Source organism: Anolis carolinensis, chromosome 4 (genome assembly GCF_035594765.1).
Source record: "Anolis carolinensis isolate JA03-04 chromosome 4, rAnoCar3.1.pri, whole genome shotgun sequence".
Classification (NCBI taxonomy): domain Eukaryota; kingdom Metazoa; phylum Chordata; class Lepidosauria; order Squamata; family Dactyloidae; genus Anolis; species Anolis carolinensis.
The window spans coordinates 35,719,355-36,007,712 of NC_085844.1; the positions used below are offsets into that span (position 1 = coordinate 35,719,355).

A 288,358-nucleotide genomic window follows, 5' to 3' on the forward strand; every position below is an offset into this window, starting at 1 on the left:
CGGACAAGACACTTGTTTTACTTACAAACCTTTCCTTAGGAAATTACTAATTTTAACCCTTTTACTCTGTATTTGTCTAGGAGCAGGTTATTAGGCCGCAGGTTGGGATGTTTTGTATCTTTACATGGTTTTATTGTATGTATGCGTAAGTGTGTACGTATTGTATGTTTTACATGTTTTGATATGGTCAAAAGTGACTAATCAATAAAGAATTGTTGTTGTTGTGTGAATGGACACCCATGCAACATACACACATACAGATTTTCACTTTTAATTTGTGTATAGATTTACAATCTACTTTCATAGCATCACACATCCATGTGCATTATATGTAACAAGCCACAAGAAATTAATTATTGTTGAAGAAGCAATTCTGTATGGCCTGGTCTACTCCCATAGCTCAGTCAAATCAGATTCTGTAGTTACCAAAATGAAATAAAGCTACTTGTATAACAAGAAACTATGTAATTTATTGAGGATATATGATGGTTGTATAAATGTCATATTCAAATGAAAAGGCAATGAAAGCTTACACTAAGCTGATGAAAGCTCAATTCCCTTCAAACAATAGAGAACTTGAGCCCCAAAATACACAGCCTAGGTTGTCCCAGAAGACTAAGTTGATAATATACCCCTCCACATCCTAGGGTGAGCCACAAGGGACAACTTCCTGGAATCTTATGAAGTCTCTACTAATATTTGAGAAATTGTAAGAAATACAGGATGGGAGGTACCATCCTTGGAGTTGTATTGCTCCTGCCTCACAGCGAGGAGGACTCCACAGTCCATTATGCTTCGTGCTACAGGCAATGCATGAGGTGAGGGAGGGAGGAGAAGAAGAAGATAGTGGATAAAGAAGAGGAGACAAAAGTCTAGGGAATTAACTCAAGCACATGCACGGTGAAGTGAATTGTACATTGTACTGCTCCCGCCACATTCTGCTTGGGGCACCTCACAGCTGGGAGGACTCCATATACCAAGATACACTACAACTGAAAGGGAGGGAGGAGGAGAGGAATAAGAAAGGATGGGACAAAAAGGGAAGAGGAGGAGAAGAAGTGGATTTGGGCAGCACTCCAATGGTGGCAACTGTGGGGCACAAATGGCAAGTCTAAAGTTTGGGGTGAGGGCTGGGAAAAATACCTTAAGAGCTGGATCTGGCCTGCAGGCCATAGTTTGAGGATCTAAACAAAGCACAGAGCTTTGGCCAATTTTTTTTTTTTTGTTTAGTATGACATCCAAACCCAGCAGGAATTAGCAGTCCAGCTCCTACACAACCCATAAGGCAGAAAAAAAGAAAATACGGTTGGTTATTCAGTTGTTACTCTAGCTTTTGGGGAAGAAGACCAAGTTAGAGCACCAGCTGCCAACTTGGAATATCATGTTAAAGGTCTGTAGTCTGCGATTCCAGCTACAAGCAAGAACAACTGACTATTGTGCACCAATGTGTCCCTGCTATAGAACCGGGGGATGTTTTGTCATACAAAACTGGGTCAATGAATCTCACATAATGCATTAATAATTACAAGAATGCACTGAATTAGCAAGTAATATTCAATCAAGTAGGGAGGGAAATTATAATCAATTGTGCTCTCTTTGAAGTTATTTTAAATTATATATGATACAAAAATGACAATGATGCAGACTTATGATTTTATTTTAAAGTGTTTGCAAAAAGGCACCCTTGTTTGTGACATAGCAGCTGCCTGTTCACCCTCAGAAAGTAGCAGGAACTTTTACAGACGGAAAGGTAGGAGACTTCTGCCTTGGCTAGTGGATTCAGGGTGAAATAGAACCTGCAAATGGATTTTCTTATCATCCATGAAGAACTGTAAACGTAATCTAGCTACTGTTACTTTATCTCAATACTGTTTTAATTGACATTCTGCCTAAACTAATGAAAAACCAGCTTCTTTACTCCAACTGCCATTAGTGCCTTATTTTGCCCTTGTCAGGAATGACTGACTGAAAAGTGAAGCTTAACACTGATAGCTGGGAAATCTTTCCATTAATCCAAAGTCAGCAAAATCTTCAGGCTCCTCACTTGGAGATATATATATATATATAGCCATTATTCTTTGTATCTAACTTGAAGAGGATTTGAAATAGAAGATAACACAATTCAGTGAGGCCTTGATACCCTCTTTAAACTCTCTTTTTGAAGGGCCTTGTGAGTTATTAAATTTATTTTTGGTGAGGATAAGCTTTTTAAGGAAGAACACAACACATCGAAAGAGCCATCTCTTTTTTAAATTGCTATCTCTTTCCTTCTTGTAATTCAAGGTATCAGCATTGCATGAATTGAAGCCTTTGAAGTAGGGCTCAAACTACATGCCAAAAGATAATCTGTCGATTCAGAAGCTCAATTTTTATAGCTGAGTAAAATTTTAAAACTAGTCAGGTCTATGCATCACACCATTAAATCTAATAATTATCACATTCTTTCTTGGTACACACCTTCAAAATGCCCCTTAAGTAGAATTGTTACCCAGATATATATACAGTATTCCATAGTTGCTGCATATTATACCAAATACCAGTCAGTTTTCCTTTTTTTTCAATGCATTAAACTATTTTAATTTATCGAAATATAAAAATTAGAGCTGTGCACAAAAATTGTTTGTGCCTTGTATGTCATATAATTTTGTAATGGTTGTACATATGAAGCAATATCAAGAAACATGAGGGGGCCATGCAAAAAAACTTAAGAATCCAGTACTCACCTATGACTTTTTGTTACAGTTCAGCAAACCTCATAAGTCTCCCAAAATCAGTTGGTGTGAAGCCAAAGAGGCCATTCCTCTTTAAATTGAAGTTGCCTGTCACCACTGGGAGGGAAAGCAAGCTGGGAGGGAGACAGAGAATTCTGGGAAATGTTTGGGAAAGCAAATTCCCCTGTGGTAGAGAATTCAAAAAGCTCTGCCCTAAACTACATTTCCCAGAATTCTGCTCACATCAGAAAGCCCCAATGAGTTAGAGGAGAGTTATTGTCCCTCCGCAGCAGCAGCCAGAATTCCAATAAATTATTTAATCTGCAAAGAGAACTGATAGTAAATCTGTGCTGGATTGGGAGAAAAATCCCTAAATTGAAGTTCTATGGTATGTGTTGTGTGTCATATAGAGAGACGTTCAAGGGGATAGCTGTTGTGGCTTTAAAAAAAAAGTGAAAACTTTTTTTAAATCCCCAAAAATCAGTACAAATCTTTCTGAAACTTAGGGAGAACTATGCCCTGGTTATCTTGAGTTATTGAAGAGAAAACCAAGCAGATAAGTCTTGGTTTTCTTTTTTGAAATGTTATTTATAAAAACTTTAAAAAATTCCCCAAAAATCAGTGGATGAGTGAAACAGTCTGATATTTTGGGGGAGGCGGCAACAGTGGTAAATGTGTTCTATAATTGTAGCGAGTTTTATGCCAATAGTTCTAACAATGAGAGAGAAAGGAGCCGCTGAATTTTCCCCATTGGCATACTTACTTAACAAGAAATAACTAAAAATATGTTATATCATTAGTTATGATACGGACCCCTTACAATATTTTGGAAACACTTTCTAAACAATTTGCCGCCACCTCTAATTTAGTAATGAGTATTGAAACATTTTTTTTTCATTGATCACACAGGCCTAATAAAAATAAATACTGTTCAGTGATTTCAGCTTCGCAAGAACTGTGGGTTCAGGATGTGCCAAAGCTCTAAAGGCCAAATAAGATACAGATGGATTGAAGGCAAAGGAACAGAGGCATTTATTTAATTTGGCCAAAATGGATGCCAGCAGAGTCTGCATTCCAAAGTTGACATAAAGCCCATTGCAAACTCAGATTTATTTATAGCACTTTGACAGTAATTTGAAACAAAGGACTTTGTTGATTGGTCTAGACTGTAACCAACTAGGATCTGCTTGCTGGTTGGTTGTGAAGTGCCATCCGCTGTCATTGTTGATTGATTTGCAAGTCTGGCAGGACTTTCAATAAACTGTCATTGCTCAATTTGATGTCTTGTGGCTTTTTTTAGTCTGCCTATGGAGAGATGTGAGGGAAAAGAAATGTGGACACCGTTGGTTTTAATGGGGTTAATGGCTCAATTTCTGTCCAATTGGGGTGAGACAATGAGTTTTGGCTGGCCGAACAATAAATGGCAAGGGTGCTGGCACAGTCTGAATGAATTCCCAGGGAGGGAGTTTGATCAGGTGATTAGGAAATGTTGCCAGGGATAAGACTTGATAGTGTCTTGGGAAACCCTTGTGGCTCATCCACTGTGAAACTCCTGGGCAATTGTGAAGAAATTATGCTCCTTCCTGGACCAAATAATGGGCTATTCCTGGGGTGTGTGTATGTGCTTGTGCAAATTTGGTGAGTTCATTTGAAAATCACCTGGAATTGGAGGAAATGTCATCTGCGGTCTCTGTGTCTGAGCACCCTCAGAACTATGGGATTTGGGGTCTGTTTTGGAGTTCTAGTGTTTTGATAACAATACCAAGGAAACAAAATGACAAAATATTTTCATACCAACCTCTGAAAATCTTGTGCAAATATTTATGGAATGTTTTATATCCTGATCTGAGACCTGCTAATACATATTTTCTTATTCTTCCTATTATAGATGTGCTTCATGGAATATAATATCACACATCTTTCTGTATGAAACAGAGAAATAAATAGAGGTAGCAATAGCAATGAGAAACAAAGGGACTGAAATCCAACTGAATTGATAAATATCTGGGAAGCTGACTCAATAGGCTGCTAATGAAATTTGTCAATAATACTTGGAGAAAGCAAAAAAAAAATCAAAAGTCACTGCACATTATCAAAGCCAGAAGACAACTAATAAACATATGTTGTGACTGCTCTGTAAATATCATAGAGCAGGGCATTTTTACATAGCTGTAATGAGACACAAAGTGTGCATTTGGAAGGGTTAGTTGGAAATCTGAGGGACATCTGTGTGTGTGTGTGTGTGTGTGTGTGTGTGTGTGTCTGTGTGTCTGTGTGTGTGTGTAGGCATGCTTGCTCTAAAACCTTGTCATAGGCAAGGAATTCTTCAGACTGCCTAAAAGATAACTCTGATGAACATACTGCCTGGACAATTCTGCAAGTTTCAATCCTGTATGATAGCTTTTATACACTTTGAAACAACTTGGAATTACAGTAGAGTCTCACTTATCCAACATAAACGGGCCGGCAGAATGTTGGATAAGCGAATATGTTGGATAATAAGGAGGGGTTAAGGAAAAGCCTATTAAACATCAAATTAGGTTATGGTTTTACAAACTAAACACCAAAACATCATGTTATACAACAAATTTGACAGAAAAAGTAGTTCAATACACAGTAATGTTATGTTATAATTACTGTATTTATGAATTTAGCACCAAAATATCATGATATATTGAAAACATTGACTACAAAAATGTGTTGGATAATCCAGAATGTTGGATAAGCGAGTGTTGGATAAGTGAGACTCTACTGTAACTTGTAAATTAACTTATTTTATGATTAACCATTTCCTTTTCCCACAACTCACTAGACACCTCAATTAACACTGAACTTAACATCTTTTAGTGAACTGGATTCTTTGAATTAGGCTGGGTGCCTTTCCCTCTCTCACATACAGGAAAGGTCTAATACCTCCAGGGGGGAAATACATTAAAACTAGAAAAAGGGGTCATGTAGCTTTGTTGTTAGGTAATCCATATAACATCTTTGGAAAAACAGAAGGGAAAGGAGAGAGACAATTTTCTGCAGTTTATATCAAAACAGAAAGAAGTAAGAAATGTGAAAAATAGGATGGAAAAACTGATCCCTCAAATCAATTGGGAGTGAGGATTGCAGGACCCTTTTAAGATGTTAGACCTTATAGGAATGAAAGATAGATATCTCAGCCTCCGCCTATATGAGCTTATATGGTAGAAAAACATATGGAGGACTATATGATTCCCACTTCAGTTGTACAGTTAAGGAAAAATGCACTCATCACTATTACTGAAGATGACATGAGTTGGATTTAGGATCACTGGTTCTTGCAACATGTGCTGTACCACTAATTTTTGTAGAGCACACTTCTTGAATGGTAGTGGAGAGTCACAAAGATGCAGTGATTCAGGTGTCCAGAAAAATGTTCTGGATATGATCAGAGATTCTTAAAACATTTCTGATAATAATTAAAAATATATCTCTACCCTTGATTCCAGGAACACCTGGCCTCTCTAAACGAATTCAAGTCCCTAGGGCCAGATCAGCTACATCCAAGAGTATTGAAGGAACTAGCGGAAGTTATTTCAGAACCACTGGCAATTATCTTTGAGAGTTCTTGGAGAACGGGAGAAGTCCCAGCAGATTGGAGGAGTGCGAATGTGGTCCCTATCTTCAAGAAGGGAAAAAAGAACGACCCAAACAATTACCGTCCGGTCAGCCTCACCTCGATACCAGGCAAGATTCTGGAAAAGATCATTAAGGAAGTGGTCTGCAAACACTTAGAAACAAATGCGGTCATTGTTAATAGTCAACACGGATTTACCAAAAACAAGTCATGCCAGACTAATCTGATCTCTTTTTTCGATAGAGTTACGAGTTGGGTCGATACAGGGAATGCTGTGGATGTAGCGTACCTGGATTTCAGTAAGGCCTTCGACAAAGTCCCCCACGACCTTCTGGCAAACAAACTAGTAAAATGTGGGCTAGACAAAACTACGGTTAGGTGGATCTGTAATTGGCTAAGCGAATGAACCCAAAGGGTGCTCACCAATGCATCGTCTTCATCATGGAAAGAAGTGACAAGTGGAGTGCCGCAGGGCTCCGTCCTGGGCCCGGTTCTGTTCAACATCTTTATTAGACAAAGGGTTAGAAGGCACGATCATCAAGTTTGCAGACAACACCAAACTGGGAGGGATAGCTAACACTCCAGAAGACAGGAGCAGAATTCAAAACGATCTTGACAGACTAGAGAGATGGGCCGAAACTAACAAAATGAAGTTCAACAGGGACAAATGCAAGATACTTCACTTCGGCAGAAAAAATGGAAATCAGAGATACAGAATGGGGGACGCCTGGCTTGACAGCAGTGTGTGCGAAAAAGACCTTGGAGTCGTCGTGGACAACAAGTTAAACATGAGCCAACAATGTGATGCGGCAGCTAAGAAAGCCAACGGGATTCTGGCCTGTATCAATAGGGGTATAGCGTCTAGATCCAGGGAAGTCATGCTACCCCTCTATTCTGCCTTGGTCAGACCACATCTGGAATACTGTGACCAATTTTGGGCACCGCAGTTGAAGGGAGATGTTGACAAGCTGGAAAGCGTCCAGAGGAGGGCGACTAAAATGATTAAGGGTCTGGAGAACAAGCCCTATGAGGAGCGGCTTAAAGAGTTGGGCATGTTTAGCCTGCAGAAGAGAAGGCTGAGAGGAGACATGATAGCCATGTACAAATACGTGAAGGGAAGTCATAGGGAGGAGGGAGCAAGCTTGTTTTCTGCTGCCCTGCAGACTAGGACACGGAACAATGGCTTCAAACTACAGGAAAGGAGATTCCACTTGAACATCAGGAAGAACTTCCTCACTGTGAGAGCTGTTCGACAGTGGAACTCTCTCCCCCGGGCCGTGGTGGAGGCTCCTTCTTTGGAGGCTTTTAAGCAGAGGCTGGATGGCCATCTGTCGGGGGTGCTTTGAATGCGATTTCCTGCTTCTTAGCAGGGGGTTGGACTGGATGGCCCATGAGGTCTCTTCCAACTCTACTATTCTATGATTCTATGATTCATTGACCAATCTTGAAGCCATTCATTTGTTTGTGATTGATCAGGATCCTCTAACTGAAGTAAACCACTCGTTATTATCCTTTAAGAAATGAGGTATTTGAAGAGTGTGTGATATCTCGGTGAAGGCAGAAAGAAAAGAGATGCAAAGGTTGTAAGACGAACTCTCATGCTTTAGGACATCCTTTTCCAACTGGATCAGAACCAGAGGTAGGATATGGGATTCCCAGAATCCCACTATTTCTAAGCAAGAATCCTATTATAGACTTTGTAGTCAGTGTGGGAAAAATTCCTAGGAGAAGAAAGGCAATTTGGAAAGGACAAAAGTTATTTGGAAGGAAGAAACAACAAACAGATTCAGTTATGACAATCTCCATACCATTCTCTGTAAATCCCATAGTCTGGCAACATATTAACACATTAAACAATGTCAGTTCACAATAACTTTCAATTATTTGTGTTTAGAAACTAATGTTTCTGTTTCTCATATTCAGCAAATTAATTCCCAGTTCTAACATTACTTCATACTCAATATCATTATGTGGATTTTGAAAAAAATGAAAACATCAAAAATCAAGATAAGTATTTATTTATTTACCACATTTGTACTCTGCCCTTCTCAACCCCGAGGGGGACTCAGAACAGCCTCACATATCGACAATAATTCAATGCCTTAAAAACATACAATTGATGAAACATCTACATTTTAAAAAGGAGAATTAAAACATATAAAAACAGTTACATCAATTATTAAAATCACATAATCCCAAGTCGTAATCTAGGGCCATTCCAAATGGTCATTGCACAGATTCTACATTCATTTATTGCACTGCAGTTATTCTCCAAGTATATTTTTATTAACAATTGAAAAGCATATGGGCAAAGGGCAAAAACATTGCACAGAAGGACAAACATAATGAGCAGAAAGGTCCTGAAATCTCATTCTGTTATGCGAATTTCAGCTTCCACAAGAACCCCAGGTTTGGAGCCTGGCATGTCTAGCTTCCCAGAAGGTCAAATGAGACACAGACTGGTTGAAGACAAAATCAGAGGCTTTATTCTCAGTGGCCAAAGAGGATGTCAATGGCGACGGCACTCCAAATAACTGACATATTGCAATTGCAAATACAACACATATTTATTGTATCTTGTAGCTATTCAAAAATACCACACTGGCTCCTGATTGGTTTAGAAAGTGTCTGGCTAGGATTGCTCTCTGCTTGGTCCAGGGCTCTGTCTGACGTTCTCACTGGTTGGTCCCCACCATGGTGGGAATTTCACTGGATTATTTTGAAGATTGTGTCTGATCATTGATCCACCCATGAGAAAGTCAGGATCGGAAAGAAATGTGATAATGGGTCTTGATATCTCAGCTTCTGTTAATACAATGGGTGCTGTCCCAGAAGAACAAAAGGGTGGTTAAGGTGTTAGCCATTTCTATGATAGCCGCAGGGATGGGTCTGATTAGATGACATGGATGAGAAAGCATTCTCAAGAATCAATCAGATCATATCAGGGGATACAGAAAATAGACCCAGAAACTCTTGCACAAACCCATTTTGTGTCCCCTGAGCCTTCCAATGCATTGTGAGGGTATTATGATAATTAATGTGGTTATATCCTGAAATCCAAGGTGTGGTGGAGCAACCTTCTAGGAAAACTCATAAAAGGTCACTACATGACAAATAAAAAAGGTAATACAGGCTCACCGTATATCCTAATGGAGCCATGTCCCATTATTCATAATTTTGCGGTCTGATTTTCTCTAACAATTCCTCACATATCAAAACTGTTCCTTTCCCCCCAAAATTGTTTGGATCACAGTTCTAAAAGATGGGATGACCCCACAAAGCACAAAAGTTCCATATCTTCTTTCCATCCATGTAGTTTCAAACATAAAACTACTACTGTATTTCACACAGTCAACAACAGCTTATTACTAATGAAATTGCTAGTTATAGATTTCAACTGCAGCTATCTTCTTCCACAGCCGCTTTAAAGCTTTTAGTTTTTATTTAAAAAGCTTAATTGGAAGTTTTTATTACTCCCAATTAAGCTTTTTAATTAAAAGGGGAAGTTGAAGGAAGCTGGAGGCAACTACTACTGAAGCTCATATTTGCTCCCCACCCCACTCCGAAACACTGAAGGGGGGAAATGTTTTCATAAAATTGCAACTGTCAGCCAGCTGCAGCTTTCAGTAATGCTCACTGCTGGTCCTATTTACCTTGCCAGGGGCATTTTGTGAATGCAGAGACAGACACGACTAATTGGAAAAACAAGGCAGCAGCTTTATCCGTTATTATAAAGCAATTAAACCCATTCCACCAAGGCAAAGTACATATCACAGGAAAACATCCGTCCAATTCCATCCTTCCTGATCTGTCTGCTTAGTTCTCCAGGCTGCAAGCCTCAATGAAAGTACTCCTGACAAATTGCCATTTATTTCATTGCAATTTACTGCAACGGGTGTGCATTTTGTGGGGATCAAGCTCCTGCTGGGAAAGACATACAAAGCTATGGTGAGATTTCAATCCTCCAAACAACATTGAACTTTTTTGTTCCTTTTGCACATAAATAGATTGTTACGTTGAATAATATTTGTGTTTTCATTTTCTTTTGTGCTTTTTTTGTTTTTAGGAAATTGGATGTACAAAGGTTTGTCAGTTAAGTTGTGTTTCTGATGGAAGAACTTGAAATTTTAAAAATCTGGATGCAATTGAAAATGAAACTGACAGATGACCTCCTATTTTATTCACATTGTTCCCTCTACTGTCTAGTGGGAATAGAAAGAACATTTGTAAAGTAGTCAAAACATATTTCTAGAGTGTCAATAATCCTGATGAGAAGAATCCTGGACGGTTAAGAATCTGTGCAGTCAGGATTTCTTCAATGCAAAATCAGAACAGGTCTACATCTTGTTTACAACAAATTGAAAATGCTGTAGTCAGGGATCCAATCTGCTCAAAATTTACACATGGTACTCTGTGTATATATAAAAATAATGCTCTCTGCACAAAACAATAATATTTAAAATTTCCACTGAATTTATTGATGTAGTGTAAGTAAAGGTAAAGATTTCCCCTGATGTTAAGTCCAGTCGTGTCCAACTCTGGGGGTTGGTGCTAATCTCCATTTCTAAGCCGAAGAGCCGACATTGTTCGTAGACACCTCCAAGGTCATGTGGCTGGCATGACTGCATGGAATGCCGTTACCTTCCCACCGGAGCGGTACTTATTGATCTACTCACATTTGCATGTTTTCGAACTGCTAGGTTGGCAGAAGCTGGAGCTAACAGCGGCTGCTCACTCCACTCCCCGGGTTTGAACCTGGGACCTTTCGGTCTGCAAGTTCAGCAGCTCAGCACTTTAACACACTGAGCCACCGGAGGCTCCCTGATGTAGTGTACATGGCCATTTACTAGTAAAACACCAACCTCAAGAAATCCATCATTCCCTGCCCTCAGATTCACAATTTCATTAAACATGACACAAAAGGAAAGGGGGTGGCAGTTGAAACGGAGGTAGATCTTTCACATACTTCTGGGCCTAGACATGATGAAACTATCCTTGTCTCTTCTTCCTTACCTTGAAGGCCAGGGCAGTGGCAGCTAGGATGGACGGGAGGGCTTAGGCATCATGGAGCTATGCCTTCTTCTGTTCTCCCTTCAAGACCAGTGCAGTGCCAGGTGGAATAGAAGGGAAGCCATTTCATCTGCTTCTGAGGCTATACCTGCTAGAGCTGTGCATGCAGGCCAGTGGCAGTTGGAATGGGGAGGAGGGCCCTTTATCTGCATCTGTTTCTGATGGTACTGGACCTGTTTCTTCTTCTCTTCCTCCAAGGCCAGGGCACTGACAGTTTCACTGGAAGGGGTGGGGGAGCTTTTGTCTGCTTCTGGGCCTAGGCATAATTGAACATTTTCTAGAAAGCGGGGATATAGCTATAATAACTGAAGCTCAGAAAAGTTATATTTCTGAACAGAAGTAGGAATTGTATGCCTTTCCAGATGTTGTCCTACAGATATTGTTCGACTCTCCTTGTAGACACTGTTCAACTGCAATCCTCGGCAGCCAAGCCAACATAGAGAATAATAGGTGTGAATCAAGAAGCTGGACAAGCCTGGGTAGAATCAGCCAGTTATAAGTAGAGTGCTATGAGGGAAAGAGTATAATCAAGAGACAATTAGAAAATCTGAATAGCATTTTGGGGACCTGAGATTATAGAGTTCAGATAGTTACTTTGTCTGAAACTGAGATATTAACATGTACTGTGTGTGGAACCAGCATCACACTCAATGTTACGATATAGCTTCACTGTTTTTCTATCTACAATTCTATATGAATACTTTAATTCAGTAATTAATACAGAAAACTAGTTACACATTGTGATGACTCATGGGCCATGTAGTCCCGTTCCTAGTACTGTTGTGAATGATGAAGAGGAAAACTTGGGTTTTCCACCATTTCAGCCAGAAAAGGAACTATCCCAGCCAGAAATTGAGCCTTTGCACCTGCAAGAGATTTGTCTTCCAGAAGTCTGTCAAACAAGCCCCGAGCCAAAATCTCCCCCGTTTCCTCGCCATGATTTTTGTAAACAACAGAGGGGAGTTCAACAGGCGTCTCGCAGGAGTGCTAGGATAGCTGCTAAGCATTCAGCTGATTAAGCCTGCTTTCCATGGGAAACTTTAAGGAGTCATGCATCTGGACTCAGAGAATAGCTTTCGTTTCTGGTTCTCCAGAGAACTGCTCTTTGGCGGGAAAACTAGACCCTATTTAGGTGTTTTGCCCACGAAGGGATCTTGCGGAGTCAATTCGTCAGCTACCGGAGCAGCGTGTGTGGACAGCTACTCCTGCTTTCAAGCCTTTGTTCCTGTTCCAAGCCTTCGTTCTCAGCCTTGTTTTCTCCCCGGATCTTGCCTTGTTTCCCGGACCTCGCCAAGTAATTACCACGGATCTTGTTCTTGCTCCTCGTTTCCTTGTTGCCTTGAATCAAGCTTTGTGTGCCAAGAATCAAGTTATTTCCTAGCCTTGCTCAAGTTCATGGACTAAAGGACCTTGTCATCTCCCCTCACTTGCTTGGCAAGTGAGTGTTTCGGTTATTGGATTACAACTTTGGACCTTAATATTTCATATTGGACATTGCTTTTTTGGACTAATTTTGACCTTTCCTGAAAGGTCTATTTCTGGACTATTTCCTATACTTGTTTTTATTAACTTTATATATTTCCTTAATAAAGATATTAGATAGAATCTGGCCTCTGTGTATGGTTATTGGTGCTCTGCAGCCTGGGTCGTGACACACATTACCATATTGAACCCACTTATCAACACAATCATATATTCTGTGTACTTGTCACCTTGAGGCCCAAATCCCAGATCCAGAGAGGAACCTTGAGAGGTTGGAACTGTAGGGTCAATCTGAAGATGGTATCCAGCATGACCTTAAGAAATTGAGTAAGCTGTTAGTCTTTAAGAGTCATTTTTTCCAAATTTTGCTAGGAAGCAATGAAATATTGGGAGGTAAAAGTAGTGATTGTGGATGAAGTATTTTATTCACAAAATGTTTATTTATTTTAAAATTATATAAATAATTAGGCCCAGGCTGTGGCACAGGCTGGAGAGCAAGCCAGCTGCAACCAGCTGCAATGAATCACTCTGACCAGGAGGTCATGAGTTCGAGGCCCGCTCGGAGCCTATGTTTGTCTTGTCTTTGTTCTATGTTAAAAGGCATTGAATGTTTGCCTGTATGTGTAATGTGATCCGCCCTGAGTCCCCTTGGGGTAAGAAGGGCGGAATATAAATGCTGTAAATAATAATTATACCTTATTTTGTGCTTTCAAATCAACTCCAACTTATTGTGTCTTCTGCTAAGATTTTCTTGGAAAACAATATTTTTGGAAGGGAAGCGGGAGATTCCAGTGCCTTCCTCGAAGGCTACTGGTGTATGACCCACCCAAATCATCCAGTGGGTTTGCATAGCTGAGTAGGGATTTAAATCTCAGGGTATGGAAAGCAAGTTAACATCATGCGTACAGCGTCATGCACCAGGGACTATATGGTCCCGCTGTAATGCCAGTTTGGTTAACTTGTGTGATAAAGTCCCTAATCTGACATTCAAACAATGAGCCATCCTGGCTCTCCATAAATACTGGTAATTACAGTATATTATTTGTTTAGTTATTTATCCTGCGATTTCATTTTTAAAGCTCCCAGAACAATCTTCGTACAAAGATAACTAAGGCAGCCTCTCCTCATAGTCTGAAAATACACTAAAGGGGGGGGGGGGGAGAGAGAGAGAGAGAGAGAATGGAAAAGGATGAAAATTGCAAATAATCTTGCAACATAGCTGGTAGCATAACCCATCCCAATTCCCTCAGCTGTAGCCTGTTAGATTGGAAAACTGGAAGCTTGGAACTAATATAGCTGAATGTTTCAAGGGCTCTTAGGTGCAATCCTACCTAGCTTCCACATTTCTCGTCTGATACAATCATACTGTTAGCTATTTCTATACAGTGACATTCAGTTTTGTCTTCTGGGTATGCTTCAGTTTTCAACAAACAATTTGATACTTTGCTCTGTTTTCATTTCCTTTTAAATCCTCTGAGTTACTCAACTTATAGAATAGACATTTCTGGCTGTCTAGATATATTACTGTTCTTGTAGACATTGGCTTATATCCTAAGATACTCTAATTCAAACTAGTGGTCTGTGGACTGCTGCCTTTCTCCTAGACATCAGCTGGTGGTTCAACAGCAAGTTTACAGGAAAGAAAACAGTTGTATCCAATGGTTAGAAATGTGGTACTAACATCTGATTCCAGAAAACACCATGCCAAAATATGGCAACTTCATAAAATTCACTTAAGCAATTTAAGAAAATCCACAGAAAGAGAGGTTGCTTGCCATGCCTTCCTACTTCCAAAAATATCTGGAAGAACGAGGACTCTACTGAACAGAATGGAATGGGCCCTAAAGTTGTGCTGGGGAAGGAGCAACAGGAAACCTTCTTCCGTTGATATCCTTAACATAACTTATCTTGGAATCCAAGGAATTACTTTATTTTATTAAATTCAAAAACACAGTTTACAGCTATCCTGATGAGAAAGAAAAGGGATTATTCTTGTCATTATATTCATATTCTTATTTGGTTTCAAAGACTAAAAGGCCAGGTTATTTATAGTTTGACTTCTGGCAAGAACATGTAATCAGTGACTACAAACTAATTACACTTTTTAACATACTTTTTATATAAAAAATAAAAGCTCTAGAATGTCAGGTAATAATAATGCAATGCAACAAAATAGCTAGATGAGAAAAGGATAATGATATGCTGAAGCTAGAATCCCATTCCACTATATAATAGATTTTGCCATTGTTCTGGGCAATCATCCAGCTCTGCGTGGATGGAGAAGAGGTGAATGCTAGGTTTAACAGTTGGCTTCATTATTATTAGTGGTAACATTTGAGATGAAATAGAAGACTCAGCATCCTTTTAAGGATGAAAGGACGTCGTTTGAAGGGAGTGAAAAGAGAGTGATAAGCAGTCTTTCAGCAGTAGGTGATGTAGGTTTTTCTTATTATGATGCTTTAGGTAATGATCACCAACTGTCCAAATTCCCAATTAATTCCGCCTGATGGAGAACACCAACTATTTAACTCCGCTATCTTTGCCAGTAGGCTTCTATTTGATGCTGTTTGAAATCTGAATCATGGTGACAGTTGAACATTTGATGCTTGCTGAGGATGCTGGGTATGTTATCAGCTTTGCATTTACTAATCATTTTACTTCCCATCGTGGTTTCTTGACCACAATGGCAAACCAAATAAAAAACTATGGCTTCTCAACAGACCAATAATGCATGATTATCCTTCTGGCTGATCCACAGTAAAGTTAAATGAGTTCAGTATTTTTTTAAAAAAAACATATTTAAAGGAACTATTTTTAAATCTGAGTGGCTGGAAACCACGTAATTTAAATAGGTCATGCTGTGGCTGCCATGGGGAAGGCTTTTGCTTTTGTATGCAGTTTATTCTCAGTTAACTGTCTTTTTAAAACTACACGATTGCTACAAAATAATACAATATAAATCAATCTGTCCACTTTATATATTTATATGATACATTTCCAATAAAACAGAGATGCTTAAATGAAACCTTTGATCTTCCAGATGGCGTGGATTTCTTTTCCAAGAAGCCCCAGCCAGCTTTACGAATGCTAAGGGATTGTGGGAATTGTCATCAAACATTTGGAGAACCAAAGGCTCCTCATCTCTGCAATAAAATCTCTGAAGCAACTCACAGCATTAAAATACAAATCAGTAGTAAGCAACAATAGCAAACCTACTCACAATCTTCTAGTTTACTGAAGATCGCAGAGTAGGAGAAAGAATCGATTATAATCAAACTAATCACAATGTTTTGTTTACAAGTGGTTAGGCAATGACAACTTTCTTATTTGTCCCACAGTTTCACTGGATGTGCAACAACAGGTATGACAGGAAAGGGGGGGGGACAAATGTAAGAGTCCACAAATTCACATGTCAAAAATCATTCTGTTTAAAGAAGCAAGTTACAAGTGCCACATTTTTGTGGATTTTAAGGGCACTGTGTATACTAGAGAAACAAAACAATAGTGTAACCCTCCAGATTTTGGACCTTAGCTTGTATCACCTAAATCAGCATCCTCAGGACATCCCAAGACATTTTTCTATCTAAGGCAAATGGTACCAGCATAGCCCACCTTCTTTGTCAAGTTGCATAGACCAGATAAATTACTCTGACACCTGAGGCACAAAATTATACAAGCACTTCTCTTCCTGTATTGCAGTCAAAGTGCAATAACAATAAATTAAAACAACCTTCTCATGGGACCAAAAATATACCATCTGAGATGCCCTCTGTACAAAGAAGGTTTCCTTTGCATTCTCTGTTCTACCTGATAGTAGGGCATGAAAGCATCCAGTTCAGCCCCCAGACTTAAGGGACGAACAGTCAAAGTCCCCCCCCCCCAAATGGATGGCCATACAGCCTCTGTTTAAGAACCTCCAAAGAAGGAGATTCCACCACACTTCGAGGCAACATATTCCACTTTCAAACAGCTCTTACCATCAAGAAGTTCTTTCTAATGTTTAGGTAGAATCACCTTAATTAGCATTGAATAGCTTCATCTCCTGGCTTCTTCCTGCCTGGGGGCATCCTTTGTTCAGAGTCGTTAGCTGCCCCTGGTTGATTCTTGTCTGGAACTCCTCTGTTTTCAGAGTGTTGCTTCTTACTTACTGTTCTGATTTTTGGAACAGAGGAGTTCCAGACAAAAATTTCCCCTATGGGCAGCTAACGACTCTGAACAAACGATGCCCCCAGGCAGAAAGAAGCCAGGAGATGAAGCTATTCAATGCTAATTAAGGTGATTACTACAACATTCACACTGGCCTCCAACTGACAAGAGTTCCTTTCTCTCACCCTGGACTTTCCACAGATATATATAAACCTTCCTTGCTTAGTTTCTCCATACCTCACAACCTCTGAGGATGCCTGCCATAGATGTGGGCAAAACGTCAGGAGAGAATACTTCTGGAACATGGCCATACAGCCCGGAAAACATACAACAACCCAGTTTCTTGAATCTTCATATTCTGCGCTTACAAATGTTTAAACATGACTATCCTCTCCCTTCTTAGCCTCCTCTTCCCTTAAGCCGCTCCTCACAGAGCTTGCTTCCAGACTTTTTACCATTTTGGTTACCTGTCTCTAGACATGTTCCAGCTTGTTAATATCCTCCTTGAACTCTGGTGTCTAGAACTGGACCCATTGTTCCAGGTGATTCCTGACCAAAGCAGAACATAGTGCCACCTGTCAACCTGTTAGAAGCAGTTAGAAGATGCCCTCTCTCTTCTCCATGTTTTTCTGACTTTACCCTGCAAATGTATGCCTATTTTACACTTCTTAATTACTTATTAATCATGTATTTACCACAAGTAAAGCAAAATATTATATCAATGTCATTTTAAAAGTATCAGCTCTCTGTTATATCCAAATGTATAGATAATATATTCCATTATCTTTTTGTCAATATGGTATATGTAATGTTGTGTTTCTGAAAACTTGGTGAGGAAAAAAGTGTTCAGGACTAGATTGACTATGGGCTCATCTGTATTCAGCACAACTAGAGCAGAAAAGAGGGAAATACATATAATATTAGATAATACAAAGAGTTAATATGGGGAAAATGACCAGCAAAGTCAATACATATATTTTAATGAAAACGAGCATAAACCAATTCATTGTTGCTAATGTATTTTCTCCATGAAACGGAATAATAACAACGGAAAAAATCAGGAACTGAAAAACATTGGATTTGGACTTAGTATAAATCGGGTATAGAATGCAAAAAGGGGGTTTTGTCTGCTAACATATTTCAGCATAATAAGGCAATAAAATGCTTGCTAGTGTTTTCAGCTTAAGAGCATGACAACAGTAACATTAGAATGTGCCGGCATCAAGAACAATTTAGAATGATTGTTATCTGCATTGTCTAAAATTGTGGATTGGCAGGATTAGATTGCTTTGCAGACCACATCTGTCCAAAGTCCACCAATTAGGCACACTGTTGGCAACACAAGATTGTTACTGTGGCCGCAGCTGAGGAAAAGGAAAGCATCAAGGATGTGCAATTGAAACCAGCAGAGAGAAACAAGGGGAAGGAGCGTGATTTATGTCATCTTAATTGGCTTTGCATTTTTGCTATAATTTCTAGGCTGCTTCAATGTGAAGTATTTGTAACAATTTATTCAAACTACAGAGCCAGGATAATTCTATGGCAACTACGAAAATTGCACAAACCAAAAAGGGACAAAGTATCTCTTGACTGTAGTGTCTAAGAATGTTACATATGCTGAAACAGCAGTTTAGCATGGGAAGGGAGAAGCAAAGAAACAAAACTGGTTCATTTTGAGAGGGGAAACCATCATTACCACTACTGAAGTGCTGAATGCCCAAGAACTTCTTGGAGAACTCACATTAAGGCAGAGGCAGTAATAGTTCCTTCCAGACTGCAACTTCTAAAACCCATAGCAAGCAGAGGCCAGGTATGGGATGCTAGGAGTTGCGATTGAACATCTGAAGGGTTGCACAATTCCCAAACCTATATTAGGAGCTCGGACATGCTCCTAATATACATCAACACACTGCTGAATGCTTTTCAAAGCCTTTATGGCTCAGTGGTTTTACAGCAAGCAATATTCTCTTCCTCAGGGTAAGCTATTAAGCAGAAGCTAGAGGGAAAATGATAACAATGCTTTTCTGCTTGATATTGTTGGCTGCAGTGTAGTGGAATTTTACTGGAGAAATAAGGAATCACCAGATAACAACCCCCTCACAGATTCTGGTTTTACCTTCACAACATGTGGCTACATATGTCATAGCTCAGTGCCGGCAGAAAGAGCCAATTACCGTCAGTATGAACAATACCAGGATAAAATGGTCCAAAGGATTGTTGTCATGTGATCCTGTGTCAACTGTATATGCAAATATCTTATTTGTTAAGGCTCTTCTAAAATATAGAGGTGCCATGAATCACTTTTCCCTGTGCAATTCACAGCATCCATCCTAAGTATCAGAACCCTCTGGAGTGTTTAGCAAGTAAACTTTGTTTCCTCATTTCCTCAAACTATTCTTTGAGAAACTGTTGTTTATAGTTCATAGCACACTCTCAACAGCTATTGAGAGACTTCAAATGAAGATCTGTAGGGACTTTCATCCTCTCCATGCAGATTAAAAGCACCTCTCTGGAACACTAGACTGTCTTCTTATTTGCTAAATTGTTTCTGAGTCCTGCAGCACCATGGAGAGTCATTTTCAGACTTTGTTCAACTGAATGAACTCAATGAAGAGAAAGGAGACAGGGTTGCTACAAAAATGTGTTCATAATCATGCTTGCAAGAGCAGACTGCCATTTAAGCTTTCATACTTTGTGTGTTCTGCTTCCTTGTTGTTCCTATATAGCATGCTGCCTGCAGGAAACTATATCATAGTCATATCAAGAAAGAGCTAGTATAACAGGCTCCACAAAGGACTGACTTTGAAAAATGATTGGGAACTGCAAATGAAACAGAATGTGGCTACCAGCTAACTGACTGGAGTTAGCCATAGTTTAAATTACTCTTACAACCACTGCATTGGCTCGCTTATCTTTCACACAGATGGTTGTTACTAAAAAGCACAGATTCACTTTTCACTTTAAAATTGAGTTAATGCCACCACTCTTTTACATGTTTAAAACAAAATGTGAAAAATTAATAATTTTTTTTCACTTTTCCTCTTATTTTTCAGCTCCCTTTGTCCGGTCTTGCTGATATTCAGTAGATATGATATCTCGGGAGCATCACTAAATATTTCCCATTCTTGCCACTTGAAAAGAAAAACACCAAAGTTACAAGCAGAAGAAGGAGTCTCCCCTTTCTCTAGTCATTGACATCAAGAAAAATCATGTCAATATAAAGATAATGAATATAAAAGTAACACAAAAATTAAAGTAATTATAATTAAGGTAAAAAGAAATAAACGTGTTTTAAAAGTAAAAAAAAAACATATTTACAGGGCACATTCAAATTACTTATCCCGATAACTGAACTTGTGAAATATAACACAGTACCCAAGGCCTTCCCATCTCTAGAAGTAGCAACCAATGTAATGTAATAGAAAAAGAAGAACTACAATGAACTTGTGTCACTTAAAGAGTACAGAAGAATTCATTTCTGTTTGATTCATTCAGGTTACAGTAGAGACTAATACTTAATCCATACATCAGAGGTATTACTTCCTTACTTCGGCGATCCCTCGTTATCCAAGTATGATGGCCCTCCAAGTTTAGTGTCTTGGCAGTGGCTACATAAGTGACTGTGGAGTTCTATACTTGACCCGCATGTTCTTCCACGGTGAGGGCATCTGTTTCAGGTGGAAGGCGGTCCTGGTCAGGGTTGGCTTGATGTGCCTTCCTCATGGCACACTTCTCCCTTTCTTCCTCCATTCATGCCTCTTCGAATTCCACTGCTGATCACAGCTGACCTCCAGTTAGAGCATTCAAGGGCCAGGGCTTCCCAGTTCTCAGTGTCTATGCCACAGTTTTTGAGGTTAGCTTTATGCCCATTTTTAAATCTCTTTTTCTGGCCACCAACATTCCATTTTCCAGTTGGGAGTAGAGTAACTGCTTTGGGAGACAGTGATCAGGCATTCGGACAATGTGGCCAGTCCTGTGGAGGTGATGGCATAGGAATATCGCTTCAGTGCTGGTGGTCTTTGCTTCTTCCACCACACTGACATTTGTCTGCCTGTCTTCCCAAGAGATTTGCAGGATTTTTCGGAGGCAACGCTGGTGGAATCATTCCAAGAGTAGAGTGTGACATCTGTAGACCGTCCACATTTCACAGGCATATAACAGGCTTGGGAGGACAGTGGCTTTATAAACAAGCACCTTGGTGTCCCTACGAATGTCCCGATTCTCAAACATGTCAGAGGTATAGACATACAACAGCAAATTACCATCAATGTTAATAACATATCAGTTGCACAGCAGTCAACATTTCAAATTAAAAATTAGAACACACATGTCCAAGCAATATGAAAGTGTAGCTAAGATCATTGACATCCCTGTTCTGCACAGCAGATTAAAAAAGAATACACCCAGTTTTCAGATACATTTCTTTTTTGAAGAGACTGTGAAATACATAGCAATGCACATAATAATGTACATCTTCAGCAAATCTGAGATTATTTCACAACTGTTTGGGTGTAACTGTAGAGATGAATCCAATTGTTCATCCCAACTAAAATAGAGTAATAAAACAATGGGAACTTGGTGAATCAATACTAATAAGTTGTATTTATTAAACTCTAATAAAGGAATTTAGGTGTCCAAGTAACCAGTTGCTACAGATAAAGAAGCTGTAGACTAAACCCTTATGGGACATTGCAATGAAGCACCTGAACATAAGCATAACAATTAGATAAGGATGTAGTATATGTAAGGGAGTATAGAAGCTATTTGTTGCATTTGCTGGAGTGGGGTGATAGAAATACAAAAAAGCTGGTCAATTTGGAGATATTCTAAGACAAGGGCTAAGTAAACACTATGATTCTCAACTCTGACTCTTTGTCCTAAAGTGAAAGCTAAATGAACTACTTACTGCCAGAAAACCTCTATGACAGATTGGTCACACAATGGCAGTAATAGGTCCTCCTCTGAATTGGCAAGAGGGGTGGGGAGTAAGATGAATCACTCAAGCCAATTTCGGTATATTCTCAAAGGCAAAGTAGAGAGAAAAATAGAGCAGGAATCTCTGAAATAGAGCAAACCCTCCTGAATGCCCTTTCTGAACAACAGAGCAAACACTCATTTATTATATTTGTCAGGATAACAAATCATGGTAGCACAAGTGAGAGGATGCCAATTCTTGGAAGGACATAGCAAAAGCATTTTGAGAGATGTGCAGCAAACACATTGGCTAATGAAGAACAATGGAAAGGGATGCTCTATTAAGCTACTAATCACTAGTCTGTTCTTTTTATGGCACTTGGAAGAAAAGTATGATGAAGAATGGGAATATATGCACACAGATGTTCTAAAAAGCCAACAAAAATTTGGAAAAGGTGAAAGGACAGATAACAATTTTAAAAAAACATGCAAGTTATGCATGAGGAAATATGTATTAGAGTAAGAAGAAGGCTTTCTTGGAAAAGCACTACAAAATTATTAATAATTTTATTGTTAATGTTTTTATTTACAGTTTTTCCCCCTTCAAAATAGGGGCAGCATACAATTTTGAAAAGATCAGTAAAGCTAAAAGCAAATAGTGAGCATTAAAATGGAATTAAACTATTCACAATATTAAATCAATGCAAATATACATGTTCAAAGATAATGAAATTAAAAAGATAAACCATTATCAGTTTATTCAGATTAAAACAATACAGCATTCTTAGCCCATTGTTGACCAACAATGAAGTAACAAGACCACACACCAAAATTGGGTTGAATAAGCCCACATCATTGTTTGAGAGAGAAGAATCACAGAGTCAGACGAGAACACAAGGGCCATCTAGCCAACATCCCACTGTGTAGGAGTTCATAACTAAGGCAAATATGGCCATTCAACCTCTGTCTAAAGACTCTCAAAAATCCACCAGAGAACTCTGTTCCACTGCCAACAGTTCTTACAGGAAAAAGGGGTTTTTTTCATGTTTAGATATTAAAAAATCATATTTATCATTGCAATCCATTGGTTCATGTCCAACCTATCTTCGAGACTTCATCTATTTCTATGAACCAGCACAGGCTTTAAGATCTACTGGGGAGGCCCTTCTCTCAGTCCCATCTCCGTCTCAAGTGCAGTTAGTAGGAGAGGGCCTTCTCAGTGGGCCTTCTCGGTGGTGGCTCCCCGGCTCTGGAATGCCCTCCCGAGGGAGATCAGGCCAGCCCCTACCCTCCAAACCTTCCACACACAATTAAAGACCTGGCTTTTCTGACAAGCCTTCAATTATGTTTAGACTCTCTTATAGTACACTAGCTGTGCCCGGCCACGCGTTGCTGTGGCGAAGTATGGTCGTATGGGAAATAAGTGTAGTGATGTGTGACTGTGGGGGCTGGTGCTTATCTTTATTTGTAAGCTGAAGAGGTGGCGTTGTCCATAGAGTCCTCCAAGGTCATGTGGCATGACTGCATGGAGCGCCGTTACCTTCCCGTCGGAGGAGTAGCTATTATGTAGTCACATTTGTATTTTTTCAAACTTCAGGGTGGGGAGAAGGTGGGGCTAACAGTGGGGGCTTTCTCCTTTCCCCCAATTGAAACGTGCAACCTTTTGGTCCAGAAGTTGAGCAGGTCAGTGGTTTAACACGCTGCACGATGATTGTTTTGGTTTTTTTTTTTGTCTGTTGTAGGGAAGTATGAATACTGCAATTAGGTGAAATGATTAGGATGTAACTGGCTGGTTGCTCCCTGATTTTATTGTTGGGAGGTGTTAGCTGGCCCTGATTGTTTCCTGTGTGCAATTGCCTTGGTTTTAGAGTGGTGTTGTTTGCGATATTTTATGTGTTTTTATTGTCTTTGTAGATGAAGAAGCAGCAATATGCTGTGTTTGAACGGACAGAGTCCCAAATAAAAAGTCTGTGGGCCTGAGAAACAGAGGATTTGGTAGAGTTTGGTGATGGGGATAGCAGGGCCGGTCGGAGATAAATTTAAATATTAAGCGGGGGCGCTGAAAAGCGCCCCCCGCCGGCCCCGCCTCCTGCGCCCTGACCCCGCCTCCCAACCAGCGTGCCCTGGCCCCGCCTCCCGCGCTGCGTGGGAGGCGGGGCCAGGGCACGCTGGGTGGAAGGCGGGGCCAGGGTTGGCCCCGCCTCCCATGCTATTCGCCCTGGCCCCGCCTCCCACGCAGCGTGGGAGGCGCGGCCAGGGTTGGAAAGAGGGAGGCTTCACCGCCCGGGGAGGGAAGGAGGGGATCTCTCCTCCCCTCCCCGGGCGGCGAAAGAAGCCGGCTTCGCCGCCCGGGGAGGGAAGGAGGGGATCTCTCCTCCCCTCCCCGGGCGGCGAAAGAAGCCGGCTTCGCCGCCCGGGGAGGGAAGGAGGGGATCTCTCCTCCCCTCCCCGGGCGGCGAAAGAAGCCGGCTTCGCCGCCCGGGGAGGGAAGGAGGGGATCTCTCCAACCCTCCCCGGGCGGCGAAAGAAGCCGGCTTCGCCGCCCGGGGAGGGAAGGAGGGGATCTCTCCAACCCTCCCCGGGCGGCGAAAGAAGCCGGCTTCGCCGCCCGGGGAGGGAAGGAGGGGATCTCTCCAACCCTTCCCGGGCGGCGAAAGAAGCCGGCTTCACCGCCCGGGGAGGGAAGGAGGGGATCTCTCCTCCCCTCCCCGGGCGGCGAAAGAAGCCGGCTTCGCCGCCCGGGGAGGGAAGGAGGGGATCTCTCCAACCCTCCCCGGGTGGCGAAAGAAGCCGGCTTCGCCGCCCGGGGAGGGAAGGAGGGGATCTCTCCTCCCCTCCCCGGGTGGCGAAAGAAGCCGGCTTCACCGCCCGGGGAGGGAAGGAGGGGATCTCTCCAACCCTCCCCGGGCGGCGAAAGAAGCCGGCTTCGCCGCCCGGGGAGGGAAGGAGGGGATCTCTCCAACCCTTCCCAGGCGGCGAAAGAAGCCGGCTTCGCCGCCCGGGGAGGGAAGGAGGGGATCCCTCCTCCCCTCCCCGGGCGGCGAAAGAGGGAGCCACAAGGCCAGGGCGCACTGGTCGGGCGGCGGGGCACCGTCAGAGCGGTGCCCCGCCTCCCTCCCAGCCTGACGGCGCCCCCCGGGACCTGCGCCCGAGGCGGCGGCGTCACGTGGCCTCTATGGTGGGGCCGGCCCTGGGGGATAGTTAGTTGGGAGGTGTTAGCTGGCCCTGATTGTATTCTGTCTGGAATTCCCCTGTTTGTAGAGTGTTGTTGTTTATGTAGTGTTTTGATTTTAGAGATTATATTGTTGTGTTTTATTATATCAGAGTAATTTTTATATATTGTGATTTTAGTGTTTTTGAATACTTGGAGCGAGGTTGTATTTATTTTCACAGTTGATAGCAATACAATAATAATAATAATAATAATAATAATAATAATAGGAGTAATAATAATGACTGTGGTCTTGGGAGGTGTTAGCTGGCCGTGATTGTTTCTTTTCTGGAATTCCCAATTTTCCTGCTTTGAGAGTGTTGCTCTTTATGTACTGTCCTGGTTTTAGAGATTATATTGTTCTGTATTATTGTAGCACAGTAATTATTTCATATTACAGTAGAATCTTAGTTATCCAACATTTGCTTATTCAATGTTCTGGATTATCCAACCCAGTGTGCGTTTTAGTAGTCAATGCTTTTTTAGTCAGTGTTTTAAATTGTGATATTTTTGTGCTAAATTTGTAAATACAGTAAATAGTACATAGCATTATTGCACATTGAACTACTTTTTCTGTCAAATTTGTTTTATAACATGATGTTTTGGTGGTGAATTTTTATAATGATTACCTAATTTGATGTTTAATCGGTTTTTCCTTAATCCCTTCTTATTATCCAACATATTCAGTTATGTAATGTTCTGTTAGGATGTTTATGTTCAATAAGTGAGATTCTACTGTATATTTATAATCTTGGAAGGAAGACATTTGTGTAATTTCCCGGGCACCGGAAAGGGGTAAATAAATAACAGAAGAGGAGAAGGCGCTCTGCACATGCTTAGGGGCCAGGCGGGAGGTGTGGCGTGGTCTCCCTTTCCCCTTTGCCCCTCAATCCCGGCCCTTCCCTTCCTACTGGAGGTGGTGCCGGTGTGGTGGTGGGTTGGTGTCAGAACCCTGGCAGCAGAGCACCAATAACCATACACAGAGGCCAGTCTCTATCTAATATCTTTATTAAAGAAATATATAAAATCAATAAAAACAAGTGAAGAATATAGTTCAGAAGCAGACCTTTCAATTGAGGTCAAATATAGTCCAAAAATGTATTGTCCAATAAATGATATTAGAGTTCAAAGTTTTAATCCACTTGACAGAAACACACACTTTGCCAAGCAATAGTGTGGGGAAATAGCAGAGTCTTAGAGTCCAATGAAGCTTGACAACAAGGCTGGAAATAAACTTGATTCTTGACTAGATCCGTGACTGGATACAAGGCAAAACATGAAGCATGAAGCAGGGTTCGTGGTAAAACCGCGAGGCAGGGCAAGGCTTGAAGCTTGATCCGGGAAGCAAGGAACTGGGATTACGAAGTCCACACATGATCTCTCTCCTGAAGCTGATCAATTGACTCCGCAAAGAATCCCTCGCGCCAAACACCTATATTGGGTCTCGTTTTCCCGCCAACAGAACTCTTTCCCTAGAGAACGAGAAGCGAAACCCAACTCTGTCCAGATGTGTGACTCCTTAGAATTTCCCAAGGGAAGCAGGCCTAATCAGCTTGATTTTTAGCAGCGATGCGTAAACTCCTCCGTTGGGCTTCTCTGACTCCCCTTTCTCTAGAATAATATTCTTTTCTGGGAAACGGAGGGGAGTTCTGCCCAAGGCCTGTTTGGCTGAATTGGCTGATGAGGGCAAACATCAACATCCTGCAGGTGAAGGGACTCCGGCTCTTGCTGAACCGGCGAAAACCCCATGTTTTCCTCTTCATCTGCCACAATAGTACTAGGAACAGGACTACAAGGCCCATGAGTCCTCACAGTTGGCAGGCCTGGTGGAGGTGCAGGCCCAGGGTGTAGTGGCTTCCTCCCTGCCTCTGCGCTTCACGATGGCAGCCTCCATATTCTTCCCGTGCAGGAGGAGGAGAACCAGGCCGGGAAGGCGGGTGACACAGCACTTGTCCGCCACTGCAGGCCTGAGAGAAAGAAAAAAGGGTGGGAAAGGCTTCCCCTCCACACAGAGGGAGAGAGGGAAGACTCGCTTTCCCAGAAGTGCCTTGCGGGGTGGCAACATTGTTGGCGCGAAACACCAGGAAGGTACCGAGGGAGGGGGGAAGAGGCCTTTTTTGTTTCCCAGGTGAGATGTTAGGAGAGGGACGGGTCAGCTTAGGCCCTCCAGGTGTTTTGGAGTGGAACTCCCAATTCGAGGATGGGTGAGCCTCGTGAGGCAGAGCTATGCCTTCTCCTGCCAAGTCCCTGGCTTCAACAGTGGCTATAGAGGGTGAGGGAGGGGGTGACGGTTCTGTGTGCGTGTGCGCGCAGCAAGGGTTCGGAGGATTGTTTTGTGCGCATGCGCACACCACCTGTTGTGGTTTTTGGCCTTTTGTTGGTGTTGTGATTGTGTTTTTTGTGTAATTGTGTTGTATCTTACTGGACGCTGGGATGATGGATTGGGTTGAAAATTTTTGAGTTTGGGAGGTTTTGGGTTTTGTTGTTTTGTGCATCGCCACGATGCGAAAAGCCTTTTATATATATATATATAGATATGAAGACCGTAAGACTCTTTTTAGCACTGCTGTTTTATCTACAGCAATTGCTGTATTGTATTGTTTTTATCAAGGGGTACTGTGAATTTATGATGTTGTCTTGACTGTTTATTGCCTTGTTTTGCACTTGTATTTTGTATTTTGTGTCCCACCTTGAGTGTTTTGTGAACTGCCCTGAGTCTCTCCGGGAGATGGTGATGGGATATAAATAAATTATTATTATTATTATTATTATTATTATTATTATTATTATTATTATTATTATTATTATACATGTCATCTCTTCAAAGATAGCTATCATGTTCCCTCTCAGTCTTCTCTTTTCCAAGATGAGCACATCCAGTTCCTATGCTGTTCCTCATTAAACTTAGTTTCCACACCTTTGATCATCTTTGTCACTCTTCTCTGGACACATTCCACTCTGTTGATGTCCTTCTTAAATTTTGGTGCCCAGAAGTGGACATAGTAGTATTTCACTATTTCCTTCTGTGTGGACACTGTGTCCTTCTGATGCTGCTGATAATTGCATTGACCTTTTTGGAAACTGATTCACACTGTTAGTTCATGGTTAGCTTGTGGTCTACACAAAACCCTAGAGCATATTCACATTTACAGTTATCAAGCCAAGCATAATCTATCCTATATTTGTAAATGTCCTTATTTTTCCTGCCTAGATATTGTACATTACATTTATCCCTGTTGGAATTAATTTTATGAGTTTTTGGCCAATCTTGCCAATCTGTCAAAATCATTATGAGGTCTGCCTCTGTCTTCAGTAGTATTAGCAATGCCTACCCCCCATTTGGGGCCCATCTTCAGATTTAATAAGCCTGCCTTCTGTTCCATCATCTAAATGTTAAACAACACAATTCTCTGTATTGTAACTCACTCTGTTAACTGGCATTCCAGTTGGGGAATGTAAAGTCAAGCCATTTTTACACTTGTGGGGACTTCAAACAGGATAGGGAAAATAATCACCCCATGAGACATAAAATCAGTTGTCTGGTATTGCTGTGTCTGATATTTGCTTATCTGTTGATCAACCAGTCATGGACTGAGATCCCAAAAGTGTCCCAGATCCTTATGTAGTCCTTTCTTTGATCTCTCATCACTGAAGCCTGTGCTGAGGATACAATACTGAAGTTTTATTGCCTGGCCAAGTAAGCCACATCCCAGAATACTCCAGCATGGCTTCTTATTTCTCTTTACTTGAAGACGCAAGCTTGGCTGGATTCTTATTACCTCTGTTCCACAACACAAAGGCCCAGTTGGATGTCTTTGGATTCTAGTTATGCTTAATCAGAAAGCTTGCTGGCTTGATTCCCAGATAGTTCTTACCAAACATGATAGTTCTTGCTGAAATATTTCTACTACAGAGAACAATCCTTTAACCTTTACGTACAATGTGCAAAGTCTGAAGCAGAAAATGCATTGTTGACAGACTCTATAACAGATGGCCCATTACAACTGAACCAGGTTGTGGGACAAATATGAGAGTCAGTTCTGTTTTCACATGGCAATAGTGTATTGAAAAAACATATTAACCATAGAGGCAGTTCAAGAACTATAGTAATGATAAGGAACCAAACAGACGTAAGATTTTGCATAATTTTAACTTAGGTCAAACAATTTACCACTTCATCATTCTTATTTTGTTTTTTGCTGCCATAACTTTTCCAATGTGTTTTAAAGTATTTTGTATTAGAAAAACATATTTATAAAATTGCTTTAAATATAGCCATGAATTTTAAGTAAAATTGATTACAGAGAAATACCATTTCAAAATATTAGTCAATAACAAATACTTTAAATAACTTTTTCAATTAAAAGTTAAGAACAAGTTACATGAACAGAAACAAAAGTAAAACAAGCCAAAAAAACACACAGAACAGATAAGACCTAAAATAAAAGATAATGCATCTAATTGAAATCAATTATTGATGGAAAATGGTACATTTTATAATGAAAAAGCATATTATTTTATAAAACTCTACTTAAATAGTCAGTAAAGCAATTTCTGGGTAAAATTATATTTCTAACCTTCACAGCCCATGCACAGAAACAGACTTGCCCAGTGTTATAATCTGATTAAAATGTAAGGCAACTTTCTCCCACCCTGGATGCACCAAAAAAAAAACAGAAAAGAAAAGAGAAAGAAGATCAAAAGCTCCAGATGCTCCAATGTGTTTCACTGGAGAAACTGCCAACCATATCAGACAAGAACAGAATATAATTAGGTTATACGTAACAAAATCTATGATCATAATGAAGAACTGTGAGCAAGTAGATGGCTAAATGTTTTAGCATTTCATTAATGAATGTCGCCAGTGATTAGGAAGAGGGATTTTATTTCTTAAAATAGAAATGGTGAAGTTGAAAGCATTCCAGGTACAGAATGCATAATTTCCTTGTATTTGAATGCAAGCTTGACTTAAACACATCCAAGAAAAAATGCTGGCTTGTTAGAGCTGTTTGGATATATTTGACTAAATTTATGCTTTGTCTTATAGTCACCTGGCTCAGATTTTGTACATGCTTAATCAAAGCTATTGGAAGACTGCACTATAAAATATCCAAAAATCCTACACGTGGCATTTTAAAACTGTAAAAACATTGGTTTAACATTTGTACAGGCACACTTCACTTGCATGCTTTATGATTTGCATGCTTTGTCCTTCCAATTTGGTTACCCAGGGAGTTCATCTGGATTTGTAATATTGTGTTTGGGTCAGTTCCAAGAAAGGAATCAGGAAGTGCTTAAGATGATAGAAGACAGAAATAATTGCCAAAAGCAGGGATTTTTGTATAGGGACAATGGGACAGAGAAGGTGATCCAGAATCGTCACTCATACTTCCGCTATGACCTGTATCATTCTAAAAATAAAAAATATATACATAACATGAACAGCTTAGAACATATTTGTGAGGTGCGGTAAGAAAAGTTAACTCTGTTCTGGAGCTGCAATTAGAAGGGAGACTTACTTACTTACTTACTTAGGCGATCCCTCGTTGTCCAAGTATGATGGTCTTCCAATTGTAGTGTCTTTGTGGTGGGTATGCAGGTGACTATGGAGCCCTATTCTTGAACCACATGTTCTTCCACAGTGATGACATCAGTTTCCAGGTGGAAGGTGATCCTGGTTAAGGTTGGCTTGACGCACCTTCCTCTTGGCACGCTTCTCCCTTTCGCCCTCCATTCATGCCTCTTCAAATTCCACATCACTGCTGGTCACAGCTGACTTTCAGCTAGAGCACTCAAGGGCCAGGGCTTCCCAGTTCTCAGTGTCTATGCCTCAGTTTTTAAGGTTAGCTTTAATCCCACCTTTACATCTCTTTTTCTGTCCACCAGCATTCCGTTTTCCATTCTTGAGTTGGAAGTAGAGTACTGCTTTGGGAGACTGTGATCAGGCATTTGGACAACGTGGACAGAGTTGATGGCGTAGGAGCATTGCTTCAATGCTGGTGGTATTTGCTTCTTCCAGCATGCTGACATTTATCTGCCTGTCTTGCCAAGAAGGGAGAAGGGAGGAGAGGAGAGAGGAGAAACTTCCTAAAGGAAAGCTAAATTTCTTGACCTCTGTACATTGCTTCACTTGTGATTATACAAGTGGAGAAGACTAATATTTTCATGTTTGTGGGGTGGGACTTGGGGGAGGGAGAAAGGGATATGCAAATTGTGAAATGATAGACCATTAATCCGTTGGAGAGAAATATTTTCTTGCTGTTACAAGGGTTAGATATCACAAATTCTTAAAATAAAAACAGTCAGACCTCAGCAATTCCTGTTTTCTTCCAATTCAGGTTCTCATTGGAGATAGCCCAAGGCATTCTACCACCCAAGATAAAGGAGAAGATGACACTTAGTTTATTTCTTGTATAGAAGATGACTGTATTGACCGCCGATTCTTACTTATAAAAAGTCACAGCTACCTCTACCAATTAGTGATATGCAGGCTTAGAAGATTTGGGAGTACTGGTGGAGATCTGCCACACTGACTTTAGTATTTGCCTGCAGAGACAGTCTATTTAAATCAGTGGTTCCCAACCTTTGGGCCTCCAGGTGTTTTGGACTTCAACTCTCAGAAATCCCAGCCATCTTACCAGCTGTTAGAAACTGTGGGAGCTAAAGTCCAAAATACCTGGAGACCCAAAGGTTGGGAACCACTGATTTAAATGGTAGTCAGAATGAATCTCAGAGGGCACCAATTGAGCATTTGTTACTAGATATCCAGGTTAGCTGTATTTTCCCCTGCCCTAAGGTGGTCTTTCAAGCAGGTATAGTCACCTGCCAGTCACTGCCTGAATGGAAGTCTCTCTTATCCTGCAGTTCATCTCCCTCCTCTCTGCTTACCATCCTTTGCCTGGTTGCCCCCCCCCCCATCACCACCCTTTTGCTTCCTTTTTACCTCTTATAACTATAGGACAGAGCTTGTGGCAGCTGTCAAGTCCAAGACCAATGGGGTGCTGCTCTGGGGTTTAATATGAATTGTGAAGGCACTATTCAAGGTGGTGAACTTATTTTGGGCAATTGGGTTCATCATCTTGAACACATCCTGTTAAATTTCAGACTAAAAGTCAAAGCAGATTTTCTACTTGACTGACACAGGAACCACTAATCTCCAATGAATGCTGAAGTGCTACTGTGCCTTCGATATTCTTTTACTGGAAACTTATTATAGAATTCTTTTTAAAAGGGGATTCCTTGTATTAAGATGAAGCCGTGGAGTCCCCTTGTTAGAGCTTGGAACAGGATTTAAAAAATAATAATCCATTGGTTTCTGCCTCTTGATTGTGGAATAATACATTACTAGCATGCTAGCATACTTCTACTTCCTTTTTTGAAGTGTTTAAAAATACAAAAATGATCCAAATCTCTCCAAATGCCCCCCTTGAAAACAATGTTTGTGAATCAGTAAATAACTATTAGTTATTACACTAATAAGGTCATGACATTCCAATTGTTACATTATTTTTAATGATATCATTATGCCCTCATTACTCGAAAAGGGAACCAATCGCAAGTGCTATAATTACTTGTAAAGTGTTACTTCCAAGCTTTGCATGTTAAACAGCATGCTTTGTACTCTACTGCTATGCAGTACAGCCCTAGCCTTTCAAGTGTCCATATCCTCTGAATATTATCTGCATGGTGTGAGGTCTGATCTGCAATATCATCTTGAGATATCTGTTCCCATTTTGAATTGTTCTATGGAAATACCATGGAAACTACATCCTTTTTTATATCTGTAATCGAAAGAAAACTTTAATCTTCACCTGCTTATTGAAACATAGGCTGCTAATGGAATGTGACTCCCTTACGAACTATCACATTTGATTTGAAATTTATGTTTTCATTTCTATTGTCTTTCTATTGCTTAGATCAGCCTTCCCAACCTGGAGCCCCACATTACAGACTGCAATACCCATCATCCCCAGATGTGTCCATTACCTACCTTGGCTGAAGGAAGATGGGGTACATGGTTTAACATGACCAGAAGGCTTCAGCTTAGGTTACTCTGGCCTAACCTAACTTACCAATGATTGAAATAAACCACATTATGTTTTTGAAATCCTGTCCATAAAAATCTAATAAAATATACACTTCAAATACAATATCAAGCAAGGTAAAAAAACAACCCTAACCAAATTGAAATGTCTTCTCCAACTAAAAGAATATAAGTAGACAGCGGACATCTATACTGAGCAAAGATTTCCATAATGTTGCTGAATCCTCAGCATGCACACAACACTTTATCCTATTTTATCCGAAATTGATATTTTCTGCATATGCACACACACAAACAAGTCCCAAAAACTTAAGCCCTATAGCCAATGTCAGTGCATTGTGGGAGCTATAATCCCAAATTTCTGGTTCAACATTCTTGATATCAAGAACAAGAAATGCATAAAATGTGGCATACAAATAGGACTCAACGGCACGCCTCATGCCAACTTTGCAATATGCAGGAAAGCAGTGGAAGATGGATTTCTAACTGAGAGCAGAAGAATAGATGATAGATAGATAGATAGATAGATAGATAGATAGATAGATAGATAGATAGATAGCATAGGTAAGAATTAACACCCCTGTGGTGTTTGTTTTGCTGTCTGTGTTCCTGTTCAGAAGATTTCACCCCACTTTCTGTCCCTGTGACCATCGGATTTTGAAAAATGTTGTGGAAACAAGAATTGGTGAGAAAACTTCAGTGGAAACACCTTTTCCCATGATAACCCTTTCAGGAGTAAATATCCCTTCTGAGGGATAGATTTCTCTCACTTCTTATTGTCTCACCCCCATTCTTAACTATGAGTTGTTTTTATTGGATGTTTGTAACTCAGGAACTGCCTATACAGAAGTTCTCATAGTTTAAAAGGCTACCTTTTGATCTGCTTGCTACACAAGACAACTTTTTCAATTTTGCTGCAGTCCTTTCAGACATCATCTTCCTACAGAACAGTGCCACCCAGAGGCTAATTTATAACATAAATCAATTTCCCTACTACAAAGGCAAGAGCTTTATTGCATTCTAGTATGAATCTGGAGGCATCTGCGAACTGTTAGGGTGATTCAGGTTGGTCAACATGTTGTCAAGCTGTTCATTTTTGACAAAGCAAAGAGCACAGGTTTTGCCTGCAAAAAGTCCCAAGTTCATAATCCCACCATCTTTGGTTTTTGTTTTTTAATCAAGTATCAGAAATGAGAAAAGTATTATGCTAGTTAAGAAATCCAGATATTAAGTACCTACATCTGCAAAACTGAACTTCTTGTGTTTATCCACAAAATGTGTTCTGAGAGCATAGAAGAGTAAAATACAAAAGGAAGGAAGAAATAGAAAAGTTTAGGACTTCATTACCTATCCACTTTAAATCTGGTTGCTGCCTCCTGAAGAAATCTGGGGTTTGTAGTTTAGTGAGGTACAGGAACTCTCTGGCTGAGCAGTTTAAAAGCCCTTCCTTAAACTACAAACCCTAGAAGGCAACAACCGGATTTAAGGTGGATCCATGCTCTAGTATTATGACAGTCGCGGTTCTTCCTGGATCACTCCTGAGAGGAATCTGTTTTCCGTGGATTCTGAAGGTTCTGGATTCCTATCAGATAAGGACAATGTCCATACCTCACAACCTCTGAGGATGCCTGACATAGATGTGGGTGAAACGTCAGGAGAGAATACTTCTGGAACATGGCCACACAGCCCGAAAGACATACAACAACCCAGTGTCTGTGCTGTTGAATGAATACAGTTTGATACTACTTTAACTGCTATCGCTCCATCATATGGGAGTTGTTGTTTCACAAGGTCTTTACCCTGTTCTGCCAAACAGTACTGGTGCTTCACCAAACTACAACTCCCGTGCTTCCATAGCATTTAGCCATGGCAATAGAATTGGTGTCGAACTGCATTCATTTGACAGTGTAGAAGCACCCAAGCAGGGCATGTCTTCTCTGCTGAAATCCTTTTAGATGAACCAACCAGAGACTGGGCATAAGGATTTCCAGTATGCAAAACATGTGTGCTGCAACTGAACTATAATGCTTGACCTGACTTGGAGAAAAAAATGAAATGTATAATGAGCCTATATTGATATTCTAATAAAGGAGATCTATCAGGTCTATCATTTTTGCCAAAGCAGAACAGCCAGAATCAAACAGTGGCCCACAGAGGTTTTTAAACAAAATGGTTTCATAAAATAATGAAAATTAATATACAACTTATCTCCCAAGATAGCTTTAAAAATGTTTTACATTTTCTCTTACATATCATTTTTCTTTTGAGAAAATGACAGGGCAAAGAGAAAGCTGAGAAGAAACAAACTGAACACCACAGCTAAAAACTCTCCAAGGAATCATTCCTCATGTAAATTGAAAAGAATGGTCTCTAAATTGGAAATATCAAAGGTTGGTCGTGGGCTTAGAATCATTTTGAAGGTCAACAAGAAAGTCAAAAAGACTACAAAGGAATGAGAATGGTTTCCTAAGTGTAGGCAAGAACCAAGATCAATTTCACACAAGCCTTTTGAACGTATGCCATTGATCTGAATATGTGAAAGACAAGCAAAATATGAAATGCTCTAGAATGAGTATTAGGTTTTTATTTGAAGGATAGCTGGAGAGAATGGAAGGGAACAACAATTCCATTGAGAGATAAGTATCTTCTTTACCTCCATGTCTGTGATCATGCTGATATATTGGCAGAAAGCTTACATATGCAATGTGGGATACAAAATGTGCCTCTGGGTCTGAAATTCACAGTCGTACCACATACATAGTGTTGTTGCATGCGGAATTCTGCTTTGGCAGACTTCATTTTAAATGCTTTTCCATGTCAGAAGGTGAACTCACGCATCTGTAAATTACCAGAAGCCTGTATCTTTATCTATACAATTAATGCTTGAAGATATTTTACATTTCTATTTATTTGTCCACTGTTATATTTTAATTTTGGGAACAGAAATTGATAGCTTACTGTAAAGTTTAAATTAGCCACAATCTTTGTTTGCATTTCAGGTGGATACTTGGCGTTACATTTATTTTTATACACCAAAGTCTAATTGCAAAGCCCTTATAATACTGATCTTAAAAGGATTCCAGGATGAGACAATCATATCCAGACATTAAGTTAAATGGCAATAGTAGTGGCAGCAGTTGCGGTGGTGTGTGTTTATGAACACTTATGAAAGTATTTATTCAAATAACAGAAAGAAAATGGCCACAAGATCCTTTCAGCTTGCTTCCTTTTTTTGCATTAGTTTCTATTTTATATTCATCTTGGCTTTCAGACTACTGAAGTGACAAAAATTACCATGCTATCTTCCATGCTGACCTGATCATCTTTGTATGATCATTTTTGGGAAATATCAAGACTGTTTGAATTCCTTGTTCAGGTTTTAATTTTGAGACCCCATCAGACACAAATTTTGGACAACAACAACATATCTGTCTGGAGTTTTGGATCCTAAGCACTTCAGATTCCACACAAGAAACTAGGAAACACATCAGTAATATATGGCATACTGTAAAGATGAGAATATCATTTCCTACAGATTGATTCTAGAGTGTTCATTATGCAGGATGATTGAAAAATGTATTTTCAGTGAATGACATTAATTGCATTTCTTAATTATATTTTCAGTGTAAGAGAATAGTAAAAGTCACAGACTAGTTTAGCTATTGCTATTTTGGCTTTGGTGTGGGTATGTGGGCACATGTGCATATATGCTGGTGTGTCTATATTCACCTTATATCATTCTGTGTTATATAGATCAATAATTCCCTTAAATGGTTTCCAGAGGCAGATGTAGTAGAATGTTTTGGACAAAATATATCAGAACAGTCCAAAAAGCAAGACAGAAGATCAAAAGCCAAGACAAAGGAGAATTACAAAGTATCAGTGTAACTCAGAATCAGCCTGTAAGTCAAGCTAAAAGTCAAATGCCAATTGAAACCAAGATACAAACACATATTCCAATAAACAATAATTTTTAAAGTCTCAATTATTTCCAAAGTGCACAAACCCTTTTATTGGTCTACCTCAATGAAGACATTTTAAACTTTTCTGAAATGTGTTGGTTATTTTAAGTAATATGGACAAGCTCTTTGAAAAAATTATGTGAATATGAACGTTAAGTTGGTATTAACAATATGGGAAAGTCCCAGTTGTCATGTGTGAATGCTTGGAAGGTTTATAAATTATCTTTGATGCAGGCAGAGCTTAAAAGTTGTTTTTTAAAAGTAATTCATTTTGCTATTCACTGCAATCTATAAAGAGAGACGCATTGCAACTACGCACTAAAATGATAAAAGCAAGTAATTTGTTGTTACTTGTTATACTGTTTTCTTGTTCCTTAACTTTCCCCAAGGATGGATAAAAGACAAACATAAAACTTCTGTGAAGTTGCCCATAAAAATGCCATTTCAAAGTAAATATGGTATACATCCCACCCCTTTCAAAAGATTTCAGGTTGCAGTATGTATAAGATCTCTTAGTCATTATACCACGTATAATGAAGTATAATGAAAGTACTCATTCGACTGGTTTTGAAATGTGACTTAGTTGTACCCTTGCTCCCCACAAAGTAAGTAGTTGCTTTTAGTTTTGTTCCTAATCTTTGTCTATATTTCATGCTTAGGACCCTATTCTTGTCTATAAAATCTATAAATCCTTCCTTTACTTAAAGCTATAATTTCGGCAGAAGCTTTGAATACCATCCATACTTTCTGAGAGGAAAATGCCTTTGCAATAGTATATATACTACATATTAATGTGTGTCTCTTGGAAATCCATACTATTTATTATACTGTCAGATTCAGGTAATCTCCTACATGCTAGAAGAACTCTGAATATTTAATGGAGGAGCCATTGGGATGACTCACCACTTATCCTTAGTAGCCATTGAAGCTAGAAATTTTCATTATCTATTATGTTGTTATGATCTCATCATCTTTATTCCAGAATAAGCACTGCATTATCTATATCAGTGAACCATCTCTCTAAACAATGCAGTTGGTGACAAAAATAATCATAAAAATTCCACCTGCAAGAGGCTCCAGACATTTAAATATATGGAACCTGCTAGCATTAATAATAGAGATTTATATCATGCTCCAAGAGGCATGCACATAAATTTTAATATATCCCAGCTATATACCACATGTAAATCAGCCAGCTTCACCAATGCTTTTTTTTCAATGTATTATTTTCCTCGTCTACAAGAGAAGCGTCTAGCAATTTTCTGGAGCTTAGTTTTGAAAACAATAAGAGAAATTATGAACATAAATAGCTAATAGTGTATTATTCTAAATCCTCAAGGACTCAGTTCTTTGGGGCTGAGGTTTCTATTGATAGCAAATTGTGAAACAGTACTAAAATACATACCACTTATTTATTGCTTTTATGTAAACTAGCAAATAGACTCATCTTAAAATATGTATTTGCCATATAATGCCTGTTTTGAAAAATATAGTAACACAACTCATTCAGCTTCAATCTGTATGTAAACTGCTTTAAGGCCCTTCTTGACATTAAAGCAAGATTTTAATACATTTAAATAAATAAATGGAATTGTATCTCAGCAAACTATGTCTATATAGACCAGGAGCATCTACTAATGCTCAAATAAAAATAGATGTGCAGAAAGTTTTGAAGTTTATAAATGTATTTTTGATCCCAAATATGACTTGGTAAGCATGCTCATTATGTTGCATCAACACTATAACCGCCACCTTCTAAAATAGCTTGAAGTCTGAAAGAAGGATTTTTTTAAAAAAAAATTGATTACATCCCAAAGTTCCCCTACCTGCATATACAGGTGTCCAAAATGAGTGCACAGTATTTATAATCTATGAAAATAGCTCATAATCTACCCCAAGCAGCTGAGAAAAATACCATAGTCAATGTTGTCCATGATAATTTAATCAAGAGGTGTGGCAGAGTCAATAAAGATATGTTTCCATTGTCCAGTTCACAGAGTTAAATTAAAAGACATCACTGGCCCCATCTAATCTGACAATTTAGTTTCAAATTGCTGTTGCTAGACAACGAACGCCCACAGAAGTGCATGAAAGAAAGCCCTTGTTATGTAGCTCTGTGTTTTATTTAATTGCCATCCAGGCCTCAAACTGGTTCCAGGATTTCCTGCGTAGTCATCTGCATAATTAAACTAAGGTCAGTATGGATGTGCCAATAGTCTTACAAGATGACCTGAAATTAATTTAGATGATCAGCCTTATCCAGGAAACCCCTAGAGCTGCAAAGTTTACAGATTCTCAATGGTTGATGGTACTGTTATGTGATTTCAGCGCCACTAAAACCATGGGTTCAAGGCCCGGAGTTTCATGCTTCCAGAAGGCCAGATGAGACACAGATGGGTTGAAGACAAAATCAGAGGCCAAAGAGGATGTCAATGGAGTCTGAGAGCCAAGGAACTGACAGAGCACATATGCAAACATACAGAATTATATATAGCACTTTGACAGCTATTCGAGACTACCACACTGACTTCAAAATGTGGCTGGCTAGGATCCACTCCCTGGTTGGTCTGGGGCTGTTTGACATAATCACTGGTTTACTCCAATTGTAGCAGGAAATTTAATAAACTGTTACTAGACTACTTATTATCCATTTATTGATTTGCCCAGGAGAGGGGTGTGAGTGGAAATGAATGCAATGAGGCAGGAGATAATGGGCTGAAATGTGTTTTGATATATCCATTTAGGCTAATACAATAGGTGCCAGTTGGGCAATCAAAAAGGTGCTCAAGTTGTTGGCAATTTCAATTGGAGCCCCAAGAGGGGGGTCCAATTTAGTCACAGAGAGAAGGAAACATTCCCAGAAATAAACCAGATCATATCAAGAAAAAGAGGAAAAGATTCAGAGGTTCTTGCATAGGCCCATTGTAGGTTTCTTATGTCTTGCTGGGGTATTGTAAGAGGATTATGTTAACAAAGGTGGTGCCATCCCCTGAGGTCTGAGGTGTGTATCGTGTCTGTGTAGGATTCTAGGGAGATTTTAATGAAAATAAATCTGAAACTGGAAATGTAATCCACACGGGCTCCCTAATTCATCTTTATGGGGTCACAAACTATGGGGTTCATCATTTTGGGGGCTTTTTTTGACAACAGTACCTGAGACTCTTTTTAATGTGAGAAGCTCAAATTTGGAATCAGGTGACTATAAGTTCTGCCTCCTTGAAGGACCCAATAGAGAGAAGGCTAATTAATTTCCCCAACTCTTATTACTGAAATATTCTTAAACATGGACATTCTTTTCTCCAGGACCTGGTGAACAATGGTATCAAGGGAACTTGGAGATGCAATTTCATAGTCATAGCTCATTATCTTTGAGAATTCTTGGAGAACATAAGAGGTCCGAACAACCTGGAAGAAGGTGAATGAGGAATAAGAAGACATGCATTACCAACCAGTCAACCTGATGTTAATACAGAAAAATGCTTCAGAATGGATTCTTAAAAATCAGCCTGTGAGCACTTAGAAAGAAATGATGTGGTTACTAAGTGCCAAAATGGACTTTTCAAAAACAATTCATGCCAGACTGATCTTACCTTTTTTTGGTAGAATTAAAAGGTTGGAGATAAAGGGGATGATATATCTTGATTTCAAAAAAGTTTTTGAAAAGGTCCCCTATGATGTTCTTGAGGACAAGCTGGTAAAATGTAGGCCTAGAAAGTTCTATTGTGTGGTAGATTTGCAACTGGCTGATGGACCAAACCCAAAGAGTACTCACTGATGTTTTGTCCTGGGCTCAGTATTGTTCTACATCTTTGAAAAATGACTTGGATAATGGAATAGAGAGCACGCTTCTCAAATCTGCAGATGACAACCAATTAGGAGGGGAAGAAGTGCCTAGAAGATTGAGTTTGAATTAAAAATAGTCTTGACAGATTGGCTAGCTGGACCAAAACTTACAAATTGAATTACAACAAATGTAAGATACAACATTAAGGTCGGAAAATCAAAAAATGTTCAACTACTTCTTGAAATGCAGGACTTCAGAACAACTTTTTTTATTATCACACAGATTCAATTCTGATGGAAATCATTTGCCCGATACAGCTCTTCTCTTCCACTTAGCAAAGCCAATTGTATAGGAAACTACTTTTCTGGCACAGTTTAAGGGCGGAAAACTTTTCCATGCCATTATCTTCCAGGAATGCTAATAGTTATGTGTGATTTAAACAGATGAAAAGGCTTACAAAAAGTGGGGGTTTCATAGTTAATTGTCTCTTTATTTTCTTGACATTTCACCATTATAGCAATTTTTCACACTGTATATTATGTAAGTAATTTAAAAATGCAGCTACTTAATTTAAAAGGCTTTACTCTAAATGCTTTTTCCCTTCTGAATCAGAGAGCATACTAAATGCACTATAACAGGGAGTATCTATAAAGGAGTGAGTGAAAACTGGGTTTTTTTCTTCTTATGGCTCCCTAACAAACAGCTTAACATACCTAAAATGCCCCAAAATAGCCAGTTTGATTCCAAAGAGCAGTTTAAACTTTTTTAAAAAAATTCCAATATGGGAGAAGAAAGGACAGAGGCAGAGAAAATTGTGCACAGCTCTCATACTAAACTTCATAAGGAATGTCTGTGTATCCATAAATGACCATAACCTATGTGTCACCTAAATATTTGTGTCTTTTCTTTGTGCATTTCTAGATAGCATGTCTGCATCAATCAATCCTGTGAGCATTCTGAATCAAACATTCACAACAGAATACAGCACAACAAATTAAACAATCAAATACAGAAAAATTGGAAGCTAGAAATAACTCATCAGGAAGGGGAAAAACTTAGCAAAAAATGGTTTTTAGATGTTTGGAGCTCTTTGCAATAATATAATCACGATGTGATAGTGATAGAATGTGATTAAAAACTAGAGCCAAAAGGGGCTGAGGTGAAGCCATGTCAATCTACATCTAAATCCTCTCCAATCCAGGAACACACCCATTATGATACAACAAAATGAGGCAGAATCAATGTATTAATCAGTGATTTCCAACATTCCTTGGCCAGAAAAATCAAACATAATTTCTCTAAATTCTGTACATTGGACTATGACTATGGAGACCAGGTTTTGAATCCCCACTTAGCTATGGAAACCGACCAAGTGACCTTGGGCAAGTCACACACTCTGTTTCATAAAATCCTGTGATAGATTCGCTTTAGGATCCCCATAAGTTGGAAATGACTGGAAGGCACACAGCAACAATAACATGACAGCTACCTTCAGATATGGTCGGTATTTACAGAATTGTACATAACACCCCTTTTACACAGAGAAAATTTGATCTACAGCCTAACACAAACATGCTAAATAACTCCTGTCAGTAAACCGCACTCATCTTACAGAATTCATGGCCCTTAGTTTTTTGCTGCAACAGTGCTGCTATGTAACCAATCCAGCACAAAGATAGGGGAAAGGACTATTGAAGAGGTTCTGCCCACTGAAGAACCCACTCTGTTACTCTGTATGTAATAGTAATGTTTACATGCCAACTTGGAAAAAATAAAAAGCTATATATGGAATTAGTACGATTATTTTAATGAGAAAGAGTGCTCAGCTACATTATTGATTTCAAATAAAATTATGAGGAACACTCCAGGACAGCAGAATGGGGTTGAGGAAAGGCAGACATTATTTTAGGTTCCATGCCATGGTGTATTATATGCATATATTTTATTTATTTATTTATTTACAGTATTTATATTCCGCCCTTCTCACCCCGAAGGGGACTCAGGGCGGATCACATTATACACACATAGGGCAAACATTCAATGCCCATAAACACATCAAACAGAGACTGAGAGACACACGCAGAGGCAAGTTAACCTTCTTCTGAGGGGATGTTCGATTCTGGCCACAGGGGGGAGCAGCTGCTTCATCATCCACACTGACGGCACTTCCTCATTCCAGGTCGTAAATTAGTTAATCTTGCCTCCCCACTTTATAAGTGGTACCTTATCTCCTACTTGATAGATGCAACTATCTTTCGGGTTGCTAGGTCAGCAACGAGCAGGGGCTATTTTTTATTTTTTATTGACGGGTGCTCACCCCGCCACGGGCTGGCCTCGAACTCATGACCTCATGGTCAGAGTGATTTAAGGCAGCTGCTCAACAGCTGCGCCACAGCCCGGCCCCAATCAACTATATCAACTATAAACATGTATTATGCTTGTACTAATAGCTGCAATGCTTGCTATTTACATGGCTGGCCCTATCATTAGGGAGATTGAGGCAAATGCCCTCAGTGGTGGACCCTAAGGCACTAGTGGTAGCCTCCCAGACTTTATTTAGAGATGTAATTCTTTGTTAATTTTATTCCCAAAGGAAACAATGAGTATTTTCAGGGGGGGAAGTCTTGCTGCAAGAAAAGCTTTGAAAACTGCAGTTTTCAGATGCAACTCACAAATAGATACTTACTCTGCCCAAAAGCTACATCATAATCCCTTACACTCTTCCTACTCTACCTTACTACCCATTTGCCAGCCATTTCCATCTTCCTGTTTGCTAACATATATGTTAGGGCTGCAAGTCATGTTTGCGTGTCTTCTGTGATTTAAAGGAAGGCTGATATTCTATGGCCCTCAGTAAATGTTAAGTTGTAACTAGAACAACTCTGAGGAAATGAAATATGTTTCCAGTTGTCCGTCTGCTTCCAGCTTTATTCCTTCTGGACAAAAAAATGTGAAGCAATTATTCAGAAGGAAAAGCAGAGATGCTTCCATCCAGAGAAACTACCTTTCCACTTGGCTGAGAAGTTATACAAGAGCAAGACAAAATCTGGAAAATCAATATCAGGCTCTATGCACAGCATCGCTTTTTAATTTGGGTACACACACTTGGTAATTGCTCTGCCTCGCTTTAAATGCCTGATGGCAGCCCACTTCACAGTTGCTGATGCCACAGCTTAGTCCTGTGGGATACAAGGTGAGAGCAATATGATGTACAAATGAAAGTTCAATTTACGTACATACATCATGCTGCAGCTTTTAGTACCACAGAAGAATCAATAAAGCATGACTCAGGAAGAGACAAAAAGGAGGAAGCAAGAACAGAATGTGTGAGAGAGATTAAAGATGCTGCAGAGAAAAGCAAACGAAAATTACACATTCTCAACCATCTAGCGAAAGCATATTTTATTTGTCTGACTTCTTGAGACAGGTCATAATTGTTTGGCATTGTTTGACATGTGCCTACAAGCTTCAAGCTCCAGTTCAAATCGGATTTAATTTTAACACAGAAGCACTGAGGCAATGATCAGCTGCATCAAGTATAATTCACCTTTTATAAAATGCAAATACTAGAAAGTTGATTCAATATGACGGGTGATTGCTTATAGTCTCACTCCGCCAGGTACATCTGATACATGTGTAAATATTTTCTTTAACTTTTGGTATTATTCTACTGGGTGCTACATGGCTGAAAAATTCTAATCACAAAATATATCCAACACAACTTCTGATAGCGAGTTTATTTATTTGTTGACCTCTGCTTTGTGTGTATTTCCAGTTTGGATCCATATAAATTTAATATTTATCTTTAAATAGGACATTCAGGATATTGGAGGAGGAGGAGGAGGAGGAGGAGGACTGATTTTGTATTGAAAATAAATAACACTTTAGAACTTTAACATTCATGCAACAAAATCAATCTGATGCTTGGTTAACTGGAACCATAATTTTTGAAGCCCTGTCTCCTTCTCTTCCACTGTCAACCTCATCAGACAGGGAAGAATTGGCGGTATGCTCCACTTCACTGTCCCTTTAAGTGTGGAGCCCACTGGTTCCCGTTACATGATGTATTACTACTTCCAGCGGAGCTCCATGCTTAAAGTGGTGGTGAAGTGGAAAATGCCGCCATGACGGCAACACAGGAGGCTTTCCATGTTGCCTTGAAGCAATGGGAAGAAGCCAGATGGTCAACGCTTCACCCTGTGGGATCACCCTGGGTGATGTGGGGTGTAGGGGGACGGGTTCCCTATGCCCCCCAATGATGGTCGCTGGATTCGCCAAAATGTGTGGTGATTCTGATGGCTAGTGTAAAGAGGTCCCTTGTCACATTACACTAAACAAATGTTGTGTTAACTCCATAAAATACAATAATAAGAACCATATGCCCAAGCTATGGTTTTTTTTATTGTATCTGGAATGATTGAGGGTTGGGTTTAGCAAGACTAGACTGTGAGCATTGTATCGGTCTGGAGGTTAGACTTGTTTTCTTTCTTTTTTGGAAACAGCTTAAACTTAAACAGCAAGTGCGTGCAAGAAGTAATATCCATCATACAGCCCCTTCTAAGTTTCAGTGTTGAAGTTTTTGTGACAGGTTTCTTTGAGCATAGAAATCTTTTGCTTTCAACATTCCTTACTACTTTTTCCAGCATTTTTCTGCTCAGCAAAAGAAAGGACACGTCTGCCCATTTGAAACTAGATGCCTTAATTCTGTCCTTCTGGACCATGCTTTCTGTGTAATTTCCAGACTTCTGTCAATTCAGCATCCAGTTATATAAGCCAAAGGTGGAGAACCTATGGCTTCCAGAATGTTGGGGTTCTCACTTATATAGCTTCATAATCATCAGTTGCCCATTTGATAGTAAATTGCTTGTCGACAGTAAAGGATTAGGTACAGCTTGTGTGAATTGGATCAAGCAATATGATCATAGCTGCAACAATTCTCTTATCCTATAAGTTCAACAGTGTATTTGACACTAACATCAGATAATGTTTGTGCTGACCCAAGACGCAGAGGAGAACAATGCTAGAAAGGCTATGGAAAGGGTATGGGCCAGACATGTCTCTTGGTCTGTTTCCAAAACCAATTCATAGTGCTATTATTCCTCTTCAGAGGTCTTGAAGACTTCCACCCAAGCTACCTATTAAATCACCTGTGCACCTATTAAATTATAAGCCTCACCTCAAATGTGAGGCTTATAATACACTGAAGTCAACTTCAAATGCTTTCCTTTGGATAACCGTGACAAATATGACAAATAACTACCAAAGAAAGAATGTTTTTAATAGCAATACCTTAATGGTAAGATATTATCAGCAGGAAGTTTATATACTGTTATATAACTTGATGTCCTGGTGCAAATGGAAATCTTTTAATTTTCCCAGGCATATTATGAATAATGTTGATTGTCTGATTGATTGATTGATTGATTGATTAATTTAATTCCTGCCTTTCTTCCAAATCAAAGACTCTCAAAACAGAGAGAGGAACACAGTTCAACAAGGGAAAACACATGGTTAAAACAATAAAAAATATTATTGGTTTTGCTGCCAGGAAGATCTAAGGCTGGATCTACACTGCCTTATATCCCAGGATCTGATCTCAGATTATCTTCTTATCCCAGATTATCTAGCAGTATAGACTCATATAATCCAGTTTAAAGCAGATAATCTGGGATCGGATCCTGGGATATAGGATAGTGTAGAACGGGACTTATTCTCCCACTCACCCTACTACTATAAGAATTCCCTCTGAACTCAAGCCAGATGTCAGTATCACTCCTACTAATCAAACTGTCCCCTTGCTTTGGCCCTTTGAGATCTAGCATCATAAAATGCTGTGCAGCCTCTGTCATTATGCTTAAAGCAAAACCCTTCCTTTCAAGGAACAAGGGACTCAATAGAATAAGACTGAATCCATTAACCTCAAATCTTACCACTTTTACTTTCTCCAATCCATCTTTTTCTCCTAGAGTATGACTATCATTCTATAAAATTGTCTTGACAATTCCTTTATTTGTTCCACTTGATGATAAATAAAAAAAAGAAGTCATAGTGCAAAGCTGGTTTATGACATCTATAAATGATTTGCTTAAACTGTGCCTCTTACTATGGAATCAACTGCTGTTCAGATATATAGCCAATATTTTATGACACATCCACAAAAGATGTCTGCATACTAGACATAAAAAGGTAAATTTATAATTGATACTAGATCGTGGAAGTGATGAGGCATAGAAATATGTATTTGTATAATGGATGTGGGATATATATAATATGAGAATTTGAATAGTGATTCGGTGCTAAGTCTGTATGCAGCAGATAGTAACTGCCTTTCTGCATTAAGAAATGATAAAACCACTATTATAATGGAGAAATGCATGGTAACTCTGCCAACCTGATAGTCTTAAGGGGATACAAACCACTTTGTAAAACTATCTCTTCCTGCATACAAGAACAAATGTATATACAATAGACCAAAATACGTATTTCAAATGATCTTAATTAAAGCAAGCAATGTTCCCAAGAGAGAAGATAGATACCGCCTGCAACATCTGCCAGAGAAGTCCAAACACAGCAGTTTCATTGTTTGGCATGCACAGAATGACTTTACCCCATTAGCGTTAAATCATTCTTGATTTGATGTGATGCAAAACACGCTGACTGGTATTAAAACTTGCACTAAGGCTTATAAAGTGCTTGAAACTAACTCGCTATAGTTAACCATTTATTTGTAATCACTACATTACATTGTGAACAGGGCCGGCCGGAGATAATTTTAAATATTAAGCGGGGGTGGGGAAAAGCGCCCCCCCCTGCCGGCGCCGCGGGAGGCGTGGCCATGTGCCGCGGGAGGCACATGGCCACGCCTCCCACGGTGCCGGCGGGCCTCGCCTCCCGCGCCCTGGCCCCGCCTCCCGCGCTGCTCGCCCTGACCCCGCCTCTCACGCAGCGTGGGAGGCGGGGTCAGGGCGAGTAGCGCGAGAGGCGGGGTACCGCCCTGACGGTGCCCCGCCTCCCGCCCAGTGCGCCCTGGCCTGGCTGGCCTTGCCCAGGCAGCAGTGGCCATGTGGAGCTCGCTCGTCGCCGAACAGGCCTTCCTGTTCACCAGCGAGCGAGCCCATGGTCCCCGCTGGGGCGGGAGAAGCCTGACGGCACCCCTCGGGGACCTGCTCCCAAGGTGGCTGCCTCACGTGGCCTCCATGGTGGGGCCGGCCCTGATTGTGAATGAAACTTAGTAAAGGAAAAGGTCCCTCCTTTTGAAGTGCAACCTAAATTCTAATTACTTTTATAGTTATGGGAAGTGGGATCACTAAATTATCCAGGAATATCACAATACATGCAATATATAGTTAGTGCACTTTTTATTCACTTGGGCTCTATGGTTGCTTTTCTACTTACAGGCACTCCAAATATATCCCTTGCCTCCTTGTCTCCTTATCTCCAGGAGTTCTTATTTGTTTTTATGTGTCTTGAAGCTAATCCTGACTTTTGGTGATTGGGCAAGATTTATTCTGAGGAATTTTGCTGTTGCCTTCTTCTTAGGCTGACAGACTGGTCTCCCAGTGGGTTTCCATGGCTGATCATGGGTTTGAATTCTGGCTTCCCGAAGTCTTGGGTGCATCTGCACTGTAGAATTGAGGCAGTTTGATACCATTTTAACTGCCATGGCTCAATGCTATAGAATCCTAAAACTTGTAGTTTGGTTAGGCACTAACACTTTGGCAGAGATTCCACAGCATTCAACAATGACTGTTAAAGTGATGTCAAGCTGCATTAACTCTACAGGATAGTTGCACCCTTAATCCAACATTCAAGCTACTACTCTACTTTAGCTCTTACTAAATTTACTCATTAATGTAATTGATTGACGTTACTGAATTAATACATTGTGACTGGCGACACACAGACACAGATTTGTTTAGGAAAGCTGAATATAACATAGTGACACCACCAAGCATTTCTCCAATTTTATGTATTTAAAATTGTCCGTAATTCTACCATATTATAAATGAATATATATATATTCATTTAGAGTATTTATATCCTGCCCTCTGACCAAGATTCCCAGAGTGGCTTATCAGAATAACAGTGTAGGAGTGGTTTAATTTTGGCAGATATTCCCTAATCTTCTCTCTCTGTGAGTCCACAGGAGTGGCAGTTGGGATGAGGTATGGCCTTTTGTCAACTGCTAGAACTAGGATATAGATGGATGGATGGATGGATGGATGGATATGCACCAATACTTTCATCAAAAGGATCACTCCAATAGCATAACTGGTTCATCATCTTCTTGTACTCCTCCACCCCACACCTTTTCTTAGCCTTCTTCATTGGATATCACTTGTTGGACTGGAGCCCCCGCTGGTGCAGTGGGTTAAACCCTTGTGCCGGCCGGACTGGTGACTTGAAGGTTGGATTGCTCACCTGAAGGTTGTCGGTTCGAATCCAACCCAGGGAGAGCACGGATGAGCCCCGTCTATCAGCTCCAACTCCATGTGGGGACATGAGAGAAGCCTCCCAGAAGATTGGTAAAAACATCAAAACATCCAGGCACCCCCTGGATAATGTCCTTGCAAACAGCCAATTCTCTCACACCAGAAGCGACTTGCAGTTTCTCAAGTTGCTCCTGAAACACAAAAAAAGGCCTGTTGGACTGCTGGCAGAAAAATAATTAATCTTCAACAATTAATTATATTTTAATTTTGGTTTTAAAAACAACAACATATAAGCTAGCAATGTGTAGTCATTTGAGCACTAGACTAGGATTCTGGGATTCCAGATTTCAAATCCATGCTCAGCTATAGAAACCCACTAGGAGACCTTGGGCAAGTGACACTACCTCAGCTTCACAGGAAAGCAATAGCAAACCTGCACAGAACAAATCTTGCAAAATGTCACCAGGAATAGGGTCACTTCAGGGTTACCATAAGTCCAAAAGAACACATATATTGCAACCACTTTGTACAGAAAAAGGAGCTGTTCTGAATATTGATTACCTGTTCAGTTCTGCTGCCTCTTTCCCTGTCTTCTCTCCTATCCCTCCCGAGGCTGTCTCCTTTTCTTTCTGAAACCGTCTCATGAGCTGAAATCCAAATTATATTCATACATCAAATTAGACTTAACAAAAGAACTGACAGCCCCTTGTCTGTGAACAATTGTGGATTCATGCTTTTTTACTTGTTTTTTTTTTTTTAAAGAACGGTCAATCACTTGTTAGAATGTCCAATGGAAAATCCACCTTACTCGAGCAAGCCTCAAGCAAGCTGAAGAGCATAAGATAAATTGATCTTAGATCTAAAGTATTCCTGGATCTTTTCTCCATCCAGTTCCCATCTTATCATACCATCACCTTTTGTGAGATATATTTTGATCTCACAAAAGGCAGTGGCTTGGTAGAGATGGAAATTGGGTGAAGGAAAGATCAGGCTGGTGAGGCACTAGCCAAGGCAAATAGCATGTCAGGCCAATTTGCTTTGACTATTAAAATAGATTGCACCCTTTCCAGCAATGTGATGCATCAGGCTTTCCATATACAGTAGAGTCTCACTTATCCAAGCTAAACGGGCCGGCAGAAGCTTGGATAAGCGAATATCTTGGATAATAAGGAGGGATTAAGGAAAAGCCTATTAAACATCAAATTAGGTTATGATTTTACAAATTAAGCACCAAAACTTCATGTTATACAACAAATTTGACAGAAAAAGTAGTTCATTACGCAGTAATGTTATGCTGTAATTACTGTATTTACAAATTTAGCACCAAAATATCACGATATATTGAAAACATTGACTACAAAAATGGCTTGGATTATCCAGAGGCTTGGATAAGCGAGGCTTGGATTAGTGAGACTCTACTGTAATGTGATATTACATCTAGGCCAATGGTTTGCTTGTATTTAATTCATTTTTGCTAGTAAGTTGCAGACAACAAGGTTACATTATGGTTTTAACTTAGCAAGGATAACCACTTGTATTACAAGATTAATTTTATAGTTGCAAGGTGTGTTATGCCTTATTACTTTAAATTTACTCCAACGTAATGGCCATGAGTTCAATGGTGAATAGTGGCTTTTGTGGCAGTTAGTGTGAACCAGTTCTGGGTTTTTTGTTCAGAGCTATCCAAGGTGCTGAATCTATTTAGAAGACAAGGTTCCACATTTCAGGTACTGTAGTTGTTTTATAGCTCCTTCCTCATTCTCTTCCCCTCCCTCTCTGCACAACCTGAAAACAACTCTTCAGAATTTGGCCACTACCTTCACTATCTCATATAGTAACTATACACTGCTCGGTGAGGGAATGAGCCACTTTGAAAACAATATTTTGATCAGAAATAAAGTAAAAGTCAAGGTTTAGTAACTGGAGCAAAAATGAATTTTCAAAAAGTGATCAATTCCCTAAGCGCTAAACAGTGGTACTGAGCCACACTGAGCAAGCACATGTCTCACTCTCAAACACCAGCTTTGCTAAAGGGGGGAAGGAAAAACCTACTCACAGCTGTTCTTTTCTTGCACCAGTCAAATGCAGATAATACAGCTGAAGACCAGCCTCCACCCACCCCGTTATTGCCGGTCTCCAGCTGCCCCCGGCCACCTGCCCTATTTCCGGGGCTTTGGCTGCCAAATCAGAAAAATTCTACAAATCCAGAACACTGATCTGATATCATGTACTCCCCTAGTAACTCAATAACACAACTGTAAGCAAGTAAGTAAAGTTAGGTGGATCTGTATTTGGCTAAGTGAATGAACCCAAAGGGTGCTCGCCAATGCTTCCTCTTCATCCTGGAAAGAAGTGATGTGTAGAGTTAGACTGAGGTCTCTTCCAACTCTCGGATTTTATGATTCTAAGTAAAACTTTATTTCTATCCCGCCCTATCTCCCCAAGAGGATTCAGGGCAGCTCACAACATAAAAGGGAAATATTCAATGTCATAAAAAATACAACCATAAATTAAACAAATTCAGATAGACAATGCAACACATTCAACAATCACATTACAATCAAACTGTACTCTTCCAGTAATGCAATTTGTTACCTTTGAATAATTAAAATAGTTACTTTTTAAATGTCTATGACAGTTGCTAACTACTTTTTGATCCATGGAACTGTGATGGCAAACAATTGCTTCTTAAAATCAGCACTGCAAGCTTTGCACCTCCTGAGTTGTGATTGTTACCCTGTGTCTTGTTTTTTCTACATGCAATACCTTGCTAAACCAATTACTTCCTTCAGTTATTCTATCCTATAATCATTCCATTGGTGAAATCTGGATTATGAACTCATTTATACTTCTTGTATTTTTGGTGTAGGAAAAAGGCACAGCAAATAAAAAGAAAACAAGAGCAGAATAAAATGTGAAGTCCAATTAACCAGCAGTTGAATAAAATGAGGTTCATATCAGCTTGTATTTATGTAAGCAAATTGCAGAGCTTCAAAGTAACATGTTAAAATAATGAAGTTATTGGATATGTAGAAGTGCCTCATGTCAGATCAGACCATTGAGTCTTTTAACTCAATTCTCTCCACCTTCTCAGGACAGAGACAAAATAATTTTACAGTTATATCATTCATGATCCTTCTGACCGGAAACCTCAGAAACTGAACTTGGGGATTTTTGCATGCAATGTAAATGCAGCAACATAAAGAGTGTAAATATGCAAAAACCTATGAAATATGAATTGACACGTGGCAGATAAATCACATAGTCAGCTCTCCATATCCACAGATTCTGTATCCAAAATTCCACCAGTCACAACTTGAAAATATTCAGAATAAATACGCCAAAAGCAAACCTTAATTTTGCCAATTTAGATAAGGGAAACAATTTTCCTGTGCCATATACAGGCAGTCCCCGAGTTACAAACATCTGACTTACAAATCACTCACAGTTAAGAAAGGGGGTGAGATGACAGGAAGTGAGAAATCTACCTCTAAGAAGGGAAATCGACTTCTGAAAGGGTTATTGTGGGGAAAAGGTGTCTCCACTGAAGCTTTCTCACCAATCCTTGTTTCAACAACAAGCCAATATTTTTGCAAAATCCAATTATTACAAGAACAGGAAGTGGGGGTAAAATCTTCTGAACAGGGGCACAAACAGAAAAACAAACTCCACAGGGGTGCTAACCCTTCCCTATGCTAGCCAAAGTGTGTGTGTGTGTGTGTGTGTGTGCTACAATTTAAAAATGTAGCTGTTCCGACTTACATACAAATTAAACTTTAGAACAAACCCACAGAACCTCTTGTTTGTAATTTGGGGACTGTCTATGGGACATCAGCATCAATGGATGCAGGCCTTGGAACCAAACCTCAATGAAAGGTTCAAAATGTTTGGAAAATTTCACTACAGAAGAAAGTCAACATTCCTCTCCATTCTGTTTCCTTGATCAGAATAACACACAATGCCCACTTTATAACATCTTAGCAGTGAAAAAAATACAGATCCATGTGTTGTGCCTGGCCTCTCTTCATCCTTTCCATTTGCATTATAGATCTTGCACTGATGGCTGTTTTAAAAAGGGGAACCAGAACAGGCGGAAAGGATGCAGTGAGCCTCTCTAAAGTTCTCATAAAAATGTCAAGAGATCCAGTCATCTGTTACCTCCGCAGAGTGAAGGTTGGCTCTGAGTTGGAATGCAGTCTAAGATAAAACTGTCTTAAAAGCATATGAAAGGACACATCACTTGCCCGAAGACTCCCATATTCTCTGTGCTTATTCACAAAGAACCTGTGCTTTGAAGGTTCGAACAAGAGTCCTTGGCTCTTCATTGTATGGAGCAAGTAGTTTATAAAGCAACGGAAGCACAATGGTAGGAAGGTGGTATTTTTTTCCCTATTTTCAAACGTTCTCAAAGTACAATGAACTCCTGGAACGGATAAACTCAAAGCTTGGCAACTACAAAAAGCTCTTTGAAAGACAGAGTTGTTTTGTGGTCTAGAAATGATTTAGCTACCTTCCTACTGTAAAACAAACCACTGCAGAAATCCTGTATGAAAAGAGTACTTCTGTTCCTGGCAAATGCATTTTATCTACGATCCATCCAAACTAAGAGTGTGTTCTCTACTATTCACCTACTTAAAAGCTTTCTCAGTTGAGCACAAAAGAGTTTAAAAGTAGATCGCCTTATTTCCAATGACAAGTAAAAGCAGGTTCACATGTCAATTTATTTAGGATTTTGTGGTTAAGTTCAAGTAAGAAGCAGAGTTGTCCTAGAGAAAAACTAGGTTGCAGAGAGTTCCTAGATGATTAATTTTGTTCAATATTCTGAAAGTGGAATTCCAACTGACCAACATCATTTCAAAGGGCTTTTTAGGGAGTGATGGTCTGTCAGCCTTATTATGTTACATCCACACTATAGGCATGACATGGTCAACTGGGCAGTGTTGTCCCTACATTTTTCTCTCACCACTCCCCTCCTTTCCAGGCTGCCACAGTCTTTCGCCTGACATTTTAAATTGAATGCTTCTCAGCATCATTTTAAAACCCTCTTCTGAAGAGATACATGTACAGGGGTTTAAAATGACTGAAATGCAAGGCACATGGATTGACATCTGTGATCAAACCCCTAACAAGGCGTGCCCAACAATTCAAACTCTAAACTTTCTATCACTCACCTTTCCCTTTTTTTTTTACTCCATATCCTTTTTATCTGTAATGAACCATAGTCCAACACTATTACTCAAGCCACACATAAACTATGGGAACAAGGTTCATTTTCTATAGCAGTCTATAACCTGGAAGCCACAAGGCTATTTTTGAGGCTTCAGGCCATCCTCTTTTTTGACCAAAAAGAGAGAGATAAAATCACTTCTCTTGGCAGCCTCCAGAGCAGTAATACAGCTTTTATTAAGTTCAATTGGGTTAGCTTTTCAAAAGCACAAGTTGGTTGTCCCATTTATGGTGTTTAGTTTTGCTTTTTTTTTCCTGGTAATTCGTATAGCTCCAAGGAACAGAGAGTTATCCCCTGGATCCACCAAAGCTGACCTAAACACATTATCTGACACACCTTATTTCCCTAAAAGCGTCTAAAAGCTTTGGACCTCCATATCTTTTGGTCATCGGTAAATAACCATTGCCAATGGGAGAATTATGAAAGGTGAATTCCAAAACTGCTTGAGCACCCGATTCCCTGCCCTTGGTCAAGAAGAAAGACAGTTTGGGAAAATATCACTCAGATGTATCAGACTGCAACTCTCAGAATCCCTTAGCCGCCTACCAGTGTTGGAAGACCTGAATTAGATCATTAGTGGCAAGAACGTTTTCAAGAAGCATAGCATTCATATGTCATTTTCCATGTGTATCTGCCCAATTTTCCCCTTCATGTGAAAATGTGTCTGTCACAGATTCCTGTAAGGTCAGAAAACAACAGTGTGCTTTGCAAGAAAAGAAATCCTAGTTGTTGCACCTGCATCTTCATGCACATATGTGTTGTTTTAGCAGTGGTAGACCTCCACGCTGAAATCAATCACATTACGGTTAGTTACCTTTCTCCTTCCTAGCCGGCTTGCCTGTAGTGTGAACATCTGGCACACGCATATGGACACTTAATTGAACAAGGTAATAATTTGTTTTCTAATATTTTATAACAAGAAAATCTATGGCCAAAGCGCACAGTCAGAAGCAACCTGTGACCTTTTCATCTGCTTTGATGAGGACATGTGGTTATTCAAGACCTTTATCGGGGAAGAGTGACTGCAAATGATGAATCAGCATAAGTGTGTCTTTGTCTAGCAATATTTATTCACACAGCTAGATTAACTACTCTCTGATGGCTTTTAGAAAACCTGTTCCCCCTTCTGCAAAACACCTATGCTATTGCAGAAAGGGCTTGTTAGCTCTGCAACAGATGGAATGAATAAGGACATGTGATACTGCATCAGGCCATCACATATCATCAGGTCTTATCTACATCAACATCTGTGCTGAAGACAATGGTACAAGCCAAAGAATCATCAACTGACTTAAAGTACTACCTAGCAGGCTAAAAATCCCCTAACTAGTCATATGGCTGCCTTCAAAGTTCAGTAATTTAAAACTATTCAAACAGTACCTTTGATGAGTTAATATTTGGAGAAGGAGTTGTTTGCTTCCTTCAGCAGGGAGGAAGGAAGAAGTTCCTTTTGATTGTGATTCAAGATGGTGTTGGTTTTACTAGAGACAGATATTCTAGACCCCACAACCAAACTGACCTGTTAATTTTTTTCATGAGAAGCTGGTGTCTGACTATTGATGTAAGCTACAGAATATCATTTTTCTTTTGTTGCCTCGGTCTTTGAGAAAAGCTATACAATACCTCTGAAACAACAGTTACAAATCAGTAAATGTTCACCTCCATCTTGCTACTGACTTTCTTATAGATAGCAGAAAAATGGCTAGTTGCAGATAAGATTCCTATTCCAGAGAAGTTCATATAAACATTAGCATCTAGTGCAGTGGTTCTCAACCTGTGGGTCCCCAGATGTTTTGGCCTTCAACTTCCAGAAATCCTAACAGCTGGTAAACTGGCTGGGATTTCTGGGAGTTGTAGGCCAAAACACCCGGGGACCCACAGGTTGAGAACCACTGATCTAGTGGCTTTCAAACCAAGACCTAGTGAATCCACTTAGAATTTCAGTCCAATTTCTGAAAGACTTATTGAGGGCACTGAACTGACACACCAAAATGGCTTCAATACTTGGATGGCTCTTGCAAAATTTATCCTCAAACCTAGAGATGATTCACTGCTCAAATGACATAGGAGACACTAACTGCTACTCTTGTGATGTCTCAGGGACCCTTGAGTCATGACCCCGCAGCCATTATTGATCAGACTGAAGAAGATATGGGGTTTTTGCCAACTCAGCAAGATTCTGCTCCTTTCCAGATGTCCCCTGTTGACAGTTTTAGCCCACAGTTAATTACGAAAGCCCTTGAAATGGAGCCTAGTTCCCCGGAGAGTGCTCCGTTTGATAGGAAATTGTTTTGGGAAACATCCCGCTCTGAGAAGCAGAATAGGAGGAAAAGCGGTGTCAGGGTCCAGGCCGCAGAGCACCAATAACCATGCGCAGAGACCAGAATCTATCTAATATCTTTATTATAGAAATATATAAAGTCAATAAAAACAAGTGAAGAGTAAAGTTCAGAAGCAGACCTTTCAGATGAGGTCAAATATAGTCCAGGAAAATAATGTCCAATATAAGATATTAGAGTTCAAAGTTATAATCCACTTGACCGAAACACACACTTTGCCAAGCAAAGTGTGGGGAAATGACAGGGTCTCTAAAGTTCAAGGTAGCTTGACAACAAGGCTGGAAAATAGGCTTGAATCTTGGCTAGATCAAACTTGAAACAAGGCAAACATGAAACAAGAACTGAGTCCATAGAAGTCCGTGAAACAAGGCAAGGCTGGAATCTTGATCCGTGAAACAAAGCTAGGTTGAAAACTTGATCCGTGAAACAGGGAACTGGGGTACGAAGTCTACACACAATCTCTCTCCTCAAGCTGAACAAATTGACTCCGCAAGGTTCCCCTTGCGGCAAAACCCCTATATAGGATCTTGTTTTCCCGCCAATAGAACACTTTCCCTGGAGAACAAGAAGTGAAACCCAAACTGTGTCCAGATGCATGACTCCTTAGAATTTCCCAAGGGAAGCAGACTTAATCAGCTAATTGTCTGGCAGCGATTCTGAGGCTCCGGCGATTAGCCTCCCTCGCTCCTCTATCTCTATTATAATTGTCCTTTCGGGAAAACGGGGGAGAATTCTGCCCAAGGCTTGTTTGGTTAACTTCCTGAGGACAAACATCCTCCAGGTGGCGAGGCTCCGATTCAAGCTGAACCGGTGGAAATCCCAAATTTTCCTCCTCATCTGCCACAATAGCACTAGGAACGGGACTACAAGGCCCATGAGACATCACAAGCGGAGAGAGCAAACGCTAATTAAACCGATTCCCTTGAGAGTTTCCAGGGAGGTTTGCATCTGGCAAGTTGTTGTCTTCAATCCATTTCCCTTGGGAAAATGTGTTCAGGCACCTGGTTTGAGGGGAGATTCGAAGTCCCTTAAAAGTTCTGCGCGCTGTTTGGCCATCGCGGTGTCAACGTGTCAGTTGAGAACCCAACATCGTCTCTAGTTTCTGCGGCGTGCTACTCTTGAGTAGACCGGGCGTTGCGTCTCGTCTCCCTGTCAAGTCTGGACTGCGATTCAGTTCCACCACGACCAACTTTGCCTTGCCTTGTTATCCTAGCCTCGGACATTGAACCTGGGACTCCTTGAAAGACCTTGCTTAATTCCCCACTCAAACTGCTTGGAAGTTTGAGTGTGTTTCGGTTATTGGAATTTAAACTTTGAACTCTAATACTGGACATCTACCTTTATATTACTGGACTATATTTGACCTTTCCTAAAAGGACTATTGCTGGACTATATACTCTTTTATTTCTTTAATAAAGATATTAGATTGTTTATTGGCCTCCGTGTCTGGTTCCCAGTGCTCTCGCAGCTTAGAGTCGTCACAACTCTATCTAAACCTGTTTTTTTTAGGAAGGAAAACTATTGGGGTTTTTTTAAAAAAAAAAACAAAAAAAAACCTCACTTGTTAAAATGGCACTTGGAGATAATTTTGTTAATTTGTGACATTTCATAATGTTGACTTTCCTTTTTCTAACCTAATTAGATGTCATCCAAAGACTATAAACAGAAGCCAATCCTGACCCCAAGACAATGGAGAAATTGGAATTTGGCAGATAAGCAAACAACGAGGAAAAGGTTACCTGAGGCACATTTTCATGCACACCCAGGCACAGAGAAGATGAATCCCTCTGTTGTTCAGAGGACTGTGAAAGAACAGATTTTTATCATAGTATGGCCAGGTCCCATCAAACAACGGCCAGCCCTCTTCAGTCTGTTATCGTTCATTGGGCCTAAACAAAATGGATTTTTGCCAGTGAAATAAATCCAGAATTACAGTTTCAACAGTCAAAGTCTGACTTCTGTGCAAGATAAATGTTTGAGAGAGGATGCATAAATAATTCCTTGCCATTTCCTTCTGACACAGAGCTCATCAAATCTAATTTGTGCTCCATACTGAATGATGAACGTTTTCTTGTCTTTGGATGCTCTCATCATGCAACAAATTATTATACATCAAAGAAATGAGTTCTGCCTCAAAAACGATGCTAAAGGTTATGAGCTAGAAAAGAATGGGGGGAAATCGCACCTATGAAATTAATAAAAACACATTTGAAGAATCAAGTTAACGGTGACTGCTCACCAGTTCCTTTCAAATTACTCAAACAATGCACTGAGAAATAAGAAAGCTGATATATGAGTACAAGCGTACTATTGCTAGGACACAATGTTTTGTGGAAAAGTTCTGGTTGAAAATTAACATGCCTGCGTTTTCCATTTAAACTTCTCCCCTGTTGAAATGAATTATATTTGGAGCACAAGTGACAGGCCTGTGGGGGAGGGAGGCAACTGCCTCCACTTCTATCTCTTTTCTCCCCCATTTGCATTAGAAATATAAAAATATAACAGTTATAATTTAATTAACATAAACACTATTTTGCCCTATTTTGTTTGTTAAGGCATAGAAAAAGTGACCTACCACCTCCGCTTTAAATAATCCTTTCTATATTGGAGATTCATACAATTCGATTTTCCCACCCTCTGATGCAGGGTTCCCAAACTAAGGCCCATCGGCTAGATGCGGCCTTCGAAGGTCATTTACCAGGCCCCTGCCCTCAGTTTTAGACTTTAAAAAGGTAAAGGTTTTCCCCTGACGTTGAGTCCAATCATGTCTGACTCTGGGGGTTGATGTTCATCTCCATTTCTAAGCCGAAGAGCCGGCGTTGTCCATAGACACCTCCAAGGTCGTGTGGCCGGCATGACTGCATGGAGCACCCTTACCTTCCCGCCGGAGCAGTACCTATTGATCTACTCACATTGGAATGTTTTCGAACTGCTAGGTTGGCAGAAGCTGGAGCTAACAGAGGCCGCTCACGCCGCTCCCAGGGTTTGAACCTGGAACCTTTCGGTCCACAAGTTCAACAGCTCAGTGCTTTAACACACTTCGCCACCGGTGCTCCTTGTTTTAGACTTAGGCTCACCCAAAATCTGAAATGACTTGAAGGCACACAACAACAACAATCCTAATTAACTTGACTATTTCATTGGCCAGAAGCAGTCCCACACTTCCCATTGAAATCTTGATAGGTTTATGTTGGTTAAAATGGTTTTTATATTTAAAGTATTGTTATTTCATTGTTGTTTTTTGCATTTCAAATAAGACACGTGCAGTGTGCATAGGAATTTGTTCATATATTTTTTTCTAATGATAATTTGGCCCCTCAGTAGTCTGAAGGATTGTGGCCCAGCCCTCAGCTTAAAAGGCTTGAGGACCCCTGCTCTGATGCATCCTTTCCAGTATGATTTGCCTTACAGCCTGAATAGCATAGCAGTCATACACAGACCACTGTCCTACATCTCTGCAAAGCAGGGCCAGTGTGGTGTAGTTGTCCAAGTGCTTAACTAGGAGGACTATAATAGACGAAACTTAAATCCCCATTGGCTCATTGAAACCCATTGGTGACCCCTATCTTGGCCTAAGAAGAAGACAATGACAAAACCCTCTGAGCCCTTAGGACTTAATTATAGGTTTGTCTTAGGGTTGCGTAAATCAGAAACAACTTGAAGGCACCCAACAACAAAGCAGGGGTTAGCAACTGTGGATCTCCAACTGTTTTTGGTCATAACTCCAGAATCCTTCACTAAACTACCTATGGCTGATAGAAATGGTCAGCCAAACACAGCTAGAGCATCACGCTTCCCAACCCTGTCCTGCAGAACCATTTTTTCCAGATTTACAATATCACAAGATATGTTCTATTACACTTGGCAGGCAACAAGGTTTTTGAACAAGCAAGTATTCAGGTATATTTTAAACATAAAGGAGGGATTCAATGCATCTATCAAGTAACACAAAAGACACTAGTCCCAAGCAGCAGTTAATTTAAACAATATTGAACCAAACTGAATGCTGCAACTACCCAATTTGCATTTCAATGCATAGCATATTCATTCTGCCTATATCTGTTCCACAAAAAATACTTTTGCACAAAGTGAGAGGAAAATATACTGGACAACTTGGATGTAGCTCTTAACATAAGAACAAGGCTCTGAAGAATTAGATTTTATTTAGCTTTTTCCTCCTCCCCCTCCTCCTCCTCCTTCTCATTTCTGTATTACACTCTGGATTTCTTGGGTATTTTTGTTTGTCTTGAGCAAGTCTCACTAACCAAGGCCCCCCCCCCAGTTGTTTTTGACTACATACCCCATCATTCTCATATAAACAGGCCTTGAAGGATGTTATAATGGGGTTGCAGTCTAGAAGCTGTCACACTGGGAAGGCTCTTATTTGGCATGAACCATTGAAGATAAATTGGCTTTTTGGTTTTTCATGGCTCCACAATGATGAAATCTGGCCACATGCATAGGCTGCAAACACAAATGGCATGTTTGGGCGTTAACTTTAAAAACTGCAGAGTTAGGAAAAGATATGCAACCATTCAACATCCAGTTTACTAAATACAAGAATTGTCTTAGGCTGGATCTACACTACCAACTGTGCTGAACTGATTACATGGGTCTACACTGACCATATAATGCAGTTCCAAACTGTATTATATGGCACTGTAGCTCCAGCCTCAGAGCTCATTGTCACATCATCTATATCTTTCTTTAATTAAATCCCACCTTTCTCCAATATGGGATCCAAAGTAATTTACAGTATAAGTCAAACTAAAATATAGCTAGAAAAAAATGAACAAATGATCCAATTAAAACATTAATTTGATTGTTTGTTCTTTTTTTATAAAAAAAACCTTTGTACTATATATTTTTCTAGCTATATTTTGGTTCAATTGGATTAATTAAACCAAAATAAAATATTAATTGGATTAATTGGTTCCATACCTCACAACCTCTGAGGATACCTGCCATAGATGTGGTGAAACGTCAGGAGAGAATACTTCTGGAACATGGCCACACAGCCATGAAAGCCTTGGACAACATTAATTGGATCATTTATTAAAAACACATTTAAAGGATAACATCTTTGGTTTTTCGTTTCCAGTTACACAACAATATCAAAGTTAAGATGGGATGACTAGAAGAAATCACAATACTCAAATTATTGTTCTGTAATGCATCTATTGAAACACATGGATTTATGAACACATTTTACTTTCATTTTCTAATCATCTTCCTCCGAACCCGTATATGAATGAAGGAAATGAGGAATTTAGATATTAGGAAGTCAATGGAAGCCAGAGCATGCAAATATTACTTGTTTGGAAAATGGCATCTAGAATGTATTGTTCTGACAGGTGTTTGGGAATTCTAGGAGTTGTATTATTTTCCAATCGTCATCACCATCATTTATACCCTCAGAAAAATGTTGCAGTCCAGAAATGTGATTAAAATAGTCAGAAAGCTTGTCATAACACTATGTAACATGATTTTTGTTCCTGTCATTTCCTAATTGGTTCCCTCATAAAAACATGGAAAAGATTTATTAAACTGTAAAAACTTTGTTTTCGCAAGCCATCCTGCAGCACATTTTGCTATAGTCTTTCAATGAATATCTCCAAGAGTTTCAACCAATTCAACATAGTTTGTGGCGGCCACAAAAACGACGTTTCTCACATATACCAACTACAGTAGAGTCTCACTTATCCAACATAAACGGGCCGGCAGAATGTTGGATAAGCGAATATGTTGGATAATAAGGAGGCATTAAGGAAAAGCATATTAAACATCAAATTAGGTTATGATTTTACAAATGAAGCACCAAAACATCATGTTAGACAACAAATTTGGCAGAAAAAGTAGTTCAATACACAGTAATGCTATGTAGTAATTACTGTATTTATGAATTTAGCACCAAAACATCACAATATATTGAAAACATTGACTCCAAAAATGTGTTGGATAATCCAGAACGTTGGATAAGTGAGTGTTGGATAAGTGAGACTCTACTGTACTTTCAAAGTAAATACCACACAATTAAACAAGAAATAATATTTTCAAACCAGGAACAAAAATTTTTTTTCAAGCTTTGTTACATAGTGTAATAACTGAAATAAATCTCATTACCACAAGGTGGCCCTGTTGTGAAATACAGTATGTTCTGATTAATTTTCTAATATTCCTCCTGTGTTTAACAGCTCTAGTAAGACAATAATGATAAACAATAATGACACAATAATATTGATAAACTACTCAAAAGGGGGGGAAACATACAAACTGCTTTGTGTGGTCAGTGTAGACTTATATAATAAAGTCCAGCAAAGTTAAATCGCATTATCTGAGTCTACACCAGCCATGGGCAAACTTCAGTCCTCCGGGTGTTTTGGACTTCAGCTTCTACAATTTCTAACAGCCTACAAAAAGTTTGCCCATACCTAGCCTACACTGATCATATATAATGAAGCCTAAATCTTAGAAAAGTTTTTAATAGGATTGCCGCCTGGAATATTGAATAAAAGCAACATAATGCTTTTGTTGCTTTTGCTTTTTAATTTCAGAGAGAGAAGACAGCCAAGTGATTGTGCTTTTTAAATTTTTCCTTTTCGCATGAATCAATGGAAGGCATTTACTGAAATACAGCAGCCGCCTCGCAAGGCCACGCACACTCTCCCTGCTCAATTTGATATAATTTTAGATTTAATAATAATAATAATAATAAACTTGATATAACATTGCCGCATAGCGTTTATTTATTTATTTATTTATATCCCACTTTATCTCTCCACATGGAGACTCAAAGAAGCTCACAGTTGAACACATCACAATATAACTTAAAATATACAAATATACAATAATAAAACAATATTATCATTATATATTATTATATATTATCAGTAGTATTATAATTAATATATTAGTATGGTGATATTACAATATTATTGTTTATTATTATATTGTATTAGTAGTAGTATATTGTATTACACTACAATATCATTAGTAATATATCTATATACAATATATATTATTAGCATAGCACAATATTAGTATATATTACATTGTACTATACTGTACTATTATACTGCATTATTATTATATGTTATTATATTAACTATACTATACTACAATATTATTAGTAATATATATATAGTATATAATTATTATAATACTGAATATTATATTTTACTATACTACTATATTGCAATATTATTGGTAATATTATATATGATATATAATTATTGTATTACTGTATATATTATATTGTACTATATTATTCTGCAATATTATTAGTAATATCATATATATATATATAAATTCTATTTTACCATATTGTTATACCACAACACCTATAATATACCACCAGTATTTTGTACTATTGGAGCTCCGCTGAGCTGCTGAACTTGCTGAGCAAAAAATCAACTGTTCGAATTCTGGGAGTGGGGTGAGCTCCGGCTGTTAGCCGCAACTTCTGCCAACCTAGCAGTTCGAAAATATGCAAATGTGAGTACAGCAATAGATACCGCTCCGGTGGGAAGGTAATGGCTCTCCATGCAGTCATGTCGGCCACATGACCGTGGAGGTGTCTACGGACAACACCGGCTCTTCGCCTTAGCCATGGAGATGAGCACCAACCCCCAGAGTCGGTCACGACTGGACCTAACGTCAGGGGAAAACCTTTACCTTTACCTTACTAATAGTATTATATTATATCGTAAGTTGACTTGTTTATATCATGATATAATTTACATCATTTATGTAGTATATAATGCATAATTGATGTATTATAAGTTGCGTTGACTAGGACTGTACGACCAATCCCCACCACCACAATCAAGCGAGTCATGGGTTGGCCTGCTGCAACGGCGCCCAACTACAAATCCCAGCAGGCCCTGCGAAGACGAGAAGGGCTGGTTTCGGTTTTAGCCAAAAGCCAGGCGCGGGAGATGTAGCCGCAATGCCTTCTGGGGTTTGGAGTTTTAAAGGAAGGGGGACAGCAAGCAAGCAAGCATGCTAGCCGGGCTGTTTGTTGGCGGCGAGGCGCCGGGCGCGAGGCATGCCGGGAGTTGAAGTCGCCTGGGTCTGAGGCATTGGGCTTGAGAGGGAGGCTGAGAACAACAAACAACAGGTAGACGTCGCTTCCCGCCTTGGACGCCGGTCGCGTGACTTTTCGGTTAGCAGAAGAGGAGGAGAATCGAAGGAGGAGACGAAGACGGCAGGCGAGGAGTTTGGGCGGCCGTCAGGAAGTCTGCGAGGGAAGAAAGGTATGGTAAGCGGCCCAGGAGGCTTCTGAAGGCAGGCAGGCAGGCTATGAAGATGCACCTTCACTCAAGCCACCTCAGAGTTCACAGTTTAGTCGCATGTATTTAATTCTCCCAGGCTGCATCTACACTGCAGATTGAATGCACTTCTTGACACCACTTTTAATTACCATGGCCCAATGTAATAATGGCATCCTGGGAGTTGCAATTTGGTGAGGCGCTAGCAGGGAAGATTCAAGACCAGGCATGGGCAAACTTGGGCCCTCCCTCCAGGTGTTTTGGACTGCAACTCCCACAATTCCTAACAGCCGAAATGTGGGAGTTGAAGTCTGGAAGGAGGGCCCAGGTTTGCCCATGCCTACTCAAGACTCTCCCATGGCATTTCAAAGTGGTGTCAAAACTGCATTCGTTCTACAGTGTAGACCAGGCATGGGCAAACTTGGGCCCTCCCTCTAGGTGTTTTGGACTCCCAACTCCCACAATTCCTAACAGCCGGGAGGCTGTTAGGAATTGTGGGAGTTGGAGTCCAAAACACCTGGAGGGAGGGCCCAAGTTTGCCCATGCCTGATGTAGATGCTTCCTTAGAGTGGAACCCAGAGAAACATTAAAGGCAATCAATTAAAACAAGTAATATGCTTTTTATAATTTTAAAATAAAAGATAAAGAATTAGGGATGCCTATCTCCATAGCAGTGCTTGTGAAAAAGATTTATTTATTTATTTAAAACATTTATATTCCACCCTTATCACACCGAAGGGGTTCCAGGGTGGAGCACAACATATATACAGCAAGCAGTCCATGCCAGCACATAAAATAATTATAAATATACACAAATTCAGTTATATCTACTTTAAAATAAGCTATTTAAACTAACTCAGGATACCCTGCTGGCTCCGGTCAGCAGAGTAGGTTTCCAATTATTGCTTCATTGCACTGCCCCAAAGGCTTGGTCCCACAGCCAGGTCTTTCTGAAGGACAGGAGGGAGGGAGCTGATCTAATCTCGCCAGGAAGGGAATTCCATAGCCAGGGGTCAATCACTGAGAAGGTCCTGTCTCTCTTCCCCACCAAACACGCCTGTGATGGTGGCGGGACTGAAAGCAGGGCCTCCCCAGAAAATTTTAGTCTTTGCGGTGGTTCATAAAGGGAGATGCGTTTGGACAGGTAAACTGGGCAGGGGCCCTTTAGAGCTTTATAGGGCAAAGCCAGCACTTTTAATTGTGCCTGGTAGCAAACAGGCAGCCAGTGGAACTGACGTAACATGCGAGTTGTGTGCTCCCTATATGCCGCCCCATTTATTAACCTGGCTGCTTCTCATTGGACTATTTGTAGCTTCAAAGGCAGTCTTCAAAGGCAACTCCACATAGAGCATGTTGCAGTAGTCTATCCTGGATGTAACGAGAGCATGGACCACCGTGGTCAAGTCTGACTTCCCAAGGTACGGGTGCAACTGGCGCACAAGTTTTAATTGTGTGAAAGCCCCCCTAGCCTCCACCACAATCTGGGGTTCCAGGCTCAGTGATGAGTCCAAGATCTTGGAGTCCTCATGGACAACAAGTTAAACATGAGCCAACAATGTGACGTGGTGGCTCTAAAAGCCAATGGAATTTTGGCCTACATAAATAGGAGTATAGTGTTAAGATCCAGGGAAGTCATACTACCTCGCTATTCTGCTTTGGTCAGACCATACCTGGAATACTATGTCCAATTTGGGCCCCGTAATTGAAGGGAGATGTTGACAAGTTGGAATATGTCCGGAGGAGGGTGATTAAAATGATCTAGAGAACAAGCCGTGTGAGGAGCATCTTAAAGAGCTGGGCATGTTTAGGCTGCAGAAGAGGAAACATGATGACCATATATAAATATGTGAGGGGGAGCCATAGGGAGGAGGGAGCAAGCTTGTTTTCTGCTGCCCTAGAGACTAGGATGCGGAACAATGGCTTTAAACTACAGGAAAGGAGATTCCACCTGAACATTAGGAAGAACTTCCTAACTGTGAAAGTTATTCAGCAGTGGAACTCTCTGCCCCGAAGTGGAGGCTCCTTCTTTGGAGGCTTTTAAGCAGAGGCTGGATGGCCATCTATCGGGTGTGCTTTGAATGCAGTTTTCCTGCTTCTTGGCAGGGGGTTGGACTAGATGGCCCACGCGGTCTCTTCCAACTCGATAATTCTATGAAAACATTCCATGGGCCAGAAAGATGGAATTTGTCAGCTCTAATACCAGTATCCAAGGCTTCAATCTGGGTATTTAAAAGCCTCCTGTTTTTAAAAAGACGAGACATGAGCAATTTGCTGTGTCCATCAATGGATGCAACAACACAGTTCCTCCGTATTTTCAAAAGTTGAGAAAGGCTGTCTGAATGTATTTGATTGCCTGGTCTATGGAGTTGCAACCTGGCAGTGGCAATGTCTCTCATGTGTCTTCTCAGAAATATATATGCATGTAGGGTCAATGCAATGGCAGTCTTTGCAATATTTGCTTTGTTAGGGAAGATACTGAAAAAGATTTATCATAGTGTACGTCTACACTGCAGAATTAATGCTGTTTGACACCCCCATTGGCTACCATGGCCCAATGCTATGGAATTGTAAGTTTTAGTCTTACAAAGGATGCTGGTGCCTTACCAAACTACCCAGGGTTCCATAGCATTGAGCCATGGTGTCAAACTGTATTCCTTCTACGGTGTAGATGCACACCTAGAGTGGAACCCAGGTCACCTTTCAGAGATGGTCCATTAAAACGTTTAATATATAAGTGGAATCCAAAGCTTCATCGTGTATATAATAAACAAGGGTATCTAAAAGCCTACTGCTTTTTTAAAGAAAGAAATATTTTTGCTAAGAACTATAGCTTTTGTGATAAGCTTTAATCTGCCCCAAAACTTTCTTATCCGATAAATTCATCTTGATTGTAAGATGAGTTGACTGAATAGCATAGATCTTGTATATGTTTTTATTAGGAACCCACACAAAAAGTGCAACACAATCCTTTTTCTGAACATAGAAGATAGTATTTGAATAGGATGAGTTTTATGCCCTGTTTGGGAGATCTAGTTGATATTATATTGTGTAAGGAATTCATGTGATACTTGATAGTGAGATTAGTGTTCATAGGCATTTATCCCAGATCCCACTCATTGCTGGAAAATGAAGTGAGACAATTGTTTGGTTTGTCACACAGGCTTACTCTTCCTTCGGGATCCTTGCTGTCTTGCTAACTCATGTACACAGCATTAGAATGGAATTAAGCTATTAACAACTTTGAAATCAAAATTACATTTAAATCTAGAATTAAAATATTTTTAAAGTAATTTTTAAAATGCAGTAGAGTCTCGCTTATCCAATCTTTGCTTATCCAGTATATTGTATTATCCAACGCAGTTTGGCTTTTAGTAGTAAATGTTTTTGTAGTCAATGTTTTCAATACATTGCGATGCTTTGGTGCTAAATTCGTAAATACAGTAATTACTACACATCATTGCTGTGTATTGAACTTCTTTTTCTGTTGATTTGTTGTAAAACATGATGTTTTGGTGCTTAATTTGTAAAATCATAACGTAATTTGACATTTAATAGGCTTTTCCTTAATCCCTCCTTATTGTCCAACATTTTGTTGAATAAGCAAGACTCTACTGTACAGTCAAAAAGTACAGTATCCTTTAAAAAATACTTTCTTAAAAAATGTTCAGATCTCAAAAGCCTTTTTGAATGAAAATGTTGATAGAAGGGGCAGCAAGGGAGAGAGCATTGTGGCATCTCTTTGAAGGTGGTTCCAGAGCCTAGAGTTGGCCACCAAAAAGCTGCTACCTCACATCCCTACCTCTTTGTCTGCAAAGGGACTGAGAGAGGATATTATGCATGGGAAGGTTTATATGTGGAGATCTGGTATGTGAAATAGCTTGGAACTAAGCCATTTGGGCTTTGTATGTTATACCAGTAATTAGCATTTTGAATTGAAAAAAAAGAGAGAGTCTGGCAGCCAGAGGAGTTGTTGTAGAATTAAGTTAACAGCCTCAGTTAACTTGTATCAGCCTCAGTTACAGCTCTTTTTGCCAACTGAAGTTGCTGAACACTCTTCAAAAGCAATCTCATATATACTGCATTATAATAATTCAAATGGAAAGTAATGGAGACATGCATCCATGGCCATATCAAGCTTCTCCAAGAACAGGCATGGTTTACACATTAGCTTTTAGTGCAAAAAAGTGTTTCTGGCCATCCTAGAAACCTGGATCTCCAGCACTTTCTGGATGCCTGTTCCCTGATGTACCTTTTGCTTGACCAGGAGCACCTCTATCTTGTTGGGACATAACATCAAATTGCTTCAAATTAAACTTGAGTTTGTTCACTGCAAAGCTTTGTAGGGGAATAAAGTATAGATTGTTCTCTTCCTAGGAACTAGTACATGCCTTTCCCCATGTTCCCCTTGTTCTACAAGCTGGAATGCGTGCTGCATCTCACTAACGAAATTAGATCTTGATGTATGTTTCCTTTAACTGCTAAAGTGGTACATTACGAATTCTTCAATAACATAGCCAGCCGCATTTTCTATTTTTGTTGTACTGGCAAGAACCTAGACATAGCTTAACTTGAGCCAGGACCAGTCTGTTTTATTTTTTCTCAGTGCTAGTTCATCATTTCAAGCAAATAACACGCTTTCTTAGAGAAGTTTTAGAAGAATGTATTCCATCCAACTGGATAAACTGCGCATTAGTACTGGGAACAAACTTGGAGTTTGTCTGAGGGCCCCTCCAGACATGCCCTATATTGCAGGATCTGATCCCAGGTTTTCTGTTTATCCCAGATTATCTGGCAATGTGGACTCATATAATCCAGTTTAATACAGAAAACCAGGGATCAGATCCTAGGATATAGGGCCTGAGTGAAGGAACTACCAGTAAATCCAGTTGCCTCCTGCACTGGTGATAGTATCTTGGCATGTGTCTTGACTTTACTAAATTGAGATCCCCAGATTTAGTTCAAGATGAATTGCAATAATCACAAATTGTATTCAAATCATACTACTTTCTGTCTTATATACCAAACTGCTAATCCACATGTCTTGCATTTCTGCTGATTGTTGCCTTAAAATGACACAAGTTGATTTTACTTCCATAAATGATTTTCTGTCCCCCTTTTGTTTGTTTCTCTTTCACCTTTTCATGTAAGCAAGCCCAACAAATTGCACTTTCTCCAAATTTTGCTTTTGCATTTTTCTCCTCAGTCGCACTTTCAGCTCTACAATCTAGTCTAGCCACAATGTAGACTGCCCTTCACATTCTAACTCCCTTATTCAGCACTATTCAAATGCTGCATGTGACTCTAAGGGGCTTTTCTTAGAAATACACAATCTGACAAACTTCAGCTGCTCTTCCTGACAATGTTTTGAATGATGCAATTATGTAAGCTATCTCTTTAACATCATTTAGCAATTCAGAAATACGAATATCCAGTACCTTTGCAGTATGTTAATCACTTCAGAGAACAATCTCAGTGTGGTTGCTTTCATCACCTTTTTCTTTCTACTACTGCTGTTAACATGTTCGTATAGTCCAAATACCATTTTTGTATATTCCAAGTACCATGAAGCGCAAAAAGGAGTAATATTAAATTAGTTCTGGTGTGCTTTTACAGGCTCAAAGAGATTGCTTTCTTTCTGTGCTGGATGGCATAATGGTTGTTGCAGTGAAATGTATATTACAGTGCCATATTAAATGTTAATATATTTGATAGTTTAAAATTTAGAATGAACACATTTATTCTTTAATCAACATCTTATCAACTCTGTTACTACTTTCTGAATATGCTCTTTATTCATATGTAAAGATACTAGTATTATAAATTTTATAATTCCGGTATGCTCTTCTTTAAACTTCATGTTTATCTAATTTACAGGTACACTTTGATGCCTTAGTTTTTAACATACTGTGAATAGCTTATCTGTGAAAACTTCAGACTTAGCTTTGTAGATAACACAAGAAAGAATGAGGGATAAATCAATGAGTTGGACTCAGTTTCAACACATATAATGTAAATAAAAATATATACTCTCATATGGGTGTTGTTTTTGTATGTCAGAAGCGACTTGTGAAACGGCAAGTCGATTCTGGAGTGAGAGAATTGGCCACCTGCAAGGATATTGCCCAGGGGACGTCCAGATGTTTTACCATCCTGTGGGAGGCTGCATACTTTCACCCTACCTATTCAACTTGTACACAGAACACATCATGCGATATGCGGGGCTTGACGAATCCAAGGCTGGAATTAAAATTGCTGGAAGGAACATTAACAACCTTAGATATGTAGATGATACCACTCTGATGGCTGAAAGTGAGGAGAAGCTGAGGAGCCTTATCACCAAGGTGAAAGAAGAAAGCGCAAAAGCCGGGCTGCAGTTAAACATCAAGAAAACCAAGGTCATGGCAACCAGACCGATTGATAAGTGGCAAATAGAGGGAGAAAACATGGAGGCAGTGACAGAATTAATATTTCTAGTCGCGAAGATCATTGCAGATGCAGACTGTAGCCAGGAAATCAGAAGACGTCTACTTCTTGGGAGGAGAGCAATGGCCAACCTTGATAAAATAGTGAAGAGCAGAGACATCACACTGACAATCCCCACTATCACTCTGGCCAACTGTCATACACCAACATTTTCAAAATCCTCTCTGACTCTCCAGCTAATCACCAGTCACTCCCAATGTACCATTCACTCATTTATTCCAATAGAACCTTATTATTTATTTTATTTATTTATTTCAATTATTTATACCCCGCCCTTCTCACCCGAGGGGACTCAGGGCGGCTTACAAGTGGCAATTGATGCCGTTACACTGATATACAATAAACTACATCTTATGTATGCAAAATATAGTGTGACCTCAATTTACAAAAACATTTCCCTCCGAAAAAAAAATCTATAACATCACACCTTACTTAAACCCTTGTCCAAAGTCAATATATGACATTGTAATCATGAATAAATTATATTTATAGGCATCCCAACTGCCACTGCCCTGGCCTCAGAGGGAGAGAAGAAGAGGCAGTATCTCCTTGACTTAAATCTATCATAACATTGCTAATTATCACTTTTAAAAGAACATTTGTGTTGATGAGAACTGAGGGCAAAACCCTTACCTATTTCTATTTGTCTTTCTGCAATGTAGTGGGAATAGTTTAATGTACACTATAACAATTGATTACTGTGTGAAACCAAGCTGTTGTTTCTCTGTTTTGATGTGATTCTTATGAAGTTTAGCTGAGATTTCAGATATTGTGTGGAAAGATTTGTAATGATTTTTAAAGTTTTTCATCACCAACTAGACATTTTTCCAATACTATGAATTACAACCATCACAAACCAAAATAGCCCCACTGGCTAGAAAAATGATGGATTCTGTGGACTCACGGATTAGAGGGCTCAGATGGGCTGGTGTCTCTGTTTGTTATACACGAGGGAGTGGCGGGCAAGGGAGATTAACATGAGCAATAACAGGAATTTAAAGTAACAGGTGTAAAACACAAAAAAGAAAGAAGCTATATATTTTAAGTAATGTTATATGAATACCAAAATTCAATTAAACTTCATTTTGTTCTTTTTCCAGATAACTAAAGTAAAAGTAAACATGCAAGAAGCTTAAATTCTACAGTCAAGAAGTGGCAACGTTCAAAAGTTTTTGAATGAAGGATGGCTACTCCATATGTTCCTGTTCCGATTCCTATAGGAAGTTCAAGTAGTTTTACTACAAATAGAAACCAGAGAAGATCATCTCTCGGGAGTCTTTCAACATGTTCAGATTCTTCAAAGGGACAGCTAGAGGATTCTTCTAATGGTAGTTTTAAAAAGATGAGTGTCCCCGATGAGATTGGTGCCACTTCATCTCCTTGTAATAGCCCACTTGTAAGGACTAAATTTATAGGTATGAACACATCTATGGAATACTGCATACAGCCATCAGAAGATAGTGAGCAAAATATAGACACTAGGAGCTGGGAAGATCGGCCTGCCACCCCTACGATACTAGGTTATGAGGTGATGGAAGAAAGGGCAAAATTCACTGTAAGCTGTTTTGTTCCTTATTTTTTTAACACTAGAACCATGTTATGTAGTCACAAAATATACATACTAATCCCAGTTTCATAATAAGTGCTGTCAAGCAGTATGGAATTCTTCATTAACTGCTTGTCACTGCATAAGTGGCTCTTGAGTTATTCTATGGACTAACATAAGAAGCTTGGTCATTTCAGAAGGATTAAATTGCTTAAATGATAAACACTCCTGCTCCACACGTTTTAACATTGATCTACTTTATACACATGGGTAATTTTAACTCAACTGAACTTAAAGAAAGTAGAACTAATTACTTTTGACTGTCTTAATCCCACAGGTGAAGGCAATTGAGATTGTTTTTTCAAAGTTGTGGTTCTGAAATGTTACCATTAAGGAGGGAGAAGGGCAGGAAAGGAATCAAATGATAACTTACTCTGAAATCCCATATACACATATTGGGAATAAGCTCAGTTGTATTTGCATTTATTTGTGTATAGACTGCATTACCATTTACATCCTCTTGCTTTGGTTAGTTTGTACTAACAACATCTAACAAAAGCTTAATGGAATGAAGGAAGATATGTTTTTGTCTGTTTACCCCATCGGGAGAGCAGCCAATTTGAGGTTTAGGGAATAGGCTGGTCCTTATAAAGAAAGTAGTGTTCATGAAGTAGAATTGGCCAGTGACTGATAGTTGGAAATACATTTTCCAGTTTTCAGAAATATTTTTAAAAGCAAACCAGAAACAATGGAATTTATCTTTTCATTGGAGTAATCATTTGTCAATATAACAGTTTTTACTACAATATTAAATGGATATTACCTCTATTTGTTTATTGTGATTTGAATAGAGTGTGGTTAATAGTGAAGATATTGTTTTATATGCTTTAATTTATCTTATTCTATTTTAAAAATGTTTATTTTAATTGTACATTGTTTTTAATGCATCGAATATTTGCCTATGTGTAAAGCTGCCTTGAGTCCCCTTCAGGGTTGAGAAAGGCAGGGTATAAATGTCATAAATAAAAAAAATATAGAGCCTAAAAATTTAATTGTAAACATGTTTGCTAGAAGAAAGAAACATTCTCTTTGATGGGATGAGGGTTTACTGTAAATTGTTGAAATCTGCTGTATTTGTGATTTTTTTTTTAATGTTAAAATCTAAACTTTATGAAATCATTTTTTGGAGCAGCCAATGTTTTGAAATGCTGCTGCAAGAGCTTTGATATCAGTTTTCACAAAGAAAAAGATTTATGTCAAATAATTGCAGTGTGGCATGACTCAGTTATACCGATAACATTGTTTACAGAAGCTGCTTCAAACAACTTTTTGTTTAACAGGTTTATAAAATCCTTGTTAAGAGAAATCCAGAGGAAAATTGGGTAGTCTTCAGAAGGTATACAGACTTCTCCAGGCTAAATGACAAGGTACATACATTTGAAGAGCTTGTGATTTCTCCATTATGTTCTGTTTTTCTGTTTTATTTTCATGATTCAAAAGTTATTTTGAAAAGTTGGTGAATTTATTTATTTATTATTTATTTACTACATTTATATCTTGCCCTTCTTACCCCAAATGTTACCACAGAACCCATAAAAAACTGCACACTGTCCTGAATGTAATATCAGAAATATTCCATCTAATTGATCCTCAGTGAATTTAAGATCTAAAATATAGATGAGCCTAATGTTATTAGGCTTTCTGCTTTCATATATTTCTGAAAACAATGATGGTAATAAAATCACAAAAAGCTAGAAACTGCCATTATACTTTAAAGAAGCTATCTCATAGAAAGCAGTCAGTTGCCAAACAGGAGTAAAGTGATGTAGATTTCCAACTTCTTTCAGTCCATCCCAGAATGACACAACCATTTGACCTGCTTTCCTCATTTGGTCTGAAACAGAGGTTCTCAGAGTGCTCTGGGGAGTCCTTGGGGCTCCACAAGACATACTGAGGGGCTCCGTGGTTCCACCCCCCTCCTCTTCCTCCTCCTCCTCCCTACCCCTCCAAACTTTCCCTCCTTTTTCCTGCTCCTCCCCATCCCGCCACCTCCCTTGCCCCCCAAAAGCTTTTTTCCTCGCCTTCCTCACCACTCAGAACCTTTCCCCCGCACCTTCCTTGCTTTCAAAGCCCTATTCCCCTCCCACCATTCAGGGGGTGCTTTGATTGTGCTTTTCCTGTATGGCAGAAGGGAGTCGAACAGGATAGCTCCTGCGGTTGCTCCAATTACTATTATTACAGAGGCAGAATGGCCATCTGTTGGGGGTGCTTTGATTGTGCTTTTCCTGCATTGCAGAAGCGAGCTGAACTGGATGGTTCCTGGGGTCTTTCATTGGTCAAAAGGTTTTTCCCATGCCTCATATATATACATTATATATAATATAATATATACTGTAATATAATATGTAAACATTTCTTGGGGCTACACGAGAAACGTTTGCTTCAAAAACAGCTCGATAGAAAAAGTTTGAGAACCCCTGGTCTACAGTGTACCTGCCTCTTCCAAGAAAGAGGCTACATTAACTCAGTCGGCCCTCTAGGATTAACTGACGCACAGACAGGCAACATCTGTATTTCCCTTCTCCCAGCACACTGCTAGAAATTCAGTTCCGTTGAAAAACAAGACCTGTGCTGCTCATATGTTGTATTTCCTGGTATAACCACTGGGATTTTTGTAATGGCAGAAATGGTGGCAACAGAAGGTTGTTAATGGCAGGAAATTGTGACTCCTTGGTGGAACATAAGCTGTCAGTGTTTAGAAAAAATAAGATTCTAAATTATTTTCCTGCAATATTGATATCATGTTGATTGAATTAATGAAAAATAGATGGGTTTTTCTATCTCAGTGGTTCCCAAATTGTTATGGAAAGGCTATGGGAACAATGTACATGACTGTGGGGATAATAAGACTGGGTCATCGTACATTCTTCTTTTTACTAGTAAAAGAATGTAGGAATATTTCATCTAATGGGATATATGCAAGATACTCACAAAACAGAATGACACTTTTTGTCCCTATGATAACTGGATTTTGAAAACTTGGCTTGTTGTTCAAATAAAGATTGGTGATAAAGCTTCGATGGAGAGACCCTTTCACCATGATAACTTTTTCAGGAGTGAATTTCCCTTTCTGGGGGCAGATTTATCTCACAATTGTCTTACAAATGACTCATGATTAAGAACAGGGCTAAGTTGGATGTTGTAACTTGGGGACTGCCTGTAATCTTAGAGTAATAATGGGTTCATTATGGAACCCATAATGGAGGTACAGTCCTTCAAAGAGCCTGGACCCAAGCTGAATAGATTTATTGGTCATTTCCAGTGCTTTTACTTGTGCCCAGAAACAGACTTGCATTAATGGAACTGTTGCAACAAGGGAATTGTGTGTTCCCTCTAGTCAGCAGTCTGGCTACACCTAAACTTTCTGAGTGTGATGACCCATGGGCCTTGTAGTCCTGCTCAGGACATGGTAATTCCTGATGAAGATGAAAACTTGGGGTTTTTACCTTCCCAGTCTGAACTGGATTCCTCTCAGCCAGATCTTTCCCAGGCAGATCTGGGAACCTTGCACCTGCAAGAAAGTTGTCTCCCAGAAGTATGTCAAACAAGCCCAGAGCCTACTTCTCCCGTATTCTTGCGCCGGGAGTTTTGTAAACAACAGAGAGGTTTGGAAGCTGCTTCGCGCAGGAGTGCGAGGATAGCAGCCAAGAATTCTGCCAATTAAGTCTCCTTTTTCGTGAGAATCCTTAAGGAGTCAAACATCTGGTCTCAAAGATTAGCTTTCGTTTCTGGTTCCCAGAGAACTGCTTCGGCGGGAAAAGTTAGACTCTATATAGGTGATTTACCCGCGAAGTAACTTCGCGGAGTCAATTCGTCAGCCTACGGAGCGAGTTGTGTCTGGACAGCGCGCTCCGGTTCAAGCCTCGCTCCTGCTCAAGCCTTGCCTTGCTATCCAGCCTTCGCCTTGGTTCCCAGCCTTGTTTATCTACGGACTTTGCCTAGTTTCCCAGGATCAATCCTTGCCTTGTTCCACGGATTTATCAAGTTATTCCACGGACCTTGTTCTTGTTCTTAGTTACCTTTGTTCCACGTTCAAGCCTTGTTCCAAGTATCAAGTTATTTTCTAGACTCGCTCAAGTTTCCTGGACTAAAGGACCTTGTCATCTCCCCTCACTTTGCTTGTCAAAGTGAGTGTTTCGGTTATTGGATTACAACTTTGGACCTTAATATTTCATACTGGACATTATTTCCTTGGACTAATTTTGACCTTTCCTGAAAGGTCTGCTGCTGGACTATCTTTTACATTTGTTTTTACTAACTTTATATATTTCTTTAATAAAGATATTAGATAGAATCTGGCCTCTGCGTATGGTTATTGGTGCTCTGTAGCCTGGGTCGTGACAGTTTGACTCCGCCACCCTAAGCACCAATTAACCTCGGCCAGAATGTCTACCGGAACCGTGCCCGGTGGGCAGCCACTGAGCTACACCATCAGCAAGGACGAAGTGGATCGCATCCGCGACAGACTCAACGCCCAGGATGGAGAAATAAAGGGCTTGCGGGAGCGCGGAATCCGCCTCCCGGCCATGGCGTTGCCTACCAAGTTTACTGGAGAAGCTTCTAAGGTTCATGTTTTCCGTCGCCAATGTCAAGCATATCTAGAGGCCCGTGATGCCGAGTTTCCCCAAGAAGACATCAAAGTGGCGTGGGTTTACAGTCTTCTAGACGGGCCAGCGGCCAATTGGGCGACGGCACTGTTCGACCAAGCCTCTCCACACCTAAGATCAGCGCAACACTTCTTGGACCACCTCAAGGAGACTTGGGGAATCGAGGACAATTTGGAGGCAGCCGGTCACAAACTTCGTCGCCTTTTCCAAGGAGACAGACCTATGTCTCAGTATATAGCCGAGTTCCGAGTGCTGGCCCACAACACCGGCTGGAACGATGTAGCCCTCAGAGGACAATTCCGGGAGGGTCTCAACATTGAAATGCTGGAAGAAATCTCCAAGGTGGATCCTCCCCAGACCCTCGAGGCACTCATTGATCAATGTTTACGGGCTGAAGTCATGATTGCCAACAGGAAACAGTGGGTTCGAGGCCAGGGCAGTAGAGCCGGGGCAAAACCCCCCGCTCCCGCCAGCGTTCAGCCACGTCCAGTGTGGAGACCCCCACCGCCAACCCCATACCCCAGAGGAGGCGAGGAAGTGCCGATGCAGTTGGGCAATGTGCGTCCCAGACTAGATGCCGCCGAGAAGGCCCGTCGTCAACGCTTAAACCTCTGTTGGTACTGCGGGAACGGGGGCCACTTCGCCAGAGAGTGCCCAGCCAAAGGGAAGCCTGCCGCCCGTCTTGCGGCGGCGTCTTCCACGGAGACGAAGGCGTCTGAGCCGACTGGCACACAGCCGGCGGGGGAAGCCAACGACCGGGTGTAGAGAGGCTCGCCAACCCGGTCAAAAAATCCATTCAAGAGCCGCCAACCGGGGTCCTGTTCCTTCTCGTGGTCACATTATGGTCAGCAAAAAGGGGACCCGTCATGATCCACGCCATGATAGACTCTGGAGCTACCAACAATTTCATTGATAGAGAGTATGCCGACTCTCTGGGATTACAATATCATGATTTCAAGAATGCCCGTGTGGTGCAAGCCATAGACGGCCGCCCCCTCAAGACGGGCCCCGTAAGTCAGTGGTCGGAACCCACCAGGATGTGGATAAGGGAACATATGGAAGAGATTTCCTTCTTTGTTACCGAGGTTCCCCATTTCCCTGTGATTTTGGGAATCCCATGGCTGACTCTCCACGACCCTAACATCTCCTGGTCCAACAGAGAACTGCAGTTTGCTTCACCGTACTGCCAAAACCATTGCCTCGTAGCCAAGGTCTGCCATGCCACGGACACCGAGCCCATCATCACCTTGCCAAAGAAGTACTCCGAGTATTGGGATGTATTCAATGAGAAAGAAGCCGAAAAATTACCCCCACATAGACCTTATGACTGTGCCATTGACTTGGTGGAGGGGGCCCAGATCCCGCGAGGGCATCTCTACTCCCTGACTGAACCAGAGCAAGAAGCTCTCAGGGAATTCTTAGAGACAAACCTTCGCAAGGGATTCATCAGACCCTCTCAATCCCCAGCCGCCTCCCCAGTGATGTTTGTGAAGAAGAAGTCAGGAGAACTACGCTTGGTGGTGGACTACAGAGCATTGAACAATATCACCAAGCGGAACAGCTATCCCCTGCCCTTAATCTCGGATCTACTGGATCGGCTTCGAGGAGCCAAGGTTTACACCAAGCTGGACCTTCGGGGGGCTTACAACTTAGTTCGCATCAGGGAAGGGGACGAGTGGAAGACCGCCTTCCAGACCAAATTCGGATTATTCGAGTCCCGAGTTATGAATTTCGGTTTATGCGGAGCTCCCGCAACGTTCCAGCATTTTGTCAATGACATTTTTCAGGACTATCTAGACAGGTTCTTGATAATCTACCTGGACGATTTTTTGGTGTTTTCTAGATCACAATCAGAACATGAGAACCACGTCAAAATGGTGTTACAACGATTGCGGGACCATGGACTTTATGCCAAGCTGGAAAAATGCGCCTTTGATCTACAAGAGGTAGATTTCCTTGGTTACCGCATCTCGCCTCTAGGGCTTTCCATGGATCCAGCCAAGGTTTCAGCAGTATTGGAATGGCAGGCGCCAACTAACAAGAAAGAGGTGCAGCGGTTCTTGGGGTTCGCGAACTATTACCGCAAGTTCATTCCAGATTTTGCCCGCTGGTCCGACCCCATCACTAGCTGCATCCGTGGAAAGCAGCCTTTCCGCTGGACTGATCAAGCAGAGAAAGGGTTCCAGCAACTAAAGAAACTATTCACCTCCCAGCCAATTCTACAGCACCCAAATCCTGGAACCCCTTTTGTTGTGCAAGCGGACGCCTCAGATGTGGCAATTGGGGCTGTACTCTTACAACCGGTGGGAGATCACCTCCATCCCTGTGCCTTTTACTCTCGTCAACTAACCACACCAGAAAGGAATTACACCATTTGGGAAAAAGAACTACTGGCCATAAAGGCAGCCTTTGAAACTTGGAGACATTGGCTAGAAGGGGCCAAATTTCCCATTGAAGTCCACACTGATCATCGTAATCTAGAGCATCTAAGAACTGCCCGCAAACTAAATCAGAGGCAGCAACGTTGGGCTTTATTCTTCGAACGTTTTGACTTCCAGATTCATTATGTGACCCCAGCCCAGACCAAGCAAGCAGACGCCCTGTCACGTAAACCAGAATACGCTGCAGGACGCAAGGAGACCTTTGAATCCCAACTACTACAACCCGAGAACTTTGCCACGCTCACAGTGGGGAACACCAAATCCATTCCCCTTGGTTCTACTTCCCCTACTCCAGGACCCCTCTGTGCTCAAGAAATCAGGGTTAGTCAGCAAGCAGATGCCTGGGCGCAGGACCAACTTCGCCAAGGTCTGCATTTTCCCTTTTCGCTTAAGGATGGACTGCTTTGCTATAGAAATCATGTTTATATCCCACCCGGACCGGGCAGGGAAAAAGCGCTTCGTCTGTGTCATGATTGCAAACCAGCAGGACACTTCGGACTATTTAAAACCATGCATCTGATCCTAAGGGATTTTTGGTGGCCCAAGATCCGCAAGGATGTGGAAAAATATGTCAACACCTGCCCAGTATGCCAGCGCTCCAAGATACGAAGGGAGAAGCCCTCAGGGCTTTTACACCCCCTTCCTACCCCATCTCGCCCATGGGAAATAATTTCTGCGGATTTCATCACTGACCTACCACCTTCCTGTGGATTCACCACGATCTTAGTGGTGGTGGACCTTTTCACCAAGTTAGCCCATTTCATTCCCTGCGAAGGCCTCCCCACGGCCAAAGAGACTGCGGATCTATTCCTTCAACATGTTTTCAGACTACATGGATTGCCCAAGAGTTTAGTCACAGACCGTGGATCTCAATTCACCTCTCGTTTTTGGAAGGCGCTACAAAAACTATTGGGCATAGACTCTCGCTTGTCTTCAGCTCATCATCCCCAAACAGATGGGCAAACGGAGCGCACCAATGCCACTTTGGAGCAGTATCTTCGCTGTTATGTAAACTACCAACAGGACAATTGGGCTTCTCTGTTATCACTGTCTGAGTTTGCCTACAACAATGGAGTTCAAGCTTCTACTAAAGAAACGCCGTTCTTTGCAAACTACGGCTTCCATCCACGTTTCTTTCCCCCTGTCATTGAAACTTCAGAAGTTCCCGCAGCAGAGGATTGGCTGCAGGAACTCACAGCGGTACAACAACTTTTGCTCCAGCAACTGGACCAAGCCAAGGAGGACTATAAACGCCACGCTGACAAACATCGCCAGCCGGGCCCCGAAATCAAGGTAGGAGATCGGGTTTTTCTGTCCACTCGCTTTCTGCCCTCCCACCGCCCTTGCCGGAAGTTAGATGCCCGTTTCATTGGCCCCTATCCAGTGGTGGCGCAATTAAACCCTGTGACTTTCAAACTCCAACTTCCGCGTTCAATGCGCATTCACCCAGTGTTTCACCGTTCCCTGCTCCTTCCGGCGGATGGTGTGCGTCCTGATACAGACCAACCGGCCCCCCCTCCTGTTTTGATGAATGGGGAGGAGGAGTTCGAGGTTGAGGACATTTTGGATTCTCGCTTTCACCGCCGCCGCCTACAATATCTCATTGACTGGGTGGGTTTTGGCCCTGAGGAACGCTCTTGGGAAGACGCCTCCGCAGTCCATGCTCCTGAGCTAACCCGTCGCTTTCATCAGACCTATCCCACCAAACCGCGACCTCGCGCCTCGGGGAGAGGGCCCCAGTTTGGGAGGGGCCTTGAGGAGGGGGATAGTGTGATGACCCATGGGCCTTGTAGTCCTGCTCAGGACATGGTAATTCCTGATGAAGATGAAAACTTGGGGTTTTTACCTTCCCAGTCTGAACTGGATTCCTCTCAGCCAGATCTTTCCCAGGCAGATCTGGGAACCTTGCACCTGCAAGAAAGTTGTCTCCCAGAAGTATGTCAAACAAGCCCAGAGCCTACTTCTCCCGTATTCTTGCGCCGGGAGTTTTGTAAACAACAGAGAGGTTTGGAAGCTGCTTCGCGCAGGAGTGCGAGGATAGCAGCCAAGAATTCTGCCAATTAAGTCTCCTTTTTCGTGAGAATCCTTAAGGAGTCAAACATCTGGTCTCAAAGATTAGCTTTCGTTTCTGGTTCCCAGAGAACTGCTTCGGCGGGAAAAGTTAGACTCTATATAGGTGATTTACCCGCGAAGTAACTTCGCGGAGTCAATTCGTCAGCCTACGGAGCGAGTTGTGTCTGGACAGCGCGCTCCGGTTCAAGCCTCGCTCCTGCTCAAGCCTTGCCTTGCTATCCAGCCTTCGCCTTGGTTCCCAGCCTTGTTTATCTACGGACTTTGCCTAGTTTCCCAGGATCAATCCTTGCCTTGTTCCACGGATTTATCAAGTTATTCCACGGACCTTGTTCTTGTTCTTAGTTACCTTTGTTCCACGTTCAAGCCTTGTTCCAAGTATCAAGTTATTTTCTAGACTCGCTCAAGTTTCCTGGACTAAAGGACCTTGTCATCTCCCCTCACTTTGCTTGTCAAAGTGAGTGTTTCGGTTATTGGATTACAACTTTGGACCTTAATATTTCATACTGGACATTATTTCCTTGGACTAATTTTGACCTTTCCTGAAAGGTCTGCTTCTGGACTATCTTTTACATTTGTTTTTACTAACTTTATATATTTCTTTAATAAAGATATTAGATAGAATCTGGCCTCTGCGTATGGTTATTGGTGCTCTGTAGCCTGGGTCGTGACACTGAGCTCTTTCAAACGCAGCCCTACATACAGCATATTACAGTAATCCGAACAGTATGTATAACCATAGCTAGATCTAACTTCTCCAGAAATTGATCCATTAATAAAAACCCTCCAAGTTACATGCTAAGCCATAATGTCTAGATATAGCAACAGGTTGAGTAGGGAAGTGAGTACATGGGAGAGAGAAAAGAGATTACACCTGTAAAAATTAGCTTCATCTGCAGCGAAGCCTTCAGTAAAAAGGAACATGGATGAAGATAAGGAGAAGTAACCTTCAGTGAAAATCTTTCAGCAAATGTCCTTATTCACATGTGCATGAAAACTCATAGGCATCTATCTGTATCACATACACTCAACCGGTTTTGAAATATTGAGGGGAGGATGTTATAAATGTGCACATGGATGATTGTGTATTCCTTTCCAACAAAACAAATTGTCTCATCCTAGCAAGTTGTTAACAATATGACTGAAATGGTATGAAAGTTTGGGATATAGTTCAAAAACAAAATTTGAAATTGAGAACCAGTCAGCAATGTGTATGTGATTACTCCAAGTACTTTGAGAGAAATAGTAAACTTGGCAAGAAAATGTAGAATAGGGAATCTTGATTCAAAGTCATAAAACTTAGCATAACACCCTTTTGATTCTAAATGGTCAATTTACTGTCCGCTTAACAGACCTGTCATAATACTAGCAGAGATTTCCAAGGCAAGATCTTTACATTTTGTTTGCCATCTTAAGAGATTACCACCTTGATGTCTAGGTGGGATAAAATAGCTAAATTAGATTCCTTTTCCCTTGTTAATTATATGCCATAGGGTTAAGAAATTATGCCACAAAAATTAACTTCCTCCTTATGCACTCAAATAAATAAATATCTCCCTCAAGCCCCTCTTTTGTGTTGGGACAGTACTGGCAAATGTGTTGAAAGTGCAAATCATTTCATAGAGGATGAAGCTCTCTGTGTGCATCCAGAACAATGTTATTAAAGTATAGAAGCCAACAAAGAAAAAAAGCCTCTTAATTTAAAAAGTGATGGGAGAAAATGCAAGAGATGTGTGACAGGAAACAGAAACCAAGTGAAGCCTGGTTGAATCTGTTGATGACCTGACAGAGACTGCATCTCCCCCTATGAATCTGCACGATCTCTTCGCTCTTCGGGGGAGGCCCTCCTCTCGCTCCCACCACCTTCGCAGTTGCGGCTGGTGGGGACGAGAGAGAGGGCCTTCTCCGCTGTGGCCCCCCGCCTCTGGAACTCACTCCCGAGGGAGATTAGACAGGCCCCCACCCTCCTTGCCTTTCGAAAAAGCTTTAAAACCTGGCTTTTCCAGAGGGCCTTCGACGACTAATTTTTGGGGGTTGATTTGTCTGCCCATTTAATTTAATTAGAGAGTGTTCTGCCATTATTATTGATACCTTGCTGAGTACTTCTGCCACGAAGCTACAGAAGCCCTCTATTTCGGCCTAGAACTGTTTTATCTCCTTGTTTTTAACATGTGATGTATGTATTGATTGTATGACTGCTTTTCATGTTTGATTTTACAATGTGTAATTTGTCACTGTTTTTATTATTGTTGTGAGCCGCCCCGAGTCCCCTCGGGGAGATGGGGCGGGATATAAGAATAAAATTATTATTATTATTATTATTATTATTATTATTATTATTATCATTATTATTATTATTATGCACACAAACCTATATGCAAGGGCAATTATAGATTTTGTCAAGACTACACCCTGGTTGTGACGCCAGGATGGAGCTAAAAAAAGATTAATATATTGGCTACAGTGACTCAATAATGGCCCTCCAGGGATTATCGTTAAAAGCTGTTCTTCCATGAGATAGTTTAGACTAACACCATTTGGTATTACAGAACTCTGTCTTCAGCATTTGACCATGTTTCCCATCAAGGATTTTACATGGCTAGTTTAAAGGCAGGCACCATTATTGGTTTCATTGTTAAGGTTATGACTTGAAAGAGAAGAAGATAAATCTTTATAAAATTGCATAATTCAGAAGGGAAAATGCAATCAAGGTTATGCACTTCATTATAATGAAGGCGGTCAGCCTGGCATGGGTCCTTGTGCTCCTAGCTGTTATGTATCTCTTCTTCATCCATTCTTACTCAGTAGAAAAATATACATTAGGCAAAACACAAGGGTGATGTCAACATAAATACAAAATACAAACCATGTGTCACCACAGCTGAGCTTCTGAGGAAATAGTCTTAGTGTTATGTTTTTTTCTGTCTCAAAAACTATTTACGGTACTGTCATAGCCTGTTTTGTTTTTGTTTTTTAGCTGAAAGAGATGTTTCCTGGTTTTCGGTTGGCACTTCCACCAAAGCGCTGGTTCAAGGATAACTACAATCCAGACTTTTTGGAAGATAGGCAGTTGGGACTACAAGCATTCCTACAGAATTTAATAGCTCACAAAGACATTGCTAATTGGTATGTGATATTCTTCTTCCTCAGTATGTGATCAACTTTAACCAAGGAACATTTTTCTTTCTGATACTCCTGCATAATGTGACTATTAATGCTTGCATTTTCTTTCTGCATATGAAGGGTTTTAAAGTGCAGGAAGCTAAACTGCTGGTTTACAATAAGACAAGTCTGTGAAACAGCTGAAATTATTAAATTAGTTTTCAGATTAGGCTGAGAAATGTATTTCAAATTGTTACATTCCAGCAACAATTTTGAGCAACAGTGTGGCAGGCGAGCAGGAATGTATATGCATAGATTTGAAGACATAAACATAGCTGATATTCTTTGGAAGTGATAGTGTGTCCTTATCCTATATGTCCTAAGTATTGCCATTAGATTATCTTCATATTTGAATGTTTAAGTCCCTAATATACTTTTTAATATGGATTTTAATAACTTTAAACTATATGTTCTAAAGAATTTGAAATTTAAGTCGTAAAAGTAATCCCTGATATTGCATTGTTTTTATATAACCTGGATTATAATGATAAGTAAATGTAGTGATTTTCTGCATAAATGTGTGGGGCAAAAGATGGAAGTAATCAGCAGTTCTAAACCCGGCAGTATATTTCTTCAAAATAACAAACAAACAAAAAAAAACCAAAATAGAATTCCTCTTTTCTGTTAATACTCATTATGTAGAAACTTTTTCAACCTTTGTTCTTTTAGAGATTTATACCGATAGTCCAGTGGTTTTTAACCTGTTACAAATTCCCTTCAAGATCTTACGAAAATTCTAGATATCTTTCCATAATATAGCAATTATGACATGTATAATATATAAAATATAAAACTTTATTTATATACCGCCCTATCTCCCGGATGGGACTCAGGGCGGTTTCCAATCATAAAAACAACACAAACATTACATATCAAACATAATAACACATTATTAAGCAAAGTAAAAATACAATTATAGAAATAAATAACACTTACATGACCTTATCAAGGGGACGGGAACCATAAACCCAATATATTAAAATGTATCATTTTAAGTTAGAGAAATCTTGTGCAATATATTCAGGCTCAGAAATCGGCGGTATTCCAATGTAATTACTGAAAAACCTGCCGACACCACCAGGTCTTCAGTTCCTTACGGAAATTGGATAATGTAGGGGATTGCCTGATCTCTTTTGGCAATGCATTCCAGAGCCAGGGGGCCACTGCCGAAAAGGCTCGATCCCTCGTCCCCACCAGCCGCACTTGAGATGGTTGTGGGAGTGCGAGAAGAGCCTCCCCGGATGATTTCAAAGTCCGCACTGGCTTATAGGGGGAGATGCGATCACGGAGATAGGTAGGGCCTGAGCCATATATACTTTACTTTATCTGACCATGTATGCTTTATCTGACCATGTACAGTAGTATCCCCAAATACCCAACACTTGTTTGAAGTGAAACAATATCTTAATAACATAGTTATAACTGTTTCACAAACACAATGTTTAAAATGACATCAAGGAAACTAGAGAATTTTTTTCCAGAACATTTTTCCTGTCTGAGTTCCAGGGATTACAAGTTCACATTTGAAATTTATCAAAGAAACTGGAGCCATTGCTTCCAAACAATTGCCAAAAGAAGCAATTGCATTGGCTTCTTTCAGAGTGATCTATACAGTAAAGTTCAGCTAAACGTTTTAAGTAGATGTTGCTTGCATGTGTGGAGTAGGTGAATTTTTCAAATAGGGTCTGAAAAAATCAATATAACAAAAAACAGTTGCACCACTAATTATCTAGTCAATTATCTTTCAAACTCTCAAGACAACTCATATTTCCTATAACAAAATCACAATAAATGCTTGATTTGCAAGCTTTATGATGCCTTAGTGACTTTTAAATCTCTCCTCTGATGTTATGTATTCTTTTGATCTGTCTCTTGGAGCCCCCAGATGGCGTAGTGGACTAAGTGACTTGAAGGTTGGGTTGCTGACCTGAAAGCTGCCAGGTTCGAATCCCACCCCGGGAGAGTGCGGATGAGTTCCCTCTATCAGCTCCATCTGCATGCAGGGACATGAGAGAAGCCTCCCACAAGGATGGTAAAAACATCAAAACATCCGGGCGTTCCCTGGGCGTTCCCTGGGCAACGTCCTTGCAGACGGCCAATTCTCTCACTCCAGAAGCGACTCAAGTTGCTCCTGACACGAAAAAAAAAATCTGTCTCTTCATTTTCCACCTCATCAGTCCTTGCACAACTTTCTGCACATCCTCGTTTTCTTACTATATACACCACCAGGAAGCAGAATATGCTTTTCTCTCACTCAACCATGTGAAGAATAATAAAATCTGCACATGGAATCAATGTGTGGAATTGTTTACAGACTCTGCTATACGGAGAAGTGCCTAGGTTCATCTGAGGGCAGGTTAGTGAGGTATGCCACTTAGTGGCAAAAATGTTACTGCAGCCAAAGACAGAGTTCAGTTAGCTTAAACTGATAAATTTTAAAGTCAAATAATCCAAAAATACACATTTCCAGATTCACTTTACTGTGAAAGATTCGTTCAGACGAGATTTCCCTTCACCTTCCTTAAAGTGGGTTTTCATGGTTGGACAGGGATTCAAACCCTGCTCTCCAAATTCATAGTCCACCCTATCGTTGAGGAAAATCTCAAAATGGTATTCAGTGCTCTGCTGTTCATGACTTTCATAGAGGAGAAGGAGGGCAACACCTTGCAATAGCTGCAAGTTTCTGTACTATACCATTTTCTATTGAAGTCACTATTGTTCAACGTAGTACAACAATGATGAAATATATTTAGCAGAAGTCTCCAGAAACGTCTCATAGCTTTCAGTCATTGCAAAAACTTCTCTATAAGCACTTTACTTGGGCTTCAGTTTAGAACAAAAAGCCCAGCATTACTATGGTATTGCTCCACTGAAGTCCCCTTAAATATTTCCTGTATGCAGGACACCAAGGTATTTAGCATTGTGTTATTAGTTGAATATCAATCATCGTATTGTAGTTATAAGATATCTTACAGGATCAGACCAGAGATATAGTTCAGCATCTTTTTTCAAAAGTGGGCAAATAACTTCTTTTGAGAAACTCCCAAGCAGTCTGTGAAAGCAGCACTCCTCTCCTGTTTGCTATTTTCAGCTTCTAATATTCAAACAGTTTGGCAGTGGATTGGAGTACATGATCCCGAGGATCCATTTCCATTCTATAATTATATTATTCTATACTGCTTCTGGCAAAAAGAGATTCCATTTGCAAATATTTTTTTTTCATTTTTTATCCCACCTTTCTCAACCCCAGAGGGAACTCAAGGCGGCTTACAGATCCAGCAAAAATTTAATGTTTATAAAAATATAAACAATCTAAATATATAAGCAATTAAAACACATATAAATCATTTAATAGATTAAAACCATATAATATGCAGAGTCATGATCTCATCGTTTTCCAAACTCCATAGTCCATTATTCAAGCTGTTAAAGTCTCATTCTGTAGTTTCCTATTCACCAAACGCCTGCGTAAAAAGCCAGGTCTTAAGATTTTTCTAAAAACCTGGAGGAATAGGGTCTGCCTGATGTCGCTCGGGAGGGAGTTCCACAGCCGAGGGGCTACCACTGAGAAGGCCCTGTCTCTCGTCCCAACCAACTGCACTTGTGAAGAGGTTGGGACAGAGAGCAGGGCCTCTCCAGCTGGTCTTAAAGCTCTTGTAGGCTCATGGAGGGAGATGCGTTCAGACAGGTAAGTCGGATCAAAACTGTATAGGACCAGAACTTGTTACCTGTGGTTAATGTAGTTGTCCAGTATATAACAGTATACATTTGAATTGCTTCTACTTTAGTAAAAGAAGACCTTCGCCACCTACATAAATAGTATTATTGGTTGTGTTTATTGAAACTGCCAAAACTACATAGCAAGCAAAACTACCTGACTTCTTGCCAAGACCATTTGATCTAAATATTTTTAAAAGAGCTTGAATATAATAACTGTGTTTTCTTGTCACCAGATTTACGTGTGATAACTTTACATTAGTCACATAAGATGCAAATTATATTGTTAAGTACTATTGAAACTATCTTTATACAGGCGCTCACTAAGTTACAAACGAGATAGGTTATGTAGGTTTGTTCTTAAGTTGAATTTGTTTGTAAGTCAGAACAGGTACATTTTAAGTACATTTTTAACTCCAAACTCACACACACACAAATATATAGGTAAAGGGTTTTGATAGTATAGTATGAGCTTTTGATAGTATAGCGAAGGGTTAACACCCTGTGGTGTTTGTTTTGCTGTCTTTGCCCCTGTTCAGAAGATTTCACATCACTTCACTTTCTATCCCTGTGATAATTGGATTTTGAAAAAAATTGGCTTGTTATGAAACAAGGATTAGTGCTAAAGCTTCAATGGAGACACTTTTTCCCCATGATACTCTTCCAGGAGTGATTTTTTTTCTTCCTAGGGGTAGATTTCTCTCACTTCCTGTTGTCTCACCCATGTTTGTTACTATGAGTCATTTGTAAGTTGAATGTTTGTAACTTGGAGACTGCCTGTACTCTTATCATTCAGCCTGAAATCATTGCAGAGCGAGTGAAATCATGTATGAAAAGGACAATGGCAGGCTGCAATACTTTCGTGTAATAAGCTGTTCTGAGTTGGTCATTTGCAACCTCATTCCAATATCTTTTCAAAACAGTAGTTCAACCATGAACAGAAGGTCCACTGTAATATAACCATGTTTGGAAAGGGTCAGCACTTATAACTGTCAAATGAAGCAAGGCAGCATTGTTTCTGTTTTTCTAGATAGTTCATTCAGCTGAGTAAATGTTATGACTGGAAATAATAATATATTCCCATACCCTGAAGAGTGGCAGACCTTGAATCCTACAAACTCAATGATGACAGTGTTACATGATAACTTTCTTTCTTTGAAATCTTCTTGCATCTAAACTTTAGCTGCAAGTGCACAGTAGAAGTTCTATGTGCATATTCAAAATGTCTCCTTTAAAATTTTCACAGAACAATGTTCTTTTTCCAAATAATTCAAGAGTTCATTTACTATATTTTCTTTTTTTTAAGTTGTCTCCAAAAGAGGAAGAGTGTGTATTTATGCTTACATATAGAAATGTAAAAAAGACACATTTTATACTAATTACTTTCATTGTGAAATTTCCTTCATATTGATTGCATTTCAAATGGAAGCCATCTTAGTTTACATATTGATAATCGCAGTTGAACACCACACCCCAAAGAATATTATTTCTAGCCAATTGAGAAGAAGAGGTAGATTTAACATGTTAAGATCGGTGTTGCTCCCTAGATTCCCCTAAAATTAAAAAAAATCAGAGTAGGAAAGGCTTGTTCAGGCCAAAATATTATATCATTGAAGCCTTGCAAAGTTACTTAGAATTTAGTTTTACTAACACAATTATCAATGTATGCAAATATAACACATCCTCAGAATAGGACAGGACATTCTAGGTTAATATATAAACCCAGATGTCTGTTTTAATCTTCTTTAATTGACTTTAGACACAGATTAATTGATTTTACACAGATTGATTATATTTTGAAAAAGCTGTAATTTGGCATAATTAATGTTTATTATTTTAGACTTAAATTCAGATAAGTCAGAATTTAGTGCTTTACATAAATTCCCTTAACTGAATGAACCTTATAGGGGTGCAACTAACAACTGGATTAAACATGGGTGGAAGTCATGTCATTCACATATGTTTTGGACTGCAGCTCCCCAGCTTTCCTCACTTTTGCCTAAAAAAGGCTAGATTTCCTGGAAATTGCAGAGAGCTGCATGACTTCCAGCCTAGTTCAGGCTAGTTCATTGGTGGGTTTTCATTGTTCATGCTTAAAGCAATATGTCTTTTTGACCTAATTTATATTTTGAGCAAATTACCAGATATACCAGGCTGCTTTAATTTTTCTATGTTGAAAAAACAATTTTTCATCTGAAGTCTTCAGAATCTATTTGCTGTATGGTAAATATAAGCACGGGGTTTCCATCAGTCTATAGGAATAATTAGCCATTCTAATGAAACCCAACTATTATGAAGGTCATAATGGTTTTAATTGTTTTGTTTATATTTCTTTAATGTTGCAAATTTTTAAAAAGTACTTAAATAATTTAATATTTATTTACCTTGACTTTCTTTCCCCACCCTACCAATAAAGCATAAAATAGTACTGTATATTAACAGGGGATATTGTGGTAGTGTATTAACATTGGAAACAGTAAAATTTTATGGAAAACATTTATGCTTTCCATATGCTTATGGAAAGCATATGCCATATCCTTATGCTTAACCCAACTTCTTTTCCAAGAAGCATTTAATTTTGTGTGCATTCCCACACACAATGCCGCTTCAAGCTGTCCTGCTTGGGATACCAATGTCTTTTTCCCGTTCTTTCCTAGCCTTGCAGTCAGGGAGTTTCTCTGCTTGGATGATCCTCCTGGACCATTTGATAGCCTTGAAGAGAGCAGAGTAAGTGTAATAACACTATTAAGACAAAATACTTGAATTACACTGCTAAATATAGAAAGTATCATATTTTATCTTTAGAATAGGATATGCTGTTTAGACAGTTTTGGTTGTTTTTTATTTATCATAGCCATAAAATATACATAACTGCCACACAGGAAAAAAAACACCAGATGAATTATCTATAGACTGTACATCAACACAAGCAGCAAAATATAAGGAGACAGCAGTAATAGGGAAACAGAAGTAACTAAAAACTGGGAAGAGGATGTGACAGGAAAAGGAAAAAAACTGAAAATAATATGCAAGATTTTTCAATTTGTTGAACTGTTATTTGCATTATTTTTTCCTGTATCTCAGATTTAGTTTTGATAAATCTCAGTGTTTTTTTTGTTTTTTTTTATAAAAGATAGAGAATGTTCTCTTTGTCACAACTCTCAGTATCACTTACTTTATTTTTGGGCACTCAGTTTCAAGATTGCTGAAATCTTCCTCTGTGATATTCCCTCATTTTCTTTCATGTTCCATTTAGTGGCCTTCTAATATCAATTGGAAATTATTCAGTCACAATTACAGTATGCATTTTCATCATTGATTCATTGTATTGCTCAGTCCCGGAATAATCTAATTTTGCTGAAATAGGATATTTTATTTAGAGTATTTTTTTCAGGCAGGAGTGTTTTCTTTTTGCTGTATGGTTTTGTAAATATAAAAGAGACAGCATAATTGAATTTGAGAAGTGAAAAAATTACTTCATTTGTGTAATAGGAGTTGCTTTACCAGTCCAGAGATTAACTAAATACTAAATGCACAACACTGCCAAGTTATATAGGTTTTTGGAAAGCAATCTTAGAAATCAGTTGTGAAATATAAATTCTTCATTATTAATTGTAGGCTTCTTAAAATAAAAATGGTAGGTTTGTAGCCAATGCTTGTTATTTCCTGTACCAAATGGTTTTGTTTGCATTAATAGTTCACAGTAAGTATGATAGAGCTCACAGCAACAGAATTTATTGTATTTTAAAAATATAGAGAAGTTGAAAGGGAGAGAGGTGAAATACATTGACTACTGTTTGAGAAGATCTAAGAAGACTTTCATTTATAATGAAAGAGTATCAGTCTCCCTTTGCTTTGCTCATCATGGCTAGAAGTAAACTAGAACCCTACAGGAAAATGCTACAGTGCTTTAGGGCATGTTGCCTTAGCTCACAGATAAGAAAGATACTTCTCTGGTGCTTCAGGCCAGATGTATCATTCTTTATTGTTCCATGTACAGTTGTTCTTTTTAACACATTGTTGGCAGGTGCATTAAAGGTGAAAAGAACTGCTGCTTCATTGCTCTTCGCTGGGTTTTTTTTTTTTACGAAGTGCATCTTTAAAGAAGCAATTCATTAATTCTGGTACTTACACTAAATAGAGGGGGGGGAGAGCAACCCCTTCCCTTAGGCAGGGCAATAGAGAACTGCTTCTGTCTTCTTCTTTCTTTAAAATCCTGAGTTATTCCTCCTCCCATATAGAATTCTTATCAGTAGACTGGCAAGGGCTGTTGGAAGTGGAAAAGATAGGTGGTAGCATTTACACACACACACCTACTGTTGGACACACTGTTCTAGAATCAGAAACAGTCACTCAGATGTCCAGAATATTGTTGGACTGCTGCTGGCTAAAGTATATGAGCTTAGAAAAAGAAAAGGAAGATGAAAAGTGAGTTCAGTTTCTGGATATTAAAGTAAGAAATGATAAGAGAGATCTAGGCAGAGAGGATTAAGAAGTAATGCATCCTGTCCACTCCACATTCCATAGCTCTTTTCCTTGCTTGCTTCTTTCTCTTTTTCCCCATATTGTACTCTCCTACTACTACACTCTTACACTACCTCTAATTTTTGTTTCTCTTTTTCACATATAGAGAAGAATCAACACACTGTTTTGTCCCTTTACTTCCTTTCTTTGAACACAAGCATGAATACTTTAGGGGCTTTCTTCACCCCATCTTTTTATACTTAGTTTTGGTAATTGTATATATAAATCTCAGAAGTCCCTAGAGAATTCAAGAGAACATTTTGTACATGGGTGACCCTGCTTTGGGAATCTTTCTTAAATATTTGAAAACTGTAATTTCTAGAGGTACCTAGATGCCTTCCTTCCGCCCTCAAAAACTGATGAAATCAAATTTCCATTAAATGTCCTTGCCAAAGTTTATTGTCATTTGACAAAGCTGATGGAAGTAACCTCAGCTTTCTGTCTGGTTTTCTGGTTTTCTCAATAGTTTCAAGAACTTTTGTTAACTTCTACACAAACCTAGAGATTAAGGTTGAGACTAGGTGTTTTTGACAGTCAGTATACGAAAGCCCCCCTACCTATTCACTGAAATATGAAACAGGAAAGTCTCATCTATTAAGGAATAAAGTGCAATGTTGAGGAATAATTCTGCTGTATGAGCACTTCTCTGTGAGAGAACCCAGCTGAACACATATGCATGTGTTTGGAATAAACACATGGGGGGACAAGATTCTTATTTGTTTGACAAACAAGGCCATTAAAACTATATAGAACCATGTAAGTTCAAAGGATGTAATTATATAAAGGCTTCTGCCACTGTCACTGTCTTGAAAGCAAGGGTCACTTCCTTTAACAGTAGAATCTAAAATGCACCATTTGTTTGATGTCTTACTTCTGAAGGAAGGAAGGAAAAAAAACAGTGACAGCCTTGCTAAACTACTATTGAGGAGGACAAGTCATGTTAAAGCATTTTTGGCTCAGTACAAGATGTCTTTATTTAAAAGAAATCATTTAAAGCTGTTGATATACGCTTGCATCTCTTTTTTGATGTGGACATGAGATAAAACATATTTGTTTGTTTTGGATTTATGTTAGCTACTGTTTAATTGATTTTGTCTCCTACTGATAAATAAGCTTTATTTCATATTTAGATATTCACAGTTTCCTGTTTTGTTTTCATTTGTTTTCATTAGTTGGTTAATATCTTTGAAGTCAGGTTTTTTCCTGTTTTGTTGTCCTAATTAGTGAATTAAATATTTAATATTTTATTGTAAGCCGCCCTGAGTCCCCTGTTGGGTGAGAAGGGCGGGATATAAATATTGTAATAAATAAATAAATAAATTAATTAATCATATTGGCTGTTTGCCCTATAAACTTCAGACAAGCTGTTAATCATTTTAAAACTTAAAATCAAGAATGTAGAAACAGTTTAATTGAATTTTGTCCCTTAGCTAATTTAAAATATGTACAAAGTTTGGGAATTAATTTATTTGCCAAGGACACGTTTTTGCATTGCTTCCTGGAAATTGAGCAAAATTGATAGACAAAAAGTTGGAAAAACTAAAAGTCAATTCATAGAAACTTTGAAAAGGCAATGAAACAGGAAAGATTTGTGAAAAAAATCAAGATAATGTATATTAATGGTAGGCTTTTTCAAATATTTGCTAATTTTGTTAAATATAATGCCATGTGAAAAAAATCACGCAATTTTATTGTGATCCTAACTAGTCCTGTGCTGGTGGCAGTTTTGGATGGCCACTTAATACCTTCCCCAATCATTTCTCCATCCTTCACCTTTATTTGTCTGTTTTCTAGGAGGCTGATCTCACTTTTCCCCAACCCACATTTCCTGTTTTTAAATCAGTTTCTGTAATTGTTCAAGTAACACAAAAATCTTTGATCCAGTGGATTTCCTTACCATTATACCATTCTTTAGGCAGAGTGCCCCAAATTTTGTAAAGCAAAACATTAAAAAGAATTTAAAGTATTTCCAATAGGCTGCCACTATAGCAACAAAATATGACAGATTTTTTTTAAAAGGAGAATTAGAGAGATTGTGGAAAGCCCTATGGAAAGCTTCATACTTGGGATATCCAGTCCCTATTTCCACTTCCGAACTGGAGAATTTTACCTTGGGTATGCTTTGGATATAACCATAATCATGTGCAAGGCACACAGGATATTTGTAAAAATGATGTTGGGCACCACTAAATAGAACTTTAGAATGATACAATGGCCTGGACTGACAGTTTATTTTTGGTGGCATAACAAAAACAATTGCACCGGGGAAAACAGAATAGCTGCAATATTGTTCAAAACCAACCCCTACTTGCCAAAATTATGCATCTTCCATCCCAATATTATTTATTTATCATTTATTTATTTTATCTGTTTGCTTCCTTTGCCCTGGAGTGGGACCCAAGGCAGCTCACAAAGTTATCAATTAAAGCCAACAATAACATTTTAAAAACAATTTAAAATAATCACATGAAATTATTTAAAGTGCATACAAAAGTACCAACCCCAGTAAAAACCCTCCCTACAAAGTATTTTCCTGCCGGCAAAAGGAGATATATATCACTGGATCTCCATGTTGTACATGAGTTCATTCACAGAACAATTATTTTTTCCCCAGTCAGCTTGGAAAATAAGGAAACAAGTAATTTTGCCAACATTGTTTTCCTCATTCTTCTGCTATTGCTACAAGATTTTACTACAGGAGCAATCACTTAAATTTCTTTGTATTTTAGTTCCCAAGCACTTAAAATCATGTAGGACAAATTCACATGGTTATCTTGATGTTCAAGTCAGTTACAACATGTATCCTATTTTAGGGGAGATGTCATGTTGCAGTCACAGCATTTGTTGTTCTGAAAGTGTTTTGAAATGTGAGCTGAAACAGCATATGTGACAAACTCCTATTTTTCACATACCAGAAAGTCCACAAGGCATTTTGTCACATAAACAACCACCACCAGAAGCTTGGGAAAGCTTGACCATACTACTGTCTCATTTTTGTATCCATTAATTGTATCCATCCATTGTATCCTTCTAGGCTTTCTGTGAGACATTAGAGGAAACAAACTACCGTCTGCAAAAGGAACTCATTGAAAAGCAGAAAGAAGTGGAAGCTTTGAAAAAAATATTAAATGAAAAAGAGGTTTATATACATGCTATGGAGAAAAGGATTGGGTAGGTGGAAAAGGTGCTTGAAAATAGACCACAGTTTCAAAATCAACAAACAGAACAATACTTCATGTACTTCATAATTTCTGAAAGCTTCCCTTTCTATTGCAATTCCTCCCTCCCTGAAGATTTTATCCTTGAAAGACTGGAGATGTTCTGAAATAACCTGTTATACAATGGAGGGAACTGTAATTGAAAGAGGCTTCAAGTTCCGTTTGTTTGCAAATAGGCAGTGGAGAACATGCTTTTTGGCACAGCACTTGTGCAGCTTACGTCAGCAAACTAACTTTTGAAAAATGAGTACAGGAGAAGCAGCAGAACTTGTAATTTCCAAACAGAACTCCTCAACGTAAAGTCTTTTGTAATATATGCAGCAGGAGGAACCTCCTTCTGGTTTTAAAAAAAGCTTTTAATTAATTTTCTAAACTAAATTTGATTTCTTTTTGATAATCTAGTTTCTAAAATATTCACTTTTCAAGTTATCAGATTTGAAATGCAGACTGGGCAAAGTATTTTAAAATGGTCATAAGATTGTGATATAACTGTTTTGAATGTTTGTATTGCTTAATATCTCTAATTTGTTTAAAGTTTGTTTCTTCAAATTAATTGACAAAAATGTATTGATATGTAGAAGAATATTATTTGGCTCAAACCCAAATTTTGGCAACCTAGGCTCAGTTTGACCCAGATCACTGAAGACCCAATGCGCTCCCTTCCAGACCCTGAATTAAAAGTAAACTTTAACCATCTATACCACCAGCCCTTCTCTGTTTTCTGCTGAAGAAAACAAAAATTATTTTAACTATTTTACCTTCCACAATCACATAAAATTAGAGTACTGTCCTATTATCCGGTGGAGGCCACAAGAGAGTGCTAGACAGAGAAGAATAGTACATTTTACCGGGGGGGGGGGGGGGTGTAAAGGAGTTAAACCATAACAACCCTCTTTTATGATATGGGAAGGGGGGGAGATAACCAGCGAAAACATGGAAAATGGTTTTCCTCCTTCAACTCCCCCCCCCCCCCCCAGTAAAATGGACTATCCTTCTCTGACTAGATCCCCTTTTGGAGTCTGCCCAGATAATGGAACAGTACCAAAATTTATGGACAGAAATATATTAAAGGGGATTATCCCAGACTGATTTCAAGCCGGTAACTCTAGTTATTTTTTGGCATGAACCTTAAAAGTTCACTGGGTTTCTAATAACAAAAACAATTTTGAAAAACTGTAGACTGCCGCTCTTACCATGGCACTATTTCCCTGGAACAAAAAGCTAGAGAAAGAAATCATTAGCTGTAGATTTTTATACATGGGTTCTCTAAGACACAAATGTTATTTCGAGGATTCTTTAAAATTGAAAAGATGGAGAAAGGATGTCCTAGAACCAACGTGTCAAACTTGTTTTCTTGACGCATGTGCTTTAAAACATTCAGCTAAGTCTGTTAAATTGTAACTAAGATAATGTGCATGTAATAAGGGGATACCTAGAATCCTCGTAAGGCCTCTGGTGGTCTGGGCAGGTGTTGGAAACCATCTTTCCTGGCCCTGTAGTTCTCACATTCTGCTTCTTTCAGAATCACAAACCTAAGCTTCCAGAGAAGGAGAGATTAAGAGTGATTCATCTCCTTGTTTTTGATCTACAGGTCTTGCCCTTGCCACCTAGTTGCTGGGGTTTTTCTGCCTCTATCCATTGCAGTACTGCCTGGAGTACTTAAGTTGCTAGAGCAGGCTGCTGATTCTGTAATGCAATGGCAATATACTCATTTATACTCTGCTCATTTGCCATTTATAGTGAAATATTAATCTTGGGATCTGGTCCTACCTCAGATAGATTCCAGTTAATGTTCTGTCTTTTTTAATCTGCCTCCAGTGTAATGCCCAAGTTCTAACAACAGCAACTAGAAGTAATAGGAAGGGACTGTCACTTCATACTGACTCACAGGCTCATTGAACAAATTAATAAATTACAAGAATGCAAATAGAAGACTAGGACAGGCTATGCTACTCAACAAGACAAAGGATTTCCCCCTTGTGCCTGTTTTTAATTGATTTTAAAATGTATTCTATTATTTTAATTGTTTTTACATTGTGTGCTGGGTATTTTAAAATGTATTGTTTTTGGAAGCTGCCCACAGCCATTCTTTTAAGATTTGCTGCTGATAAAGATGCCAGAGATAATTGACTATGCAATTTCAATTACCTCATACACTCTGTCCCTATAAACATTATGATCAAGTTTTAGGATTGGTCAAAATTGCTTTGTTCTCTGCAGTCCCTTTTCTGAACTAAATTGGGATAATTGAGCCAATCCAAGGCTGATATATATATTGGTCAGAATCAACTGAATCTTGTTTTTTGTTTTTTTGTTTTTTACTCCTGATTAGATCCAGTCAACTAAAGGAAGTCTTACAAAGGTGTGTTTTTATTATTTTTTGCTTAATTGTTTTGACTTTTTCTAGGAATTTAAATTTAGGAGATACGAAATCTCATGCTTTGTCGGGACAGGAGAGTGAGAGCAGTGGAGAAGTAGAATCATCTGCAATAGAGGCAGATCAAGAAGCCTTGGAAGAAGACAACTGGTAATTTTAAAATCCAGTAGCATTATTTTTAAATTAGTCTTGTGAATGCATTATACTTGCAGACTGAAAGTATCATTCTCAAGAATAATTCCCCCATGGAAATTTCCATTCATTTCAAAGAATTTATTTGTTTGATATTTTCCTCTCTTTGGTAATTCTATGAGGTTGATACTGGATACTTACTTGTGTTTTCTTACATTTTTTGTCCTCTACAAAAGGCCTTTCTACCAAATGGAGGCTAAAACTAGAATAGATCCATCCTCAGAAAATCTGGAAATATCTTGTCAGACTGCAGGGAGAAGTGGTTTATACATTTGGAATAATGGGGATTAAATGAGGTTTCTCAGTGTTATAGCCATCCAGTTGAATGGACATTACATGACAAACATATTTATCTATTCTTGCAGTTCTGAAAAGGAGATTCCAGAGACTTCTTGGAGTGATTCATTGACTGTAAACCCTATACCAGGAATTGAAGTTGCTGAAGTAGCTTATGCAGCTGATTGATGAGATGTAAACACTACCAGCTGCCTTTACAACAGTATAAAAATTAATGAATCACGATACCTAGAACACGTTGAACAAAAGCATAGAATTCTATAAAGCAGAAGACATTGAGGCACAAACTTGAATGTTTACATAGACCGACCTTGAATAAGCCTTTGGCATAGGAAGGATAATCAGTGCTGCATTGACTCAGCTGTTATCTAGTCTTTATAGATATATATTAATAATATATTAAAAGCTCTGGTTAAGGCCAGGTCAAGTTATGCCTAAAACCTGAAGTTGTATGTATTAGTTATAATTTGTCAATATGTAAACCCTGTATATCATATGTGTAGATACCAATCATGTTTGTTTACCATTTGGCATGTTGTATATCACATATTTGCTCCTAATACAATGCACCCTTTTCTATGGGCAGCTTTTGGTATCTGGTTTTTCAGGTTCTTTATATAGGCATATAAATGTTACCCTATGGGAACTCTGTATTTCAGGCTTAAGAGGATACACCTGTTGTGTTTTTTAAAATGTTTAAGTGTAACTAATGGACATGTAAATTTTAATGCAATAAGCTAGGAAAGCTCATAGTACCAAAATATTTTAAGAATGGGAACATGACAGAAGGGAGATGATCTTGAAGGAATAAGTTATAGAATTCACACTATAGATGTTCACCTTCACTTGAAAATAATGTAAAAGTTGATGAAAATATTAAACTGTTTTTTAAATTCCATTTTATTTTTGCCACATGATCACAGAATCAACAATTCTGCCTTATATAAAGAACACTACCTCTTTGTTGCTAATGCATAAGTGCGTTCTTTCACATACATATATTATGTATAGAAAATATGTGTTGTTAAGCCATACCTCTGCACAATTAATTAACTTGGTTAAGTCTACTTGCAATGTATGTGTTTAGAATATTACACATGAATGTGCTGCAATTAATTCTGTAGCTCATTTCCTTTCAAATTGTGTGAAGTCCAGTGATGCACTTTATAATAATAATTTTAAAAAACCTTCTCATGCCAAAGTCATTGTCTTTATTGTGACTTGAGCTTTTGGACTCAGAGAAGATGAGCACGGTTTGCATATCAGTGCCTCTTTGTATTTTGTTTGATACAGATGTTTGCTATAATAGTGTAGCTTGGCTTTATGGAATCTTCAAAACCATTCTGCTCAGCAGTTGTTTGCTGAAAGTGCCTTTTTGTCTGTTCTTCTAGTGGAGAGAATGCTGCTTTTCTTCATCTCTGTGCCACCTACTTCTTTGTTTGTATGCTGTTAACACAGAGTTTCCATGTGTTCTGGGGTTTCAATGCTCACTTTGTTTTTTGAGGAGTAATGACAGAGATTTCTGTAGAACCATCTGGAGAAACAATCTGTGGAAAATAAATCATTGGTCATGATGGAAACCTGTCTTTCTTCTGTCAAATAATATAGTCAGTTTAAAGTTTATAGAGTGCACAGGCAATTTGCTCATTGGTTCAAGCAATTACTGTGGTCAGTGAAATCTTAATATATTCTTTAAATACATCTTGGGTGTGATTAAGACTCCCTGTGGGAAATATTCTCCTGACAGGATGTTTCACTGAATAAAGGAAAAAAGTGATCTATCAACATGTCACTTAAACATGCAATCGAACAATAGTTAAATTTGTTCATGTTACAGAATAGAAGCAAGTTCTTAAGATTCACTCAGTCTGCAGATTTATTTTATGCAAACTTGTTTATTACTTCTTTAAAAAGGCATATTTAGGACAGTCAAACATAAGAACTATGTCAGAGCTCACCAATGGCCTACCTAATCATATATTCTGTGGACTCAATATCCAACCATGAGCCTTTGGCAGGCATGGGCAAACTTCAGCCTTCCAGGTGTTTTGGACTTCAACTCCCCAAAATCCCAGCCAGCTTACTGGCTGTTAGGGATTGTGAGAGTTGAAGTTCAAAACACCTGGAAGGCCAAGGTTTTCCCATGCCTGGTCTATGGGAAACATATTTTGCAAGACATTGTGTATTGAGCCCGTTACTTCAGGCTTCCCAGCATCTGATAAACAAAGGTATGCTGTTTAATACTGGAGAAGATATATAGCCCATCAGAGTAGTATCATCAATGACCCCCATCCTTCATGCATTTATTGTTCCTTTAAAACCACCTAGGTTGGCAGCTTTAACTATATTGTGACAGTAAATTGTACAGTTCATGCATTATGCGAAGAAGTGCTTCCTTTTATCTATCCTGAATCTCCTATCATTTGGCTTCAATGGATTTTAGCATTCCTGAGTTCTGCTATTACCAAGAGAGGAAAAAACGCTCCTGCCTGTCTACTTTCTCCATGCGATGCATAATTCATAGACCTCTGTTATATCTCCATTTACTTGTCCTTTTCCAAGTGAAGGGTTCACAAAGGAAGTAACATTTCCTTACGGGGCAGTTTCTATTCCTTGAACATTTTGGTTGCCATTTGTTTTACTCTCCTAGCTAAAGTGAAATAATCCTCAGAACTGAACACAGTTTTCTAAAAGTTGAATACTGTTAACAGGGCAGTATGACATCAGTTCTCTTTCCGATTTTGCTTCTTTTTCCAGCAAGTGCTGTCTAGGTTGACTTTTTCATTGCATTTCTCACAACACTAGGATTCCTTTCTTGGTCAGGTTTTGCCAGCTCAGACCTCATCAAGATATTAACCTTGGGGGGGGGGGGGGGCTAACCCAGCATTAATCATTTTACATTTTTATTCTCATCACCACTTATCACAGACATAAACCAGATTAAATATATCAGTTATAACAGAGGCTACAAATTTTACAAAAAAGTAGAGGTTAAAAAACCCCCAGTAATCTGTGTATATAATATGGCAAATAGCTTTCCTTAACACACACGTATCAAGTCCAAGGCCCACGGGCCAAATTTAGCCCACTATCTCATTTCATATGGCTTGCAAGGTTTTCAATGCCAGGGCAACATAGTTACCTTTATAAGGTCTTACAATTATAAATTGGGCTCGGGCTGTGGCGCAGGCTGGAGAGCAGCTGCAATGAATCACTGCAATGAATCACTCTGACCAGGAAGTCATGAGTTCGAGGCCCGCTCGGAGCCTATGTTTGTCTTGTCTTTGTTCTATGTTAAAAGGCATTGAATGTTTGCCTATATGTGTAATGTGATCCACCCTGAGTCCCCTTCAGGGTGAGAAGGGCGGAATATAAATACTGTAAATAAATAAATAAATGGCCTTCGAAGGCTACCTCAAGACTGATGTGGCCCTTGGTGAAAATGAGTTTAATACCCCTGCCTTAACAGAACTATCCTATACCAGCAACTAAAAATTTCAAGTGAAGGAGAGTTGACCACATGTTTTAAAAGACAATTCTTATGACCAAGGTGCATCCTCATAAAATGCCTTCTTGGTTATCCTAGTCAGCTTACAAGTCTGTGTTGAGACACTAGGAAGAATCTCTCAGATCAATCTTAAAATGTGGGCAGGATGTTCTGTTACCACCTCATGCAACCTCTAACCTGCAGTCTCCATGCTGCTTGGGGGATTATTGAAGTTATAAACCAGTACATGTGGGAAACCTAGAAAAGAAACAGACCAGGTTATACTCGTTCTCCCCCAATTACTGCAACAGGTCTTACATATAAAAAATAAGGCAAAGTTATGTTCAGATAACCCGCAATAAAATTGGCAGTACTCCTGGCCATTTATGTAGTACAAAATGCAGGATTGCTGAAACTGGGTCAGGAATAAAAGTACTGTGCTAAGCCATAAAGCAGGACAGACAGCCTGTGCTTGGGTGTACCTTCAAGTGCTTTATTACTGGATTTGAAAATCTTAATCAACACATACATTACAGGATCAATGTGGCTCTTCAAACTTTATTATACTAACATACAGGAAACATTGCATGAACACCAAGCACAAAGTAGCTGCACACAGTAACATCCTGCGGAAACTTACTGGCAGTGCATGGGGTGCAGAACCACAATTAATAAGAACATCAGCCCTGGCCTTGTCTTTCTCAACTCCTGAATACGCCTGTCCTGTCTGGCACAAGTCTGTCCATGCGAAGCAGGTGGACATAGCACTGAACAAAACATGTTAAATAATCAAAGGATGCTTTAAACCTACATCTGTTGATAAACTCTATAAGCTAGCTGGCATCCCCCCCCCCCCGATGTGCGACGGGAAGTTGCTGCTAATGGTAAGAGAAATAAGGTCGAACTTTGTGAAAGCCACCCACTGCATGACTATCAGCCTCCTCCCAGTAGACTCAGGTCAAGGAGGAGCTTCATGAGAACCACCACTCCTCTTGATGTTCCCCCAGCAACAGCAAGGGTGTCCCTCTGGGCAGCTAAACCAGGCAATCCCAACTGGATGCCCCCCCCCCCATGAGGGTCTGCCTCCAGGGGCAAACCAAGAATAGGCAACTTGGAAGTCCCTAAATAAACTGAAAAGCGGAGTGGGCAGATCAAAAGACAACCTGGCAAGATGGCACTACCTGGAGGAATCCTCCACCTTCTGTGACTGTGGAGCAGAACAAACAACTCCTCATATATATGCTTGCCCAAAATGCCCTGCCTCGTGCACGGAGGAAACTTTGGTCATGTTTATAACATGGCAATTTAACAAAATTTGTAAAAATTCAACCATCACTTCTGGTTTACTTCATAGATTCTTAAAATTAACGAAGCATAAGCCAATGATTATTCTGAAATACAATTGTGGTACATGTGAAGTTTTTCCTTTTGAAGATTTAAAACTTGAAAGTGCCCTTTTATTTTTAAAAGACATAGCTCTAGAAGCCAATTAAAAATATTCCAGCACAACTACTGAGGGAATTAATCTCTCTAGAAGGATTCAAACATGTAGCATCATAAACACCTTGCTTTCACTGTGGAAGATTCATGCACTTCAACATTTCCCTGTTGAATAAGACCTCAAGTACCTTTCTTCCAAAGATAATTGGATGATAATTTCCAGAGAAGGCCAAACTAGAAATTGCTAGAAACTGTCACACTAATTTGTTGAGAAACACAAGTGAAGCTGCCTTGCCAGAGATCAGCAGTTTCTCTCCCACCGCCGCCGCCGCCACCACCACCACCTACACTCCACAAAAGTAACTACAGACTTTTAAAGTGTATAGTTGAAGATAGGAAAGATGAATGGGGTATGGATAAAGAAATCCAAAGGTTATTTTGTTATTGAGGTTGCAGATTTACTGAAAAAGGAACACCCTGAAGTCTGGGAAATTTTAAAGAAGCTGTAGAAAGGAGAACGGAAACCCAGAAGAAGCATTACTGTTTGAGAGAACAAGGAAATCAATTGTGCATTACCTCTGCAGACATGCATTAAATGGTGCCTTTATTTGCTTCCCAGAACAATTATCCAAAGATAGAAAACATTTATTATCAAAACACTGGTGCATTGTTGGAGTTATATGTATGACCTGGTTTTACAGTATTATTATTACTTTTTAAAGTGTGTGTGTATCAAAATGACTTAGTTTTGAACTTATGTCTAAAAATGTTTATACAGAAATGATGATACCTTTCTGATCCTGTGAATTATGTGTGACCTTAGGCAGGTTTTCTACATTTTTTTTCTTGGTCTGACTCATGAGTTGAAGAAAAGATATCAAGATTATTTTATGCACTATGTTTGTGGTACTTTCAACACATTTTATCTTTAATTTTTGTAATCCATAGTCCGCTTCCATTGGTTTATGTAGTTAACTAACTTAACAGTTCATGATGGTATATAGACATGCTTACATGGAATTCTAATCAATCTCAATGAGTGAGCATTTGGAAAAAGTAAGTGCTAATTCTGCACTCACTAAAGTGTATTGTAAAGCATGTCTTGCTTTTCTGGACACATACACCAGTGCAAAAACAGATGCAGACTAACATCCATTCATGTGGTTTGGGCTGCATTTGTCATTTGGCCACAATCGTGGAGATGACTACTCCCAATTTCATGGTCTATTTTGCAGAATTCCAGAAAAGCTGAAAATTATTTATGTTGATAGACATATCACAAATTGATGGCACTTTGAAGATGCAGGAAAGAGGAAATTAGCATCATTAGTCATGCAAAAGTTTCTCCATGGTATCACGATTAGTGCATTGTTCATAAAGGAATCTGAAGTCATTTGCCACTGGATGCTTATCACATAACATTGGAGCTATCACTCTGTGTTATTAGGATTTTTTCCACTACCTGTTTCCAGAGAGTGGCAATTGTATTGCAGTTAAATGCCTGCCAGTGGAACTAAGGTAATTACATGGAATTGATTAGTACACCACGTTGCTGTTGTATCGTGCATGCTATTTATTCTACCTGCCAGCAATCATACATTTGAGTATTTTCTGATGTTGATTTTCTCCCTTCCATATCTGTTAATGATTCAAAGTGTTTTCCTCCTAGCTACATATATAACTTTCTGAATAAAAATCAGCACACTAGAACATCTGGCTTGATTTGAACCTTACCCAGACCTATGGTCTGGCAGTTGCATTTTCTATATATTGCAAAATTAGATTTCCAAGCCACCTGAATCAAGATACTGCCATAAAATATGGAAATAGTATGATTGGTGTGGTGGTTGATCATTCCCAATAGCACTTAATTGTGCTTCCTCTTAAAATTAGACTTTTAGGGCTGTTTCAGAAGACAGCATTCCCAAGTCTTGATTGGGTTACTAAAGTTTAATGAACCCTTCTATTTGAAGTGGTGTCACTAAGTCCTCTGCTCCCATTTTCAGAATTTCCACATGGGAAAATTTCCTGGCTTTATACTTTGTACCATTAGGTGGGTTTCATATGTTAGGAAACATATGAAAGGCAGTAAAGTTACTGCCTTTCAGTCCAACTGAAATCCATGAAAAGTCATGAGTAGCTTTTGATGAGTAGCTTCAGTTCAGTTAATTTATAACATGCCTGTGCAACCTGTGGCCCTCCAGATGTTTGGGACTCAAAGTCCCAGAAGCTCTAGCTAACTTGTCCAATGGAAGGCAACAGGTTGTGCAAGCCTGATTTATAGCATAGTCCTATTTGTTTCAGATCAGAAATAAGCCTATTGAGTACAGTGAGGTTTAATTCCCAGTGTTTCATGCATGAAGTTGCAAATGCAGCCTGTATCCATCCTGATGTACAAATGCTGTACAATAGAGAAATAAGCATGGCACAATTAATTATTTGAGTGTTGAACTAGAACACTGGGAGATCAGGGTTTGAATCCCCAGTCACGAAACCCACTGCTCTCTCATCCTCAGGGGAAGGTAAAGGCAAATATCCTCTGAATAAATTCTGCCAACGAAACCTCATGATAGGTTCACCTTAGGGTCTCCCTAGGTCAGACATGACTTGAGGGCAGACAACAACAACAATGTTCTTCTATTAATGGAGCAGGGGGAATGAAAAACGAAAGAAAGTCAGATGGTCATTAGATGATTTAACTGCCTTTGAGTCAGCTTTGATTTATGGTGGCAAAGTGCGTTAAAGCACTGAGCTGGAGACCGAAAGGTCCCAGGTTCAATCCCCGGGAGTGGCATGAGCGGCTGCTGTTAGCTCCAGCTCCTGCCAACCTAGCAGTTCGAAAACATGCCAATGTGAGTAGATCAATAGGTACTGCTCCAGGGGGAAGGTAATGGCGTTCCATGCAGTCATGCCGGCCACATGACCTTGGAGGTGTCTACGGACAACGCCGGCTCTTCGGCTTAGAAATGGAGATTAGCACCAACCCCCAGAGTCAGACATGACTGGACTTAACGTCAGGGGAAAACCTTTACCTTTACTTATGAATAAGAGACCTCCAAATCACCCTATTTACAACAACCCCACTCAGGTCTTACAAATTCAGGACTGTGGCTTCTTTATTCTATCTGTCTGAACTATGTCCTTCCTCTTTTCCTTCTGCCATCCACCTTACTAAGCATTATTGTCTTTTCTAATGAGTCATCTCTTATCCAGAGTTTTTATAGCATGTATATGCTATAATGCTATAGCTGTATCTTTGCTGATGCTATATTTGAAGAATGATGAGAAAGCTAAAATCAAATAGGCATTGATAGCATTTCTGTCAATACAAGAACTGTTTCCATTTCAAATCTTTATTGTTCAGTAGCTGTACCTGGCCACGTGTTACTGTGGCCCAGTCTGGTTCAATGAAAAAAACTCAGGAAAGATTTCTTTCTCCCACCCTGTACATTCCACAGATATATAAAGAGAAGCCTCCCACAGGATGGTAAAACATGCGGGTGACCCCTGGGCACCCGCATGTTTTCCCCTGGGCACAGCAGAAGCGGCAAGGCTATTCAATGGTGCTCAAGTTGGCAAACTGCTATATTTCTTGCAGTAAATAAAGAATACCATTCAGAAAACAGTGGAATACCAGACATGAAATAATGAGGGCCAGCTAACAAAGGATTCCCCTAGGCAGGAAGTAGCCAGGGTTTGAAGCAGCAAGGCTATGTAATGCTAATCAAGTTGGCCAATTGGAACATTCACACTTGCCTGTAGCAGAAAAGAGTTCTTTCTCCCACTCTGGACCTTCTGCAGATATATAAAGAGAAGCCTCCCATAGGATGGTAAAACATCCGGGTGTCCCCTGGGTAACATCCTTGCTGATGGCCAATTGTCTCACACCAGAAGTGGCTTGCAGTTTTTGAAGTCACTCCTGACACCCTTTCCATGGCTAGGCCTCAGAGCCTCAGCCTCGCGTAATTCCTCGTGAGTGGTGAAGAGGCTGGCCTAGCCTTCCCTTTCAGCCCTGCCCACACTAATTGCTAAAGGTTGGAGACTGCTTGTGCTTGCCCATTACTTGCATTGTTGCTAAGGGGAGGAGCCATCTGTTACGACGGTTGCTAAGGGAGGAGGGGAGTGCTTGGCCATTGCCAAGGGGAGGAGCTGTGTTAGGACTGTAGCTATGGGAGAAAAAGACTGATTGGCTATTGCTGTATGTTGTTGTATGATTTTACCTTTCTCAGGTGTGTTAGGTTTGTGAGAGTAGGCTTAAAACATATGCCAGTTCAAATGCTATGTTGTGTCCAGATTTCATAGCATTCGGTGGAGTAGTTTGGGAGATATGAGGTTCCTCACTGACAGACTTTACATTTTTATTTATATAGATAAATATATAAATATTTATCTATAGTTTAAAATATTCATGTCTTCTAGGTTCAAGCAAAAAATGTTATTTGGCCTGACTTCCAGATGCTGTTGGGACTGCAGTACCCATCAGTCCTAGCTAACTTAGCCAGTGGTGAAAGTTAATGGGTATTACAGGTTAAATTACCCAGTCTGTTGTAACATATCAAGAAGAAATTGTAGCCATTCCAGTAGTCTGACTCCTTTCTGTCACTAATTTTTCTAGTATCACTTTTATATAATACACATTTTTGCAATGGTACTGATGGTCAAGATGGTTAGGACAAAGGATGAATTAATATTAAGATTTTTTTTCAGAGACACTGGAGACTAAGCATGGATAAACAATCCTAGAGCATATATCCTGACATGATATGAGCTAGCAGCCTTGAGAAAAGACAGGAAGCTGTGTTGAGACTCCTACTTCCATGCTTTAATGCACAAAATAGCTTTCAGAATAATATGTAGATTTGAAATTGGAAGGACCCCCATATGCTGTCAGATCCAACATATACACACTCAATGCAGAAAATCTAACTAGAACATCCCCAGCAGGGAGCTGTCTAGCATCTTTTAAAAAATGTCCAGAGAAAGAGATTCTACCATCTCTGTAGCAAAATATGAACAAAGGATTGCATACTTTCCTTACTTAGTTTATCCATACCTCACAACCTCTGAGGATGCCTGCCATAGATGTGGGTGAAACGTCAGGAGAGAATACTTCTGGAACATGGCCACACAGCCCGAAAGACATACAACAACCCTGTGATCCCGGCTATGAAAGCCTTCGACAACACAAAGGATTGCATAGTTTACACATCCACTGAAGCAGGAACCTAGTCAACAATTATAATTGCAGCCAGGTTTTAAGAGAATTGCTAACTCAAAGAACTGTCCCATGCCTCCCACCCATGTAGTAGTCATTGTAAAAGCCACAGGCGTTTGGTTTAAGGAGCCCCAGTGCATACTAAAATCATTGATGCTCAAGTTCCATTATATACAATAGTATAGTAACATAACATCCCTTATTTAAAATATGAGGAAAATCAACATTTATATTTGAGGGGGGGATGTTCAAACCGTGGTTAGTTTGAATCTATGTGCAGCATTCGTGGATGCAAAGGGTGGACTATATTAGGAAAAGCATGTTATGAAACAGTGGAGCTTCAAGCTGTTTGAATAGTTGAGTTCAGAGCTCCACCTAGAGGCTAGGACTGTACCTCTAGCCCTTTATGGCTACTAGCAGGTTGTCTTTTCTGTTATAACCAGATGTTCCTAAGCAAGTTTGTAGAGTTTTCTTCCCAAAGAATCTTCATTCCAAGTACATCAGCACACTGCAGTTGAAAGGAATTATATCAACTTTTCATAATAAATCAAGGAAATATTAAGTTCCAGCTACAATTTTATGAGAGCTGAGTTTAGTTGTTTGGGGAAGTGCGGCTAATACTGGTTTTTACATATTTATTTATCTGTGAACCCCACCAGGGTTCACAGGCAATGTACAATGGATCTTAACAATTTTAGAAATACATGAACAAAAACAGCTGAAATTCTTTATGGTATACATTGCACAACTTTATGGATATTTTGCTGTGTAGCAGGAACCCTGTTAGTATATTTCCAAGAGGCATAATACCAGCAAGCGTGTCATGATGTGCTCTATTGGTGTCCCAATGCATGTCAGTCCCATTGTGGATCAATTCAGTTGAGCATCTGTTCCAACGTGCAGCAGTCACTTGAGGCAATGTAATAATGGGCACTTGCGCCGAACCAGCATTCTGAAACTAATCAATTTTATTTCCCACATACGTAATCCTAGTTAATTCAGATAGAGTGTATGTAGTGATTATAAATTCTCATTTAAGTAGAAAAGACACCAATAGCTGGAGAAACAAAGTAAAGGCTATATTATAGGAATTCCAATCTAAGAGGCAAAACTGATTCAAGTTGCTAATCTAGTCTAATTTTATTCTAGGGAATATCTGAGAGAGGACTAACAGAAAGAGAAGAGCTGGGCAAAAACATTGCTAAGAGTACAGTAAAATCCCCATATATGCAGGAGATATAAAAATTAAGAGTAGAAATTTATTTTGGATATACCTGACCAATATATTAAGACGTCAAAGTATTAACTGTCATGCTACATGATTCTGGTAGCCAGAATGTTGTGTGCACAAAATTGGAAAAAAGCAGAAACATGACTGGATATTGAAAGTACTCAGAATGACTGAAATTGTCAATCATTATTTAAGGGAAATGAACAGATACATTTACAAAGAATTGGGAACAGTTTTTAAATTATATCAAAATAATGAGGGAGATATTATACTTGCAGTTTTTGAATACTAAGATATTATGTAAAGGAAAGAAGAACACTGTACATAAATAAAGAAAAATAAGAAAGAGATTGCTATTTGCATTTGTTTTTTGGATTGAAGAGTGGGGAGTTATATGTCAATATATATATTGTGGGCAAGGGAACTATGCTGTCTAATGCGTTTGTATTATTTTGAATTGGTATGTTATATAGTATTTTATATTTTAAAATGTGCAATGATTATTGTTGCAATGCATTAAACCATACGTACAAAAATAAAAATAACATTATCAAAATTATATTTTGTGTTTACAAATGGATATGCTAATAGTAGTTGTTGCAGCTGTTGTTGTTATCATTATCTATACCCCATTTTCCTCTTGTTTGAGATCCAAAGTGATTCACAAGCTTAAAAAAATACAATTTAAATCTATAAAATATAACTACTAAAATAGAATTAAGCATACAATTATTATTGAAATAGCATAAAGCATCCTCTAGCTTGTTCTAAGCACTTTCTGCTTTAAAAGCCTGCCTTTTATAGAATCAGGAAAGAAAGGAAAAAATTATCAAGAGCCATATTCTCAGTTTAAGAAATATTGCCAACACAGTAAGGTAGCATCATTTCACTAGAGAAAACCTCGACTCTCTTGCAAGAATCAATACTTCTCATTTACCCATGCCATTTGGCTTGTGTGGAAAGACCAATCTTTCCCTCCTGAAGAAATAATATGAATTTCTCAATCAAGAATGCACATTTACAATAAAAGGTTTGGCTGATTTTGTTGAAAAGTGAATTTAAAATATGGTGTATAGTGCTGGATCCAGATTTAATCAGATTCCCTGTAAATAATGAGATTTAAGATAGTCAAGATTAACTAAAATCCTGTTGAGTTTAATAAGTCTAAGGTAAATATGACTGAATCTGGATTCAAGCCATAGCCTCGAATTATAAACTCGGAATGAAGAGCCTCTGACCATTAGGAATTGCCACTCAGCCATAAACTATTCACTTCAGCTGTTTATCTCCAATCAGTGACTGTGGAAAAAATAAACTCACAAAAACTCTAGGAAACTCTTGCATGAAATTAAATGTTTTAAGTTGAGAAGCTTTTTCACTGTGCTTTACTCTGAAGTAGATGTGCCCAGAATTGAACAGACCTTTTTGGGCATTTTTTTGCTTTTGTTGTTGTTTTTTGTTTGTTTGTTGCATACTTAGTGAGAAACAATCCCATTTGATAAATGTTACACCTGGGCACATCTCTCTTAACTTTTATCGTAGCAAGTGTTTCATCTGCTTCTGGAATGTATCCCCTCCAAGCCTTCCCCAAACTGAAATTTGATTTCTAGAACAAAAGAAATATTGTCAAAAACATTATAAACTGTACAATGTCTATGCAAAGGGAAAGAGATCAAAGAAATATATTTTTAGGGTTGCATTGCAATAAGATGAAAGCGCATTTTTAAAAACCTTACTTGAAATGCTCACTTCGGATGAACTTTAGGGTGCCGAGCTTTGATCCTGATGCTCAATCGGTCTGTTTTGCTTTTATGTTTTCCAATGGAATTTCCAAGCATGTTTTGAAAGTTTTTATTAACATTTCACAGGTAATCCAAAAAAATTACATCCAATGTACAAAAATAATCCACACAAGTCTTGAAATTCTTTACAAATGATGGATTCTAGTCAAATTTTATTTTTTTTAAAAAAAAATCATTAGAAAGGTTCAGAAAGACAGTAAATTAAAATGTGCATTGATTCTATGTAAATTACAGCAGATGGTTTGGGCAAATAGGATTTTCACTTACCCTTTGTATCCACAGGGTTGGCCCTGCGATTAGTGTCAAGGGCAGCTATTTCATGAAGCAAATACAGGGATGTGCCATGTGTGTCCCTATCTTGTTTGGGTTGCTGTGAGTTTTCCGGGATGTATGCCCACGTTCCAAAAGCATTCTCTTCTGACGTTTCACCCACAGGGGAATTCCTGATATGAATCAAACAGGCCAGCTAACACCTCCCAACAAATGATTCCCTCAGGCAAGAAGCAGCCAGATTTTGAAGCTGCAAGGCCATTCAATGCTAATTAAGATGGCCAATTGCAACATTTACCCTCGCCTCAAACAGACAAGAGTTCTTTCTCCTTCCCTGGACATTCCAGATATATACACCCCACTTGCCTAGTTTTCAACAGACCTCACAAACTCTTGAGTATGCCTGCCATAGATGTGGGTGAAAGGTCAGGAGAGAATGCTTCTGGAACATGGCCATACAGTCCAGAAAACTCACAGCAACCCAGTGATTCCGGCCAAGAAAGCCTTCGACAACGCTTTTCTAGTTTGTTACCCTCCAGTGTAATAGAACATGTTATCCCATCAGCATTGCTATACTTATTGTGTCTCTGGAGAGTCTCTGTTCATGGAGGAAGTGGAGGGTGCTCTCTTGTATTTTTTCTTCTGTAGCAATATGTCTTGGCCTGATTTTGATAATAGGTTTACAAAACATTGTTTTACAGGAGATATCAATATCTTACTCTGTCTATATCCAAACTCACGGGTAAGCTTATAAGCAGTACATAAGCTGAAAGATGCACTGAACAATGATTCAAATACCTGCACACACGCAGAGCTCTCAATCCATCACTATCTCCCCATTTCTCCAAACAATTTGAAAAACAGTTAGAACGGCTGCCACCAGAAGCATAATTTGGTATATTGCAGCATATTACATGCATAATTATTACAGGTTGAGTATTCCTTATCCAAAAGGACAGGACTAGAAATTTTTTAGGTGTTGGATTTTTATTTTATTTTGTAATACCCATATTTGTATATATATGAGATAGCTTGGAGATGGGACCCAAGTTTAAACATGAAATTTATTGATGCTTCATATACATCTTATTACACATAGCCTAAAGGTAATTTCATACATTAAAAATAATTTTGTGCATGAAACAACATTTGTATACATTGAACCATGAATAAACAAACATGTCACTATCTCAACTACTCATGTGGGTAATTTTGGATTTTGTAGTTCTAGATAAGGGATCCCCAACCTGTATACTTGTACTGTATATTAGGCCTATGGAATCCTATATGGGGATAGATACAAGCTTCAAAACCCAAGGGGTAGGAAATAGATCCAACAGAATAGTTGCTTCCTACAGCATCATTTGAATCTATAAAAGTATAGAAAATGGCAGATAAATATGAAAACAATCATATGTAACCACATATAAGCTATAGTAGGGAATGTGTATTCCAAAAAGTATTTATTGGTTTGTGTATCACACTCTTCTGAAACACATGTTGGCATCCAGTCCAATCCAGTAAGATCATGCATCCTGATCTTAACCATTTGAACTATTCTACATGATTTTTAAAAATGTCTCAATGAAATGAAAACTTACAGGTAATCACTATCCTTATGTGAAATTTTGATATATTCCTGCAAGCATTTAGGGCTATCATTATTCTGTACCAAGAATACTAGCTTATAGCACTAAAATCAGAGCCACAACATACAAGGAGCATTTTGTTAGAAAATTGGTTATTTAAACAGAAGTTAGATGGCTTCCTATTGGGAGTGTTTTGGTTGTATATTTCTGCAAGGCACTGAATGGATCCTGTGATTCCTCTTCCAACTCTGTGACACTCTGGCACTCCAAATGAGACAGGGACAAACCAAGCTGTTTTGTCTCTTGTGGAGATGACTAAATGGCACTTCCCCCTCAGTTCCATGTACATTTGCACTGAGAGCTGAATTTTCCTTCAATACTAGCAATGGAATGGTATGTTCCTCCATAAGTGCAATGGACAAGAAGCTCCTGCTAAACTGGTTTTTGGCCCCTACTTTCCACCTGAAGGACGGGTCTCGCTCTGCCTAATAGTAGACCTGCTCCCACCATTACTTTTATTAAAACTGAATTAATCCAGTTGGTATATTCACTGGGGTTGGGGGCACAGAACTTACATGAAAGTGACAAAACATTTACCTGAGAGAATACCTCTAGGAATTTCTAGGTCTTTCAGAATGACTTTATAGTTATTTTCCACTGGAAGACCTACTGTTTCTTAGAACATTTTACTCAAATTCATGAATAATCAAATCCACAAAGGTCAAAACTGCAAATGTGGAGGGACAACTGGTCTACCTTTCAAAAAGATACATTGCACCCTGCATTTTAGACTGCACAGTGCTTTATATTTGGTCTACTGGCCTTAGCCTAAGCTTCAGCTATTTTTTATATATATACACTCAGCTCCTGATGAAATAAGCTATATTATTGAGCAGAACTAAAGAGAGATCGGTGAGGAAATTGGGGGATGAGAGGCTAATGATTTGTCATTACCAAAGCCCTTCAGGATCACACCAGTCAGGTCAGGAAATGTGTATGGGTGGAGAAGTTTCCAGAGAATAGATCCTTGTTATTTAGGATTTTTCCCTGCTAGGACTAGTAAAGAGGGAATGAACACCTTCATTTTCAGGTTGAGATCATTGATGGCCCCAACTACGAAGCTTCTCAGAGGGAAAAAAAAAGTGCACCAATTCTGACATGACGCTTAAACACCTTGCTTCAAGGCATAATGACATGTGGAAACATCACAGGTAGCATTGCTCAACAGAGCTTTTAGCAAGCTACGGATGAGTGATGTTTTTCTGATTGCAAATCTTATTTTTGCAAGGAGACCTTCAGCCCACAGCAGCTTTCCAGACAAAGACCCAGAAAGTTTATGGATTACTATTGCAGTTTTGATCTTCAAGGCACCACACATGTGTTCATTTTTTCCCCCATGCTCAGACCTAAGCAAGCAAGCAAGTAGTCATGTGAAGGGGAACCCCTCCCTAAAGTAAAGAAAATGGTTGCAGGGTTTGAACAGAAGTTAGTGAATGCTACCAGCTTCATATTCCCAGCAATCCAAATATATTTTGGAAATTTCTAGGAAAGAAGATTTCACTAACCATTGCTGTGCTATCTTTTGCAGAAAATGTTTAATCCTTCATGTCCTCTCTAAAAGTTAGTATAGGCTAAAGTGAATAGCAGCAGCCTGTGAGAGTTGCACAAATAAACTCACAGCACTAATTTGCCTTAATGCAATTTAGGTCATATCCACATACAGCTTCCATGTCACAGGATAATACTGCATAGAAACTCACTACCTAATCAATTGTTATCTGTGATGTAAAAATATTCCATTTCTTCTATGTATGCATTTTTAAAAAGAGGTGAGGCTATCTTTGAGTGATAAAGAGCATTTTCAAAACAACAGGTCTTGAATAATGTGAGTTCTTCAAAATATATAATATATGTATATGTATATATTACACAAACCCTACAAAAGCCCACCAAGGGCCAATCCTGGTCTGTACGAGACCCAACCAAACACAATTCACGAGGTCCTGCCATGGCATCCACTGAACCAATGTTAAGACGCCCATGCTGCCAAATGCTTCATATCATCATCGTCTTCCACTCTCTTCTTTGAAGATGCTGTAGGAAGAGACAAGTAATAACTATTTAGCACAATTGTGATGATTCCATGTGAAATCTAGTAAGGCAGCCAATCCAATTTCTAACCATATTAGACAAATGACATGTTCAGTGGCACCAGAAGGAGGCACATTATCCATATTGCTTCCATTCCATTAGAGTTAGACCTGAAATCAAGACTCATCCTATGTACTCATGTAGAAGTCTAGAAATTTTAGTTTAAAAAATTAACCCAAAAAAGGGTTAACATATTCAGGGATCAATGTAGGTACTGTATCTTAACCCATATATATAGGGAACAATTCTCTTCTCTCTGAGTAGGGAGAAGCAAGAGCTGAGTCGCTCTGAGGGAACTTAAAAGAAGCATTGACCCCTGCTCTCCACTCTTCTAGCCTTTATGAACATCTGGGCAGAGAAACAGTGGCTGCTTTCCCTTCTATACAGAATGACTCTCAATTTATCCATAGGTCATATCAAAATCTGGATTTTTAACCCCAAAACCTATTCTTAATGTATACATGAGTATATACAGTAGATTCAAGTGCCCAATACCAGTTCCAAAGATGCATACAGTCCTAAATTCTGCTGATGGTTACTTTTCACTTAGTGTATTCTGTCTCAATGCTTGCTTCTGACCTGTCTTTACATGTTGACATGATCATTTAGTGTAGGGTTAGCCAGCAAACGGAAAAGGTATCATACAATGACAGTGTCAAATGGAGACTGAGCAACAAAAAATTGCTAGATAAATTTATCAGAGATGTTTAAATGCTGTCCATGCATGTTCTAGAAATACCTTTCTATGTCTATGAAATTATTAAGCATCCATCTGGATAATTATAGGGTATCTTGTAGCAATATAGCAAAATACATATATAAACCTAAAATGCATTGATTTACTACAGTAAACACTATGAATCAGCTGTTGAATTGTGAGCTGATATCTAGGTAAATCATACTAATCCAACAAATCTGCTTCACTTGAAACTAGCAAAAAGATTTGGTCCATAATTACTTTATTACTAACCTTTCTATGGTGGCATTATTCAGCACATTTTAGCGCTCATCTATAAATCCATTGAATGATTCTAAGCATGCATTGTGACATCATGCTCTATAATCTTGTCTTCCTTTTCATTGGTAGCAAGTGTGAATACTCAGTACTCAACAACTTTGGCTAATGCTGATTGTATCATGACTCATGACTTCAGCATTGTAATATATCACCATGCACTAGTCTTCGGAGCACATGGACACTCATTCCTTGTAGCAGTGTCAGATAATCACATATTTGAAATAAATCTTTTTAACCACAACCCACATAACCAGATGTGATCCTTAAAAGGGTAATGGTCAAGAGCTCATAGAGTCAACTAAGGTACAAATGCTGCTGGTCCATTCCGCAAATGTACATTAATAACCATCAGTGACACTGAGTGATGAAAATCTGCTCTGCTGGTAACCAGACCCAGCAGATGTTCTATACAACACCAGAAGCAATCCACAATGTAATGAAGAACTGTGTCAGAGGTCCTGCTTCTGATTGTTATAGCATTGTTTACTGAGAGCTGGCTGGAAATATCATCCAATTTCCACAAAGGCAGACCTCCATCTCTTGATTCCTGGAGTTTATAGTGGCATTTAGGAAACATTTATAACTGTGGCAATCGTGCCATGAATATATGAAGCAATCAATTGTTCATAAATCTAGATGATGAATCTGTAACTGTAAACAAGATGCCACACAATATTTTTGTGCCTTGCAGCAAACACCTGCACAGAAGTAAAATTCTTTAGTAGGTGCAAATATAATCGAAGAGCAATTATGTTTAACTTCAAAAACCAACTGTTTATTTAAAGAGGATTTCAAAAGCTTATTTGGGTTATTTGGACTGTAGTGGAAACTTTGTTTAAATTATATATGCTGTTTTTGTTTCTAATTTGTTTTAAAATTTGGGGTTTTTTATTTGCAGAACTGTACTTGTTTCTGGTTTAGAATTGGATTGCCCTAGATCAAGGAGAGAGAATATGTAGCCCTACGGAGACTGTGGGCTTACAACAGCTAATACACTTAACCAGGATTGCCAAAATCTGAAGAATCTTGGAAGCTCCAATCCAACAACATCTAGAGGGAGCCCATTCTCTATTCCAAACTTATACTATAAGTCACTTTCAGGTGACTGCCTTCTTGAAAGGCAGCTGAAGAATGAATGAAAATAAATACCAGTAAGTGATGGTTCAAACAATTACACCTTCATACACCTTAATATTCGAATATCCTGGTAAACCATTCTTATAGACAGCTTATCATGCTAATCTAGAGATTTTCAAACACATGCTCCAAAATGAAAAATTTCAAATATCAAGCTTCATATCATTAAATTTTCATCCTGAAGACCTTCACAAAAGGCACCTTTTCACCTGTGATGTTATTTGGAGATGTTTGTTTGATTGATTTTGTTTAGTCGCTCTCAAATGATCTGTCCCTTCCCTTCCCAGCAATGACTTATTAAGAAGGACTGCTGTTTAAGCTATCGGGTCACTTACAAGGATGTACTGACAAGCAAAAGAGCTAGGTAGAGCATGCAAAGACAGTAAAACTACAGATACTGCTGCCACAGCTGGGTAGGCCAACAGCTCAAAAACAAAGTAAGCATTTCTTTAAGGCATTTCTGTATTCCCTCCCAACCCTAAAGAACTTCAAAAGCGATGAACGAATTAAAAACCAGTTAAAACAGCAGAGAGAAAAACACTAAAATTGCATTAAAATACTCTGTTAGAACTCCTAAAAGCAGTCTAAAAATAATCCTAGAATCAATGTTTGAACCACTTAAAACAACAATTCCAAACAATGCCATGTGGAATAGCACAAGTTTGGCTGTCTGCCAGTGCTTAAAAGAAATGGGGCCAGCCTTGCTTTCTTGGGACCTCCCAGCCCACAAGTGCTCCCGGGCTGATGAACAAATAAAATCCAATTAAAGCAAGACAAAGATAAAACATTTAAGAACACATTAAAGTATGCTTTTAAATCATGAAAAGCCGGCTAAAACAACACGAGTATCTAGTTTTAAAACAATTAAAATGGCAATTTCAAACAATGCCATGGAGAACAATACTAATTTGGCTGTCTGCTTGAAAGCCAAAAGAGATGAGACCAACTTAACTTCCATGCATTGGGGGTTCCACTGTAGAGGCATTGCTACTAAGAAAGCTCTATTAAATGTACCCACCAATCTAACTTCATAAAATGTTGGGCCATGCAACAGGGCCTCCTCCAAAATTTCTTACGTTCTTTCAGGCCCATATGGGAGGAGTCGGTCTTTAATTGTGCTCAAAATCAAATTAGAAGTCAGTGCAGTGCTTGTAGTACCAATGTTCTCTGGTCTGTAAAATGCACATATGACAGCAATCTGGCTGCTGCATTTGACGCTAGCTGCAGCTTCCAAATACATTCCAATGGCAGTCCCATGTAAAGTGCATTAGAGTAGTCTAATCAAGAGGTAACTAAGGGCCCTTCCACACAGCCATATAACCCAGAATATCAAGGCAGATAATCCACAATATCTACTTTAAACTGGATTATCTGTGTCCATGCTGCCATATAATCCAGTTCAATGTGGATTTTATCCAACTGTGTGGAAGGGGTCTAAGGTGCAAACTACTGTGTCCAGAGCACAGTATGAACCCGATTTTTCAGAGAGTGTGCAATCCTATTTGGAACAGGCTGTGATCCCAATCTTTCCTACTGATCAGCAGTACTTCTGTCATATCTATTCCGAGACAATTTAATCAAACCAAATAATGCAGATATTGTGATCTCTCATTTCTTTATACTGATAGTTTCTATACTATATATTAATAATAAGCATCTTTTAAAAAAGAGAAGAGTTTACCAGGATGGGTAGGCAATGGAGTAGCTGGTACACTTGGTAATCGGACATTGGTCATTTTACTATTGAGTTCTTCTTGTTCAAGTTCTTCCAGTTCTGCCAAGAGCTCATCCTGAAAAGAAATTGAATTTCAAGAAATAAAGAATTGTTCACTGCAATACACTTTCACAACAACACAACACAACAACAGCCTTGCAAACAGCTACTTGCTGTGTTTTCAGTAACCTATTCCATTCCAGACAAGTTGGCAGAGAAGTAGGGATGGAGAGACTATTCAAAATATTTTAATGGTTGGAAATGGGCTTCTTCTGTTGGGAAAGCCTGAAAAGGAGTATTCCAATTGAGCAAGATCTTTGTACTTTCTGACATATTGTGTGAGATAAATTCATGATAGCTTTTGTGCAGAAAGCAACAAAAACTATGGGAACTTTTGCATCTATACAATACAATATTTTAAAACAGCAATTTCCAAGAGATCTCACAGCAACAAAAAAATACTAGCATTATATGTGCTTGCTGAGAGAGAAATTTTTAAAGTTTTACATCCCTACAGGAATTGTCATATTAAAATTTCAAAACACTTAATAGGTAAGAGGGATTAGGAAAAAAAACAGCCACACTTTTTGAAAATTTTGAAAAGTGCATTTCTAAAAATCATTTTAAGGAGAGTGACATGATTTTTATCAAGCACAAAAAGTGTTGTAATATTCAGGCTGCAGTCACTTATTGCTCTTAACTTTCATCACCCACCTCATCAAAGTCATCACCCAATTTTCTTGTAAGAGCTTCTGTAATTTCCTGAGCAATATCTTGCTGTTCAGTGATATCTTGCATCATGTCATCAATTTTGTCCAAGTCCCTGAACAAGGAAACAAAGAAAACCCATGCTACTGAGTCTTTTTGAATCTACATTTCAATAATAGAGCAGCAAAAATCATTAAAGAAGCATAAACTAGGCACTGATCATGAAACAATATAACAACAGTAAGGTTTAGATGTTAAATTCTAAGATAATAAAAGCTTGACAAAGCAACAAGGACTTCACAAGTTGTCTAGAAGACGTTGGTTTAGGAATCAGGTGAGACTCCTAGATGAGAAAATACCATAAATGGGGTGCCACCAACAGTAACGGCCTCCTTTTGGTCATTACCATATTTCAGATGGCTAGGACACTCAAAGAAAGATCTGTAAAACCAATATCAGGGCAGATTCGAATAGATGTGGAACTCCTCCAAGTTCCCAGGTAGCAAGCTTTGTACAGGACAACTTTAAAATACAGATTGAGTATCTCTTATCCAAAATGCATAGGACAAAAGGTGTCAGGGTTTTCAGATTTATTTATTTGCCTTTTGGAATACCAGTAGAAGTACTTGCATTTACATAATGAGGTTACCTTAGACATGAAACCCATGTCTAAACATAAAATCCATATACAGGCAGTCCCCAAGTTACAAATATCAGACTTATAAACAACTCAACAAGAAGTGAGAAAAATCTATCCACAGGAAGGGAATTCACTCCTGAAAAAGTTATCAAGGGGGAAAGCATCATCCACTGAAGCTTTCTCACCAATCCTTGTTTCCACAGCAAGCCAATTTTTTCAAAATCCAATTACGTATCACAGAGATAGAGAGTGAGCTGAAATCTTCTGAACAGGGGCACTGACAGCAAAACAAACACCACAGGGGTGTTAACCCTTACCTATAGTATCCACAGCTCGCTCCCCCCTTTGGTCTGTCTATATATATATATATATATATATATATATATATATATATATATATATTTGGCGTTACACTTTAAAATGTAGTTGTTCCCACCTACCATAGATAGTCGACTTATTTATTTATTTATTTACTGTAGTTTTATTCCACTTTTCTCATCCTTAGGGGGACTCAAAGTAGTTTACAACATAATAGTGGCAAAATTCAATGCAGTACATACCAAATCATATATCTAAAACAGAAACATATAACTATGCATTAAAATCAATAAGACTATTAAACATGAGATAAAAACAATATTTAGACATCAAGAAAAGAATTAAAACACCTAATATAAACATTAAAATCATGTGATCCAAAATCATAGGCCAGGGCTGTCTCAAGAACAAACCTACATAACATATCTTGTTCGTAACTTGGGGACTGCCAGTATATCTTATAGACTTATACATAAAACCTGAAAGTACTTTTATACCACCTTTTAAATATTTTTGAAAAAGATTGACCTATCATAGAGAAAAGGCGCCACAATCAGCCACTCATGTGAACAATTTCAGAGTATTTTGGATTTCAGAATTCTGGCTAAGGGATGCTCGACCTGTATATGAACCAACTGTTTGAATTGGACTTGTAAACAAATCAATAGCTTATGGGGATTTTTTTTTGCTTACTACAGTTAAGCTATGGTTTTAGTGACCAGTCCAAGTAAGTATCCTAATAGCTATAAGATTCTGGTCAGTTTTCGAAGACAGACCCAAATATAATACGCAGCAATGCCCTAATAACGTAACAGTTCCTTCCTTACCACATAAGAAAGACTGATAGCTTAAAATGGAAAGGAAAGGGGCCCATAACCCTCAGTTGTAGGACAGACATTTTACCTGCAGGAGCCTCAGGGCAGCTGAAGTGCAGCTCTATTTGAAGTGGGGTCTCAGCTTGCACAACTCATGTTTGCTGTAGAGGTCTGAATCAAAACAACTGCCCAACATGCACACACAGGCTGAGAGAAACACAAAACTAAATGACAAGGCACATTTCTTAATGTACTCTTGTTGACATGCTTTGGAACTTACATATTTTCATGTACTTTTTTCATAGCTTGGGCTGCATAGCCCATATTCTTGAACACTTCTGTGTTGGTATAGGAATTCTCAAGTGCTTCACGTTGAAATTCAATAGTAGAAAGCGTCCCATCGATTTGCGTCAACTGTTTCTCATATCTTTTTTTCCTCTTAAGTGCCTGTAGTGCAGCTGTCAGAATAAACAGAGAAAGATTATTAGCGAACTGTCAAATAACCCAGGCTGTCTTGACCTAGTGTCTTCCAAATGTGTTAGATGGCATATCCCATATTGTCCAGCCAATACAGCAATATTGCCTAAACATGATGGGATTCACAGTCCAATATATATGGCAGAAACCAGGTTGGGAGGCTTTTTGTTTGAAGACCAAAAAAAGTGAAAATGTCTCGGGGAAATGTAAGTCTGAGTACCAACCAAGAAGAAAGAAAGATGAAAGACTAAATAACGAGGTCTTAGGGATCCATCAAATTACAAAGATAATCCTAAATTTTGAGAGACGGGTGGATTTGTATTTGAGAAAAAATGTGACAATTAAATAAATATTGTAGATGAAATGCATGTTACCAATGCAAAAATGAGGAACAGATAAAAAGTCAACAATTTAAAAACTGTCTTCCATGTTGTCTCAGCCCAAATAAGCATAAAGTAAATCCACATTATGAGTAAAGATTATATTTCTTTAATTTAACATTAAATTACGCCGAAGTATTGTATTCATGCTAAATTCTAGTATCCTACAATTTCCACTTTGTGACCTTACAATGTCACATTACAATGCAAGCTTTACCTATCTGTATGTATGTATGTATGTATGTATGTATAATTTGTATCCCATCTTTCTCCCAATATAGGAACTTGTACAGCCCAAATATATGGACTAGATCAGGGGTCCCCAAACTACGGCCCGCGGGCCACATGCGGCCCATCGGAGCCATTTTTCCGGCCCGCACGCACCTTTCCCCCCGCCGCCGCCGCCAAGGAAGGTGCACATGGGGCGAGTAAAAGGCCTGCGCCTTTCCTCCCTTGCCCCGTGGGCAGCTTTCCCACTGCCACCACCGAGGAAGGCAGCGGGAAAGGTGCGTGCTGGGCGAGAGAGGAGAGAAAGGCGCACGTCTTTTCCTAGCCCCGCGGGCAGCTGCTGCGGCTGAGGAAGATGCACAGGGGCCGAGTAAAAGGCCTGCGCCTTTCCTCCCTCGCCCCACGGGCAGCTTTCCCGCCTCCACCACCAAGGAAGGCAGCGGGAAAGGTGTGTGCTGGGCGAGAGAGGAGAGAAAGGCGCATGCCTTTTCCTTGCCCCATGGGCAGCTTTCTCGGTGCTGCTGCTAAGGAAGATGCACAGGGGGTGAGTTAAAGGCTTGCACCTTTCCTCCCTCACCCTGTGGGCAGCTTTCCCACCGCTGCCACTAAGGAAGGCAGCGGGAAAGGTGTGTGCTGGGAGAGGGAGGAGAGAAAGGCGCATGCCTTTTCCTAGCCCCACGGGCAGCTTTCCCTCTGCTGCCGCCGAGGAAGATGCTCAGGGGCCGAGTAAAAGGCCTTCGCCTTTCCTCCCTCGCCCCGTGGGCAGCTCTCCCTCCCCTCCCACTGAGGAATGCAGCAGGAAAGGTGTGTGCTGGGTGAGGGAGGAGAGAAAGGCGTACGCCTTTTCCTCACCTCGCATGCACACACACACACACACACACCCGCCCTTGCCTCCGAGGAGACAAGCAGGGAGACAAGGCAAGACAAGCGGGGAGTCTGCATGTGCCTCTCTCCCTCCTCAGTCATTCCAATGTGAATAACTGAAAGAATACTCTGCAGCCCTGTTGTGGATTCATTTTTCTTGAAGGCTAGCAATCTCTTCCAACGGTGATTGTTGTTGTTGTTGTTGTTGGTCAGGGGTTCTTTATGTTTTGGTGCACAAAAGCAGAAGGGGGGTTGGATTAGATAGCTGAAGGACCATGTTAATTCCAACCATGTTAATTGCAGTATTATTATTATTATTATTATTATTATTATTATTATTATTATTATTATTATTATTATTATTGGATGGCTGTCTGTCAGGGGTGCTTTGATTATGGTGTGGTGCACAAAAACAGAAGGGGGTTGGAGTAGATGGCCCAAGGGGTCTCTTCCAACCCTCATTATTTTTATGATGATGATGATGATGATGATGATGATTTATTAACATTGAGGCTTAATTTGTTCCTTTTTGTTTGTGTTTTCTTCAAAATAAGATATATGCAGTGTGCATAGGAATTTGTTCGTAATTTAAAGAAAAACTATAATCCGGCCCTCCAATGGTCTGAGGGACCGTGAACTGGCCCCCTGTTTAAAAAGTTTGGGGACCCCTGGACTAGATCCTGGGAGTGGTGAAAAAACACTATATATATCTATGTTAGATCCTGGCAGTTTCTGGGTTTTTGAAAGTACCAAAGGGAACTGGACTCTCGAGGGAAATATTAATGTTCTCCTCCAGCAAGATCCGGTTCTGAATTCTTCAGAAGAGGTAGCTGTGAGACCCCTGCTGAAAAAGGCTTATATGGATGAGATGAATGATCTAGATCCATTTCAATATACCCTCAAGTCAGGTTATGGAACATAAATGACTTTAGTGAATGCTTTCCATTGGAAAGCGAATAAGGGAATTAGTTGGTTGATTGATCCTGCTGCAGAAGATTTTGATATCATTAATATCCTTTTGGTTTATTTTGGAGATGCTGTTTTACAAGGCTCATTGACACCTGAGGGGCAAATCCAGAAAGTGATGCTGTTTGATTCTTTGGATATTGGCCTATGGCAATGGTTTTCAACCTGTGGGCCCCCAGTGTTTTGGCCTTCAACTCCCGGAAATCCTAACAGCTGGTAAACTGGCTGGAATTTTTGAGAGTTGTAGGACAAAACACCTGGGGACCCACAGGTTGAGAACCACTGGCCTATATGGTGTTAACCCTTCCCTATGTTATCCAAAGCTATATATATATATGTCTTCAACTTAAGAACAAACTACAGAACCTATCTTGTTCATAACTTGGGGAATGCCTGTAAACAGATTGAATCTTCTGAGTAAACTGGGGAAGGTGATGCTTCATTCAAAGCAATGGAAAAGCCAGATGGGGGCAGGAGGCGACAGGTTGTAAAGAGATCAATAGAAATAGTTTGGAACAAGCACAGAGCCTAGTTGTCCCACTATTTTTACCACAAGCCAGGGTAGCTGGGTGGGGGTTTTGCCAAACTCCAAGGAAGCTCTCTCATTTCTAAGCCAATGTCTTGTATCAGAAATGGAATGGCTGAGGGCAAATAAACAATCTGGACAATACAAAGGTGTTCCTTATTAGTCAGAAGCCAGATCTGGGACTGAGGATTCAACCCCTGCTGGGTTATGTTACATTCCCAAAAAGAAGCCAAGTTTGGGTGTACACCTGGACACAGTCTTAAGCCTGGAGGCCCAGGTTTCTGCAGTGGCCAATACTAATTTGGCACACTTAAAGCTAGTACATCAACTGTGATACCCACAGTGACACATCCACTGATGTTGTGTGCCTCCAAGTTATTTCCAGCCAATGATGATACCATGGCAAACATATCGCAGCATTTTCTTGGAAAGATCTGGTCAGAAGAGATTTCTTATTGCCTTAGTTAAATTTCTTTTAGATTACTATAAAGCATAGTGCATGATGCTGCATTTGGAGAGTGTTCAGAAACTGCAGTTGGTGGTTAGAACATATAATGGGGTTGATTACAGAGATCATAGAGGACTCTATTTGTTTCTCGGTATAGTTTAAAATGCTAGGTTGTGACCTATAAACCCTTATATGGCTTAAATCCTATTCAATAGACTGTATATTCCCATATGAGCATGCCTGATTCCATGAGCAGGTTCATATGGGAATATACAGGCTGACAGAGATACAACTGGTGGGTACATAAGATAGAGCCTTCTCAGTGGTTTTCCCTAAGCTCTGAGACTTCATTCACTGGGAAGGCTGTAACTGTTCCATTCTTGTTGCTCCTCCATTGGCAGGCATAGATTTAGGGTTGTTGTTGTTTTTTTATTCCAATAGGCTTTTATAACTGAAAATTTAAAATGAAAGGCTTTTTTTGTATGATTTTAAATTGTGTTTTAACTACTTTTTGTCTTTTTATGTGTACACTTTAAAATTAATTTAATTTTTAGTGTTGATTTTTGTTTTAACTATATTGTAATCAAGCTGCTTTGAGCACCAGTTCTGGGCAAAATGTGGAGTATAAATAAAATTGTTAATTATCACCATCAACATCCCTCCTCCAAGCCTGAACTTCTCATTGCTCAGGTAAACCTGAAGGGTTATATAATTCTACAATTCAGATGCTGTATATGGGAGAATATGGGGAATGGAGAAGAGAAAAGTATTTGACTCAAATCATCTGCTTTTTTTTCCATTGGTTTGGAGAGGAACAACAACCTTGCATTTATCCTGGAAGAAGTTGTTGTCCATAAGCAGAGGTCAGAAGGGGCTCTCAGAGACCAAAACCGAATGTGTCACACAGACCATCCTGTCCTGTTGAACTGGATGGGCAACAACTGAATGTCCCAAGTTTGTCTCATGAACATACCCAAGACTTCCTGCACATTCCAGCTTTCTCCTGAACCATCTAGAATCTAGATCATCTCAACATATAAACATTGTTGTGCAATAAACCCTTTCCCTATTTTGCTACGCTTCATATCCTATTTCTTAATGTAGAAATGATGTATGGCTATACAATCAGACATCCTGACCAATTCCAAATACAGATAGAGTCATGATATGCATGTTATGCATTATGATAATATGACACATATAAAATATGAACCTTCCAACCAAAATTTGCATAATTATTAGATCCAGATCCTCATTAATTCAATTACCATTGTCAGATGATGCAGGATTGCTGATTGTACTGATGGTGAAAGACTGACGAAGAGTCTGTGATTCAAAGTCATGGTCAGATTTATCAAAAGCAGATATAATAGACAGTAAGTCAACATTTTTCACTTCAATCCATTACTTGATTGGTAAAAACATAGCTAAGATGACCTACACTCAACTTTTCACAATACTGAAAATTGACTTACTTCACATATATTCTGACAGACTGGAAAAATTAGATCCCCATTCCAAAGATTCAGAAAAGAAGAGAGCCAGAGAGGTAGCAGAGAAAAAATCTGAGGAAATAAAAATCACAACATCATATCGATACCTTCATTTTCATGGGTTTTTGTTTGTTTGTTTGTTTTGCTTTAACAATGCCATGATTTTCATGATTTCCAGTGTGAACATGATACTGAGTAGGAAGAGAAATATCTGTGGTTTTTTATGAAGGTGTATGGAATACACACGTAAACGAAATTAAAAATAAATGTTCTTTGAAATATCTGGCCATTGAGTAAGCACAGAAACTATTCAGACAGACAATTCATCAACTGAGCCATTTCACAAATCAGAAACTAGACACAAAATGAAATTGCTTTCTTCAACCACAAATCTATTAATTACAATCACAATTATGTTCATAATCTACCATAACTACGATAAATAAGATTCAAGGGAGCTCCTTCAAATTGCTATATCTTTTTACAATCAATTCATTCATGTTGCTCCCCATTTCTGATAACTCAAAATACAGTATTATTAAAATATTGTATACAGTTTCTGAAATGATGCTAACACATACAGAATAAGGTACGTAGTGAAGTATTACTGAAGTCTATACTTCATGGTTGATTTATTTATTTAACATTTATTTCCATAAGGATTACAGTGGATCATTTTTATCTGCTGGGGTATGGTTTCAGCATCCCCGCGGATACCAAAATCTGTTCTCATTAAGCTTAATGAGAACCACCACTTCTCTTAATATTCCCCCAGCAACAGCAAGAGTATTCCTCTGGGCAGCTAAACCAGGAAATCCCAACTGGATGGCCCCCCACAAGGGTCTTTCTCCAGAGGCAAACCAAGAATGGGCAACTTGGACGTCCCTGAACAGATTCAGAAGCAGAGTGGGCAGATCAAAAGACAACCTGGCAAGATGGCACTACCTAAAAGAATCCTCCACCTTGTGTGACTGTGGAGCAGAACAAACAACTCCGCATATGTATGCTTGTCCACAATGCCCTGCCTCATGCACATAGGAAGAATTGTTTAAAGCTACAGACAATGTGGGCGCTGTTGCCCATTTTTAGTCAAAATTATTTAACCACTTGTGTTCCCTCTATTTTTATCAGTTCTGTACTCATCTATGCAATACTTCTGACACTAAATTAAAACAAAAACAAAATCTGTGAATACTCAAGTCCCACTACATACAATGACACTGTAAAATTGTGTCCCCATTGTAAAGGTTTGCTATTTGGTTTTTTTTGTGGGGGAAGGGGAATATTTTCAAGCCATGGACAGTTGAATCTGTGGATATGGTATCTGTGGATATGGAGGGACAATTCAGGGTCCAGGTTTTGGTATTTTCTGATTCCTCACATAATAGTCGCACTAATGATATAGACCGCCTCCCAGCTGACCACATTCTCTTCCATTCACTCGACCACCCACCCATCTATTCACTCACGCACTCACTTGCTCACTCACTCACATGCCTATTCATTCACTCAGCCACCCTTTCCAGGAATCAAGCAGCATCCCTGGGCAAGCAGATGGATGGGTGAGTGAGGGAGTGAGTGCATGAGTGGGTCTGGTAGATTACTGTTTATCAACCACAAAATGTCCTTTTTTCCTCCCATAATAGTCACACACACACCCTTTTTAGGTAGACAGAAGTGTGATTATTATGCGATGAAATACAATATATTGCACATTTACTGAATCTTTTGGATTTAAAATTCTCAAACTTTGTGACAGGCAATTTTAAAGGATTGATTTCATTTGAACTGAGGTAGAATGACTCCTGCATACATGTTTTTGATAAATAGTTGTCCTTAGGGCTCAAATCCTTGGGAGAAGCAGTGTGTGTGTCTCACATGGAAGCCTTCAGGATTAATTTTGAAAGATGATTAATGGCTCGAGGATACTTATAGCTACAGGGAATGAGTTCATTATTCCCCAAACTATAGCTCCAAAAAATTAAGGTAGTTTCCCTTCCTTTCAGCTAGCACAATTAATTTGGGGGGGGGGGGGGATGCTTTGCAACATTAGATATTTCACTATATACTTTATGCCCAGCCAAATCCACCATTAGGCAGATACAAGCAACTGCCTCATACAACTGAGATTTGGAGAAACAACAAATGCCCACCTGCCATTCCTCCCAAATCTCCTGACCATTTTGTTCTCTTGGAAGGAAAAGAGTTAACCATATACCCATGTATAAGTGTAGAAATTCTAGTAAAAAAAATCAATCCAAAAACCTGAGTCAACTTATCCATGGGTTAATTTGACTGCTGTATTTTATCCCCCCCCCCCCCAAAAAAAAAGAATCATCCCCTTCTCTGAGCAAAGTGCCAAAATGTGAGAGCTTAGTCCATCCTGTGAGAACCCAAAAGAGACACTGACCCCTTTGGCCTTTTTAAATGCCTGGGTGGGAAAATGGCAGTAACAGCCAGGGTTAGCTAACTCCAAGGTGGCATTGGTGCTTTTCCTTCTCTGCGGAATGATTCTTGACTTATCCACAGGTCATATCAAAATCCATAATTGTGCCCCCAAGACCTTATATATAAAGTTGACTTATAAATGAGTATATATGGTATGGAAATAGGAGAAAATTCAAGCCACCTGTTTGCTTAACAACAAACTATTTCTTATAAAGTCCTTAAGAAAATCTAGGGCGAGACCTTTCAAAATGCAATAAAAGCAACGGCTCACATAAACTCTTCACCTTTGAGATTCCAAAATTGCACATGCTGTTATCCGAGATCAGTTTGTGTATATTTACTGAAGCAAAGTGGATTGTTTATTTATTTAGCGTATTAATATATTCCCCAATAATAGCTCTTTGGGACCTTCATAGTAAAAATTAGAACCACACTGAGACATGAACATGAAACAGAGGATCAAACAAACTCAGTAAAAACATAAAAAGAAAATCTGCCACAGAGAATAGCATCAAGTAAATCTAACAAAAACACTAAAAGACTGAAATTATCAAGACTGTAAAGCCTGGGAAATGCAAAAAAGTTTAAACTGAAGCATGAGGGACCATAACAAAGCAATTAGAAGAAACTATACTTCAAGCAGCTATCTTTCATTTCTCCCAGTAGCTATCCAATTTGCGAGGAACATCTGGAAAAAGGACTCAGGAGAAGGTGCCGTTCAACCAGATACATGCCTTAGTTCGCACAGTTACAATAAATGAGAGATAATTCAAATGCAAAAAAACTGAAGATATTGATAATTACCTTAAATATGGAACAGCTCTTTCAGTCTCATACTATATAATGTCAACTGCAGGAACAGAGCTGAGCTCTTTGCTGCCACTGTCTCCTGTCCCACGTTCTACTTGCAAATAAATGGCTGTGCAGGAGAGCTGAATTAAGATTAGAGCAGTAGTTCTCAACCTGTGGGTCCCCAGGTGTTTTGGTCTACAACTCCCAGAAATCCCAGCCAGTTTACCAGCTGTTAGGATTTCTGGAAGTTGAAGGCCAAAAGATCTGGAGACCCGCAGGTTGAGAACCGCTGGATTAGAGTGTGAGGGAGATATAATTGTCATAATGCATGCTACAGTAGAGTCCCGCTTATCCAACCTTCACTTATCCAACGTTCTGTATTATCCAATGCAGTTTGCTTTTTAATAGTCAATGTTTTTGTAGTCAATGTTTTGGTGCTAAATTCATAAATACAGTAATTACTACACAACGTTACCATGTACTGAACTGCTTTTTCTGTTGATTTGTTGTAAAACATGATGTTTTGGTGCTTAATTTGTAAAATCATAACGTAATTTGATGTTTAATAGGCTTTTCCTTAATCCCTCCTTATTATCCAACATTTTCACATATCCAACATTCTGCTGGCCCGTTTATGTTGGATAAATGAGACTCTACTGTACTTTCATAATCTCTGAGTTGGAAAAGACACAAAGGTCATCCAAGATACTACATCATTAAAAAATAAAAAATAAACTCTTTAAAGAAGTTAAAATAATTCGCACATATACACTGGATAAAACTTAAAAGTTTTAATAAAAAGTGATATTTTGACTTGGCACTAAAATAACATTATTTTTAACCATAACTGGGCCTCACAGCATATAATCAAAAAATTAGAGGAAAAACCCCAAGGTCATCCAATCCAACCCCAATCTGCCATGCTGGAACACACAATCAAAGCACTCCTGACAGATGGACATCCAGCCTGTGCATTGACCATTTTATTTCATGCAACTTCATAATCCAAGTCACAAACCCCTTTCAAAAGGAAAAAAAAAGAATAGGAGATTTGATCTAAAAGGAGAAAGGGCAACTCACTTCTTTCCAGAAATTTAATCCCAAATCCAGGATACTTGCTACAAAATATTTTAAATACCACAAGAAATCATATTCATGATTTTTCTGCTTCAAACCTCCAAATGGTCTTGATACAACTGTTAGCACAGTCTAGGAAGAACAAAATATATGCAACCTGTATTCTATTAAGAAATTAACTCTTTCCTAATCCTTTAAATAGATATTTTGCAAATTCATTTTAAAAGGCAGTACATTGAAGAGTAAAACAAAGCAACTATTGGGTTCATTTCCCCACATAACAATGTGGTTTACCCCTTCACTGACATCACATTCGCATGAACAAGCTGCTGGGCTTGTTCTGCAGTAACGTGAAACTCTTTCCTCATCACCAAACTTCAAGTAGCAAAAGAGTCATAGACTTGGAATGTTAATTGCCATCATCATGAAAGGAACAAAACAACACGTAAGAGTGCATGCATCTTATATGTCTATTAACAATCATCTAGGCTTGTCTTGATCTCATGTATTCCTAGAATATCACCAATAGCTCTCTCTCTCTTTCTCTTTCTCTCTCTCTCTCTCACACACACACACCCACACCCACACATATATATCATAAAGGATAAAAGAAACAAGCAATTTAGGGGATATATACTAAACTATATTGCTATATTCTACCTGCTATTACAGAATTACAGCTAAATGATAGTGACGTGCTTTTGTATGGAATTGCTGTTCATTTTGTGTAGTTTTATTTGTCTCATTTTCATATTTGTTCCCGCTAACGAAAATGGGGCGCCTATACGAACAGAATTTTTGTCTGGCTTACGAAAAATGGAAAATTTTTGGACCATTGGCTGCAATGGGAGGGCTTCCAAGGCTCACTCCCCCCTCTCGGTTTTTTGGGCTAGGGGGATGAAAATTGCCACACACTGAGGGCATTTTGACCCCTTTTAGCCCACCAAATTTTAAAACATTTGAGTCTTCCCCAGAGTACTATTGTTATTAATATTATTATTATTAACACCCATTGGCACACATCAGTTGTCATGGGGAAGCACTCCTCTCTGAGACTCAGCTTGGCGTCCCAGAGTAACTATTGTTATTAATATGAATATTAATATTATTACTAAGACCCATTGGTACACATTAGCTGTAATAGGGAAGCACTCCTCTCCCAGACTCTGCTTAGGGTCCCAGAGTAACTATTGTTATTAATATGAATATTAATATTATTATTAACACCCATTGGCACACATCAGCTGTCATGGGGAAGCACTCCTCTCCCAGACTCAGCTTAGGGTCCCAGAGTAACTATTGTTATTAATATAAATATTAATATTATTATTAAGACCCATTGGTACACATCAGATGTAATGGGGAAGCACTCCTCTCCCAGACTCAGCTTAGGGTCCCAGAATAACTATCATTATTTATATTAATATTATTATTAACACCCATTGGTATACATCAGCTGTAATGGGAAACCAGCCCTCTGTCAGTACCTGCTTATTGTTATGGGCCAAAATGAAAGGAAAACAAAAGCAAGCATGATGACTGTGCGACTTTCATTTTCGTGTCGCCTCTCATTTCCTACGAAAATGTCGTCATTCGTTTTGTGTAGACGAATGGTCGAAACAAAGCGATAGCACGAAGGAAACAAAGGAAAGATTTTCGCGCACATCTCTACTAAATACCCATTAAAAATAACAGAATGCTAACATAAAAATAAAACACAGAGAGACAGAAACACAAAACTACAAACAAAAAGACCTACTAACTTCCCATTCACTATCTAATAGTTTTATTCTGTCCAATTTGGTAGAGGCAGTCCCAATTGTCATCCCGATCTTCACGTGCTTTTAAAATGTCCCACTTTCCCCTTTGCCTTTCACTTATTTCAACTGATGCGAACTGAGTTCAAAGTGCAAAGTAGTTTCTGCTCAATTAACTCAGCGGGGATGTAATCTTGCAAAAGCAAACTGCTACAGACCTTCCTAGCATGTATGTTCTTTCTCATTAATAACTTTTACCAACTTGTCAAACAAATCATGTTGCCATCTTGACAATAAATAAATACAAATAAATAAATAAATTTTGACCACACTCGGATATGTCCTGGTTTTTATCTATGAAATGCTGACAGGTATGTTCTTATTGTATTGCCACTTATGCTACTTTTGAAAAGCTGCTTGTGAAAATACCGTGCAGATTCTACTGGGAACAGCTTTGAGAGAAAGGCTTGTAGCAACAACTATCAATATATAATCTACCATAGTCCTCTTCATTATGCAAGACAGAAATCTTAAAAAGAGACCATGTCTGGATCGCTTAATAGGCTCCTTCTGAAATAAATTTTAGATGTCAATATTATTCCCTTCTGGATTTTTTTTCTAGTTAACACAATAGAAGTTTTCTTATCTACAGTTCACACACCAGTAGCGACTTCCTTTTACATTTCCCTTGTGAAATATTCTGAGATGTATTTTATAGGCTTACTTCAAATCGCAATGAGTATATTCAAACATTACTCCGCTATCAATGGTTGAGCAGACTGTGTCCTTGTGGACTGATGTGTTAATTTTTAATACAGTCTAGTCACAAAAATACATGTTAGGTATTTAGTACAGCTTGTACGTTTGGTGAGTTCAGCTCAGCCAGTCCTACCTTCTTTTGCTGTTAACATCATGATTTACACAAAAAGAACTCCCATTTATACACTACTGTAACAGTCACAAATGACTCTAATTTTCTTAAGGCTGTAGTTTTCATCCCTGAAAATTAGACTGTCTTGATAAGGTTGGATGAGAAGGATGGTTTGAGAATCAAAGCTTTCTGACACAATCCATAAACTACATGATCTGCAGGAAGGGTATGCAACAGATGACCTTCCACATGATGTCAAATTGGAATACCCATCACCCCAGCCAAGCATAGGAAACAGTAATTTATGATGGGAGGTGTAGTCCACATTTCTGAATCTACAGCCTAACATTTTCATCAAGTATACTTAGAACTTTATTACAGAGTATTTCCTACACTGTAGTCTGAAGCCAGACGAGGGAAACTTAACAGATGCTTTTCCTGCCAAAATAAATAAAATAACACCAGATTGCGGCCAGTTTCTAAGCATGGCTTTCAAACAATATGCAACATATAATTCAACTTTAAACACAAAGCTGGTAACTGCCACTTTAACCATTTTCCTCCCTTCCTGAATCCATTTCACATCAACCCCAGTTCACAGCTTTTCTTATTGCTGAAACCAAAATTTCTAGCACATGGTACTCAATAAGGCATTCTTATTCCTGTTGCAGTCATGCCGGCCACATGACCTTGGAGGTGTCTACAAACAACGTCGGCTCTTCGGCTTAGAAATGGAGATGAGCACCGACCCCCAGAATCAGACATGACTGGGCTTAACATCAGGGGAAACCTTTACCTTTTATTCCTGTTGCAAGCCTTTTTAAATAAAGACAATCATTTCAAAAGTCCTAAAGGGAGTTCCAGAGACAAAAGAAAATGAATTAAGGAGCACAGCTATCAAGAGGCTGGCTGCCAAGAAACTGTACACAAGAAGTTCAACACTTCTTTGACACTGAAAAGTAAACATTCAGCCCTGTCACAAAGGAGAAAGCCATTCTTGGAGTGTGCTATTATATAAATTTAGAACACACCTACATGAGTTCATGCGTCTATTTTTATTGGTCAGCCAGGGTGGGTCTGTGGACACAGGAAAGACTCTGAAATTGTTTCACGCCTCTATAATTCTAGATTCGTTGACAGCCGATTCTAAAATGTTTACAAGAACAAGAAAAATCCTTTAATATTATTCATTTGGATATGCTGCAGTTACTTATACCACACAATGATCTTTCACTCCATTTCAAAACAGAGTACTGGTAAGCTTTATAAATAAAAAAAGAAACATAGCTGTGCATAGTTCTACAAATACAATGATATCCACAAAACACAAGGTTCCTAAAAGATACCAGAGCAAATGCAGCAACATTTCTGGATCGTCAAATCAAGCACAGAACAAAACATACAAAACCTGATGTTACAAATTATCCAGTCTTGGAAACATTCATACTATCATGGATACAGTAATCCTAAACCTGTTTATTTAGAAGCAAGTCCTGCTCAATAGTGTTGAACTGAGCTTATTCCCTGTTTAATGAATTCATGATTTTCGAACTAAATGTAGTATTAGGTGTGAACAACTATGCAGCATGACAAAACCAAGGTGTCAGGCTTTTAAAAGCCAGCATGGTATAGTGTTTTGAGCATTGCACTATGACTCTGGTGACCTGAGTTGGAAACCCACTGGATGACCTTGGGAAAGTCACTCTCTCTGAACCTCAAACGCAAGAGTAAACCCACCTCTGAACAAATCTTGCCAAAAAAAACCCATGATAGATTCCATAAGTCAGAAATAACTTGAAGGCACACAAAAACAACACCATGCTTTCTGCCCAAATGATTCACAATACCTAATTGCAGCATGCAGTTCTGGAGCACTGCCTTTAAATTCATGTATTTTAAAAGATCCTTTAAGCTAACTGAAAGTATGCCAACCATGGCCATTTATTAAACCAAACCTGATCAAAGTAACCAGATTCAAAGTGGGCATAAAGTTCATTGTGTTATATAGACTGATGTGGGAGGAAGAGAATATTGAAACAGGAATACGAAGCAAGCAACAGTTTAGAAGAGCCAATTGTAATAGATTTCCTTTCTGGAGTATACATATGGGGACAGTGTAGATATTATTGAGGCATGAGTTTGAAGGTAAAGTCCAGTGCCCCACTTGGGAGGACAATTGAAAGGTATTCCTCTCCCAACTTAAACATAGCAGGGCTAGTTTAACAAATCCTAATGTGATGCATGTTGAAATCCCTGTACAAGAAATCCCTATACAATCATTACGTGGAGACTCCAAAATTATTTCACTTTACTTACTGATTTCTAGTGATCAAGGGTATTTTCATGGTAATGGAAATCATGTGTATACTATGCATGGAAAAGCATGGTTGGAAATTAAGGATGTTGTTTATAGTATATGCAAAAGAGGGATGATCAATTACACTTTCTAGGTTCAAATGTACTGAGTCAAAATAAAACCCATTTTAATTTATTTACCTTATTAATACTTCGCCTTTCAAGGCCAATACAAAAACTCACCCATCTCTTAAGTTTTACAGGGTTTTTTAGCGACCACTGCTTTAACTATTGTTAAAGCAATCCAATGAGACAGTGTGAGGCAGTGGCTTGAACATTAGACTATACAGTAACTCTGGAGATCAGAGGTGCATCTGCACTGTAGAATGAATGGCGTTTGACACAACTTTAAATGCCATTGTTCAATACTACAGAATCCTTGGAGTTATAGATTTACAAGGCCAAACAGTGCTAGGGTCTCACCAAATGAGAAATCCCACTACTGTATTCCATAACATTACTACTAATATTGCGATATAGTTGTATAATATAATATATTGTATGTATATATACTTGTAAACCGCCCTGAGTCCCCTTCAGGGTGAGAAGGGTGGTATATAAATGTAGCAAATAAATAAATAACATTGAGTCATGACAGTTGAAGTTGTGTTAAACTGGATTCATTCTACCGTGTTTCCCCTAAAATAAGACCTCCCCAAAAAATAAGACCTAGTAGGGGTTTGGGGGGATTGCCAAATATAAGGCCTCCCCTGAAAGTAAGACCTAGCAACTAAGGCTGCAGCAGAGTTCCATTGGGAAGCATGGCTGCAGGGCAGAAGCAGCACTCATACACACCGAAGGGAGGGAGAGAAAGTGCTTGCTGGCCTTGCCTTGCCTGTCCCCCAGCCTCCGTGGCTGCTGCTGCGCTGCCATTTCTTCCTTCGAAGACAAGGCTCCGTCCTGGCCATGCTCCCTTCGCCCCCAAGGCTTCTGATTGGCTCCAGGAGCCAGGGCAAAGGAGGGTGGGAGGGAAGGAAGAGGGCTTTCCACTCGTCCTGCTCCTTCTGCTTCTTAAAGGTACAGGATGCATAGGGATTCTCCTCTCATCCTTATTCCTATCCTATGCCATGAAACTTATTATTTTATACTATTATTCTATTACCATATTATTATCATATTCTGTTACTATTATTATATCCCATTATTATATTATCCTATTAATATATTTTATATCATTATATTATATTTTTCTATTATTATTATATCATTATATTATTATTCTATTATTATTCTATTATATTTTCATATTATTATATTATTCTGTTATTATTATATTCCATTTTATATTATCCTATTAATATATTTTATATCATTCTATTCCATTCTATTATTCTATTATATTATCCTATTATTATTATATTATTCTATTATATTATCCTATTATTATTATATTATTATGCTATTCTGTTATTATATCCCATTATTATATTATCCTAATACCATATTATTATCATATTCTGTTATTATTATATCCTATTATTATATTATCTCATTAATATATTGTATATCATTATATTATTATTATTATTATAGTATATTATATTATTCATCATTCATGACTACATTGAAACTAGAATAGAGAAAAATCAGCGTGGAAACCTTGTGAAACCTAAACTGCAAGAGGTACCATAGATTGTTGTACATGTAAATAATGGTAGTAACAAGAAATTCTTGATAGGATTCATAGTTTGTCTGGTTATGCTGGTTTGTGATGACAACTACTTTACAGTATATAATAAATGTTCATTTTGTTGTTCAACAATAAATGTGAATTCTTCTTCATGGAAAAATAAGACATCCCCTGAAAATAAGACCTAGTGCATCTTTGGGAGCAAAAATTAATATAAGACCCTGTCTTATTTTCGGGAAAACAGGGTAGTACACATGCACCCCAAGATTAAAATCTCCATTCAACCATGGAAACAAACTGGGGTGACACTGGGCAAGTCACACTCTCTCAGGCCCTTCCACACAGCTGAATAAAGTCCCACGTTATCTGCTTTGAAGTGGAATATATGGCAATAACTCAGTTCAACCCAATATTTTGGGATTTTCTACCTTGATATTCTGGGTTATATGTGTGTGTGGAAGGGCCCTCAACTTCAGAAGACGGCAATACACTTTCAATTAAACATATATACACATATTGTCAAAGAAAACCCCTTAAGGTCACCATAAGATGGAAACCGCCTGAAGGTGGGCCACAAGGACAAAACAATCCAAACCTCAAATAAAAATGGCAGGTGACAATTAGCATGGCGGAGATGTCAACAAGACAGAGAAGTTAAAAGGAAATGAAACAAAAAAAATGAAACATAAATAAATATCCGGTAATGTGTTGTTGAAAGCTTTCATAGCCAGAATCACTAGGTTGCTGTGAGTTTTCCAGCTGTATGGGCATGTTCCAGAAGCATTCTCTCCTGATGTTTCACCTACATCTATGGCAGGCATCCTCAGAGGTTGTGAGGTATGTTGGAAACTAGGCAAGTGGGGTTTATATATCTGTGGAATGTTCAAGGTGGGAGAAAGAACTCTTGTCTGATTGAGGCAGGAGTGAATGTTACAATTGGTCACCTTAATTAGCATTGAATAACCTTTCAGCTTCAAGGTCTGGCTGCTTACTGCTTGGGGGGGAATTCTTTGTTGGGAGGTGTTAGCTGGACCTGATTGATTCATGCCTGGAATCCCCCTTTTTTCTCTGAGGGTTGTACTTTATTTATTGTCCTGATTTTAGAGTTTTTTTAATACTGGTAGCCAGATTCTGTTCATTATCATGGTTTTCTCCTTTCTGTTGAAATTGTCCACATGCTTGTGGATTTCAGTGTTAAGAGTGGTCCATCATTTCTGTGTTCTCAAATAATATGTGTGCCCAGGTTGGTTTATCAGGTGCTCTGCTATGACCAACTTCTCTGGTTGGATTAGTCTTCAGTGCCTTTCATGTTCCTTGACTCGTGTTTGGGCAATGCTGCGTTTGGGGGTCCCTCTGTAGACTTGTCCACAGCTGCATGGTATACAGTAGACTCCTGCAGGGCTGAGACGATCCCTCTTGTCCGTTGCTGAAGGTAGCATTTTTTAGATTTTCTTTTCTGTAGATAGTTTGTAGGTTGTGTTTCTTCATCAGCTTCCCTGTGCGGTCAGTTGTTCCCTTGATGTATGATAAGAAAACTTTTCCTCTAGGTGGATCTTTGTCTTTACTCTCATGGCTTGTTCTTAGCATTGCAGCTCTTCTGATGTCTGTGGTGATGTCTCCATTGGCCTGTAGAGCCCAGTATAGAGCCCCTTGGAGGAGGTGGGGTTCGCAGATTCTTTTTTGCACGGTGTTTTTGTTTTTTGTTTTTGTTTTTCGTGTCAGGAGCAACTTGAGTTGCTTCTGGAGTGAGAGAATTGGCCGTCTGCAAGGACGTTGCCCAGGGGACGCCAGGATGTTTTGATGTTTTTACCATCCTTGTGGGAGGCTTCTCTCATGTCCCTGCATGGAGCTGGAGCTGATAGAGGGAGCTCATCCGCACTCTCCCCAGGTGGGATTCGAACCTGGCAGCTTTCAGGTCAGCAACCCAACCTTTTGCACGGTCTGCCAGGGCTTTAATTGTGCTTCTTTTTTCACTTGGGTGATGGCTGGAGGTTTTTTTGTAGATATCTATCAGTGTTTGTAGGTTTTCTGTAAACAGCGTGGCCCAATTGTTGATTGGGTTTGTGGATGAATAGGACATCTAGAAATGACCACATAGGGAAGCTGATGAAGAAACCCTTTAAGGTTATTATAAGATGTAAACAGCTTGAAGGTAGGCCACAAGGACGAAACAATCCAAACCCCAAATAAAAATGGCGGGTGACAATTAGCATGGCGGAGATGTCAACAAGACAGACAAGTTAAAAAGGAAACGAAACAGAAAAGTGAAAAGTAAATAAACATATCCAATCCTCTTCCCCAGGTGATTGAGAGGATGAAGTGACAGGGCATTGACTTATAGAATCATAGAATCATTAAGTTGGAAGAGACGTCACGGGCCATCCAGTCCAACCCCTGCAAGAAGCAGGAAAATCTCATTCAAAGCACCCCCGACAGATGGCCATCCAGCCTCTGCTTAAAAGCCTCCAAAGAAGGAGCCTCCACCACTGATAATAACTCTGAAGAGCAAAATGTTGCATCCTATTAAAACACACCCCACATAGGACACATCTACACTGTCAAATTAGTACCATGGCTCAATGCTATGGAATTTTGGAGTTTTATAGTTTGAGTTATCATCCCTCCTTGGCAGAGGAGGCTAACGACCTTATAAAACTACAACTTTCTGGGAATCCATAGCAGTGAAAGGAATGTCGGAGAGCATGAATTCTATAGCGTAGATCATCTCCAAGAGGAAAGGCTTGGCACTCTGGACGTGCTCAGAGGCACTGTCGCGGAAGGGCTGAGCTCAGCCCTTCCGCGACAGTGCCTCTGAGCACGTCCAGAGTGCCAAGCCCTTTGTCCTCTCCGAAGGAGGGGACCCTCACCTCTCTTGTCGCGGGTGCCGTGCTTCTTGGCCAGGGCCAGCTCCTTGGCGATCCTGGCCTCCAGGTACTCCTGCTTCTTGGTCAGCATCTCCTCCGTCTCCCGGAGCCGGGCCAGGGCTTCCTGGGGAGAGGGGCCGCCCTTGCCTTTCCCTTTGGAGAAGCCCCCGCCCCCGCCGCCTTTGAAAAACTTCTGGATTTTACTCATCTCGGCTGCCCGAGACCTTCTGCCGTCTAGAGCAAACCAGCGACCGAAGAATTCCCGCGATCTTCAAGACCTTGTTAAGCAAAAGCCAAAGGCTGCATCGCCAAACCAGCCAAGCTCCGTCCGGCCGAAGCAGGAAGGAGAGGAAGCGAGGAAGCGGCTGCCTCACCTCTGGAGGCGGATGGGCGGCCACGTGACCCACGCGTCCCCACGACAGGTGTGTTTCTACCTGGGGAATGCGCCCGCCCCGCCCCGCCCCGCCAATGCAGGGAAGGCAGGAAGTCCAGGGCGCATCCACTCTTCTGTGAACAATGAAATGAAGGCCCTTTAATTCCCACGGCTCAGTGCTATGGGATCCTCGGAGTTGCACTTTGGTGAGGCATTACAATTCCTTGAAGGCTAAGGATCTCAGAAGGCTGCAATTCTCAGGATCCCATCGCATTCAGTCATGGCAGCAAAAAGTGGCGTCAACAACCGCATTCACTCCACAGTGTATTGTGATGCAGACTAGGAGGAAGTTCTGGCAAAGACAAACGCAAAGTGGAGTTCTCTCTGAGTGCATTCTACACTTTGACACCCTTTGAACAGCCATGGCTCAATGCCATGGGATCATAGGAACTGGGGTTTTAACAAGGTCTTTAGCCTTCTCTTCCACACCAAATTACAGCTTTAGGATTCCATACTATTGAGCCATAGAAGTGTTGTCCACCTCCATTCATTCTACAGTGCAGATCAGGCATGGGCAAACCTCGGCCCTCCAGGTGTTTTGGACTCCAACTCCCACGATTCCTAACAGTCTCAGGCCCTTTCCTTTCCCCCCTCAGTCATAGCTGAGGCTGTTGGGAAGTGGGAGTTGTAGTCCAAAACATCTGGAGGGCTGAGGTTTGCCCATGCCTGGTACAGATGCACCCCAGGCCCCATCTACACTGCTATATAAAATCCAGATTATCAACTTTGAACTGGATATTAGTCTACACTCCAATGTAATCCAGTTCAAAGCAGATAATCTAGATTTTATATAGCAGTGTAGAAGGGCCCCCAGTTGAGCATAAGTGAGGTGAGCTTTGCATTGGAGAACTCAGGGCCTCCAAATGGTCTTTAAGCATGTGACCTCTGAGCATGTGCAGAGTACAATGTCTTGGAGAGATGAAGGCTTTCACAGCAAGTTTTGAGGGGCTTAGAAATGACAGGTGCATCTACACTGTAGAATGAATGCAATTTGGCACTACTTTAACAGCTATGGTCCAATGCTGTGGGATCTCGGGAACTGTAGTTTTACAAGGTCTGTGTTCTGGTGCCTCACCAAACTACAACTGCCATGATTCCATAGCATTGAACCATGGCAGGTAAAGCAGTGTCAAATTATATTCATTCCACAATGTAGAAGTGCTACTACATTCCACATTTGAGTGCTTCTGCTGCCATGAAGGTAAATGACAAAGGGTGCCTCTACATTGTAGGGTTAATGCAGTTTGGCAGCACTTTAAATGCTCAATACTACTCCAGAAACTTTGTTTTTGTGGCTGCCACAAACTATGTTGAATTGGTTGGGACTCAATGAGATATTGTGTTGTCGAAGGCTTTCATGGCCGGTATCACTGGGTTGCTGTGAGTTTTCCGGGCTGTACAGCTATGTTCCAGAATGCTTCTGACTCAGCTCATAGAAGATGGTTTTGAATGACAGTATATTACTTCATAGATCTGTCAGCAGCTTATGATACTGTGAATCATTGGCTACTCCTGAGAAAAATGTATAAAATCACAAAGGATTACCACCTCACCTTCATAGGAAATCTGCTACAAAACAGGAGCTTCTTTGTTGAGTTCCAGGGCCAGAGAAGCAGATGGTGAAGACAGAAGAATAGCCTGCCTCAGGGGAGCGTGTTTGCTCCATCAATGTTTAATATTTACACAAATGATCAGCCACTGCCAGTAGGGACAGAGAGTTTCATCTATGCTGATGATTGTGCCATCACCACTCAAGCAGGAAACTTTGTAATGATTGAACTGAAGCTCTCTGAAGCTCTAGGTGCTCTTACTGCATATTACAGGGGAAATCAGCTGATTCCTAATCCATCTAAAATGCAGATGTTTTAAGAACAGAAAAGCATCTCGAGCTCTGAGGATCACCAGTGAAGGAATCCCACTGGAGCACTGCAGCACACCAAAATAGCTGGAAGTCACTCTGGACCATGCTCTGACTTATAAGAAGCACTGCTTGACTATCAAACAAAAGGTGGGTGCTAGAAGTAATATCATACGAAAGCTGACCGGCACAACCTGGGGATCACAACCAGACACAGCAAAGACATCCTCCCTTGTGCTTTGCTACTCTGCTGCTGAGTACGCATGCCCAGTGTGGAACACATCTCACCACGTTAAAACAGTGGGTGTGGCTCTTAATGAGACATGCCACATTATCACAGGATGTCTACACCCCACACCACTGGAGAAATTATACTGTTTAGCCAGTATTGTACAGTACTGTTGTCCATCAGGAAGGACCAAGGCATTGACATCTCCAGCCCACCCTTGATTTAAGGCGTTGGCATTTAAGGCATGCCAATGCCTTAAATCAAGAAATAGCCTTCTAAGCTCTACAGAGATACTCACAAGAACACCTCAGCAAGTGAGAGTCCAAGAGTGGCAGGTTAAAACCTGGAACCTTAATCAGTGGCTTATATCAGATGAGAAACTCTCTCCTGAGCACTCAGAAGGCTGGGCAACTTTGAAGGTGCTGAACAAACTGCATTCTGGCACCACAAGATGCACAGCCAACCTTAATAAATGGGGCTACAAAGTGGAGTCCACAACATGCGAGTGTGGAGAAGAGCAAACCACAGACCACCTACTACAATGAAGTCTGAGCCCTGCCACATGCACAATGGAGGACCTTCCTGCAGCGACACCAGAGGCACTCCAAGTGGCCAGATTCTGGTCAAAAGACATTAAGTACAATGCCAAGTTTAAAACTTTGCTTGCGTTTTTTAAATACTGTACCCTCGGTTTGTTTCTGATACGATAAATAAATATGATAGAACCAATTAGGTAAAGGTTTTCCCCTGACATTAAGTCCAGTCGTGTCCGACTCTGGGGGTTGGTGCTCATCTCCATTTCTAAGCCAAAGAGCCGGCATTGTCCATAGACACCTCCAAGGTCATGTAGCCGGCATGACTGCATGGAGAGCCGTTACCTTCCCTCTGGAGCGATACCTATTGATCTACTCACAGTAGCATGTTTTTGAACTGCTAGGTTGGCAGAAGCTGGGGCGCTAACAGCGGGCGCTCATTCCGCTCCCCAGATTTGAACCTGTGATCTTTTGGTCCGCAAGTTCAGCAGCTCAGCACTTTAACGCACTGCACCACCGGAGGCCCAGAACCAATTAGGAAATGATATTTATAACCCAGGAACAAAAATCGTGCTACACAGTGTTATAAATGGCCATAAGCCATAAGATGAGACAGGTAATAAATAAAATGTGTATTACTACTACTACTACTATTTACTTTTATACTTACGGCAACTCTAAAGCAAACCTATCATGATGTTTACTTGGCAAACTTAGTTCAAAACAACTCCCAAGATCCTATAGCATTGAGCCATGACAGTTAAAGTGCTATCAAAGTGCATTAATTCTACAGTTAGGGATACACCCTTAGTCCCAACATTTCGGATAAGAGCAACTACAACATCATTTCCTCCTTTCTCAATCCACATTGAAAGCAGTTCTGCCCTTGTGGTGACGTCAACGATGACGACACGGCCTATGGGACCGACCCACTTGGGAAAGAGACGGGGGGGGAGGTGACAGAGTGCGCATGCGTTTTATACTACCATGGCGGAATTGGAACTCGGGCAACATTGCCAGGTGGAACATTGTGGGCAGCTTGGTAAGAGATTAAGGCAGGAGGCAGACAGTGTGACAATGGGTTTGTTGGAGTGTTGAATAGAATTGCTGATCCTCAGTTGAAGCGTTGCTTCTGGAGATATGGAGGCAGTTCTGGAATTCCTGCCGCCTCTGTCTATATAGCGTTCGACTGGGAACCTGAAGTATAGAAGGACGTTTGTTCTCTTTTGTGCCTCTACGGATTTCTCCCGTCGATGGATTCAACAGCGGCAGAAGGGTTACTAATCAACCAATCAGACGAGGGGTGGGCGTGGCTTGTACTCATTTAGCGCTCATAGGCAACCAGCGTTGTTTTTGAAGGTTTTTTGCATTGGAGAGAGTTGAATGGGTTCATTTCCTTGAGAATAAAGAGACCTGTTTAGGATTTTTGGCCAAATGCGTGTATGAGCCTGGAAGACCTCATTTATTTCCTCTTTCACTGGAGTGCATCTACACTATAGAATTAATGCAGTTTGACAGTACCTGAACTGCCATGGCCCAGTTCTATGAAATTATGAGAGTTGTAGTTTGGCACCAGCACTCCTTGACTGAGAAAACTACAATTCCCCATTACCCTCTAACATCAAACCAAATCAGTTACAATTATGTCAAACTGCATTAATTCTACAGTGTGGACACACCCTCAGCCGATGTAGTATTGTTAAGCTAGTACAAAGTGAAAACACCAGAGATTGGTTTGCTTCATTTTTCATAGAATTAGCTAAGGCCCCTTCTACATTGCCATATAATCCATTTTCAAAGCAGATAATCCACACTACCTGCTTTGAACTGGATTATATGAGTCTACACTGCCATATAATCCAATTCAAAGTAGATAATCTGGATTTTATATGGCAGTGTAGATGGGGCTAGGAGGTCCCTTAAAGTCCTAAATATTAAGTCTGTGATGTAATAGTATCAATGCGTGCTGGAAAATGCTTAATTTCATCAGCATGTCCTATGCTGTGTGCAAACTATCTAGTAATGTGCAGGTACTATCTCTCTTAATTTTCTCATCTGAATAAACAGCTAAAATTAGTATTGGGCTATTGGATTATGACCTTTTAGGATCATATTGTAGAGCAGTTTCAGGAGTGTTCCTTTAGTTTATTGGGTAATGGAAGATCACTGGGCATGTAAATATCTTGTTTATATTTATCTCAGAAGACAAAGATTCAAATAATAATAATCATCATCATCATCTTTATTTATAGTCCACTTTTATTTCCCAGAGGAACTCGGGGTGGCTCACAAAACACTCAAGGTGTAGACTTCTTTAAAATGACAAGTTTGAATTACTCACAACTTCATGTATTTATTTAAATGCACAGGAACATTTCTTGTCAAGTTAAGCTTTAAAGCATTTCAGTTTGTATCTTTTAACTTATAATCTTTAACAGTCTCTTTAAAACTATATTGCTCTGTACAGCTCTCTTCTATAACAGTCTACTGCCAAAGAACTCAAGCCTCAACTGACTTCTCACACTGGCATCTGTACTCAAACAGGCTCAAGCCTCAAACTGTCCTTCCTCAACTGTCATCCTTTTTAAACTACATTCTAAACAGTTACTGATCCAGTCACTTGGTCTGCAGCCCCTCCCACTGCCTCAAGTACATAGAGCTAAGGAAACTGCAAACCAAATAAAACAAGAAGAAGAAAAAATGACGCATTATAAACAGACAAATCATTTGATAGAAGAGGCTTGAGAAGGTTGCGATCTACAACAATTAAATTATATCTCTTTCATTTCAGACTTTCTACCTTTTGTCTGTGATGGCTGTTCAGGTGTTTTTTGGTAAGAAACTACATTTTATTATTTCTGCAGCACATCCAGTGCTCTTGGGGAGTTCATATAGAAACCCAACCAAAGAAAACACCAGGGAATTTACAACCTACATTTAGCGAATAAGGAAAGAGGAGAAAACAAAGGGAAAGTAAGACCAACTGGATGAATAGGAGTTAAACTGAGCATTTTAAATTAGCTTCGTTTAAGATAAAGCATGCCAAGTCAATATAACTCTCTGCCACACTAATCCTGTTCATGATGTTTCATATAATAATGTTATCTTTTTTTCCTGTTGCTGTAAGTCTTGAGCACAGAAGTCGAGCTGCTCATGGTTGTTCTGAGGTAAGCTGATAATTAACCCATATCCTATAAACAATTACTATTTCAAACAATAATGAAGTTCAGTTCCCTTAGGCTCATTCAGAATAACCTTTCAAGACATGCTTCCTATTGTTTACATGGAATTCAAATGATCGTGCATCTTTTTTCCAAATTACACACAAAAACACACCTCTTTTTTTAAACACAATCCACATAGAGAGAAATTCAAGCTAGAACTCAGAGGAGAAAATTCAGTGGACTGACTAGAGTAAAACCCTATGTATCTCGCTGCAGGTAAAAGTACTATCAATGCAGCCTAGAACAATTCCCCACAACCATATGACTGGCCCCATTTCCACAGACTGGGGGCCCTTCCACACAGCCATATAACTCAGAATATCAAGACAGAAAATCCCATAATATCTCCTTTAAACTGGGTTATCTGAGTCCACACTGCCATATATTTCAATTCAAAGCAGATAATGTGGATTTTATTCAGCGTTGTAGAAGGGGCCTGGGCTGTGATCTTTTAGATGCTGGTAGATCATAAAAGCCACAGCCAGAACTGCAATGTCAAACACCTGAAGGTCACAAGTTTCTAGTCACAGAGCTGTCTTTTTAAAGTCCTGCATGTAGTGAGGATTGTCCACTTTGCATGCATCTTCACTGACATTAGCGTAGATCCAGGGCTAGATCTACACTGCCATATAATGCAGTTTGGACTGGCATTACAGCCAGTCCCCTAGTAGGTTTGCCCTTAAGTTGAATTTGTTTGTAAATTGAAAGTTTGTAAGTGTAACTCCAGACAAAATATATTTTAGCTTTGGATAGCATAGGGAAGGGGCAATATTCCTGTGCTGTTTGTTTTGCTATCTGTTCCACTTTCTTTCACTGTGATAATTGGATTTTGAAAAAGTTGGATTGTTGTGGAAACAAGGATTGGTAATATAGCTTCAGTGAAGACACCTTTCCCCCTCTTTCAAGATTACATTTCCCTTCCTAGAGGAAGATTTCTCTTTCTTTGTGTTGTCTCACCTCCATTCTTAACTAGAAATTTATAAGTTGGATGTTTGTAACTCGGGGACTGCCTGTATATTGCCAGTGTAGACCCATATAATGCAGTTCAGTATAGTTAAACTGCATTACTGTATATGGGTTTACATTGACTAGCCAAGATCCACCCAATGTGGCAAGTTAGAATGGAGAGGCAACAAATTGATATTTGCATCATTGAATCTGAGACTCGTGCATTTCTGTGGTGTTTAATGCTCCATTTTTAAATATATACCTTGTACTTGTCCTACAAAGAGATACTCTGAACCAGGATAAGACCTGTCTTGCATTCCTGGTCTGTAACGCAAATCCATTGTGTTATTATTCAAATATAGTGAAAATAATTTAAAAGATTTCATGTTGGAAGAAAAATGCATGAAAGTACAGGGGTAATTACTGTAGCGTAAAATTATATATGCAATTAAGTGTCAACAAAACTGTTTGTTTCCTTTTTGCCACCTTTTACTTAGATGAGATAATGTTTTTTATTGCTTTTGAACTGTGAACTGTTATTTGCTTTCAGCTGTGCTTCTTTGTGGTAGTGTTTTTGTCTTTATAGAAATTATTGATAAACTAGAGGCTGTATATTTTATTGTAGCTTCAGTACTGATTAATAATAAAAATCTGTTTCGGACCATTAGCATGAAATCTTATTTTATTAAACCAATGTTTTCTCTTGTCATCTGGCAACAGTGGTTAACATTTTAAGAATGTTTTGTTCTCCTTTTTTTAGTTAGAGAAGACTACAAAATATGTGGGTTGTATACTTGAGAATATGTTAATATCACACAGCCCCCCCTTTTTTTTTCCCCTTGGCATCTTGGTTTTTAGGCTTGTTCCTGGGGTTATTTGGAGCACTGATTCAGAAAATTGCATTGGATAGACTGCATCAGTTCTAGTTTCTTAAATATGATTATCATGATTTCTTATGGGCAAGCTGATGAATACTGGTATATGGCATATGTTTTGTATCTCAAAAACTAGTGCCAATAGGCAGAAACTGGTGCCATTTTTTGAATCAATGGGTCAAACATACCCAGAAACAAGTCTAACATTTGAGGCACCAAAATGTGTGTTGGCCAGTGTCATATAAGACAGTATTTGAGGAGTATGTGACAGTGGTATTTGTGCAACATATTCATTTGTGTGTTGTTTTTTTTTAAATTGACCTAGGTGAATCTAAAAAGTGGGGATGTGAAACCAGATCATCACACATCATACTTGTGCAGCTATAAAGATTGTGAAAGAAAAGAGCTGGTTCCTGTATTATGCTCCTATTGTGAGAAACATTTTTGTTTAAGGTGAGCAAAGAAGTAAATTTTACCAACCTTACCCCTATACTTTTCTTGAACCTACAGTGGAAACAGGAATTATTTATTCATGACCTCTGCCAGAAATTGCCATAGAGTTATCTTAGAGGATGTAAACATTTGCTAGGACATTCAACACAACTTTCTGATAACTTCTGATAGAAACATACCACAGAATCACCTAAAGAACCTAAAAATTCTTAGATAGAAAATATATTTTCAGCTGCGGTTAGGTGAAACTCAGGAACCAGACTCATAGGTACAGTGATCCCATTGTATTCTTATAACAATTTGCTCATTTATTATTTTCAGGCATCGTCATCAATCAGACCACGAGTGTGAGAAACTGGAAACCCCTAAACCTCGTATGGCTGCTACCCAGCAGCTTATTAAAGATATTGTCGGTAAGTACGATATTTTCAATAGCGTTTTCTAAAATAGGATTTTTAGAATTAGACAGTAGAATATAACACAAGATCAAGAATGTCAATATTGATGCTTTGAAATCATTTCATATTTCATTATTTCACTGACCACATCCTGTGTCAAAGACAGAACGCCACAAGATAAAAGATAACAGAGTTTATTGGAGTTACACAACCAAAAATGCCCGTAAAAGACAAGGGCTAGGCAAACACTGGCCTTAAAAGTAAAAAGAGACAAGAAAAACGTTCAAAAGATAAACCGGATTAAACCGGAGTTTAATCCGGGTTAAATCAAAACAGCTTGCTTCAGCCTGGGAATAAACAAAACAGAAGCTGGTGAACAAAGAGATCAAAGGAATGCAACTAATTGGCAGCAGATGCTTCTCTGCTGCCAAGAGCTATGTTTGAGTAACTTAGAAGTTACTCCTCCACACAGCAGGCAAATTCCCGATACAAACACAGCAGACGAGGGCAGAAGCAGTCAGCGAAGTCCCAATCCGTTCCGAAGGTCGTAAGGTAGATGCAGACGTTTGTAGTTCACCAGTTCCAACGATAGACACAGGTAGGAGAATCCGAGGCCGTAGTCAGTCAGTCCGTAAGTCCAGAGCAAGCAGATGGCGTCCGTCAAGAAGACGACGGAAGGTCAAAGCTATTAAGATTAAGCAGAGGTTGCACAACAAAACCCCACACAATTCCTCCCGCCGTCTGAGCCCAATGTCCAGGATAACTTACGTAGTCAGCAAACGAAACACACCCGTCTTCAGGAAAACTTCCCACACAGATCCCAAGCGTTCGTCCAGATTACCTTGCCCAACGCAATTTGCTATTGCTCCCAAACCCCATTTTATGCCAGTTACAAGTCCTCATCGCTATCAGCTGTTCTCCTTAGCCCGGGCGTTTCCTCATCACTTTCCTCATCAGAACTGGAACACCTTTGACTACGCCTCACAGCATCCCCAGCTGTGGATCCCGTCCCATCCCTCCAGCTTGTCCACGGGTCTAATCCTGAAGGTCCCCAATCGCCTTCCATACTATCATTGCCAGTGGCACCCAAATCCTCCCTTACACGAGTCCATTCCATGTCATCCTCTTCCGAGCTAACCATCTCTTCCTCCATTCTCTCAGTAAACCCTTCAAAAGAATCCTCGTCAGATGGTTCTGCAAAGATATCTCGCAGCCGCTTCCTTTCTCGCTCCTCGAGAGTATCTGACTCTCGAGGAGTCTTACGCCCACGTCTCCCAGTAGCAGAGCCATGAGGCTTAACCATAACATCCTGTTTCTGAACTGCTGTTCTGCTCATACATACAAGCTGAGGGAGGCTTCACTTTTTCCCCAGTAAACTAGATATATAATTTAGAGATATAATTTAGTAAACTAGTTTCTAAGCATCTCAGAGATGCTCATTGCAGCGTATTCTTCATAGACAAGAACATCCTATTAAAATTAGTGTTATGTATCTCTCTTAAGATTCCAAGAAAGAAGCCAGAGTGAATAAAAGATGCAGAGGAGCCAAGAGCAGTGAAACAGCAGCCAAGGTAGCTCTAATGAAACTGAAAATGCATGCATGTGGAGATAAATCTGTGCCACAGGTAAGTCATTGCATATATTTCTGGACTTTTAAATTTTTATTTAGGCAAAAGAGATATCTGTAGTGAGTTTTAGAACTTTTAAAAAAATGAAATATCAGTTTTTCACAGAATGGGGAAAGTTGGCCTGATTAATTTTAATTGTGAAAATTGATAAAGCTCACGAATTGAAAGCCTCTGTAATATTGGATGAAAAATTGTAAATTCTCCCAACTGGTGGATGCTTTTTATAGTTTAGTAGGTTTATTTGATCCTTTGTAAAGAATCTTTTTCAGGCAACTTAAATTAAAAGAAAATACGTACCTAAAAATGGATATGTTAACATCATATAAATGGCCTGTTTTCCTATTGCAGACAGAAAGAATTTATTTCCAAGTGTTTTTACCTAAAGGAAGCAAGGAGAAAAGCAAGCCCATGTTCTTTTGTAATAACTGGAGCATTGGCAAAGTAATTGATTTTGCAGCTTCCATGGCAAACCTTAAAAATGATAACAACAAAACCACAGCCAAGGTACACCAACCAAAATAACCATGCTTGTATTCTATATTTGATGTAGAAATAGAATGGGTTTTTTTTAAACATTTTCTTTTTCTGATTTTCAGAAATTAAGACTTTGTCATCCATCATCTGGAGAAGCCTTACCTCTTGATCACATCCTAACATCTTATATAAACCATGAAGAATCTGCATTGTATAATGGTGGAAACGTGGTCTTGGAATACCTTGATAATGAAGTTCAACTGTTGGAAGATGCAAACTCATATTTAGAATAATTATAACTGTCCATATTATATATTACATGTAACACAAATCAAAACTTGTTTTATAGTTCGTATAAACATGTGTGTTTCTTGGAGTGTAGTGTGGTTTCTGGGCTGTGTGTTTCTTGTTATGGGTTTAGATATTGTCTTTTTAAGAGAGAGAAAGTAGGAATACATAATAATAATAACAATAATAGGCAAATATCCCCATGCCTTTAATTCAACACAAATGGGATTAAATGGCTATTCTTCTGCACATTTAACAGCAGGTGTCTCTCACACAATGTGTTAACTATCTCCATAAAGAGAATTCAATTTGAAATAACAGTTCTAAGCTCCATCTGCAATACCTCAGCTGTACTTACCTATTTCTAGAGACAGACATCTCACATTAATTTACCATAATAGAATCATAGAGTTGGAAGAGACCTCGTGAGTCATCCAGTCCAACCCCCTGCCAAGAAGCAGGAAATCGCATTCAAAGCACCCCCGACAGATGGCCATCCAGCCTCTATTTAAAAGCCTCCAAAGAAGGAGCCTCCACCACACTCTGGGGCAGAGAGTTCCACTGCCGAACAGCTCATACAGTTAGAAGTTCTGTAGAATTTCCTTTCCTGTAATTTAAAGCCATTGTACCAGGTCCTAGTTTCCAGGACAGAAGAAAACAAACTTGCTCCCTCCTCCCTATGACTTCCCCTCACATATTTATACATGGCTATAATGTTTCCTCTCAGTCTTCTCTTCTGCAGGCTAAGCATGCCCATCTCTTCAAGCCGCTCCTCATAGGGCTTGTTCACTGGACACTTGTCAACATCTCCCTTCAATTGTGGTGCCCAGAATTGGCCACAGTATTCCAGGTGTGGTCTGACCAAGGCAAAATAGAGGGGTAGTAAGACTTCCCTGGATCTAGATACTAGACTCCTATTGATGCAGCCCAAAATCCCATTGGCCTTTTTAGCTGCCGCGTCACATTGTTGGCTCATATTTAACTTGTTGCCCAGGAGGACTTCCAATGAGCAGGAAGGGGAAAATCCAAGGGAGAGGGTGTGCATGAAGTAGTTACCTAGATAATGTGTTATTTTGAAAAAAGACTTCCATAATTATAAAAATAAAGCATGCATTAAATGTGTACGTGCATTAGTTTAAAAGATCCCTCTGAATGCATCTTATCTCAACATTTATTCAAATAAATACTTTGAAGCAAGATGATGGATGGCAACTGAAGGTTCAGCAGTATTGTATGTGATCAGAACTGTGAGAACCAGTGTGGTGCAGTAGTTTGAAAACTCGAATAGAAGAGAGTCTACACCAGGCATGGGCAAACTTCGGCCCTCCAGGTGTTTTGGACTTCAACTCCCACAATTCTGGGAGTTGAAGTCCAAAACACCTGGAGGGCCAAAGTTTGCCCATGCCTTGTCTACACTGTAATTAACGCAGTTCGACACTTTACCTGCCTAGGCTCATTGCTATGGAATTATGAGGTTTTTAGCCTGGAGAGGGAACACCACTCTTCGGCAATTAAAGCCAAAGAGCTTGTAAAGCTAGGACTGCTTTCTGACTTAAGGTGAACCTATCTTGGCAAGATTTCCGCAGAAGTGTTTTGTCATCGCCCTCCTCTCATGCTGCGAGAGAGTGACAGCTCAAGTTCACCCAATGGGTTGTCAAAGGCTTTCATGACCAGAATCACTGGGTTGCTGTGAGTTTTCTGTATGGCCATGTTCCAGAAGCATTCTCACCTGGTGTTTCACCCGCATCTATGGCAAACATCCTGAGAGGCTGTGAGATTTATTGAAAACTAGGCAAGTGGGGTTTATGTGTCTGTGGAATATAGGGTGGGAAAAAAACTCATGTCTGTTTGAGGCAAGTGTGAATGTTGCAATTGATTAGCACTGAACAGCCTTGCAGCCTCAAGGCATGGCTGCTTCCTGCCTGGGAAAATCCTTTGTTGGTAGGTGTTAGCTGGCCCTGACTGATTCATGTCTGGAATTCTTGTTTTCTGAGTGTTGTTCTTTATTTTCCCTGATTTTAGGGGTTTTTTAATACTAGTAGCCAAATTTTGTTCATTTTCATGGTCTCCTCCTTTCTGTTGAAATTGTCCCCGTGCTTGTGGATTTCAAAGGTTTCTAAGTGTAGTCTGACTCGGTGGTTGTTAGAGTGGTCCAGCATTTCTGTGTTCTCAAATAATATCCTGTGTCCAGGTTGGTTCATCAAGCGCTCTGCTATGGGTGGCTTCTCTAGTTAGTTAGTCTGCGGCGCCTTTCACCCAATGGGTTTCATTGTTTACTTCCGACACAAACGCCCACGTGGTTTTCTTCCACTGCTCATGCTGACGTCACAAGCCCCCTCCAAAAACACACCCAGCGAACCCCGCTCGCCTTTTCCAGCGCCCCCTAGAGGCGTTCTCTACGTAAAATCTCGCCCCGCCCATGAGGCCAGCAGAACGCGCAGGAACCAATAGGATGCCTCGGCGCATGTAGCATGACAGCCTTGCCGTGCACAGCCTTTCATTACCTCTCCCCTGCGCATGTGCGTGCAATAGCGGAACGAGAATTTTGCAACACTGGAGGGCAGCTTTGAAAGGCGAGCTCGCGCCTGCGCAGTGGGTGACGTTGATGTCACGTCCCAGACTCTGGGTGCCGGTTTTGCCAGCAGAGGCGAGCCCTTCAGTGACTTGCCTTCCTAACGGTAAGCCGGGTTCTTCCTCCTTCCGCTTACAACATTTTGCTTGGGCTTCTTTGTATCATTTCACAATCTTTCTTTGGAGCACCTGAATCAGGAGGCACTCTGCACATGCCCTGGAGCTGCTCGCTCTCATTAGACCTGCATTTAGTGGCACCTCGCTTGGTCTAACCTTGGGAGTGGTAGATGAAAATGAACAGAATCAAGGTGTCTGATGCCACCTCTCTACCGAAGCATTGCAGCTGAGAGTGCACCTACACCGCAGAATTAATGCAGTCTGACTCCACTTTAGATCCCATAGCTCAGTGCTTTTGGAATCATGGGAATTATAGTTTACTGGGGGACTAGCACTCTTTGGCAGAGAAAGCTCAAGGCAACTACAACTCCCATGATTCCATAGCACTGAGCCATGGCAGCTAAACTGGTGTCAAACTGCATTAACTATAGTGTAGAGATGGGAATTATAGTTTACTGAGGGACCAGCACTCTTTGGCAGAGAAGGCTCAAGGCCTTGTAGAACTACAACTCCCATGATTCCATAACAATGAATCACGGCAGCTAAAGTGGTGTCAAACTGCATTAACTATAGTGTAGAAATGGGAATTATAGTTTATGAGGGACCAGCAGTCGTTGGCAGAGAAGGCTCAAGGTCTTGTAGAACTACAACTCCCATGATTCCATAACAATGAATCACGGCAGCTAAAGTGGTGTCAAACTGCATTAACTACAGTGTAGAGATGGGAATTATAGTTTATGAGGGACCAGCAGTCTTTGGCAGAGAAGGCTCAAGGCCTTGTAGAACTACAACTCCATAGTACTGTTCCATGGCAGCTAAAGTGGTGGCAAACTGCAGTAACTCTACAGTGTAGAAATGCACCCTCTGATTAAAAACAAAGCCTCTGCATGGGCAAAAGTAAATGAACTGGGATGGGATATTGACATTCTTTCTAATAAAGCAAAGTAGTATAGTATGCATCATACCTGAATGCCTTAAGGCACCAGATCCAGTCTTATCTTGGAAGCTGAGCCAGCCCTGGTTAGTACTTGGATGGGAAATTGCCAATTAACATCCCGTGCTGTGAGCATTTCAGAGGAAGGAACTGGCAGAACCCTCTCTGACTATTGCCTGCTGAGGAAAACTACAGAATGCATTGGGTTTCCATAAGTCAACTGATGACTTCAAGGCTTATACACAATGAGAGAGAGTACAGCTTGCCCTCCTTATTCGTGGATTCTGCATCCACTGATTCAACCATCCACGGCTTGTGCATATATATAAATGCATTCCGAAAAGCATTTGAAACAAGAGATTAAAAATACATAATAGATTAGCAGAAGAGTTAGAAGAGATTACAAGGGCCATTCAGTCCAACCCCCTGCTATACAGAAACACATAATCAAAGCACTCCTAACAGATGGTCATCCAGCTTTTGAGAAAAAATCTCCAGAGACGCCACAACACTTCGAGGAGGCACCATATTTGACTGCCAAACAACAGTCAAATAACTTCCTAAAGTTAACGGAATCTTTTTTCCTGCAATTTGAATCCATAGTGTCCTAGGACCTTGTCACATTGAGATATAATCTGTTTATATCAGTATGCATCCCACAGTTCGTTTTGGACTGGTTGCATACTGTATTGAGACGGAGTGTATACTCTCCTCATCACACTTGATTATTACTATTCTTATGATATGAAAATACTGCGCTTTGACTCATCACACCACAGAAGGCTGGCTCCTTCCAATCCATTCTAAACACCCCCTACACCATGACCTTTTAAAACGTTTTTAAGATTGCTGATGGGGTGCATACAGATTTTCCTATCACACACAAAAACAATGCTTCAGCAATGGAAGATTCCATAGTATTTTTTTAAAAAAACATCATTAGAATTTCATCTGCAAATAATCTGTTTCTCCAACGCTTTGCAAACTGATTCCAACAGAATATTGATGAGATGGGTCAAACGTCATGTAATGGGACCCATTTGTAATCATTCTCAAACAGAAACAGAGTATTTCCTAATGTGATAAGGTCCCAAGTCTCTAGAACAATAGAACACAAGCTTTCCCCCTCTGCAAGGTGACATTTTTTCCAATGTTTAAACATGTCTCATCTTAACCTTCTTTTCTCAAACTAAACAGTTCCTCATAGGACTTGGCTTCCAAACCTTTGAACACTTTGATTGCCCTTCTCTGGACAGGTTTGAGCTGGTCAATATCCCTCTTGAATTGTGTTATCCTTCACTGGACACACTGTTATTCCAGATGAGGTTTGAGCAAAGCTATACTCAACACTATACTATTAATTCAGCCAGGAATTGCATTTGCTTTTTTAGCTGCCACATCACACTAGACTCAGCTTGTAGTCTACCAAGACCGCTAAATCCCTTTCACACAGATTGTTTTCAAACCAGGTGTCACCCATCATAGATCATCAAAACAGGATATAATCACACATGTGTCCTCTTTTGTAAGGTCAGAGGAGTATCACCTTTTAAAGGCATTCTAATGGATATTTCTAGTTCTTTCCAAGAAAATAGAATATTTCATCAAATTTGTTTTGTGTCCACTTTATACTTTGAACCTTTAAAAACATATTTTACCTGTGACTTCTAGCAATTACAAATAGGATCTCATCTATATTATGAAGGCATATGGACTTCTCATTTAATTTGCTAGTCTTTGCAATCTGCCCCACACTGTAAATGGATCTCTTTGGGAAAAAAGCAATGAAATAGGAATGAGCTACCAATCAAATAGATCAGCAAAGTTGAGCAGCCAGCTGCAGCCAGCTGCAATGAATCACTGACCAGGAGGTCATGAGTTCGAGGCCAGCTTGGAGCCCCATGTTTGTCTTGTCTTTGTTCTATGTTAAGGCATTGAATGTTTGCCTTATATGTGTAATGTGATCCGCCTTGAGTCCCCTTCGGGGTGAGAAGGGCGGAATATAAATACTGTAAATAAATAAATAATTTAATATTATTATGATTTGAAAATAACAAGTTTTAACATTAAAAATCCTATCTGCATTTTAAACCCTGTTCAGCCCACTGCTAATATTTATTCATAGGTATAAAGAAAGTTTTGTTTTCAGGTTAGCTTACTTTTATTTCTAAATCAGTATTTTCAAATTTTATTGATATTGTTTCTCCCAGTGTGATTTTTTAAAAATAGCATTTGTTATCTGATACTCTGATTGAACATTGCACTTTCCACATGCAAGGTGTGTGTTGTGCCATTGACCTGTGGCCATTATCCAAAGTATAATTTGATTATTTCAATAGAGCTTGTATCCTAGGTGATATTTATTTGCTTCTGTAGATTTAAATGACTGTTATGAATGCTGTTTAGCAATTCCAAATAGCTGTTTTGTTGAACTGTAAAACTGACAAACTGAGAATTTTCATAAGAACTGGGGTGTATTTACACTGTAGATTTAATGTAGTTTGACACCACTGTAACTGCCATGGCTCAATGCTATGGAATCCTGGGCTTTGTGATTTGATTGACCACTGACTCTCTGGCAAAGAAGGTGAAAGACCTTATGAAACTACAGTTCCCGCATTGAGCCATGGCAGTTAAAGTGGTATCAAACTGAATTATTTTCATCAAAATTACAAAAAGCATTTTAGGAATTGATTTATGCATATCTTACCGTATAAAAAGTACATGTTTTCAAGACAGATAAAATCAAATTTACAAATGCCTTATTTGTATCTTCAATATTACCTATTGGAAAATTTTGTAAGAATGCATGTATTAAGACCTGTAGCCAGGATTTTGATTCGGTGGGGGCTGGGATTTTGATTTGGGGGGGAGGGCTGAGTCTGAGTGAGAGAGGATCTACCCTAGCAAACCTTTTGTATCATTATCCCAATACCCCCATGCACATGGGATATATTGAGCATGGTGATCAGATCATGATATGAATAAACATAACAGATTTAAATAATAAATGTAAGGCCTTCTCACGGACCACCCTGAGAATTTCGAGGGGGGGTGCTGAAGCCCTTCAAGCCCCCCCCCCCCCCCGCTACATGCCTGCATGTAATGCAGTTTAGCACCACTTTTATCTCCATTGCTTTATTCTCCACAGTTGTAACAGTTAGGAAGTCATCCCTTTCCATAAATCCCAAAATAAATAAAGAGGACCCCAATATTATCTCCTCAAAAAAATTAAATGTTGGAGTCTGATCTGTCATTCCTCAATTCTTCACCTTTGATTCACCTTATTACAGCTGAAAATTTCTTTAAAGTTGCAGTAGAAGACAAAGACGTTGAGACCTTCAGTAAAAATGAGTGGAGGGAAGAAAAGAAAAGTTGACCGCGAGTGTCGAGTGTTTAAAAAGGAGTGGACAACTAAATATTTTTTCAACAAAGTCAGATCAATGCCTGTATGTCTTATTTGTCAAGAAACTGTTGCGGTTTTCAAAGAATACGTCAGTCGCCACTTTTTCGCAAAGCATGCTAACTATGCTAGCAGTAAATCAACGCAAGAACAGGCAGTTATTGCTGAGAGGTTGTTAGCCAATTTGCAGACTCAGCAAAATGTTTTTCACCAACAAACTGCTATTCAAGAGGCAAGTAATATGCTGGCATGTGAATTAGCAAAGGCCAGCAAACCCTTCTCTGAAGGTTTTAAAAAAAAAAAGCATGGTAGAGATATTGGGTCTCCTGTGTCCAGAGAGCAAAAACAAATTTGAAAAGCTGAGTTTATCCTGCAGGGCAGTGACTCGCTGTGTAGAACTAATCGATGAGGTAATAACTGTACTTTAAAGGGCAACACTTTATGTTATGGCTTTTACATGCAGTTTATATTAGTTCACACAAACATGCTCCATCCATCTGCCACTGGCCCGACCCATCTGTCAAATTTTAAAATGCAATGTGGCGCCTGTGTCAAAAGGTTTGCCCATGCCTGATGTAGATGCACACCTATATCCCATTTAATGCATCTTATCTCAGCATGTGTACAAAAAACAAAATAAATGTTACTTTGAAAGCAAGAACATGAACCATGGCAAGCTGAAACATGAGTGTTTAGCAAATATATGTCATATATTAATGCAGTGGTTTGAGTTTTGGATTAGGAGCCTGGGATACTAGGATTCAAATTCCCTTTCGGTCACAGAAGCCCGCTGGATGATCTTGGGCAAGTCACACTTTCTCAGTCTTAGAGGAAGACAATGATAAACCCCACTCTGAACAAATCTTGCTAAAAAAAAACCTCTGGGATGGGTTCAATTTAAGATTGCCATAATTCAGAAATGATTTCAGCGCACACAACAACATATCAGTCTTTTTTAACATGTATAACTTGGTGAAATTTACTATTTACCTAGCTAAAGATGGCTGATCCTTGGCAAGAATGCATGGACTTTGCCGTTCCTTTAGCAAGAAAAGCCGGAGAGGTATGTCTACTTTACTCTGAAGCCTCATAAGCATTTCATTATTTTAATCAGAAATATCAGATGTGTTAAAGGACTGTGCTTGCAAGTCTGCTTAGTGCTTGAGCAGTGTGAAGACATGTGAGACTTAGAAAGCAAAGGAAGGAAATCTTTTTTAAAAAAATAAGTGGTAACATAAGGTTAAGAAAAGTCTGATAAGTTTGGAAGGAAGTCTTTAAAATGCAGTCATTCACACAATGTTGATTTTGCTTGTGTACCCACATATCTTAGTTGTTTGTGGCATAGGAACATTTGAATTTGGAAGGACAAAGAGTTCTTTTCCATTGCCTGAAAACAATTATTTCTCCAAAAAAAATGACAGTGTTCAAACCTGGTCTGGATGACTACATAATGTGATATGAATTTTGTAAAACTAGTCCATCCTGCTGTTTATACCTTTGTAACCCTGATATGGAAAAGTTTCAAAAGAATTATATTTGATTTTCAATTGTGCTATCTTTATCTACTCAACTGTATTAATTAAAGGTTTTCTGGGTTTTTTTTATAAAAAAAAAGATTGATACAATTATCTTTACAGGTAATTCGAGAGGCACTGACAAAGGAGATAGCTATCATGATTAAAAGTTCCCCAGCAGATCTGGTGACAGTCACTGATCAAAAAGTGGAAAATATGATAATTTCTTCTATCAAAGAAAAATACCCATCTCACAGGTACCAGTGTATTTAAGAAGAGAGATTTTAAAAGAGATGTGTCTGAAATACCTACATTAAACCTTTTTTATTTTGATGGCTTCAAATTAATTACAGGAAACCTATACATTGTTTCCATAATGCTTTAAACATTCATTTGCCATGTATAATTTATTGCATTTCATTTCCAAATAGGAAGAGATAGGATAGGATGGAAGGATAATGTTACTTGGCTTGTATTCTCTCCAGATGTGTTAGACTACAGCATCCATGATTCTCATTCAACACAGCTGTGCGGTGCTAGAATATTGGGAGTTGTACTCCAAGAGACAAGATAGTCTGAAGGAATTGCCATAGCAATTGTGGGAATCAGAGGACAGAAATGCAAGATGTGCAAATAACAAGATTGCTAAATTGCTAATCAGAATATGCAAAGACACAACCAATTCAATAGTCAGTGAGACATTGGGTGCATCTGCACTGTCATGCGTCAGTACTACGTAATCATGGAGTTCTGGTTTTACTACAAAGAGTGCTGATGTCTCACAAATCTACAAATCCTGGGATTCCACAGCATTGATCCATGACAGCTAAAGTGTTGTTAAACTTCATTAAATCTGCACTGCAGACATAGCCATTCAAGTATTTTTGCTGCTCAATGAGTGTAAACAGCCAAGCAGAACCCCATCTTGTCTACTTTATAAACAAACTAAAAGGAGTAGTGATCTGATGAAAAATTGGTAAATCATGTAGGACACTGAGATCAGATTCCACTTGCTGTTCTACATGCAGTATATTGCAAGAAAAGGGGCAGGCATCTGTTGCCCACAGAGATGCCTTCCTCCCACCCATCCTGCCACCCCTTCCCCAAAGGTAGGCAAATAAATCCATTTATTCATTCAGCTCTATCAGCATGATGATTTTAAGGCTCTCTAGGCAGGGGTTGTTTAAGTCCCAGGTCCCATTTCGCTAAAGGTGGCAAAAGCATTCTCATGTAGGAAAAGATTGGAATGGAGGCAGTTGAATCCTTGACAGAAAATAGAAGTCAGCTGAGGTCTTTAAACTGAGGCTAGACAGCCATCCTTTGGGAACGTACTGACTCAGGATTTCCTTCATAAAACCCCCGCTGAATCAGAACAAAAGGTAGTCTAGTTCAGTACTCTGCTTATACAGTTGCCAGCTAGATGCCAATTTGATGCCCCTAGTACATTTTATACAAAGACACACTGCCTCTAGTACTGGAGGTCATGTAGCCATCCTGACTAATAGTCACTGCAAAAAGGGATGTATTTTCTCCATTCCTTTTCAAAGTGTTCTACATTTGACATAACTTTTTGTTTTAGCAAATTGCACCATTTAGCAATAGTCTGTAGGCAGCATTTTGCCCCTCCGTTGCTGTATTGGATACACACTTTGGTTAGTATTTGCTGTTTGAGATTCTTGTTCCACACTGCCTCTTGGCAGGCCCTGTCTTTGTCCTAACCTTGATATTTTTATAGTGAAAGAGCATGTTGCACTCATGCCCTTCTCCAGAGAATTCTGCCGGGCCACTGTACACCAGTCCAGGATACTAAACTAGGTCTTTCAGGCAGATCTGGGGAACCTTTTTATGTTTCACTTTCTTAAAGCAGATCTGGTAAACCTGTGGCTGTCTCTCATTGATAATAGTCCAGCGATGGGACCAATGTACTCTGGATGAAATGAGAGAGCGCCTTCTTTGCTCATTTGTGGAATACTCTTCTAGAAGTCTGCTTGGTGCCAACCCCAGTGTTATTCTAGCACCAAGAAAAACAAGACTTTTAAAAAACCATTCAGATATTATCTAAAGCTGCACATGCACTATGATTTGAAATTGGTTTAAACTGTTTCTAATTGACGTTTGATATTCTTTTAGTCTGTTCTGTTTTATATTGTTGAAACTGATCCATTTTACATTACACTGAGAATCTGTAATATTGGGTGGGGTGAACATATTTAAATTTTCAAAACGTATACATTGCTACTTCCACAGCCCTCAACCATGCCCATCCTGCGTGGGATTGGTGGAAATTGGGAGCCAACAGCTTGTGGTGAACCACAAGATCACCAGCTTCAATGTTAAATGTAAAATGAATTGGCTCCAAAGAAATTCTGGAAATGGTTTGTTGGATGACTGATAGTTTCTGAAACGTGTTGTAAGATCTACATATACAGAAATGCATTCTTTCTGTGAGAAAAAAACCCTAGCCTGTTTGTTCATTCTAGCTTCATTGGAGAAGAGTCTGTTGCAGCTGGTGCAGGAAGTACTTTAACTGATAATCCTACTTGGATTATTGACCCTATTGATGGAACGACTAACTTTGTGCACAGGTATGTTTTTAAACCTTTTTGTTATAAAGCTTCCTAAACTTGGGCGGGAGGAGTCTCTGGATTCCCTGATCTCTAGAATCTTTGAGCTGTTTTATGGGATGAACACATTAGGTCTTGGAAACACATTCAGGGATAGCCATGGAGCAAAACACAATAAAATCTGAAATGTTTTGAAATGTTAAATCTTGTTCATCAACTTGGTTAAGAGGTTCATGTAAAATAATTTCCCCAAGTTCCCGTATACTTGTTGATTTTTCCTACTGTTCACATCATACTTCCACACTAACGTGTGTCTCTTTCATTCTCCAGGTTTCCTTTTGTGGCTGTTTCAATTGGATTTGTTGTAAAGAAACAGGTAATTCCTTGTTTCATCTGAATATTTGCTAGAAAACGTAACATGCTTCCATTCAAAAAATAAAATGGTTCATTTTTTCTGGCTGCAGATGGAATTTGGGATTGTGTATAGCTGCATAGAAGACAAAATGTATACTGCCAGGAAAGGAAAAGGGGCATTTTGCAATGGACAAAAACTTCAAGTATCAAAACAAAATGGTAAGGATTTATCATGTAAGGGCTGTTAGGAGAATAATTATATCAGACACTGCTATAATAAGGATATGAGGAAGCAAGGGCGGCATTATTTTACAAGCTTTCTTTTACTAGATGTTGGATCTCATTACAGTTGGTTGTTCATGTTTGTGGATTTTATTATTGATGGATTTCATTAAAATATTTTCTCTGAGAATCTCTCTGCCCTCCAGTGTGATTCTATGGTCAACTTCATGCTAGAGAAATATATCAGTAGGATCTGGCATAAATTGACCATAGAGTTATTCTGGAGAAGTTAAATATTTCTAGAGAGGTGTCTGCAGGTAAAACAATTGCAGTTTTATTTTTTGTGATTTTGTGTCCCTAACCTCAGCCAATTTGGAATGCTGACTATATTCTCTTGGCAAGCTCCTGGAATTTATACTTCAAAAATCACCTATTCACTGAGTTAGTTTCTATCAAATGACCTTCTTTTGTAGCTCACATTCTTGTCTGGAAGTGAGGCCTTCATTCTGGCTTTGTCCATCAGAACAGGCCTAAATAGTGTCTGCCTCTGTATCTCTCACAGCTGGCCCTATGTTGTTATATGGGTGCCTTTCTGTTCAGCCTCCTCTTAGTTTGTAACTGTTAGTGTCCTACTATATTTGATGCTTTCCTGTTGAGCATCCTTATCCTGAACGTTCCTGACTACAGACCTCAATCTGATATGACTTTGGGCCAATCACACACACAGCCCAGCCTTCCTTACAGAGTTTTTGTAAGAATAAAACAGAGATAGGGAAGACATTCATATGTGTGCCCCCTTGAGCGCATCTGTAATTATTCCATGGAGTATAGTTAATGTAGTAAGATTGGCCTTTAATCAGAAACTATTTGATCAGCCTTGTATCATCAGATCTTTTTAGTCATAGGTTTGTTAAAGATCAACAATTCAGATGCCAACTGAACAGTCGTTTTAGTTTATTGCTGCGTAAATAATAGAGTGTTTGGGGCCATTTTGTTAAGACACAAACATTTGCAAATTGGGCTGTAGCTCATGAAAGTATATGCTAGAATAAAAAACTGATTACTGTTTAACAACCACAAGAGTCATTGTTTTGTGTAAAATCTGGCAAGGGAAAACACATGTTATTATACACCAGGTTATTTTTTGTTTGTGTGTGCAATTTATTGTATTAATGCCTTTTTAAAACAATTGTTTTCATTGCTACTGACCAAATGCAAATTAATCTAATAGATAGACGTGATTGTCAGTCTTTTCTTTAATTACTTTTTCCCCCAGATATTACAAAAGCCCTCTTAGTGTCAGAGCTGGGATCCAACCGTGATCCAGAAGTTATAAAAACAGTTCTTGCTAACATGCAGAGGCTCCTCAGCATTCCTGTTCATGGGTATGGCATGTTCCTTCCTTCTCTTTTGTTTCCCTCACCCCTGGCAGTCTCCTTGAGTACATTCTCAATATGATTGCCACATAATTATAACACTTAAAAAAGATTATACTTTTATATCAATCACTTCTAATTAGCATAAGGCCCCTCATCCATTTTTAAAAACAAATGTTGATCCAAAGTTCTCCACATCTTGGAGGGGGCTATTTTGGGCTCAAAGGGAGAGTTTTTTCCGTAATAGTAAGTTTCATTCTTTCCAATTGGTTGTTGAAGGAAAGGGTTTATCTGGGCCTAAAATGGCCCAGAAATGCCTCACTCAGAACTTAGAACACCCTTGCCTTTTGGAAGAATTTGGAAGGGTAGTCAATAATATTTTTTAAAGAGGGTATGGTCCTCCAAAGTCCTCGAGCAAGGCAAAGCAGTCACCCCCAGCTTCCAGCAAATCTGTTCATCAGATTTGTTCAATCTAGATTCATTCAAGGCCACTGAACAATGGAGATGTTTTGCTTCAGGTTTTCATTGTATGCAATTCTGAATGGAAAATGCATTTTCCTATATTTCAGCTATTTGATATACTGTCACTAATTGTAAAAGGCACACATTCTACAACATGGTGTATAACCTTTTCAGGCCCAAGGACCATATACCATGTTAACTGGGGTAGCACATAGAATCCCTTTACATCAACACATATTCCTAAACGCTCAGAAGTGGGGAGACATAATCCCATTCATTACTTCCTGAGATTGAGAGATAGCAGATGAAAGAAATAAAAGTTTATCACATGCTTTATCAATTTCATTAGAAAAACGATAGTCTCTAGATTCAATGCTTAACTGGTATGCTGGGCTATGGGAAGGGGGGATGGAGTCTACCCCAGTATGATGCAGTATGAAACAGGGAATGTGCTAATATGAAAAAGAATATGGTTTTATTGGATTGGCTCGAAAGCTAACTGGATTGTATTGAATTCAACAGGACTTCAGTTCACCCAAGTCATTCTTTGCAGAGAATTAGTGTATATTCTGAATATCTAAATATTTCATGTTAGGGTTATTGTGTTATTGCAAAGAATATACCTTGTCTGTTTTAGGATAAGAGCAGTTGGGACAGCAGCTGTAAATATGTGCCTGGTGGCCACAGGAGGAGCTGATGCCTATTATGAGATGGGGATTCATTGCTGGGATATGGCTGGAGCTGGAATTATCATTACTGAAGCAGGTGGTGTGCTCCTCGATGTCTCAGGTAAAGTGTGTTGAAAGAATAACAATACTAGTTGTGTGTTGCTTGAAAGAAAGCCACTTGTTGTGTGCCATTAAAAAATTATCAGTTACTGATGGAGCCTAATCTCTGCTACAGCAGCTCAGCATTTAGCTCCGTTTCATTCAGTGGAACAGATATACATCTAACTTCTGCTAAATTATGCACATTAATGTTAGTTGTGTTGCAGCCTAGTCAGGAGGGCATGCCAAGATAGTATGTTAGTCTATCATTTGTTTTTCCTTAAATATGCATTTTAGCCATGGTTTGATATAGTGATAAGCCAGAACTCTGAGGAATCCTGGCTTACCATAAATGATGGCCACCTTAGTGCACACAAATGATTTGTTCCTCTCCACCAAGGGTCCCCAAACTAAGGCCCGGGGGCCGGATGCGGCCCTCCAAGGTCATTTATCTGGCTCTCGCCCTCAGTTTTGTAATATAATATTTTTATATCAGTTTTAATAATATAATATATTGTATATACATATAATATTGATAATAATCTTATGTTATACAATATAATACTAATAGTAATAAAGTAAAGGTTTCCCCTGACGTTAAGTGCAGTCATGTCTGGGGGTTGGTGCTCATCTCAATTTCTAAGCCGAAGAGCCAGCGTTGTCCGTAGACATCTCCAAGGTCATGTGGCCAGCATGACTGCATGGAGCGCCGTTACCTTCCCGCCGAAGCGGTACCTATTGATATACTCACGTTGGCATGTTTTCGAACTGCTAGGTTGGCAGGAGTTGGAGCTAACAGCGGGCGCTCCCGGAGTTTGAACCTGGGACCTTTCAGTCTGCAAGTTCAGCAGCTCAGCGCTTTAACGCACTTCGCCACCGGGGCTCCTTACTAATAGTAATACCATATAATAATATTAATTATATGTTATATATTACATATTATATAATAGTATATTGGCATAGTTCAATATAGTAATATATAATGCTTATATTGTATTATGCTAATAATATATTGTATGTACATACAGCTGCTCTGAGTCCCCTTCTGGGTGAGAAGGGTGGGATATAAATGTAGTAAATAAATGCAGTAAATAAATAATTAATTTTAGACTTAGGCTCGGCCAAAGTCTGACATGACTTGAAGGCACACAACAACAACAACAACAACAACAACAATCCTAATTAACTTGACTATCTCATTGGCCAGTAGCAGGCCCACACTTTCCTTTGAAATCCTAATAGGTTTATGTTGCTTAAAATTGTTTTCATTTTTAAATATTGTATTGTTTTTTCATTGTTGTTGTTGTTGCACTACAAATAAAGACATAGGAATTTATTTGTATTTTTTTTCAAATGATAATTCATCCCCTCAATAGTCTGAAGGATTGTGGACCGACCCTCTGCTTAAAAAGTTTGGGGACCCCTGCTCTCCACTAATACGTCCAAGGGCTCCTTGGTGGCACAGGGGGTTAAACTGCTGAGCTGCTGAACTTGTTGACGGTTCGAATCCGGGAAGTGGGGTGAGCCTCCTCTGTTAGGCCCAGCTTCTGCCAACCTATCAGTTTGAAAACGTGCAAATGTGAGCAGATCAATAGGTACCGCTCTGGCGGGAAGGTAACAGCACTCCATGCAGTCATGTTGGCCGCATGACCTTGGAGGTGTCTATGGACAACGATGGCTCTTTGGCTTAGAAATGGAGATGAGCACCAACTCCCAGCGTCGGACATGACTAGACTTATTGTCAGGGGAAACCTTTACCTTTACTTTACTAATGTGTCCACTAACTGGAAGAGCAGACTTTTTGTTTCCCTTGTGACAGGACAAAACAAAATAATGTACACTTTTGTACAGAAGGGCTAATACAGGCTTCTGTACAAGGATATAAATTGGTAGCCATCATGACCAAGAAGTAATCTGCATAGCAAGTGCTCTCCATAGAACAGTGGTTCTCAGTCTGGGATCTTTCAGGTGTTTGGAACTTCAGCTCCTGGAATTTCAGCTCCCAGAAGTCCTAGCTGGTATAGCCAATTCCTAGGAATTCTGGGAACTGACGTGCATATAATTATAGAGTTGCAATGTAAAACAGGACATAATAGCGTTGCATGACACCATCCAGTCTCACCCCCTGCCATGCAGGAACATAGAATCAAAGCAAAGTCCAAATCAGGTTGAGAATTACTTTCCTGGAAATACTCAAGGCTTGGCAAGATATTTATTTACTGCATTTTACCCCGCTCTATCTGAATCCCAGAGGGGACTCACAGCAGCTACTGATACTGAAGTTTATCTAGCTATCATGGTCCCCCTCCCACTAGGTTGTTACACCTTGTTGATACTTTTTTAAAAAAAAAAACTAAAAAAAAACACTTTGCAAGACAGAAATTACAAATCAGGAACAAAACCTGTCTTGTAAGTAAGAACAAGATGGCCACAGTTTGGACAACACTAAGACCATTCTTGGTTTGTTTGGAAATCACACTTAGGCTCCTTCCACACTTCCCCTATATCCCAGAATCTGATCCCAGATTATCTTATTATCTCAGATTTTCTGGCAGTGGAGACTCATACAATCCAAAGGCAAATGGGATTCAGGGGAAATCTCAACTCCTAATATGCTCAGAGGCAGACCCACTATTCTGTATGCAAATGGATCCTGTAACAGTTTTGAGACTGGGGGGGTCCTTCCATACAACCATATAACCCAGAATATCAAGGCATATAATCCACAGTACCTACTTTGAACTGGGTTATCTGAGTCCATACTGTCATATAATCCAGTTCAATGTGGATTTTATACAGCTGTGTGGAAGGAGCCTGAGAGGAAGGAATTATCCTACTTCATCAAATGCATGGAAGGAGCTAAGGAAGTAGACTAAGTCTATGAAAAAATTATGCTACAACCTCTTTCAGTTAGTTTTAAAAGTGGTACAGGATCCCTTGGCATACTGATATTCCAGATTAACACTATTATGTCTTTGAATGCTACTATCTGATTTCCTTCATGATAAGACTAGAGCAGCAAAACAATAGGACTTATTTGTTGTTGTTTTCTTGTCTAGGGAAGCCATTTGATTTGATGTCAAGAAGAATAATTGCTGCAAATAGTCAAGTACTGGCAGAACGAATTGCAAAAGAGATTCAAGCCATTCCATATCAAAGAGATGATGCAACAGATTAATGTCTAAATGGCATCTTCAACATGCCGAACAATTTGTCAGCTGGTCTGAATACTTCGAACAAGCTTTGTGCGTGAAGCATACCCTTTGCACTTGAGTAGTTTAGCAGGCAAGCCTAGGATTGGTATTTGAAATCCTGACAGTTTAAAGCCTGAATCTTAAATCCTAGCCACTTTCAAAGCTTTTTTTTTTTTCAAAGTTTCTTTCCTCTTGTGCAAATGGCACATGGTCATTTGGAAAATGATTGTTAAGTGTTGTTTCTCAGTCTCTGAAAGGTGACATATTTGGGAAGTCAGGACAAGATTATTTTAATCCAGTGTTTCATATTTTGTACATGTACCATATAATTTATTAATAGTTCAGCCCCAGTATCCTTCACAGCAAGATTGTTGAACCTATGTATACTGATTGTTGTATACATTCTGTTTTGTGCATTTTCTATTCCCCACCACAAAATTATTTCAAAAAATTTAGAATAGGGAATGTATGCCCCTCTAGATGTTGGACTGTAACTCTGATGATTCCTGGTCATTGGCTTTCCTGACTAGAATTGCTACGAAACTACATCGGAGGGATCACTTTGTTATGGTTAAATATTTTAATAAAAGAATGAAGGAAAAAATCCAGAAGTGATTAATAAATGTATGGCTACAAATTCACAAGTACAGAGACTTGTTTTTGTAATCTGAAGAAGAATCCAGATGTCATCCTGGCAAATTCACGGTCCCAACTACTCATTCGTCACTTTGGGGATTTGGGGGGCTGGAATATTTTCAAGCCATGGATGACGGAATCCAGGGATACTACAGCACTGCATAGTGGATCAAGTGTTGTATCCAGTGGGTGCAGTCAATTGGATTGGACTAGGTTGGACTAGGGCCCCTTCCACACAGCGGAATGAAATCCCACAGTATCGGCCTTGAACTGGGATATATGGCAGCATGGACTCAGATAACACAGTTCAAAGCAGATATTGTGGGATTTTCTGCCTTGATATTCTGTGTTATATGACTGTGTGGAAGGGTCCTAGGATTCTGGAAGATCAGGGTTCAAATCCCCACTCGGCCAAGGAAGCTCCCTGATACTCAGTTCTTTTTTGTCACAATTGTATTTTAAAAACCCTCCTATGACAAACACAAACATTCTGAATTTACTTCTTCACAGTAACAAGACCTACAAAAATAATTTTAAAGATACCTCTAGAATAGTGATTCCCAACCTATCATTCTCTAAGTGTTTTGTACTTCAGCTTGTTGAAGTCCAAAACAACGGAAGGACCAAAGGTTAGGACTTTCCCTCTCCCTCCTTTTTTATCGACTGCAGATTACTACTTCTAGGGCCCTTTCCAGACAGCTGAATCAAATGCCACATCTGCCTTGAACTGAAATATATGGCAGTGTGGATTCAGATAACTCATTTCAAAGTAAATACTGTGAGATTTTCTGCCTTGATATTCTGGGCCGTGTGGAATGGCCCTAGGTGTGCAGTTGTTAACCTTCAACCAGTAGAGGGACTCAGTTCACCAAATTACAAAGCTTCTTATTATATTCTCTTACTAATACTGCAATGCACTAATATGCTTAATACAGTAGAGTCTCACTAATCCAAGCCTCGCTTATCCAATCCTCTGGATAATCCAAGCCATTTTTGTAGTCAATGTTTTCAATATATCGTGATATTTTGGTGCTAAATTCGTAAATACAGTAATTACAACATAACATTACTGTGTATTGAACTACTTTTTCTGTCAAATTTGTTGTATAACATGATGTTTTGGTGCTTAATTTGTGAAATCATAACCTAATTTGATGTTTAATAGGCTTTTCCTTAATCCCTCCTTATTATCCAAGTTATTCGCTTATCCAAGCTTCTGCCGGCCCGTTTAGCTTGGATTAGTGAGACTCTACTGTAACTCTATATTAACTCTGTATATTCATTGTTGTTGACAGCCTGTGTAATGCCAGTACACTCTCTTGTGTATGGTATGCTGAATGCTTTATGATTTTTGGCACACAGAAATGCTTCTCCTTGGGGATATAGAGTGGGATATAAACAAAGTTATTATTGTTATTTTTACTGCTACTATTATTACTATTATTATCTCAGGCTATCTGCTATGGTACTGATAGTTCCCCCCTAATATACCAAGACCTGGTACCATCTTCACACCCACTGGATACAAATATTCCTTCCTTTCCTGAAAACTCAGTGGCAGCCCATGCTTCGTGGATCAGGACCACTCCATGGATCACCTTTTTTTTTATAAGCCAAGGACATACACTTACTGCCTCTTATCAAAAGATTGCATTACACCAAAGTGTTCAAAAGCTGGGCATTTTAGGAATGCCTATCAATGAAATTTTCCTTAAAACCCCAAATTTCTATCACTGCAATATCTACAAATAAAAGTTTATGCACTCCAAGAAAAGGAGAAGGCAGGCAACATTAACATTAATATGTACATTATTTTCAATGTCTCAGTTTCTTAAAGGCTAGAAATTTGAGAACTGAAGGAAATTTTCATTTAGGAGGCCAGAGTCCTCATCATCATCCCAACTACACTTCGGCACACTGAAACTGAAGTGTATGTCTACTCCAGAAATATACTCCAGTTTCAGTCTCATTTTCTCATCAAAGTTAGGAACAACTTTGTGCAACCCAGTTATTGCAGTATGAAGACAGAAAAGTAGCCTAAGGTTAATCAAATGTGGCTATTTCCTGTAGATTCAGGGAAATGTGTGTTAATCAAATGTTAGATTCCTCATTTTTACCCCACCCTTCCAAGACTGCTCAAGCTTGACTTCAGATGTTATATACATTGTTTAAAAGCAACCAGACTGATTTTAAAACCCAGAAGATCCCAGATTTTATTCCTGTCCTTTCCAATTTTATTTCAGAGTTCCAAAAAATGCAGAAACATACCGGTATCTGAGATTTTAAAATTTGGGTGCTCTCTTAGCTGTTTATACAAGAAATGTTATGGGTAGCTTGGCCATCAGATGGTGATCTAGAGTCATTCTGGGAAGTCGTATTTCCTGACCGTATGCTGACTTGTCCTATAGTAACCCCTGATTAGACAACTTGAGACAGCTCTCTATCGTTTTTGTATCCACATAGCATTTCAAACCTGTTTTTCATCCATAGGTTTCACACACTCATGTGGCCAAATAGTTTACAAATATAAATACATTTAGCGAATGAAAGCAATTGCTTTACTTTGTCACTAAATCAAGAGACCACCTAAGTTAGATGTTGATGGAGATATTATTCTCACTCTTCTAATGTTATTTCAGAAGCCGACTGCTTTTCCCAGCTGAAGTTGACTGATAATCATGATTTTAATCCTCCTATGCATGGTACTTGCTGGTACCACCTCCCTTCCCTGTCTTTGAAGAGTTGTTTTGGAAAAGAGCTTAGCAGCAAGATTAGAGGCAGCAAGGGTCTTACAGACCACACCATAAGCAAGCCTATATGTTAACTGTGGAATTAACCGTTTTCTATTTGGGAAGCATAAACTAAAATAGATCTATATACTGGATCAGATCCAAAAATGTGTGACTTTATAGTAATTTGACACAATGCTTGGCTCTTGCTATGTAAGGAAACTCATCAGAACCACCGTTGGATTCAAAACAAGCACAGTTGTGACCCTACAAGCCTGCAGGAGCATTGGTTTTCTTTTCAGACATGATAAAGAGCAGATTCCCTTAAATCCTGAAACCAACTTGGCCAATAGACTTATGGGTTCGTCTATATATGCTTGGCTGCCCATGCTTTGCTTCTTGGCACACATGTCAATAGATGGGTCCAAATTCAAACTCCCGACATTACAGCCATTCAATTGTATTTTTACTGTTTGAAGTGAAATATAAACTAGCAAACTTTTCATGCAAAGGGTGGTTGTTGGATCTTTTCTGGCAATGGTACAACATCCTTCACCACACCTGAGTTTAGCAACATAACTTAAGGACAGACCCTACAGCATCCATTGTAGTATCTTACATCTTTCTGCTGTTCCTACAACACTTGCACTTGAAACAAAGCCACCTCTGTAAGCCCAACAGAAGAAAAAGAAATGTCTGGCCCATCAGATGCTGCTGGACTATAGCTTTCCTCAGCCCTAGGCAACAAAGTGAATGGTGAAGGATGGTGGATGCTGGAGTTCAACACATGTTACTCAAATGTTATCATTCCTAGACTTTAAAAATTCTTACAAGCTGTGCTTTCTTTTTTTCCAAGGGGATTCTATGAATTTGTGATAAGAGAAAACATCCTGCAGAAACTCCACCAGCATCTTTCATATTGATATTATACAATCCAAAAGCAGTTCAAGAATGTCTGGCAGAAAATAGTCATGCTTTGAGGATGTGTTCAAGGATAATGCTTTAATTTAATACATCTCTTGCTGTAGCATTTCCCTGTGTGAGTTTTCTCTTCTCCTTAATCAGCAACATCTGATTTAAAATTGGAGGACATTCTTTTACTATGTGGACAGCTGACCCCTTTACAACAGGTGTCCCTGGTCAAGAATTAGTGTGTTCCAAATCAGAGAAATGAGTCATTATATTTAAATGTGAATTTGAATATGAATCCAATTGAGATGAAAATGTAGAGCTTAGTTAACAGACTGAATAACATCACTTTAAATGTTTAGTGCATGCATGTAATTTCCTATACAGGCAGTCCCCGGGTTACAAACATCCAGCTTACGAATGACTCATAGTTAAGAAGAAGGGTGAGACAACAGGCAATGAGAGAAATCTACCCCTCGGAAGGGAAAATCACTCCTGAAAGGGTTATCATGGGAAAAAGGTATCTCCACTGAAGCTTCATTACCAATTCTTGTTTCCACGACAATTTTTTCAAAATCCAATTCAGGGACAGAAATTGAGGTGAAATCTTCTGAATAGAGACACAGGCAGCAAAACAAACACCACAGGGGTGTTAACTCTTCCCTATGCTATCCAGTGTGTGTGCACTCTGAATAGCAAGGGAAGGGTTAACACCTCTGTGGTTGTTATATATGGCTGGAGTCAGATTTTAAAGATGTACATGTTACAGCTTACATACAAATTCAATTTAGAAACAAAGTTACAGACCCTATCTTGTTTGTAACTTGCCAATATTTTTCTTCTAAGTCTTATTTTTATTACCCTGCAATATTTATTATCAAATGCTGGAAAATATGCTTCTTCACAATTATTTCTTGGAACCAAGCACAGGACTATGGCAGAATAATATATTTAGAATTTCAGCCATAAGTAATTGCAGTACTAGGGCCAGGAACTGAATATGCTGGTTTCAAAAGGGAGAAAGTTATTCTAGTTATCTCATAGAGCTTAACCTAAGGTCCCTTCCACACAGCTTTATAAAATCCATATTGAACTGGATTATATGGCAATGTGGATTCAGATAACCCAGTTCAAAACAGATCTTGTGGATTATCTGCCTTGATATTCTGGGTGATGTGGCTGTGTGGAAGGACCCTCACATCTTTTCAAAGTGCAAATATTTATGCATGCTCTGCCAGTGGATGATTCAGGCAGTGTTTAAAGATCTACCATAAAGATGGAGTCAAGGCCCATTACCCAAAATGAACTAATCAGAGTACCCACAGCATTGGTCTTTGCTGCATTAGGTGAGGTCACATGGCCTGTGTTTCCTTTAAAATATAGAAGAGGCACTATCTTTCCCCCCCTAATGTCCACTCTTTGCTTTCTGTTACCTATCTCTGGAGTGCTTTTAAACTGTATGGTATGCAAGATGTGTGAACGATTTGAAGGAACCTGGGAGCTTATGTCTGATTGTAAAGATGACGGAGGATTAAATGTGACATTTTATGGTGAGAATTGCTTTGTAAGTAGCTTTGTTAATGGGACAGTGGGGCGGACTTCGATGCTTGTGACAAAAGGCAAAACCCTGCAATATTAAAAGGCACTAATTAGGGCAGCCTGCAATTATCGTAAACATTGTTGTATTTCATTTTGCCAGGTGGTCATTTATACATCCATATGAGCAACTGTCCAGGCCAGCCCTGCCATTAGACAGTGCGTCATCTACCTCAGGCAGCGGAATCATGGTGGCATAAAAGAACAGCAAATTCTTCATTTAATTTCATTTGGCTATATATGTTTCTGCATCAAGCACCAAAATAACTCAACTGGATTTATGCTATCATGCACCTGAACTTGGATTAGGCATGATAGATTTTTGTTAATCTACATCAAACAGCAAAATTCTTAACTAATATAGGACAAACAAGTTATTATATTACTAAATAACAAAATATGACTTCTTTTAAGAGAAAGGGTCACCACTCAATCCCCTCCTCCAACCCCAACCCTGTATTTTTACTGCTTCAGACTTCCTTTGCTGTCTCATTCCTAATAATGAATTTGAATACTGGACTGTTTCCAACTTTTTCTGTAAAACTCACAAATGCTACTTTCAGGAAGCTGGACTCTGAAACAAATGCTACACTCAGGCAGATGCCTTAATCCAGAGGTAAAACTCAGTATTTCTTCAGTTTATTTTTGAATGGTTTAATTGTGAGAATTTGCCATCTAACCAATGGAACATAATTATTCTATTTACCATATGACCAGGTGATGTACTAAGAGGTTGTCTGTGGCTGCCTGGACTATTTTTCAAGTTTGTGTTTTGAAAATTGTCTTTTTCCTACAACATGAGCTCTGATCTGGGTTCTAGTTTCATGTGTTAGCTCTTTACATGCAAGAAGGTTTAATGAGGCCCAGCTGGTGAGTACAAGGCAGTAGTAAAAGAAGAAAACTGCATTTCGGATGGATAGATCATATCAAGGATTCTAAGGCACTGAATGGGTGACTTAAAGCCAGTTTGTTGACAATTAACAACAATCTGGGATGCATACAAATTTCCAGCTCTGGTGGCTGTTCTGAGTGAATAGATTGTTTTTGTGTCTTACAGCTCAAATTCTAAATGCATCCTACTCCAGAAGTAATGTGGTTGTTTTACCAGGCTTCCTTCTTAGCTAACTTTTGTTAGATACTACAGTATATAGTTAATCACAGAGCTTGAAACTGGCTGAAGGTTGCAGCTGTTTGACTAAACAGTTTATCATTCTACATCAAAGGGATATTTTGTCAGATAGCAAATCCCATGGTAATATAGTAGGATGATTGCATTGCAGCCTGCATTGATTAGTGTTATGATGTGGTGCCTATTTTCTAATCTGAATACAAACTGGATGGGTATGTGCCTTCATACCCATCCGTCGATGTATGGCAACTTATCAATTTCATGGTATTTTAAGACAAATAATACTCAAATATTGTTTTTCCAGTTCCTTCCTCTGAAATATAATACACCTGGAATTCACTGGCAGTCTCCTGCCCAAATAAGAACCAGGCCTGGCCCTACAGCACCTGGTATTTGTTGGTGGACTCTCATCAGTGCTGACCCTCCTTAGCCTCCATGATCAGACAGGATCTGGTGCCGTTATGGTATTTTGGCTACTTCCCTGTAAATCAGGACAAAATTGTTTTATAAAACTACCTATTATTGTTGTAATAGTTTATTTATCATTCCTGTGGGAATCTCAGTTCTGGGGGCTTCAAGTGCCAGGATAATACTATATCTACCACTTACACCCAGAACAGGAGTAGAGTTGAGACTTTAACTATTTCACTGTTAGCATTTTCCTGAACACAGTACAGTACTTAGATTCCAAGCACAATAGAGATGGCTGTAACAATTTCACTTTTGATTTCCTGAAAAGCCAAGTTGGGGACCCCTAGGCAATTCACAATCAACTTCATAGTGCAACAAAATTACTATGTTTCCTAGAGACTCTACTGTGCTTTTGAGTGAAGTGAAGCAAGGAGAAGGGGAGGTTACAGGTAAGGGTATGTCTCCAAAGGAAGGAAGCATTGCATGAGGAAAAGTAAAGCACGCCAGAGTAAGGGAAGAAGTTAGAAGGTGCAATAGATGAGCTCATCAAATGAATAGAAGATATAAGGTGATGCAAGGTGCAAAATGGAGGACTGGTGTCACAAACCGAGACAAGAGGGGAAAGTGGGAAGTCCACCTTGCAGTAGAACTTTCTTCTTCATTTCATTTTTTTCAGTTGCTTCCTAGCTGTTTTTTTTGGGTTTTTTTGTTTGTTTGTTTTTTTTTTGGGGGGGGGGGGGGGGTTCCTGAGCTATTATTGACCAAGGAAGCAATGATACTGAAAGTAGACTAACCTGCCTAGCAACAGAGCCATGTAATTAATTTCCCATTTTAAACCTCCTTCTCCATAGGTTTTCCTATCTCATTGAACCTGTCTGAAGCAGAGCCAGCCTCTGCAGTGAATGTTAATGTAATCAACTCATTGTGGAATGGATTGAGTTGCATTTCACAAGTTTCTAGTGAGTTAAGCCAAAATGCTGTAAAGTATCAAAGAATTGGGAAAGACCACAAGGTCCATCCATGCAGGAACACCCAATCAAGGCATCCCTGAGAGATGGCCACCAAGGCTGTATTTCAAAACCTCCAGAGAAGGAAACTCCACCACATGCTGAGGGAGAATCTTCCACTATCGAACAACTCTGTTAGGAAATTCTTCTGAATATTTAGATGGAATATCTTTTCCTGCAATTTGAATCAATTGCTCCATATCCTAGTCTGTAGAACAGCAGATAACAAGTTGGTCCTCTCTTCCATATAATAGCCTGCTGTCTAATTTTTCAGTGGAAATCTTATCTGTAGCAAGCAACCTTCACATACTGAAGAAGGATCAGAGATATTGCTAATTGAAAATATGTTTTGTTTATTTTTTATGATATTCTTGTGTTTGGCAGCTTGTTTTAGAATTGCTTAACTTGCTTTATATGTTTCTGCACTGCTACCTAACCCCCTTTGGTCTTTTTTGTTGTTTGTGTGAGCACCTAGAGATGTGGATATTATACCTTCATATGATGTGGATATTACAAGAAGGGATCTTAAGCGTTTTATGAAGCCTAGAATAACTATCCGTGCAGAAGGTATTTGGCTGAATATCACAACAGAGAACGCTGTCAAAAAATCAGAGATCTCCTTCAAGCTGGGCCAAGAGTTTGAAGAGACTACGGCAGATAACAGGAAAACCAAGGTAAGTGTTATGAGTGCTCTTCAGGGTTCAATCTCAAGTTGAATGCAAAAGCTATCCCAGTGCAAGGCAAGTATGAATAACACATGGCTGACTAATCACAGGTCCCTCCACACTGCCTGATTTTACAACTCCTTTCCCACCCCTACTGTTACCAAACTGCTGAATTTGAACAACCGAGTAAGCCCTCCAACTATCCCAGTTTGGCAGGGACAACCAGAAAAATCTATTTAGCCCAATTGCTAGATTAAAATATCCCCTTTTCCTTCTCCAGTTCCCACTTTTCCCTTACTTCAATTGTTGCATGCTGAGTTCAAGTGCTAAAGAGGAGAGGCTGTGGAATCTTGCTCTTTCCAGAAAGTTCAGGCAAAAACAAAGCTTTCCTAGCTTGTGTGTTCTTGCTCATTAATAACTTCTGCCACCTCAATCACACTCTGCTCATATATGTCCCCGTTTTCTTTTTCAGGGGTATGCCACAGTAGGAGGAACATTGTGTGGATATGATAGCAGTTGTATGCTGTCAACTTAGTTGAATATCCTGGTTAGGGGAGGTTAGTGTAAAGCAGGAATGGGGAATATGAAACCTTTTGACCACATGTGTGCCCACAGCTTCCCTTTTTAAAATGTTGAAACAAATGCCCTAATTTACAAAATAGCCATTATATGTGCAGGAAGAAAAAATTACTATGTCTGTGGTCCCACAAGAGAAGTCTTTTTCTTCAAAATTAAAATAACCTAGAAGATGATCTATTGTTTGGAGTGTCAGGGACCAGAGGGCTGTCAAAAAGTGGAATTAGTTGAAAAGTGGAACCCAGGCTTTTGTAGTTTGCAAATGCATTTTGACCACTGAAAAAAACATAAAACTTTTGAATGTGTGATAAAAAGCTGTTTCACGCATTCAAAAGCAATTCAAGGAAAGTTTGCTCTTTCTGTAGGAAAGCCTAAGACACACACTTGCATGGAACATTTCCAAGTGAGCCACATAAGAAGGGACTGATTTGTTTTTTCATGTCAGGAGCAACCAGAGTTGCTTCTGGGGTGAGAGAATTGGCTGTCTGCAAGGACGTTGCCCAGGGGACGCCCGGATGTTTTGATGTATTTACCATCCTCGTGGGAGGCTTCTCTCATGTCCCCACATGGAGCTGGAGCTGAAAGAGGGAGCTCATCCTCACTCTCCCAGGGTGGGATTCGAACCTGGCAGCCTTCAGGTCAGCAACCCAACCTTCAAGTCATGAGGCTTTTATCCCCTAGACCACCGGAGGCTCCTAGCAGGAACTGATGAAAGGCATCAAATTAATAGAACTTGTCTGTGATTTGTAAGCATTGAAAGAGCAAGTTATCAGAAAGCGAGGTGACAAAATGTGGGGAAAGCCTGCATTGATGTGTTCTATATCAAGGGAGCAAGAAAAAGCAAGTAGAACTTTGGAGCGTTTTTTCAGACTACAGCTCCCACCAGCTCACAGCTGGCATGGCCACTTTTGCAAGTCTTGTAAAAAGCCTATTACTTTTTGAACAGCAGTTTCATTACATGGGATATGGGTTTTTATTTTTCTAGAGTATTGTGACCATAGAGAAGGATGGCTCTCTACTTCATGTGCAGAACTGGCATGGGAAACAAACTTTAATAAGGAGAAAGCTGGTATATGGCACTATGGTGGAGGTAAGTAAGATTCCAGGTGCTTGCAGAGTGGGAGGACCATATAGAATGCTTTGGGTGCTTCTAGACAAAAAAAGGGGGGTTCTTACAGCTACAGTAAGAGCTTGGCATCCTTTGGGGTTAGATTCATGTATGATCCTGTCTATTACATACAATAGTGTTGTAAAATTGCTTCACTTATATAAAATGGTAAAATCAAGGTTTACTTTTTGAATTTTTAAAAATATTTTCAAGCCATGGATCATGAAATTCATGGGTGCAGAATTTGTAGGTACAAAGGGCTAACTGAGGGATGGACAAGAAGTTTACAAATGGAGTAGCAATTTTTTTTCTAGAATCCTTCCTCAAATTCTGGAATAAGGCAGGATGACATGTGTCCATGGGTAATATTTAATGTGCATTTCTTTGAAGTACAGTAGAGTCTCACTTATCCAACACTCGCTTGTCCAATGTTCTGGATTATCCAACGCATTTTTGTAGTCACTGTTTTCAATATATCGTAATATTTTGGTGCTAAATTCATAAATACAGTAATCACTACATAGCGTTATTGCGTATTGAACTACTTTTTCTGCCAAATTTGTTGTGTAACATGATGTTTTGGTGCTTCATTTGTAAAATCATAACCTAATTTGATGTTCAATAGGCTTTTCCTTAATGCCTCCTTATTATCCAACATATTCGCTTATCCAACATTCTTCCGGCCTGTTTATGTTGGATAAGTGAGACTCTACTGTATATATGTAAAGCCAAAAAAAAAAGGTCTGACAGAACACAGAATAGTAAAACTCAGTTCTTCACTCGAAAGGTTTTCCAAGTTAGAAAGCATTTAAAATTAAATCATTAGTATATGGATGTCTGGATATATTTTTATGGTCTCTGATTTGTTAATGGAAATAGATATAACTGAAGTGTAGGATGTTTTGCTACTACCATTGAATAGATATTGGGTACTAGGACTAGGTACTGCTCGCAGTGGCACAGCGGGTTAAACCGCTGAGCTGCTGAACTTGCTGTCTGAAAGGGCAGCGGTTCAAATCCGGTGAGCGGGGTGAGTCCCCACTGTTAGCCCCAGCTTCTGCCAACCTAGCAGTACAAAAACACACAAATATAAGTAAATAGGTACTGCTCCGGAAGGCAGGAAGGTAACAGCGCTCCATGCAGTCATGCTGGCCACATGGCCTTGGAGATGTCTATGGACAAAACCAGCTCTTCAGCTTAGAAATGGAGATGAGCACCAACCCCCAGAGACGGACACGGCAGGACTTAATGTTAGGGGGAAACCTTTACCTTTACCTACTAGGACGGTGCTATTAAAAGTGGTGGTCCATAGACCAATGGTGATGTGCAAGCAGTCTGTAGCAAGTTTTCAGAAAATAAACTAACAATCAATAGGCACAAATATGGAATCAATCCCAGGCACATTATGAAAAATCCCTCCTGGTCCTCCACATCAGTTAACTTAAGAGGTTTGGGGCTAAAGGACTGAGAATGGCAAAATGATTCTGGTAAACACAGGATTTTTTCCCCTCTAAACTCTGGTTATAATGCAGCTCATACTTTTCCTTAAACAACACAAAACCCTACCCCACTATTAATTTCTGACAGAGTGCTGCAAATTTTAAGAGGCATAGCTTTCCTGCTGCTGATTACTTACCACACTGCCCTTTTTCATAGGAATTAATCGTAGGAAGTGCCATTCACAAAAGGCAGTATAAGCGGGTTTGACAAAGGCACCTGGAATCTGGAGTCATTGAGCTGGTTGATCTTACTAGGACTGAAGACAACTTGTGCTATGTTGCAAAAGGACTCTGATGTTTTAATCTTTTAACATAAGACTATTGAGACAGCAATTTGGATATTGAATGTTTAATAAAAATCTTAAACTCCTTCGTGCTTCTTTCTTGGTGGTAATGGATAGGTATGTGCCATATCGACATTTTTGGAAGACAGTAACAAAGTGGAAAGGTTTATCAGATCTTGAAATAGGGAATTCTATTCAGGTTAGCAAGACCAGCTGAGAATTTGTTAGGCTAGAACCTACATAGGTATGTACAAACTCTTTAAACTTCTAAAGCACCAAGGGAAAATGTGTGGTCTTCACATTGTCAAACTACAGTTCTGATCATCTTTGGCAACACATTGGAGAGGGGTCAGGGCTGTGCAGGAGTCACTTTTACCTTGGTTTGCACTGTGGAGGTCTTCAAATGCTCATCTCATCAGTGCAAAATGTCGCAATAGATTTATTACATCTTTTTCTTTCTTTTTTTTCGTGTCAGGAGCAACCAGAGTTGCTTCTGGAGTGAGAGAATTGGCCGTCTGCAAGGACGTTGCCCAGGGGACGCCCAGATGTTTTGATGTTTTTACCATCCTTGTGGGAGGCTTCTCTCATGTCCCCGCATGGAGCTGGAGCTGATAGAGGGAGCTCATCCACACTCTCCCCAGGTGAGATTCGAACCTGGCAGCTTTCAGGTCAGCAACCCAACCTTCAAGTCACTTAGTCCACTACGCCATCTGGGGGCTCCTATTACGACATCTTAGTATGATGATAAGATATACATTTTAAGTAGTGTAGTAGCATAGCATAGGTTGAGTATTCCTTGTAGGAAATGTGGAGGACCAGGAGTGTTCTATACTTTGGATTTTGGAATACCTGTATTTGCATATATGAAAATGAGAAATCTTGAAACTGGGGACATGAAATTAATTTCTATTTCATATATACCTTATACATAAGGCCAAATTTTATATACGATTTTAATGATTTCCCATATGAAACAAAGCTTATTTACATGGAACAATCAGATATGAAGGGTGTTATTATCTCAGCTAATCATATTGACCATTTTGGAGTATTTAAGATAAGGGATACTCAGTCTACATCTCCAATGGGTCTTGCAGCCCAGCGTAAATACATAAGTCATTTGTTTTATCAGAATTAAATGTTTTGTGAAGGATGAGCAAATATTTCAATACTTCTAGTAAGACAGGGAAAATGCATATATTGGGCTGTGACACGTGTTAGTGCCCAGGGGCAAGGTCTATAAAACAAGGGTACATTTTTGTCGTCTTGTCCTCCAAGGCAGGTAAGGGGGATCCCACTGGTCAGAGGCCCAATGGCAGTGTTCCTCCAGGTCCATTGCATCAATGGCCTTATTTATGACATTCATTATATCCCTTACTGTTGGATAAGGTGGATAGGACTTGTGATTGAATAATTTCTACAAAGCAGTGCTGCAGGATTGACTTGGAAGTCATTCACAATGACAAGCCCGACTTTTGTAAACCTTTATTTCTTTCCACATAAAAAACACAATCAAGCTTTGAATACTTAACTAGTGAACCACAGGTAAATTTAAACTGAAATGATGGGGAGTAACTTCACACTCTTGCGTAGATTCTGGTACAGGTAACATCATTCATGGTACATTCCTAGCAAATAAAGGGGGAAAAAAGGGATAGTACAAATGGTGTAGCCTTCAGTCCATTTCACAACAATGATTTGTGAGCTCATTTATTCTTGTGAAGTGTGAGATTTTGCTTGTCAAATGAGAAGCAGAGTCTACTTGGCTGTACAGTGAAATTCTTTACAATAAGATGTTCTAATTGACAACTGGGATGACTTTAAAGGAGGATTACACATATTAATAGGTCAAAATCATCAATAGTAACTTACCACAACTGCTATATATCTTCAGTGTTGGAGACAGTCACAACATGCCAGGAAACTGAGAAGGGTGCAATTGTATTCATGTACTACAAGTAGATTTCCCATAGGTAATGGACAGTCATTGAGTCAATAGATTATTGAATCAGATAGGGTTTTCATCTGATCAAGCATAGCTTTTTTCTAATGTAAAGCTAGCAGCTCAGTTTTGATTAAAAAGTGAACTACTTTTCCCAGAAGAACACCCTGTGGCTAGCATCCTGGTAGTGACTAATACACCTTATGCCTGGATATGTGTATTGCCATTGCAGAAGTTGGAAATTTCTTCTACCTGAACACTGGGGACCAAGCAATATAAAAGAGTGATCAGCACGGGGCGGTGGGAAGTTATCAAGGCCTTTTATCATGTTTGCAGCAGTTTTATTTGACTATGGGGAAGAGTTAACTGAATGCAATCTAACTTTTGCACTTGAAATGTATTTTGCAGTGAGTGAAGTGAGCTAAGAATCAAGAGAGAACATGTTAGGAGAAGAGAGAAACTGGAACACTAACTGGAAATGACCCTGCAAAATCAGGACACTTGAAGTGGAAAGGATTGGAAAAAAGTGAAATGAAATTGACATTTTTTTAAAATCTTTGTCTCCTCCAATCCAGCTAGAATACACAAAATCTACATTTCTCCCTTCTAACCTAGACTTGCAAGTGAAAGGGATATGCATGAGTGTGTGCACTTACACATGCACACCTCTTATCTTCATATCTACCATCTAGGTGCTTTTTGTTGGTAAGATGTGTTTTCAACTGCAAAAAAGAAACAGCATCTCACAAATGCTGCACACACAATGCTTTTCCTCAAACAAGGGGCACTAACACAGGCATTTAGACAGTTATACATTCAAATGCTGAAACTTTCCATGTTAAGAGGATCACATGATAGGGAAAAATATCTGCTTGAGAACTTGGAGATAACCTACCCATCAGCCCATAAGTGAGTGGCTTGTGTCATTTGGTGAATCTACTCCGACTTTTAACCTGAACTTTAGAGGACTGTCCAAGAAGCTGATCCTATTCTAGACACAGTGCAAGCCACCTTAGCCTAAATCTAGGCAATAACCTGGAACAGATTCACCACTTCACAGATACCCAAGCCACCATCTACCCCCTACATGGCACTTTTTAGAGAATGGAGACCAATCATCCAACACAATATAAGAAAGTTTCATAGATTCATTACCTTTCTGGGTATGTTTCATACACATATCAGCACAAAAGCCATTTAAAATTATGCCCTTAATGCAAGGATGGATAATTATAGGTGTCCTCCAGATGTGTTGGGCTTGGACTATATTTCCCATTAGCAACCAACATTCCTAGGTAAGCAAAGGCTAGGTAAGAAATAACTATCTGACCAAAATCAGTTAATTCTCCAATTCTCTGTGTCATTCATTGATACATGCACATGCACACACACACATTTTTTTCATGTCAGGAGCAACTTGAGAAAGTGCAAGTCGCTTCTGATGTGAGAGAATTGGCCATCTGCAGGGACATTGCCCAGGGGATGCCCAGATGTTTTGATCTTTTTATCATCCTTGTGGGAGCCTTCTCTCATGTCCCCGCATGAAGCTGGAGCTGATAGAGGGAGCTCATCCGCACTCTCCCCGGTTGGATTCGAACTGATAACCTTCAAGTCATGAGTCCTGCCGGCACAAAGGTTTAATCCACTGCGCCACTGGGGGCTCTATACACACACATATGAGAGACAGATAATTAAGTGTTTTAAAATATTGGTTATAGTTTTCCAGGATGAACTAGGAGAAAGAAACTTACCACCACCATATTCCCACCAACTAATTTTCTTTTGATAATCGTACATTTGTCACCCCACTTCTGGACTTTAGTCAGAGTACCGCCCTCCATCGTTACTATGCTCTAAAAAGAAATCAGAGAAGACCAGGGTTATGAAAAAAGAATGGAGTCAGGAAATGTTAGTTCTTAAGGCTGTGGCTCCCAGTGGCCTTATTGCTTGGTGGGAATGCTGAGAATTGTAGTCCAAAAAGTAATGCTCTGGGAAAACATTTTCTTTCCATCTTCTTGTGAGTAAATGAACTATCAGTGTCACTTCCTTCCTCTGTCCAAATATTTATTTAACTAGAATTCTGATTATCAGCAGACTGCTGTCAAGATATTCCACTTCCTAAGTCATGAGAACAATTCCTAAAGGAGACAGCAAGTTTTACCTTGGCATGCCTGCAGTCCATTGTTGTTTCCTCAAACTCCTGGCCCAATCTGAAGGAGACTTCATTTACTTTAAAGATAGTTTCTGTTCTGATGGTGATGACATCTTTATTCTTGGTAATGACCACTGTGGGCTTGGCTAGACTTCCCAGCTTCCTTTGGGAATAGCATACTCCTAAGGATGAGTCAGAAAATAAGCCAGTGTGTAATGGGGCTAGCCTTTTAGATTGAGGGTGCATCTACACTGTTGAATTAATGTAGTTTGACACCACTTTAACTGCCATGCTTTGAGCTATGGCTACCTGGGAGCTACGGTTTACAAGGTCTTTAGCCTTCTCTGCCAAAGAGTTCTGGTGCATCACTAAACCACAAATCCCAATATTCCATAGTAATAATTAACCCAACAGCGTAGATGCAGCCTTTGATTTGAAAAATCCAGGTTCTAATGCTCATTCACAGCAAAAGCATCAATTAAATATACATGGTGTCCCAAAAATGTATATAGTAGGCCTTACACTTTCACAGAGGTTAGGGGCACAAGACCTCTTCAAAAGCAGGAAAAAAACTCAAATAAAAAACCCTACTTTTTAAACCTGAGAGAATACCTCTTTAGGAATCTCTAGGTCCTCCAGTGAAATTACCGTATATGGTCAACTTCTGAAAAGTTGTGCATTATAAAATTGTACTGCAATTGAGCTATGTTGGAGTTGTATTGGATTGCATTGCATTGCAACTGGCAGCAATACTATCAGTTTTCTACTGTGCAACTGGAGCTTGATTTATGTGACTCTTTGCACTGCCATTGCATGGCAAAAGCATGGATTGGATGGCCCTTGTGGTCTCCTCCAATTCCGTGATTCATATCTCCTAGAACAGGCAACATAACAGCATTTACACCAGTATAGGACACCAACTAGTATTTGTGAATATGAATTATGTGGTTGCAGTACATGGGCTATTATTAATCCCTACTGGAATAGGCCCACTGAATCAACTGGATTTACATATGCATTCACTGGCCAGTCCATAATTAATTTAATGTATCTATCCAGCCTTAGCTGTGTGCATATTTATATGTAATCTCACAAGCAAACCTGCATAATGTGTGTTGGAGAATTAAGAAACTTAAATTAGGCCCCATCTAAATAGTTTAAAATAGCTCAAGATCCTCCTGAGCTGTATAGGCTCTCAGTCCAAATTAAACTTTATTTGTGACAAAGGAATCCCAAAACCAAGAAGGGATATTGACTAGATACCTTTATGGCCATCATGTCTACCCCTTAAAAACCAGCTGTTCCTTATTCTGCTATAAAACAGGCTTCCATACCTAGTTCTTTCATATATTCATCAAAGTTTTCACTAGAGATGAGCTTCCAGGTTCCCAAGAACTGCTCTGACATTATGGAAAGATGATTGAGAGAGACTTTCGGGAGTAAAGCTGCATGAAAACAACATGAAAATAGTGTTGGGTGATGAAAAAAAATCCTAAAACTCAAAGACATGGCTATGATAGTCTGGAATATCAACATGAAAAGAGATCTTGAAGCACTTTAGAGCAGGCATGGGCAAACTTGGGCGTTTAAGTCCAAAACACCTGGAGCACCAATGTCTGCCCAGGCCTGTTTTAGAGACTAGCTGAGAGAACAAAGTTGGTGGCACAGGCTTTCAGGGTGGATCTACATTATGGAATTAATGTAATTTGACATAACTACCATGGCTCAATGTCATGGAATCATGGAAGAGTAGTTTTCCAAGGTCTTTAGCCTTCTTTTCCAGAGAGAGCTGGGGCCTACTCAAACTACAACTTTCAGGATCCCATCGCATTGAGCCAGGACAATTAAAGCGGCGCTGACACTACAGTGTAAAGCCAGCCTAAGTCTATGAAAGCTCATGCTACCAATTTCGTTCTCTGTTATCACTGCTCTACTTCAGTTTGCTGTGCTGCATTTGAATTGTTTGGTTATTTGTTACTTTGGCTTAAAAAAACACTGTTCAATAACAGCAATATGTCTAACAACCCTGCTACTTGGTACTTACTTTACTTACTTGGTACACAATGTTTGAATCAGAGAATAGGAGTTAAAAGAGGATACATTAAGCATATTAGAGTAGTAGGAGACAGACAAACAGATCAAGATCCTTTGGCGTATTCACTATGGGATTGGGGGCTGTATAAGATCAGGAAAGGCTTCTAAACTATAATGGACTATGTGTGTGTGTGTACACGTGTATATACATACATACATCATCAACTTCTGGTTATCCTCCAAACATTATTTTCAACCAATCTACATTTGAGCCAGAGCCAGCTAAAATATATGTGCACGCACGCACACGCACACACACATATACATGCATGCATACATATACACACATACACATACTCTAGCTGGCTCTGGCTCAAATGTATGTGTACACACACATATATACATATACAGTAGAGTCTGACTTATCCAACATTCACTTACCCAACGTTCTGGATTATCCAATGCAATTTGCCTCCCGTCCCGATCCACAGCTGTTTCTCTAGACAGCAAGGATTGAACTTTTTATGGATTTAATTTCCGACAGTGTTGCTACTGTATTTTCATTTTATGCAATTCTATTTTTATTTGTAGTCAATTTGTTAGTAGCCAATTTTTTTAGTCAATGTTTTCAATATATTGTGATGTTTTGGTGCTAAATTCATAAATACAGTAATTACTACATAACTTTATCATGCTTTGGACTACTTTTTCTGGTGATTAGTTGTAAAACATAATGTTTTTGGTGCTTAATTTGTAAAATCATAATGTAATTTGACGTTTAATAGGCTTTTCCTTAATCCCTCCTTATTATCCAACATATTTGCTTATCCAACGTTCTGCCAGTCCCTTTGTGTTGGATAAGTGAGACTCTACATATATACACACACATACACTCACTCTCTCACTCTCTATCTCTTTCTCTCTAACTGGCTCTGGCTCAAATGTAGGTTGCATTGTTCAGAAGCCTTTCCTAATCTTATAAAGCCCCCAATCCCATAATGAAATGGGGTAATCAAAATTGATGATTTTCGTATGGAAGGACATATAGAATTATGTCTGGCATTACATTCCTCTAATCTGAGTTTTTGATACATGGAGAGAAGTGGGTAAAAATAAATGTATTATTATTGTTGTTATGTCCATCTGCCCAAGACATTATTTTCCAGTTTTCCATTTAAAAAAGAAAAAGAATGAATCCTACATAAGATTCTGCAATCCTCATGTTTGCCCACCATGCAATTAGGATTTATGTACAAAAACAGTCTTTAAAAAAAATCCAAGTTCCTATCAATTGAACGGCTGCAGAACAGACAGTAATTCAACAGGGCAGGTTTCTTCCAAAACTGTCTGCAATACACTTCTGAACAGAACAGTGGCCTATGGGGACATATTGTTGTATATAAATAACATTTACAGCCCTGGGCCAAAGACGCAGCTTTCTTTAAAAATGCAGATAAACAGATGGGAACTAAAAGGGAACACATTAATGACATTAAGTTTTCCATCAGTTCCTAGAAAATGCTGACATTCCCCCAAAGATTACACTAAAATGTCACAATTTAAGACTTACTTACAGGCCTTGATGCCTTGGCACTGAAGTCTTCCCTTTCAAAATGGTGGCAAGAGCATATGTTTCCTAGTCTGGTGGAATTGGAGGAAAAAAATACAAAATACATCTGCAGTAAACCCATTGGATCACTGACTCAACAAATGATTTCATTGGATACCAATGAGTTTGCACTCTAATGGTGGCTAACCATTGAGCTTCAACTATCATATAAATATACAAAGTATAAGCAGAATGATTAAGTAAAAGCAAAATATAAGCCTACCTTTCAATGTCATGAATGTCTATCAGATTAACATTTTTTAAAATGTTTGGTTGGTAGCAGAGCGAAATGCAAGCTGCAATAGTATGGCAGAGAAGCAAAAATTAGCAAAATGGTTCTGAAAATTTGGAGAGGTTTTTATAAAATGAAAAAAGTTTATGCAAAAAAAATATCAATTACTCCTCCTACACAGAATTAAAACATGTACAAAATAAAGCTGTAGTGATAGTATGTACTTTCCAATAAGGACAAATTTACTTGCAGCACAATACAAAATGAATTTACTCCTGTCGCACTTTTGATACCAGGCAAGCCTTGCAAAGGATTGTAGACAGTGTAGAGTTTTTTCAAAAAAGGAAAACATCTTCCGTGTTCAAAGCACAGGAATGACACTCATGATGAAACACAGGCCAATTGTTTCCTGTTAGAATCTGTCTTTAATTTTATTTATTTAGGATATTTATATACTGCCTTTCTTACCCCTAGGGGGACTCAAGGCAGTTTGCAACATATTAATGGCATGAATAAAATGCTAACATATAATAATAATAATAATAATAATAATAATAATAATAATAATATCACTGACATATAACTATAAATTAAAACCATTAAAACCATTAATGATTTAAAGTTCCTAAGAGTTCAGTTGTTATCCTTAATATATATATATATATATAGGTAAAAGTCACATTCATTCCTTCTTTTAAGGATGTCTGTGTTATTGTCCCATAACCGTTTTGGCAATGGCCATTGTTAAGGAAATTATCACTTTGTTGCTGTGAGTTTTCCGGGCTGTATAGCCATGTCCCAGAAGCATTCTCTCCTGACATTTCACCCAGATCTATGGCAGGCATCAGAAGTTGTGAGATCTGTTGGAAACTAGGCAAGTGAGTTTCATATATCTGTGGAAGGTACAGAGTGGGAGAAATAACTTTTGTTTGTTTGAGGCAAATGTGAATGTTGCAATTGGCTAGCTTGATTAGCATTGAATAGTCTGGCAGCTTCAAAGCCTGGCTGCTTCCTGACATGCTTGGGTGAACCAACCTGAACACAGCATATTATTTGAGAACACAGAAATGCTGGACCACTCTAACAACCACCATGTCAGACTACACAGAGAAGCCACTGAAATCCACAAGAATGTGGACAATTTCAAAACAAAGGAGAAAACCATGAAAATGAACAAAATCTACCAGTATTTAAAAAACCTCTAAAATCAGAACAGTAAATAAAGAACAACACTCAAAAACTGGGAAATTCCAGACAAGAAACAATCAGGGCCAGCTAATTGCCTCCCAACAAAGGATTCTCCCAGGCAGGGAGAAGCTGCAAGCTTTGAAGCTGCAAGGCTATTCAATGCGAATCAAGCTGGCCAATTGCAACATTCACATTTGCCTTAAACAGACAAGAGTTCTTTCTCCCACTGTGGACATTCCACAGATATATAAACCCCACTTGCTTAGTTTCCAACAAATCTCATAACCTCTGAGGATGCCTGCCTTAGATGTGGGAGAAACGTCAGGAGAGAATGCTTCTGTAACATGGCCATACAGTCTGGAAAACTCGCAGCAACCCAGTGATTCTGGCCATGAAAGCCTCTGACAACACAATTATCACTTTACTTCCTGTTTTTGTGTTTTCATTCATCTTATGAAAACCTACTCCTTGATTATTATAAGTCAAGAAACATTTCAAGCATGTTCCCAAGTAGATATTGTGCCATAATAAGCTTATTGGTTTTGTTGGATTTGTTGCAATAACATGGCTTGCTGTTCTGGAAATTATTTGTGATAAATGCTAGTACAGCTTATTATCTCTCAGCATATCTCTTAAACACTTTCTATATGTTTTTGTTTTGTTTTGTTTTGATTGGCAGCACCCTGTGCCTTTAAAAGCTGGACAGAATCTGTGATAGTAAAAAATAAATAAATCCCATGTTGAGAAAAAAGAGAGGGCCCATTAGTGAGGAAAGTGACATTTTTAAACTGATTTATCACAGTAATGTCTGCATTTCATGTATGATAACATCTCCTTTGCCATTAGTTGGATGTGTGGGATGAAAAATACAGTGGGGCAGAGTTGGTGCAAACCACACCAGTTTTTTTATTGTGTCAGAAGTGACTTGAAAACATACTGCAAGTCGCTTCTAGTGTGAGAGAATTGGCAATCTGCAGAGACAATGCCCAGGGGATGCTTGGACGTGTTACCATCCTGCTGGGAGGCTTCATAGAATCATAGAATCATAGAATCATAGAATAGTAGAGTTGGAAGAGACCACATGGGCCATCCAGTCCAACCCCCTGCTAAGAAGCAGGAAATCGCATTCAAAGCACCCCCGACAGATGGCCATCCAGCCTCTGCTTAAAAGCCTCCAAAGAAGGAGCCTCCACCACGGCCCCGGGGAGAGAGTTCCACTGTCGAACAGCTCTCACAGTGAGGAAGTTCTTCCTGATGTTCAGGTGGAATCTCCTTTCCTGTAGTTTGAAGCCATTGTTCCGTGTCCTAGTCTGCAGGGCAGCAGAAAACAAGCTTGCTCCCTCCTCCCTTTGACTTCCCTTCACGTATTTATACATGGCTATCATGTCGCCTCTCAGCCTTCTCTTCTGCAGGCTAAACATGCCCAGCTCTTTAAGCCGCTCCTCATAGGGCTTGTTCTCCAGACCCTTAATCATTTTAGTCGCCCTCCTCTGGACGCTTTCCAGCTTGTCAACATCTCCCTTCATCTGCGGTGCCTAAAATTGGACACAGTATTCCAGGTGTGGTCTGACCAAGGCAGAATAGAGGGGGAGCAGGACTTCCCTGGATCTAGACGCTATTCCCCTATTGATGCAGGCCAGAATCCCATTGGCTTTTTTAGCAGCCGCATCACATTGTTGGCTCATGTTTAACTTGTTGTCCACAAGGACTCCAAGGTCTTTTTCGCACACACTGCTGTCAAGCCAGGCATCCCCCATTCTGTATCTTTGATTTCCATTTTTTCTGCCGAAGTGAAGTATCTTGCATTTGTCCCTGTTGAACTTCATTTTGTTAGTTTTGGCCCATCTCTCTAGTCTGTCAAGATCGTTTTGAATTCTGCTCCTGTCTTCTGGAGTGTTAGCTATCCCTTCTCTCATGTCCTCACAAACTAGAGCTGACAGAAGCTCACCCCATTTCACAGTTTTGAACTGCCAACCTTCAGATCAGGTACCCAACCTGCAGGCCAGCAGTTCAGTCGGCACAAGGGTTTAATCCAGTGGTTCTCAACTTTCGTAATGCAGCGACCCCGTAATGTAAATATATGATAAGCAGGATGTATTTTCATTCACTGGACCAAATTTGGCACAAATACCAGATACAAGCAAATTTGAATACTGGTGCAGTTGGGGAGATTGATTTTGTCCTTTGGGAGTTATAGTTGGTGGGATTTATAGTTCACCTAAAATCAAAGGGCATTCTGAACTCCACCTACGATGGAATTGAACCAAACTTGGCACACAGAACTCCCACGATCAACAGAAAATACTGAAAGGATTTGGTGGGCATTGACCTTGAGTTTTGGAGTTGTAGTTCACCTACATCCAGAGAGCACTGATAATCCAAACAATGATGAATCCTCTGGACCAAAATTGGCACGAATACTCAATATGCCCAAATGTGAACACTGGTTGTGTATGAGGAAATTAGACCTTGACATTTGGGAGTTGTAGTTGCTGTGATTTATAGTTCAGCTACAATTAAAGAGCATTCTGAGCTCCACCAATGATGGAATTGAACCAAGCTTGGCACACAGAACGCCCATGACCAAAAGAAAATACTGGAAGGGTTTGGTGGGCATTCACCTTGACTTTTGGAGTTGTAGTTCACCTACATCCAGAGATCACTGTGGACTCAGACAATGATGGATCTAGACCAAACTAAGACCATCAGAAATATGTGTTATCTGATGGCCTTTGATGACCCCCCTGACACCCCCAGGAGTCACAACCCCTAGGTTGAGAAACATTGGTTTAACCCATTGCTCCAGTGCGACTCCTATCACGCCGGGTGACATGATAAAAAAATAACACTGAAACAACATAATTTTTTTTCAGTATTTCAACAGAAAATTGTGGTTTTTTAAAAAAAAAATATCCCAGATAAAACCACAAAAATATCTTTAAGTCCAGCTGACATGCACTGTATCAATATACCTACAAGGCTAACACTCTATGTTATTTTTTATTCTAATGCCCATGTGGATTAGTCAGAGCTATCAATTGCAATGATACTTTAATCACAGGGTTTTGTCTGCAAGCAGTGCAAACACGTGTTGTTTTTGTTGCTGCTGGCTTTTTAAAAAAATAGTTGCTGATTTTGTCAATTTTATGTTATTTTAATTGTCATACGGTCTGGTATAGGAGAAGTTTGATGGAGGTTATTCCCTGAATTACTACACTGGGCAACATAAATTCTAGTCACACCAGCAAAAGAAAAAAATAACCTAGAGTGTTTGGCCTTCTGTGTTGGTTGATTCTGTATATTTCTACTAAAAGGAAGGTCCTAAAGGTCATAATAATATTAAAGTGCACTCCACGTTGTTTTTCATTGAAGCCTCTTGTCAACACGATGGTGGCTTGACATTTAATTTAGAATACATGGCACCGCTGTGCATTTACTGAATTACTGAAAAGGAAGTTTACAACAATGTTGCTTCCCCCCCCCCCTAATTACTTGTGATTAGAAAGAAATATGTCCCAGTAAAAGCAATCTTAATCTGAAATCCTCATTGCCAGGAAAACAGTTTGTGATCTCAGCAGTTCTAATCTAAACAAAAAATATGGTGTTTACCTCTCCCGTACATTTCTACTGTTTTATCTGTTTGCTGACCAAACCAGGTATAAAGAGGCCAGACACAAGTATTGTAGAAAATAAGGATAATTTTATTAACTATTTAATTAATGTTATTTCTTGGTGCTGAGCAAAATGAAAACGGGGGAGAAGTTTGGTGATTGCAATTCCTGTCCACTTCTGCTGTTTTATCCATTTCTCCAGGCTCAAAGTTATACTTTAGCAATCAAATTAATTTTTTCCCCAAAAAACAGTAGGATGCAGTGCGGAATACTTTCTGTTTGTTTTTGTGGAATAATAGGTATTTTTTTTCAAGTTCATCATGCTTGAAAATCTCAACTCCCTGTTATTATAGGGCATTTGCAAGACTAGTCCATGGCAAGTAAGAACATATTTGACTACCTTTTGCCAAGAAAAAGACATGGTAGAGCGATTTGCTTGCACAAGTCTCAACCTACAATTTGATTATAATCCTACCAGTACACATGAGTTACCTAGTTGTAGCACTTTGATAACATTTTAGCTTTCATGGAAGCCACAGTGGTGCAATGGGTTAAACCCTTGTGTCAGCTGAACTGCTGATTTGAAAGTTGGGTTGCTGACCTGAAAGTTGTTGGTTCAAATCCGCAAGATGGGGTGAGCTCCCATCTGTCAGCTCTAGCTTGCAGGAATGTGAGAGAAGCCTCCCAGCTATCACATCCGGGCATCTCCTGGGCAATGTTTCTGTAGATGGCTAATTCTCTCACACCAGAAGAGACTTGCAGTATGTTCTCAGCGTTTTGGCTAAGATCGAGTGTAGTGCAGCATGTTCTCAATTGCTTCTGACACAATAAAAAAGCTCTCATAGTCCATCTATGGAATCCTGGGATTTGTAGTTTGTAATTCTCTACTACAGAGGTTTTAACTGCCCTCCCAGACTCCAAATCCCAAGATTCTGTAGCTATGAAAGTTGCATTAGCTTGCAATAACTCAGTGCCTGTTTTGAGGTGAATAATATTCACAACATTCAACAGAAATATTTTTTTTATTGCCATATACCACCACAAACCACATTCATGTATATTCAAAGTATCATACTGCAAGATGGATCCTAAGCTATTTTCGTTCACATGGGCTCTCAGCCCATGTGAGAAGATGAATCAGCATGAGCAAGACCTTTCTTACAGTTGTCTTGCAGTGGCATTGTTAATAAAAATAGATTCTGAGTTTCATCAGTATCTGGCCCAAAGGTATCTCCTCACAGCTCAGAGAAAGGAACAACAGAGGTTAAGGAAAAACCATTCAATATTCACATGAACTGACCAGGCATTGCAGCCAGTTTTCCTCATTTGCTTGGATTAAAGGCACAGGATCCTTGCTAAAGTAAAAAAAAAAAAATTGCAATAAAAAAACCCCACATTTTTAGCTGAGAGAAAACCTCTAATGAAATCTTTACACCAGCCAGCATAACTTTATGGTGGACTCCCATCAGAAATGGGTTAATTTCTGGAAGACCTAGAAATCCCTAAAGAGGTGATCCACCTCCAGCAGAGTTGCCATTGGAGAGCCTTGAGATTTCTAGAGAGGTCATCTGCAAATAATCATATCCACAAAAGCTTAAACCCACAAATGTGGAGGGCCAGCTGCAGTTTCATACAATGCAATGTCCCTATCCTCAATATTCCAAATGACCACACTGTGTTCTGACTAGCAAGTATGCAACAAATGTAATACAGTAGAGTCTCACTTATCCAAGCCTCGCTTATCCAAGCCTCTGGATTATCCAAGCCATTTTTGTAGTCAATGTTTTCAATATATCATGATATTTTGGTGCTAAATTCGTAAATACAGTAATTACAACATAACATTACTGCATATTGAACTACTTTTTCTGTCAAATTTGTTGTATAACATGATGTTTTAGTGCTTAATTTGTAAAATCATAACCTAATTTGATGTTTAATGGGCTTTTCCTTAATCCCTCCTTATTATCCAAGATATTTGCTTATCCAAGCTTCTGCCAGCCCGTTGAGCTTGGATAAGTGAGACTCTACTGTATATGTTTAAACAAACAAGCACAGTTTTGTTTGTTTTCATTTACCTATTATGTTTGTTGCACACTTGCTGGTTGGCACACTGTGCAACTGTATCCAAGAACTACTTTATATATTTGCAAATATCCCAATGTTTTATCAAAGCAGTCTTCTGAGTAGATGACACAGTCAAAGTCTGGTTAGATGACACCTTGGTTAGGTTAAATCACAATGTCATAGTATAGCAAGGACATTTTTCCAGAATATACAAAAAATGGGGATTATTTGTTTTAAAATATTTTTATTAAATGCAACCATTTTTTCATTCTATATAAAACAAACACATTCATTAATTCACTACAAACTACTTTAAGATATTAATATTAGAAAAGAATGGCAAAACAGGAGAGGGATGTGGGGATCTCTTTAAAACTACTTCTTATGCTTGCAGAAATATCAGGGGCGTGTATAAAAACATGGTAAAAATGATCATACAAATATGACAAAAATGTTAAAATCATATATGTGATGAAAGCAGCAAAGCAATAGAAAGAGCAAATAAACTAAATATCTAGGCAAATAAAAAGGTGTTGAGAAGTGCTGGAAATATAAGTGTTGGCACCAACTGCATTTCCATTCATTGCCACACTATCCTGCCAACTCTGTTTTCAATATGTGTGAGAAAGAGGCTGATATGCAAGTGTAAGGCTCCTGTCTAAAAGGGTGCATCCTATTTCGACCAAGATTCCCCCATCACAAGGAGGAGTTCTCTGAGCAAAAGTCAATGCTAATACAATGACTGTTTTCCAGCTGCAAGTCACTTCTGTTGTGAGAGAATTGGCTGTCTGCAGAGACACTGCCCAGGAAACACCCGGAAGTGTTAGCTGGGAGGCTTCTCTCATGTCCCTGCAAGCTAGAGCTGACAGATAGGAGCTCACCCCATTTCGCGGATTCGAACCAGCAACTTTCAGGTCAGCAACCCAACCTTCAGGTCAGCAGTTCAGCCAACACAAGGGTTTAACCCATTGTGCCACCGCAGCACCTAACAGAGCTGGCCCTAACATTAGGCAATGGGGTAGCATATTTGTTTGTTATGTCCCTTCAAGCAACTCCAACTTATGGTGACTCTACCATGAGGTTTTCTTGGCAAGATTTATTCAGAATAGGTTTGCCAAAATTGCCATTGTCTCACAGGCTACAACTCCCTTTTTTAATCATGTCAGAAGCAAGTTGAGAATATACTGCAAGTCGCTTCTGGTGTGCAAGAATTGATTGTCCTCAGAGACGTTGTCCAGGGGACGCCCGGAAGTGTTACTATGCTGTGGGAGGCTTTTCTCATGTCCCCACATGGAAGCTGGGGCTTACAGACGGTAGCTCACCCCATCTCACAGATTCAAACCGCCAACATTCAGATCTTCAGTTCAGCTGACACAAGGGTTTAACCCATTATAACTTCCATGACTAAACAACATTGAGCCATGGAAGTTAAAGTGCTGTCAAACAGCATTCATTTTGCAGTGTAGATGCACCCTAGGAATCTGAGAGACCTGGGTTTGTTCAGCTGTGACCTTAAGCAAGTTAGAATCTCTTAACAGCCAAAGACGAAAACAATGGCAAACGTCTTCTGAATAAATATTGCCAAGAAAAAAACAACCTCATGGTTGATTCTCCATAAGCTGGAGTTGTCTAGAAGGTACATAACAAAGTGGTGTCAAACTGCATTATATTCTACAGTGTATATGTACCCCTAGTCCATCAATCAATACACTGTACCATACGTGTTCTCCAGGTAGCACATTCTGATGGATATAAGTAGCACTCCATCTGTTCCTTCCAAGGTCCCTGACCGTTCTTTCCCTTTTCTTGCAGGGCAACAAGATTGAAGCTTTCTCTCTTCGATGCACAATTGTTTGAACTCTGTCTTCCATGAGGTGGAAAATTTTATCTATTGAATAAAGTCCTTACTCAGAGGAGTCCTGCCAGGAAAAACAACAATGCAGAACCTCATTCCTGTCCAAGCTTTTTTTTGTCCCAAGGGCCACGTTAACAGGAGCTGTTTGCCATGAAGAATAATAGGATAATTTCCCCCTATAACAGCACAGCTGTATAACAGAGATCTCATTTCCCTTCTAAAAAAAAAGATAAGATAAGCAAGAGTCAGAGGGAAGAGGCAGAAAAGCAGAGTAGGGTTGGTGGGAGGGAGGAGGAACGAGGGAACAAAGTTCAGATGGATCATTTCCTTTTGAAAATGAGAGAAAGGTTCATGGATATGATACTTCTCATGGGCTGTTATACTATTTCATGTTAAAGTTATGTTTCTCTTACTCAGTTTTAGCAAGAGAACATATGTTCCTCAACTCAACATGTAAATTGAGCAAAACACACAAACAGACAAACTCGGGCATCAAATTACACAGATGATGCATTTTTCATTTTAAAAATATCAGGCAAATGTGACCAAAGAGAAGTATGGCCATAGCAAAAAAAGAAAGAAAAAAAGAGTTCCTGCACCATTATTAAGAATTCAAAAGAGAGCATTTCAACACCTGTAACTTGTATATAAACTTGCATCTCTTGATATCCTGCTTCTTATTTAGTTGTTAAAGATACGGTAGTCCTATAATGGACACAAAAGATCTGACCACTGAGCGTATACATACTAACACAATCCATTGAAATCCTCACAGCTATGAATGAATGATTATACAGCTATTAACTGGATCTTGCCAAGCAAGCTAAAATGCAAGTTGAGGCTGTTCTGGGTTGCCTATTTGGGGACACTGCTATCATACCTGGATTTATTATTTATTCTGCCATAGGGCTATTTCATATAGCAAATTAATGTTGTTTAGTTTTCTGCTGGATAAGCATGACAGTGATGACAACAACAACAGTCACATTTCCTGCAATTATTGGAAGGCAATAGAGCCAGCGTACCATCTAAACTGCCAGTTTGAAACTGAATTATCTATATATATAAAAGAGTGGTGGCATCACGGCAATTCACAAAACAACAAAAGTACAGGCCCCCCAACCTCAAAATTTGACAACACAACCCATCATCCACGTCTCAAGGTTGATACAACAAAAAGAAAAGAAAAATAAAGTCCTAATTAGAGGGAGAGCAATAATTGTTTTTATCCAATTGCTGCCAGTTTAGAGGGCTAATCTCTGCCCACTTGGTTGCCTAGCAACCAAGGGACAGCCAGGTTTCAGTTAGGGGACAGGCAGATTTAGGCCTCACTTAGACTTCTTCCACAGATTATCTAATTTGCACTGGATTATATGGCAGTGTAGACTCAAGGCCCTTCCACACAGCTCTATAACCCATTTATAATCTTATATTATCTGCTTTGCACTAGATTATCTTGACTCCACACTGCCATATAATCCACTTCAGTGTGCATTTTATACAGCTGTGAAGAAGGAGCCTCATATAATCCAGTTCTGAGCAGATAATATAAGATTAGAAATATACAGTAGAGTCTCACTTATCCAATGTAAACAGGCCGGCAGGATAAGTGAATATGTTGGATAATAAGAAGGGATTCAGGAAAAGCCAATTAAACATCAAATTAGGTAATCGTTATACAAATTAAGCACCAAAACATCATATTATACAACAAATTTGACAGAAAAAGTAGTTCCATGCGCAGTAATGCTATGTAGTATTTACAGTAGAGTCTCGCTTATCCAACGTTCTGGATTATCCAACGCATTTTTGTAGTCAATGTTTTCAATATATCGTGATATTTTGGTGCTAAATTCATAAATACAGTAATTACTATATAGCATTACTGTGTACTGAACTACTTTTTCTGACAAATTTGTTGTCTAACATGATGTTTTGGTGCTTAATTTGTAAAATCATAACTTAATTTGATGTTTAATAGGTTTATCCTTAATTCCTCATTATCCAACATATTCGCTTATCCAACGTTCTGCCGGCCCGTTTATGTTGGATAAGTGAGACTCTACTGTACTGTATTTACAAATTTACCACTAAAATATCACAATGAATTTAAAACACTGACTACAAAAACATTGATTATGAAAAGGCAGACTGCGTTGGATAATCCAGAACATTGTATAAGCGAATGTTGGATAAGTGAGATTCTTCTTTAATATGAAATAATTACTGGGATAGAATAATGCAGAACAATATAATTTCTAAAACCAGGACAGTAAATAAACAGGAGAATTCCAGACAGGAAACAATCGGGGCCAGCTAACACCTCCCGACAAAGTATTCCCATCATCAAAGTCTGGCAAATCCTGTTTTCTCAGGGCCACAGACAGTAGAAACACATAAAATATCGCAAACAACACCACTCTGAAAACAAGGGAATTCCAGACAGGAAACAATCAGGGCCAGCTAACACCTCCCAACAAAAAATTCACTCAGGGAGGAAACAGCCAGGCTTTAAAGCTGCAAGGCCATTACATCCTAATCATTTTTCCTAATTGCAGCATTCATACTTGCCTCCAACAAACAAAAAAAACCAATCAGAAATATTGTATATTCACAACCTTTAGGAAATAATATCCCCTGATGGTGCAGCGTGTTAAAGCGCTGAGCTGCTGAACTTCTGGACCGAAAGGCCACAGGTTTGAATTGGGGGAGCGGAGAGAGCCTCCACTGTTAGCCCCAGCTTCTGCCAACCCAGAAGTTCGAAAACATGCAAATGTGAGTGCATCAATAGGTACTGCTCCAGCGGGAAGGTAACGCCGCTCCATGTAGTCATCCCACATGACCTTGGAGGAGTCTACGGACAACGCCGGCTCTTCGGCTTAGAAATGGAGATGAGCACCAACCTCCAGAGTCAGACACGACTGGACTTAATGTCTGGGGAAAACCTTTACCCTTGACCTTAACTACCACCAATTCCTCAATACTTTATTTCCCATACCACCAGACTTCGCCACAGCAACGCGTGGCCGGGCACAGCTAGTATATATTAAAGTTTGTTTAATAAAGTTCTCTTAACTGCATTATATGAGTGTAAATGAGCCCTTAATCATATTCTCTGTGCCTATGAGAAAATCAATGGCAAATCTCCATGGCATATATTAAAGCACACAGAGCTAAGCTTATTGAATTTTTTTGGGTCAGGAGCAACTTGCAAGTCGCTTCTGGTGTGAGAAAATTCACTGTATGCAGGGATGTTGCCCAGAGGATGCCTAGATGCATTGATGTTTTTACCATCCTTGTGGGAGGCTTTTCTCGTGTCCCCGCATAGAGCTGGAGCTAACAGAGGGAGCTCATCCGTGATCTCCCCAGGTTGGATTCGAAGTGGCAACCTTCAATTCAACAACCTAACCTTAAAAAAACAAAAAACAACACCCAAACAAAAAGAAAAAATCTGGCTTTTTCCTATGAATTTCCAAAGAGTATAGCAAGAATCCATTCTTTCAGGCTTTGCAATAAAGCATGGGATGGGCTGTGTAGAGTTCAGCTTCTACTCACATGTACATTAAAAAACATATTCAGTGTGCTGAAGCTTCCTTTTGAATAAGAAGTTTGAAGATATATCCCTGATACGCCTTACCTAAACTGACAAATAAGTGCCTTCAAGGAAAGTTTTGTCATAATAGTTCTGGTTTAAACAAATTAAGTTTTGAAATGATACTGTGAAATATGCCCAAAACAGTTTCTCCATCTTTGAATCATTCATGACAAATATTAGACTGATGGTTATTTTGATAACACTGTATTGTTTTACACCATCTTGAATGTTTTTTTTAATTATTGTACCCCACCCAAAGGTCTTTGGCAATAGGACAACATAGTAATATCTTAGTTAACAAATACTGGTCTTTGTTAATAGCTTTGGCATTTCAACCCATAGTCTTTGACACACATGTTTGGAAACATCTAAGGCAGCTACTTCACCAACAGTGTTGAATTTGTTCCAGTTTTGGCATTATTTAGGATAATTACAGTAGTGTAAATCTGTACATTAGACTAAACCACCAAAAGATAAAACTTCCTGCATGCTTCTAAATCTATGATTTTGAGAGCACCCTTCATTACAACGGGGCATCACATCTTCCTATTAACAAAATCTCTTTATAATACTTAGTGAAACATTGCCAGAATATTTTTTCATCTTGACTCCAAAGTTTTGATGACATATTTGCATGGTATGTGTGGGAAATGCAGTTCTCAGAGTGGTCAAGATGGGGGAAACACCCCTTAATATGAGGCTTGCTTCATTGTCAGCTGTTGAAGTATCTGAAGACTACCAAAGCTTTCCTTCAGCAATTTATTCCTGTTTCTTTAAGGCATTTGTCTATTGTCATTGAGCCCACCAGAACTCCTGCAGTGATTACAATGGGTGAAAACATTTAAAAGAATGAATACGTGACTAAAACACATTTAAAAACAGACTTAAACCACCCTCTTAGAAATAATCACAAGTCATAGACAATTAAATAAAACAGTTAAATTAATGATACAGGTTGAACATCCCTTGTCTAAAATTCCAAAATACTCCAAAATGGCTCAGATGGTGGTGATGATAATAATGTGCGCCAAATTCTTTAAAATATTGTGTATAAAATTACCTTTAGTATATACGTATAGGTAAAGGTTTCCCCCTGACATTAAGTCCAGTTGTGTCAGACTCTGGGGGTTGGTGCTCATCTCCATTTCTAAGACGAAGAGCCAGCATTGTCCATAGATGCCTCTAAGGTCATGTTGCCGGCATGACTGCATGGAGCGCCATTACCTTCCCGCCGGAGCAGTACCTATTGATCTACTCACATTTGCATGTTTTCAAACTGCTAGGTTGGCAGAAGTTGGGGCTAACAGCAGGAGTTCACCCTGCTCCCCGGACTTGAACTGCCAACCTTAAGGTCAGCAAGTTCGGCAACTCAGCAGTTTAATCCGCTGCACCATCAGGGGCTCCTCTATATGTATAAGGTGTACATAAACATAGTTTTGATGTTTAGATCCCACTTCCAAGATATCTCATTATGTAAAGGTAAAAGGTAAAGGTTTCCCCTGACGTTAAATCCAGTCGTGAACGACTCTGGGGGTTGGTGCTCATCTCCATTTCTAAGCCGAAGAGCCGGCGTTGTCCATAGACATCTCCAGGACATGTGGCCGGCATGACTGTATGGAGCACTGTTACCTTCCCGCCGGAGCGGTACCTATTGATCTACTCACATTTGCATGTTTTCAAACTGCTAGGTTGGCAGGAGCTGGGGCTAACAGCGGGCGCTCATTCCGCTCCCGGGATTTGAACCTGGGACCTTTTGGTCCGCAAGTTCAGCAGCTCAGCACTTTAACACACTGTGCCACCAGGGGCCCCATCTCATTATGTTCATACTGTATGTGCAAATACAAGTAGACCAAAATCTTATCATTGTTGTTACTATAGTTATATAATAACCCTGTACTTCAGGACTGGTCTGTTATGCCTTAGGTGTACATATACAGTAGAGTCTCACTTATCCAAGCCTTGCTTATCCAAGCTTCTGGATTATCCAAGCCATTTTTGTAGTCAATGTTTTCAATATATCATGATATTTTGGTGCTAAATTCGTAAATACAGTAATTACAACATAACATTACTGCGTATTGAACTACTTTTTTTCTGTCAAATTTGTTGTATAACATGATGTTTTGATGCTTAATTTGTAAAATCATAACCTAATTGGATGTTTAATAGGCTTTTCCTTGATCCCTCCTTATTATCCAAGATATTCGCTTATCCAAGCTTCTGCCGGCCCGTTTAGTTTGGATAAGTGAGACTCTACTGTATATAGACTAGTTCTTTAATGTCCTGTCAAAGCCTAACTTTTGCAAAGGAAACTAATGATAGGCATCACACATGCTGAAATTCCTTCTGTTTCGCTGTTATTAAAAGTACTTCCCTCTTTTATTTCTGACTACACTTCCAGGGAAGTAAAGGACTGTTTGACAGAAACCTAATTGCTTTCAACTATAATACTATGCATATTTACATAGGAATACATCTCATTGGTTACGGGGGGGGGGGGGGGGATTCAGTTCTGAGTAAGCACACACAGACTTGCACTATTTCATAGAGTTTGGGTGGATGCAAATGGGACGAAAGATCATTGTTACTAATACTAAATATATGCTGACCATACTGCTGTAGGTTTGCTTGCTTATGTGAGGTCTGTGGTTTAATTAAGTTTCCTGCCAGACGAAGAGCATCAGAAAAAAAAGAGCAACCACAGAAGTCATCCAGGCTCTTTAAGCAAAATAATGAAATGCTGACAATTCAATGCTGCAAGTAGTGTGTGATGACTAATTACACAATGACCTACACAGAAGGAGGAATAAATCAGGTAATTGGAGTCCCTGACAGCCCCAGTTACTATTGGCTAATCCCACAAAGTCACATGTCAAGAGCTTCTTTTAAAAGTCATTATAGGGCTTTGTAGAAGAGTGGATGTTCGCTTTGTCAGATTTTTAGGAACTCCCTTCAGAGAGCAAATCCAGCACAATGGAACAGTTTTTGGGAACTTGGAAGTTGGTTGCCAGTGAAAAATTTGATGACTACATGAAAGAAATTGGTAAGAAATATTTTCATGACTGAGTTTTTAGAATACATTTTATCTTTTTCAGTCTTTTTATTGAGGAAAAATTAAAGTAAAACTAAAAACTGTATTCTCTTCTTACCCTCCCAACATAAATTCAGTTTCAATTTAAATATATTTGCTAAATTACAAACAGAAGTTTTTTGGTAAGTGCAAATACTGTATTGTAAACTATTAAGTTGACTGTCAGGCTTGTAAGTAGTTGCAGGTGTTGGGTGGAGTACTACAGTTTGAATTATATCTGCTAGGATTCCAGTGTTGTGACATATTTTTATGTTAAGACTGTCCCAGTTATTTTCTATTTTTGACTGCTTTCCCAAAATATTGCTATTTGGTAGAAAACCCTATTGAACTCAGTGAAGCATGGGTTGTGTAAATACATTTAATTTGGTTTTGTAGTGAGTATTTCTTAGGAAGTTACTGCTTAACATATTGATATGTTAGGCAGTAGGTTGTACAGAAGTTGGAAGTGAAAAGTAAAGCTTGGATTTCTGTGTAACAATACTATTTTAAAATTGAGTATTGAAAGAAAGTGATGGAAATTCCATCTTAGTCATTTAGCTAATTGGTGAAATGAGTGACGTGGGCTGCAGGGTGCTATTATTTGTCTATTTGAAGTGGCTCCAAGGATATTGAGACAGCAGAAAAGATAGTGAGCTGTGTTGGTTTATTAGGAAAACTTTGAAATTCACAGACAATGGCTCCTAGCCAACCCAAGAATGAGCAAGCCATGAATTCTGATAGACGTAATTCCTTCTGTCATAGGTTGTCGGCTTTCATGGAGGCGAGAGATGTTCGATAATGAGAATGCCCACCCTTTAATGTATTTCCTGTAGTTTTGGAATGAAGTGTTTTCCCATTGTCCCTTCCAGCACTGACATACATCTCTGGTGTGTAATCAAGACATTTTGCAGTAAGCGAAAATCTGAACTGAAAAGAAGATCCACATTTCTCAGTGTGCAACTTGAACTTGTAGAGGGATTTTGTTGGTGGTCAAACAAGTCCTGCCTTGAATTCGTGGCAACTTCTGAGAGGATGCCTAGCACTAGACGTGGAGGAAGAGCTTGGTCTGAGATGGTGGAAAGCTGTTAGCTGCCAGGATAGACCATAGTGCTTTTAAATGAGCAAATAGCCTCATCTCATATAAGGCAGCTTCCAAAGCATTTACCACCAACACCACCTTCTATGGCAAGATTAGAAAAGGTAGTCGTTTTGGAGAACAACTCTCAGAATCGCCTACTCTGCAAAATGGTCACTGAGCATAATAGCATTTCCAAGTGTTGGTACCATGTTGTTAAGCCACTTACGCAACAATATAGTAACTTTCCAACTCAAAGATATGCAATTGCTGGCCATAGTTGTAAAGTGCTTCTCATGTGATCTCATGTCTGGTTAATTACAACTTGCATTAATACGCTTAATTGGGTCTACCATAGTGACTGTGGGCACAACCTGCTTATTATAGAGCAGTCCAATTCACTTGACTAGTACAGCAAATAGGATTCATTGACTTGTGAAATTAGTGGTTAGAGTTTATTCTCTTGATTACAGTTTAAAATACAGTAACCATTAAAGCTCAAGGAAACTAAGACCTGTAGAGACAAGTCATTACAAACTATTTTGAGCCAAACAATATTAGTGGTATATCCTGACTGTTTCAATTTTATATAAAGTAGGGAATTTGGTTCATCGAGTGCTTTTTACAAAAGGAATATTGTTTTCAAAGCTGATCACAAAACAGTAAAACAAAATACAATTAAATCAACAATATATACTCAGGACTAGATAAGAGCCACAGGAAAGGTAAGTTACAAAAGGTGCTGCTTGGTGAAGTAAAACCAAGCAACTGAGTCAAAAGGTTGTGTACAGGGATGTCTTCAATTACTAACTAAATACAAGGAAACCAGAAGGTGAACAACCTCTTGGGGCAAGGAATTCCACTGTAAGAAACTGCGACATCCCCCTTACTTTAAAATCATGCTGGAAAAAGAACCTTAATGTATGTTTGTTTAGTAGTTACACATTTATCCTCCTTTCTTAAGCAAACTCAAGGCAGTGTCCATTGCAATCCTTTCCATTTTATTCTGGTAACATTTGTGTTGGTTAGAGTAATCCAGTGGGTTTCAAGACTGATCAAGGAGGTCTTGTGCTAGATCAGCTGTGGGGTTTGTTACTATACAATGTGATGGTCACCACTTTAATAATGTAAAGCTGTACTGGGGGGCATATTGGCTTTCTGTGGGATTTTTGAGGGCTGTGCAGTCTCCACTCCTCCTATTTTTCTACTAAAACAAAAATTCATTTCCAAATGCCCCACACATCCTCTAGAAATGAGCGGGGTGATTTCACCATGTCTCCCACCTAACCTGTTTTGTTCACGGGAGAGTACTTCCTTTAAAAGTCAGAAGTTGGAGAGAGAGAGAAACCATTAGTTTTAGGTTTTTAAATTAACTTTGTTCAAATGATTGTCAGCTGTGGACTTTGGTCTTAACCTTAGCACTAATATGAACTATCCAAGGCCAGCCCTGTTATTAGTCAGAGTGAACCAGCCCCAGGTGGAAGATGCTGAGGATCCACAGGCTCCAACATTTATACTAAGCCCCTTGGCGATTTTCCCACATTGGGGGACAGAGCTGTATGGGCCATACTTCAATTCCAGGATCACCTCTAAAGCAGTGCTAATCAAAGTGGTTGTCGGTGGGTTAGTATCAGTCCATGAGCCATCAAATGTCATCCCTGGGAAGTTTTCTGAAAATAAGCTATGACAGCCTATTAGTTTGAAAAGTCTGTTGAAGAGCTGGAGGAGAAATAATGGGCATTAGGATTTAATATATCCTATCCAACGGTGGGTTTCAGTTCCTGCCCATTCTTGCTTTATTATGTATACCATGGTCCAGGTTGACTTGGCTTGTGACATCCCATCATACCTCAGTGGGTTCCTGGTGATCTTTTAAGGCCCAACAGCTTAAACAGCCTAATAATTTCTGTTTTGGCTTCAAGGTGTGGGCTTTGCCACAAGGAAGATAGCTGGTGTCGCCAAACCCAATGTCATCATCAGTTGCAATGGGGATGTCATAACCATCAGAACAGAAAGTAGTTTCAAGAACACAGAGCTTTCTTTCAAACTGGGGGAAGAATTTGATGAAACCACAGCAGATGACAGGAAAGTAAAGGTAAGGTCTTTTTTAATCTTACGTTTTATTTCCAACTGGATCATGTTAAATGCAGGATAATGCTTTTATTTAAAAGTATCGCATAGGAAGTTACCTCAAAGGACCTCTTTTCCAATATAGAGTTCTAACAATGTGATTCCACTATAACTGGCATGGTTCTGTCCTATGAAATGTTGGGATTTGAAGTGTAGGGAGAGGTAATTCAACTTCTCATCCGGAGAATTCTAGTACCTTTCTAAACTCTAGGATTCCATTGGATCCAGCCATGGCTGTTAAAGTGAGGTGGTGCAATTGTCCAGCTTAAAAGGGCCCCTGATCAATATGGGAAAGACTGACATTAGATATATTTAAATAGCAAGCTGGAAACTACCTATTTGATCTGGTATAGCTTCAGGATATAACACCAAAATATTTGCTTTATTGAAATGTGTAGATTTGTTGTCTGTGTATATATGCTTCAAGTAATCTGTTAACTTAGGTGACCCCATGAATTGCATATGATTTTCTTAGGCAAGTAATATTCAGAGATAATCTGCCCAATTTCTTCCTCTGAAATACAGCTTACACCACCTAGTATTCTTTGAAGGCTTCCCATCCAAGTACTAACTAGGGTTGACCCTGCTTAACTTCCAAAATCACACCTGCCTTCCACCCTTCGCAATTCTCCATAATATAGGCCTTGTCAGGACAATATTCCTATACAGGCAGTCCCCAAGTTAGGAACAAGGATTGTTTTTAAGTTGAATTTGTTTGCAAGGCCCATTCCACACAGCTGTATAAAATCCACTTTGAACTGTATTATATGGCAGTGTGAACTCAAGATAATCCAGTTCAAAGCAAATATTGTGGATTATCTGCCTTGAAATTCTGAGTTACACGGCTGTATGGAAGGGCCCTAAGTCAGAACAAGTAAAATTTTAACTAACTTCATACATACAGAGAGAGGGAGGGAGAGATCTGGAGAGCATAGAGAAGTGTTAACACTTCTGTGGGGTTCGTTTTGCTGTCTGTGTCCTTGTTCAGAAGATTTTACCTCACTTTCTGTCCCTGTGATAATTGGATTTTCAAAAATGTGCCTTGTTGTGGAAACATGAATTGGAGATAAAATTTTAGTGAAGACACCTTTTCTCCGTGATAACTCTTCCAGGAGTGAATTTCCTTTCCTAGGAGTAGATTTCTCAACCTGCATGATCTTGTAAGGAACCTAGAGTCTGATCACACTGTTGCCCTCTAGGTGCATTGAGCTAAACTCTGATCTCCTCTCTCCAGGAATAGGAGCTGCTGTTCAGAAAATCTAGCAGATGCCTTTATGGGGAAAGCTAGTTTACTACAAGTTTCTTTTCTTTCAGGCTTCATTCTATATTTTATAAACTGAGTGCCACAGAAGTCAAACATAATTTAATTTCCAAATGTGAAACAATCCTGATTTTTCTTTTTTGATTGCTTTCACTAACCTGACCCATGGGCTTCTGCAGGAGATATTTATTTGCAGGTTGGACTATATTAACCTGATTGCGCTTTTTTGGCAGAGTCTTGTGACATTAGACAACGGTGTGTTGGTCCACTTGCAGAAATGGGATGTCAAGGAGACCACACTGAAAAGGAAAATAGAAGATGGAAAGTTGGTTTTGGTGAGTTCACTTTTTAAATATGTGTAGATATTTGCAAATGTGGAAGGTGACAAAGCCCCAGTGGTGAAGAAGCCCTGGTGGCGAACTGTGTTAAAGCACTGAGCTGCTGAACTTGCAGACCGAAAGGTCCCAGGTTCAAATCCCAGGAGCGGAGTGAGCGCCCGCTGTTAGCTCCAGCTTCTGCCAATCTCGCAGTTCAAAAACATGCCAACATGAGTAGATCAATAGGTACCGTTCCAGCGGGAAGGTAACGGCGCTCTGTGCAGTCATTCCGGCCACATGACCTTGGAGGTGTCTATGGACAACACCGGCTCTTCGGTTTAGAAATGGAGATGAGCACCAACCCCCATAGTCAGACATGATTGGACTTCACGTCAGGGGAAACCTTTACCTTTACTTATTTGCAAATGTAGAAGGTGACAAAGTCCATGTAATGTAGTTACATGGTTTCCTTCAAATCAAACATCTATAACTTATCTCACCTCAAGGGTTGTCTTAAATTTGAAAAATGCTGGGGAACTGAATATCAGTGGTGATGAAGCCAAATCAAGCTAGCACTGTAACTAAACCTAAGGGTATGTCAGCATTGGAGAAGGTTACCAAATAATGCTTGCATAGGTAAGGAGGGGGGCAGCTGGCCATCTGATAGTACAACTCTGGAAACCAGTGTGCAAATCTCTGCTTGGTCATGAAAACACACTGGGCGATCATGGACAAGTAGCACACTCTCAGTCTTAGAAAACCCTATGAGCGGTTCAACGTAGGGTTGAAGGTACACAACAACCCTTTAATTTAAATCTGGAATGTAGAAGCTGTGCTAAAAATGTGTTTGGAACCAATTTTAAATTGAATAAGCCATTGTGTTAAGGCAGCACTTAATGAAGCATGGCCTTAAATTCCATTGGCACAGCAATATTATACATGAATGTCCATCTAAAAGCAGGGCACATTTAAATGTGCTTGACTGTGGCTATGCCCTTATTCTCCAGAATGTCTATTATCCTTTTGCAATGGAAGAGCAATGATTTCAGACAGAAATGTAATACACAAGGTGGTGAAAAATAATTGGGAGTTTTGAGAGAGTACTGCATTTACGAGTCACAGATCCTCCCTAACCCTAGGCACTGCAGCATCTCTTGTGGATGCTATCTGCATGGTTCCCAGACATTATTTCCATGGCTCTTACATGGATCTAAACAATCTGAAAATGACTTTCTGAATAAAGCAAGGTTGGGGACAGAGCCGGCCCTAGGTATTTTTCAAGTGTAGGTGAACAGAATTTTAGCGCCCCCCCCCCCAAACCAATAACGGAAAAATAAAAGCGTTGGATAAGCGAAAATGTTGGATAATAAGGAGAGATTAAGGAAAAGCCTATTAAACATCAAATTACATTACGATTTTACAAATTAAGCACCAAAACATCATGTTTTACAACAAATCGACAGAAAAAGCAGTCAATACATGGTAATGTTATGTAGGAATTACTATATTTGTGAATTTAGCACCAAACATTGAACAGAGATATAGGGCAGTGTGGACTTGGATAACCCAGATAGCCCCCAGTATTAAAAAAAAAACCCTCTAAAATCAAGACAATAAATAAAGAACAACACTCTGAAAACAGGAGAAATCCAGACAGTAAACAATCAGGGACAGCTAACACCTCCCAAAAAAAGATTCTCCCAGGCAAGAAGAAACCAGGCCTTGAAGCCACAGGGCCATTAAATGCTAATCAAGGTGATTGATTAGAGTTCTTTCTCCCACCCTGGACCTTCTACAGATATATAAACCCCACTTACCTCACAATCTCTGAAGACCCCAAAGGCGGGCCCAGCGCGGGCACCAGGAGGCCCAGCGTGGGCACCGGGAGCCCCGAACACCTCCCTGGTGAGGCCTCACCAGGAAGGTGTTCGGTGGTTTGGAGAGCAGAGAAGCACCGCTTCTCTGCTCCCCAAAGCCCCAAACTCCTTCCCGGCGAGAATGAAGGCGTTTGCAGCTTCTCTGCTCCCCAAACCGCCGAATGCCAGGAAGGCCTCGCCAGGAAGGCGTTCGGCAGCTTCTCTACTCTGCAAAGTCCCAAACGCCTTCCTGGCGCTGCTTCTCTGCTCCCCAAAGCGGCAACCTCGGCTCCTTCCTTGCAGAGGGAGGCACGGCGGCGGAGGCAGGCCACAGGAGACAGGAGTTGCCTTGATGGCGCCCCCAACAAGATGGTGCCACAGGCAACTGCCTAGTTGGCCTGGTGGTTGAACCGCCTCTGGTTGGGGAAGATGTAGCCCTCCAGATACTGCTGTATTGCAACTCCCACCAGCTATAACCAGTAGCCAGTGTAGACATGAGTGACAGTCCAACAACGTTTGAGGAGCCCCATCTTTCCCATTCATGGACTAAAGAGAGCCACTTTAGAATACAAGATTACATGGAAAATCATCTAGTTTGGCTACTAGAATATACTCTTCCAGTGTAGAAAAAGGCAATTGGTACTGAACTATGTACACTTTTCGTGGAGACGGAAGGGTCTGCCTCCATGTTTCTTAGGCCTTTTTGTTGGTTGAAAAAAAGTATTGTGGAAACAGTTGACATAATCCAGATTGCCTTTCAAGTAGACTCAGAGCTACTTGATCCAGGCTACTATATGGTAACTTGGCATGAATGTAACTTTTTCAGGCAAAATAAATCCTGCAAATGAAACAATTGTGCATAATTCTGCTTAGGTGTCAGTTTTTGAAGATATTTTTGGATGGTTTAGTTAGATGTGCTTCAGAGGTCAGAGAAGAATATCAATTCAGGAGGAAACTCTAATATTTGGAGAATATATAATACTATAGGTAAGGTAAAGGTTTCCCCTGATGCTAAGTCCAGTCATGTCTGACTTTGGGGGCTGGTGCTCATCCCCATTTCTAAGCCAAAGAGCTGGCATTGTCTGTAGACACCTCCAAGGTCATGTGGCCGGCATGACTGCATGGAGTGCCGTTACCTTCCCGCTGGAGCAGTACCTATTGATCTACTCACGTTGGCATGTTTTCGAACTGCTAGGTTGGCAGGAGCTGGGGCTGACAGCGGGCGCTCACTCCGCTCCTGGGATTTGAACCTGGGACCTTTTAGTCCACAAGTTCAGCAGCTCAGTGCTTTAACGCACTTCGCCACCAGGGGCCCCCATATATTACTATAGTCGTATACTATTTAATCATATATCTCTAAGTGACTTACACATATAAATATTATAAAAGCCACCACCCAATATTTGAAAAAGACACCAAAAGAAATATTGCAATTAATAGTGATATCTGTATTGTGACATTATTATGTTTTGAAATTATATTGTAGTTTTTCATATTAAAGGCATTTTTATGCAATAGCTTGTTTCATTGTTAACATTTTTAGTCAGAATTTTTTTTTGCTTCATTTGTTTTAGCTTTGTTTTAAGTTGCCTTTGATCCCATAGTGGGAGAAAGGTGGGATATAATTTTTTTAAAACAAAGTTTAGAATAAAGCAGAATCACAAAGATTGTTATAAGAAATGAAGAGTGTATGCAAGAAATTTTTCAAAAAATATTTACTCATTCCATGCCTTCTGAACTGCATGTAGAACAGTGCTCCTCAAACTTTGGTCCTCCAGGTGTTTCGGACTTCAGTTTCGTGACTTCCTAGCTTTTGACTTGGGCTTCTGGGAACTGAAATCCAAAACACCCAGCATACCAAAGTTTGGGGAAGAGGTTTCAAAAAATGGGTGCTACTCCTGAGAGTCCATTTTGGCAGCATTCTATTTGTTGCTAAATCAATAAGGCCTGGGGTCTTACTGTGTGTGATGCTGCCATAGCTAGTGTGGTAGCAGGGGAAGGGTCACTGGCTTGATGGCTATAAAAAATAAGACATTGAAAACACATACTGATCAGAGTTGGCTCTGGCTTCTCTCATCAGTCTGTATTTTTTCAGGTTTGCAAACTGTCAGCCAGGTTCTGTTGTGTCACCACTGTTACCATGTAGAGCAGAACTCTGGACTCCAAAGGCATTATTTTCAGAGAGACTAAAGTCCTTCATTGTACTTAGGACCAGTAAGAGCAAATCATCAGTACAATGCAGTGCAAATCATGTTATTGACCCTAACCAGTTGCCTTGTCCCCACCCATATATATACGATTGTATAGTGCAAAAGTATACCAAGAAATTGTGAGTGCATCTGAAAGGAGGGGAAGGTAGGACATCTAAATCTCTAAACCAGTGGTTCTCAACCTGGGGTCCCCAGTTGTTTTTGACCTACAACTCCCAGAAATCCCAGCCAGTTTACCAGCTGATATGATCTAGGGGTCCCAGGTTGAGAACCACTGGTTTAGAGATTTTAGAGTGGTTGAAAACCACTGCTTTAAACATTCCAGGGAATTTGCACAGGAGACCATTTGACAGGAAGCTGTAGAATTCTGATCATACACTGATATGAAAGTCCAGAGTATTGGTCATATACTGACTCTTTTGTGTTTTCCCTCCTAGGAATGCACTGCGAATGGCATTGTCTCCACTAGAGTCTATGAGAAAGTATGAAGTCCTCAGGATTCTGGAACAAAAGACAGCACTTGGTTCAGGGAGCAAAGTCTGACATGATTGCAGTGGCTTTCTTTAAAAAAAAAACCTGAGTTGTTGGCACATCAACTCCAAAGCACCTTTGTATACTAAGCAATTGTGGTTATTCAATAAAAGTTCACTTTCAGATGGGGAAAACCGCAACATCATTTCTTGGGCTGGGCTCGCAATCACACTTCATTGCTGAAGCTATATAAGGATTATTCCGCAAGGCAGATTTTCAGGTTCTGCTGGAGCTATCTGGTAATATTCACTAAGCCACTCTTTAAAAGAGGCACACTCTGGTAGAATCAGTATATTTACTCTAGAGAAGTCATTGGGGCTATACCTGCTTAACTAGAATATATACCTGTTCCCTAGACAACCGTGCAGAATCATAAAGTTCTTATGAATAAGGTCTCCATTATACAATTGTTCTGCTTTGTTTATAGAACTCTGCAGTGCAGAAATAGTTAACTACACAGTTATAGTGTAAAACCATTTTAATTGCCATGGTTCCAAGTATGTTGGTGTAATAGAAGAATGACAGATTCAGTTTGTCTGTGATAGTGGGCCTAGTCAACTCCATGTTGACAATAGCTGACATTTCACCCATCAGCTATGTGATTCACGGTTTAGGGGAAAGTATCTATTACCCTACCAATCTAAGGATTCTATAGGATGTTGCCATGGCAGTAAATATGGGATTGTAGTGCTATATTTGTTTAGCATAAATGGACTCACTGTCCTTCATTTAACACTCTCATATTTTCCTACCAACCTAAGGGCTCTTTCCCATTATCCCAGCATTTCTCAACCTGGATGTTGGGACTGTTTTTTTTTGGGGGGGGGGGTCTCCAAAGACAACCAGAAAGACGACCAACATTTCTGATGGTCTTAGGAAACCCTTTGACAGAGAAGGCTGAAGATCTCTTCACCTGTCCTTTTCTTCCTTTTTGGAAACGGATGGCGAATCCTCCCATCAAAAGCCCAATTTACCTAATTCTATTGCTGGTCAGGTTCAAGTAGCTCTTTGATTGTAGATGGACTATAAATCCCAGCAATTACAACTACCAAATGTCAAGGTCTATTTTCCCCAATTTCCACCAGTGTTCACATTTGAGCATACTGAGTATTTGTGCCAAGTTTGGTCCAGATCCATCATTGTTTGAGTCCACAGTGCTTGCTGGATGTAGGTGAACTACAACTCCAAAACTCAAGGCCAATGCCCACCAGTATTCTCTGTTGATCATGGGAGTTCTGTGTGCCAAGTCTGGTTCAGTTCCATCATTGGTGGAGCTCAGAATGTTCTTTGATTGTAGGTGAACTATAAATCCCAGTGACGACAACTCTGAAATAACAAAATCATTAACCCTGCCCCCCCCCCCCCCATCACTCCGCCAGTATTCAAATTTGAGCGTATCGGGTATGTGTGCCAAATTTGGTCCAGTGAATGAAAATATATCCAGCATGTCAGATATTTACACTACGATTCATAACAGTAGCAAAATTACAATTATGAAATAGCAACGAAAATAATTTTATGGTTGGGGGTCACCACAACATGAAGAACCATATTAAGGGGTCATGGCATTAGGAAGGTTGAAAACCATTGCACTATCCCATTATAGCACTGTGATTCGAATTTTTTGTTGGAGTGTGGATGACAAATGACACTAGCATTCTCTAGGAGAGAATGCTAAATACTCCTCCCCAAATGGAGAGCTTTCTCCTTAACATAGAAACATAGTGCTGTAATGGCATAATGTGGAAAAATCCTTGGGTGTTTTCTTGTCATGAGTGTTAGGAAGACACAATAACTGCACAAGGTCTCTTGATGGTGGACATCTGTTTGGCCAACTACCAAAGAGTTGTGCTTATTTGTTTTCAGTGTTAAAAGATGGGAAAGAGATGTTGTAATGCCTTTTACAACTAATATTTCAGCATAAGTGTTAGTGGGCTATAGCACTTTGGATGACTGGAAATCAGTCAGGAGGCAGGAGTCTTGTGTTTAAACAACTTATTTCAGCATGAATTCTCTGTAGCAAGAAACATTAATATCATGTGTGCATTCTTGCAGTTTGAAGCAGTTACCAGATAATTTACAGGCTCATTCTTTAAGAGTTACTACTAAGTGAAGGCTGGGGCATCAAAGTATGGGATTGGAATAAATGCTAAAGGAATCAAGGCCTGCCACATAGACAAAAAGCTGTCTCCCTCTTCTACTTGGAATAACCAAAAGTGATTTGCCATGTTTGTCAAACTTGTAAAGTTAGTGAAACATGCCTCCTTTGTACAGGAAAGATACAGCAGATTAACCTGAACAGAGCCACCAAGTTAAATATGTTTCACAAGACAGCTTCAGGGATGACATGAGCTCATCTGTATGGAAGAGGCCATAACTTGGAGACAACACATATAAGGCATACATTCAACTCCTGACATCTTGTGTTTAAAGTATCCTGAGTGTCGATGAGAAAAGTTTTGGACGTCTGGTGCCACTCTGATAGAGTCAATAACTGGGCCAATTATAGCCTGGTTTTATATGGATACAATGCTTCTGTATAGTATACCATCTCCCTGTGGAAAATAATGTTGCAATCAGCCTGGACAATGTATCTGAATGGAGAACTTTATACCCTCCAACAACTGTTCCAATTTGGACAGACTTGATTAATCTTGTTGTACCACTTACCTACTTTGAAAATGCCCACTTTCTCCCTCGTTCCTCAGTTTATCTCGGTTATTACTAACTGACTTCAGAATACAAAAGTGATTCATACTCAACTCATCAAGCAGTAATTACTAGTAGTCTTGCCCTTCCTAGTAGATTCAGGAAAAAGTTGATTATTGTAGTCTCTCCTGCCTTCTCTGTTCATTTCTTATTAATAACTACTGCCATCGTAACCCTGTTTTGATGTTGCTTGGCCACCCATGTCCAAATCTCCATGAGATTTGGGGGGAATGTGCATTCTCTAGGAGGAGAACCTTGTAATTTAAAAATAAGAAAAGCCAAAAGATATGTCCCACATTAAGCATAAAAATACTTAAGCATATGTAGCCAAACTCACTCTATAGAATGTTAAGGAAGGGCCTCCCCTGAAGATTGCTAAATTCAGCCAGACTTGTGTAAGATAATACAGTACTTCAGATACCTGGACCTGAGCCATATAGACCAGTGAACCTGTGGGTCCCCAGGTGTTCTGGTCTGCAACTCTCAGAAATCCCAGCCAGTTTACCAGCTGTTAAGATTTCTGAGAGTTGAAGGCCAAAACATCAACATAATAGGTCATAATTAGTACTTTGAATTGCAGGTGGAGCTGCTGCAAGAAGGGAGTTTATTAATAATAGCCCCAATTAACATTCTGGCTTAGGGTCAACCGAAGTTTCCAAAGGCACTTTGTTGTAAGCCATCCTGAGCCCCATGTTAGAATAAAATAAATAAATGGAAAAATGTGAATAAAAAGATTGCCTTTTAGAAATGGCCATAGTAATGTAAACAATATGCAACTAAAACATGTGTCACAATGGCCACTATGGTTTCTTACACCCTACACAGGAACAGATGGGATAAGTGGAGATTATGTTTCATCATACCTTGCAACCCTGCCTTCCCACACTACCACTATTCCATTTTTTACTTTGTATTTTTAGAGCAATTCTACAATTTCACCTTGAAAAACAACTGAAAAAACAAAATATAAAATAAAAGGAAAATAGACAGCTTGGGACTGTAGAGGGGAGGGGAAGAGGAGATGTATGGGAGCTGTTGATGGTTTTGTGTATGAATACCTAGGGATGGTAAAATCATGAAGAGAAGACAGATGGACAGCAGGATGCATGTGGCATTGGGCAATAGAGACCATCATCAGAAGTGACAATTCCAGGGCAATGGTGATTTGCCTGCGACATGCAATGAAGTACTTCAACGACGCACCTTTAGAGTCGAGACAAGTTAAGATATGGTCATTCGGAATTTAACCAGTGCTATCTGCTTCATTGCCACCAGCTTTATTGATCTGCTAGAGCAAGATTGGGCCTCCAAATGTTATTGCTGCTTTGAGTCCCCTTCGGGGAGATAAAACAGGGTATAACAACAACGACGACAACAACAACAACAACAACAACAACAACAACAACAACTGTATTGCAACTCCCAGCATTCTGAGATTTGCAGTCTAACAGCATCTAGAGAATCATATTTCAATCACCTCTGTGTTAAAGGTACATGGAAAATGTTGAAACAAGTAGTCCTCAATCTGGTGCCTCCCCCATGTTTTGGATTAAAATTTTTAGCATTCCTGACCTGTGCCCATGCTGACAGGGGTGAATGGAGATTAAACATCTGGGGTCACCCGACTAGAGGAGAGCATTTCAGACACACTAAGATGCCTTGAAGAGAGTACATTAACAATACACATTCAAAAACACTTATTCAAAGTAAGCAACAAAAGAGAAGAGCATCATTAAACAAGTTGTCACCTATTTGTACTAAATAATATAATTTGTGAAATAAGAGATGGGAGATCTCTAACTGTACATCATTAATTTTTAAACTTTGAAATTATGGTCATGTTTTATTCATGAAACAACCTGGAATATTTCATGACATTTTTCCTTAAAAGAGTGGAGTTTATTGGACCACTCTAGGAAATAGCAGCATTAATTTGCTTATGGCTTTCCAGAGTAATCCTAGCTATCAGAAGCAGATACTATGCAAGCAGGGAAAGCAACTTTACTACTGTTGAGTCTCTAAAAGCAGGATATGAAATCCACCTAATGAATGCTTGAGGCTGTCTAATCCAATAACTTATTTATGAGTTGGCTTATGTATAGGACTGTGCTGTTAGGAGACTCTGGTTTAGTGCTGTTGGGTCCAATGCCTATTAAACTGCCATAAAAGTTTGAATTTGCCACCACCATACTATACAGAATTTTAAAAGCTCAAAAAAGGGAAAAAAGGAGGACCTGAACAATTACCATCCAATCAGCCTGACATCAATACCAGGGAAGATTCTGGAACAGTTAATTAAAAAGGCAGTCTGCAATCACTTAGAAAGGAATGCTGTAATTACTAAAAATCAACATGGATTTCTCAAAAACAAGTCATGTCAGACTAATTTTATTTCTTTTTTCAATTGAGTTTCAAGCTTGGTAGATGTAGGGAATGCTGTGGATGCAGCATATCTTGATTTCAGTAAGGGCTTTGACAAGGTTCCTCATGATGTTCTTGCAAATAAACTAGTCAAATGAGGGCTAAGCAATGCTACTATAAGGTGGATCTGTAATTGGTTAAGCGACTGAACCCAAAGGGTGCTCACCAATGGTTCCTCTTCATCCTGAAAAGAAGTGACTAGTGGAATGTCTCAGGGTTCAATTCTGGGCCCAGTACTGTTCAAGTTAGATGAAGGTTTAGAGGGCATGCTTATCAAGTTTGCAGATGACACCAAATTAGGAGGGATAGTTAATACTCCAGAGGACAGGGTCACAGTTAAAAATGACCTTAACAGATTAGAGAGCTGGGCCAAAACTAACAAAATTAATTTCAACAAGGATAAATGTAAGCTACTCCACTAAGGCAGAAAAAAGGGTACAGGATGGGTGAAGCCAGGATCAGCAACAGTCCATGTGAAAAAGATCTTGGAGCTTTTGTAGATAGCAAATTACACATGAGCCAATAATGTGATGAGTTAGCTAAAAGAGCCCATGGGATTTTGGCCTGTATCTAAAAGAGTATAGTGTCTAGATCCAGTGATGTTATGGTGCTCTCTATTCTTCTTTGGTAAGAGCTCATCTGGATTATTGTATCCAGTTCTGGGCACGACAATTTAAAAGAGATATTGATAAACTGGACGGTGTCCAGAGGAGGGCAACTAAAACTATCAAAGGTCTGAAGACCATGCCCCTCTGAGGAGCATCTTAAAGAGCTGGGTATGTTTAGCCTGCAGAAGAAAAGCTTGAGAAAAGACATGATAACCATGCATGTGAATGGATGTCATACGGAGGAGGGAGCAAGCTTGATTTCTGCTACCATGAAGACTAGGACTCAGAGCAATGGGTTCAAATAACAGGAAAGGATATTCCACCTGAACATTAGGAAGAACTTCCTAACCATAAGTGCTTTTCAGCAGTGGAACTCTGGAGTGTAGTGGAGGCTCTTTCTTTGGAGGCTTTTAAACAGAGACTGGATGGCCATCCATTAGGGGTGCTTTGATTGTGCTTTTCCTGCATGGCAGGAGTTTGAACTAGATGCCGATGTGATCTCTTCCACCTTTATGATTCTACTACCAATGTTAAAACTACACCAGAGGCTGGAGGGTGGCAGCGATAAAGATCCAAAGATGGTATGAGTGCGACCAGTCAAGACTTATACAACCACTGAATCTGCTCATCCTTTTTCCATGCAGAGTGCCAAAGCACTTTGTACTTGATGTAATAATCTCAGGTGTTTCCACCATACAGACCATCAGATAGTCCCTCAACCATGGAATAAAGAGACCACACACAGGTAAATGGGTTAAACTAGGGCAGCTTTATTTTATCTAAAACCTGGAAAGGAGCAAGAGGAGAAAGCAAGTTGATGAGGGATCAGTTGACATCAGTTGTCACACTTGCCTACCTACTCAGCCTTCCCCTGGGCAAAAAACCTGAATGCTTTAGGGAGACGATAAGAGTTTTCAGGGACAATATGGGCCATCTAGCACAACTCTTGCTGTGCAGAAAGGCACATCTACAGGATTTCCTTCAAAGACAGAGGGTACACCACCCACCAAGGCAATTTCTTCTCCCTCCCTCTCTCTCTCTATCCCCCCCTCTTCTGTTTAACTTTTTTTTTCTGGATGAGGCATTGTTGTAACCCAGAAGGCATATTTTCCTGTGGGCTACACATTGTCCATTATTATTCTATATATTCCTCATGGTCAGTTCATTTCCCTTTCCATTCTGAATACAAGGCTTTTACTCTTCTCTTGAATTCATGCCATCTCATCCTCATGAAACCCTTCTAAAAACCCAATATTGTTCTCCATGGTGGCATTGTGTACTGGACCTTTCTTCCGGCATAATAGAAGCAAGCTCCCCTCATCAGTCTCCAAAGTGTTCTGACTTTGTGTCATGGTGGAGGAGTTGGTGGCTGGCAAATGCGGCCAGCCTTGGTACAGAGATGAATGGCTTGGGACAAGGTGCCCATTGTCTGGCCTCTGACGTTGCCCCTCTGCATTGGGTGGCCCTAAGAGCGACGTATTCTGGGCCTCTTTTTAAAGGACAGTGGGTTTTCACAACCCTGCTGCCTGAGAACTACTCTTGTCACGGCCATTCTCCCAAGGAAACACTGCCTAGCAAAACCCATACAATGTGCAAGAAATTTGTCGGATCCTGGAAACTTGTTTCTAGTGAAAACTTTGATGATTACATGAAAGAACTGGGTGAGCTTTGGTCTGATTTCACTGGGAAGGTTTTCTTTGTTGTCCTTCTGTTCCTTCATTTCAATGAGCCTTTTGCACTCATGGTCAAACTTTTAATCCAAGCATTTTGAAAGGAAGTTTAAAAAACAGAAGATGAATTTGTCATTTCTTGTCTCTTACTAATCACATTCAGAATTTTCTTCTTCCTTTTCTGTTTCCTTCCTGTTTCCTTTTTCTTTTCCTTTGTATGAGAAATAAACAAATTGCTTCTTTATTCAATATTTTTTCTTCTAAAGATGGTCCTAGTACTTTTTATTTCAAATAATTTATTTTTACAGAAATACCTTTATATCACATAACATATTCTCTGGTGGGTTCTTTGTTTGGATGATAGCTTACATAATGGTTGTTGTTACTATCATTACTGTTATTATTATTTCACCTACCTCTCTGTAGTGCTGCTATATAGAAATAATTGGTTGAGTTTAGACATAGCAAGGTATGCTTCCACTTGCTTTTTACAATATGTCTTCTGTACTTAACATCTTGAATAACATTCAAAATAGGACTATATTATTTTGTATCAACAGCTACTTGAACATGGTAAATGAACTGAATTATTAACACAGATGAGGATAGAAAACTAATTCTTGTTACTTGCTGATATATTTTCATGTACTGTTTTAAAAATATAGATATGTACCTTTATTTGTTTATCTTTTTAATGCCTTGTCTTTCTCCCAATATGAGACTGCTTCAAATGCATTATCTTTCAAATGCCTGGTGGTCATCCCCACCATAAGGAAGATGATTGCCTGATGCAGCAGGCGCTGTTTCTCCTGGACTCCACACCTTTTGTCTCTGCAGCACAGTTGTACTGGGCTGAAAATAGTCTGAAACATTAGCTGTATTGAAGTGGTGGACATGAATTAGCTTATTTTTTCTGTAAAGGCAATCCATGCATTCAGCTATGAGAATTCATGTACTACTAGATGCTCAAAATATTGCCATGTCCATTCATGGACACACAGGCTTTTGTTATATAAGAAAACTAAAACATCATATGAAAGTAGCCCCTTTCTGTACTGATCTTTTTTCTAACCTGTATCATCTGTCATTGTGACTTCTCTTTTAAAAGATGATCCGCAGTAATAGGCAGCTCATATGTCTCTTTCAGATTACACTGTGTAACAAAATTGAATTTTTTTTCTGTTCCTGGTTTAAAGGTATTATTTCCTGTTTCATGGTCTGGTACTTACTTTGAAAATAGTTGTTATACACTAGAAACTTTGTATTTGTGGCTGCCACAAACTATGTTGAATTGGTTGAGATTCTATAAGATATTTATTGAAAAACTATAGCACAATGTGCTGCAGGATGTCCCACAAAAACAAAGTTTTTTCAGTTTAATAAACTCTTTCCATGTTTTTATGATAGAACCAATTAAAAATGACATTTATAATCCCAGGACAAAAGTTGTGTTACATAGTGTTAATTATAGCCACCTGTATTCTACTTACTGAAAGATAATTTTAAAAGGTAGAGCTTGGCGTTTTGTAACCCCTTACTTGTATATCTTGCATTCACTCCTTTCTCCCCTTTGCGCTTTTCTAGGATATTTTAAGAGTCATATATTTAGCAGTGTGTGGAATACATGAGACATTTTCTTGCCAAATGAGGTATAATGTTGTTTTCTGTGTCTCCATTTAGGGGTGGGTTTGGCCACCAGAAAACTTGGCAGTTTGGCCAAACCCAGACTCATCATCAGTGTGAAGGGTGATCAGATGACAATCAGAACTGAAAGCACCTTCAAAAATATCCAGATCACTTTTAAGTTGGGACAGGAATTTCAGGAGACCACAGCAGACGACAGGAAAACCAAGGTGATGGGTCGTCACTCTCTTCCACTAGGCTTGTTATTGTTTTCTTAGACTTGAGCAACCAGTTATTTTGTCCTTTGAACAGCACTGGAAGGTTTCACATTAGCAGCTGCAGCCAAACAAACTTGCTGTATGGAACATAGCCAATTTAGGTCCTGCTAATATGAAGCTGGCTACTTCTCCAGAACTATCATTTCAAATCCCTGGGGTGTGGGTGGAGTAAAAGATTCTGAACAAGATATTGGATACATTCAGGATAAACTGTGCAAAGAAGAATGCAGCCTATTTTGAAAACAATTGTTTTCATATCCTTTTTATATGTCCATAATAGTTGTTTTTAGAGTTTCAGGATCTCAGGGCCAGGATCTCAGGGCCTGGACCCTTCCTTCCAGTTTTCAGGGTCAGGGGGTGAAGCTCAAAGTGAGAGCGCTGCATTGAAAAGCTCTCCTGTGTTTTGGGCCAGAATAAAGAGTTGTGCCACCTTCTATTTGGAAGCAGCCTGGCTGTTCACACACCCCATCCCATTTTCTATGGGCTCAGTCAGTCCAGGAATAGGAGATGGCTTCTTTCTTCATCGTGTGGGTCTTTGCGATGATCACCAGGCTCAGAAATGCTGGTGGCCATTGCTCAGCGCTTGTTGTTATTGCAACCAAAGTGCCGAAGTGATTGGAGAAGGGAAGAGGAAAAGTAGGGAGCAATGTCTCATTCCTCCCCCCCCCCCCTTCTTGTATTACTTTGTTGCTTTGGCTATCATCACTATAGGCAATGGGTGATGACCACTCCAATTTCCATGCTTAGTGATCACTGCAAAGGCCAGATAGACAGGAACAATGAACGGTTGGCAGTCTGGTGGTGCTGAACTAGGCTGGCTCAGGGACCTTCCATGTAGACATCTGCCAGCCCCTCAGCTGGCTGAGTAGCTGGCTGTATGGACCATAACAGCACAGATCCAGAGTACCCTCCTCTGAATCAGCATCATCATTTGTCACACATGTGGATGGCCCCTACATCTGGATTGCCATATTTTTACTCTATTTTTTCGGTTCTGCAGACTGTTGTAACCTTAGAAAGAGGTGCACTCGTGCAAGTGCAAAAGTGGAATGGCAAGGAATCAACAATACGAAGGAAAATTGTCGATGGGAAAATGGTGGTGGTAAGTTATTATTATTCTTTTTTTAAAAAAAATCACATTAGGTATAATTCATTTCACCTTTAGCATTTTTGAAGTCCCATGGCTACTTTGAGTCTCATATTGGTAGAAAAGTAGGATCTTTAAAACAAACAAACAAATAAATCAGATTATAGCAAATGCTTAATTCTTTTCCTGTGTAAATAATGAGAGCTTCAGAGTTTGTGACCATCATTTCTGATCACCATTACAGTTTTTGTAAGCATGAAACTTCCAAAACCTGCTAAAAACACATGATTTAAACAAAATTTGGAGCTGGGAGAAAGTGCATTAAAACTTGAAAAATGGTTTACAGAAGGCTATATTTGTGCTTTTGAATCCCACTATGTTCAGTTCAGTGCAGATATTGACCTTGAACACAGTGTTTGTATTCGAGGACTGTGTACCTAGCTCTGGCTAAAGTGAAAACATCATTATGATGTCATTTTTTTTCCAACTACCAACAGCACTTAGGTATCTTCCAATTTCATTAAAACCAACAGTCAACTGAAGAGGAATTCCAGGTTCAAACAATGAATCAAATTTTTTATCCACCTTCCTCTTGTGATATACAATCAAAGCTGTGTCACACTCTATAGATTCAAAGTGTACATGAACAGTATGAACATATGTCATAATACATTTCAAGTTATCGTGTTATTCATTTCATGACTTAGGATGCATCTGCACTATAAAAGTAATATAGTTCAGGATTCAAGTTATCAGACAGAAGTTAAAATAAATATGTTGGTGTTTTATATATTCATTAATTTCCTTAAATATGCCTTGTATTTTTGGGGCATGAGATAATGTCAGTATCTAGTTCACTATGATATAAGAAGAATTCTGCAAGAAAAACTGTCACAAGACATAATTTGGTTAGTGCATAACTGCACGTTTACTTGAATTGCAGTAGCCTCCACATACCCCATTGGTAATGCAGTATTAGTATTCAGCAAAAATGTGGCCACTACTTGACTACTTGAGTGTAGATTTACTACATAAGTGCAGTGTGTAGTAAAGTACAGCCAGATATGTTTTCCAGTTATAGATAGATGATATTCTTTTGCCATATGTAATTATATTATTATGATCAATTATGTAATATTACAGTAGAGTCTCACTTATCCAAGCTTCACTTATCCAAGGTTCTGTATTATCCAAGGCCTTTTAGAAGTCATTGTTTTTGTAGTAAATGTTACAATGTTTTGGTGCTAAATTTGTAAATACAGTAATTACTACATAACATTACTGTGTATTGAACAGCTTTTTCTGTCAATTTCTTGTAAAACATGATGTTTTGGTGCTTAATTTGTAAAATCATAATGTAATTTTATGTTTAATAGGCTTTTTTCTTAATCCCTCCTTATTATCCAAGATTTTCGCTTATCCAATGTTCGGCCAGCCCGTTTATCTTGGATAAGTGAGACTCTACTGTACTTGAGTAGACTTTATAGAAGTATAATAAATGATGTCCCAAATTATCTCCTCACCATTGTTATTTCTTAGGAATGCATCATGAAAAGTGTGAGATGCACAAGAGTTTATGAGAAAATATGAAGAAACTCTTCACCTCAAGTAGACTGAAATCAAGTTTTTCAGACCTGCATTGTTTGCATGGTGAGGAATAGGGAATTATCCACCTGCTCATTTGTATTGTTTCCTCTAAAAACAGTGCAACTAAACCATAAATACAAACTTTAATAAACACTGTGTAAGCAATATGAAAGTATTTGTGACTCAATAAATGATTACCAGTGTGCAATGCAACTCTGTGTTATTTTAGTATGACAGTATGTCTGGACATTGATGTGCTGTTTTCATTTATTAAATCTGCACTCAGATACAAAGAAGCAGCTTACATAGTTTGCATGACAAATTAGGCACTTAATATGCAAAATTAGTATGTTTGGCTGGCAACCAGAAAATAAGGACCCATCAAAGGGGGGTGGAGGGTTTAGAAGCATCCATATTCTTCCATTTTTTTCTTCTCGCAGTAAAATTTTCACAAATGACTCAAGTGCTTTGGAGGCTCTTTTCAATTGCAAGTCTTTTTCATCCTTTTATTCATCTTTCTTTTTGTTCATTGATTTCTGAAAACCTGAGAAAAAATATATCACGTCTGTGTCTGATCTGTCTGGCATGATCTCAATAGAAAAAGACTCATTAGAAAAGTGTTATGGCAACCTGGAGTTTTTGAAAAGAAACAGGAAAAGTGTGATTGAGCTGATAGCACTAAAGAGAAAAACAAATGCGGTAAGTGATATATCACATCATGTCAATGGATAGACCACACACATTCCAATTCTAAAGCCTTTTTCTGTACCAGAAAAAATTGAGTAGTGGTCAGCACAGAAGAGGGGGCAGATGATTTAGGAAAAGAGCAATGCTATATTGGAAAAAAATTACTTATTTCATGCATTCTATGATGATTTATGCATGTGTCATTATAAATATTGCACCATAACTCATGTCAAAAAAGGAATAATTTTTGAGTAGAGTAGCAAAAGTTGGGAGCTAATCCTTTTCTTATCTATGCTGCCAGTTTTCACTTTTTTTGAATGACTGGAAGGAAATATGTGGCAGTGGAGGTCAGTGGCAGCTGGCCTCTTGAAGCTGTGCTGGCACTTTCCCCTTTCGATGGAATGTCCCTCAACATATTTAGAGATCGTATAAAAAAAAGCAAACACACATCATCTTCTAGAACCTCTAGGGGACCCTGGGAAATCTGGGAATATGCCTTTGTCCTTCTGCATCTGATTATACTGACATGACCAAATGCTTCTCTGTTGTCCATTCTCCACAAGCTACTAAATTGTCATGTTGTGAGTACAGAATAAAGTTGTGTTTTTTAGATGAAGGAAATAGTGAATACCTCCCTCTGCAGCAATCAATAACATTCTGCACGTAAAATATGCCATTAACAGGATGCCAGCCACAGGCAACAAATCTGCAGTTGTTGATAAGGGCTGTAGTGCCTAGTCGGCTTCAATATAAGGCAACCATAGGGAGACCTCCAAGTCAGCACGTTATCAATTCAGGTTGCACAAATGCAGGGCAGTAGCTTGCTTGCTTGCTTGATTCAATTCATTTAGGCAACAGAATACTCTCTCAAAATCACAGTCAACAAAATTCTCCTGCAGCCATGATCAAACTCAGGCCACTGTCATGGATTGGACCTGAGGCTCATTAGGATGAAGTGGTTTCTTGATTTACAGAAGCACAATCAAAATCCCCTACTTTCTCCCAGCTGTCTTTGTAAGAGAATAAGTTTTCCAAGTGGCAACAAACTGCCACCACCAAGTAATTTCCAAAACTACACAGAATTCTGAAAATTCTTTGAACTACAGCACTGGATGAATTCACAAGCAAGGATTCTCAGTACCTTGACAAAATACACCACACTGCCTTCCATATCTAGAATTTTGAATACCCCAAAAGTGTCCACATGGGTGACTGTAATAGCAACACATTTGCTTTCTGATGTTTTAATGCTCACAAACTTTGTTTCATGAATAAAGTTATTATTTTATATATATAAAAGTACCTTATGCCTTTTATGGGGGTTGTTTGTGAAGACTGGTACTCCCACTATATGCAATTTCAAAGCCCTCCTCTCATACTCATTATGAGCCTCTGCAGATGTCAGTGGATGGTGCAATTATTTTGCATCTGTATACAGGGACATAGCCAGATGCTTCATTGATGCCCCCCTCTCTTCCACCAGCTGGGTGGTCTGCAAGGCTCAACAGTGAGTCTGTGGGATGTTGAGCAAACAGCTGTAGTGTGATTCAAAAATGCAGGACAATTATAATATGTTGTATTACACAAGATCTCAGCCTGAGTTTCCATTTGTAAGCATAGCAAGCTGCAAACAAATCACAGCACTTAAGAGGCTGATCATAATTAAACAATTATGTCCTTCAGAATTAATAGAATAATCCATGATTATCACTTAGCAATTGAGATACATAACTATATTAGTCTGTTTCAATATTTTAAAAAAGACTAACCAATATATTTCAGCAGAAACCTCTGAAAAAACTGAGCAGACGCCATTGTAGCATAGGCTAAAATGCATTTGTTTGTCTAAGAGTGTTTCCAGACTGCACCAAAATCTGTGCCAAACGGGTTTAAGAAATCCACTTTGGCATAGATTCCCATCCCCTCTCCCACAAAAACCCAGACTTTCCCAGGGAGGGTGACTACATGCCATCCCAATAACAATCAGGATGGCATACAGTTACCCTGAAACCCCCCCCCCCCCCCAAAAAAAAAAACAGCTCTTAAAACTTAAAAAATACTTACCTGGTTTCCATTAAGGTCCTCCTTGCATCCTCCTTGCACAAGGAAATGACATGTCAGGAAATCTGGGGGGGGGATCCCTCCTGGCCCCCCATCTCCTGGCGTGTCATTTCCACACACCAGGAGGACACAGGTAAGTTTTAAAAAGTTTTATGGGTTGTTTTGAGGGCTGGGGGGAGGGGTTGGACACCATCCTGGACCTACAGCAGCCCAAAAGATTTGGTATGGCAAATGGGGACTCAACCCTGGGTAGTCTGGGACTACCTGGTAGCGAGTCCCCACAGGCCCAATAACCCATTAGACCCAGGCCTTTCAGGAAGGCCCGGATCTAATGGAGTATTTGATTAATTCATAATAACCGAGGTTATTCCAAATTAATTTGTTTTTACCAGGAGTGTTGTTTGGATGTCCCTGGTAAAAACCCAGACAGATCCCACGTTTTGGGTATGTCCGGATGAGCCCTAAAATGTGCCGCAGAATGACTTCCTTCTACTTATGAAGAAGGAAGTCACTGGATATGTTGCTGTTTTAATATGAAGTCCTGCATTAAGCATGAGGCTATTGTTCAAAATAGTTGCCCAAAAAGAATCATAACATAATTTGGATTAAAGGGCAAGACATCATTGGAAGGAAATGTAGTCCTGATGACAATATAATAATAGTTTGTACTGCTGATCGCATTTGAATTTTGGCTCTACGACTCAGCTACTTAATATGCTTTCCCATATGTTTTTTTATTATTCTTTTAACAATGTAAAATATTTTATTTAAGGAAATGAACAGCTCAGGGGACATGGAACAGAACAGCCAAGCTTTATTTGCCAGATTAAGAATTTGTTGTGAAGCCAAGACCCCAAAAGTTGTTACCATATGTGGAAAAAAAATGTCATGTAGGCTATTTAGGATTTTTATTTAGTCTGTTTTTGTTTGCAGAAGGAAGAGGTTGCAGCCCATCTATCCAGAACTAAAAGATTGCCCTTTAAGGGTGTGTGTGTGTGTGTTTTTTTTTAACAAAAGATTTTATGGCACGATCAAAGGTGTAACACAGTGAGACTAAAACGCAGACTTGCTTTCTAAATCTTCTGCATTTTTCTACTTTAGGGATACAATAAACATTTGAACTTTTAGTTATCTTGTAGAATAATTATGTTGTGAAAACGTATTTGTTTATTTCATTTGACTTTGCTTTTCAGTTCAGAAGAAACTCCATCAAAAATATGACACTTTGACCCTAAGGCTGCTTAGAACTCTTCCAGCACAAGACATGCTTTTAGGGTCAGATATCTTTCCTTCCCATAAGTACAGCAGACCTTTCTTTCATGGTCCAAAGCAGTGAAGGAAGAAGCAAATAGAACAAGTGAGCCAATTTTAATTGGGTATTATTTTGCCTCTATGTCCATTGAGGGCTTTGTTCAAATTTTCAAAATTTTCTACATGCAAAGAGAAAATGCAATCTGCCACATATGACCTTGGAGGAGCTATGCTTGTCATTCATGTATCCTCCACCATCCATATCTACAATTTTTATAAGAATGCCAACATTGTTTAATGTTTTGCATACTGAACTGGCATACCCTCTATCTGTCCCAAATTGTTAGGGACAGTCCCAATGAGTCCGCTATCATCCCATTTTTTCAGCTGCTTTGAAAATGTCCAGTTTCTCCCTCCTCTTCCCACTGTTCTTTTTTGCCTTTGTCTTACTTTAGTTGCTGCAAACTGAGTTCAAAGTGGTAGTTTGCACTTGAGTAAACCAATGGAATGGGAAGAGAGATGGAGCAAAATTTTGCCTTTCCCAAATCATGTGCTGTCAGACAAAATGTATTAGTCTCACCCGTTCTTTTTTTTTTTTTTAGGTGAAAGTTTAATATGTGATAGAGGAAATTACTCAGTCTCATTTCAGAAGACTCCCATTTGGGACATTTTGCACAGATGGCTTTATTACTTTCTGGGGAAAGGGTCCAGGCATAAAAGGAATTTATAACTCAGGAACATTATGCTCTCTGAATATTCACATAAAGCCTAATAAATTGATGTGTTTTGCAGATGACATTGAAAACATTAGATAGATAGATGATAGATAGATAGATAGATAGATAGATAGATAGATAGATAGATAGATAGATAGATAGATAGATAGATAGATATTAAAACTGGGTTTAGGTTAGAATGTAATAAAATGTAACTCCATGACCAAAATCCTGTTTGGGCAATACAGTATTATAAAAATCTTTGTGAAAGTGGTTGTGTTTTCTTGTAGATTGTATATATGTGTGGTCACTAATGCACACACTCAGTGGAGAAATAGCTCATTGGATAAAGGGTGATCTCAAAAAGGTGGCAACTATGCTGGCATGTATTTTCATGATGTTTTATAACAATGAGATATTATCTGATCAGTTTCCTGTAGCTGTTTCTTATGAATTTTGGCCTAATCCAATGCCTATTTGTTTCAAATCAAGGCCTGTTGACTTTTATGGGACTTTCTGGGTACCAACAGCAGTAGAATAATAGTAAAACTATAATTAATTCGTAATGAACCTTAGAATCAACTGACCCTTTTGCATCATTTGCCTTTAGATCAGGATCTGTATACTTCTAGAAATGCCCTATATTTCTATAGTGTAAACATACTCCAAGATGGAGCTCCTCCAAAGAAAACTATGGTAATTTTACTGTATTTTTTAAAAAAATATATAGCAAAAATGTATCTATTGCCCCAGATTATTTTATAGCAATTCCTCTCACCAACTATAATTTTTTCTTAACTTTAAATAGGCAGAGTACCAGCGCACAGAGGAGAAAAGAGGTGCAGTGTTGTGACTGGAAAGCACTGCAACATGGTGGATAGAATGGGACACCTATGATGTGTTTGGTGTAGCTGAGCAGTAGGGACTCTCCTGTCTCTAAGCTGACTGAAGAGTCCTTGCATAGTCACCATGCAGGAAAGGGGATGATAGGGGACTTCCATCCTGCATCTCCAAGCTGTCTGAGCCAGGGACCCATAGAATGGCAGTTAAGTCAACTTTGAGTCTTCTTGTGGAGAGAAAAAGTAGGGTATAAATAAATTAAATAAAATAAACATAATAATAAAGTAAGCTTCTGCTGATTCCAGTTTCCTCCTGAAGTTGACAGAAAGCCCAGATCTTGATTTGCTCAACATTCAGTTGAGCTACATATTTCACATAAGGCATTTTTTCATAGAAAGCTCAGTAGAGACTGTGTGAAATGTCTCACCAGCAAAAGAGACCAAATATACAAGTCAGACCTCTTATCGTGGTGCTCTTTCTTAAAGGAGATGATATTGCTATTGATATTGATATTCTTTACTTGCCTTTAGATGTGAAGTAAAAATTACTTTGTTACATGGTTGGAAATCATGTTATGGATAAGAGGATGAGATGGATGAGAGTTGTGGTTTGGCCAAAACTTTAATGCAAATACATCAGTTACCAATCAGTTATATTTGTGACCAAGATTCTTCTTGTGTAGACAAAATCAAGTTGAGGAGACACATGGCCAAATGATTCCAGACCAGCAAATGGTCAAGCAGGGTATCAAACCATGGAAGGCTGGTAAACATCTCATAGGGCTTATTGTATAAGCCAATTTATGGGACACGTCCAAATGGTCTGCAGTAGGTGAGGTCACCAGCATCTGCCCAAACTGCATTCACCCCCCTTTCCCCCATGTAGCCATTCCTGGAGTTCCCTCTCTCTAATTTAACTCATGGCTGCTACCCCCTCTTCCTTTCCATAGCTTGGCATCTCCGCCCCCTGAATGTCCCTTGAATGTAATGCTCAAGCTCTTGAGTCAGTGAATCCAAGTAGAGATCATAGCCTTCCAGAGAAAGGTGCACACCATCACCTCACTATAGGTAAGCCAACTCTTCCTGTATGCCCAGGTGGGTGATAGAAGTTCTGCCTATCCAGACAAGGTTATGCATGATTTTCTGATTAACATGATGCCAGGCTGCGTTAATCACAGAGTTATCACAAGTGTCCCACCACACACACACACTCGTACACATCTGGGAAAGGTGTCAGATGTCACGGAGCTCAGAATTCTCTAGTTCTTATTGTCGTTCACACACTTGGTGGATCTTTGGGATCTAATTAAACAAATTATATTCTACAAGCATGAAACCTACCCATCATAATTATAACCGGGAGTAACCTTTACCTTTGTTTGAAGGACTAATGTTTCAAGACTTTCTTGCCTCTATGGATTATGCAATATTTAATAGATTGCCTTTGCAATTGATGACATGATAAATCTGTTTCATTCCTTTAACTTGTTCATTTCCTTTCTGTCAAATCACCTCAGCAGGCGTAAGCAGAAAGCTCTTTAATAGATCCACCTACAGTTTTTGAATTAATGCCAGAGAACATGTCTTAACATTGCACAATTAACAGTATTTATCCTCTAAGCATATTCTGGTTGTAACTTTTAAAACAATAATCACATGAAAAAACTTGTGTAATCTAACTTCCCAATTATATTGCTCTGCAGTTCTTTTGCATGTGATATCATGACTGTGAAATACCAGGTCTTCAACCAAAGTTCTGCCATTTGCCGTTTCAAAATTAGTTGGTGGTTTAATTGCAATAAAAATAGCATTTAATTATGTAATTTATCTATGTGTGTCAAAACCCCCATATACACAGTGCAGGGAGAAACTGAGGACCCATATACACAACTGATGCTACAAATGGCAAAAGAAAATCTAGGAACATTCCTAGACAATAGATTATTTATATGGGTGAATATTGCTATATACCCTTGTATGCTTGTGTCAATCTTGCTACCTGTATTTGAAACTCACCCAGCAATTCAGTGGATTACATTTACAATAGACAGTAGATTCAAACTGGCACCTTGTGAAGCCAACACATTTTATTTAAACTCTGAAAAAATAGACATATTTAATGGTCAAAAATATGCATTCTTCACAATAACAACCAGCTCTTGAGTGAAAATCAAGCCAAGCCATACATGCACTAAAATAGAAATGCTGGAAATGTCTCCACTGAAACAACTGAGAATATCTGAATGTAAGGGGACAGATATTTACAACAGGATCCAGAACACTGGTTTGAAAATAAGCAAAGCCACATTTCTGTATTTTAAAAAAACAGAAGGACATTGGCTTCGTGTACTTTTAGCAACTGTCTGAAATCCCACAAGCTGTCTGAAATCCTACATAATCAAGCCTAGTATAACAGCTCCACATATGGAACTCTGCCATGTCTCTCCTGTCATCACCACCAAACTCACACCTTTGCTATAACAGCTCCCCTTATGGCAATTCTGTCACCAATGGAGAGCTGGGGGGGGGGGGGGGGCAAGAGGAGGATCTACCTACATCCCCATAGCCAGATGCAGGTGGTGGACATCTTCTCCCAAGATCCATTGGTTATTAATCTACATTTTCCATGCTTCTCCAATCTCCTCTGTTCTCCATCAGCATTGGAATGGACATTGGGAGAGGCAATGACAGACCAATGAGTCCAGAGGAAGGAATAATGGTGAGAACACCAACCTCTGCATTGTATTTCTGCAAAAAAACATATGTAAGCATGTGGTCAATTTACCCTTGCAAATGTCTCTAAGAGGATGCAAATGCACATGAGATATGCAGGATTATCAAATCTCTTGCATTTTTAACCTTAAGAGGAGGTGGGGTTCTGAATATGGTTGCAGAATATCCATTGAGATATGGAGAAATTACCCTTTTCCCACTGCCATGTTTATTCAAAATGTGATCAGTCCTGCAGAAAGAAATCTACACACTGTGAGCTCTTTGGGAAGGGACGTGCCTCAAGATCCACATTGAAACAAAGGCCATTTTTCTTGGGCAAAAAAATGTTCACAGCTGCAGATGTCAAGCAAACTGGCTCCACATAACTCATGGAGAATTGCATGTGGTCTCTTTCATTAGTATTCCATGTCATGATGAAGATTTTTGCAGTAAGCCAAAAATCTGCCAAGCCTCTTGGATCATTCTCTGTTATTGTACTAATCGTGATCAGAGGTCATGTCACAGCAGGAGAGCTTCAACCTTGATCAAAGTGGGACATTTTTTTAAAAAAATTATTAACCAAATAATTGGTCCACTTCAATTCAAAGCAGATGCTATATATTGCTAATATATGATGTGTGTGTGTGTGTGTGTGTGTGTGTGCGAGAGAGAGAGAGAGAGAGAGAGAGAGAGAGAGAGAGAGAGAGAGAGAGAGAGAGAGAGAGAGGGAGAATATGTCACTATAAGACTTATGTTCTTTGACTTACGGTGACAATAATTCATGTACGATTCTTGCACCAGTGTATGAGGAAAAAGTTAGCTGGCAAATTCATATGTGTACCTACTTTTACATTCTTGTCAAAATGTGTTCTCTATCTTTTTCTCCCACTGTTTCTTCCAATGCAGTTTAGGACTCCAAAGGAAGGGGGCAAACTAAATTACCAAGGGCATAAGAGCAGAGCAAATACAACAGTTCTGTGTGAAAGCAATTGTTATTGTCCAGCTTTCTGCAATACTAGAACTCACTGACTAAAGGGGAAAATATCATTTTGGAGGGTAGAATCTTTATTAGAGGAAGCAGTGCCCTGATTTCGCCTCCTCTGTAGTTATACCTCTGATGTCTACCTTGTCTTCTCCATGTGCCATCATGTTTTGGCTGCTCTTCTGGCAAAGTGACGTCACTATTGTGGCGCCTATATTTTTGATAATTTCTTCCAACTTCTGTGAGCAACATGTCTCATGCAATAGTGAGGCTTTCACCATCGCCTATTGCTTTTCAGATAGCAATTCTTCAATATAGCATTACACTATATAGTTTGAACTGTCAAATAAAATTTTATGTTATCTGTAGATCATGTTTCCCCCCACAAAGGTAACTTATGTTGACAAGCATGTCTGATGCTTTATTTGCCAAGTGACTCTTAGAGCTGTTGTGTGTCTTTCGGGCTGTGTGGCCATGTTCCAGAAACTGGAACATGGCCACACAGCCCGAAAGACACACAACAACCCTGTGATCCTGGCCATGAAAGCCTTCGACAACACATTGACTCTTAGAGCTGTTACCCACAGGAAGAAACCAGCCCCGACTTCCTGAGACTAAATTTGATTAAAATAAACTTATATTTCCTTTTGTGTTATATCCATTGTGTACTCACAGCCAGCTGATATTTTGCCCTTAAGAATGAAACCGCTTCCACCCATACAAATTACAGACCACAATAACTGAAGTAGAAATGGATGCCAATTATTTAAAAATATTTTCACACACACACAAAGTACGATTCCCATATCCATTGAGCAGTATCCATATTTTCATTATTAAAGTTTTTAAAAAGCGATCTTTAAGCATTTTCTAAATACTCCAGCACAATTCTGTGGTATGCTTCCACCAGAAGTTGATCACAGACTCATACTGAAGGACCCAGCAGTGTTAAAGAGCTGTTTTCTCTAGGCATTTTCTTTGTTCAAATCATACAATCACTTATAAAGGCATATTTCTATTGTATGCTTCCAATAGAAATGACTCACTTCACAGGTATCACTATTATCTGAAGTATTGCTTTTCCATGGTTCATGCTGGAAACTATCCTTTGTGCATATAGAAGCCATATTATACACTTAATGTATACAGATAAAGTTTAGCATATCAAATGAATACATAGAATCTTCTCTATTGCATTTAAGATATATGTTGATAATCCGATCTAAATATAATATCTTATACATTGCTATAAGATACTAGTTGCCTTCATAAATAAAGACAGGTTTTTGTTTGGTTTTTTGCATTTTTTCACTTTATTTGAAAATAGTTGTCCTTCAAATGTGACACTTTATGATGATTTGGCTGAGGCTACATAACATAAGCTTCTATACAAGCACATTATGGTTTTGTGATTTGAAAAGCCTGGTACAGGATAAATTACTGATCTCATTATTTGGGTGCAAAATATTTGTATACCTACATCATATGGCCATAGCCCAATTAATGGAGGAAATTACTAGCAACAAGGTAGCTAACATTAACTTAATGGAAAGCAATTAAGTACTTACACAACAGCTGCTGCAATTTGCAAAGTTTTAACATGTCTTGTATTTTTTCTGTTGTTATTTTCATTGGTTTACACATTCACATAGGTAGTTAACTATTAAAAATAAAGTAAACAGCTTTATACATATGGCAAGCTATAAAACATAAAGCAGAAATGGGTCATTCATCAACTGAAGTGTACAATTTAGAAACTAAATGGTTTACCACTTTTGTGCCATAGGCACATGCCATTCTCAGGCATCTTAAAATTTGGAAGTAGGATCTACTTTATCTCATGTATATCATTTCCAGAAATGTGGGAGAAGCATGTAGTAGGCAATTAACAGTTGCAGGCTTTGTGGCTTAGATTTTTAAAAACTGCTTGGAACTGCAATGTTCTGTCTTGGTACTATTATGCAGTGTAGGCAATGCTGGTGTCTAGTTGGCAATCTTTGGTTTCTATCAGCTCATCTCTCAGCTTTTCAACTGGTCAGCAATCCAATATTCTAATACCACTAGGTAGCAAGCAACAACAACATTAATTGCTTTAACTGGGTTTGTAATCTTCCTTTCATAATCTTAAAGTGAGCCTGCACTGTCCAGTAATTGGCCCCAAAGGTGTAGGTGGCCACACATCCCCTGCCAAACCCACAGTGGTGCCGCATATTCTAACTAGGGCTAGATTGCATCAGACCTGCTGAAATGTCACCTCACTTTCCTTGTTGTTGTTCTCCCAGTTGGCTAGAGAACTCCATGCAAACTCCTGACCATCGCAGGCACCCCATTTTGACTCCAACAGAGTTGCCCATCTGACTACAAAGAAAGAAAAGTCCAATGGAGAGCAGAGTTTCATTCCCCTCTGGACCATGGAAATCCTTGGGTGACCTTGGATGAGTCATACACTTAAGTCCCCAAAACCCTGTGATGTGTTCACTTTAGGATTTCTGTAGGTCAGAAACAACTTGAAGGCATGGCTATGGCTAAGGAAGATGGAGCAGGCTTGTTTTCTGCTTCCCTGGAAACTAGGACTCAGAGCAATATGTTGAAATTGCAAAAAGTGAGATTTCACCTGAACCTTCTCACTGTAAGAGCTATTCAGCAGTAGAACTCTCTGCCTCGGAGTGTGGTAGAAACTCCTTCCTTGGAAGCTTTTAAACAGAGGCTGGGTGGCCATCTGTCAGGGGTTTTGATTGGGTTGGATTAGATGGCCCATGTAGTGTAGGGTGATGTGTTTCTCTAATTCTTAGGAATATCTAAAATGTTGAGATCTTGATGATTTTATAGAACATATGCAAAACTTAACGTCTATGAGAAATGATAAAGAAGATAGGCTTCACTTGGCACTTTGCTTTTTAAAGAGAACAATCAAAACATAAGTTCCCAGAACATCACTGCATGCATATGAATGCCAGCAACAAAGTGAGTTCTACGATCAAGTAGGCTGGAAGGTCTTCTCTTGGTTTATGTGCAAAAAGGTTTGAAGTACTTTGTTAAAATTAACAGTTACAACTTTTGCAATCAACTGGATTTAAACTTTGGAGGTTCTCACACAGCTTTTTCAGCTTTAAAGGAACTGAAATGTATTCAGTTCATAACCATATATACAAATTGGCCAGTAAAAAATGGCAAGAGTCAGCAGCTGGAAATGTTTGTTATTTTCATGAAATTTCTCATGTGAAGAGGAAGAGCTAACTAATAAGCTCTAAGAGAGTCGTGTCTTTGACTTTCATATACCTTTCCCCCTACTATCAATGCATCATTGCAGATGACTCAGGCCAAGGATAAGAATAATAGTTTTACTGCAACTTCTATCATCCCTAACTGACACAAACAATGGTGAGGAATGCTCTCTGTTAGAGTTCAGCAGCTTCTGGAAAACTATGTGCTTCCTACTCCCATTAGAACAAACCTTTTCCTCATTCATTTCTATACATAAATCCTAGAAGAACAAGTGGGGTACATTCCAAAATCTCATGTTTTTGAAATGATAAATAGCATCAACATCATAGCAGCTTTCTGATACTTTTATCAAATTTAAAACGGTGAACAGGTATTGCCTCATAATGAATAAACCACAATGATATTTTAGGGGACTGAAATATGGTATGTAATTCAAAATAAGTTTTGCTTAACGTATACAATTGTTTTTGTACGATGTGAAGTGAGAACTGTACAATGTAATTGCTTGTTCACTTATGTACAGAATTGTCATCTTCTGCTTCTTAACTATTCAGCCTATTGTATTCATAATGCTCTGTGGACCATCCTCCTGACAGTCAGATGCCCTGAGAAATTGGTGAACAATCCTGCAGTTCCTCCATGATGACATGAAGGCAACAATCTTGGACAGCAACGGTGCCCAAAGTGGCCTATTTAAGGTTGGATTTAACTTTGGATCCGGTGTAACACAGGGATGTGTTATTGTCCCAAACTTATTTTCCATCTTCATAATAGAATTCTTCACTTTGGTGACAGGAAGCTTCCCACCGGTGTAGAAATCACCTGTTGGACAGATGGCAAGCTCTTTAACCTCAGAAGCTGAAAGCCAAAAGTAGAGTCACAACAACATCTGTTATAGAACTCCAGTATGCTGATGATAATGTAGTCTGTGCTAATACAGAGGAAGATCTACAAGCCACTTTAACGAACTTTGCAGAAGCATATGAAAAGCTTAGGAGCCCTGATGGCAAAGTGTGTTAAAGCACTGAGCTGCTGAACTTGCAGACCGAAAGGTCCCAGGTTCAAATCCCGGGAGCAGAGTGAGCGCCCACTGTTGCTCCAGCTTCTGCCAACCTAGCAGTTCAAAAACATGCCAATGTGAGTAGATCAATAGGTACCGCTCTGGCGGGAAGGTAACAGCGCGCCATGAAGTCATGCCAGCCACATGACCTTGGAGGTGTCTGTGGACAACACCGGCTCTTTGGCTTAGAAATAGAGATGAACACCAACCCCTAGAGTCAGACATGACTGGACTTAACATCAGGGGAAACCTTTACCTTTACCTATGAAAAGCTTGGCCTCATTGAACACCAAGAAAATCAAAGTGCTCTACCAGAGGGCACCAACAAATACCTCTGTAATGCCAGAAATAAAGTGTAATGGTGTGATGCTAGAAAATGTTGACAATTTCTGCTACCTAGGCAGCCACCTCTCCACAAGAATCAACACTGATGTCAAAATTCAGCACTGTCTGAGCTCTTTTTTGAATGAAACAGAGAATGTTTGAAGATCAGGACATTCGTAGAGATACCAAGGTACTTGTTTATGAAGCTGTTGTCCTTTTGGACCTTTGGAACAATTTCATCAGTGTTACCTTTGAGAAAGCCGGCAAGTCTCTTGGGAATACAGGTGGACAAATGTCAGTGTTCTGGAAGAAGTGAAAACCACCATCTTCAACTTCACTAGACTCGCCACATTGTCTGAATACCCCATAACTGTCTCCCAAAGCAGCTACTTTACTCTGAGCTCAGGAATGGAAAATTGAATGTCAGTGGACAGGAAAAGACATTTAAAGACATTTAAAAACTGTGTAATAAACACAGAGAACTGGGAAGCCCTGGCCCACAAGCTTTCTAATTGGAGGTCAGTTGTTACCAAATACCAACAGTGCTATGGATTTTGAAGAGTCACAAATAGAGAGTAAAAGGGAGAACCGTGCCAAGAGGAAGGTGCTTCAAGCAAACTCTTGTCAGGGCTGCCTTCCATCTGGAAATGTATATTTTCACTGTGAAATCCAGAATAGTGAACTCATCAGACGGGAGTGCTTTTTGGTGGCTTGTGCTGGTTCATCTATAGTTTTATTTGAACCAGCATCATTGTGTGAAGCAATTGCTTTCTCTCACCTAAGGGTAATAATAATAATAATAATAATAATAATAATAATAATAATAATAATAATAACTTTATTTTTATACCCCGCCCCATCTCCCTGAAGGGACTCGGGGCGGCTTACATGGGGCCTAGCCCGATAAAACAATCAATATCAGTAACACGACTATAAAACAATTATACCAGTAAAACATCAATAGCAATAAAACAATCGTTAAAATCGGCAAGAAGCATACGAAAAACATACAATATTAAAACAGGAGACTAATTCATAAAATCCAGAACAGAATGCCTGCTCTACATAGCAGCACAATGCTTCTGGGTCCATCAGATCAGAACAGAGTTTAGATAAAGAAAGTGATTGATGCTGCCTAGACTGGGACCCAGGCAATTCTCACAATGGGCCTGTCTTGGATATTCAGAGAACTAACCTGATAGTGTTACGATTTGTCTGCTTAGATTCAGTCTATCACTTAATCTGGTGGGATGCACAGGAAGGGAAGGAAAAACCCATGACAATAATGGTTTGTTTTGTTTCATGCAGCCAAGAATAGACTTCCATTGTTAGTATAATAAATAGTTTATTTCATAATTTAATAGTGCAGCTTGCTTCTAGGAGGAAAGCCACGTGCATGTGTAGGTGTGTATATATACACACAATTCACAGATTGCTTAATATGTATTAACTGAAGTCACTAGAAAAAACCATTGGCAAATATTGATTCAGTTGAAAGCCTTCGACAATACAGTGTTTCAGTTATTTTCTTATGCATTATTCCACATCATTGTTTAAATCACGTTTTCCTAAGATAAATACAATAATGCACATAAAATCCTGCTCTGTGCTCTTTGTTCATTTCATTAGGGCAGCAATTCAAAATCAATTAATCGATTAATCTCTTTTTTATAACTGACTAAAAGTGACCCTTTTGCAGATGTCTAAAATGCATTTGATCAAATGTATGCCTTTCTTGTTAATAATCCATATATTAAAAGCACCATGTTAAATGCAGCACCTTCCCGTCTCTCATGCAAGATGGGCTACTTCTTCTAACCATAATGACTCATTATGGTGTTTAGAAGTAATTTACACCTCTCTTTTGAGAATTACAGTTTTCACACATACGGTATGCACATTTATGCTAATTTAATCCAGTGCAACTCGCTCTCTATATCTTCAAATAAAGAAGCCATATTCAATTGGGTTGTGTAGGTGTGCCTTCAAATCACCTGAAATCAAACCACCTTATGGCAACCCCATGAATTTATCAAGTTTTGTCACCTGGAATTCAAATTGTGGTTTCCCATCCAAGTACTAATCAGGACTTTTTGTGTTCAATATCAGATGGAATTGGGTGTTTTTACACTGAGGTAAACATACAGAAATACATTGGCTAAAATATATGATGGTTCCTTGAACAGATAGAAATTTTTCATTTTTTTAAATGCATGATTTCAAAGCCAATCAAAGGCATTTGTTTGCCTGAAATAAGACAAAGAACATGATAATGTCCATGTTTATAGTCGACATACAAACATGATTGGACTGAAGTTGAATCCTTCTTCAACACAAGTTATGGGCAACATCTGGAAATAACAGTTGGGCTTAAAAGGTGTAAAATGAACCATATTTCACTTGGCACTATCTTTCAACATATTCCCAAAATCTGTTGTTAAAGTGATTGCCTCAGTCAGCCTTGAGGTTGAGATACCCCATTCTAATTCCTTATTTCTAATATATAGTACTACTTTTCTGGATAATCTATATACCGTAGACAGCTGCAAATGTTGCAAGACTCAACTCCAGGCTAGATATCACCTGACATTGTCACCTTAGATATTTCCACACTGAAGAAAACCCCCCCACTAAATTCTAGAGGAGTTTTGCTCTGCAGAAAAAGGTTTGAATGCTTCTTACTATGATTATAATGTTGCTAGTGTCACGTTGTTCCCTTTGAGATAATGTGATACATAAACATCTGTATCAGTTTACTCTGGGATAGTTCCTCTCTCTAAACTTATCAAGCAAATGTTTCTAAAGAAAAAAAAGTAATGATTAGATAGCTATACCCTGGTGCAACAGAGCAATGAACGACTCGTAACATTTTTTCTTGACCATGAAATGAAGAGCTCATTGGGTTCATCCAGACCAGCTAAAAAGCCTTCCAATTTGCCAGGATTTTTTGCAGTACCAATCACCAGGATTTTTTGCAGTACCAATCCAAAGTTTTGTTTTCAAAACCTAAATAATGTACTTTTTGTCCAATCATGACTTTTAAAATCCAGGCCTAGATGAAGCTTTTTTTAAAAGTAAAAAAAAATCCTGGGAGATTCATATTGAGGGGCCATCTAAAAGACAAAACAGTGGAAGGATTGGGAGTTTCTGGCTCCCTTTGTTTTTATTTTACTTGCATATTCTCAGGTTTACGTCTAAAATCTTTCTTGAAATAGCCTGGAATTGGGGGGATTTGTAATTTAAAGTTCTCAGCCAGAGGGCTCTAGAACCTCACCAAACTTTACATCCCAGGATTCCATTGGATGTGGCCATGACAGATAAAGAGGAATCACGGTGCTATAACTAGCATCAAAGCCCCCTGTCTCTACCTGTCATCCTTCTCTTCACTTTGAGTCTTCTTTGTGGAAAGAAAAAGTGGAGTATAAATATAATGATTATAATAATGACAATTATAATGATAATAACATTGAGTGCCAAAAGATCTCAGCCGGCATTTGGAAACAATAGACATTGACAAAATTATGATCTGCCAACTGCAAAAGGCCACCCTGCTGGGATCTGCACGCATCAACCGAAAATACATAACACAGTCCTAGACACTTGGGAAGTGTTCGACTTGTGATTTTGTGATATGAAATCCAGCATATCTATCTTGTTTGCTGTGTCATAATAACAATAATAATAACAATAATAATAATATCCTCATAAAGTATGTGTAGCATGAATTTCAGAGGGAGTTTTTAAGGCAAGGCATATTGAAGTTTCTTCTTCTATATACCTATTTTAAAATAAAAATATATTACAAAATTACTGTAGGTTTTTGCTGCCTTTTTTCTAATAATATCCAAGAAGTGGTGCTCATGGAATTTCTCATTGCTTTGAAACAAGAGGAACAGGCAATGATTGAGTTTAGAAACATTTGAGGGGTGGGGTTGGACTACAGCTCCAAAAGGCCTCTTGGAAGTCATGCTCTCCAAGTTTTAGGCTTTGAGCAAGTGTTGGTTAAATAATCAGGAGATCTTTGCATGGTGCTGAGTTGTCAGCAGCCCACTGAAAGTATTGTGAAAGCTGCAAAAGAAATGGGAAATAGTGAGAAAAGAAAAAAGTAATAAGGTGGCTGAGTGGGCAGAAGTTTGGAAACCTTGCAAATAGCAAACCTACATTTTTCAAAGAAGACTTTCCTCTGAAGCAGAGGCACATGCAGCTCAAGAATTCACCCTTTATTCTAATTCAGAAAAAAATGCCAATGGTTTTCATTCATCTAAAACTGCACTCCTTAAGGAATTGTGCATAAGTAGGTTAATCGTGGGCAGATCAAGTCATCATTCAGATAGCTTCCATGAACTTTGTGGTAATAATCGAATTTGCATTCAAGCAGAATTGATACTGTACTCCCCAAGGAACAAGGCTAACTTAACATTATTGAGATGGTTTATCACAGAGGTGGCCAATATCTGTTGGGCTGGAGCTCTTATCATCCCTCAACATTAATTGTGCTTTCTAAGGTGGATAGGAGCTGCTGCCTAGGAAAATCAAGCATTCCTCACATTCCCCTCATATGGGTCATACATTGTAATTGTAGCACTACAATTCTGAAGTTTGAAAGGGCCCTCATCTCAGTTGCATCTTTCTGTTTATCACACAAGCCCCATATCCTCCAACTAACCCAATTTAATAGGAACAACCCCAATTTATCTGCCACCCAACTTTTTCTCTCCTTCTCCCATTTGTTCTCAACTTACTTCAGTTGCTGCAAACTTAGTTCAAAGGACAAAAGTAGTTTGTAGATACAGTATGCTTCCTGTTTTATTTGCCCACAACATGCCACATCCAGGTATTTTCTAGATCCACCAGGTGATTCTATGATATGCTTCTTCCAAACATTGACCACAGAGTCACACTAAAGAACCTAGCAATGCTTAGATCCTCTAGTCACTCAATGGTATGCTTCCACCTGAAGTCGGCCATTCAGTAAGGTTTGCTATTACCCACGGTTTTGTATATCCATGTAACATCCTAGAACGTATCCCTTGTGATTATGGAGGTTGTACTGTACTTAAATCAAGATAGGAGGAATATTGTAGACTGAGGCAAAAACAAAGTATGGAAGCTTGTCCAAGCTTGTGTGTTCCTCCTCATAAGAGGGAGCAGTTTTCTGTTGCCCTAGAGACTAGGGCCCCTTCCATAAATCTACCGGTATATAAAATCCACACTGAACTAGATTATATGATAGTGTGGACTCAGATAACCCAATTCAAAGCAGATATTGTGGATTATCTGCCTTGATATTCTGGGTTATATGGCTGTGTGGAAGGGCCCTAAGACACAGAACAATGGGTTCAAATTGCACGAGAAGGGATCCACCTAAACATTAGGAAGAACTTCTTGGCCGTATGAGTTCTTCAACAATGGAACTCTTTGCCTCAGAGTGTGATGAAAGATCCTTCATTGGAAGCTTTTAAACAGAGGCTGGATGGCCATCTCTCAGGGGTGCTTTGATTGTGCTTTTCCTGCATGGCAGGGGGTTGGACTAGATGGCCCATGTGGTCTCTTCCAATTCTTTTATTCTGTGATTAATAATTTTTACACCTTAACTATATTCTGATGCCACTTGGTCACATATGCACCATTTTTCACCTGTGAAATGTCGGAGAATATGCCACTCTTCCATAGCTCTGCTGAAATTAATGGATTACTTACAGTGTTTTGGACACGTTCTTTGCAAAGTACCACCATGGCAACTTGTTTGTAAGCTATGCATAGAAATTAAATTTTCAGCACTGTATCTATAACCTCAAAGAAAGTGCCAAAGCTCAACTGTGTAGTGTAATGTGGATTAAAAGTACTTTTGTATTACTAGTGCATTAAAATGCTTTAAGATCTGTAAAGTCAGTAATGCCCCTATTATGTTTGGATTAATTTCAGCAATAAAGGATTTATTCCCCCTTTGAAGCATTATAGAATAAACAGCTGGAAAAGAAACAGCCATTCATTCCATTGGTTTTTCCATGGCAAGCATTTTTCAAAGCATTTTATCATTCAGCTCATATACTCCATAGTTTATACCAGAGATAGGGGAGTAGAGATGAGGATGAATGGTTGCTTGACTGCAGCTTCCATCTTCCCTATTTAATGAAACCAGTGGTGAGAGATAGTAGGAGTATCAGTATGACAAAATCTAAAAAGGGCCACACATTTCCCAGAAAAGATGGGAGAAAGAGGTATTGTTGGGCTTGTTGGCCTAAATGGAGACAAAGCCTTCCATCCAGGATGAGGACTTTTATCATCTTGTCCCAGATTTCACTGAAAAACATCTTGTAATAGAGCTGGAATCCTGAACCTCTTTAGATTTCCTTCACCAATTTGTCTCATGCTGGCCATCAATGTCGCACTAGTACCAGCAGTAGTATGCTGTCCAAATAATCACTGACTGGTTCTGTCTAAATCATGTGTCAAAAACTTCCATAAGTATGATTCATAATTGAAGAAATATATGTGAATGTGAGCTTGCTTTCAGTAGACGGGAATAAAGAAACTCAGGCCAGATGATCTTCCCTCCCTCATCCCTTTCTGTTTTGTTTTTGTCATGTGCCCTCATGTCATTTGTGACTTATAATAATAATAATAATAATAATAATAATAATAATAATAATAATAATAATAATAATAATAAAACTTTATTTATACCCCGCCACCATCTCCCCAATGGGGACTCGGGGCGGCTAACATGGGGCCATGCCCAGAGCAATACAACATAATAAAATATAAAAACAACATATCATAACACCATTTAAAATACAATACATAATAATAAACAGAACATCAAGAAATCAAAAAACAATAAAACAAGGGCAGGCCGCTTGAACACAGAGATAAAACCCGGAGTGAGAGGGACAGAGAAGTACTCCACTATGGACAGGGACATTTGGAAGGGGTAATCTAGGGGATAGATGTTCGGAGGGGAGTAATACGGAGATATATGACAGAAATTACTCACCGAAAGCACAACGGAAGAGCCATGTTTTCAATTCTCTCCTAAAAACTAACAGAGTGGGAGCTTGCCTTATTTCAGTAGGTAGTGAGTTCCATAGTCGGGGGGCCACAGCAGAGAATCCTAAGACAATCCTAAGGCTAACCTATTATATGTGTGTGGTTTTTGAGGCTAAGAGTGTCTGACTATCCCAGGCATGGACAAACTTAGGCCCTCCAAGTGTTTTGGACTTCAACTCCCACAATTCCTAACAGCCTACCGGCTGTTAGGAATTGTGGGAGTTGAAGTCCAAAACACCTGGAGGGCCTAAGTTTGCCCATGCCTGGGCTAGCTCAAGGCCACCCAGTGAGTTTTTCATCACCAAGTGGGGGTGCGAACTTTATACTCCAGATTCAAAGCCCAATGCTCAGACCACTCCATCTCATTCTCCTTTCTTTCTTCTTGCCATCCTGCCCTTCCTTTCCCAACGGGTCTTCTTGCAAGTCATTGATCAAGTCTCTTTTTTTCCTGCTCTTCCTGAGCCTTCCCTTGGCAGAGCCAGGATTGTCTAGCAAAATCTTTGCTTTGCTGCTTCTATCGATGAACAGGGCAACTGGGAATAAATGAAAATGTGTGCCAATTACAGGTGGAGGCAAAGCAAGACTTTCATTTTTCTGTCCACACACATGAAGTGGTTTGCCAAGCCTGATGAATGTCATCAACCATTAGACACACCAGTGCAACCGATCTGAATGACACACTGAGTTCCAGGAATCACTTAGGCATTTTGTTTATCAGTGGTGATAATAACACAGGCTTGTCCACAAAATCTGAAAATGGCCTGAATATGAGCACCATTCCTCCCTTCTCATTTTGTTGTTGCTGAGAATGGATTGTTAGCAGTATGTATCATTGAAAGCATAGCCATTTTTGCATTTAAAAAAAATGATGTGTGCCTCCAAGTTGTTTCTTATTTTTTATGATTCCATGGCAAACCTATCACAGGTTTTCTGGTAAAATTTGTTCAAATGAGGATTGTCACTTTTTTTCGTGTCAGAAGCTACTTGAGAAACTGCAAGTCACTTCTGGTGTGAGAGAATTGGCCATTTGCAAGGATGTTGCCCAGGGGACGCCCAGATGTTTGATGTTTTACCATCCTGTGGGAGGCGTCTTTCATGCTCCCGCATGGAAAGCTGGAGCTGACAGGCGGGAGCTCACCCCACTCCCCGGATTCGAACCGCTAACCTTTTGGACAGCAGTCCTAACGGCACAAAGGTTTAACCCATTGTGCCACCATTGCCACTAACTTAATCTGAATCAGAGATGGTATGATGTGCTCAGAGTTTCCCAGTGGGTTTCCAGGACTACAGTGAGATTACCAACTCCAATCAATGGCCATATAATGCAGTTTGAAAATTCATTTTATGGTCAATGTGGGCTCATATAATGCAGTTCAATGCAGTTAGAATGCATTTTATGAATCTATAATGATAATAATATAATGCAGTTTCAAATGGCAGTATGGATGGGGCCACATCCAAACCACTGTACCATGCTGGTTCACTTATAGATCTTCTCTGGCCTTTCCCCCTTTAATAATAGCAAAATTCTTCAAATACAGAAGCAACAGGCAAAAAAGGGTCCTTTTCATGTGGAAAAATATTCCCAGTGTGTTTGGCTAGAGCCTAGAAAAGACATAACTGAAATGTCTGTGAACAGTATTGTTCCTCCCAAGAGTATTTCTCAGTAGTCTAGAATGCCATTGCTTCACTGAAATATTTGGAACACAGACTAAACATTTCTCAGGCTTTGTGAAACTCGTGCAGCCTCCTGTACCTTTAATTTTCAGCTGTTTATGTTCTTTTGACTGAACTCTTATCTTCCTGTTTACAACCTGTAGGGCCTGATCCAGTGTCAAAGGACACCTGAGAAATAGATGAGATTGGCTGGCAATAACAAAAGACAGAAGCATGCTATTCTCAAATCCCTTCGGCTGCATTTTGACGGAGCCTCAAGTGCAGGTCATCCCTAAACCCACTCTGCTCAAAGGTTGTTCTCTTCACTCCAGATGCATAATTTCCAACATTTCACAATTAAAAACCAGTACTCACATGGGCAAAAATATTAGAGTGTGGTCAGGAAGGAAAAAATGATTAATGCCAAAGGATAAGCAAGACAGAAAAGACTGCAGTGGTTTCTTTTTTCAACAGTGAAAGGCAAAATGCAGTCCCTCCTCTCTTCCACGTTGAGTTGAGCGCAAACTATTTTTGTTCTTTCAGCTCATTTAGAGCAGCTGGAGCAAGATGGGGACAAAGGGGGGGCCTTCTACACTGCCTAAATCCCGGGAGGAACTGGGTTATTTTAATCCAGTTCCTCCTGGGATTTTGTCCCCACCCCCAACCCAAATCCTAGGCTTTTTCTTGGGGGGGGGGGCTAGATGCTCTTCTGGAGCAGCCTCCAGCCCCCCATTTTCCCCTCCAAAACTTACCCAAGTGGCCTGCCGGCAGCATAGCCCCTTCCGGAGAACTTTCCTGATGCACAAAAATGACTCATCTGGGAGGCAGCAGAAGCAGTCCCAGGAGTCAATCCCCACAGGGCCCTCACCTGCTTAAGGTGTGGAACTTTTGCATGTGTCAAATTAATCCCAGTTTTCAGATTAATCCCATCTTTCTCCATCTTAATCCGGGTTTACCTGAGGCATCGTTTGACATTGTTGTGTTGTGTTTTGTATGGCATTTTATAGCATTTCCCTATCTCCTTTTTTTTTTAAGTGGCATCTTCTGGCATGCTTCTTCAGTCTCATGGCATACAAGGAAAGAAAGTTGGTTACCAAGACAGTGGAATAAATTTGATGTACCTTGATAACATGATAAAGCAAAGTATGTGTTTGAAAGATGTTGCTGTGACCTATATGTTTATTCTTTTTTGTAATTGGTGAACTTAATGTCCTTTTTTTTTTTTGCAGAAACATTTGGTGAAAGATATTTCTCACATGGTAATTTTTCTTTCTTTTATAAGATGTGATGTTTCTCACCTATGTATTTTGCATTTAACATGAACAATTTCATAAATGGCCACTGAAAAGTAAACATGGGATCAAATCTAAAATCTGATTGTTGGGACCGTGGCTCTGAGGAAAACCCATTGTGAGAGAGGAAAAACTTTATCACAGGAAATAAACATTAATATCTGATTTAAACCCCAGTCAGCAATTATATTGTGTGAATGAGTTCGAGTGTTTCTACACTATAGAATTAATTCACTTTGACGCCACTTTAACAACCATGGCTTAATGATATGGAACTGTGAGAGTTGTACTTTGACAACTTTAGCCTTTTCTGTCAAAGAGTGCTGGTGTTTCACCAAACTATAATTCCCATGATTCCTTAGCATTGTGTTACATTTAGTATGGCATTTAAAGTGATATCAAACTCCATTAATTCTGTAGTGCAGATGCACCCTAAGACCATGAGAAAAAAAGACTTGTGGAACCTGTGGTCATGCTAATGTTTCTTTAGTGATCTCACCTCCAAATGATGTGAAGAAATCTCTGACAAAGCAATATATGTGTAAATCCTGGAGTGACTCCTGTACGAGTCACTTAAAAGCTTTTGAAGTTGTGGAATACACACTTAAATGACAGACTGTTTGATTGAAAGATAATGGTAAACCAACATGTAGAAACTGCTCCAGTGAAACATTCCCCCATCATTTTATCTCCATGCTTTAAAAAAGAAGAGAGATAGCACACCATCTGCTCTGTAATTTGAGGTCATCAGGTTGCCATAATAGGCTATGAGAAAAGGGGAAATAAAATAAATTGGCAAACTTATTCCTCATTCCCTTTCCTTTCAATTTAACAGCAACATGTTGTTTTATCTGTAATGCAAAATTAAAGAGGAGAATGGTTCCCCACACCCCAGAAAATTATCAAGAAATGATTAAGTTGTCACTGAATTGGCTGCACTATCTATATCAGTGGTTCCCAGCAATTCCTAACAGCTGGTAAGCTGGCTGGGATTTCTGTGAGTTGAAGTCCAAAACACCTGGAGGTCCAAAGGTTGGGAAACACTGATCTATATGTACATGAATCAATAAGCATCAATTTCCTATGCCTTGCCCCGGGGCTTTCACCATCTATGGGTGCTTCTACACTGTAGAATCAATATAGTTTGGCTCAGTGTTATGGAATTTCTAAAATCAGTTTCGCATCCATATATTTCATTTTAAATAATTCTGATCATTGTGCCAATTAAGAGATTTCTGTTGCACCATATTAAATTGTTATAAAGATCTGGGGGGAAAACCCAAAATGTCCTTATTTTCATCAGAAATGTGCCTTCTTTGCAAGATCAGAGTTCTTGGCTGATGCTCCAGTGCTGACATTTAGATCAATAATATTGAGCAGCCATGACATCTAGTGGCTACAACCAAACATCACACTGAATTTTAAAGAATAGTGGATCTAGAAAGAAAAAAAGTAAATAAGTCCAACTTTCTCTTCTTACAATAGTAAACTGTCTAAAACACCATGTAAATGTTATTATGATAATCCTTACAGTAAACCTTCAAGCGGTTGTAATGTTTATTACAATCACAGACCAATAAACAAACATATTAGAGAAATTTAAAAACAAAAGATAGCAAAAGATAGTTAATTCATACAATTAAAAGTTTATAAAACATAAGCCTATTTACGTACCCTATTCCTAATCTCATTGAGAAGAGCAAAGATCCTGGCCACTCTTACAGGACTTTAGCACATGGGGCTGCTGTACCAAGGAGTAGCGGATACATGTGTCCCTCATGCAATAAAATGAAGAAAGAGGTCAGAAATGAAGGAAGATGAATCCTCAAGACACTGGAAAGCAATTTACAAAAAAGGAGCTTCCAGAAAAAGATGATAACCAAACTTGATAACTTGATAACCAAAGAAAGATTAGCTAGTCTCTGCAACGGATACACAAACACAGTAGCAAAATAATTTGCTAAACTTGTTTTCTATACTCCTGCTTCATACAGACATGTTTACTCATTAGCTGGATTTTGTTAATTAGACTTTCTAATAATGATGATGGAACACATTGAAGGGACATGCCTGTGTTACTCACCTGCCTTGTGAGCTTTCAACTAAGGTAAGGTTTAAATTTGATTTACAACTGTCATCAGTTATTGTACATGTCCTCATCATTACTAATGGTAAAATCTGTTTAAATGGATCAGATGCAGAAAATGCCTTTTTGGGGTAATAAAAACACAAAAGGGTCAGGAAATTAGATACGAACACTAATGTAATTTCATTGAGAATCCCTGTTTTCAGTTTGAATTTGCTTCGCTGGCTGGAAAAAATGTAATAATGCATCAATGTATTAAAATGTGCTTGAAGTAAAGGTAAAGGTAAAGGTTTTCCCCTGATATTAAATCTAGCCATGTCCGACTCTGTGGGTTGGTGCTCATCTTCATTTCTAAGCTGAAGAACCAGCACTGTCCATAGATGCTTCCAAGGTCATGTGGCCAGCAAGACTGCATCTTCCCGCTGAAACAGTATCTATTAATCTACTCACATTTCCATGTTTTTGAACTGCTAAGTTGGCAGAAGTTGGGGCAAACAGCAGGAGATCACTCCCCGGATTCGAACTGCCGACTTTTCAGTCAGCAAGTTCAGCAGCTCAGCGGTTAAACCCACTGCACCACCAGGATAAATCAGATGCACTAATGTAATTTTGATTAGAATCCCTGTTTTCACTTTAAATTTGTTTCACTTGCTGGAAAAATGTAATACATCAGTGTGCTTGAAGTAAGGACAGCCAAAGACAAAATGACGAGTGAGCACCAACATTCTTGAATACACCCAGAAAGGAATGACAAGAGCTATTTATCTTCACTGACTAACAGGAATGTGGAGCTTTTAAAACATTCAATTCCAGAGGCACTTCACTCACCATTCAATAGGGAAGCATAAAACAAAGTCAGGTATCTATTACAACAGCTTCCCTCATGGTTCTTTCTTTCGGATGTGATGGGTTACAACCCTCATCATCATGAAGTAGCACTGATGACTGGTTGATAGGTGGTGTAGTCGAATGCATCTGAAAGACAGCAGATTTTGTATCTATAATATTGCAGTTTTTATAACACAACAGTTTTTATACATTCTTTTCCTTTTTAAATTTTGGAGGGAGAGTGTCCTTGAGAAATCAACTGCAACATTTCATGGCTCACCACCTGGTCTCTAGCTTTGAAACTGTAAAAATTAAAGCAGCTGTGCCAAACTTCACATATAGTAGTCTCTTGCTTATCCAACGTAAACAGGCCGGCAGAACATTGGATAAGCAAATATGTTGGATAAGGAGAAATTAAAGAAAAGCCTATTAAACATTAAATTAGGTAATGATTTTACAAATTAAGCACCAAAATATCATGTTATACAACAAATTTGACAGAAAAAGTATTCATTACACATTAATGCTATGTAGTAATTACTGCATTTACGAATTTAGCACCAAAACATCGTGATGTATTGAAAATATTGACTTCAAAAATGCGTTCGATAATACAGAACGTTGGATAAGCGAGTGTTGGATAAGTGAGACTCTACTGTATTTTACTTTCTCCTGTTCTTTGGAGAAGCAGAAGAAATACTAATCATAGGGCGTAAACCTGGATTTTAGAGCAATCCAACAGCAGTGAAATTCCACACTGGTTTCCCAATCACAGCACTTCATTTGTCAAAAGACTGGAATCCTTCTTCCCATTATCTTTAGTTTTCTTTTCTTTTTCTTCGTACATTTGTGCAAAGGGTGTTACAGTCTACCAGAACCTGTTGGAGATTGTGCAAATGCAGTGATTACCCAACCCTGGTGTGAGAAGGCAGGCAGAACACACCCAGGTAATCCTAGAATAAATGCAAACACACACTGCCATTCCATTCCTAGTGATAAGGAGTAGTATTTTTGTAGGGAAGATAACAGAGCCTACAGGAAAACATTGCAGTGTGGAGTGGTGCTTCTGTACTGTGTCTTGATCACCCTGTTCTGAGCACATACAATTCATCTCTGCCCTTTGGCATCTTCTATAGTTGCTGCTGCTGTTTACCTCCACCATAAGTCTGCAATATGGTCAGCCAGAGGATTAGGGCCACAGGACTCCCATGAAAGTGAAAAACTGTGAATTAAAAATAATATTTTAATTGTGTTTCTTGTTTGTTAGTATTATATTAATCTTAAATACAGTAGAGCCTCACTTATCCAACATAAACGGGCCGGCAGAACATTGGATAAGTGAAAATGTTGGATAATAAGGCAGAATTAAGGAAAAGCCTATTAAATATTATCAATTATGTTATGATTTTACAAATTAAGCACCAAAACATCATGTTTTACAACAAATCGACAGAAAAAGTAGTTCAATACATGGTAATGTTATGTAGTAATTATTACTGTATTTACAAATTTAGCACCAAAACATCACAATGTATTGAAAACATTGACTACAAAAACATTGACTACAAATAGAGATAGAATTGTTGCCTAGAGAAACAGCTGTGGATCCAGGCAAGAGGCAGACTGTGTTGGATAATACAGAACGTCAGATGAATGAAGGTTGGATAAGCGAGACTCTACTGTACAATAAATACTTTTGTGGATTTGATTAGTCTTAAATTTGATTGAATTATAGGAATCTCTAGGTCATCCAGTGCTATTCTATGCTCAGCAATAGAATAGCTATTCTATTTCAGCAATCATTGATTATAGAGGCATGCTGGAGGACCAAGAAATTTATTGGCTCATTTCCATTCCCAAGCAGATCTCTTTTGAAATTGGAGGGGGAAATGAAGACATCTAGGATCAAATGGATGAGACAAAAGCACCACAGTTTAAATTGTAGTGAATGTTTCCTTGTTATTTCTTTAAAAATCAATTTGTGTCCTATGTTCACCTCCCATAAAGAATACTTTATTTTAATCTATACAGACCTTGAAAAGCTATACTTGATCCATTATGAGGAGACCCAGGAAAAAAGAATATAACAAAGGAGGGCTGTGTAAATATTGTAAAACCTCTGGAATGGTGCTGGTCCAGGTCCAAGTGGTACTCTAGTTCATTTTTTCTTCTTCAAAAACTCCTTCCTTAAGTAGAACTATAATTACTGAGTAATGCTGAAATGAAAAATTCAGTAATTGTCTGGCGCGTACGTGTTGAGTGTAAGAACACATAAACGACCACTTTGCCTGACTTCCTTTCCTGGAACACTGTGTTACCTCCATAGCAACACAAGCAACGTACCTTCCCCAGAGAACAAAGAGCACGATTAAAAGGATGGTTGTTTTCTGAAGGGGAAAAATATTCACACGCTCCTGCAATGATCCCTGTAATGGCTGTCTCTCTCCAAGTTCTGGCCATTTCATGTATAGAAGACTGCAGCCTTCATTGGGCTTTCCGTTTCTGGCTTTATCTCTGCATTCAGAAAGCAATTGACTAAATGACCTGTATCTTCGCTGCATATGTATATTCAATCTGAATTTTTAAAATTGCATTTACTCTTGTTATGTGAGCTGTGGGACATTCTAGTGGTGTTGTATATTTTAATGGCATCTCCGATTTATGGTGTTTTAAGGCAATTTTATCACAGGATTTTCTTGGTGATGTTTGTTTAAAGTGAGGCTGCCATTCCCTTCTTCTGAGGCTGAGAGCATGTGACTTATCCCAGGTCACTAGTAGTAGTTTCCATGGCCAAGCAGGGATTCAAACACTTGTCTAGTCATAGAATCATAGAATAGTAGAGTTGGAAGAGACCACATGGGCCATCCAGTCCAACCCCCTGCTAAGAAGCAGGAAATCGCATTCAAAGCACCCCCAAGTCAAGTCAAAAACTCAAATGCTAAACTACGACAACTTATTTTTCCACCTCAGTATCACCTTCTCTTTCTGTATGCTTTTATGTATGTACTATTTCAATTTATTCACTTTTTATCAGTCTTTGTTTGCTGCCCATTCATGTCCTATATTGGACTTTTACTGGCATACTATGATTGTTACTATTTTGTGCTTTAATGATATTGATTTAATTTTATGCTTGTTTAAATTGTTTTTATTATTATTATTGTTGTTTAATTGATGATTTTATGATGTTTTAAATGTAATTATTAGGGCATGGTCCCCATGTGAGCCGCTCCGAGTCCCCATTGGGGGAGATGGAGGCGGCAAACAAAAATAAAGTTGTTGTTGTTGTTGTTGTTGTTGTTGTTGTTGTTGTTATATTTCTTCTGGCATTTTTCCAATCCAGAAGCAGAAATGCAAATGCTTTCGAAAGCAGTATCCCTTACATGCAGGATTAAAAATCCTGTTAATTGACTGTTTTTATCAGAATGTGGGAGTGTTATCTGTTGAACAATGACTCCCATAATCCTTCAGCCACTGCTATGCCAAGATATCCTGGGAGTTGTACTGCAACAAATTATCCAAGCTCTGGATTTTTTAAATAGTTGCAGCCAAGATTTTTCCCCAATATGGGCAAGAATGCATGAAAAATCCCTCCCCAATTCCTATGTGTTCTGCAACAGTACTTCTCAAAGTGGTGATCTGTGAACCAGTTTTGCCTGTGCACTATTGACTGCTGGACTATGGCAAGTTTCCAAGAAAGAAAGAAATGGTTGCAGTTAATGTGCTCAAAAAGTTAGCATGGTGTAGTGTTTTGAGCACTGGACTCTCCAGACTACAGTTCAGTTCTCTGATTGGCCATGAAACTCCCTGGAGCTGACACTCTCAGACCCAGTAAACTCTATGGTAGGTTTGCCTTAGGACTTCCATGAGCTGGAAGCAATTTGAAGGCCCATAACAACAAATAATGTTCTGAGAAATGGTGCCAGTCCATGGCAAATCAGGAGAAATTAACTTGCCAGCCAGTTCCAACTGATAAGTAAGTTACTATGTTATCACACCCAGGCCTTAAAGTGGGCAGCCCTGCATTTCTTAGACCTGCAGAATTCTGGGAAATGTAGTCTGGGGAGGCGAGAGCCTCTGTAGCTGAGAATTCAAAAGGCCCCACCCTAAATTACATTATGCAGAATTCTGCAGGAGGCAGAAATGCTGGGCTGCCTACTTTAAAGCCCTGGTGTGATAACGTAGCAAGATTCCATTTCCAAAACCTAGGTTTTCTCATTCTTTCCTCTTGAGGAATATTTCAAATAATTTTGGGATCTCATAGAAGCTCTGCACAAAAAATATGATGGGTAGAATTCAAAATTTCAGTTACAAACGCATTGCCCTTTCATTAATTAATATTCAAGATCTCTATGTATTCAGTAATATACGGAATATACAGGGATCATAACAGGGGTCCAACCATACTGGGCATCAGCCACTGTGAATAATGGGGATCTGTCCTTCTGTTGGTTGAGCTGCAGCAGGCTGACATTTCCTTCCTGCTCCCACAGTCATTATCCAGTGTGAGAAGGAATTGCAACAGGGAACCCAGTTCTGATCAGTGCACTGGAAATTGCTGGTGGGAGGATTGGAAACTTTAGTCCGCTATATTTACCAGTTGACAGGATATTAGACTTCTGTTACTCGCTATGGCTGCTGCCTGATAAGGCACAATTGCAACAATCAGACCTGGAGATGCTACTTACTTATGTTGATGATTTTATTTGTTACCCAGCTCTCCTCAAGGTGGGGTAAAACATCGTTAAAATACCATAAAAACATATGACTTTCAAAACACATGTAGTAAAAGACCTAGATCTGAGATTATAACACATTAAAATCATTCTTAATTAAAATTCATAGTTTAAAATTGACTGGGTAGCCTGCCTGAAGAGATAGGTATTTATTAAAACTGTTTTAAATTCTGACAGCTTGTTTAGCTGTCGAATCTCTTCTGGCTATTAGGTATTGGTTGAGATTCTACATCAACCATTTGACTAAGTACTTAATTAAGCAGCTGATCTAGAAATTCAACCACTTTCTACTTTCTACTTCCAAGAAATCCTAATCTTTCGCATAACCCTTAGCAACCTCTTGCAGAACTCTAGGTTTCAAGAGAGCCCTGGGTAAGAAGTCCTGCCTTAACCTTTTCTTATTGGCAGACCATATTTAAAGGCCACATAATATTAATACTAACTTCCTGTTGAGAATATAAACCATACAAAGATATAAATATGTGCCAAAATTATAGCAAAGAGACATTCCATTAAGGTGGAAAAGGGACAGACTTAAGTCACATTGTACAAAAGAGCTACTAGAGGATGTGAGTGCTATGAGGATGAGTAATTTGTTACACTTGGCAGCTTTTCTTTGGCTAGTATATCAAACAAGCATCCATTTGTATTTTAAGAGATGGCAGCCACCACCACGGCCTTCTATTCTTGTACAAATCTGAGGACTTGACCATAACAATAACATAACAAAGGAACTGCGTCAACAGCTCTGTGTTTCAATAAACAAAGTCTGTATTTTGTGTGTGATGGTGTCTAAATTATTAAATGGATTGTGGAATATGTTCAGTGAAATAATTTATCTAGGTAAACTGCTGCCCACTATGAATATTCCTTTTATTAAAAAAATTAAAACAAAGAATGATCAATCCTACCAACCATGCAATAAAGAAAATCCATAAGCCAACATGACATTTGGATTTCTATTTTGGTAACATAGAAATTACAATGTTAACTCCTTGACTTCATTGTTACATTTAATGAAGCATCTTAAATCATCAAAACATTCCTAGGTTTTATCCAAAACCTAAATACATCTACCCTATCTGACTCAATCCAGATCTATACAAGAATCAAGAAATACATCTCAAGATGTTGAAAAGATTGTATCTTTATTAGTAGAAAAGTCAGAGTTGCTTCTGTGAATTCCATTTAATGCACCATAGTTTTTGCCTCTTTGGTTAATCCAGATTTCTACCAGGCTCATTCATTAACTTTTCAGATAAAATGAGGCTTATCTAAATATAGGAGAACTGACCATAGGGCAGCATTCAAGAGATGGTTAGAGATCATTACAGTCTTAGAATTCTTAACCAATGTTCTTTCACCAGATGTTCTTCTCTCAGTGGGTTGAAAATTCCTAGAAATTGCCATTGGAAATGCTATAGGGACAGGAAAAAGCTTAGCTCTTCATATCTGCTGGTACAGTAGAGTCTCGCTTATCCAACGTAAACGGGCCGGCAGAATGTTGGATAAGCGAATATGTTGGATAATACGGAGAGATTAAGGAAAAGCCTATTAAACATCAAATTAGGTTATGATTTTACAAATTAAGTACCAAAACATCATGTTATACAACAAATTTGACAGAAAAAGTAGTTCAATACGCAGTAATGTTATGTAGTAATTACTGTATTTACGAATTTAGCACCAAAATATCATGATGTATTGAAAACATTGACTACAAAATGTGTTGGATAATCCAGAACGTTGGATAAGTGAGACTCTACTGTATTTGCTCCAGTGTGCTTCATGAATGCCACAGTCTGTGGATACTCCAATCCCATCCTATACAATAGCATAGTAAAAAGGCATCCCTTATGGCACAAGGATTAAATCCTTGTGCCAGCAGAACTGATGGCCGGCAGGTCGGCAGTTCGAATCCAGTGAGAGCGGGTGACCTCCCTTTGTTAGCTCCAACTCCCAGTGCGGGGACATGAGAAAAGCCTCCCACAAGGATGGTAAAAACATTTAACATCTGGTAAAAACATTAAACATTAAACAAACCAGGGATGAGCTTGCAGCACTGCCTAGTTTGGAAGAAGTTAGCAATGCCATCAATGGCAACAGTCTTGGACAGCAATGGCTCCCAAAGTGACCCATTTAAGGTGGAATCAGATGTCAAGCAGGGGTGTGTTATTGCCCCTACCTTATTTTCCATCTTCATCACTATGATACTTCACCTTGTTGATGGGAAGCTTCCCACCGGTGTGGAAATCATCTATCAGACAGATGGCTCAGCAGTCTGTGAGCCAAATCCAAGGTCACCACAACATCTGTTATAGAACTCCAACATGCTGATGACAACGTAGTCTGTGCGCATTCAGAAGAAGACCTACTAGCCACTCTAAACACCTTCGCAGAAGCTCGGCCTCTCATTGAACATCGAGAAAACCAAAGTGCTCTTCCAACAGGCACCAGCAAATCCAGGAATACAGCTTAACGGTGTAACATTAGAAAATGTTGACCATTTCCGCTACCTTGGCAGCCACCTCTCCACAAAAGTCAACATCGACACTGAAATCCAACACTGCCTGAGCTCTGCGAGTGCAGCATTTTTCCATATGAAGCAGAGAGTGTTTGATGACCAGGACATCCGTAGAGATACCAAGGTGCTTGTTTACAAACCCATTGTCCTCCCAATGCTGCTCTACACCTGCAAAACTTGGACGGTCTACAGACGTCACACCAAACTCCTGGAGCGTTTCCATCAGCGTTGCCTCAGAAAAATCCTGGAAATCTCTTGGGAAGACAGGCTGACAAATGTCAGCGTGCTGGAAGAAGCAAAGACCACCAGCATTGAAGCAATGCTCCTACGCCGTCAACTTCGCTGGACTGGCCACATTGTCCGAATGCCCAATCACCGTCTCCCAAAGCAGCTACTCTACTCCAAACTCAAGAACGGGAAACGTAATGTTGGTGGGCAGGAAAAGAGATTCAAAGATGGGCTTAAAGCCAACCTTAAAAACTGTGGCATAGACACTGAGAACTGGGAAGCCCTGGCCCTTGAGCGCTCCAATTGGAGGTCAGCTGTGAACAGCAGTGCTGCGGAGTTCGAAGAGGCACAAATGGAGGGCTTAAGGGAGAAACGTGCCAAGAGGAGGGCCCATCAAGCCAACCCTGACTGAGACCGCCTTCCACCTGGAAACCGATGTCCTCACTGCAGGAGAACATGCGGATCAAGAATAGGTCTCTTCAGCCACTTAAGAACCCACCCCCAAGACACCAAGGATGGAAGACAATCGTCCTCGAACTACGAGGGATCGCCTAAGTAAGTAAGTAAACATCTGGGCGTCCCCTGGGCAATTTCCTTGCAGACGGCCAATTCTCTCACACCAGAAGCGACTTGCAGTTTCTCAAGTCACTCCTGACATGGAATTTTTTAATAATAATAATAATAATAATAATAATAATAATAATAATAATAACTCAAACAAGTGTAAATGAGAGTGAGAATCTCCGGAATGGAGGGAGGCTACAGCAGATTATGTCTCCTTATCAGCATAGTGCTTAATGTGCAACAAGATTAGAGTTTGTTTTTGGGAGCCCTGCCCCGCCTCCCAATATTTTCAAGCCATGGTTATTTGAATCAAAAGGTGCAGAACCCAGGGTCTAAAGACCTAGCTGTAAATGTATGCTTTACCACCCTTCAGAGTGTTTGCAAGTTTCAACTTGACTGAAATCAATTAAGCATTGCAAACTGACGAGCATGTATTTTCTAAGAAAAGATACATACATACACGGGGATGGCTTCAAATACTTTTGGCTGAAAGCCTACCTGCAGCCCTTGCCCCTTGTCTGGAGCTGACCACATTCTTAAATCCCACCTGGAAACTTAAGTGACATCTTTAAATCCGGTAGCCCTTCTTGCATCCTACAAGAGACAGAAACCTCCTCTTTTGGCAGCTGTACAGATCATCTTAGCTCAAATAAAAGGAGTTGTTTGCATAATATATTTTGAGATGAGGAAGAGCTGCATGAGAATATTATGAGCTGTGCCTATACTGTGGGAAAATGTAATTGCAGCATTTCCCAAATAATGCTTTATGATCTCGAGGGCTGTCTCTAACTAACCCCAAATCCTCCAGTGATAGCAGTGCTTGGCCAAACGTGCCCAGAAAGCTCCAGGTAAGGCTTGATTGGCACAGAACAACTGGATGATTCAAAAGTTCTGAAAGGTAACAATGTGTAGATGCAGATACATGAAGGCAAAATTTAGGCTTGTGGTAAGAACCGTTAAAGTACACCAGGGCTGATTTATTGTGCAACCGTTTACAGGGGATCAGGATGATTATACCTGTTTCTTGGTTTCCCAAGTTTTCCAACGACTGCTTCCATATTTTTCTTATTATTCAAACATGTTGATGATAAATACAGAAGAATTGCACAAAACCTATTTACTGATACAGCTGGAAGGCCTCCACCAGAGAGTCAGCCCCAAATTTGCAGCTCATCTCCTTTCCAAAAGGATGGGAGCACCGTTTCGTCTAACATTTTGATTGTCTTTGATTTTGTTAGCTGGCTGGTCCTACTAACATTTTTAATTATACACTAACCAAGGGATGGGTATCATGAGCACTTCTCAATGCTCGGACTACAATTCCCAGTAACCCTGGGAAAAATAGTCAGAAATGAGAAGTACTGGCTGTTGCTGTTCGACTCCTAAACTAGCTTTGACAAACATAAGAAATTCTTTTTTTCCAGTCCTAGATCCCACTCAAAGTAGCCAAAGTTTCTAAGCAAGCCTTTCTATTAGGAAGAATCTATACAGGGAAGGGCTATAATGCAACACTCTATGGCCCCATATACACTGCCATAAAATTCAGTTTCTGAAACCAAATTATCAGCTTTGAACTCAATTTTATGGCAGTGTAGACTCATATAATCCACCTCAAAGCAAATAATCTGGATTTAGAAACTAGATTATATGGCACTGTAGATCCAGCCCAAGGAATGTTCTTGTTTTGTTATGTTTAACTTTGTTGTATGGTTTCCTTTTGGCAATTGAATGTTTTGCTTTATGTTGGAAACTGCCCTGAGTCCTCTTGAGGAGATAGGGCAGTATATAAATGAATTATTATTATTATTATTGACACAACATTGTATGACACAGCAAACGAGATAGATATTCTGGATTTCGTATAACAAAATCACAAGTTGAACACTTCCCAAGTGTCTAGGACTGTGTGATGTATTTTTGGATGATGCGCGCAGATCCCAGTAGAGTGGCCTTTTGCAGTTGGCAGATCGTAATTTTGTCAATGTCTATTGTTTCCAAATGCCGGCTGAGATCTTTTGGCATGGCACCCAATGTGCCGATCACCACCGGGACCACCTGTACTGGTTTCTGCCAGAGTCTTTGAAGTTCAATCTTGGGGTCCTGATAGTGGCTGAGTTTTTCCTGTTGTTTTTCGTCAATGCGACTGTCACCTGGGATGGCAACATTCTTCTTCTTCTTCTTATTATTATTATTATTATTATTATTATTATTATTATTATTATCATCATCATCATCATCATTATTATTATTATTTTATTATGACACAGCAAACAAGATAGATATGCTGGATTTCATATTATTTGCAATCAGAAATCCAGCTACTTTGTGCAGCCTGTTCACGGGCATTTCCTTGGTGTGTTTTCCAAATTCCAACAAGATTGCCTATTCTGCTTTTTCAAGTAAATATGCACAGACAATTGATGGAAACAGAAGAAGGTCAGAAGAAGCAACAGGATCCTGCTTTCCATCAAGAAGAATCTGTACAGGGAAGGGGATAATGTAACCCTCCATGGCCTCACTGTACTATTTAACTGTTTTTTAACTTTTGTATTTCATATTTAAAACTTGACTAAAGTGTAGGCTTGTTAGCTGCCTTGAGTCCTCACAGGGAGAGAGCAGGGTATAAATAAAGATAATAATAATGATAATGATAATGATAATACATTTGCTACATTTTCTTTTCTTTTCTTTTCTTTTCTTTTTTGTACAGTCAGGTTGTGGAACCCATCCTTATTCAGCCACACCATAGTCATAGCCACAACAATGTCAATTTTTCACTTGAAAATTAAACTAAACTAATCCACAGTGGACAGCTCCTTGATCTAGGACCCTTTGATATCAGCTGGTCTTTAGTTTCAGGAGTTCTATAAATATTAAAATGCATGGATGGTCAAGTTTTATTATATGCAGTGGTATAGTAAAAAGATGTCCCTTATATAAAATAATGTTTTGGATGTTGCTTGTGTGTGTCTGTGGATATTTTCAAGATGTAGATGGTAGACTCCATGGATACAGAATATGAATATGGAGAGCCAATTGTATATGGATTTTATTCCACTTTAAGTGCTGTGGCAATAGTTGCAGTTTATGGACAGTATTTAGAATTCTTAGCCTGGAAGTTGAGAAAAGTCGATATTGCATAGGATGTAACCATGGAAGTTAAAGAGGTGCTAGTTTTATAGTGCTATAAATGTGCAGTGAGAAGGAATCTAGTGTTGCAATAAGGAGTTAAATTGTGGCAGATTTGACTCATTAAAACGTTCTGCTTGTTTTAAGTGTGAATAGTCAAATTTGCCTTTGAACACATGATTCTGTACTTTATTTACATTTGTGATTTACACTGTTTTCTTGACTAGCCTATGACCGCTAATGTTGAATGTTCTCCAACAAACAGAGCCAAGACCAACACCAGGCTATTCCTAGATGGTCTTCACAGAGAGAGGTTCTCCTGATGTAAAGAACATTATGTTCATTTTTTGGTTAAAACGCACATAAACAATAGAAAAGGCACACCCTCCAGAACAATGTTTAGAAACATGCCATGGGGTTCATTTCCATCAATGTGATCATTTGTCTACCCTGCAGTCCATCAATGGCATATGCATTCCAAGCATTACACCTTTGATGTATAGACAGGAAGAATTCCATCACCCAGAACAGAGTTTATTTTTCACTTGTTTCTTAAGATGCTGGAGCCAAACAAACCACCCTTCTATATCCTGACTTAATCAGATCAGAAGCATGCACCACATCAAAGACTTGGCCTAAATCAGATGAGTACAAAATCCATGGGGCCATTCAGTAGTGCCTTTCATTAGGACTAATGTAGTTTGCTAGTTTTTAAGTTGTTTTTGCATTGATCTTATATGAAAGGCCCAGAAACTTTTCCCCCAGTTGACCTCAATAGTCATTAGAACCTTTGAAGGATGACTTCAAAAACAGTGAAGTCCAATTAAGCCAGATAAAATGGAACTTTTTGGGCACAATAGATACATTGACTAAATCATGATTAAGGAACTATGATGGGAGTAGGTACTGTGTAGTCCACCAGATGTTCTCAGACTCTGTTGTTGTATATCTTCAAGTTGTTTCTCACTTAGAGTAACCTTAATGCAGTGGTTCTCAACCTGTGGATCCATAGGTGTTTTGGCCTACAACTCCCAGGAATCCCAGTCAGTTTACCAGATGTTAGGATTTCTGGGGTTGAAGGCCAATGCATCTGGGGACCCACAGGTTGAGAACCACTGTCTTAATTTAAACCTATCACAGGACTGGTAATGTCAGACACCAACAATGTTGGCTAGGGTTGCCCAGGAATTTCAGTCTCCCAACATCTGCAAGACTGCATTATTCCAATCTCTATAATATGGTTTAAATCCACTGTTCAGTCCAAAATAGAATAAACAAACTTAATAAATGAGAACTTGGTAATAGGAACTACGCAAGTTGTGTGGACTGAACAATCTAATGTTGTTGGAACAAACAATTATATTTAGGACATTCAACTCAATAGATCTACTTTATATATGATAGCATTAGGATCCAAAACATTATATCATCCTAAAGTTGTACAATACATTTATATATACATTTACTTAGAAAAAAGGATGTTTAATGGGATTTCCTCTCAGTGAGCATTGTACCACAAGAAAGCTATCTTGCCTAAACAACAATGAAAAAAATGCAGAGGAAGTCTTAACTTCACCCCACAGCAGATTAATTGTTACCACATAGAGCAGTGATTCTCAACCTGTGGGTCCCCAGATGCTTTGGCCTTCAATTCCCAGAAATCCTAACAGCTGGTAAACTGGCAGGGATATCTGGGAGTAACACCTGGCGACCCACAGGTTGAGAACCACTGACATAGAAGAAATGAATCAAACTTACATCAGATACATACATTCAGATACAAACTTTTAAAAAGCAAAAAAGGAGGATACTGTATTTGCTAACAAAGAGAATTGAAAGCTTAGCTCTATGGTGTTTTCTCCTCCTATTCTACATTCTAGTTTTCTCCCAAAGCTGGGTCTCAAGACAGTAATAACCAATGGCCTAAATCCAGTTGCTATCCCAGCTAGAGTAAATACATGGAATCAATTGTTGAATGGTTTGACAACTCTTTTGTAAACCCCACTGCTATAATGCGTCTACTCTAGCTGGGGCTAATTGCTCAAAGAAAAAAATGCCATGCACTCAGAAGATGCAATAAAACTAAATTACGCTGCATGGCTGATAAGATCCATTACAAAAAGTTATCTGGCATGCTTTAGTCACAACAATCATGTATCCTAAGTTACTTTACAGAAAATGTAAAATCTGAAATCATTTTAAACCAATTTATGAAATGATATTGCCTTTAAACAAAAAGAAAAAAGACTTTTCTTCCTGGAAATACTTGCCATCTTTGGCTCTTAAAATGGTTTGGACTATGACGACATAGTTCCTTATCTCTGGCAATGTTAACTGGGGCATCTGAGAACGGAAGTCTGCATAATTTCTAGAGTCAAATATTCTCTGCCTCTGATGTTGCTGTAGTAGTAGGACTGAGGGGAATTTTTCGAGAGAAATGTCCTTCAAATGGCTTCAACCACTTCAAAGTGGTTCATGTTTCAAAACTCCAAGTGTTAAGCTCGCTGATTTTTCTTCTCCAACAATTTTAAATATTTTTGGAACCAGATGCTGTATATTAAAGCACACCTTTGGAAACTATTTATTTATTTATTTGAAAACTGTCATCATTCTTCATAATGTTGGTGTACTCGTCCAACTTTTCTTAGAATAGAAAAGAATAATAGAGGTCAACCTAAATTCAAGCCAACTAGAAAGATTGCCTGTGTAAATGAATCAGGATACGTGACCATAAGATAATCTATAAACTAAGTGCTAGCATGATGTGTAAGCAATGTACAATTTTAAACCAGCATTGGGACAGAATTTTATTTAGATCAATCCCATGTTGGGGAGTGGAGCAAAACAACAGCTCTATTGGTGGGAGAGGAAAACTGTTTCTTTAATTCCCAGTGATTTCAAGAGTAACTGTTTCTCAAGAGAATAAAAATTTACAAATAAACCAAGGCAGTCAGAACGCATTGATCTATGTTTAAACAATCCCCTTCAGTCATCCACCTATGATTCTCATCATCTGTTTAGACAGATGATGAGATTCCAGCTATTGTGGTTAAAGAAAGCTTATAAGGTCATTTTAGCTTCCGGCTGTTTTGTATCTCACTGGACATATGCTTAGTACACAGTAGTATCCCATAAAGCTGTAGCAAGGTGCATAAATCCTGCAGCCATGCATTGCCCAATCAGCATCCACCAGAAGAAAGAGCACAACAAGGGCCCATATGGTAGCTTCCGTGGCACCACATCGGCATGGAGGAACTCCCCACCAAAGCTATGGCACTTCTGCAAAAAATTAGGGGCAAGTAGAAATTGGTCAATTGTCATGTCTGAATTGGAGGCAGATAACTGAAATAAGGTATCAGGAGGGGAAAACTGCCACAAAGATCCAAACACAGCAACCAGATGTTAGTGTGTTTCTTTTTTGTTTTCAGTAAACTTGGGAGAAAGAGCAACTTACCATGGAGATAAAATTTATTCAGATCTGTTTCTTGCCTATTTTTGTTTTTAGAGGGACCAATAGTAACATGACTTGTTTTCCAAAGGGTGGTTTGATGCTAGAAGAGTTAAGGAAAGGTAAGAGGTACGCTTCCCTATTCAAACACGTGTGCACACACGTGCACACACAAATGCATACCCTGTAAAAGAGCAATTAACCCCCCAATAATAAATCAATGCAATCACAAGAGGCATGAAATCCAAGTTGGAGTTGTCAATAAGAAGCCCTACAAAGAAGTCTGTGGAAATGGTATGTGTATGAAGAAGATTCACTAGGATCATGTGAAAACTTGAAACCCCAATAGGAACTGTGGGAAACAGATGTTTACAGGACCAAAAGGTTCTCATTTTATCAACCATAGCTTATCACTAAATCAGCAGTGGGCAAAATGCAGCACTCTAGTTGCAACATCAGGAATTGTTTGTCATTTGTGATATGGCATTTTCATTTTTTCCATCCCTAATTTAGAAGCTATTCCTCACCCCATACACAGGGCAAAAATTATGAGTTAAGGGGAGTTGTAGTCCAATAAGGTCTGGAGGGGCCACACACTCAAGCCCCTTCCACAGAGCTGAATGAAATCCCACATTATCAACCAATGATCCAACATCTCAATGTAAAACTAATCTAAAAATGTACACAGGGGAACCTATAAGACTGTAGACACGGAGGAAACGGATATTAATTTAGAGTCTATGATACCTTTATATATACACTTTAAATACTATTTAAATAGAAGACTGTGACCCCTAAAGAAAATATATTATCTGAGAAATTATTATGGGATATTAATAGCTGGAAAATATTGCACTGTATGCAACAAACACTTAGAAATGTATGTCTATTTGAATAAATAATAATAATAATCCGACATTATCTGCTCTGAACTGGGATATATCGCAGTATGGACTCAGATAACCCAGTTCAAAGTGGACACTGTGTGTTATTCTGCCTTGATATTCTGGGTTACGTGGCTGTGTGGAAGGGCCTTGAGTGTGTGGCCTCTCCAGATCGTGTTGGACTACAACTCTCCTTAACTCATGCTGTGATAACTATGGCTCATGACGGCAGATGTTAAAAAATGTTTGGAAGACAAATCCTTTGACCATTCATGCCCAAAATCCTTGAAGTCTTTGCTCCATTTGGCGGCTACACCACTGCCTGTATAAGCAAATGAACGAAAATCCTGTTTCTCCTGATGAATCCAAGTGTAAGAATCAGAACCAGGGTGTGCCATTAAATTCAGCTAGACTTCTAAGAAAAGTAACTTGCTAAACATGCTAAACATGTGTTCAGCATTCTCTTGGCAATGTAGCTTGTAAACTAATTTATTCCCACAGCATAATTTATCTAACTGGAATTTTCTACAACTGCTTCCAGTGATGGAGAAAATGGTCTAAAATTACAACACAGTTATAACATTTGTACTTGAAATTCTCACATTTAATAGTTTTTAGTAGTTACATCAAAGACTCAAAATTTAATTGTATACAGTACTGATTCCTCCAAAAATATTTGAAAAATAAGGTGAAGGGGAAAGAAGAGATGGGAAATGTAGAGTGTTGTCTAGTTTGTTCCTGGAACTGAACTGTATATCATTAGCTCCCAATTTCCAGATGGAAGCCCGTGTCTTCATACTTTCTGGTACACCCGGGTACATTTGACATTATTAATGACACATTCCTGGAAAACAAAGAAGGTTCATTCATTAAGTTTCATTCAAACTGCTGCAAAAAAAAGGGCAATGCAGATGGACATTTATTATGCTTGAAACATGTTATGTTCTGACCATTGTGCAAAAATCTGGAAGGCAAAATGGGAGAAAAAATTCCACTTACCACAACCAGTTTCCCATCCTCTATCTTTCTTGTTATCGTGGTCTCTTTGCCATCCCACTGCTGCTTCTGTGTCAATACATTGTTATCATCTAATGTGATAAGGGTCTGTAAAAAAGAATAAGAATGTTGTTACTTAGCTATCTCCTTACTAAACCAAATTCATACTTTGGCCTTGAGATAGGGCAAAACCACAGTTCCCATGCTTTTGATATCGCTGCAAGCTGCATAATCCAAAGTAGGAAGGGAACTGTCTGCCCTTCTAATTAGCCCATGCAAAATTGATAAAAGATGGCTTTGGCCAACACATGTGTTAGTGCCTCAAATGTTGACCTATTTTTGGGTATATTTGACCTTGATCTGCTGGTTCCAAAATTGGCAGCAGTTTTCCTTGATCATCTCTAGGTTTTACATGGGCAGCATCTGCCTATAATTTGGGGGAAATTTCACATATGCAGGTTTGTCATGAGATGTGAAAAGTTCCTCTCACAAAAAGAAAGGAGACAGAATGCAAACGTAATATATACACATACCAAAACTAACCAAGTTTGTGAGCCTTACTTCCCGGTCAGTTTGTACATCTATTTTTCCTCTAATTCTGTCTCCCTCCCTCCACAAGTTCCTTAGCATACACTTCCCAGAGAGCTCATGTTATTCATTAATTCAGGGAATTCATAGCTAATGGCTATGTTTTCTGTAACAAGACAAACATAAGACTTAAATATTGTTTAAAAACCCAGAAATCTACACAAATTCCCCACTCCTCTAAAATCAAAAAGGACCCTATTAGGTCAAGCAACAAATCAAATACAACCTTCAAGCTTTAAAATGTCTGTTTTAAAAATGAGTATGTGGACAGATTGACCTATATTGCTGTCTGGTTTTTTTTTCCTTTTTGCGACTGGCCTATACAGTTGTACATTTTTCTCTGTAAAACACAATAGTGGCATTTGACAGAAATTTCATGTTGGCCAGGTAAGAGCAATACTAGCAGAAAAAGGGGAAACAGAAAATTCAAATGATGCTCAAGCACATGGACAATCCACAGAGAAATGATTAAGGCTGAGGAGGGACATATTTGGACCTCCAGATATTTGGAGTCCCTTCTATACTACCATATAATCCAATATCTGATCCCAGATTATCTGATTTGAACTGGATTATATGAGTCTACACTGCCATATCATCCAGTTCGATGCCTGGGTGGATAACTCTCAAATATTTCAGGCAACTTTGGCCCCATCTACACTGCCATTTTAATGCAGGTTGAACTGAATTATATGTCAGTGCAGATGGGGCAATAGTCAGAGGTATTGTGAGTGTTTGGGTCCAATACGCCATATCTGGAGAACTAAAGATATCCCAGCACTGCACGAAGTACCTGGAGAACTTTTGCAATGATTGTGGCAATGAATTCAACCAGCCTGGGTCTCCCATACTGTCATTGTAAACCATATCCCAGATTCTATTAGTGTCCTAATTTGCTTCATAATGGAACCAGCTCTGGGAAATGAAGAATTCTGCTCAATGTATAGCTCCAACTAAGACGCATTTCTTTTTATCAAACTTCATTTTTAAAAAGTGAGAGCACATTGTATGCAGTTGTAAATTCCATAGCATGCCACGTGCAGCTCCTTTTGGAAGTACTCAGGTCTAGCACTACTTTGGAGACAGATGTAAAACCAGTTTGGGAACTATGCTAATTGGAGATTAGGGAAAGGTTTTGGCAGGATGTCATTACTTTGAATAACACTAGACTGCCAGCGCCCACATGTACATTTTCTTGGCATCTGTTCTTGCAGTAATCTGGGACGTGAACGAGACCTTTTGAAATCAGTATTCATATCTGGGAAAAGATTCAAATCCTGCAATCTTAGACTAGATCTACACTGCCCTATATCCCAGGATCTGATCCCAGATTATCCGGCAGGTTTAATCCATATAATCCAGTTCAGAGCAAATAATCTGGCATGGGATATAGGATAGTGTAGACCTAGCCTTAATGCACACTGACATGAAAGGGCTGCAGGATCAGTCTGTGCCTGTTAAAAGGAGTAAGCTTTGAGATTGGCAAATCAGGGCTTTTTTGGCTTTTACCACAAGCATGGCACACCCAGGGAAAATCCACTAAATCATGTGGGCAGAGTCTGTGACCTGATGTGGAGAAGGAGGTATGAATCAAATATAAATCCATGGCATTCATTGTAGAACAGCACATTCTTTTGTTATCCAAATATATGAAACTGGTCCATTAGGCCTCATAGGTATGCTTTTATCACATTTGGATCAAAGAGGGGTTTTTTGTAACAGAAAAAGTATGGGTCCATTAGAAAAAAAAATCACCTGGTTGGCGATTTTTGATATTTTCTTTGTTATTATTTAGCCTAACTATGAATATACTAACTGACCTGTTTGGTGAGTATAGGACAACTTTAAGAGCAGTTTTCTATTGTCAAAGCAGTTGAGATGCAAATTGCTGGTTCAGAAATAATCCTAAACCATACAAGAATGAGTCATAGCAAGCTCTGGGTTTGCACACTCCCCTCCCATGCTCTGGCCTAACCACAAAGAGATATTTCAACATTTTTACTTTTACTAACAACAGCTTGCCATGTCAGCTAAACGCAGTCAAGCTATGGTTATAACCTCATGACTGCTATTTTGAAAGAAGGCAACTTCAAGGCATTGCTGATAAAACTGGTTTATTTCAGTGAACCATTGTTAAGATTGGGTTGCTGTGAATTTTCCGGGCTGTATGGCCATGTTCCAGAAGCATTGTCTCCTGACGTTTCACCAACATCTATGGCAGGCATCCTCAGAGATTGTTAAGATTGACAATGGTTCACTGAAATAAACTTAGGACCCTTCTACACTGCCATATAATTCAGAATATCAAGGCAGATAACCCACATTATCTGCTTTGATCTGGATTATCTGAGTCTATTTATTTATTACAATATTTATATCCCGCCCTTCTCACCCAACAGGGGACTCAGGGCGGCTTACAATAAAACACATATATAAAAATTGTACAATGCACTATAGAACAGTTAAAATTATTAACTTACACCAGACATTCATAAAACACATTATAAAATACAGATGGGCGTGTTCAAGTTTAAAAGACTGGGTCTGTCAATTGAGTTCCAGCGTACATAATAATAATTAGTGCTGCTAATTGTTATTCGAAGGCCTGGCCCCACAACCAAAATAATCCAGTTCAAAGCAGATAATCTCGATTTTATACAGCTGTGTAGAAGGGCCCTTAGGGAAAGATTTTGGGTGGGTAACAACTCCTAAAATCTCCCAGCATGGTTAGTATGGCTGTAGAAGTTAAACTCTTCTATTTTTGTTTAGATACTAATCCAAAACATAAGTAGAAACTTCTGATCTCTTCCTCACAGCCATGCAAAAAGAGAGAAACACACGTTAACTCTTGTAATCCTAAACTATAGTTAAGTATTACATATAACGAATGCTGTCACTACTATTTTTGACAGCACAGGTATAAAAGCAAAGGGACTGTCAGAGTGGCCATACTTCATGAATGCTTTCTTGGCTTCACTGTTTCTTCATCCACACTTAGGGCCTTCCTACACACCCATATAACCCAGAATATCAAGGCAGATAATCCACAATATCTGTTTTGAACTGGATTATCTGAATCCACACTGCCATATAATCCAGTTCAATATGGATTTTATACAGCTGTGTGGAAGAGGGCTTAGACTCACCTGGAGATTTTTACTTCCAAAACCTTTCATAGTTTGAAGTCACTGCCAAGGCCAGCACATGTGTGCCAAGATCCAACTATTATCCTCTATATTCCGTCTACACCCAAAGTGTGAACCTTTCAGGGCCTGTATTAATGTTATTTTGACATACCTGGGATTTTGTGTTCCCTGATCAGCATTGCCAGTGGCTGGAGATTATAAGAGTTGCAGTCCAAAAAAAATACCTAGTGGAAGATGGTAATTTATACCATTCAAACCAACAGTATAGGTGTTAATGTGAGATTTGTGTATAGATAGTGTTTAAATGAAATTTGTGTCTTGCCAGTATTGCATACTGATTGCATCATCCAGAGTGTACTATAGTCTGGAAAGAGTTAATTGCTGAGAAGCTGTGATGACCTTGATGTGTGGCTGGAGCTGGGGAGTGTCCATACACAAGTGTGTGTATGCATTACTGATTGCATCAGTTCAGTTCTGTTCTGTCTGCCTAGAGTGAGAGTCCTGTGTCTACTGTCTGCAAGCCTGTTTGTCTTGTACAGTAAAACTTTGTATATAGTTTTACCAACGTCTCTGGGTATCTCTTCGTTCTGCGTTCCACTGACTCCATCCAACTACTGCTGCGCTGAAATTACTCTGACAATTTGTTATGGGCCCAGACTGACCAGTTCCTAGACTGGACCAGATCACAGACTGGACCTGATTCTGGAATTTGGAGTGGAGAGAAAGTTGGAGCTGCGAGTGTGACCAGAGACGAGACCCGCTGTTTTGGTGAGCCTGCTTGAGTGTGAATCTGGTGTATCTTCGGAGGAAGATTGATTCAGATAGAAGCAGAGCTGCGCAGCGGGGCATGCTGGAGCCTGACTGATTGATGGCCAAAAACTAGACAATATCCAATAGTACCTTTGAGATATCTTACCACCCTTTTTAAAGCAATCCAGTATAGGAACTGGGATCACTCCTTTTCCTACTAGCTTTCCTTCTCTGTCATGGACATAAAAATAGATTCCTCTAAAACTCACTTTATACTGGTGATCTGTTAAGGTGGCAACACTTAGCAGATTGGATAGTGGAAGGAAATGATAATATTCATGAAGGATGAATGGCTCCAATCTGGAATTGCAACAACTTTTCACTGCAGATTCAGTGACATGTGCTGCCATCATCACATTTTTTCAAACCAGCCCCTGAATCATTGTTTTCTTTCTTTCAGAGCTTAATGAAATTATTTCTGGACTACAGCTCTCAGAACTGCTCCACCAGCAAAGTCGAGAGGAAGATTCTGGGAGTAGTACCTAAGACTCCCATATCTATCTGCCCTTACCTGAGTTTTCCGGCCATCTATCGTGTCCTCGGTAAACTTCTCCCCCAGTTTGAAGCTGAATTCCGATGTCTTGAAAGTGCTTTCTGTTTTCACTGTGAACGTATCGCCATCCTTGGTGATGATAACGTCTGGCTTAGCCATTGCTCCTAGCTTCCTCATGGGCATACTCACACCTACCAAAGGAAAAAAGAAAGAAAGGGACCTGTTAGACAGAGTTGGGAAAGCACAGGCCTGGTGAAGCCACCAAAGATTAGCTAACGTTTTAATGAGGAAGCCTGGGGAAGAAAGAGAAATCCACCAAATCAGCTGTGGCATTGCGGCACCTCGGGGTAGCAAGAGGTTCATCAAAGCCACTTTAATTTAATTCAGCCCAACAGGAGAAGCAGGTCTTTCACAAGAACTCAGCACATTACAACATTTGTCACAGGTTTTTATTTATTGGTGTGTTTGATTCATATGCTGCCTTTCTCCTGGAGTGGGATTTAAGAAGGGTTCAAGAGGTAATAAATTGAAACCATGTACAATTAAATTTAAGGACACTTAAAATCATTGTGTCTTAGCATGCCGAGTCTCCCATGGAAGAGAGTTCCAGAGCAGAGAGAGAAAACATCTACACCAGGCATGGGCAAACTTTGGCCCTCCAGGTGTTTTGGACTTCAACTCCCATCATTCCTAACAGCCTCAGGCCCTTTCCTTTTCCCCCTCCGCCGCTTAAGCGGCGAAAAGGAAAAGGAAAAGGCCTGAGGCTGTTAGGAATGATGGGAGTTGAAGTCCAAAACACCTGGAGGGCCAAAGTTTGCCCATGACAGATCTACACTGTAGAATTAATGCAGTCTGACACCACTTTAACAGCCATGGCTCAGTGCTATGAAATCATAGGAGTTGTAGTTTTACAAGGTCTCATAGCCTTCTCTGCCAAAGAGTGTCAGTGGCTCACTAAACTACAAATACAGTAGAGTCTCACTTGTCCAACACTCGCTTATCCAACGTTCAAGATTATCCAACACATTTTTGTAGTCAATGTTTTCAATACATCATGATATTTTGGTGCTAAATACGCAAATACAGTAATTACTGCATAGCATTACTGTGTATTGAACTACTTTTTCTGTCAAATTTGTTGTATAACATGATGTTTTGATGCTTAATTTGTAAAATCCTAACCTAATTTGATGTTTAATAGGCTTTTCCTTAATCCCTCCTTATTATCCAACATATTTGCTTATCCAACTATCTGCCGGCCCGTTTATGTTGGATAAGTGAGACTCTACTGTATCAGTATTCCATAGAATTGAGTTGTTGCAGTTCAAGTGGTGTCGAACAGCTTTAATCCTGCAGTGCAGATGCACCTGGCGAAGGGACTCTCCCCCTTCACATAACTGCATTGTGTTTGATTGACCTTCAGAAAGTGGATTTAATCCAAACTCTGCAAAGCATGTATATCCACTGCACTGCAGTAAGGTTAGAAAGAAATCTTGTGGTATGAAGGCATTTATTCTTCACAACACTGATGGAAAATAAGATTTTAAATACACATCTGAGATGCGCGATCCTTCCAGTCAAGCTCTGCTGAAATCAACAAAAATTGTTTTTTTTAAAAAAAAAATAAGAGGGAAGAAAGAAATCAGCAAGAGGTATCAAGATATATTTATCTTGCGGGACTTTGATTGCTTAATTATAGGGCTCCTGTTCTGTTCAGAAAGATTTCGACATTACGTAGATTTCTGGTCCTGATACTGGGGTTCTCAGACTCTACTACTACGAAAAATGAAGAATCATGTTCATGCATGCTTGTTCATCATACAAAAAGCATTACAAATAGATTTCATAGTGCTTTTCAATGAGTGAGTCATCAAGAATGAATAAGCAAGTTGAGGCCAATGATGAACCGAGAAAAGTATACACACCCACAATTGCCCAAGCCACTTGAAATGTGTTTTAAAAAGCGTAAATCTCCTGAGCTGACAATGAAAGCACTGAAAGGGTTTTTTCTTCTTCTCCCTGATCCTCAAAGGAAAACTACTCAGAAGTGCATCTACATTGTAGAATTAATGCAGCTTGACATCACTTTAATTGCCATGGTTCAATGCTATTTTTTATGGTTTCAGAAGCAACTTGAGAACATACTGCAAGTCACTTCTACTGTGAGACAATTGGCTGTCTACAGAGATGTTGCCCAGGGAACGCCCGAATGTGTTACCAACCCTGCTGGAAAACTTCTCTCATGTCCCTGCAAGCTAGAGCTGACAGACGGGAGCTCACCCCATTTCGCGGATTTGAACCGACAACCTTCAGGTCAGCAACCCAACCTTCAGGTCAGCAGTCCAGCCAGCACAAGGATTTAACCCATTGTGCCACCACGGCTCCTTATCAATGCTATGACATTATTGGACTTGTAGTTTAGTGAGGGCCCAGCACTCTTTGGTAGAGAAGGCCAAAGACCTTGTAAAACAACAACTCCCATGATTGTTATAGCATTGAGCCATGACCATTAAACTGGTATAAAACAGTATGAATTCTAGAAGAACTCTTGAGTCCATTGTATGATGGCATCTATTTTGTTAGATGCCAGAACTAAATGAACCTCCAATTTGAAACTGTTGGAAAATTTGGAAAGCCTATACTATTTGTGATTCCATAGGCAAAAAATTCTTGGCAACTCGCTGAATTTCAGGTCATTCAGTCATTCAGTCGTCAGTCCATGTTTTTATTTTTACAGTGTCAGAGTTATTCTGCAGTCCTTTTTTGCAGTCTTTGCATGAACTGAGCATTACTATTTCCAGCATCCAAACTAAGATTCTAGTCCTTAATAATCAGGCCAATATAAGTATGGAATGCCATACTGGGTTAGGAATGACAGTACAATCTTTCCATTGCCCCAAAGAGGCAGAAACAGATTGAATTTTTGATAGGGTGTGAAAAAATAAGCAACTTTGTGTTCTTTGTTCATTTTATAAAGGTCACAGAATTCAGCTTGATCTGCAAATTGTTGGCCTCTGACTCTGAACTGGACACAGCATGTGCACAGCCCTGTCCAAGAGCCATCACTGAACTTTGTTTGCATTTTAATGAAATTAATCCACAAGGACAGATAGAAGAAAGATTCTAACTAAACAACCGGATATTCATTCATGAATGTGTTATTCTTTTAGGTTTCAGCCTCAGCGGGCGCTACTGCTCTCTAAACATACCTTAAACTTGGAGACTTATCAATGCAACACAGAACGATTCATTTCCAATCTGGTTAATGTACCATTTAATTTATGTGGCGGGTGGAAGGGAAGTGAACTGAGATCACCTGACTACATGTTCTACTCGTGGATTCATGAAGCTTGATCATCCTGGTATCTTTCCTGTCTTGCAGCAAAACTGCTTATCTCATTAGAATTAAGTACTCTGTAGAAAGTAAGATACTTTTTGTAAAGTTTCCCTCAGAACCAAAATCGTCTAGATGGAATGTAATAAAACACAGAGCTTGTGCTATCCCAAGGGCTGAGCCCTTCAGATTTCAGCATTTTACTCCATTGGCTAGGCTATCTGGGGCTGATGGGAACTGTAGTCCAGAAATGTGTATTTTGGAACATGGGCCCTTGATATTTATTGGGTTCCAGAACCCCCCACACACAAACACACACACACCAAAACCCATGGATACTCAATGTCATTATATACAATGGCATAGCAAAATGGTCTTCAAATAAGATAGCAAATATTTGCTTTTTGGATTTTTAAAAACTTATTTTCAAGCCATCGATGATGGATGTAAAATAAGTAGATAGAATAATGGAATAAAAGAGTTGGAAGAGACCACATGGGCCATCTAGTCCAACCTTCTGCCTTGCAGGAAAAGCACAAAGTATCCATGGCAGAGGGCCATCCAGCCTGTGTTTAAAAGTTTCCAAGGAAGGAGCTTCCACCACACTTCGAGGCAGAGAGTTCCACTGTTGAACAGTGGCAAAGTAAGGGTTGGGCCATTCCAGGACTCAACTTTTCACTCCATTGGTTATGCTGATTGGTTCTGATGGGAATTGCAGTCCAGCACACTGTGTTTTGACACAGTGGACCCCCTTGATATCTACTTAGATTTGGTTGCAGAACCCTCTGGTGGATGTCCAAATCCCATTATATACAATGGAGCAGTAAAATTGTGGTCTTCTCATAAAATGGCAAAAGTGAGGTTTGGTTTTTGGATTTAAAAAAACGTTTCAAGCCATGAATTTTTGAATCCATGCTTGCAGAATCAATGGGTACAGAAGGTACTGCATTCAAAGGTAATTGCCAGCTGCTCTCCTTCAAGAACCAGGCAAAAAGTAGCAGATCAGTCTCACTCCCTTTCCCCCTTTCCCACCTCCTTGAATTCCCCCTCTCTTCCCATCCACCCTCCTCCTTCCCCCATCACTCACTCATATAAAAGCTTCTCACATATTGTTTTGTGCAGAAGGCCTGGGATTCCTCTCCCTCCCCCACTTAGCACTCATATTTGAAACAAATGCCCATTTGTCTGCCAGCTACTAGAGGACCCCTCCGTAGACCTTGGGCAGAGCATTCAGTTTCCCAGGAGCCAGGCAGATGAGACACAAAGCTCCTAATCCCAGATCCTCCCAGGAGCGGGGCGTGAAAGACGGGCGTGAAAGACGTGTCATCCCCACAGAGGAAGATGGCTTAATTCCCATTTTCTTTTCAGAGTCCTCCTGCTCTTTATTGTCTGTGCATCTATTGCAAAAAGAATGGTGCACCCACACTCAGGAAAAGAGCATTTGGAAAATGCATGACAATGAATACAATTGTACACATGGAACACATAGACACAGCAAATACTATGACACACTGAGATGGCGGAAAGCAGAATGAGACAGAATCTTTTCAGACAAAGCCTCAATCAATAATTCATTTAATCAAAAGACGCCATTTTAAGAGAGAAGACAACTAGGTTAGTGGGATCTGGAGCAAAGCTTTGGGCTGCAGTCCCTGCCTTTATTGAGACAGGTGCAAAATCTCTATATTCAGGGTGATTTGTACACAACATAAGCAAATAATAAGACTGTAGTGTGACTCTTTGGCTGCAAAATGCACATCAGCTGGGCAGAGAAACATGAAGCACACCCCACTTAGGTGATTCTCCAATGTATATGTGTGTGTACATCCCACTTAGGAAGTTTTCCCAACAGACAGATATATATATATATGTATGTGTGTGTGTATATATATAATAAAATCTCTGTTCTATTCTTATTCTCTTTCTTTCTTGTTTCTATTATTTATTCCAAGGCAGCATTAAACTGCAATGATTCCTCTCCACCATGCACTCCACTGTTTCATTAAATGTCTTTCCTCTCTTTCTCCTAACACATGGAATGCATCTCCCCACGCCCATCCCTCTTAACCAGTGCTTTCCTAACATGAAGAACATCCCACTTTGGTGATTTTCTCAACATACTTGTATGCATGTTTTTTTAAAACCCTACTTTGCTTATCCTTTACCTTTAGTTCACCCCAACACAGTATCCATAACCGCAATTCCCTCTTTTCCTCCCCTTCTCCACTTCACCCATTCATTAAGTGGATTTTCTCCCTTTCTTTCTGCTCAGATAGATACTCAGTGCATCCCCCATCGCCCATCCCTTGACCAATTATTTCCTAACATGAATCATATCCCACTTTGGTAATTCTCCCAACATGTTTATTTATTTATTTCATTTATGTACCGCCTTTCTCACCCCTGGGGGGATTCAAAGAAGTTCACAGCAAAAAAAATGGCAAAATTAAATGGCTCACATAAAATATAAAATATATGGCATATCTAAAACAGCATATAACAATAGATTAAAAGCATTAAACTGTAAACATCGGACATAGACAAAAATATAAAACATTGAACATTAAACATTGCACAATACTGTGGTATCATTAGACTACTTCATCTCACTCCCTGAATGTTTGCTTGAAAAACCACATTTTAAGTTGTTTCCTAAATGCCAGAAGGGAAGGGGCTGATCTAATCTCACCGGGGAGGGAGTTCCACAGCCGAGGGGCCACCACTGAGAAGGCCCTGTCTCTCATCCCCACCGGTCACACCTACAAGGGTGGTGGGACCGAGAGCAGGACTTCCTCAGCCAACCTTAATGCTCCCACTGGCTCATAAAGAGAGATGCATTTGGACATATGTGTGTGTGTATGTGTGTGTGTGTGTGTGTGTGTGTGTGTGATATATATATATATATCCCACTCTGCTTATCTTCTCATATAATCAATGGCCCAACTCTTGCTTTGTCATTTATTACATGATTCATAGAGTTGGAAGAGACCTCGTGGGCCATGCAGTTCAACCCGCTGCCCAAGAAGCAGGAAAATCACATTCAAAGCACCTCCAATAGATGGCCATCCAGCCTCTGCTTAAAAACCTCCAAAGAAGCCTCCACCACACTCTGCGGCAGAGAGTTCCACTGCTGAACAATTCTCACAGTGAGGAAGTTCTTCCTAATGTTCAGGTGGAATCTCCTTTCCTATAGTTTGAAGCCATTGTTCTGCGTCCTAGTCTCCAGAGCAGCAGAAAACAAGCTTGCTCTCTCCTCCCTATGAGTTCCCCTCACATATTTATACATGGCCCTCATCATGTCTCCTCTCAGCCATCTTTTCTGCAGGCTAAACATGCCCAGTTCTTTAAGCTGCTCCTCATAGGGCTTGTTCTCCAGACCCTTGATCATTTTAGTCACCCTCCTCTCGACACATTCCAGCTTGTCAACATCTCCCTTCAACTGTGGTGCCCAGAATTGGACACAGTGTAATTCCAGGTGTGGTCTGACCAAGGCAGAATAGAGGGGAAGCATGACGTCCCTGGATCTAGACACTAGACTCCTATTTGTGCAGGCCAAAATCTCACTAGCTTTTTAAGCTGCATAAATAGGAGTATAGTGTCTAGATCAGTGGTTCTCAGTCTGGGGTCCCTAGATGTTTTGGCCTTCAGCTACCATAAATCCTAACAGCTGGGAAACTGGCTGGGATTTCTGGGAGTTGTAAGCCAAAAACATCTGGGGACCCAGGTTGAGGACCACTGGTCTAGATCTAGATCAGTGGTTCTCAACCTGTGGCTGCAAGACCTAAAATAAGGTCCGCAAGACATGCAGGGAAAATCAGCTTTAGATTATTAAATATGGTTTTCTGTGGGCAAGCAAATGGCAACTACTGGATCATCCTGGATGGCATATGTTCTTATTTATTTACAGTATTTATATTCCGCCCTTCTCACCCCAAAGGGGATTCAGGGTGGATTACAATGCACATATACATGTCAAACATTCAATGCACATATACATGACAAATATGTTCTGTATCAGAAACTAGAACTGATGTGGTCTATCCATTAAAAATTTCTGCATCAGCATCCAAAATAACCAAACTGTATCTAAAGCTGACCAAAAACTGATTTGTAACTCTTTTGGTACTAATGTTGGATAGTGGTCACGGGTTTAAAAAAGTGGTCCCTGGTCAAGGAAAGGTTGGGAACCACTGATCTAGATCCTTTGATGGTTTCCATGATGCACAGAAACACAAAGCACATCCCTGGTAGGGGCTTCTCCCAACATAACATAAATATTGATATCAATATATATTTAAAAAATCCCACTCTGCTCTATCTGATGAAAACAAACAGAGGACATGCGATAAAAAGAACTGACTGGAGAAAATACGAAGAATATAAGAAAAAGGAAAAGGGAATTTAAACAATAGAAGGACCTGAGAATTGTAAAAATGAAAGAAACCAAAAACTAAAAGAAATTTAGTAAGTGATGTTATGACCGCAAAGAATAGTAAACGGAAGACCAAAAAGTCTCCCCCACTTTTCCCCAATTCCTTTTCCTTCCCATACTCTCCCTATAGATTTTCCCTTTTATAACCATAGTGCTTTTTTGTTGATATCCATAGATGTTCCAAATTCATACTTACCTTTTCAACTTTACCCTTCCCCCACATTTTCCATTTCTATTTTTATGTATGTACACAAATGGAAACTTTAATAAAAAATTATTTTTTAAAAAAAATCCCACACTGCTCATCCTCGCCATGGTGCATAGAAACATGAAGCACATCCCAGGCAGGTGATTTCCCCAATGTATTTCTATGTGTGCTAATACACATTCAATGTGTGTGTGTGTGTGTGTTCATTCATTCATTGAAAAATCCCACTCTGCTTATCCTCTCCTTTGCTCATTTCCACAGCATGAGAAACTGCAACCCCCTCCCCTCTCTTCGTTTGTTTTCTTTCCTTGCTTTCTGCCTTCATCTCCCCTTACCCAGGTCTTTCATGTACTCCTCAAAGTTATCGCTGGAAATGAGTCGCCATTTGCCCAGGAATGCCTCTGCGTTGGCCATGGTGGTGGGTGCCTCGGACGAGTGAGAAGAGAAGCAGGAGGCGAAGGAGGGCTGGAGTCGGGGCGACCGGGGAGCCCAGGGGCGCCTTTATACGAGAGGAGCGGAGCGCATGTTGCCGGTGGGGCCAATGGGAGAGAGCGACGTCAGGGATGCCGCCCTGGCCGCTCTCCGCCGGTGCCTGACGCAGGATGATGGGCTCCGTGTCAGAAAGGAGGGAGGGAAGGAGGGAGGGAAGGAGGCGGAGGAAGGCGCCTCTTCTCTTTCATTCCCGCCGGAGGGGAGGCGCGCCCTGGCCCTTCTTTTCCTCTCCTCCCCACCTCTAGGCACATGCCGTGCGTCCATCCACACTGTAGAATGAATGCCCTTTCACACCGCTTTCATTCTAAGGCTCAGTGCTATGGGAGTTTGTAGTCTGGAAAAGGAGGCTTTAGAGGCTATTTTTCACAATTAGAGTACTACTTGAAGCCATGCACTCCGATTGTCTTAAAAAGGTAAAGGTTCCCCCTGACATTAAGTCCATTGGTGTCTGACTCTGGGGGTTGGTGCTCATCTCCATTTCTAAGCCCAAGAGCCGGCGCTGTCCATAGACACCTCCAAGGTCATGCGGCCGGCATGACCTTCCCGCCGGAGCGGTACCTATTGATCTACTCATATTTGCATGTTTTCGAACTGCTAGGTTGGCAGAAGCTGGAGCTCCCCGGATTCGAACCTACGACTTTTGGGTCTGCAAATTCAGCAGCTCAGCACTTTAACACACTGGGCCATCAAAAAAAAAACAACCCTGTGTTTGCATTTAGGTATTTTAATGATCATACCATCTATAAAAAGGTAAAGGTTTTCCCCTGACGTTAAGTCCAGTCATGACCGACTCTGGGGGTTGGTGCTCATCTCCATTTCTAAGCCGAAGATCCAGCGTTTTCCATAGACACCTCCAAGGTCATGCGACCGGCATGACTGCACGGAGCGCCGTTACCTTCCCGCCGGAGCGGTACCTATTGATCTACTCACATTTGCATGTTTTCGAACTGCTTAGGTTGGCAGAAGCTGGAACTCCCCGGATTCGAACCTACGACCTTTGGGTCTGCAAGTTCAGCAGCTCAGCGCTTTAACACACTGTCAGAACCCTGCTACTAGAGCCTGGATGTGGCTCTGAGTTTCAGGGTCACTGACATTGATAAGACACCTGCGGCTCAGGACTCGGAGAAGAAACGGCTGCTGGACTTGGCGGGGAATTTGCGCGGGGTTTTGCTGAGCGGGAAGAGACTTTTCAAATGAGGGGGAGGGTATATAAAGGATGGTTGGCCGGAGCCTCCCATTCTTGGCTTTTTTGATGTTCATGTTTCCTACAGTAAAAGTTTCTGGTGATATCACAGAGAGTCTCGTGTGTTCATTCAGGAGCGGCTGTGGTGAGCTGACACTAAGCCAAGCATACGGACACCATCCCGCTGTAGCGGTGAGGTGTAACATGCAAGTGGAGGATGAAGAGCTCTTGGGCGCAGGAGGAGGAAGGTCGGAAAGGGCCACTCCCGAGCCGGACGCTGAGTTCCACCAGCTGGCGGCCCTGGCGTCATCCACCGCTTATGCCCAGCCAAATGGGGTAACCCAGAGGCGTGGAGTGGTGCGGGGAGACAGCACCGGAGGAGAGGAAGGTTCACCTTCCCCAGGCCCACAAAGGATGGTGGTTCTGGAGGAGAGGATGTCGGCGATGGAGACCACCCTGGCAGTGATGTCGAGGGCGATGGAGCGCCTGGCGTTTTTGGCGGAGCCAGAGAGAGGAAGGGAAATTCGGGCTGGCTCAATGTGGGACGTGAGCGTGGGAAGCAGCCAGGGCTTTGCAGACCTCCCAGCACCGAAGGGAAGGGAAATGCGAAAGGAGCCCGGCGCCCGGCCCAAGACCCAAACAAGCCTGACGCGGGTGGAGGAGAGTGACGACGAAGGGGAAAAACCTCCGAGAATCCCAGCTACGCTCCCAGCTGAGACCCTGGTGCCCCTGGCGAATGCCGGGCGTGGCACAGGGCCAAGAGAAGCAGCAGCGGGGCCCACTGGTCCGCAAGGGGGCTTGCGACGGGCGGAGAATTGGGGATTGCCACCACAGGGACCCCTACCGAGACGAGAGGAACTAAGGATCGAGTTTGGGGGAGAGTCCTCTGAACTGGATTTTTTCCTGACCACGGTGAGGGGCTATATGGAGGACAATGCTCACACTTTTAGAACGGAATCCAGCCGGATACGGGCCATTGGTGCAGTGTTGAAGAGGGGAGCGGCCAGCTGGTACGTTCAGCTGCACGCGCGGCGCGACCCATGTCTGGGGTCACTCCGACGCTTTATGGGGGCCCTGGAGACCCGTTTCCGAGATCCACTGGAGCAGATCCGGGCGAGGGAGAAGTTGAAGACCGTCTCCCAGGGGCAGAGGTCGGTATCTGAGTATGCGGAGGAGTTCCAATGCCTCGCCGAAAAGGTGCCGGAATGGTCTGCAGTAACAAAGATAGAACTCTTCAAAGAGGGTCTCAGGCGGGAGATCCTCTCCTGGGCGGTGCATCGTGATGAGCCTGACACACTGCGCGGATGGATTCAGCTGGCGGGGCGCGTCGAGACATCGCTGGCCCAGGCGAGGAGGCACCGAGGAGGGCTACAGCAGCGGCCGCAGATGAAAGAGGGGAGCCGGAAGGAGGGATCAACCCCAGCCGGGAGGAGAACGGAGCCGACAGGGAACGTGAGCGCCAGCAGGAGTGGCTGCTTCGTGTGCGGCCGGTTGGGCCACAGGGCTGCCGAGTGCTGGCAGAGAAAAGGGGAAGGCGGAGGCCAGCCCAAACCAAGAGCCGTGGCAGGAAAACGCGCCGAGGAAGAACCACCGATGAGGCACCACTCGGGGGGGTTGGTAAGTCAGGACAAAGCTATGATAGTGGTCCCCATTCAGCTGGAAAATGGCAGCAAACAAGCAACCTGCAAAGCATTTGTGGATTGTGGA

The 288,358-nt window shown here is 39.6% G+C and overlaps 9 protein-coding genes and 1 long non-coding RNA gene across 21 annotated transcripts; 6 read left to right on the forward strand and 4 right to left on the reverse strand.

The window, feature by feature from the left end:
• Nucleotides 1-47,944: 47,944 nt before the first annotated feature.
• On the reverse strand, nucleotides 47,945-63,765 carry LOC134298834 (uncharacterized). The gene is made up of 3 exons (XR_010005930.1): nucleotides 61,227-63,765; nucleotides 49,922-50,007; nucleotides 47,945-49,551 (listed from the first exon to the last, which is right to left on the reverse strand). It is a non-coding gene; the product is annotated as an uncharacterized LOC134298834 (long non-coding RNA).
• A 1,140-nt stretch (nucleotides 63,766-64,905) lies between these two features.
• On the forward strand, nucleotides 64,906-101,470 carry snx16 (sorting nexin 16). Of its 4 annotated transcripts, none has more exons than XM_062980222.1 (9): nucleotides 64,906-65,181; nucleotides 66,509-66,614; nucleotides 72,780-73,234; nucleotides 74,566-74,652; nucleotides 85,381-85,529; nucleotides 91,940-92,009; nucleotides 96,841-96,977; nucleotides 99,357-99,386; nucleotides 99,959-101,470. In XM_062980222.1, the coding sequence occupies exons 3-9, from the start codon at nucleotides 72,863-72,865 to the stop codon at nucleotides 100,056-100,058; spliced, it is 945 nt and encodes a 314-aa protein (XP_062836292.1). In that variant the 5' UTR covers nucleotides 64,906-65,181; nucleotides 66,509-66,614; nucleotides 72,780-72,862; the 3' UTR covers nucleotides 100,059-101,470. The 4 variants fall into 4 exon arrangements, with proteins under 4 accessions (XP_062836292.1, XP_062836291.1, XP_062836289.1 ...); XM_062980221.1 differs by lacking the exon at nucleotides 99,357-99,386 and adding an exon at nucleotides 99,432-99,551 and having other exon boundaries at nucleotides 64,912-65,186; XM_062980219.1 differs by lacking the exon at nucleotides 99,357-99,386 and adding an exon at nucleotides 99,432-99,551 and having other exon boundaries at nucleotides 64,912-65,181.
• An 11,630-nt stretch (nucleotides 101,471-113,100) lies between these two features.
• Nucleotides 113,101-142,952, reverse strand: chmp4c (charged multivesicular body protein 4C). The gene is made up of 5 exons (XM_003219544.3): nucleotides 142,605-142,952; nucleotides 123,706-123,883; nucleotides 121,659-121,767; nucleotides 120,912-121,020; nucleotides 113,101-117,018 (listed from the first exon to the last, which is right to left on the reverse strand). The coding sequence occupies exons 1-5, from the start codon at nucleotides 142,807-142,809 to the stop codon at nucleotides 116,954-116,956; spliced, it is 666 nt and encodes a 221-aa protein (XP_003219592.1). The 5' UTR covers nucleotides 142,810-142,952; the 3' UTR covers nucleotides 113,101-116,953.
• A 48-nt stretch (nucleotides 142,953-143,000) lies between these two features.
• On the forward strand, nucleotides 143,001-154,030 carry zfand1 (zinc finger AN1-type containing 1). Of its 2 annotated transcripts, none has more exons than XM_062980223.1 (8): nucleotides 143,001-143,023; nucleotides 148,446-148,488; nucleotides 148,782-148,821; nucleotides 151,027-151,154; nucleotides 151,476-151,567; nucleotides 153,056-153,177; nucleotides 153,529-153,684; nucleotides 153,777-154,030. In XM_062980223.1, the coding sequence occupies exons 5-8, from the start codon at nucleotides 151,531-151,533 to the stop codon at nucleotides 153,945-153,947; spliced, it is 486 nt and encodes a 161-aa protein (XP_062836293.1). In that variant the 5' UTR covers nucleotides 143,001-143,023; nucleotides 148,446-148,488; nucleotides 148,782-148,821; nucleotides 151,027-151,154; nucleotides 151,476-151,530; the 3' UTR covers nucleotides 153,948-154,030. The 2 variants fall into 2 exon arrangements, with proteins under 2 accessions (XP_062836293.1, XP_003219593.1); XM_003219545.4 differs by lacking the exon at nucleotides 143,001-143,023 and adding an exon at nucleotides 146,575-146,696.
• Nucleotides 154,031-156,465: 2,435 nt separating this feature from the next.
• Nucleotides 156,466-172,067, forward strand: impa1 (inositol monophosphatase 1). Its single transcript, XM_003219547.4, has 9 exons — nucleotides 156,466-156,620; nucleotides 161,962-162,030; nucleotides 162,605-162,738; nucleotides 164,962-165,066; nucleotides 165,376-165,421; nucleotides 165,510-165,618; nucleotides 166,898-167,006; nucleotides 168,097-168,248; nucleotides 171,286-172,067. Exons 2-9 carry the CDS (start codon nucleotides 161,968-161,970, stop codon nucleotides 171,402-171,404), a joined length of 837 nt encoding a protein of 278 aa, XP_003219595.1. The 5' UTR covers nucleotides 156,466-156,620; nucleotides 161,962-161,967; the 3' UTR covers nucleotides 171,405-172,067.
• A 141-nt stretch (nucleotides 172,068-172,208) lies between these two features.
• On the forward strand, nucleotides 172,209-201,325 carry LOC100554549 (myelin P2 protein). Of its 6 annotated transcripts, none has more exons than XM_062980224.1 (4): nucleotides 172,209-177,244; nucleotides 180,306-180,511; nucleotides 182,064-182,168; nucleotides 200,617-201,325. In XM_062980224.1, the coding sequence occupies exons 1-4, from the start codon at nucleotides 176,971-176,973 to the stop codon at nucleotides 200,659-200,661; spliced, it is 630 nt and encodes a 209-aa protein (XP_062836294.1). In that variant the 5' UTR covers nucleotides 172,209-176,970; the 3' UTR covers nucleotides 200,662-201,325. The 6 variants fall into 6 exon arrangements, with proteins under 6 accessions (XP_062836294.1, XP_008106654.1, XP_003219596.2 ...); XM_008108447.3 differs by lacking the exon at nucleotides 200,617-201,325 and adding an exon at nucleotides 183,843-184,055 and having other exon boundaries at nucleotides 172,209-177,258; nucleotides 180,313-180,511; XM_003219548.4 differs by lacking the exon at nucleotides 200,617-201,325 and adding an exon at nucleotides 183,843-184,055.
• Nucleotides 185,440-192,195, reverse strand: LOC100554742 (myelin P2 protein). 3 transcript variants are annotated; one of them, XM_062980231.1, is made up of 7 exons: nucleotides 191,930-192,195; nucleotides 191,672-191,738; nucleotides 190,539-190,596; nucleotides 189,398-189,508; nucleotides 188,073-188,245; nucleotides 187,663-187,764; nucleotides 185,440-185,597 (listed from the first exon to the last, which is right to left on the reverse strand). In XM_062980231.1, exons 4-7 carry the CDS (start codon nucleotides 189,468-189,470, stop codon nucleotides 185,547-185,549), a joined length of 399 nt encoding a protein of 132 aa, XP_062836301.1. In that variant the 5' UTR covers nucleotides 189,471-189,508; nucleotides 190,539-190,596; nucleotides 191,672-191,738; nucleotides 191,930-192,195; the 3' UTR covers nucleotides 185,440-185,546. The 3 variants fall into 3 exon arrangements, with proteins under 3 accessions (XP_062836301.1, XP_062836300.1, XP_016848322.1); XM_062980230.1 differs by lacking the exon at nucleotides 190,539-190,596 and having other exon boundaries at nucleotides 191,668-191,738; nucleotides 191,930-192,112; XM_016992833.2 differs by lacking the exon at nucleotides 190,539-190,596 and having other exon boundaries at nucleotides 191,930-192,104.
• Nucleotides 201,326-207,142: 5,817 nt separating the features above from the next.
• Nucleotides 207,143-216,838, forward strand: LOC100554943 (fatty acid-binding protein, adipocyte). The gene is made up of 4 exons (XM_003219550.4): nucleotides 207,143-207,297; nucleotides 210,322-210,494; nucleotides 212,024-212,125; nucleotides 216,611-216,838. The coding sequence occupies exons 1-4, from the start codon at nucleotides 207,228-207,230 to the stop codon at nucleotides 216,659-216,661; spliced, it is 396 nt and encodes a 131-aa protein (XP_003219598.1). The 5' UTR covers nucleotides 207,143-207,227; the 3' UTR covers nucleotides 216,662-216,838.
• Nucleotides 216,839-223,942: 7,104 nt separating this feature from the next.
• On the forward strand, nucleotides 223,943-228,900 carry LOC100555135 (myelin P2 protein). The gene is made up of 4 exons (XM_003219551.4): nucleotides 223,943-224,103; nucleotides 225,793-225,965; nucleotides 227,014-227,115; nucleotides 228,640-228,900. The coding sequence occupies exons 1-4, from the start codon at nucleotides 224,031-224,033 to the stop codon at nucleotides 228,688-228,690; spliced, it is 399 nt and encodes a 132-aa protein (XP_003219599.3). The 5' UTR covers nucleotides 223,943-224,030; the 3' UTR covers nucleotides 228,691-228,900.
• A 42,651-nt stretch (nucleotides 228,901-271,551) lies between these two features.
• Nucleotides 271,552-285,538, reverse strand: LOC100555334 (fatty acid-binding protein 5). The gene is made up of 4 exons (XM_003219552.3): nucleotides 285,312-285,538; nucleotides 277,021-277,193; nucleotides 271,969-272,073; nucleotides 271,552-271,813 (listed from the first exon to the last, which is right to left on the reverse strand). Exons 1-4 carry the CDS (start codon nucleotides 285,388-285,390, stop codon nucleotides 271,763-271,765), a joined length of 408 nt encoding a protein of 135 aa, XP_003219600.1. The 5' UTR covers nucleotides 285,391-285,538; the 3' UTR covers nucleotides 271,552-271,762.
• Nucleotides 285,539-288,358: the final 2,820 nt, after the last annotated feature.

Coding starts and splice junctions, on each gene's coding strand:
- snx16 (XM_062980221.1), top strand. CDS start 72,863: ATGGCTACTCCATATGTTCCTGTTCCGATTCCTATAGGAAGTTCAAGT. Junction 74,653..85,380: donor TCTCCAGGCTAAATGACAAG/GTACATACATTT, acceptor TTTGTTTTTTAG/CTGAAAGAGATGTTTCCTGG. Junction 99,552..99,958: donor GCCTTGGAAGAAGACAACTG/GTAATTTTAAAA, acceptor CTATTCTTGCAG/TTCTGAAAAGGAGATTCCAG.
- LOC100554742 (XM_062980231.1), bottom strand. CDS start 189,470: ATGTCAGAGCAGTTCTTGGGAACCTGGAAGCTCATCTCTAGTGAAAAC. Junction 188,246..189,397: donor TGAATATATGAAAGAACTAG/GTATGGAAGCCT, acceptor ACTCATCCTTAG/GAGTATGCTATTCCCAAAGG. Junction 185,598..187,662: donor TTGGTGGGAATATGGTGGTG/GTAAGTTTCTTT, acceptor TTTATTTGCTAG/GAATGTACCATGAATGATGT.
- chmp4c (XM_003219544.3), bottom strand. CDS start 142,809: ATGAGTAAAATCCAGAAGTTTTTCAAAGGCGGCGGGGGCGGGGGCTTC. Junction 121,768..123,705: donor AAAAAAGTACATGAAAATAT/GTAAGTTCCAAA, acceptor TTCCTTGTTCAG/GGACTTGGACAAAATTGATG. Junction 121,021..121,658: donor TGGGTGATGACTTTGATGAG/GTGGGTGATGAA, acceptor ATTTCTTTTCAG/GATGAGCTCTTGGCAGAACT.
- zfand1 (XM_003219545.4), top strand. CDS start 146,642: ATGGCGGAATTGGAACTCGGGCAACATTGCCAGGTGGAACATTGTGGG. Junction 148,489..148,781: donor GGCTGTTCAGGTGTTTTTTG/GTAAGAAACTAC, acceptor TGTTGCTGTAAG/TCTTGAGCACAGAAGTCGAG. Junction 151,568..153,055: donor GCTTATTAAAGATATTGTCG/GTAAGTACGATA, acceptor ATCTCTCTTAAG/ATTCCAAGAAAGAAGCCAGA.
- impa1 (XM_003219547.4), top strand. CDS start 161,968: ATGGCTGATCCTTGGCAAGAATGCATGGACTTTGCCGTTCCTTTAGCA. Junction 165,422..165,509: donor GATTTGTTGTAAAGAAACAG/GTAATTCCTTGT, acceptor TTCTGGCTGCAG/ATGGAATTTGGGATTGTGTA. Junction 167,007..168,096: donor CTCAGCATTCCTGTTCATGG/GTATGGCATGTT, acceptor TGTCTGTTTTAG/GATAAGAGCAGTTGGGACAG.
- LOC100554943 (XM_003219550.4), top strand. CDS start 207,228: ATGGAACAGTTTTTGGGAACTTGGAAGTTGGTTGCCAGTGAAAAATTT. Junction 210,495..212,023: donor CAGATGACAGGAAAGTAAAG/GTAAGGTCTTTT, acceptor CTTTTTTGGCAG/AGTCTTGTGACATTAGACAA. Junction 212,126..216,610: donor AAGATGGAAAGTTGGTTTTG/GTGAGTTCACTT, acceptor TTTCCCTCCTAG/GAATGCACTGCGAATGGCAT.
- LOC100554549 (XM_003219548.4), top strand. CDS start 176,971: ATGGAGTCAAGGCCCATTACCCAAAATGAACTAATCAGAGTACCCACA. Junction 177,245..180,305: donor ATTAAATGTGACATTTTATG/GTGAGAATTGCT, acceptor TGTTTGTGTGAG/CACCTAGAGATGTGGATATT. Junction 180,512..182,063: donor CAGATAACAGGAAAACCAAG/GTAAGTGTTATG, acceptor TTATTTTTCTAG/AGTATTGTGACCATAGAGAA.
- LOC100555135 (XM_003219551.4), top strand. CDS start 224,031: ATGTGCAAGAAATTTGTCGGATCCTGGAAACTTGTTTCTAGTGAAAAC. Junction 224,104..225,792: donor TGATTACATGAAAGAACTGG/GTGAGCTTTGGT, acceptor GTCTCCATTTAG/GGGTGGGTTTGGCCACCAGA. Junction 225,966..227,013: donor CAGACGACAGGAAAACCAAG/GTGATGGGTCGT, acceptor TCGGTTCTGCAG/ACTGTTGTAACCTTAGAAAG.
- LOC100555334 (XM_003219552.3), bottom strand. CDS start 285,390: ATGGCCAACGCAGAGGCATTCCTGGGCAAATGGCGACTCATTTCCAGC. Junction 277,194..285,311: donor GGAGTACATGAAAGACCTGG/GTAAGGGGAGAT, acceptor TTCCTTTGGTAG/GTGTGAGTATGCCCATGAGG. Junction 272,074..277,020: donor TAGATGGCCGGAAAACTCAG/GTAAGGGCAGAT, acceptor TCTTTTTTACAG/ACCCTTATCACATTAGATGA.